General features: G+C 42.6%; 2 protein-coding genes across 9 annotated transcripts; one reads left to right on the top strand and one right to left on the bottom strand.

Annotated features, from left to right (window-relative positions):
• Window positions 1-63,256: 63,256 nt before the first annotated feature.
• net1 (neuroepithelial cell transforming 1) lies at window positions 63,257-137,638 on the bottom strand. Of its 3 annotated transcripts, none has more exons than XM_078419495.1 (12): window positions 137,537-137,638; window positions 121,369-121,432; window positions 111,306-111,368; window positions 71,629-71,736; window positions 69,447-69,617; window positions 68,831-68,893; window positions 68,370-68,466; window positions 67,775-67,851; window positions 67,288-67,545; window positions 66,479-66,649; window positions 65,550-65,736; window positions 63,257-64,683 (listed from the first exon to the last, which is right to left on the bottom strand). In XM_078419495.1, exons 1-12 carry the CDS (start codon window positions 137,626-137,628, stop codon window positions 64,244-64,246), a joined length of 1,791 nt encoding a protein of 596 aa, XP_078275621.1. In that variant the 5' UTR covers window positions 137,629-137,638; the 3' UTR covers window positions 63,257-64,243. The 3 variants fall into 3 exon arrangements, with proteins under 3 accessions (XP_078275621.1, XP_078275622.1, XP_078275623.1); XM_078419496.1 differs by having other exon boundaries at window positions 111,306-111,365; XM_078419497.1 differs by lacking the exons at window positions 111,306-111,368; window positions 121,369-121,432; window positions 137,537-137,638 and adding an exon at window positions 85,320-85,502.
• On the top strand, window positions 136,596-287,719 carry usp6nl (USP6 N-terminal like). 6 transcript variants are annotated; one of them, XM_078419490.1, is made up of 16 exons: window positions 152,863-153,141; window positions 153,840-154,245; window positions 155,918-155,996; window positions 213,127-213,200; window positions 221,440-221,522; window positions 224,103-224,142; window positions 226,387-226,467; window positions 239,767-239,874; window positions 240,920-241,029; window positions 253,024-253,072; window positions 255,842-255,962; window positions 256,686-256,780; window positions 258,105-258,170; window positions 270,983-271,082; window positions 275,651-275,803; window positions 284,511-287,719. In XM_078419490.1, the coding sequence occupies exons 3-16, from the start codon at window positions 155,921-155,923 to the stop codon at window positions 286,001-286,003; spliced, it is 2,649 nt and encodes an 882-aa protein (XP_078275616.1). In that variant the 5' UTR covers window positions 152,863-153,141; window positions 153,840-154,245; window positions 155,918-155,920; the 3' UTR covers window positions 286,004-287,719. The 6 variants fall into 6 exon arrangements, with proteins under 6 accessions (XP_078275618.1, XP_078275616.1, XP_078275615.1 ...); XM_078419492.1 differs by lacking the exons at window positions 152,863-153,141; window positions 153,840-154,245 and adding an exon at window positions 136,596-136,624; XM_078419489.1 differs by lacking the exon at window positions 153,840-154,245.
• The last annotated feature ends 639 nt before the right edge of the window (window positions 287,720-288,358 follow it).

Raw genomic sequence — 288,358 nt, 5'->3', positions numbered from 1 at the left:
CACAGTTTAGTTTAGTTTAGTTTAGAGATACAGCGCGGAAACCGGCCCTTCGGCCCACCGAGTCTGCGCCGACCAGCGATCCCCGTGCATTAACATTATCCTACGCACACTGGGGACAATTTTTACATTTACACCAAGCCAATTAACCTACAAACCTGCACGTCTCTGGAGTGTGGGAGGAAGCTGGAGCACCCGGAGAAAAGCCACGCAGGTCACGGGGAGAACGTACAAACTCCGTACAGGCAGCACCCATAGTCAGGATCGAACCCGGGTCTCTGGCGCTGTGAGGCAGCAACTCTACCGCTGCGCCACCGTGCCGCCCACTGCTGTATATTGTTATGTGCTGGAATTCTCTAAAGCCAATGTATTGGATCAGTCTGAAGAAGGGTCTCGACCCGAAACATCACCCATTCCTTCTCTCCTGAGATGCTGCCTGACCTGCTGAGTTACTCCAGCATTTTGTGATACCTTCGATTTGTACCAGCATCTTCAGTTATTTTCCTACACTAATGTATTGAACTACCTCAACAAGGCGGACAGTATCATGAAGGATCCCATCAGGTTGGCCCTGCTTTCATCTCACTCCTACCAGGTCACAGGAGCTTGAAAAATGTAACTGCCAGCTTCAAAAACAACTTCTTCCCATCAGCCATCAAGCGCGGAGGCGCAGCGGCCAATGAACCTACAAACCCGCATGCCTTTGGGAAGTGGGAGGAAACCGGAGTACCCGGAGAAAACCCACGTGGTCACTGGGAGAACGTACAAACTCAGGATAGACAGCACAGCAAGGTCAGGATCGAACCCGGGTCCCTGGTGCTGTGAGGCAGCAGCGCTACCACCGCGCCACTACGCCGCCCTTAAGAGAAAAGAAAAAGATTAGAGAAACGTATAAGAGAAGGTCACACATCGATATTGTCCACCACACATAGCGGGGCAAGTAGAGTGGCTGCCTTACAGCACCAGAGACCCGTGTTTGATCCTGACGACGGGCGCTGGCTGTACGGAGTTTGTACGTTCTCCCCGTGACTGTGTGGGTTTTCTTCAGGTGCTCCGGTTTCCTCCCACACTCCAAAGACGCCCAGGTTTGTTCGCTTTGTTCGGTAAATTTGGCTTTGGTCAAAATTGTAAATTGTCCCTAGTGGGTGTGGGATAGTGTTAGTGCGCGGGGATCGCTGGGCGGCGCGGACTCGGTGGGCTGAAGGGCCTGTTTCCGCGCTCTATCTCTAAACGAAACTAAACTAAACTACACTCAGCTAAATAAGAACTTTAATGTGAAAACGCTGTTTAAGTGTGGTTCAAGACAGCTCAGCAGGCAGGGAGGAGAACGGGACCTGAATCACGACATGGGACCAGGGTTTGATATGAGTAGAGTCATGGTGAGTGTGCAGAAGGGTGGTAGAATGATCAAACATGAAGCCTGTAGGGGCATGGCTAAGCTTCTCAAATGCAGAAGTGTCAAAGTAGGGACTGAGTCTGAGTCGGACACAAAATACTGGAGTAACTCAGCGGGTCAGGCAGCATCTCTGGAGAACATGGATAGGCGACGTTTCCAGTCATGACCCTTCTACAGGTGGCCTGAAGAAGAAGGGCCCCGGCCTGAAACACGCCTATCCACGACCCTCAGGGAAGCTGCCTGACCCGCTGAGTTAATCCAGCACTTTGTGAATAAATACCTTATTTATCCCGAAATCGGTCTGCCACCAGTCAGAAGATACATTTGCAAGGCATTGAAAGTGTCATGGGCATTGTAACAATAATGACATTTAAGTGACAACCAACTTTGAGCGAACAGATGCGCCAAGTTTCAGTTTCATATTTGGGCATAGGAAGAGAAGCTGATTATTTTTCTACTTAACGAATCCACTTAAAATATTGCCCCACAATCATAAGTCATCTTTCCATGTACTGCGCACTAAAAATAACCCCGTTGGACAATGTCATAGCAAAATGGTTACAGTCGTGATCCACATTTCCTGTTGTCATCTGCATGGCCTTGAATGTCTGGTCATGTTTAATTTTTTCCATGTATCATCCGTTTTCTTTAGAAATCCTCCCCCCCCCCCCCCCGCTCCCTCCCCCATCTAATACATCATAGAACCAGTCGCAATCAATATAGCCTACAATGCCTAGTTCATGGATGACTGGGTGACCTGTGACCTGTAACCTGGTCTGTAGTTATCATTCCTTGTAGGGTAATGTCTAGACTCTGTTTAAGATGTGTGAGAGAGCCTGGAGGCACGCGTCTTATTCTTGCCAATCTGGTTCCAACTCCTCGCGCTCCGCTAAGCAAATCAATAAGAAAATCAAACCTACGCATTTCACTTACAGCTGAGAATTAGCTCGCAGCGAGATTCCAGTCATCGACCTGGCAAACGGTCTGGGTTTGAAACGACTTCAGAATCCTGGCCTCTAAATGCATGACATCGAAGAAGCAATTGGTTCAATGGAAGGTTAATCGTAGAGGTAATCAGATAGGCACGGTGGCGCAGCGGTAGAGTTGCTACCTCACAGCGCAAGAGACCCCGGTTCGATCCTGACTATGGCCGCTGTCAGTACGGAGTTTGTACGTTCTCCCTGTGATCGCGTGGGTTTTCTCCGGGTGTTCCGGTTTCCTCCCACACTCCAACGATGTGCGGGTTTGTAGTTTAATTAGCTTCGGTAAAATTGTAAAATTATCCCTAGTGCGTAAGATAGTGCTAATGTACAGGGTGGTTGCTGGTCGGCACGGACTCGGTGGGCCGAAGGGCCTGTTTTCTCGCTGTATCTCTGAACAAAAGTACATTTTGTTAGGTTTATCTAAAGATAGGTTTCCATTTTCAACAAAAGAATACAAATCCACCAATCGGGTTTGCATGCCATTCCTTTTCTCCAGAGATGCTGCCTGTCCCACTGAGTTACTCCAACTTTTTGTGTCTGTCTTCGGTTTAAACCAGCATCTGCAGTTCCTTCCCACACCGGTTTGTAGGTTGATTGGCTGAGAAAGTGGAATAACACAGAACTAGTGTGATCGATGGTCGATGAACGAGGCCAATTAATCTACAAACCCGCACGTCTTTGGGATATGGGAGAAAGCTGGATCACACGGAGGAAACCTATGTGGTCAAACGGAGAATGTGTAAACTCCACATGACCCAAGGTCTGGTCTCTGGCGCTGGAGGACAACAGCTCTACCAACCACACCACTGCGCTGCCCAAAGAGATTTGAGGTGCTCAATAACTTTCTCTTTCACCGCAATAGGCTACTGTGGGCCAGAGATGCCAAGAATCAATGATGATGATGATACTTATCAGGAGCAGTTGTGGGCCCATATCTGAGGAAAGATGTGCTGGCATTGGATAGAGTGAATTTGGGGAGGACTTAATCTATCCCTCTCACCCCCATTCTCCTGCCTTCTCCCCATAACCCCTGACACCCTTACTAGGCAAGAATCTGTCAATCTCTGCCTTAAAAATATCCATTGACTTGGCCTCCACAGCCGTCTGTGGCAATGAATTCCACAGATTCACCACCCTCTGACTAAAGAAATTCCTTCACATCTCCTTTCTAAAGGTACGTCCTTTTATTCTGCGGCCGTGGCCGCTGGTCCTAGACTCTCCCACTAGTGGAAACGTCCTCTCCACATCCACCCTATCCAAGCCTTTCACTATTCGGTATGTTTTCAATGAGGTTCCCCCTCATCCTTCTAAACTCCAGCGAGTACAGGCCCAGTGCCATCAGTCGCTCATGCAGAGAATGCAAAACCTTTTGTGGGGAAAGTCAGTAATGAAACCTTGCTTCACGGCCTTTTCTCATTCTGCATATGTGCACATTAATACACGTGTGATCACGTATGTCACACAGTGTACGTTATGGTCGTTCTGTAAGCAGAGAGCTTTCTGTGTTTGTCCTTGATTTGAAGAGGCCTTTATTCATAGAGTTCGGGGGGAAATGTTGGAGTGTGGGCTGCAATTAGATAATTCTTTGCCAACAGCAGCACAGGACTGAATAACCTTCTGTGCAGAGTTTATGATCTAAGAATAATTATGGAACGATAGAAAGAAAGAATTTTGATTTACTTAACTCCTTCATAGCCTTCTAGCATCACAAAACATTTCACAACCACTTCAACTAAACGTTTATTTTTTTTCTGTTAGGGTGAAAGATTTTTGTTTTCAGTTTAATTTTTCTGTTTAATGTTTTTTCTGTTTCTGTTTTTAATGTTACCTAATGTTAATCTTTTCTCATAACCATCCTTATTTTTTTTTCCAATGAACCCACTGCACTCCAAATCCAGGATCTGCCCCTCCCCATCGTAGTCGTTCTGCTAGTTTCCCTCTTCCACCAGCCAACAATGGACCATTGTGGGCTCCACGTATCCCGAGTCATCGGCGCCGGCTCTGTATCTTTTCATACCTCTAGTTTCCCTCTCTGCTGACTCTCCGTCTGAAGAAGGGTGTCGTCCTGAAACGTCACCCGTTCCTTTTCCCCAGGGATTTTCAACCTTTTATCTCCGGCCTTTGCCCAACTTTTTACAAGACTGATCCCAGGAACGAGTAGGTTAACCCATGTTGAGCGATTGTCGGCACTGGGCCTGTACTCGCTGGAGTTTAGAAGAATGAAGGGGGGGACCTCATTAAAGCATACAGAATAGTGAAAGGCTTGGATAGAATGGATGTAGAGAGGACATTTACACTAGTCCCACCTGCCTGCATTTGGCCCATATCCCTCTGAACCTGTCCTATTCATATACCTGTTTAAATGTTTCTTAAACGTAGCGATAGTCCCAGCCTCAACTACCTCCTCCGGCAGCTCGTTCCATACACCCACCACCCTTTGTGTGAAAAAGTTACCCCTCAGGTTCCTATTGAATCTTTTCCCCTCTCTCCTTAAACCTATGGCCTCTGGGTTTTTTTTCCCTTACTCTGAGTAAGAGACTCTGTGCATTCACCTTACCTCTTCCCTCGAAGGTATCACAAAATGCTGGAGTAACTCAGCAGGTCAGGCAGCATCTAGGAGAGAGGGAATGGGTGACGTTTCGGGTCGAGACCCTTCTTCAGTCTGAAGAAGGGTCTCGACCCGAAACGTCACCCGTTCCCTCTCCCCTAGATGCTGCCTGACCTGCTGAGTTACTCCAGCATTTTGTGATACCTTCGATTTGTACCAGCATCTGCAGTTATTTTCCTGCACAACTTATCTCTTCCTTCTGTTTCTTCTCAAGGTTTTTTAGAGAAATGGGATTAGTGAAAATGAAACAGGCATCTTTTTAAATTGATTCTTGGTAAATGTAATGGTTTCGTTTCCACTGGAGTGTACCGGGATATTGTCCCTCGGTGCTCAACATGGGAACAGGAAACCCTTTGAAGAAGAGGTGGCTCCAGAGACAAAAGAGTTGAGTCGAGCAGGGACTCCAGGAACACGTTCTTGTTGGTTCCCCCTTGGCAGGAGGATGATCTTCCTTTCCTGCAGTCTAATAGTTGGGAAAACCCAGCGCTGTGACGCCAATTCCGAAGATTACTGGACTGGGTCCTTGACTACACGACGGGGAATCCCACATTGCTGCCAGTCCAGCCGTGCGAACTCAAAGATTGAGGATAGACACAAAAAAACTGGAGTAACTCAGCGGGACAGGCAGCATCTCTGGAGAGAAGGAATGGGTGATGTTTCGGGTCGAGACCCTTCATCAGACCCGATCCGAAACGTCACCAGATTCACCAGATTGATTCCTGGGATGGCAGGACTTTCATATGAAGGAAGACTGGATAGACTCGGCTTGTACTCGCTGGAATTTAGAAGATTGAGGGGGGATCTTATAGAAACTTAAGGGGTTAGACAGGCTAGATGCAGGAAGATTGTTCCCGATGTTGGGGAAGTCCAGGACAAGGGGTCACAGTTTAAGGATAAGGGGGAAGTCTTTTAGGACCGAGATGAGAACGTTATTTTTCACACAGAGAATGGTGAATCTGTGGAATTCTCTGCCACAGAAGGTAGTTGAGGCCAGTTCATTGGCTATATTTAAGAGGGAGTTAGATGTGGCCCTTGTGGCTAAAGGGATCAGGGGGTATGGAGAGAAGGCAGGTACAGGATACTGAGTTGGATGATCAGCCATGATCATATTGAATGAGTGCAGGCTCGAAGGGCCGAATGGCCTACTCCCGCACCTATTTTCTATGTTTCTATGTCATCCATTCCTTCTCTCCAGAGATGCCGCCTGACCTGCTGAGTTACTCCAGCTTTCTGTGTCTATCTTCTACTGGTTTAAACCAGCATCTGCAGTTCCTTCCATTACATATACAGTGCAGTGTACATGATTTATGTTTTATATTTGTTCATGTCCCTGTGACGTTGGTATCCTGCTGAGATTTTCATTGTACCTATACCTCACCGTACTTCTGCAATGATTGGCCAAAACTTGGCCTGACGTAATCTGAGCTTCTCGGCTGTAGGTTCAGTCCTGGCCGTGGGCGTTACACCTGTTAGGAGTTTGCATGTTCTCCCTGTGTCAAAGAGAGTCTCCCCTGTATCCTCTGGTTTCCTCCCACATCCCCAAGGCATGTCGGCACTCTATCCGCCAACTCCGAATTGTCTAGGAATTCAGACATCAGTCTGAAGAAGGGTCTCGACCCGAAACGTCACCCATTCCTTTTCTCCAGGGATGCTGCCTGACCCGCTGAATTACTCCAGTCAACACTCTGAATTGTCTCCAGTCCAGAGAATTGGCAGATGCTGATCGACATGGGAGAGAGGAGAGGTCACAGAGATTGAGAGGGGATATGACTAATGGGAATGCTCAAGTCCTGGCATAGACTTGAAGGGCTGAATGGCCTCTTTTATGTCATAAGGAAATATGAACTGCTTGGCTTGTTACAGAGTCGTAGAGTTATATAGCACAGAAACAGACCCTTCAGCCCAACTTGGCCATACTAACCAACTTAACACATCCAAGCTAGTCCCATTTGCCAGTATAAGAAGATAACTGCAGATGCTGGTACAAATCGAAGGTATTTATTCACAAAATGCTGGAGTAACTCAGCAGGTCAGGCAGCATCTCGGGAGAGAAGGAATGGGTGACGTTTCGGGTCGAGACCCTTCTTCAGACCCCTTTGCCAGCGTTTCACACATATCCCTCTAATCCTTTCCTATCCATGTACCTGACCGTGAGTCTTTTAAAGGTTCAGGGAACATCCTGTCTGAAGAAGGGTCTCGACCCGAAACGTCACCCATTCCTTTTCTCCAGGGATGCTGCCTGACCGGCAGAGCTACTCCAGCACTTTGTGTCTTTCTTCAGTGTAAAGCAGTATCTGCAGTTCCTTCCTAAACAAGTGTTGTTTAAGTGTCATTATAGACCCGGCCTCAACTACCTTCTCTGGCTGCTCTTTCCATATACACACAACGCTGTATGTGAAAAGGTCACCCCCTCAGGCTCCTATTAAATCTTTCCCCTCTCACCTTAAACCTATGATCTATGGTCTGCTCTGAGTTTTTAAAAAAATACTCTGAGCATTTGCTCTATCGATTCCCCTCATCATTTTATTCAGCTCGACAAGATCACTCCTCAGCCTTCTGCGCTCCGAGGAATAAAGTCCTAGCCTGCTCAACCTCTCCCTACAGCTCAGGCCCTGTAAATCTTCTCCGCACTCTTTCCCCCAATATTCCTGCCAGGAATGCCAGTTGATTAGATGAACCTCAGAAACAGCGGTCTGAAGAGGGGTCCCGACCCGAAACGTCACCCATCTTTTTCCTCCAGTGATGTTCACGTTCATAAGATCTAGGAGCAGAATTAAGCCATTTTGGCCCGTCATAGAGTCATAGCTTGATACAGTGTGGAAACAAGCCCTTCGGCCCAACTCGCCCACACCGGCCAACACGTATGTCCCAGCTGCACTAGTCCCACCTGCCTGCGCTTGGTCCATATCCCTCCAAACTTGTCCTATCCATGTACCTGTCCAACTGTTTCTTAAACGATGGGATAATCCCAGCCTCAACTACCTCCTCTGGCAACTTGTTCCATACACCCACCACCCTCTGTGTGAAAAAGTTACCCCCTCGGATTCCTATTAAATCTTTTCCCCTTCTCCTTGAACCTCTGTACCTATCCACTCCGCCATTCAATCGTGGCCAATCTACCTTTCCCTCTCAACCCACATTCTCTCGCCTTTGCCCCACAACCCCTAACGCCCAGTGTGACCCGACCCATTGAGTTACTCCAGTCCTTTGTGTCTCTTCCTAGAATGTATGATTAGTTTTCAGGAGGGAAGAAACAGAACCTTGAGACATTTTTACTTGGCCTGCCCAACATGCTCAGGGTTGTTCCTACACAATCTATCTAACAGCTGCCTAGTAAAGCCCCCCTTTGTTCTCCAGTAAAATTGAAATTACCATTCTGCGATTCATAAATTACCCTTAAAAGCATGTGCATTCAATGTACGTTTCTCCTAAATTAGAGTGATTTACTGGGCCTGTCTCAAGCCTGTGATCATTAACCCGCAGTGGAAAAAATGACCGCATGTCCATTCTCCCACAGGTGGTGTTCCCTTATACAGAGGCCCCCGCGGTTAATGTTTTTGATGAAAGGGTGCGCTCAGCTTATACAAGTGGAAACAGATAAACTGCATCCGGCAGCAAGGAAAAAGTTGTGCTTTCAACCTTTTGTTTCGAGCCCATTTTGGTGCATACATTGTAAATTATTTAACAGATGCTAAAGAGCTCCCCGTGCATGTGTGGGACTGCAGCGACATCAAAGGAAAGTCTCGCATTTGTCTTCCCTTTCTAGGGCGGCCCCTCCAGGATCATTGGGTCTGATGAAGCATCTCGACCAGAAACGTCATCCGTTCCTTCTCTCCAGAGGTGCTGCCTGTCCCACTGAGTTACTCCAGCATTTTGTGTCTATCCTCGGGATCACTCTCAGTTCAGTTCAGTTTATTGTTACGTGTACCGAGGTACAGTGAAAAGCTTGTGTTGCGTGCTGACCAGTCAGCGGAAAGACAGTACACGATTACAATCGAGCCATTATACAGTGTTTGGATACATGATAATGGAATAACGTTTAGTGCAAGGTAAAGCAAGTAAATTGCAGTCAGGATTACAGGACAGAGGCACAATAGACAATAGACAATAGGTGCAGGAGGAGGCCATTTGGGCCTTCGAGCCATCACCGCCATTCAATGTAATCATGGCTGATCATTCCCAAATCACGTGTGGCGGCGCCTAACGGCTGCAGCTCGCTGGCAGTCTGTTTGTCCTTTGTCCTTTTTTTGTTTGTGTGTTGGTGTTGGGGTGTTTTGTTTTGGTTGTGTATGTGTGGGGGGGTGTATGTGTGGGGGGGGGTGTATGTGGGGGGGGGGGGGTGGGGGAAATCTTTCTTTTTTTAGATCTCTTCCTCGGAGCGAGGCTTGGCGGTGGGGCCTTCCATCGCCCGGTGCGGCTCGGCCGTGGGACTGAACAGTGCCCGGTGCGGCTCGGCCGCGGGGCCTTCCATCGCCCGGTGCGGCTCGGCCGCGGGGCCTTCCATCGCCCGGTGCGGCTCGGCCGCGGGGCCTTCCATCGCCCGGTGCGGCTCGGCCGCGGGGCCTTCCATCGCCCGCGGGACTGAACAGTGCCCGGTGCGGCTCGGCCGCGGGGCCTTCCATCGCCCGGTGCGGCTCGGCCACGGGACTGAACAGCGCCCAGTGCGGCCGCGGGGCCTTCCATTGCCCGGCGCGGCTCGGCCACAGGACTGAACAGCGCCCGGTGCGGCCGCGGGGCCTTCCATCGCCCGGTGCGGCGCGGCCACGGGACTGAACACCGCCCGGCGCGGCTCGGCCGCGGGACTTTCCAGCGCCCGGTGCGGCTCGGCCATGTGGACTTTCCATCTCCTTGCGGGGGCTGTGCGGGTCGGTCGCCTCGGTAGGGGTCGAGTTGTCTGTACGTGGGAGGGGCATGGGGGAAGAGAGAGGGGAAGTTTTTGGCCTCCATCACAGGGGGTGTTTGGAGTCACTGTAATGAATGTTTGTGTTGGGGTTGTGTCTTGTGTTTTTTGTACTGCTGGCTAAGTAATCTCGTTCTGTACGAATGACAAATAAAGCTATTTTGGATTTTGGATTTTGGATTTGGATCAGTCCCCCGTTCCTGCCTTCTCCCCAAACCCCCTGACTCCGCTATCCTTAGCAGCTCTATCTAGCTCTCTCTTGAATGCATTCAGAGAATTGGCCTCCACTGCCTTCTGAGGCAGAGAATTCCACAGATTCACAACTCTCTGACTGAAAAAGTTTTTCCTCATCTCAGTTCTAAATGGCCTACCCCTTATTCTTAAACTGTGGCCCCTTGTTCTGGACTCCCCCAACATTGGGAACATGTTTCCTGCCTCTAACGTGTCCAATCCCTTAATAATCTTATATGTTTCGATAAGATCCCCTCTCATCCTTCTAAATTCCAGTGTATACAATAGACAATAGACAATAGACAATAGGTGCAGGAGTAGGCCATTCAGCCCTTCGAGCCAGCACCGCCATTCAATGCGATCATGGCTGATCACTCTCAATCAGTACCCCGTTCCTGCCTTCTCCCCATACCCCCTCACTCCCTAGCCTGTACAAGTCTAGTCGCTCCAGTCTTTCAACATATAACAGTCCCGCCATTCCGGGAATTAACCTAGTAAACCTACGCTGCACGCCCTCAATAGCAAGAATATCCTTCCTCAAATTTGGAGACCAAAACTGGCACACAGTACTCCAGGTGAGGTCTCACTAGGGCCCTGTACAACTGCAGAAGGACCTCTTTGCTCCTATACTCACCTCATCTTGTTATGAAGGCCAACATTCCATTGGCTTTCTTCACTGCCTGCTGTACCTGCATGCTTCCTTTCAGTGACTGATGCACTAGGACACCCAGGTCTCGTTGTACGTCCCCTTTTCCTAACTTGACACAAAATGCTGGAGTAACTCAGCTGGACAGGCAGCATCTCTCTCTCACGAGCCAGCTTAATTTACTGTCGAAACAAGGAACTGCAGATGTGGTTTATATGAAAGATAGGCGCAAGGTGTTGGAGTAACTCAGCGGGTCAGGCAGCATCTTTGGAGAAGGTAGACACAAAATGCTGGAGTAACTCAGCAGGTCAGGTAGCATCTTTGGAGAAAATGGATGGGTGATGTTTTGGGTCGACACCCTTCTTCAGACTGATTGTAGGTGGGGGGAAACGAAAGCTGGCAGATAGAAGGAGCGGGACAAAGGGTGGCAGGTATTAGGTTAATACAAGTGAGCAAGGTTTTTGATATGCAGATAATTAAACAAAGGCCAGAGATAATATGTGTGTGTGAAGAGCTGGAGGTGAGTAAACACCAAGGCTAAGCGAGTACACCCACAAATGACCTCAGGCAAATGACCAGGGTGGAGGAAGGGGCCAAGGGAGGAGGGGTGGGTGGAGGGGAGTGTAAGTGTAAGTAGAAGTTACTGAAAATGAGAGAAATCACTGTGGAACTGGTGAAGCGATGGGGGCGGGGAGCGGTTTAAGTTATTTAAAATTAGAGAGTTTAATATTCATACCGCTGGGCTGTAAGCTGCCCAAGTGAAATATGAGGTGCTGTTCATCCAGTTTGCGTGTGGCCTCACTCTGACAATGGAGGAGGACCAGGACAGAAAGGTCAGTGTGGGTATGGGAAGGGAAGGTGAAATGTTTAGCGACCGAGGAGATCTTATCGAAACGTATAAGATTATTAAGGGGTTGGACACGTTAGAGGCAGGAAACATGTTCCCAATGTTGGGGGAGTCCAGAACCAGGGGCCACAGTTTAAGAATAAGGGGTAGGCCATTTAGAACTGAGATGAGGAAAACCTTTTTCAGTCAGAGAGTTGTGAATCTGTGGAATTCTCTGCCTCAGAAGGCATTGGAGGCCAATTCTCTGAATGCATTCAAGAGAGAGCTAGATAGAGCTCTTAAGGATAGCGGAGTAAGGGGGTATGGGGAGAAGGCAGGAACGGGGTACTGATTGAGAATGATCAGCCATGATCACATTGAATGGCGGTGCTGGCTCAAAGGACCGAATGGCCTCCTCCTGCACCTATTGTCTATTGTCTATTGTCTATTGTCTATTGTCTATTGTCTATTGTCTATTGTCTATTGTCTATCCAGTGGGCCAAGGCGGACCGATCTTCTACTGCAATCCCGAGGTAGTTGATAAGGCCCGTGTCATTGACATAGACTCTGCTAGAGTTAGGGATGAGGTGTTGGAAGGGACGGTTGAGTTGGTAGTTTGCCAATTGGGATGGCACGGATGCTATTGATGAAGAGACTCCATTTAGTTTAGCTTAGTTGAACTTAGTTTCTAGAGTCATAGAGTGATACAGCGTGGAAACAGGCCCTTCGTCAAAATTTGCCCACACACCGACCAACATGTCCCAGCAACACTAGTCAAACCTGCCTGCGTTTGGTCCATATCCCTCCAAACCTGTCCTATCCCTGTACCTGTCTAACTGTTTCTTAAACTGTGGGATAGTCCCTCCCTCAACTACTTATTCCCTGATGAGGGGGATAGAGAGTTAGATAGAGCTCTTAAAGATAGCGGAGTCAAGGGATATGGGGAGAAGGCTGGAACTAATTGAGGTACTGATTGTGGATGAGCAGCCATGATCGCAGTGAATGGTGGTGCTGGCACGATGGGCCGAATGGCCCACTCCTGTACCTATTGTCTTTTGTCTATTGTTTACCTCCTCTGGAAGCTTGTTCCATACACCCACCACCCTTTGTGTGAAAAAGTTACCCCTCGGATTCCTATTAAATCTTTTCCCCTTCACCTTAAACCTATGTCTTCTGGTCCTCGATTCCCCTACTCTGGGCCATAGGCACTGCGCATCTACCCGATCTATTCCTCTCATGATTTTATATAAGATCACCTCTATAAGATCACCCCTCATCCTCCTGCGCTCCAAGAAATAGAGTCCACTCCATATAGCTCAGGCCCTCGAGTCCTGGCAACATCCTCGTAAATTTAGTTTAGTTTGGTTTGGTTTGGTTTAGCTGAATATAGTTTAGAGATGCAGCATGTGCAGGAAATGGAAACTACCTTTGAAAAGAAGGCCTGTTTCATGAAATGGAGAAGTGAGTTGGAATTTTAAGAACGAGCCTTACCGAGAAAGGTGAAATAGCGGTGAACATCAAAACGAAGAGAAGTTTAAATGGGGAACTGTGCCAACGTTTCACCACTTTGAAACAAAATGGAAAAAGTCCTGAGGAGTTCGGGAATCTAATTTGGTCCAAACTGCAGTCTGAAACATAGAAGTACAGGTGGCCCTCAGTTAAGATGTCAAAGAACAAGAGAAGAAATCGTATTTATCTTCCACTTTGTATATCCTGAAGACATCCTCAGAGATCTTAAAGCCATCATCATGCCTAAAAAGCAGTAACCAGGCGAAATACACAGCAGGATCCCACAAAAAGGTTGTTGAATTGAATAGGAAGATACAGTATGAAAGCATTTATTCACAAAATGCTGGAGTAACTCAGCAGGTCAGGCAGCATCTCAGGAGAGAAGGAATGGGTGACGTTTCGGGTCGAGACCCTTCTTCAGACTGTGTGTCTGAAGAAGGGTCTCGACCCGAAACGTCACCCATTCCTTCTCTCCTGAGATGCTGCCTGACCTGCTGAGTTACTCCAGCATTTTGTGAATAAATACCTTCGATTTGTACCAGCATCTGCAGTTATTTTCTTATACTACAGTATGAAAGCAGGCCTTTTGGCTGACCGAGTCCAGTACGTTATTGATCACCTGTTCACACTTGTTCTATTGCATCCCACTATGTCATGCACTTTCCCTACACACATTGTGGAACAATTTTACGGAGGACAATTAACCTACAAACCAGCACGTCTTTGGGATGTGGGACAAAACCAGAGCACCCAGAGGAAGCCCATGCAGTCACAGGGAGAAAGTGCAAACTCTGTACAGACAGCGGCCAAGGTCAGGATTGAACCGGGGTTTCCGGTGCTGTGAGGCGGTGGCTCTACCAGCTGTGCCACCGTGCCGCCATTATGAGATGACAACGACCCGAAACGTCACCTATTCCTTCTCTCCAGAGTTGCTGCCTGACCCGCTGAGTTACTCCAGCTTTTTGTGTCCATCTTCGGTGTAAACCAGCATCTGCAGTTCCTTCCTACACACAAGCCTTATTTTCATGTTGGTCAGTGTTTCCCGGGTTCAACATGAATGAAATCAAATCGATACAAGGTCCCATTTCTGAAAAAACGGAACAACTCATTCAACTTGGGCTGTTGCTTCCTCCTTGAAACTTCTCGTGGGCCTGTGTTTCCCAGTAAGACTGGCATCGACAGAAAAGTGCTGGGAAAGTTAACTTTAATATCAGGCATCATGACACACAAGCAGTGGGAAATCAAGACACGGGTTTGTTACAACATTGTAAAATTAGCCCCCGGCTCTACCTAACATGGACAGAAAACTCTGGAGTAACTCAGCGGGCCAGGCAGCATCTCTGGAGAGAAGGAATGGGTCGAGACCCTTCTTCAAGTTTACCTAACAACAGCACACAAACAGCAACAGTTCAACAGGCAAGTTCACCGCCGATTTCTGAAGCAATTACGAATGGCATTCAATACTTTAGATACATTTATCGATAGGACAGGTTTGGAGGAATATGGACCAAATGCGGGCAGGTGGGACTAGTGTAGCTGGGACATGTTGGCAAGTTGGGCCGAAGGTAGGGGTGCCAACTATCTCACTCCCAAATAAGGGACAAGGTGACGTCACTGCCCCATGACGTGACCTCACCCAGCCAGTGACCACGTGCTCCTGCTCCACCAACGGCGGTCGCCCGGGCCGGGAGGCAGGTTGCTATGCAACCTCCATTAGGCTGCGAACGGGCCTTCGAACCTACATTGTCCGGACCTACACTGTCCGGACCTACACTGTCCGGATCTACAGTTTCTGGGCCAACGCTGTCCGGGCCTACAGTCTCCGGGCCTACAGTCTCCGGGCCCACAGCGTCCGGGCCTACAGTGCCCCCCTCCCCCCCCCCAGGCCTAATACGGGACAGGGGCGGTCCCATATAGGACGAAACAATTTAGCCCAAAATACGGGATGTCCCGGCTAATACGGGACAGTTGGCAACCCTAGCCGAAGGGCCTGTTTCCACGCTGTGTCACTATGACTCTATGACTCAATTACTAGACTTGCTAACGACAGCACATCACATGGATGAAACAATCTGTAGCGTTTCAACATTATTCTCAGATGTTGCCCCATCTTTTCAGATGGTGTGGAAACAGGCCCATTGGCCCACCGAGTCCACGATGACTATCGACCACCAGTTCTATGTTATCCCACCTTTGCACCCTACACACACTTGGGGGGCAATTTACAGAAGCCAATCAAAATGGCACCAAGAAGTTCCTTTCCTCCAGAGATGCTGTCTGGCCCGCTGAATTACTCCAGCATTTTGTGTCAACCTACAAACCTGCACGTTATTGGAGCGTGGGTGGAAACCAGAGCAACCAGAGAAGACCCTCGTGGTCACCGGGAGAATATACAAACTCCGTACAGACGGCAACCATGATCGGAATCTAACACGGGTCTCTGACGCTGTCAGGCGACATCGCCACCGCTGCGCCACCCTTGACATCTACAGTCACTTACTGCATCCAACTGCCAATTGCCTGTATCCACCTATCACTTGCCAGGCTACTTTGCTCTGCCCCCCAACTCTACCTTTCCAGCTTTTGCACCCCTACTACAATCAGTCTGAAGAAGGGCCCCGACCTGAATCGCTGCCGATCCACTCCCTCGGCAGATGCTGCCTGAAACGCTGAGTTACTCTAGCAATGTGTGTTCGGTGTGACCTTCACGGTTATCTAGCCCATCAGGTCTATGCCAACATTCAGAGCAATCTCCTGCCCCTGTAGCTTATTCCCTTACACATGCCCATTTACACCACTCCCTGATATTCCCATCGCACTGACACGTGGGGTAAGTAGCCCACGTCGCGGGGCTGGAAACTGGACGTGTCCTGAGCCAATTCTGCCACCACCATCATCTATTGTACAAGTGACGGCTCCCACTGAGTGTCATTGGAAGCTCGCGCCCTTTTTAGGACGGACGATGACAGTGATGTAACATTTGAAACATGGATGATGGACACGAACGAAGATGGGTTAACTCACAGAGGCCAATTAATCTACAAACTGACATACGGTTGGGATATAATACCCCAGTCCTTTTGTGCAGGAGAAAAAGCTGCAGATGCTGGTTTTAATCAAAGGTAGGCACAAAATGCTAGAGTAATTCAGCGGGTCAGGCAGCATCTTGGGAGAGAAGGAATGGGTGACGTATTGGGTCTCGACCATTCCTTCTCTCCCGAGATGCTGCCTGACCCACTGAGTTACTCCATCATTATGTGCCTATCCCAATCCTTTTGCATCTATTAACTTATTAGTTAAATGACTCTAAAACACCGATCACATTTTCCAGATCTGTCCTATGGAGCTTGAAAGGGAGTTGCGCTTGGCCAAATGTCCTCCCTCCGATCAAGGAGATAAAAGTTTACAATGCAGTTTGCCACTCCTTCCAAAGTCTGATGCACAGTTTCCATGGTCTGAGACAACCTCTGGATTGCTTCAATATCCAGACACTATTGAGCAATTGAGAGTCGGACTCTCAAGCCCAGAGGGAACAATCTTACAATGGACTTGTTTTTGCCTAAATTTCCAGTGACTTGCTGCCTACTTGCAGTTGTACAGGGCCCTAGTGACACCACACCTGGAGTACTGTGTGCAGTTGTACAGGGCCCTAGTGACACCACACCTGGAGTACTGTGTGCAGTTGTACAGGGCCCTAGTGAGACCACACCTGGAGTACTGTGTGCAGTTGTACAGGGCCCTAGTGAGACCACACCTGGAGTACTGTGTGCAGTTGTACAGGGCCCTAGTGAGACCACACCTGGAGTACTGTGTGCAGTTTTGGTCTCCAAATTTGAGGAAGGATATTCTTGCTATTGAGGGCGTGCAGCGTAGGTTTACTAGGTTAATTCCCGGAATGGCGGGACTGTCATATGTTGAAAGACTGGAGCGACTAGGCTTGTATACACTGGAATTTAGAAGGATGAGAGGGGATCTTATCGAAACGTATAAGATTATTAAGGGGTTGGACACGTTAGAGGCAGGAAACATGTTCCCAATGTTGGGGGAGTCCAGAACAAGGGGCCACAGTTTAAGAATAAGGGGTAGGCCATTTAGAACTGAGATGAGGAAAAACTTTTTCAGTCAGAGAGTTGTGAATCTGTGGAATTCTCTGCCTCAGAAGGCAGTGGAGGCCAATTCTCTGAATGCATTCAAGAGAGAGCTAGATAGAGCTCTTAAGGATAGCGGAGTCAGGGGGTATGGGGAGAAGGCAGGAACGGGGTACTGATTGAGAATGATCAGCCATGATCACATTGAATGGTGGTGCTGGCTCAAAGGGCCGAATGGCCTCCTCCTGCACCTATTGTCTATTGTCTATTGTCTATTGTCTATTGTCTACTGTGGAGGTGAACTCCCTGAGAAGGTGATATTTGCCCGATCACCACTGTGTTGCCCATAACTGTTAACCATTAATTCCCTTTGACTTTGTCGTTTTAGTTTAGTTTAGAGATACAGCGCGGAAACGGGCTCCTCGGCCCCCAGAGTCCACGCCGACCAGCGACCCCCGCACACTGGCACTACCCTACGCACATCAGGGGACAATTTACAATGACACCAAAGCCAATTAACCTATACACCTGAACGCCTTTGGAGTGTGGGAGGAAACCGGAGATCCTGGGGAAAACCCAGGCAGGTCACGGGGAGAACGTACAAACTCCGTACAGGCAGCACCCTTAGTCTGTGCGGCACGGTGGCGCAGCGGTAGAGTTGCTGCCTTACAGCGAATGCAGTGCCGGAGACTCAGGTTCGATCCTGACTACGGGCGCCGTCTGTACGGAGTTTGTACGTTCTCCCCGTGACCTGCGTGGGTTTTCTCCGAGATCTTCGGTTTCCTCTCACATTCCAAAGACGTACAGGTTTGTAGGTTAATTGAATGGGTAAAATGTTAAAAATTGCCCCTAGTGGGTGTAGGATAGTGTTAATGTGCGGGGATCGCTGGGGGGCGTGGACTCGGTGGGCCGAAGGGCCTGTTTCCGCGCTGTATCTCTAAATCTAAAAAATCTAGTCAGGATCGAACCCGGGTCTCCTGAGCTGTATGACAGTAACTCTAATGCCACGCACCATGCCACACCTCGAATAAATTGTACTTCAAATTCACCCTACTTCAAATCAATTGGATCGCTCAGTCTTAGCAGTACATTCATGGATGTAATGCTACCCTTTAGTTTATTTTATTTTAGTTTAGCTTAGTTTAATTTAGTTTAGTTTCAGAGATTGGGCGGCACGGTAGCGCAGCGGTAGAGTTGCTGCTTTACAGCGAATGCAGCGCCGGAGACTCAGGTTCGATCCTGACTACGGGTGCTGTCTGTACGGAGTTTGTACGTTCTCCCCGTGACCTGCGTGGGTTTACTCCGAGATCTTCGGTTTCCTCCCACACTCCAAAGACGTACAGGTAGGTAGGTTAATTGGCTGGGTAAATGTAAAAATTGTCCCTAGTGGGTGTAGGATAGTGTTAATGTACGGGGATCGCTGGGCGGCACGGACTTGGAGGGCCGAAAAGGCCTGTTTCCGGCTGTATGTATATGATATGATATGATATGAGATGCTGCCTGACCCGCTGAGTTACTCCAGCACTTTGTGTCCTTTGGTGTAAACCAGCATTTACTCATGTTCATAAATTCATCAGTTCTTGGAGCAGAATTAGGCCATTCGGCCCATCAAGTCTGTCCGTTCAATCATTCAATCATGGCTGATCTATCTTTCCCTTTCAACCCCATTCTCTAGCTTCGTCCCATGACACCCTTACTAATCAACGTCACCTGTCCATGTTCTCCAGAGATGCTGCCTGACCTGCTGAGTTACTCCAGCACTTTGTGTCTATATTAGGGTTGCCAACTGTCGTATTAGCCGGGACATCCCGTATTTTGGGCTAAATTAGTTTGTCCTGTACGAGACCGCCCTTGTCCCGTATTAGTAGGGTTGCCAACTTCCTCACTCCCAAATAAGGGACAAAGGGTGATGTCACCGCCCCCGCGCCCCACGTGACCTCACCCAGTCAGCGGCCACGTGCTCCCGCTCCACCAATGGCGGCCGCCCGACGTGGGCGGGAGCACGTGGCCGCTGGCTGGGTGAGGTCACGTGGGGCGCGGGGTGGTGACATCACCCTTTGTCCCTTATTTGGGAGTGAGGAAGTTGGCAACCCTAGTCTATATCGAACTCAGGGAACTGGGTTCTCTGCTCTTCCGTTAGCGATGCTGTGCTGTCACTTGAGCTACTTGGTCTTGCCCCGTGGGAAACAATGGCGTGCAAGCCTTGCCCTGGGACGTCCGTCTCATCCTCCACGTTAGCCCGAGGGTTTAGTTTCCAAGGAATTCCCTTGCACCCGGCACCATTTTACATTAGCAGTGGGCCTCTTTATACAGGGGATGGGAGTGAGGGCTGGAAGTGTGGGGGGGTTTGCAGGTATGAACAGACGTGTTATCTATCAGTGGCAGCTATAGGCTCTCTTCCTTGCTCTTTCATTGTTAGAAGGCAGCTGTTGCTGCCAGTGGTGTAATTAATGGTCTTCCAGCAGCCTCTTCTGCCTTCAGAACAAAGGGTGCCTTTCACAACAGGTGGTACTTGAACCCTGTTCAGGAATCCCTCAGTTACTCCTGTGTTTAACGCTGGAATGTGGGAAGGAACTCGGCAGCATTGCAGGTTTCGGACTGTTCCAATCTGCGATTGTTAGTTAAAATAATAGCTAACGGGACGGCACGGTGGCGCAGCAGTAGAGTTGCCGCCTCACAGCGCCAGAGGCCCGGGTTCGATCCTGGCTAAGGGCGCTGTCTGCATGGAGGTTGTACGTTATCCATGTGACCACGTGGGTTTTCTCCAGGTGCTCCGGTTTCCTCCCACACTCCAAAGATGTACAGGTTTGTAGGTTGATTGGCTTCTGTAAACTTGTAAATTGCCCCTGGTATGCAGGACAAAGCTAGTGTAGGGGGCAAGAGGACTCGGTGGGCCGAAGGGCCTGTTTCCGTGCTGTATCTCTAAACTAAACTAACAAGTTCAGGTATTAATGCGACAACATATAGAACATAAAACCGATTTCACCATTTGTAGAAAACATTTTGTATCATCTTAACCTACCTGATCTCCCGGTGGCTCAGCACTTCAACTCCCCCTCCCATTCCCACATTGACCTTTCTGTCCTGGGCCTCCTCCATTGTCAGATTGAGGCCCAGCGCAAATTGGAGGAACAGCACCTCGTATTTCGCTTGGGCAGCTTACACCCCAGCATTATGAACATTGACTTCTCTAACCTCAGGTAGTCTCTGCTTCCCCTCTCTCTCTATCCCCCTTCCCAGTTCTCCATCTAGTCTTCCTGTCTCCGTCTACATCCTATCTTTGTCCCGCCCCCTCCCCTGACATCAGTCTGAAGAAGGGTCTTGACCCGAAACGTCACCCATTCCTTCTCTCCCGATATGCTGCCTGACCCGCTGAGTTACTCCAGCATTTTGTGTCGACCTTCGATTTAAACCAGCATCTGCAGTTTTGTTTCCTACACATTTTGTATCATGTTATGCTCACTCAAACACACTTAAAAATCTCTGGTAATCTGGAATACTACTGTTGTACAGGATTTGTTCAATAGGCTGGAGAATGCATTTTATTTCAATTAAGCTGTTCAGAATCCACGTGAATCTGACTTTCATATAACGATGTCAAGTTTCCATTATATTACCTCCAAACGTAAATATTGACTGTGGAAAGGTTTTAACATCGTTTTAAAGAAGAAAAAATGAAGCCAAGAACTTTAGAGAGGCTTTTTATTCCATTTAACAATGCAAAGTGAGAATTTCTTTCAACTGAACTTGTCAAGTATTCTCAGATTTTAAGGTGGGTTTCAGATTGTTATACCCCAGTTAAAGTTTCAGTTTAGTTTATTGTCACCTAGGAAACTTAGACATAGAAAATAGGTGCAGGATTAGGCCATTCGGCCCTTCGCACCAAGGCTAATAAAATTTATTCAATTCAATTCAATTCAATTCAATTCAATTCAACTCAATTCATTTCGAGCCAGCACTGCCATTCAATATAATCATGGATATTTATTCACAAAATGCTGGAGTAACTCAGCAGGTCAGGCAGCATCTCAGGAGAGAAGGAATGGGTAACGTTTCGGGTCGAGACCCTTCTCTCCTGAGATGCTGCCTGACCTGCTGAGTTACTCCAGCATTTTGTGAATAAATACCTTCGATTTGTACCAGCATCTGCAGTTATTGTCTTATAATATAATCATGGATGATCATTCAAAATCAGTACCCCCACTTCCAGCTTTTTCCCCATATCCCTTGATTTATTTACCCCTAAGAGCTAAATCTAACTCTCTCTTGAAAAAGGATTACACATCACATTTGCAAATTTTGTACTGAATACGTATACTCCAAATATGCACGAATGAAGAGAGTGCACCCTTACAGTTTAGTTTATATAGTTACAGTTTAGTTTATTATCACGTGTACCGAGGACAGTGAAAAGCTTTTGTTTCTGTTGCGTGCTATCCAGTTAGCGGAAAGACAATACATGATTACAATCGAGCCGTTTACAGTGTATAAATGCATGGCAAGGGAATAACGTTAGTGCAAGCTAAACTTTGTAAAGTCTGATCAAAGATAGTCCGAGGGTCACCAATGAGGTCGATGGTAGTTCAGGACTGCTCTTTGGTTGTGGTAGGATGGTTCCGCTTCAGTGACATCAGGTCCCAGATGACTGGGTTCCTGCCTCTGGGACGAGCTTCCTGAAGTCATCTTCATATCAGAAACATAATCAGAATCAGAATCAGAATCAGAATCAGAATCAGAATCAGAATCAGAATCAGAATCAGAATCAGAATCAGAATCAGAATCAGAATCAGAATCAGAATCAGAATCAGAATCAGAATCAGAATCAGAATCAGAATCGCCTTTATTGTCATCCAAAAAAACAAGTCTTTTGGATGTAATTTCGCCACCCACAGTCCAACAATAAGAGCAATAAAAATATGCAATTTCACACAAAATCACAAACCAACACAAGTTAAAAAAAAGAAACATCCATCACAGTGAGTCTCCTCCAGTCCCCTCCTCACTGTGATGGAAGGCCAGAATGTATTTTCTCTTCCCCTGTCGTCTTCTCCCGTGGTCAGGCTGTTGAAGTTGCCACGTTCCAGACGGCGCCGGACGGTGAAAGGTCCGCAGCGTGCCGACCCAAGCCCCGCGATACGGGGCGGGCGAAGACGCTGTCGCTGCACGTCGGAGCGGCCGTGGCCCCCGACATTGAAGCCCCCGCCGGGCAGAGAAAAATACCGAGGCCTATTTCAGGCGGTGCCGGACGGTGAAAGGTCCGCGGCGGGCCGACCCAACCACCGCGATCCGGGGCGGGCGAAGACGCTGCCGCTGCCGGAACTCCCGACGTCGGCCCCCACCCAGGGCAGGGCCTGCGGGCTTCCGACGTCCACGTGGCCCGCGCCGAAGCCTCCGGAGACGAGTCGCAGCTGCTCCCGCAGCGCCACCACAGCCTCCGAAGGCAGCCAGCTCCGCAGATGGTAAATCCGGTCCGCGGACTCTGCCAACCAGAGCCCAGGTGGTCCCAGCTGGAGGCCGCCAGCTCCAGGTGCCCGATGGTAGGCCGCAGCGGGAACGGAGACACGACCAGAACAAAGGTCGCATCTCCGTTCGGAAGAGACAATTGTACAGTTCACCCCCCCCCACACATCCACAACCACAAAAAACACGACATCACATCTAAACACTACAATTAAGACAAAAACCAACAAAAAACACAAAAGACAGACGGACTGCAAGTGGGCCGCATCTTCATATGACTTTACGTCAGCTCGTTGGAGGAAGTCCGTGTCACATACAGTAAGGTCAAGCAATGTCCAGTTGCAACATTAAGGAGTCTCCCCATTTGACTTTCAGTGGCATTGCACCACGAGTCCGGAGATTGCAACAAATTGGAAATTTAGAAACAAAGATCTACAGATGCTGATTCACAGAGGACACAGTGTGCCGGAGTAACTCAATGGGTTAGGTAGCATCTTTAGTTTAGTTTAGAGATGCAGCGCGGAAACAGGCCCTTTGGCCCATCGGGTCCGCGCCACCCAGCGATCCCCACACATTGACACTATCCTACACACACTAGGGACAATTTTTACATTTGCCCAGCCAATTAACCTACAAACCTGTACGTCTTTGGAGTGTGGGAGGAAACCGAAGATCTCGGAGAAAACCCACGCAGGTCACGGAGAGAACGTACAAACTCCGTACAGACAGCACCCGTAGTCGGGATCGAACCCAGGTCTCCGGCGCTGCATTCGCTGTAAGGCAGCAACTCTACCGCTGCGCCACCGTGCCGCTCAAGTTCTCTGGAGAACCTGAACACCGTGTTCTCTGGAGAACATGAATAGGAGGCAGTTCAAGAAAAACCACCAATCCATTGGAAGAGTCCTGAACCAAAACATTACCTATCCATGTTCTCCAGAGATGCTGTATGACCTGCTGAGTTACTCCAGCACGCTGTGTCTTTAATTGGCAATTTCTTATGGGCTGCTGCAAATATAAAGTGTTGGAATGTAGGCAAAAAAAAATGCAGAAACTCAGCGGGTCAGGCAGCATCTGTGGAGAACATGGATAGGTAACGTTTCACAGAGTGCTGGAGTAACTCAGTGGGTCAGGCAGCATCTCTGGAGAACGTGGATAGGCGACATTTCACAGAGTGCTGGAGTAACTCAGCGGGTCAGGCAGCAACTTTGGAGAACATGGACAGGTGACGTTTCACAGAGTGCTGGAGTAGCTCAGCGGGTCAGGCAGCATCTCTGGAGAAGGTGGATAGGTGACGTTTCACAGAGTGCTGGAGTAACTCAGCGGGTCAGGCAGCATCTCTGGAGAACATGGATAGGTGACGTTTCGGGTTGGGTCCCGACAATAATTTGCTGATGGATCAGAAGAGGAGATGAGGCTGGGCACATCAGCTGGAGTTTAGAAGAATGAGGGGGGACCTCACTGAAACATACAGGATGGTGAAAGGCTTGGGCAGAATGGATATGTTAAGAGGATGTTTCCACTAATGGGAGAGTCTAGGACTAGAGGTTACAGCCTGAGATTTAAGGACAATCTTTTAGGAAGGAGATGAGGAGATATTTCTTTAATCAGAGGGTGGTGAATCTGTGGAATTCTTTGCTAGAGGGCTGTGGAGGCCAAGTCAAAGTGGATATTTTGAGGCAGAGATAGATGGTTAGATTCTTAATTAGAACAGGTGTGGTTATGGGGAGAAGGCAGGAGAATGGGGTTAGGAGGGAGAGATAGATCAGCCGTGATTGAATGGCGTAGACAATGGGCCGAGTGGCCTAATTCTGCTCCTATCCCTTATGACCTTCTGACCACATGGAATGTTTGGAAGGCTGGAGGCTTGATGGGGTGGTGGCTCCTATTTGCCGATGTCCTCATCGATTGTGTGAATCACAGGGCAGATCCTCGCGGAGTGACAATAATTGCCACAACCCGCTTTCGAAACGGTAATGGAAAAACACTTCTTCAACAGATGTGCATTGTTGAACAACATCAGATGGTCGGGGGAGTTCGAATATACTAAATCCAGATTTTCTTTCTTTCTCTGCTTTCCAATTAAAAACCAGAGAAACTGGTGGCTTCCAAAAAGCCAAATGAGAACGTAGAACTTAGAGGTACAGGACAAGAACAGGCCATTCAGCCCACAATGTCTGTGCCGAACATGATGCCAAGACCGCCACTTATCTACCTGCATATAACCCATAGCCGCGGGGCCTAACATCGCCCGGTGCGGCTCGGCCGCGGGACTTTTCATCGCTGGTGCGGCTCGGCCGCTGGACTTAACATCGCCCGGTGCGGCTTGGCCGCGGGGCCTTCCATCGCCCGGTGCGGCTTGGCCTCGGGGCCTAACATCGCCCGGTGCGGCTCGGCCGCGGGACTTAGCTGCGCATGGCTCGGTCGCGGGGCCTTCCATCGCCCGGCTCGGCCGCGAGACGTCTCAGCGCCCGGTGCGACTCGGCCGCGGGGACTTCCACCCCCTTGCGGGGACTGTGCGGGTCGGTCGGGGACGAGCTGTCTGTCCGTGGGCGTGGGGAAGAGAGTGGAAGTTTTGTTGCCTCCATCACAGTGAGGGGGTGTTTGGAGTCACTGTGATGGACGTTTGTGTTGGGGTCATGTGTCTTGTGTTCTTTTTTGTGTGACTGCTCTGTAGTTTCGTTCGGTACCTTGGTACCGAATGACAAATAAAGCTCTGTTGAACTGTTGAATATCCATTCCCTGCATATCCACATGCCTATACCCAAAGTCTTTTAAATACCGCTAACTTACCTTCTTCAACTACCACCCATGGCGGCACGTCCCAGGCACGCACTACCCTCTCTGTAAAAAGCTTAGCGTACGAGAATTTAATACTTGAATTGCTTTCATCATGATTCAAAGATTTTCAAGTTCCCATTACTTTTGCGATGGAGTCAGTAGCCAAAGCAGAGTTCAAGATAAATTTCCACTGCATACTTTCTTTCAGTATAAATACATTATAGTTAAGATGAACTTAAAGTGCAAGTCCACACTCCGGAAAACAATGGATGAATGACAATAAAGTCTGAATACATTTGAAGTCACCATATCACTGGAGTCACAGAGCCATAGAGTGATACAGTGTGGAAAGAGGCCCTTCAGCCCAACTTGCACACACCGGCCAACATGTCCCCGCTACGGCTGCGGCTCGTTAGCAGTCTGTTCGTCTTTTTTCCTTTTTTTTTTTGTTGTGTGTCGGTGTTGGGATGGTTTTTTTTTTTTTTTGGTTGTGTATGTGTGGGGGGGTGGGGTGGGGTGTGGGGGGGTGGGGGAAACCTTTCTCTTTTAGGTCTCTTCCTCACGGCGCGGGGTGCGGCTTGGCCGCGGGGCCTTCCATCGCCCGGTGCGGCTCGGCCGCTGGACTTAACATCGCTGGTGCGGCTCGGCCGCTGGACTTAACATCGCCCGGTGCGGCTTGGCCACGGGGCCTTCCATCGCCCGGTGCGGCTCGGCCGCGGGGCCTAACATCGCCCGGCGCGGCTCGGCCGCGGGACTTAGCTGCGCACGGCTCGGCCGCGGGGCCTTCCATTGCCCGGCTCGGTCGCGGGGCCTTCCATCGCCCGGTGCGGCTCGGCCGCGGGACTTAGCTGCGCACGGCTCGGCCGCGGGGCCTTCCATCGCCCGGTTCGGCCGCGAGATTTCTCAGCGCCCGGTGCGGCTCGGCCGCGGGGACTTTCATCCCCTTGCGGGGACTGTGCGTGTCGGTCGGGGACGAGCTGTCTGTCCGTGGGCGTGGGGAAGTTTTGTTGCCTCCATCACAGTGAGGGGGTGTTTGGAGTCACTGTGATGGACGTTTGTGTTGGGGTCATGTGTCTTGTGTTCTTTTTTGTGTGTGACTGCTATGTAGTTTTGTTCGGTACCTTGGTACCGAATGACAAATAAAGCTCTGTTGAACTGTTGTTGAACTAGTCCCACCTGCCTGCGTTTGGTCCATATCCTTCCAAACCTGTCCTATCCATGTACCTGTCTAACTGTTTCTTAAAATGTTGGGTTAGTCCCAGCCTCAACTGCCTCCTCTGGCAGCTTGTTCCTTACACCCACCACTCTTTGTGTGAAAAAGTTACCCCTCGGATTCCTATTAAATCTTTTTCCCTTCACCTTAAATCTATGTATCTATGTCCTCTGGTCCTCAATTCCCCAGGGAAGAGACTCTGTGCATCTACCCAATCTATTCCTCTCATGATTTTATACACCGCTATAAGATCACCGCTCATCCTCCTGCGCTCCAAGGAATAGAACTCCGGCCTACTCAACCTCTCCCTATATCTCCCAGGGCTGTCATGGTGGAGTACCGGTCAGCGGGTGACGTTTCGAGTCATTCCTTCTCTCCAGAGATGCTGCCTGTCCCACTGTGTCACTCCAGCTTTTTGTGTCTATCGTCGGTCTTAACCAGCATCTGCAGTTCCTTCCTGCACAGTTCCAACCTGTGTTTGACAGTTCTGTCACCTCTCCTGGTCTAGCTTTCTCTCTCTCTCTCTCTCTCTCCCTGCCCACATTAATCTATTGTCAGTAAACATCGGAATCACCCAGGCAACGGCCGCCTCACCCTCTTATTGTGTTTCCAGCACTTTTGTTTTTTATTTAAGTCATCGTAAACGCTGTCTCTATCTGTTCTAGAGGCAAGCACAGTGCAAACCGCTCTCGGAAAGCCCCACACATACCCAGGGGGTTGAAACTTAGACAATAGGCGAAGGAGTAGGCCATTCCCGGGACTGTCGTATGTTGAAAGACTGGAGCGACTAGGCTTGTATACACTGGAATTTAGAAGGATGAGAGGGGATCTTATCGAAACGTATAAGATTATTAAGGGGTTGGACACGTTAGAGGCAGGAAACATATTCCCAATGTTGGGGGAGTCCAGAACAAGGGGCCACAGTTTAAGAATAAGGGGTAGGCCATTTAGAACTGAGATGAGGAAAAACTTTTTCAGTCAGAGAGTTGTGAATCTGTGGAATTCTCTGCCTCAGAAGGCAGTGGAGGCCAATTCTCTGATAGAACTCTTAAGGATAGCGGAGTCAGGGGGTATGGGGAGAAGGCAGGAACGGGGTACTGATTGAGAATGATCAGCCATGATCACATTGAATGGCGGTGCTGGCTCGAAGGGCCAAATGGCCTCCTCCTGCACCTATTGTCTATTGTCTATTGTCTATTCTGCCCTTCGAGCCAGCACCGCCATTCAATATGATCACGGCTGATCATCCAAAATCAGCACCCCGTTCCTGCTTTGTCCCCATATCCCCTTGATTCCCGTATACCTCTACGAACCTTAGTCATCTGACCTATAGTCATACCGTACCGCGGCACGGTAGCGCAGCGGTAGAGTCGCTGTTTTACAGCGAATGCAGCGCCGGAAACTCAGGTTCGATCCTGACTACGGGTGCTGCACTGTAAGGAGTTTGTACGTTCTCCCCGTGACCTGCGTGGGTTTTCTCCGAGATCTTCGGTTTCCTCCCACACTCCAAAGACGTACAGGTATGTAGGTTAATTGGCTGGGTAAATGTAAAAATTGTCCCTAATGGGTGTAGGATAGTGTTAATGTGCGGGGATCGCTGGGCGGCGCGAACTTGGTGGGCCGAAAAGGCCTGTTTCCGCGCTGTATATATATGATATGATATGATATGATACCATGGGCGGCGTACGGTGGCGCAGCGGTAGAGCTGCTGCCTCACAGTGCCAGAGACCCAGGTTCGATCCTGCCCTCAATTGCTGTTTGTGTGGAGTTTGTACGTTCTCCCTGTGACTGCGTGGGTTTCCTTCGGGTGCTCCGGTTTCCTCCCACATTCTGGAGGCTGGCTAGTTTGTAGGTCAATCGGTTTTCTGCACCTTGCCCCTAGTGTGCAAGGAGTGTGAGCAGTGATGACATAATAGTGTGAACGTGCGACCGATGGTCGACGTGGACTCGGTGGGCCGAAGGGTCTGTTTCCGCGCTGTATCTCTAATCTCTAAATCCCTCCTCAGCCTTCAAGTAAGGCAAATCTACCTCTCCTCATTAACTGAAGCACTCTGGAGCAGTCCGAAGAAGGGGTCTTGACCCGAAAAGTTACCTATTCCTTCTCTCCCGGAGATGCTGCCTGTCCCGCTGAGTTACTCCAGCAGTTTGTGTCTATCTTGGGTGTACGTCAGCACCTGCAGTTCCTTCACACACTCCATTCCATCCTGGGTGCATTTCCTCTTCGTGCTCCCCAGAGAGCAAAGCCTTACATCAGCATCTCTCCCCCATCCCCCCCCCCCCCACTGCTGAAACCGCTCGAGTGAGTCATCATTTATCACTCCATGCCCTTGAGAACGCATCGGGCTTAGTAGTTGTTATCAGCCTCCTCACTTCTACAAGCTTGCTCTTGCCAAGACTAGAAAAGCACAAACTGTGGCCATTCAGTATTGTGGAAAGTCATCTGGGCGCAGGGGTGAAGTTGCTGCCTAACAGCTCTCGCGGCACCAGAGACCCGGGTTCCATCCCGACTGCGGGTGCTGTGTGTACAGAGTTTGTACGTTCTCACCGTGACCTGCGTGGGTTTTCTCCGAGATCTTCGGTTTCTTCCCACACTCCAAAGACGTTACAGAGGATTGTAAGTTTATTCACAAAATGCTGGAGTAACTCAGCGGGTCAGGCAGCATCTCGGGAGAGAAGGAATGGGTGACGTTTCGGGTCGAGACCCTTCTTCAGTCTGAAGAAGGGTCTCGACCCGAAACGTCGCCCATTCCTTCTCTCCCGAGAACATCAGTCTGAAGAAGGGTCTCGACCCGAAACGTCACCCATTCCTTCTCTCCCGAGATGCTGCCTGACCTGCTGAGTTACTCCAGCATTTTGTGAATAAATCGATTTGTACCAGCATCTGCAGTTATTTTCTTATACTACCTGAGGATTGTAGGTTAATTGGCTTGGTGTAAATGTAAATTGTCCCCCTAGTGTGTGCAGGATAGTGTTAGTGCGCGGGGATCGCTGGTCGGCGCGGACTCGGTGGGCCGAAGGGCCTGTTTCCGCGCTGTATCTCTAAACTAAACTAAACTAAACTAACCAAAATAAAATTTTCAGGGCATGAGATAAGCCTGTGGTAATCACATGTGACTCACCTTGTTTTCCTGCAGGTTCTGCCCTTGTGGCCACATTAGTTGCTTCCAGTCAGTCCAGCTTTTCATCATACCATGAAAGACAACATCATAACGTAACCCAGTGACTAGCTGGTTGTTTTAATGTTACAAAATGTGTGTGTTTATCAGGCTATCCCGTTCCTAGGTTACAGAGTTCCTGATTAAATCTATGTGTCAGTAGTGGTTTGCACCAAGGATAGACACAAACAGCTGGAATCAGTGGAGAAAAGGAAAAGGACGTTCCGGGTCGCGTCTGAAGAATAGTTTCAACCCAAATCGTCACCTATTCTTTTTGTCCAGTGAGTTGTCTGGCCCGCTGAGTTACTCTCGTGTATAAAATCATGAGAGGAATAGATCGGGTCGATGCACAGAATCTCTTGCCCAGAGTAGAGGAATCGAGGACCAGAGGACATAGGTTCAAGGTGAAGGGGAAAAGATTTAATATGCATCTGAGGGGGTAACTTTTTCACACAAAGGGTGGTGGGCGTATGGAACAAGCTGCCAGAGGAGTTAGATGAGGCTGGGACTATTGCAACGTTAAAGAAACATTTTGACAGGTACATGGATAGGACAGGTTTGGAGGGATATGGACCAAGCGCAGGCAGGTAGGACTAGTGTAGCTGGGACATTGTTGGCCGGTGTGGAGATGTTGTGCCGAAGGGCCTGTTTCCACACTGTATCCTATCTCCCACTTAAATCTTCCCTGAGGTAAGAAAAGATGAACAGGGAGATAGGTGTAAATGTGTTTTTATAAGTGGCCTTAATCTTAAAGTGTCTGCAACTCACTAAACGCTATGACTTTCTTTTTTTGCAAAAACATCACCGAATCGTTTGTGGATGTCAACAAACAGACTCGTCTACCCTCTATCAGAACAGATTGTTCCAGCGCTGTGCGATAGGGGTGACGAGGTGAGAAGAGAGATAAGCAGAAGGACAGAGGGAATGATTCCAGATAGTCTCAAGTCTTCCTTCAAAATGAGTAGTATAAGAAAATAACTGCAGATGCTGGTACAAATCGAAGGTATTTATCCACAAAATGCTGGAGTAACTCAGCGGGTCAGGCAGCATCTCAGGAGAGAAGGAATGGGCGACGTTTCGGGTCGAGACCCTTCTTCGGAGCGTAACTTCCCCAGTGATTGGCTGGAATCCCTCCACCATTACAACCCAAAACCTGCTCACCTTAAAACTATGTCCTCTGGTTCTCGATGCCCCTACTCTGGGCAGGAGACCCTGGGCGTCTACCCAATCAGTCTGAAGAAGGGTCTCGATCCGAAACGTCACCCATTCCCTCTCTCCTAGATGCTGCCTGACCTGCTGAGTTACTCCAGCATTTTGCGATACCTTCGATTTGTACCAGCATCTGCAGTTATTTTCCTACTCCACTGGGCGTCTACCCAATCTATTCATAAGGTCAGAAGGGTTAGGAGTACAATTAGGCCATTCGGCCCGACACGTGTACTCCGCCATTCAATCATGGTTGATCTATCTCTCCCTCCTAACCCCATTCTCCTGCCTTCTCCCCATAACCCCTGACACCCGTACTAATCACGAATCTATCTATCTCTGCCTTAAAAATATCCACTGACTTGCCCTCCACAGCCTTCTGTGGCAAAGAATTCCACAGATTCACCACCCTCTGACTAAAGAAAGTTCTCCTCTTCTCCTTCCTAAAAAAACGCCCTTTAATTCTGAGTCTATGACCTCTGGTCCTAGTCTCTCCCACTAGTGGAAACATCCTCTCCACATCCACTCTATCCGGGCCCTTCACTCTTCTGTATGTTTCAATGTATGTTCCTCTCATGATTTTGTACTCTAAGATCTATAAGATCACCCCTCATCCTCTTGCGCTTCAATGAATAGAGTCCTCGCCTGCTCAGCCTCCCCCTATAGCCCAGGCCCTCTAGTGCCGGTGTGGGAGGTGAGTGAGGGAAGGTGGGCAGAGGAGAAGGACGATGTGGGGGGGGGAGGGAAAGATGGGAGAGAGTTAACAAGACATACAATGCTACTGACAGCACTGCTCTGAGTATTCATGTCATCTGTGCTTTACCACCAGCCCACTGGGTCTTTAGAAACATAGAATCATAGACAATAGGTGCAGGAGGAGGCCATTCGGCCCTTCGAGCCAGCACCGCCATTCAATATGATCATGGCTGATCATTCTCAATCAGTATCCCGTTCCTGCCTTCTCCCCATATCCCTTGATTCCGTTAGCCCTAAGAGCTCTATCTAACTCTCTCTTGAAAACATCCAGTGAATTGGCCTCCACTGCCTTCTGTGGCAGAGAATTCCACAGATTCACAACTCTCTGGGTGAAAAAAGTTATTTCCTCTCCTCAGTCTCCAAATTTGAGGAAGGATATTCTTGCTATTGAGGGCGTGCAGCGTAGGTTTACTACGTTAATTCCCGGAGTGGCGGGACTTTCATATGTTGAAAGACTGGAGCGGCTAGGCTTGTATACGCTGGAATTTAGAAGGATGAGAGGAGATCCTATCGAAACGTATAAGATTATTAAGGGGTTGGACACGTTAGAGGCAGGAAACATGTTCCCAATGTTGGGGGAGTCCAGAACAAGGGGCCACAGTTTAAGAATAAGAGGTAGGCCATTTAGAACTGAGATGAGGAAAAGCTTTTTCAGTCAGAGAGTTGTGAATCTGTGGAATTCTCTGCCTCAGAAGGCAGTGGGGGGCAATTCTCTGAATGCATTCAAGAGAGAGCTAGATGGAGCTCTTAAGGATAGTGGAGTCAGGGGGTATGGGGAGAAGGCAGGAACTGATTGAGAATGATCAGCCATGATCACATTGAATGGCGGTACTGGCTGGAAGGGCTGAATGGCCTGCTCCTGCACCTATTGTCTATTATATTGTCAGTCCTAAATAGCCGACCCCTTATTCTTAAACTGTGAGTCCCTGGTTCTGGACTCCCCCAACATCAGAAACATTGTTCCTGCATCTAGCCTGTGCAATCCCTGAAGAAATGTATAAGTTCCAGTGAAACCAGCTTGGGAGGAGCTGCTGTGGTTTCTATCTGGTTCAGTTTCCACAGCTCCTTAAACAGGGTGTCTTCCAAATGCAGTTTGTCTGGTTTTTCTGTATTGCCTTATTCCTTGGAGCGCAGACGGATGAGTGGGCGGTCACGGTGGCGCAGCGGTAGAGTTGCTGCCTTACAGCGAATGCAGCACCGGAGACCCAGGTTCGATCCCGACTACGGGCGCTGTCTGTATGGAGTTTGTACGTTCTCCCCGTGACCTGCGTGGGTTTTCTCCAGGATCTTCGGTTTCCTCCCACACTCCAAAGACGTACAGGTTTGTAGGTTAATTGGCTTGGTAAATGTAAAAATTGTCCCTAGTCAACAAGACACACAGCCACATAAAATAAAATTTAACATAAACATCCACCACAGCGGATTCCACATTCCTCACTGTGATGGAAGGTAATAAAGTTCAACCATATTCCTCTCAACCCGATACATCACCCATCCACGTTCTCCAGAGATGCGACCTGACCTGTTGAGCTATTCCAGCACTCTGCGTCCTTTTGTGGTCAACCAGCATGTGCAGTTCTTTGCTTCTAACGTTGAGAGGGGTACGAGCCAAACACAGGCCGGTGGGATTAGCTTGGATGGGGCAATCGAGGTCAGGATGGACAAGGAAGGGTTCCGCCCGGAAACGTCACCAATTCCTTCTCTCCAGAGACGCTACCTGACCCACTGAGTTACTCCAGCATGTTGTCTATGTCCAGCATGGGCGTGTTGGGCTGAAGGGCCCGTTTCTGTGCTCCATCGTTGCATGACTGTATCTCATTCGACCACCTGTGCGGACAGCGTCCGGTTAAGATCACATCCGGCTGGTTGCTGGAAGCCCAGGTACACACGCCAACCCCCGTTCAAACGACACAAATGATTAGTACGGGTGTCGGGGGTTATGGGGAGAAGGCAGGAGAATGGGGTTGAGAGGGAGAGATAGATCAGCCATGATTGAATGGTGGAGTAGACTCGATGGGCCGAATGGCCTAATTCTGCTCCTATTACGTATGAATTTATGAACACCCTGTTGCGAAGATATCCTCTGTTTGCTGTCAACTGTGGAAGATTATTTGCACCGGGAAGCCACTTCCATCTTCTGCCTTTCTCTCCGCAGATCCCAAAGATGCGAGAGTACGTCACACATTGTAAGCCTCTCCGGGTGACATGAAACGAGCCAGTCTAAATGCTAATTTATCATTTTGGCTGGCTGAAGCCAAAGGCGTAGAAATGGAGCAGAGGTAATGAACACAAGGAAGCCGCGTGCAAGGATTAGGCTTGGCATTCCAACTATGTAACGTGAACCCTCTCCAGGCAGTGCGGTTCTTCTGGTTATTCCGCATCGTCTCGCTCCCTCCCCACTGGGTCCCACGCCCTCTGAACAGGGAGACGTACGCTGCACTTGGCTGAAGTCGGTGCTTCTACTTCCACAAAAACAGTTAAGCATTTGACGCGCCCGTATGACTGGGTCTGCTGGCTCACACGAGCCGATCAGGGACTCCTCCTGCCCTTGTTGGGTGGCACAGAGTTGCTGCCTCACAGCGCCAGAGACCCGGGTTCGATCCCGACTACGGGCGCTGTCTGTACGGAGTTTGTACGTTCTCCCCGTGACCTGCCTGGGTTTTCCCCGGGGGCTCCGATTTACCCCCACACTCCAAAGACTGAGATGAGGAAAAACTTTTTCAGTCAGAGAGTTGTGAATCTGTGGAATTCTCTGCCTCAGAAGGCAGTGGAGGCCAATTCTCTGAATGCATTCAAGAGAGAGCTAGATAGAGCTCTTAAGGATAGCGGAGTCAGGGGGTATGGGGAGAAGGCAGGAACGGGGTACTGATTGAGAATGATCAGCCATGATCACATTGAATGGCGGTGCTGGCTTGAAGGGCCGAATGGCCTCCTCCTGCATCTATTGTCTATTGTCTATTGACATACAGGTTTTTTAGGTTAATGGCTTGGTATAATTGTAAATTGTCCTGAGTGCGTGTAGGATAGTGTTAGTGTACATAGATACATGGATACATAGAAAATAGGTGCAGGAGTAGGCCATTCAGCCCTTCGAGCAAGCACCGCCATTCAATGTGATCATAACAGAGCTTTATTTGTCATTCGGTACCAAGGTACCGAACGAAACTACATAGCAGTCACACACAAAAAAGAACACAAGACACATGACCCCAACACAAACGTCCATCACAGTGACTCCAAACACCCCCTCACTGTGATGGAGGCAACAAAACTTCCACTCTCTTCCCCACGCCCACGGACAGACAGCTCGTCCCCGACCGACCCGCACAGTCCCCGCAAGGGGATGGAAGTCCCCGCGGCCGAGTCGCACCGGGCGCTGAAACGTCTCGCGGCCGAGCCGGGCGATGGAAGGCCCCGCGACCAAGCCTTGCGCAGCTAAGTCCCGTGGCCGAGCCGCACCAGCGATGAAAAGTCCCGCGGCCGAGCCGCACCAGCGATGTAAAGCCCCGCGGCCGAGCCGCACCGGGCGATGTTAAGTCCAGCGGCCGAGCCGCACCAGCGATGAAAAGTCCCGCGGCCGAGCCGCACCAGCGATGTAAAGCCCCGCGGCCGAGCTGCACCGGGCGATGTAAAGTCCCGCGGCCGAGCCGCACCGGGCGATGTTAGCCCCGCGGCCGAGCTGCATCGGGCACTGTTAAGTCCAGCGGCCGAGCCGCACCAGCAATGTAAAGTCTCGCGGCCAAGCCGCACCGGGCGATGAAAAGTCCGGTGCTCATCATCCACAATTAGTACCCCGTTCCTGCCTGCTCCCCCATACCCTTTGATTCCACTAGCCCCAAGAGCTAACTCTCTTTTGAATGCATCCAGTGAGTCGGCCTCCACTGCCTTCTGAGGCAGAGAATTCCACAAATTCACAACTCTCTGGGTGAAAAAGCTTTTCCTCATCTCCGTTCTAAATGGCCTACCCCTTATTCTTAAACTGTGGCCCCTGGTTCTGGACTCCCCCAACATCGGGAACATGTTTCCTGCCTCTAACGTGTCCAATCCCTTAATAATTGTACATGTTTCCAGAGATCGCTGGTCGGCACGCACTTTAATGACTGAATGAATGATACTTTACTTCACTTGGTGGCCGAAGGGCATGTTTCACTGCTGTATCTCTAAATTAAAGTACTAAAAGTAAAGTTGTAGTTACACATCTGTTCGTTGAAAGATATTTCAATGAAGACAAGATCATTATCTGGAATTTCCACAGAATCCTCCCCTCTGGAAATGGAAAGAGACTCAGACAGATTCACACAGCCCACTCGCCACTCATAGTTTCTGCCTTGTCAGATATCTCTGCATCATTTACAAAGGGGAAGAACCTCAGGTTTGTTTTGGATAGGGTTGCCAACTTCCTCACTCCCAAATACGGGACAAGGTGACGTCACCGCCCCGCGCCCCACGTGACCTCACTCCAGCCAGCGGCCGCGTGCTCCCGCTCCACCAATGGCGGCCGCCCGGGCCGACTGGGATACGAAGGAGATTGCAGAGATCAGAGATGAAAACAATGACAAGTCATATAGTTTACTCTGAGGTACACTCAGTGAGTTGATTTCCCAGCTTTAGAACTATTGTAACACTGCGTTTTTGTAGACCACAAGAACTAACAATAGACAATAGACAATAGGTGCAGGAGTAGGCCATTCAGCCCTTCGAGCCAGCACCGCCATTCAATGCGATCATGGCTGATCACTCTCAATCAGTACCCCGTTCCTGCCTTCTCCCCGTACCCCCTCACTCCGCTATCCTTAAGAGCTCTATCCAGCTCTCTCTTGAAAGCATCCAACGAACTGGCCTCCACTGCCTTCTGAGGCAGAGAATTCCACACCTTCACCACCCTCTGACTGAAAAAGTTCTTCCTCATCTCCGTTCTAAATGGCCTACCCCTTATTCTCAAACTGTGGCCCCTTGTTCTGGACTCCCCCAACATTGGGAACATGTTATCTGCCTCTAATGTGTCCAATCCCCTAATTATCTTATATGTTTCAATAAGATCCCCCCTCATCCTTCTAAATTCCAGTGTATACAAGCCCAATCGCTCCAGCCTTTCAACATACGACAGTCCCGCCATTCCGGGAATTAACCTAGTGAACCTACGCTGCACGCCCTCCATAGCAAGAATATCCTTCCTCAAATTTGGAGACCAAAACTGCACACAGTACTCCAGGTGCGGTCTCACCAGGGCCCGGTACAACTGTAGAAGGACCTCTTTGCTCCTATACTCAACTCCTCTTGTTACGAAGGCCAACATTCCATTGGCTTTCTTCACTGCCTGCTGAACCTGCATGCTTCCTTTCATTGACTGATGCACTAGGACACCCAGATCTCGTTGAACTCCCCCTCCTCCTAACTTGACACCATTCAGATAATAATCTGCCTTTCTATTCTTACTTCCAAAGTGAATAACCTCACACTTACCTACATTAAACTGCATCTAACAACGGGAGATTATGGTCATTAACAGTTAATCTGCTTTAGTCACGTAGATTGAGGTTAAGTATCAGTCAGGGTGGAGTGGGTGAAGAGGGTGGGGTGGTTGAGAACTGTCTCGCACGAAGATAGACACAGAGTGCTGGAGTAACTCAGCGGGTCAGGCAGCATCTCAGGAGAGAAGGAATGGGTGACGTTTCGGGTCGAGACCCTTCTTCAGACTGATGAGTGACGTCTCGACCCAAAACGTCGCCCATTCCTTCTCTCCCGAGATGCTGCCTGACCTGCTGAGTTACTCCAGCATTTTGTGAATAAATACCTTCGATTTGTACCAGCATCTGCAGTTATTTTCTTACATTACTCTCTACTGACTTGCCAACTGCACCAAGGCAGCGTGGCACCATGCGCCACCATAATCTCGTGAAAGACTGAAGATATGTAGAGTGCACAGATTCTCAGGCTGATGACTTTGCCTCTTTCAGCCTTCCTGAGAAAAATTGAATTGCAAATGCTGTTTCTCCCTTCACAAATGTTGCTGGACTTGGTGTGTCGATAAGAACAGAAGGAAATTCTGTGTCTATCTTCGATGTAAACCAGCATCTACTGTTCCTTCCCACACATTCTGTCTTGCCCTAAGTGTCGGCCTGTAAACAACCCCAACAGCACTGATCGACTCGCCTAGATCTCGTGCCCAATCTGCTGATTATGCTCGGTCCGATGTGGAGGCTTTGGAGAGGGTGCAGAGGTGGTTCACCAGAACGCTGCCTGGGTTAGAGGGTACTAGCTACAGCGGGAGCGTGGACAGACTTGGACTGTTCTCGCTGGAACGCCAGAGGTTGCAGGGAGACCTGATGGACGTCTATAAAATGATGAGAGGCATAGATTGGGTAGACAAGTCAGAAGGTAGGCACAAAATGCTGGAGTAACTCAGCGGGTCAGGTAGCATCTCGGGAGAGAAGGAATGGGTGACGTTTCGAGTTTGTTTTCCGAGACAAGTCAGAACCTTTGCCCCAGAATGAAGGCTTGTATACACTGGAATTTAGAAGGATGAGGGGGGATCTTATTGAAACATATAAGATAATTAGGGGATTGGACACATTAGAGGCAGGAAACATGTTCCCAATGTTGGGGGCGTCCAGAACAAGGGGCCACAGTTTAAGAATAAGGGGTAGGCCATTTAGAACGGAGATGAGGAAGAACTTTTTCAGTCAGAGAGTGGTGAAGGTGTGGAATTCTCTGCCTCAGAAGGCAGTGGAGGCCAGTTCGTTGGATGCTTTCAAGAGAGAGCTGGATAGAGCTCTTAAGGATAGCGGAGTGAGGGGGTATGGGGAGAAGGCAGGAACGGGGTGCTGATGGAGAGTGATCAGCCATGATCGCATTGAATGGCGGTGCTGGCTCGAAGGGCTGAATGACCTACTCCTGCACCTATTGTCTATTGTCTAAAATATTTGAGGGCATAGCTTTGAGGTAGGAGAGGGAAAGTTTAACAGAGATGTACGGGGCAAAGTTTAAAGAAGGTGTGCGCGGATAGTTTTTTACACAGAGGGTGGTAAGTGTCTGGAATGCATCGCGGTGTGCAGTGGTGGAGGCAGATTCGGTCGTGGGGTTTATGAGAGTTTTAGAGAAGGCACATGAAAGTGCAGGGGATTGAGGGACATGGATCGTGCATGGCTGGATGCAGGAAAAATGTTCCCTAAGTTGGGGGGAGTCCAGAACCAGGGGTCACAGTTTAAGAATAAGGAGTAGGTCATTTGGAACTGAGATGAGGAAAAACGTTTTCACCCAGAGAGTTGCAAATCTGTGGAATTCTCTGCCACAGAAGGACGCGGAGGCCAATTCACTGGATCTATTCAAGAAAGGGAGACCTAGACACAGCTCTTAGGGCTAACGAAATCAAGGGATATGGGGAGAAAGCAGAAACGGGGCACTGATTTTGGACGATCAGCCATGATCATATTGGGTGGCGCTGCTGGCTTGAAGGGCCGAATGGCCTACTCCTGCACCACCTTTCTGTGTTTCTATGTACAGGCAGATGAGACAGTTTAACTAGGGATCATGATAGTGGCATTGAAGTGACGTTCAGATGAGCATATACTGTAGATGTGCAGGGAGTGGAGGGATGTAGATTATGTGCGGGCAGGCAAGAGTTGGTCTTGGCATTATGGTCGGCACAGTCATTGTGGGCTGAACGGCCTGTTCCTGTACTGTGCTGATCTATTTTCTATGTTTTATGTTCTATAATTGAGATTAGAGCCTGGATCCTCATCAAGGCTTTGATTGACCTTGGATCAGTTATAATGGGATAGGTTCCTAACATCCAAAATTAGGGTTGCCAACTGTCCCTTATTAGCCGGGACATCCCGTATTTTGGGCTGTTGGTTTGTCCCGTATGGGGAGTGTACGCCCTTGTCCCGTATTAGTAGGGTTGCCAACTCCTTCTCTCCCAAAGAAGGGACAAAGGGTGACGTCACCGCCCCGCGCCCCACGTGACCTCACCCAGCCAGCGGCCACGTGCTCCCGCTCCACCAATGGCGGCCGCCATTGGTGGAGCGGGAGCACGTGGCCGCTGGCTGGGTGAGGTCACGTGGGGCGCGGGGCGGTGACGTCACCTTGCCCCGTACTTGGGAGTGTGGAACTTGGCAACCCTACCCATTGAGGGCCTTGAATTCTGCAAACGAGTGCAGTTTCCAGTCCTTCGGAGAGAGAAAACAACTTTAAAGTTGCACAACCATGTATTAATGGAACAGACCATTCATGCGTGATTCAGGCATGAATAACTTCCCACCTCTTCGCGGGCAGAGCTGGCGATAAACAGAAGCAGGCAGCAACACATCCCCTGGTATCTGTCTCCATTCTGACATCATAAGGTGTGGGTTTCCTGAGGGGATAAACTGGATGCAGCATGTCCCAAGATTATAAAACACAATATCGGGCAATTAATATGGTGAAACATTTAATGTGGGCACGGGTTACCATCAATAAAAATCTCAAGGCAATAATGCAAGTGTTGTTTAAGTTATAGAGTCATAAAGTCATCGAGTCATACAGTGTGGAAACAGGCCCTTCAACCCAACTTGCCCACACCGGCCAACATGTCCCATCCACACTAGTTTCACCTGCCTGCGTTTGGCCCATATCCCTCCAAACCTGTCCTATCCATGTACCTGACTAATTGTTTCTCAAATGTTGTGATAGTACCTCCTCTTATATTTTCTGCACCCTTCTCCTGAGTTCCTTCAAGAGAGGCAGCCTCCAAATTGACCATTCAACGGTTCAATGTTTCCTTTATTATCGCGTGTAACGAGGTACAGTGAAATACATTTTTTGCAAACAGCTCAGCAAGACTATCACCGTGCATAAGCACAATCTCCCCGGTCAGTACAGGATGCACAGAACAGCCCACTGAGTCCATTGGCAAGAGGCGCCATTTTGGTGCCATTTTGCAGTCCCAGCTACACCTGGCCATAGAGGCCCATTGCAGCCGTCGCCTTCGTCCCACGACTGTCGTCCCTCCCCTCGCCCGGCCCTCCTCAACCCTCACTCCCCAGGGGGCCCCTCCTGCAGCCGACCTCGAGGCCCCCTCTCCTACCTGCAAACTTGCACGTCTTTGGAGCAAAGAGGTCCTTCTACAGTTGTACCGGGCCCTGGTGAGACCGCACCTGGAGTACTGTGTGCAGTTTTCGTCTCCAAATTTGAGGAAGGATATTCTTGCTATTGAGGGCGTGCAGCGTAGGTTCACTAGGTTAATTCCCGGAATGGCGGGACTGTCGTATGTTGAAACGCTGGAGCAATTAGGCTTGTATAAACTGGAATTTAGAAGGATGAGGGGGGATCTTATTGAAACATATAAGATAATTAGGGGATTGGACACATTAGAAGCAGGAAACATGTTCCCAATGTTGGGGGAGTCCAGAACAAGGGGACACAGTTTAAGAATAAGGGGTAGGCCATTTAGAACTGAGATGAGGAAGAACTTTTTCAGTCAAAGAGTGGTGAAGGTGTGGAATTCTCTGCCTCAGAAGGCAGTGGAGGCCAGTTCGTTGGGTGCTTTCAAGAGAGAGCTGGATAGATCTCTTAAGGATAGCGGAGTGAGGGGGTATGGGGAGAAGGCAGGAACGGGGTACTGATTGAGAGTGATCAGCCATGATCGCATTGAATGGCGGTGCTGGCTCGAAGGGCTGAATGGCCTACTCCTGCACCTATTGTCTATTGTCTATTGTCTATTGAACCCTCGGATTGGCCAGCAAGGTCACATGGTGGTGCGACCATAGGGATTGGTCCTGAGAGTCGAACCCGCTGATTGGCCAGCAAGATCACGTGGTGGTTTTGGGCGCCCAAAACCAGTGAGTGGGAAGAGAACTTCGATGTGAACAGTTTGAGTTAATGGTTGTCTGTAATCTCGTTTGTTATCCTTTGTAATTGAATATTGCTGCCGCAATAAACTTCTTTAACAAAGTACAAGCCTCCAGACTTGCCATAACGCGCAGAGGGTGATAGATGCCTGGAACACACTGTAGGGGTGGTGGTGGAGGCAGATACGATTGTGGTGGAGGCAGATACGATTGTGGTGTCCAGGAGATCTTTGGGTAGGCATATGGATACCCAGGGATTGGAAGGATATGGATTGTGTGCTGGCAGACAAGAGTTGGTCTTGGCATCATGTTCGGCACAGACACTGTTGGCAAAAAGCCTGTTCTTGTCCTGTACATTTTAGAATTTTTTTTTAGATATTTTTAGAGATACAGCGCGGAAACAGGCCCTTCGGCCCACCGGGGCCGTGCCGCCCAGCGATCCCCGCACATTAACACTAACCTACACACACTAGGGACAATTTTATTTTAACATTTGCCCAGCCAATTAACCTACAAACCTGCACGTCTTTGGAGTGTGGGAGGAAACCGAAGATCTCGGAGAAAACCCACGCAGGTCACGGGGAGAACGTACAAACTCCGTACAGACGGCGCCCGTAGTCAGGATCGAACCTGAGTCTCCGACGCTGCATTCGCTGTAAGGCAGCAACTCTACTGCTGCGCCACCATGCTGTTCTATGTTCTAAGAGTCCCAACCCAAACCATTGTCTATCCATTCTCTCCAGAGACGCTGCCTGACCCACTGAGTTCCTCCAGCACTCTGTCAACCGGTTTAAGTAAAAATCAGGTTACAACTTTCAAAATTGACTTTGGACTTTGGACGCCCATGTGCGGCCAATTGCTAGAAATTCCATGATTATCCAGGGAATTCCCAGGAATGGGATCAGTGCCAGCCAGAACCATAACCTGACTTTCTGCTAAAAAGGACATAAAGTGCTTCAGTAAATCAACGGGTCAGGCAGCATCTCTGGAAGACATGGATAGGAGATGTTTCAGGCCAGGACCCTTCCTCAGACCTGCCACATTGCCTGTACGTGTTCTCCAGGGACGCTGCCTGACCCCGCTGAATTACTCCAGCACTTTGAGTCTTTTTTGGGTAACCGGTATCTGCAGTTCCTTGCGTGTCCATTTTATTACACATTCTGCTGTTTATTAACTGGTTATGTAAAAATTAACTTGCAACTTACACGATTTACTTTGATGGGTGGCCAGATCCAAAGTTTTAAATCTTTCAGCCGGTGTGGACTTCAAACCTTCATCACCTCTCATCTGGGAACATCAGTTCCTGACGGTGAACTGGGTGTAATTAAATGTGCCCCCCAATACCAGTCTCACAACAAGAGGAAGCCGTTTCCTCTTCATTACTTACAAATTAATATGTTAAAGTAAATGGCAGTGCCCTTTCCCTCTGTAAAAACAAATGAGCTAATTTGAGATGCATCTCGGTCATGAGGTCTCATTTCCTCCAAAAGTGTTCATCCCAAAAGTACTTTCACCAAGATCAACATGGAACCTTCCCCTTTTGTTTTCATTCCTCCTTTTAGATTCAGCGTGGAAACAGGCCCTTCGGCCCATCGAGTCCTCGCCAACGAACGAGCAACCATGCAGGAGTTCTATGCTACACTCTCGGGGCAATTTACAGAAGCCAATTAACCCAAAAAACCCGCACCTCTTTGTAATGTGGGAGTAAACCAGAGCACCCGGAGAAAACCCACGCGGTCACGGGGGGAACGCACAAACTCTGTACGGACAACAACAGTGGTCAGGGCCGAACCGGGTTCTCTGGCGCTGTAAGGCAGCAACTCTACTGCTGAGCCCAAGTAGCAGTACATTGCAAATAATTATAAAGCTAAACATCTTCCAACAGGTGTGAGAGGGAACAGCAGATGCTGGTTTACACCAAAGAAAGACACAAAGTGCTGGAGTAACTCAGCGGGACAGGCAGCTTCTCTGGAGGGAAGGAATGGGTGACGTTTCGGGTTGAGACCCTTCTTCAGATTCTGGGTGAGGGTGGGGGGGGGGGGGTTTGACTTGCCGATAAGTGGAGCAAGTGACAAAGACTAGAGATGAAAAGTAGACAGAAAGGTGTCAGAAAAGGGGAGAAGATAAGTGAAATGTAAAGCTAGAGGGAGGGGGGTGGATGGAAGGGGATGGGGTGTGAATAGAGAATAGAGATATTGGGAGAAATAAAAGGTCTCGACCAGAAAGGTCACCCATTCCTTCTCTCCAGTGATGCTGCCTGACCCACTGAGTTACTCCAGCGTTTTGTGTCTACCTTCAATTTAAACCAGTATCTGCAGTTCTTTCCTAAACATATTTGGAGAAATAGGTCCATATCGGGGTGAAAGGTGGGGGGGGGGGGGGGGGGGGGGGAGCACAAGAACAAAAGAAGGGGAAGAGGGGTATTGCCTAAAATTGGGGAATTCGGTTTTCATAACGTTGAGTAGTAAGCTACCCAAGCAGAATATGATGGTGCTGTTTCTCTACTTTGCCTCTGGCCCATTGTCAACTATTAACTGCCCTCTAAAATGCCCTATCAAGCCACTTGTTGCAAGAGCCGTTGAGAAAGTCAACAAATGCAATTTTTTAAAAAAAATATCTACTTTCACGCACCTTTAATAGACACAAACTGCTGGAGTAACTCAGCGGGTCAGGCAGCATCTCAGGAGAGAAGGAATGGGCGACGTTTTGGGTCGAGACCCTTCTGCCATTCGGCCCATCGAGTCCACTCCGGCACTCAATCATGGTTGATCTCTGCCTCCTAATCTCATTTTCCTTCCTTACAGAATACAGAATAGCTTTATTGTCATTCGTTGGGGGAGTCCAGAACAAGGGGCTACAGTTTAAGAATAAGGGGTAGGCCATTTAGAATGGAGATGAGGAAGAGCTTTTTTAGTCAGAGAGTGGTGAAGGTGTGGAATTCTCTGCCTCAGAAGGCAGTGGAGGCCAGTTCGTTGGATGCTTTCAAGAGAGAGCTGGATAGAGCTCTTAAGGATAGCGGAGTGAGGGGGTATGGGGAGAAGGCAGGAACGGGGTACTGATTGAGAGTGATCAGCCATGATCGCATTGAATGGCGGTGCTGGCTCGAAGGGCTGAATGGCCTACTCCTGCACCTATTGTCTATTGTCTATTGTCTATTGTTTTACCGAACGAGATTAATTTGTTAATCTCCCCATAACCCTTGACACCCGTTCTAATCAAGAACTTGTCTATCTCTGCCTTAAAAATATCCACTGACTTGGCCTCCACAGCCCTCTGTGGCAATGAGTTCCACAGATTAATACCCTTCGGTAGTTAATGATACCCTCTTCAGTTGCAATCCTTCTTCAGACCCGACCCGAAAAGTCCCCCATTCTTTTCTCTCCAGAGATGCTGCCTGGCCCGTTGAGTTACTCCAGCATTTTGGGTCTACCTTTGGTATAAACCAGCACCTGCGATTCTTTGTTTCTATATTCACACACCTTTACAGGTGAGCAACTGGTGAACATGCTGTAACTCCATGCAGAAAATAATACACTTAAGAAGGATTTAGTAAACAGATATATTCTTGAAGAAAGACTGGCACGATAAAATGTATTGAAGTGAAGAAAGGAAGTCTGACCAAAAAGACGAAACAGCTCCTTGAAATAGTTAAATGTTAGATGAGATAACTATTTAAGTTGGAGAATGAGGATGGGTCAAGCTGTGCTTCCTTTTGGAAGAATCCTAGGACGTTGGTTCAATGGTTCGCGATTTATTGCCAACAGTCAATAGCTGCAGAATGCTTTTCGTTGGTCTCGGTGAAAGTACTTTTGGGATGAACATTTTTTGAGGAAATGAGACCTAATGACTGAGATGCATCTCAAATTAGCTCATTTGTTTTTACAGATAGAAAGGGCACTGCCATTTACTCTAACATATCAATTTGTAAACAATGAAGAGGAAACGGCTTCCTGAAGCCAAGTTGTGAGACTGGTATTGGGGGGCACATTTGATTACACCCAGTTCACCGTCAGGAACTGGTGTTCCCCGATGAGAGGTGATAAAGGTTTGATGATCGCTTGTACTTCCACACCGACTGAAAGATTTAGAACTTTGGATCTGGCCACCCATCAAAGTAAATCGTGTAAGTTGCAAGTTCATTTTTACAAAACCAGTTAACAAATAAACAGCGGAATGTGTAATAAAATGGAGACACTCAGAACTGCAGATACCGGTTTACCGAAAAAAAAGACACAAAGTGCTGGAGTAATTCAGCAGGGTCAGGCAGCATCCCTGGTGAAACATGGATGGGTAATGTTTTGGGTCTGAAGAAGGGTCCTGACCTGAAACATCTCCTATCCATGTCTTCCAGATTTGCTGCCTGTCCCGCTGAGTTAGTCCAGTTCTCTTTTCGCAGAAAGTGAAGTTAAGGTTCTGGCCGTCACTGATCCCAGTCCTGGGAATTCTGTGGATTAACGTGGAATTTTCAGTAATTGTACGCACGTGGGCATCCAGAGTCAGCTGCACATGGAGGGGTCACGTTACTAGAATAACGTCCATGTCACGATTCTCAACAATTTGAACCCATCGAGAGAAATTGAGAACATTTCATTCTTTGTGGAATTGATTGCCACAGAAGACTGCAGAGGCCAAGTCAATGGATATTTTAAAGCAGAGATAGATAGATTCTTGATTAGTACAGGTGTCAGGGGTTGTGGGGAGAAGGCAGGAGAATGGAGTTGAGAGGGAGAGATAGTGTAAGAAAATAACTGCAGATGCTGGTACAAATCGAAGGTATTAATTTCACAAAATGCTGGAGTAACTCAGCAGGTCAGGCAGCATCTCAGGAGAGAAGGAATGGGTGACGTTTCGGGTCGAGACCCTTCTTCAGAGGGAGAGATAGATCAGCCATGATTGAAAGGCGGAGTAGACTTGATGGGCCGAATGGCCAAATTCTGCTCCTATCACTTCTGAACTTATGAAAAATTGTTTATTTTGTATTTCACATTTATTTAATGAATCTATATCCCATAAAGTTTGTAAAAGTGATTTTTTTATCCTGGGTCTCAATTTCTTTTGGTGGTGATTTGATTTGTGAATTCCATGAGGGTGATTTTCCGTTCCCAGACTGTACCGATGCACGATTATACTGCATCTCTCTGGGAAAGATGCCCAGAGCAAAATTTCTAGAGGCATTAAATTCTAGAACACTGGAGATCAGAATCAGAATCTAAAGAAGGGTCTCCATCAGCCTGAAGAAGGCTTTGTCCAAACATCTGCAAATAGAATAACCCTCCCTCCTCACCTGTGTCCACTCGTTCATCAGTGATAGGAGCAGAATTAGACCATTCAGCCCATCAAGTCTTCTCCGCCATTCAAATATGGCTGATCTATCTCTCCCTCTCAACCTCATTCTCCTGCCTTCTCCCCACAACCCCTGACACCCGTACGAATCAAGAATCTATCAAACCCTGCCTTAAAATATCCATTGGCTTGGCCTCCACAGCCTTCTGTGGCAATGAGTTCCACAGATTCACGGGTTCCACAGATTCACAGATTCATCCTGCTTGTGTTGGGAATAAGGGTCCCGACGTGAGAAATTACCAGTCCATGTATTCCTGAGATTCCTGACCCGCCGAGTTATTCCAGCACTTTGTGCCTTTCTTTGGTAAACCAGCATAACATGACAAGACACACAACGCCATATCAGAGGGTATTTACAAAGCAACTGTTCTGGCAAGGATTGGAGTTCCATATGGGCCAGGTGGCCTGGTCAGGAGAGAGGGATTCCTCTCTGAAGTTTTGTTCAGTTTTTAGTTTTGGGGCGACTCGGTGGCGCAGCGGTAGAGTTGCTGCCTTACAGCGCTTACTGCGCCAGAGACCCGGGTTCGATCCTGACTACGGGTGCTGTCTGCACAGAGTTTGTACAGATATCTTTGATTTCCTCCCACACTCCAAAGGCGTACAGGTTTGTAGTATAATTGGCTTGGTATAAATGTAAATTGTCCCCAGTGTGTGTGTAGGGTGTTAATGTGTGGGGATCGCTGGTCGGCCTGGACTCGGTGGGCCGGAGAGCCTATTTTCACGCTGTATCTCTAAAGTAAACTAAACTAAACTCAGACACAAACACGGAAACAGGCCCTTCGGCCCACCATGCTGGCCATTGATCACCCGTTCGCACTAGTTATATGTTGATTTGATTTTTTGATTTGATTTAGAGATACAGCGCGGAAACAGGCCCTTCGGCCCACCGAGTCCGCGCCGCCCAGCGATCCCCGCACATTAACACTATCCTACACACACTAGGGACAATTTTTTTAAACATTTACCCAGTCAATTAACCTACAAACCTGTACGTCTTTGGAGTGTGGGAGGAAACCGAAGATCTCGGAGTAAACCCACGCAGGTCACGGGGAGAACGTACAAACTCCGTACAGACGGCGCCCGTAGTCAGGATCGAACCTGAATCTCCGGTGCTGCATTCGCTGTAAGGCAGCAACTCTACCGCTGCGCCACCGTGTCGCCCAATGTTATCCCATTTTCTCACCCACTCTCTGCACACCAATTAACTTACAAACCTGGGCATCTTGTGGGATGTGGGAGGAAACTGGAGCACCCGGAGGAAACCCACGCGGTCTCAGGGAGAATGTGCAAACTCCACACAGACAGCACCCGAGGTCAGGATCGGATTTGCTCAGCTCTACAAGCTGCACCACTGTGTTAGCAACCTTTCAAGATCATGCATCAACTCGAAACAAGCTTGTTGTTCACATTTTGACCGCATTCTAGTTGCTTAATTAAACATCAGCCACGTGGAGGCCTCTGCTTCGAGGCATAATTGACTTCAGGGTGAATTGGCAACCACCATTCATTTATATGAGTGACACAGGAGAGAATAAATAGCACAGCACAGCACAGTGCAGGTACAGGCCCGCAGTGAATGTGCCAAACATGATGTCTAATTAAACTAATCTCCTCTGTCTGCTCATGATCCATATCCCTCTAGTCCCTGCATATCCAAATGTCTATTAAAAGCCTCTTAAACACCACCATCGTATCTGCCTCCACCACCACCCCTGGCAACCCACCAGCCACTCTGTGTAAAAAACTTGTTCTGCACATTTCCCTTTAAACTTTGCCCTCTTACCTTAAAGCTATGCCCTCTAGTATTCGATTTATCCATCCCTGGATTACCCTCTGTGCCTCTCCGAAATTAACATACTTTGATCAGGTCTCCCCCTGACCTCTGACACTCCAGAGAAAACAATCCAGGTTTGTCCAACCTCTCCTTAACGCTAATATCCTATAATCCAGGCCGAAGAAGGGTCTCAACCCGAAATGTCGCCCATTCCTCCTATCCAGAGATGCTGCCTTTCCCGTTGAGTTACTCCAGCATGGGGTGTCCACATTCTGATAACCTCTTCTGCACTCTCTCCACTTCTTTCCCGTAATGGAGAGAGAGGAACTGCACACATAATTATATTGCCATTTTTTATTGATGTCACTTGTTCTCGACTAAAACCACAACATCTTGTCTGTAGTCTGGAGAAGGATCCCGACCCAAAACTTCATCTATCCAAGTTCTCCATGATGCTGCCTGATCCGTTGAGTTACTCCAGCACTTTGTATCCTTGTTTGTAAACCAGCATCTGCAGTTCCTCGTTTCTACTCTTGGAGTATGGAGATGGATGACTGTGGACCTACCTGGGCTGCAAAGCTGCTTCCAACACAGACAATGCGGGTTAATGCATGCCCAAATGTTTGTGCTCTTAGAAAGGCTTGGTTCCGTGTAGTGTGACTCAGTGAGAAGCTGCCTGGCCCCTCTCTGTATTCTAGCATGTTGCAGTTCGTGATGTTAGAAATACTCTTTCCTTCTTTGCTTCCACTCTTCCAGCTTCCTCATGTGAGCGAGAACCGCAATTTCATTGCCAAATTAGAGATACAGCGTGGAAACAGGCCCTTCGGCCCACCAAGCCCGTGCAGACCAGCGATCACCCTTACGCGAGTTCTATCCTGCACACTGGGGACAATTTGCAGAAGCCAATTAACCTACGAACCTGCACGTCTTTGGAGTGTGGGAGGGAAACACGAGCACCCGGAGAAAACCCACGCAGGTCACGGGGAGAACGTACCAACTCCGTACAGACAGCACCCGTAGACAGGATCGAACCCGGGACTCTGGCGCTGAGAGGCAGCAACTCTACTGCTGCGTTGTTGGAAATATGGGGATAATAAGGAAAAGTAGGATTAGTGTATGGAAGTATGCGAGGAATGAGGGATATAAATCCTGCACAAGAAGATGAGATGAGTTCATTATGGTATTATGTTTGGCACAGAAACTGTGGGCCAAAGGGTCTGTGCCTGTGCTATACTGCTCTATGTTCTATGGTCCATGTTCTATGTAGGTTAGTTTAAATGGGTGCATAATGATTGGTGCTCATGGAAAGGCTTGTGTGACTCAGTGAGAAGCTGCCTGACCCTTTTTCTGTATTCCAGCATTTTATGTTTTTGCTTCAGTTTCGGGGCATATGCAATATTTTATTTTCCAGTCACGAAACTCAGGTTTGCTCAGCTCAGTCTCAGAGACTGTCAGGGGTTGTGGGGAGAAGGCAGGAGAATGGAGTTGAGAGGGAGAGATAGATCAGCCATGATTGAATGGCGGAGTAGACTTGATGGGCCAAATGGCCTAATTCTGCTCCTAGAACTTATGAATTTATGAGACCTCATGTAGTTTGACCAGAAAAGCATGGAATATTTCCAAAAAACATGAAGTAACTCAGCAGCTCAGGCAGCATCTCTGGAGAACATGGATAGGTGACGTTTCACAGAGTGCTGGAGTAACTCAGCGGGTCAGGCAGCATCTGTGGAGAACGTGGATAGGTGACATTTCACAGAGTGCTGGAGTAACTCAGCAGGTCAGATGTTGGATATTTCTGTGTGGAGTCTGGGTGGCTATAATGTCTTGAATATTTCCCAGTGCTGGAGTAACTCAGCAGGTCAGGCAGCATCTCTGGAGAACGTGGATAGGTGACGTTTCACAGAGTGCTGGAGTAACTCAGCGGGTCAGGCAGCATCTGTGGAGAACGTGGATAGGTGACGTTTCACAGAGTGCTGCAGTAACTCAGCGGGTCAGGCAGCATCTCTGGAGAACATGGATAGGTGACATTTCGGGCCAGATGTTGGATATTTCTGTGTGGAGTCTGGGTGGCTATAATGTCTTGAATATTTCCCAGTCTGTGTGGAGCTGGTCCTGTCTCCGTTACCCTGGCAGCGACATCACAGATGAATGAAGACCATCAGATGGGCATTGTCCCTGGCTGGGAATTGTGCACATCAGTAGCTGAAGTAACATGGCGTTGATCTGACATTTACGCAGTGTGGAACATGGACTCTCTCTCTCTCTCTCTCTCACAAAAGCAAATGGACCACAGGAAAGTTAGACAGAGCTCATGGGGCTAGCGGAATCGAGGGATATGGGGAGAAGACAGGCACGGGGTATTGATTGGGGACGATCAGCCATGATCACAATGAATGGCGGTGCTGGCTCGAAGGGCCGAATGGCCTCCTCCTGCACCTATTTTCTCTGTCTCTATGTTTCTATGAAAGAGAATCGTCTCCACCTCTCATCATAATCGTGGTGGCAAAGGAATGGGAGACACTTCAAAGATACTAATGATGTGTTGACTACCCACTGCGAAGGGGCCAAAACTGCCTTTGTCAGCTGAATAGGTTTGGAATTTACATGTAGATACAGGCCATTCAGTCCAAATGGTCCGCACCATATTCTATGCCACACATTAATCTTTTCCCAGGGTTGGGATATGTTGACAGGCCAATATTCCCACCACCTCTGCCTGAGCTCTGGTTGTGCCAGTTCAGTCCATAGACAGATGTCTCACGCAAGAAGATGTTGCCCAAGAACTACAGTATATAATTACAATCGAGCCATTTACAGTGTACAGATCATGCATGATATGGGAATAACGTTGAGTGCAAGGTAAAGCCAGTAAAGTCTAATCAAAGATAGTCCGAGGGTCACCAATGAGCAATTTAGCACTGCTCTCTGGTTGTGGTAGGATGATTCAGCTGCCTGATAACAAACTGGGAAGAAACTGTCCCTGAATCTGGAGGTGTGCGTTTTCATACTTCTGTACCTCTTGCCCGATGGGAGAGGGGAGAAGAGAGAGTGGCCGGGGTGAGACTGGTCCTTGATTATGCTGCTGGCCTTGTCGAGGCAGCGTGAGGTATAAATGGAGTCAATGCGAGGGAGGTTGGGTAGTACAAACACACCATGTTTTGGAAGGAGCACTTCTCTAATAAAATCTCACATCTTTCCTCTAACTCTACTCTCCCCCCCCCCCCCCCCCCCCTTCGCCCACCCCTGCATACGCCTTTTGTCCTCTGGAGATTGGTCTTTATCAGTCGAATGGGAAGATTATGCTGACACGCCAGGCTCTGAGATTTAGTTTATATTTATTCTGTGGGAGTTACTGTTATTTTTTGAAACTGCTCAGGAAAAGGGAGGAACTCGGTTTTATGGGCCGTTTAACGTTGGTGGAATTAATGCTGCCAGAACTCAGGCAACATGGGCAGGACCGTACAATTAATCATCATTAGCCAGTTTCTTGACTGGTGGCCAATCTAAAAGATAGAGCTGTATTTTAACTCTTGGGCTGATGGAAGATTTGTCCAGGAGGGATATAATATAAGTAAATAACTGCAGATGCTGGTACAAATCGAAGGTATTTATTCACAAAGTGCTGGAGTAACTCAGCAGGTCGGGCAGCATCTCGGGAGAGAAGGGATGGGTGACGTTTCGGGTCGAGACCCTTCTTCAGAGGAGGGAACTGCAGATGCTGGTTTAGACTGAAGATAAGACACAAACATGTTGGAGTAACTCAGCGGGACAATAATTCAAAGATACGGCATTGTCACGTGCATTGAGGTACAGTGCAATACTTTGTTTTGCGTACAAACTTTTTCACACAGAGAGTTGTAAAGAGCCTGTCCCAGTTACGCGTCTTTTAAGGCGACTGTCAAAGTCGTAGCACATCGCCGAAATTTTCTTTTACCCTACGACAATGACCACGACAATGCCGAGTCAGGTCGATACAAGTTACTTTTTTTGTGAAACCAGCACCTGGCTAAGAGATTACACCGTCTTCGGAAATATCGCAAAATTCCCACTCTTACCTGACCGTCAAACTGTCACCTCCAATCCACCTGTCAAATGTCCTGACGGTACATAAATTGGTTAAACAAAACTATCTTATCTAGGCGGCACGGTGGCACAGCGGTAGAGTTGCTGCCTTACAGCGAATGCAGCGCCGGAGACTCAGGTTCGATCCTGACTACGGGCGCTGTACTGTACGGAGTTTGTACGTTCTCCCCATGACCTGCGTGGGTTTTCTCCGAGATCTTCAGTTTCCTCCCTCACTCCAAAGACGTACAGGTTTGTAGGTTAATTGGCTGGTCAAATGTGAAAATTGTCCGTAGTGGGTGTAGGATAGTGTTAGTGTGCGGGGATCGCTGGGCGGCGCGGACCCGATGGGCCGAAGGGCCTGTTTCTGCGCTGTATCTCTAAATCTAAAATCTAAAAATCTATCTTCTGGTATCTTCAAATGCTTTTCTTAGTTTAATATTACTTGCTTCTAAATGTAACTGCGACAACCTAGCAAACCTGGGGACAGCATGCAACAAGCTACTACGATACCTGGCGACAAGCCAGCTGTCACCGAGAAATTTCTATCTGGAAAATGTTTCTGTGGCACGGTGGCGCAGCGGAAGAGCTACTGCCTAACAGCGCCAGAGACACAGGTTCAATCCTGACGACGGATGCTGTCTGTACGGAGATTGTACCGTGACCTGCGTGGGTTTTCTCCGGGTGCTCCGGTTTCCTCCCACACTCCAAAGACGTACAGGTTTGTAAGTTAATTGGCTTGTCAAAATTGTACAAATTGTCCCCAGTGTGTGTATGATAGTGTTATTGTGCGGGGATCGCTGGTTGGTGCGGATTCAGTTCCAGCACTGTGTCTCTAAACTAAACTAAACTAAACTAAACAAAAATCTGCAGTCATTTGTGTCTCCTTTCTTTTCCTGTTTTTAATACAGATTTCCTCAGTTATTGTTTGTAGCAGATATTGTCGGTGTAGGCGGTGTCCTTCAGTGAACATTGGTGGCAACTGACGTTTAGCTTAGTTTAGAGATACAACGCGGAAGCAGGCCCTTCGGCCCACTGAGTTCGCTATCTCTGTACACTAACACTATCTTACACACAGGAGTCATAGTCATAGAGTGATACAGTGTGGAAACAAGCCCTTCGGCCCAACTTTCCCACACCGGCCAACATGTCCCAGCTTCACTAGTCCCACCTGCCTGCGCTTGGTCCATATCCCTCCGAACCTTAAGAAACCTGTCAAACTGTTTCTTAAATGTTGGGATAGTCCCAGCCTCAATTACCTCCTCTGGCAGCTTGTACCGTACATCCACCACCCTTTGTGTGTAAAATATACCCCTCAGATTCCTACTAAATCTTTTCCCCTTCACCTTAAACCTGTGTCCTCTGGTCCTCGATTTCCCTACTCTGGGCAAGAGACTCTGTGCATCTACCCGATCTATTCCTCTCACTAGGGGCAATTTTCAATTTACAGAGGCCAATTAACCCACAAACCTGCAAGTCTTTGGTGTGAGAGGAAACCGGAGCACCAAGAGGAAACCCACGCAGGTCACGGGGAGAACGTACAAACTCTGAACGGACAGCACCCGTGGTCAGGATTGAACCCCTGGTCGCTACTGCTGTGAAACAGCAACTCTACCGCTGCACCACCCTGCCCCCAACATGTGTGGAGAACTTTTCATTGGGCGCAGTATCTTTCTTCAGGACCCTCAGGGATGGAGAACAGGCAGGGAACGCGGGATTAACACCGAAGAGGTATAATTTGTAGAAGTACAGATGTAATTCAAATTAAATGGGACATGTGTTCATTTGTGTACTGTAGCCAGTTAGCAGAACAAGAATGATCCCAGAAATGAGCAGGTTAACCTATGATGAGCGTTAGTCGGCACTGGGCCTGTACTCACTGGAGTTTAGAATCATGAGGGGGGGACCTCATTGAAACGTACAGAATAGTGAAAGGCTTGGATAGAGTGGATGTGGAGAGGATGTTTCCACTGGTGGGAGAGTCCAGGACTAGAGGTCACAGCCTCAGAATTAAAGGACGTTCTTTTAGAAAGGAGATGAGGAGAGATTTCTTTAGTCAGAGGGTGGAGAATCTGTGGAATTCATTGCCACAGAAGGCTGTAGAGGCCACGTCAGTGGATATTTTTAAGGCAGAGATAGATAGATTCTTGATTAGTGCGGGTGTCAGAGGTTATGGGAGAAGGCAGGAGAATGGGGTTAGGAGGGAGAGATAGATCAGCCATGATTGAATGGCGGAGTAGACTTGATGGGCTGAATGGCCTAATTCTACTAACTCCTATCCGTCATGGCCTCATGAACACTAGCATTACAACCTAGCTTGTGGGTTCATTTCACTCAGCTCAAGTTCAAAAGTATAAGCCAAGACCGCTGAGAACTCGGGAAAATGCTGCACTGTTTCATGTTTACGTCCTGACTCTCCTTAATGTGAAAACAATCTGCTCATATTATTTCAGTGAATAAAGGGGGAGTGATTCTGTCACCCTGGCCAATATTTATCCTTCAGTCTATATTATTGCATTTAAAAATTAAACAAGATGCATGGGACAAGTAAGTCTTGATTAGTACGGGTTTCAGAGGTGATGGGGAGAAGACAGGAGAATGGGGGTGAGAGGGAGAGATAGACCAGCCATGATTGAATGGCAGAGTAGATGATGGGCTGAATGGCCTAATTCTGCTCCTTTCACTTATGAACATGAAGTTTTTTCACAGAGAGGGCGGAGCGTGCCGGAACGCGTTGCCAGGGGTGGTGATAGATTCAGATACGATAGCTTTAGATCGACACATGCATAAGCTGGGAATAGAGGGCAATGGATCATATGCAGGCAGAGGATGAGTTTAACTTGGCATTATGCTTTGCGCAGATATTGTGGGCCGAAGGGCCAACAAAATGTTGGAGTAACTCAGTGGGTTAGGCAGGCGGCACATCGGTAGAGTTGCTGCCTTACAGCGCCAGAGACCCACGGTCGATCCTGACTGCAGGTGCTATCTGTACAGAGTTTGTACGTTGTCCCTGCGACCATGTGGGTTTTCTTCAGGTGCTCCGGTTTCCACCCACAACTTCAAAGACCTACAGGTGCGTGTGGGTTAATTGGCTTTGATTGTCCCCAGTGTGTAGGATAGTGTTAATAACAGGGTGATCGCTGGTTGGCACGTACACGGTGGGATGAAGGGCCTTTTTCCGTGCTGTACCTCTGCAGTCTAAAGTCAGCATCCCTGGAGAACGCCAATAGGTAATGTTTCGGAACAGGAACCTTCCTCAACCTGAAACATCACCTGTCCATGTTCTCCAGGATTGCTGTCTAACCCACTGAGTTACTCCAGCATTTTGTGTCTTCTCTTGGTAAACCAGCACCTGCATTTCCCTGTTTCTACTGCACTGTTCTATGTTCTATCACTGAATCTATTTGGATATCCTGACTCTTTTGTTCTATCAATAAAACCATTTGGATATGACGACTGATTTTAAACCTTCTAAAGTTTTATACTCCATCAGATAATGCTGTTTACGAGCACTCTGAACTGAGGGAACAGAAAACTGATCCAAGTTACAAAAATAATAATACACCCTTGTATCATTTACCCTAAATGAACATTGTTAAAAATAGTTGCTCCCTTCTGATCATTATGACATTTGAAGATGCTTGCTCCAGTATGTATACATTGGCTGGAAGATTTGTTATATTACATCAGAGATTATATTTTAAAAGTATTTCTGGAGATTCTAAAAGAAGAATAATGGAAGTTTATTTTTGTCGGCTCTTGTCTGGAACTCTGACTGCACAGAAGGTATTTGTAGGAGGCAGTTCGTGCCAAATTAACTTAACTGTTGCTCAGTCCAGAATGTCACCAAATTTGTGTAACATTTCAAATGCAATGTAAATTGTATACAGATGTTAACATCTGGCTTCTTTCAGATGTTACAGACGAGACTGGAATCTTAACAAAGCACTTTTAATATAACTCTGTCAGCTATTATTTATTTAACTCGAGGTGATTCAAGCACTTTATTGTTGCTGAGGCACTCTTTTCATCTTCTTCGTGGATTGTCACCTTGTCGTGGTGGAGAAGCTTGTGTGGTCCTGAGATCCTGAGAGCGATGCCGTCTGGAGCCGCACTCCTGGTAGGGTCACCCATGGCGGTAAGGTCGAGGGGGAGGTCCCTGACCAAGAGCAATCCAAACGAGACCTCAACGGTGGAACAGGCGGAGAATGATGGCTGATCTCAGTGGAGCGTCACAGCGGCTGGGAAGGCGGATGAAGGCCGCAGCAGAAAAGGGTCCCCAGTCATCTTGGATTCCACGCCACTGGATCCTGACCCAGATCTGTCAAGGACCGTGTGGTGGCTGTCTGTGCACCAGTCTCCCCACGTTAAACAAAGTCACGCACAGGCGTCCTCCATAAAGGGAAAACTACCCTATGGAGAGGACAGTCATACTCTTTTTGAGTGACCACCGATGATGACGCTTTTCATATATAAACACACTTGTTGCTTTGGACAGTGTAAATGTAAAGGAATATAGGATGCAGTTACTAACAGTATCTGTACACGGATAGTCTTTCCACAGACTGGATAATAATAAGCTAAACTAAGATCACTACTATTCTCGATTTGAAATATTTTCATTTCAAGACGTCCTTGGATCTAATGTTTCAGGTTTTCATTTATACCACACCATTAGACTGAGTTCCAAGTATTGGCAAAAGCAAAGTACTGAAAATACTCAAAGAAAGACACAAAGTGCTGGAGTAACTCAGCGGGTCAGGCAGCATCTCTGGAGAAAAAGGATGGTTGACATTTCAAGTCAGGTCTGAAGAAGAGTCCCAACCCGAAATGTCATTCATCCCTTATCTCCAGAGATGCTGCCTGACCTGCTGAGCTACTCCAGCACTTTGTGTCTATCTTCAGTATAAACCAGTATCCTACACATCATGTAGTATAAGAAAATAACTGCAGATGCTGGTACAAATCGAAGGTATTTATTCACAAAATGTTGGAGTAACTCAGCAGGTCAGGCAGCATCTCGGGAGAGAAGGAATGGGTGACGTTTCGGGTCGAGACCCTTCATTATGCTGTAAGTAATCCCGATCTCGGAAGTATACAAGTGGGCAGAGGTACCTGTTGGATAGAAGACCATGCTCTTTGGGCCTGGTTTCAGCCACTGTCTTCATTCTTTTAGTTGAGGGCTGTGCCGTTACTTCAAAAGTGGTCAGGAATCTACGTCCGTGGAGAGATGGCCCCCAAGATATGGGCAATGATCCAAATTTTCCAAAGGTCGTATCATGCTCCAATATTGTCAAGGGGGGGGGGGGGGGGGGGGGGGGGGAGGAGCTCAGTGGTGCAGCAGTAGAGTTGCTGCCTTACAGCCCCAATGACCCAGGTTTGATCCTGACTATGGGTGCTGTCTGTACGGAGAATGCATGTTCTCCCTGTGACCGCGTGGGTTTTCTCCGGGTGCTCTATTTTCCTCCCACATTCCAAGAAACACACAGGTTTGTAGGTTTGTTGGCTTTGGTAAAAAAATTGTAAATTGTCCCTGGAGTGTGTAGGATAGTGCTCGGGTGCGGGGTGATCGTCGGTCAGCACGGACTCGGTGGGCCGAAGGGCCTGTTTCCGCGCTGCATCTCTAAAGTAAAGGCACCGTTGTACAGCAGGGGACAGCTGGCATGGAGAACTTTTTACTTTGCAGATGATAAGTGCAAGTCCCTCTTTCACATTTGCTCCAGTGAAGGAGTTGATGATTTGTGGCTCGAGTTACGAAGGTGTACATGCAGAAGTATCATCTGCACACTGCAAGCTTGACGAATGGAGTCGGGCTGACCTTGGTTCTGGAGTGGTGGCAACGTCAGCTCAAGAGATTCCCATTTGTCCTCCAGATGAGCTTCATTCCAGCAGAGTTGGAAGCACCTCAATGAGGTGTACAGTAGAAGCCTCTGCTGTATCACAGGTTGTGCCAAGTGTACCGTGGATATTGGGACACAATATGGGTCAACCAGGCACAGTAATTACGTTTTTCTCATTGCACTTAGTTCTGAATACATGTAATAAATTATGATGGAAATAAAACTGTCAGTATTGAGTGATACAATTTTTCCATGTTTTGCTACTTTTTTTAAACGCAAGTGAAAAGTCTAATGTTTTGACAAAGATACACCGCGTAGATCTTAAACCTGGATTTATTTATTGCTTCCCTCCCCCCCCCCTCCCCCTCAGATTATGGTCTGAATTCTTGAGTTGGGCTGATTTCCTTCATAATGAAAATAGACGTTGGGAGGTCATGTTCCAGTTGTAGGGGACATTGGTGAGGCCACATTTGGAGCATCATATTCAGCTTTGGTCAGCCTGTTATAGGAAAGATGTTGTCAAGCTGGAAAGGGTGTAGAGAAGATTGCCAAGGATACTGCCAGGACTCAAGGGCATGAACTATAGGGAGAAGTTTAACAGGCTAGGACTTTATTTCTTGGAAAGCAATAAAGTGGGTAGATAGATGGGGGGAAATGTACAGTCCTTGACCAAGAGTAGGGGCATCAAGAACCTTTGTTTAAGGTAAAAGGGGAACGATTTATTAGTAGAGCCAGGATGTTTAGGCGCTAAAAATCTCTGACATAGACAGGAAAATAGGCACAATAAAATTACAAAAAAGGCATTTATTGCCCAAAAAAGGCATAAAATGGCATGTATTTCCACCACCAAAATATGGTTAAAAATGTGTTTAGCTGTCTGTACATGCTGGGAGATGAAATATTTCTTCTCATGATTCACTGCTTTCTCACATGCTTTGCAAAATAGCAGTTGTCTGTAGAGAATATATCACTCTCGTACACTCTCACCAAATCGTTCAGTATTTTACATGGCGTTGACTTGACTTTAGCCATTTTGACGCCTGCAGGGGTAGATCCTACAGGAGCGGGGATGCAGACCTCTACAGGCAGGCCAAGTACAAGTTGAGAAGGGGAATCAGAGCTGCCAAGGAAAGGTACTGAGAAGTTGAGCAGGTTCTCAGCTAATGACTCTTCTTTAGTTTGGAAGGGCTTGCAAGAAATTACAAGCTTCAAGAGGAAACCCCCCCCCCCCCCCCCCCCGCGCTCCTTGGACAATCGTCAGCTGTCGAACGACCTGAACGAGTTCTACTGCAGGTTCGAGAAACAGAAACTTAACCCTGGTAGCCCCTCCCCCCCTCCCCAACCAACACTTCACACCTACTCACAGCCTGGCTCCAGTTTGAAAAGACTGGACCCTTCCCCACCCACCCCTCTCCAATCACCATTTAACACCCACTTACAGCCTGACTGCAAAAGACTGGGGTCCACTACCCACAAATGAACGACTGATGGTGCCCCCTGTTTTGCCCCGGTGGTGGAAATTTTCTTGTAAGTTACGTTAACACGGCAAAAAAAGGCTGATTTAGGCACTCGATCGTGAAAAGGGCATTACTTTGCTGAAATCATCAAAAAAGTAATGAAAAGGCACTAATGGCAAAATCCAGGCTCTATTTATTTGGAACCCAAGGGGCAACTTTTTCACTCAGAGGGTGATGTGTACATGGAATGAGCTACCAGAGGAGGTAGTTGAGACAGGTATTATCACAACATTGAAAAGACATTTGGACAAGTATATAGCTAGGAAAAGTTTAGAAGGATGTGGGTCAAACGCAAGTAGGTAAGACTCGGGGAGGCTGCGTATCTTGGGCAGCATGGGCAAGTTGGACTGAAAGACCTGCTTCCATGCTGTATGACAATGAGAGATTGAGGAAAAACAATGGGGCAATGCAAGGTTTGTTCAACATCAGTCTGCACTGAGTAGAAACAGAGAAATGCAGAGAAACAGAGAAGTCCACGATCCTCAATTGACATTTGTGAAGTCAAAATAGGCCATGTAGAGTGACTGAGTGACATTAAAGGTCAGAACCCTACTTGAAGTCTGAAGGGTCCCAACCAAAACGTCACAATAGACAATAGGTGCAGGAGTAGGCCATTCGGCCCTTCGAGCCAGCACCGCCATTCAATGTGATCATAGCTGATCATTCTCAATCAGTACCCCGTTCCTGCTTTCTCCCCATACCCCCTGACTCCGCTATCCTTAAGAGCTCTATCTAGCTCTCTTGAATGTATTCAGAGAATTGGCCTCCATTGCCCTCCGAGGCATTGTCCACAGATTCACAACTCTCTGACTAAAAAAGTTTTCCTCATCTCTGTTCTAAATGGCCTACCCCTTATTCTTAAACTGTGGCCCCTGGTTCTGGACTCCCCCAACATTGGGAACATGTTTCCTGCCTCTAACATGTCCAACCCCTTAATAATCTTATACGTTTCGATAAGATCCCCTCTCATCCTTCTAAATTCCAGTGTATACAAACCTAGTCGCTCCAGTCTTTCAACATATGACAGTCCCGCCATTCCGGGAATTAACCTAGTAAACCTACGCTGCACACCCTCAATAGCAAGAATATCCTTCCTCAAATTTGGAGACCAAAACTGCACACAGTACTCAAGGTGCGGTCTCACTAGGGCCCTGTACAACTGCAGGACAACTGCAGAAGAACACCTACCATGTTCTCCAGGGATACTGCTTGAACCGCTGAGTTACTCCGGCATTGTGCGACTTTCATTGCTAAACCAGCATCTGCAGTTCCTTGTCTATTGGCTGATACCATAATTTGAATTCATGCATAATGAAGATCATTCCCTTATAAATCTGCATGGATATAAATCACAGTTTCAGTCAACTGATCTTCAAGCCACGGGGGGGGTTGAGGTGATTCCTGGCTATGACGATCCCTCTTGGACATAGCAGGGAAGCCAAATTAAGTTACCATAGTAGGGCACCTCTTTAGAAGGCTGCCTTGATTAATGCATCCAAGGCCTTCTTGCATGTTAGAGATGAACTTGAGATTAATGTTGCTCCATGTCGAACCTCGGTACAGATAGTCTTGAGATCTTTATCAGTCAGCGTATGGTCTTTTTCACTTGATGTCAGTCAGGAATGACAGAAAGGTAATGGACCAGATAGGCAGTGGGTACCTGAAGGCACAGGTCCACCGGGAAACCAGTGAACAAAAAGATAAAGGAATAGGAAGAACTCACCAAGGTCCAAAAAAATTACTGATAATCATGGAATGCAGATTCTTCTGTGTTGTCAGGGTCATTTTAGGTCCAAATACCCAATTGCCTTCTTTGCTGAAAGCCAAGAGCAGGGATGAATTTATGAAGTGGAGAGAGGTGGTAATTGCCTGCAGAGAGGAATGCTTCCATTGACTATCTAAACCTCATACTGCCTTGGCAAGGCCACCAGCATTATTGACCAGTCATTCCCTGTTCTCCCCTCTCCCATCAGGCAAGAGGTGCAGACGTTTGAAAACGCATACCTCCAGATTCAGAGACAGTTTCTTCCCAGTTGGTATCAGGCAACCAAATCATCCTCTCTTCAGCTAGAGTGCAGCCCTGACCTCCCAGTTGCCTCATTGGAGACATTCAAACTATCTTTGATCAGACGTTACTGAACTTTCCCTTGCACGAAACATTATACCCTTTATCATGTATCTGTGCACTGAGCAGCTTGATTAAATTCATGCATGGTTTTTTCTTTGACTGGATAGCACTCGACAAAAAGGTAGAATAGAGTAGCGGTAGAGTTGCTGCTTTACAGCGAATGCAGCGCCGGAGACTCGGGTTCGATCCTGACTACGGGTGCTGCACTGTAAGGAGTTTGTACGTTCTCCCCGTGACCTGCGTGGGTTTTTTCCGGGATCTTCGGTTTCCTCCCACACTCCAAAGACGTACAGGTATGTAGGTTAATTGGCTGGGTAAATGTAAAAATTGTCCCTAGTGGGTGTAGGATAGTGTTAATGTACGGGGATCGCTGGGCGGCACGGACTTGGTGGGCCGAAAAGGCCCGTTTCCAGCTGTATATATATGATATGATAACAATAATAATAAGCTAAACAATTGTAATTTTGCGTCAGGGTTCCAAGTAGCAATATTGTTTACCTTTTCTTTACTATGAGGTTTAGTAGGTGCTCACAATAATTAGGGACAATAAATGGTAAATAGGCTTTAAAAAAATATCTGTCAGGAACCACATAATCATAGGAACAGCCTTAAAGCAACTATTAAACTAAACAGAGTAACGGCTGGAAAAAAAAAAGAGATTCAATGCTACCTTTGTGAGAGGAAATTGGATAGTACTCGGAGAGAGACATTTTGCAGGCATCAGAACAAGAGAGTTCTTACAAATAATTGGCGCCGGCAAATGGCATTCTTCTGCAAGGTGTAGCTTTCTTCTGCAAGGTGTAGCTTTATTCTAAAACTGAAACTGCCTTAATCAAAGTTAATCAATGTAAAGAAACTAGAGGGGTTCACTGAAACCATAGCTTATAATAAACTAATTTAAATGTGAAGACATTTGGGATAAAGTGTTGAGACAGGATATTAAAGATGAATTATTCCCCATGTGGTACGAGTACAGATTGTTAAATGCAAGAAACAGGCCGGCAATTTGCAGATTACAATTTTCCAGTTTATTTGTACATTTGAATCCAATCTGTACATTAGAGAAATGCCCATCAATCTTTCACCTTCTTGTCAAGTGTAATTTATACAGTCACATTCCAAACTCCTTTTCAGCACTCTCTCCACAACAGCACTTGTTCCATTCAATGTTCCCAATTCAATCCTACCCTGCCTTACGGCAACATGATTGAATGTTTAAACCTTACAGCCACTTGCGAACTCTCTCAAACAGTCGCGTCGTGGCCTGTTGCTAATTATTTCCCATCAAGCAACTTACTTTAAATCCATTAGATACACATTCTTCTAACCTTCGGCAACTTACTGGCACCTTTCAAAAATTCCTTGGCAATTCTCTCGTAGTAGTCCAATGCACAAAACAATTTTTACATGCTTGCACTGACAGAAAGATAGTACAGCAGACAAATGGTATTCAACACAATTACAGGAATGGCTCATAGACTGAATTGCATGACGTCAAAAAAAAAAGACAAATTTTATAATCTTAAAAAGTATATATAATAAATCAAAGTATTTTATCTCTGAGGGGACTGTTCTCTAAATGTTTGAGAACTCTTTGCAATAAATGTAACAAAAAAAGGTTTGAACTACAAAAAATATTAAACTTTAGAATAGCTGCAGGATACATAGATTACCAAAGGGAATGTACAATACAAAAATATTGGTTAAGACAGTAGATGCCATTTATAAGACTGCAACAAGGTTTTTAAACCAAAATTAATTACAGCATATAACCCAGTAATTTAAAAACTCTACTGGGTTACTAAGAGATTCTTTGTCATTTTGGAGAAGAACCAGTAGTTCAAAGATGACTGGATTTAATAGCTGCCAAAAACAACATGCCACCTAGGGAGAGAGGAAAAAACCCAAGATTGGCAAATTAATTTGGGTGCTTCACCACAGGTACAAACATTGTACAGAAGTATAAATAAAGTCCATTTCACAGCCAAGAACAGAAGTGTTCACACTAACGTTTCTGTTTTCTTTGTCATTTGATCCTGCTGCTCATTCATTTCGGTGCTGGTTCTTGACATGGAATCACACTGTTCCACTGAATCTTCACTCTCCAGGCTGCTTCTCACACTGCTCGATTCAGAGTCGCTCGTGTCCATGTTAGAGCCAGTTTCTGAACCACTATCTGCCATCTCCTGTCCGTCAGACGGGGTGGCCGTCTGCCCTTCCTCGGGAAGGGTTGCGGCCTGCGGCGAGCCTTGCTGGGGTTCTTCAACCAACTCAGAGAGCTCCTTGAGATCTGTTGGGGAAGGAGTCGCCTGGTAGAGTGAAATGGCATTTCGTATGCAATTCAACCACTGTTGCTTGTTGTAGATGTCATTGGCTTGCAGCGTGTGAGATGACTGTCCTTGCGTTGTATGTTGCAAACGAACTTTGAAGATGTTTTTGGCTGTGGATGAAACATAAAACCAGTTTTAATGACATTGAATGAACTGTTAAAAGATTAGCGTTGTTTAGACTTTTCAGGCATTACAACCGAAAGTCTTCAGCAGGGCAAATGTAATGCTAAATTTTTTAGCAATTTAAAATTTAAATGTGTACCTATTTTCGCAATGAGCCAAACAGTAAGCAGAGAACCTGCATCGCATTTCTCAAGATTCCTGAACAGAGATGAAGCTCACGCAATTCCCATCATTTGAAGGATTCCTCACAGCCATCAGGCTATTAAACACTACAACCTCTAAATAAGTTCTGATTTATGTGGGGCGGCGCGACGGTAGAGTTGCTGCCTAACAGCGCCAGAGACCATTGTTCAATCCCAACTACGGGTGCAGTCTGTACGGAGATTGTACATTGTCCCTGTGACCTGCGTGGGTTTTCTCCAGATTCTCCGGTTTCCTCCCACACTCCAAAGACCTAATTTGTTGTTAAAATTGTAAATAGTCATTAGAGTGTAGGGTAGTGTTGTCAGGTATCACTAGGCCGAAGAGCCTGCTTCTGCATTATATCTCTAAACTAAAAAACTAAACTATACACTTGGGGGCATTGGATTTGTCTTTATGCACTATTATTTTGTTTGTTTTATGTGTGTATGTGTGTGCACGAATATATACCGAACATTCCTTATATTACTTAGTGCCATGTTTACCTATTCTGTTGTGCTGATGTAAACAAGAATTATTGTTCTGCTTGGCACATATGACAAGAAAACACACTTGACTCTCTCTTGATTAAATAAAGCATAGCAAGACAGCTTGGAGATACAAAGCAGGAGGTTTACTTAACTACCATGTTCAACAGCAGGACTCAGTTTACCTTTGTCTGAATTGCTGAAGGCACCTCTGAAGGAGCCGCCCATTTTGGTATCACCGTCCTGTAGATCCTCCAGCAGAAGATCTTTCACGGGCATTGGTTGACGGTATACTTGGTAACACTGACGGTCATTACGGGATACTGGGCGAGTCAGTACTAAAATTTCTTGGAATAGGAAGACATATAGTTTCTGGAATGGAGAGGAAAAAATTCAACCCATTATTTTTCATTTAAAAAAATGAAGGCCTTTGAATACATCAGACACCAGTATTTGCAATATGTAATGAATCTGTGGGAAATGTGTTAACAGTATTTTGTGTTTATTGGTGATAGGGGGACATCAACAACAGCGCTTGGCTAGGCCAACCCTTACATCTCCAACTCAGTGCCTCCGCTAGGACAATGAGCTTTTATGGACAATACCCTATATTTTTAACACCTTTGGGCTTGAATCATGCAAAACTGCCTCAGAAACGCAGCAGATCTTGTGCTGTCTCAATGTAATCTACTATTTTTACACTCGCATTTAATTAGGGTGGCACAGCTGCCTAACAGCGCCAGAGCTCCAGGTTCAATGTGATCTCAAGTGCTGTCTGTGTGGAGTTTGCACATACTGCAGGTGACTGCGTGGGTTTTCTCCGGGTGCTCTGGTTTCCTCCCACAAACCAAAGATATGTGGGTTTGTAGGCTGATGGACCTCTGTAAATTGCCCCTGGTATGCAGGATGTGGATGACATAGAACTAGTCTGAACAGATGATCGATCGATGGTTCACTTATGGGCCAAACGTTTCCATGCTTTGGATGGTTGGTAGGTATAGTAACATTTTTACTGAAATCTATGTAATAAATGAATTTAACTGTACCTAGGTGCCATTGAACCATTGCGCTTAAATATACCATAATAAATGCAATTAGTGGCAACTAAACTTACTGTTCCCCTGTTGTTTCGCAGCTCCCCGTGACAAAGAAGGGCTTTGCTAGCTTCTATCCGTGGATCCTTCTGCCTTTCATCCAGGTAGTCCAGTTTGTCTATGTAGTACTGACAATCAGACTCCCCCTTTTTCACATTGATGTCCGATAGAACAGTTTGAATGATGCCAATCTAGAAAGCAACATCGAACCATGAGCAAAGCAAGCATAATAAACTGTACTTCAATGATTAAAAAAATTCTGATGGCATTTAATAAAAAAGTGAAGCACTATCTTGAAAAATTTCCAGCGACTAAAATACAAATTGGAAACAAAACGTTCTCCTAATTTAATTCAGTATCATGAATTTCAAAATAATAGCAGATATATTAGAAGAATGCAGAGTTGATTCAATAGTCACGAGGTGAGGATTTACCTCACCCTTGTGAAATAATACTAACTCTCCAACATGAGGCCACCATGTTCTTTAAACATGGAATAATTTTGCATTTTAATCTGCCATGTACACGTTAAATGTTGAGTTACAGATGCAGCAGCAATAAGCCCCGATGATGTCCATATTCTATAATTGCTTACGCAGAATATGATGCATGGTGTGTAGGAAAGAACTGCAGATGCTGGTTTAAATTGAAGACAGACACAAAAAGCTGGAATAACTCAGCGGGACAGACAGCATCTCTGGAGAAAAGGAAAGGGTGACATTCTGGGTAGAGACCCTTCTTCAGAATACACTGCATGGGTTGGGATGGTCGAAAAATTAGCCCTCATGCTAACACAGTGCTGCTATATCGTGTACCAATAGGCACTTACAGCATCCTCCAGATTCTTCGTGTCCGAGTGGCCGCGAGGCGTGTGCCGCAATATCTCCTTCAGCAGCAGCGGGTACTTAACCAAACGGCTGCGAGGAATATCCAGGAAACTCCAGAGGTCCAACTTCCTGCTGAAGGGCGACTCCAGGCAGCGCTGAAGGAAATCCTGCACTCTCTTGTCCTGCTTCTTTTGATCCAAGAGTGCCTTTGCTGCCAGTTGATTACTGCAGTATTCTTTGTACTCATTGAGCCTTGGCAACTGGATAAAAAAGAGCAAATACTTTAACGTAAAGGTCTGTGAAGGATTTATATATTATTTGAGCAAGAGAAAAATTCTTAATTTATCCATAGGTGACATTACATTCTCCATTTTATATCAAGTGCTAGGTCATACTAATAATTATTTTGTTGCTTTGAAAGCTGTTATTTATTCTGAAAAATATTCCAAGAGGCATATTTCTCTTGGAAAGATTTTAAAACAAACTTACCCAATTCACCAGAATGTGTCCAATTTCTTCCACTGTCCCATCCTGTTTTGTGACTTTGGCAAGCTTGGTTAGCAGTTCTGGATGAAAACAAGAACATGTATTTAGTTGTCAGCAGAATGCATCATAATCAACACCTCAAAGGGGCTCACGTTATCGACCTCCCCGTGGTGAGCCTTGTCAACTGACCTCAGTCAGGCGAATGACAACAGAGACAGCAGAAGCAGCTTCATAACTTCTGCTGCCTCAAACGCAAGAAGAACACCTCAATTTCTTTTTCCAATTTTCAGCAATGATTTTGGTAAAGCTCAAATGTTAATTAAATTCCACAATGCAAAATGATCTTTGGACCAATTGAATTAGAAATTAATTCATCAGAAAACCTTTGGGCTCTCCTTGAATAATTTAGAGTGCGTGCTACGGCTAGGCAGTAAAACTCCAATAACAACAGATTTGGATGACTCTCTTTATCATGGCCATGTACAGATCATCAATTAATTTTTAATTTGAGTTGAATTACCTTGCACATGGAAATAACAAATGACACTATTAAAACTATCAACATTCCCATGTTGATAAATCATTAAAACATATTCACCTTCATGCAGAGGAATATAAGAATCAAGTGCTCCAAATATCTGGGTTAATTCTTCTTCCGTCATGATGGACAACTTCAACATCGGGTCATGATAAGCCTGTGCAAAACAGACAAGTCCATTGAATATTTACACAATGCTCTCAAGGTTTAAATAACAATGAATGCAATAAAAAAAGAAACATTTTATTAAAAATTAGTACTAATGGACACAACTAGTTTTGCTACATTGTAAAATATATACCAACACTGCTTAATTCCACTGTATGGATTTTCTTTTTTAGTATTATTATTTATGGCTTCCAGCCAACAGGCTAAATGACTAATTTTTCATTTACATAACAGCAACTTATTCTTTGATGTTTTCCTTTTTTCCTTGATTATTTATACAAGCGAAGGCTTTTCTTCGATTATTTAAATTGATTTCTAAGTAAAGGACTTTATGCTTTCGTATTCCCACTGACCTTTCTTGCTAATTTCAGGTCTTCAATTAAATCCTGTTCTCCTCGAAAAAGTTCAAATATAGCCTGAGAAAGAAAAAAAATAAAACAAATGACATACATTTACATGAAACAACTGCGCAAAGAATAGCATGTTTTCATTTCAGACAAAACTAATTTACGCAGAGTGTTTTAAATGTGGCCAAAGCTGAACTCGTTACAGTTGAAAGTGTATAATGTTCTCTGGCAGCTAGTCACAATTAACAAGCTCACTTTGCACACAAGCGCAGAATTAAAGTACAGAAACCTTTCGATTTGGTGTTATGTTCAAATAGACAACGTTTAACTGTCCTGAGAAAAGCAAACATATCTGTGAACTTTGGAGCAAATGACAGCAAGGAATGCCAAACAAGAGACTGACCCTAAAATTGCTGAATAGTCTATACAATTCTCTAAATAATTCCTCGGTTAGGGAAATATCCCGATATGTTGAATGCAGATAAGTATTAATGCTCTTTAAAAGAAACCCTTGAATTATAAATTTAAGTCATCTTCCTTTCATGAAGCATTAAAGCTATTTTGCAAGGGTACCATTCAGACAATGTGAATGTGACTTTGTTCCATGCAATGTTCCTCCTACCTCTTGTCGTTTAATTTCCTTTGAAGAGAAGTTCTGTTTTGTGCTCACGTCAAGTGTCTCCGACCACAATTTGCTGTTACGTCTTTTGGGTGGGGTTGGTGCTGAAGCTTTGCTGCACATCTTTTGAGGGCAACCTGGAGATTTGTTGTCACTACGGAAAGTGATGGACCTCTGCAGACAGAGAAATTGGACCTGTTAGATTCTGAGAGTGTATACAACAATAAAGTGACTAAGTTTGTCATGTTTGAAGACTGGTCTGAACTTCAACTCGTCTCTTCAAAATAGGAAATAGCCTTTGTAGAATTAATGGTTTAGAAATTGTCTAACTGCACTTTCTTGGTGCCAACAACTCTAAGAGCTGCAGGCACAAAGCAAGCACAATAATGCCCAAAGATACCATTAACTCAAACTATTCTCAAAATTAACCATGCACTAAAGGATTTCTATACTGCCAATAGAGGAAGTTCTGCCGCAATGCACTTTTTCACAACGTGAATTGGTTATTACGAGATTGATAAATTAAGGAACACTTTCTGTAACACATGGGCTGTCTTGGTTATAACACAATTTCAAAAGGGAACCAGAGAACCACTTAAAAATTGTTTTGGAAATTGACAAGCAGAAAAAAGCTGTCTTGGGAAAAAGAGTACATGGTGTTTCCATGTAACAACCTCATTGTAATCAGACACTAGTGTCCCATAAGAACAGCTTCATCACAGGTGGCCATTGAAATTGATGTGGATCGCCTCCATTGACATGTTTAATGATATTCTATTGAACGATATAACTTTCAGGTTCTAGTCATTTTGGTTTGCCGTATGCAAAACAAACTCTTTGCTATTTAAAATAACCTTTATTTTTGAAAATCTCATGAGAGAAATAATTTTGTTATTGTGAGTCTGAAACATTCTAGCCCCTAATCCCCTTTTCCCTAACGACAATTGACTTTATTACATAACTGTCTACGCCAAAATGTTTCATAGGAATGCCACTATTGCATTATTGCATAACTACATGTCCTGATTATAGGGCAACAAATATAGTTAACCTTTTATCGTACAAAGTTGAGATTAACTAGAAGTTGCAGCAAGTTAAAGATTTCAATTCTGTTCGCGGTAACAAATGAAACATTCACGAGATTTGAGCTTCAATGACGTGATTCAGAGTTTCGGCAGAAACTACCACCATGCATGTGACGCACAGATATGTACAAAAGGCACAAATTGTTTGTTTTATACCAAACGAACTAAAAGCTAGTGAAGCAAATTTTAGTCTTGTACTCTAGCACTCTCATGCACATCAAATAAAGTGATTCAAACTGAACAACGCATTAATTTCTGAATTGACAAATTCGCACTGTGGAGACATTCCTCAAAAGCTCCGTATCCATTCACTCATTTCAAATGAGAAGCAAAGAGAGGCCAAGTGATGCTCGTTAAAAACTTGCAGTATTTTTCTTGACACGGAGCAGATGGCAGGAGAATGGGGTTGAGAGGGAAAGATTGATCAGCCCTCTTTGAGTGGACTTGATGGGCCGAAATGCCTAATTCTGCTCCTATAACTTGAGTTATTCATAGCTAAGGACTCAGGTAGACACAAAATGCTGGAGTAACTCAGCGGGTCGAGACCTTCTGAAGGGTCTCGACCCGAAACGTCACCCATTCCTTCTCTCCAGCGCCTGTCCCGCTGAATTGTTCCAGCATTTTGTGTCTACCTGAGTCCTTAGCTATGAATAACTCAAAAGTTATAGGAGCAGAATTAGGCATTTCGGCCCATCAAGTCCACTCAATCAGGGCTGATCTATTTTTCCCTCTCAGCCCCATTCTCCTGCCATTTAAACCAGCATCTGCAGTTCTTTCCTGCACATAGCTAAGCACTCTCTTGATTTAGTTCCCCCGACAGAGGGTGATTAAATCAAGAGGATTCTTGGCAATTATAAAGCTAAAGAACAGAAGAGTCAAGTTTGCCTGTGAATTATTTAAAACTGTTTAGCAAGTTACAGATAATTCCTCAAAAGACTCATGTGAAAGCAGTCTGGACAACCCACCAGGCAACATCTGCAGTAGATTGAGGAATTTATTGGGCTATTGACTCTAATGAGGCATTTTACTATCCTGCACAAAAAATTCTGAGATTCAAGGACTGGTTACGCAGAAGTAGTAGCCTGAAAAATAAATATTACCTGCAACGTTTGTCCAAAGCGCCTGACTGCTCCATTTTTTGAGGGAGATATTAAATTTGCCAGAGATGTCACTCGGGATAATGGTCGGACCCGTTTGTTGCTTGGCTCCTGTAATTGGAAGTAGTTTTTCATGAGCAAAAGCTTTTCACTGTACACGTGACAATAAACTAAACTAAAAAAACATGCATTGCTTTCTGTGGAGACTCAAGGAAATCCTGCTGTCAACCACTTAGCTAGTCAAAACAACTATTCACAAACTACATATATAAATGCTCTCAATGTTCCAAAACCAGGCTAAAGCAACGACTGGCTATCGGTTGAGCCCAACTTTGCAAGTTCTAGTGCCCTGGTCAGGGATAACAACAGTCTTCTGATAAGATTTAGCAAAAGTGGAGAAAATATTTTTGGTAACTTAGAATTTGTTTCCAAATCCATTAAAATTTCCCAACAGGTCAACAATTTGTGCCAGGTCACATTTAGCATAGATTTGATGTAATATGTTTACTCTGCGGCAGTAACATACTTAACATCTCCCCATTCAAAGGGTATTCTGTATCTGACCTTGAATGGCTGATTAAATACTGAGCAGTACCACACAATGCCAAACTAAGTTAAGTTGGAATTAGTTTCCTGCAAATGACTTAATCTTCAAAGCTTAATGAGAAAAAGTTAATAATTAAAATATTAATCTAAAACTCAATAGCTTGGCAGACGACACAGTAAAATTGTAAAAAGTATTTAACATTGGAGTGTTAATAATGTTTCTGCATTAGTGGTCTAAAGGCCAGGTTAACTTGTAAACCAAAAACTGTTTATAAAAGTTTAAATCTGCCAAATTGTATGTAGAAAAGCAAATGCTGAGAATCATTGGTCTCAGTTAATGCTGGAAGAGTCAGAAGAACAGCTGTTTGGACACAAGATTATCAGCTGTGTCCAGCCTGAATTTTTGCTGCAACGCCAAGACACACTTGCATGACCAACAAGCATTAAGAACAATGCAGGCCCTTCTCCACTCTGCTCCTGCCTTCTTCATACCCAGAATTGGATTTTTGAAAGGGGGAATTCATAACTTTTGTTTTGGTGTCTTGTTTAATTTAGTTTTAGTAGAAACCTAGTAATTACCATTGTCATTTTTATGTAGCTAATTATTAGTTAGACCAATGGCACAGGCTTTTATAATTGGGTCAGCTCAACCAGTGACACTGGTTTTGCAGTGTAGTTATCAAGCATTAGAAACAATTTCAAAAACACATTTTCAAAGCCAGTGGCACGGATTTTATTTGAATCTCCAACCAGTTATACAATACCATCTTGGAAACAAAAGCAAACTAATGAAATTAACAGCGCTGATTGGATTTCATTAAATTGAGAAGTGTAGACAGAGGGGGGACAAATTCAATTTATGGGAAGTGACAGTTTAAAAACTTTCACTTAAACTTCTGCAGTTAACGATGGCAAATCAGCTTTCTAGGGTCCAGTGACAGAATTATGATTCTTGTTTCAGTTAATTGACAAGCAAGCTACAGAAAACAGATTCAACAGCACTAAATATCAAGAGTCAGTTCCTGGAATCCAAATTAAAATTATGACTGAGAACAAGCTTCCCACAGGTAATGGACTCCACTAATTTGTATGCCACATAATACACATTGCATGCAAGTCACAATTGTTTGCCAGGCTGAATTTTCAAACAATTACAGCCAAAAGAATAAAAGTATTCTTTTAAGCATTCAATAGCTACCTTTGCTCCACCTTTTAGTATGTCAGTATGTCAAAACAACATCACCAGGCATGAACCAGTGATGGGTGTGAAGATACAGTGCCCTCCATAATGTTTGGGACAAAGATCCATCATTTATTTATTTGCCTCTGTACTCCACAATTTGAGATTTGTAATAGAAAAAAAATCACATGTGATTAAAGTGCACATTGTCAGATTTTATTAAAGGGCATTTTTATACATTTTGGTTTCGCCATGTAGAAATTACAGCTGTGTTTATACATAGTCCCCCCATTTCAGGGCACCATAATGTTTGGGACACATGCCTTCACAGGTGTTTGTAGTTGCTCAGGTGTGTAAATGCTCACTATTGGAAACTTTTATTGCTGTTTATCAACACGAGGACCAAAGTTGTGCCAATGAAAGTCAAAGAAGCCATTATGAGACTGAGAAACAAGAATAAAACTGTTAGAGACATCAGCCAAACCTTAAGCTTACGAAAATCAACTGTTTGGAACACGATTAGGAAGAAAAAGAGCACCGGTGATGGATCTTAGTCCCAAACATTATGGAGGGCACTGTAAATACAGCTCTTGCCAACATTCTACTTCCACAAAACAGAAAACCTGCTTCTGTTGCTAACTGTATGGTTACTATGAAGCAGGTCAACTGAAATCAAGTCTACATCCTCTGCATGGTTCTCTTTTTTGTTCCGGTTTCTAAAACAAGACCAGTTGAGAGGACAAAATCCATGATGGGGGTCTGATTCGAAGTACAAGTAAAAATTAAAGGCTGCAGAAAAAACTATGCCTCCAAATTGTTCAGCACCATTTCTTTTTAGAAGGCACACAAACTTTGCTCTTATTATTAATGACTACATTCCCTCAATAGAAAATGCCACAAACTATAGATGTAACTTTTTTTTACACACATGCACAAAGATTGAGGAACTGCTGATTATAGATAGTACCAGAATATCTAACAAACAGCTGACTGGTGTCAAATTAGACTGCCATATCAATCACTTCCTATCATTTTGGCATATAGACATTTGAGAAGAAAGCGCTCCTCAAACAGTTGCTTGACTGTTACCCTAAAAATAAAACAAAGGCCACACAAGATACATGTAGCATTTCAGACATGCATATTCAGTTCAACAGTGATTCTCCGGTTCTGTTACAGCAGTTATGCTGCTGAAGAAAGGCAAAGTCACAAGTTCACCACCACCTCTGATCCATTCTAGGAATTTGAGTCACAAAATGAGATGAAAACCCAAATAGTCATATAGCATGGAACCAGGTCCTTCGGCCCAACAAGCCCACACAGACCAAAATGCTCCACTTATACTCGTCCCACCTGCCTGCGTTTGGCCCATATCCTTCTAAATCTTTCCTACCCATGTACCTGTTCAAATGTTTTTTTAAATGTTGTAATAGTACTTCCTCATTACCTCCTCTGGCAGCTTGTTGCATAAACCCACCATCCTCGAGTAAAAAAAGTAATCTCAGATTCCTATTAAACCCCCCCCCCCCCCCCCCCCCTCCTTAAACCTATGTTCTCTGGTTCTTGATTCCTCTACTCTGGGTTTAAAAAAAAAATCTGCATTTATCCTATCTATTCCTCTCATGATTTTTTTCACCTCCAAAATCACACCTTATCCTTCTGCGCTCCAAATCCTAGCCTGCTAAACCTCGCCCTGAAGCTCAGGCCCTCCAGTCCTGCACTGTCTCCAGCTTAACAACATCTTTCCCATAGCAGGGTGACCAACACTGAACACGATACTCCTAATGTGGCCTCGCCATTGTCCTGTACAAGTGTAACATAACTTCCCAACTTTTTGCTCATTATGAAGGGGAAAAAAAATGAAAATACACAGCCCAACTCAAGAACCCAGGTCATAATATGGAGGGGGTGAGGGGGATGGTAGAAGCAAACATTTTTTTTTTAACAATCCAGGTTTAAGATCTAGGCAGAGTATCTTTATCAAAACATTAGACTTTTCTTTGTTAGTTTTTTTTTTTAAAGTGGCAAAACATGGAAAAATTGTATCACTGAATACTGACAGTTTAATTTCCATCATAATTTATTACATGTATTCAGAACTAAGTGCAATGAGAAAAACATAATTACTGTGCCTGGTTGACCCATATTGTGTCCCAATGTCCAAGGTACACTCGGAATAATCTGTGACATAGTAGAGGCTATGAATGCACCTTCACAATCTTAACTTCAAACATGTTAATTTAAGACAATAAATCTCTTCCAGTCAAACTGATTTTGATACCTCTACAATCTTTGTTTAAGGAGATGGCAATGGAATCCTTAAGCAAAATGAACCAATCTTTCTTCTTTTTAAGGTTCTTTGGCACTGGGAAATGGTCAATCTAGCAAGAGTCACATGAAAGAATGGCCCACGTGAACAGTGGAGTCAGCAAACAAACACTCCTTCAGACATTGCAAGACGTTGGTCGAAGATTTGTACAGTTCTTTCATTATCAAAATGGAGCTCCATTTATGCTCCCAGAAAAAAATGCTCACATCTGTTTTCTGTTCGGGCAATAGGATCCACCTGCAGATGAACTGCAAGATTTATCAACCCCACGCAAAAACTAGCAAGTTGCTGTCAGCGATATCGCCAAATGGGCTCTGTGCCCCTTGAGATAAACTTAATAGTCCAAAATTTCAACCATACCTAAAGGAAACATAATGATGTGTGGCAACACTTCTAAAGATGTATTGCTGCCACAATTATGCAATGGAATTCTGCAGCATCTCCCATGTTATTTATATTATCACTTGCCATTGGTTAGGAAAATTGGCATCAGAGATCCAATATATTAGAATGTAAAAACTAGCACCATCACATTAAACAATGGAAGATCCTGTTTTACATGAGTTTATGATTTTGTTGTTGGAACAAGTTCATTTTCAAGATGAACTGCTAGGATATGGTCACAGATGTTAAATGATGAGAATGTATCTTGAAACAAACACCAATGCAATTCTATGAAGGAGCATTGGCATTTTGGAAGGTAGTATAACTTAGCATGTGTAATGAAAATTTAAATCTCGTGTTCTGTTTACATATACTAAATTCTATAGAGGTATTCCTGAATACAATGCTCACAATTCAAGCAATTTCCATAATCCAACACTCTTTGAAATGCTGACTTCATTTGAATTTTAGCTCACGTCCTGAGTCTGTCAGTTTGAAATGTTTAGGAAGGGACTTCTTCCTCTCCGCTGCCTTTGAATTATTATTTTCTTCCACATTCACAAATATAGATGCAAGTAGTTCCTCAAAAATAACCACGTAACTTTAAGATTCAATCTGATTAATCAAGAAATAGGTTGGCAAACCAACCATGTCATACACCCAACATTAAATCTGTCCTATTTGCAGCAAAGCAGAAGGACAAGTGAGATATGCCATTTTTACCCAATATAACTTGTGATCTTTCCGTTTGAATAATACTGCAATCCAGAAAGGGATGTTACAGCTCTTCAAAGCAAACACTCAATTTTCAAATCTGTATTCATATATCAGGATGTTATTTTTGCAGCTTCAGTATTTTAACAATGACATTAGGGCAGTTAGAAGGTCAAGCTGTCAGATCAGATATATCGTAAAGGAAAGAAAAAATGGACGGGTGCCATAGATAAAGGTCATCTAGTTTTTTCTATTGTTATTGGTTTATTATTGTCATATGTACTGAGATGTAGTGAAATCTTCCATTTGTATGCCATCTAGGTAGATCATACCATGATTGCAATCATATCTTACATGTCCAACAGATGGTGCAAAAGGAAAATCAAACAGTATAGAGCATCGTATTACAGCTACAGAGAAAGTGCAGTTAAAAATTGCAAGGGACACCATCGGGTTGCCTGGAAGATTGGGAATACATCCTTAGCACACAACGTCTGTTGAAGAGCCTGATATAGTGGGAAAGAAACTGATTTTGAATCTTGTGGTACATGGTTTTAAGTTTTTGTATCTTCTGCTCGATGGGAGTGAAGAATGACTAGACGGTGAGCAGTCCTTACAGATGGCTGCTGTTTCGAGGCAGCGCAAAACATAGATGGAATTCATTGCAGGTAGTTAGGCTGGTTTGCCTGATGAACTGGGCTTTATCCACCACTCTACAGTTTCTTGCAGTCTTGGGTAGACCATTTGCCACTTTAAAATGTGATGCATTCTGTTAGGATGGCTTTGATGGTGCATGCGTAGAAGTTGGCAAGAGTAATTGGAGACATGCAAATTTCCTTAGTCTTCTGAAGTAGTAGACATTGGTGCACTCTCGCGGCTGTAATGTCAACATAGTTGAACCAGGTCAAATTGATGGCGACATTGGAAGTCCTTGGGAGTGACATGTGACAATAAACTAAACTGAATATCTCCATGAACATCTTGTGTTCAACATAATCTTATTTCCATTTTTCTATTTACTTACTCTGACAATCTGTCTTTTTTGGGTCCAGTCTATTTTTTTTTTACATCATCCAGCACCTAATCTTGCAGCCTGTGGCCAGTAGTTTAGTGTCAATTTATAGATTGCTTGCTGCTCGTAAGAGTTCGTAGTTATGAATGCCATTTTGTTAGCACCTCACTATTGCGAGTGCTTCCTTAGTCAAGCATATTAAATCTTGTAATGATAAACAAGTCAGAAGTAACAAAGGTACTAACTATATTATTGACTTTTCAAAGTAATGCTCAAGTGGATACGATGGCTACTCGTCCACTGCAGGTGCCAACAATTAGTTCTTTCAGAGGCACTTGAAAATATTGTCCTCTCAAAACATGTTACAATCATGTTAGGACCATTATCAACTTGCTGAATTTGATGTTGGGAAGATCTCCGTTATTGAAGGATGGAGACAGACTACAAAGAAACAACCGTTAATCCTACAAACATGACATGGTGCAAGAGTTTTTGGTAAGAAACACTTACTGCTAATTGTTTGAATCATGGCACTGGGAGAAAATTTTAAATGAATAGGGGAAAATTAAAATAGCGAAATCATGATGTAAACTAACTTGAAATGCTATCTTTTTATGCCTGGTGCACAAACTCTCTTTGTGAATGTTAACTCCAACTTTCAACACCTACTGAAATTCAAATTAGCAACATTTTCCAATTCAAGCCGTTAACTAAAGTAACAAGAATAATTCTCACAATGGGACGACAGATCATTTCCAAGTTGCCCCCCCCACCACCCACCACCCACCACCCCCCCACCACCCACCACCCACCCCCCACCCCCCACCACCCACCACCCCCCCACCACCCACCCCCCACCCCCCACCACCCACCCCCCACCACCCACCACCCACCACCCACCACGGGATTCTGCATCAAGACAATTCAGCTTCTTTGTTTCTATTAATTTGTGAATTCTTTGCACTCATTAACATATAACATTGCATCTATCTCAATAGATTTATGACTCGATTGTCAATGACAAAAAAGGAATAATTGTTCATCCATTTGATGGTAGGTAATGTTCCCTCAACACCATCAAATAGATGCATGGTAAGTCAATTCTGAAAAAACAGTTCTGCAATGGCTGCTGCAGAAAAACAATATTTAAGCAAACACAGACAATGCTAAAGTTGTAGGAAGTGGCATTTTGTCAGGGGTGGAAACTTGCCTTATTAGGAAGACCAAAAAGACCACACTCGTAGCAAGGGGATGATGCATGCAAGTGTGCACTTCAGCCACTCATTTCCCCTCAGCCTAATGAAAGGGTGCATTTCCCAAGTCTTGTTGCTGTCCTGTTGTCATCGACACCAATGGAAGAAGAAGGCTTAAAGCTCAATTCCCATTTATTTTTGTTGAAGCATTGCCACCAATTACAACTGGATTTCAAAATCATGGAAGATCATGACAAAAGATAATATCTAAAGTGTGTAACGAAGTGCAAGCTATTTTTTTGCTCGTACATGCTACAAGGGAACAGATCAGGAGACATGGCAAAGTCAAATACGGTTCGACTTCCACAAGACATGCATAGATTGCATTAGGTAGGCTGAAGAAGGTTTTAAGCACCCAAACATCTGTAGCACAGTAAGAACGTGTAAAGACAAAAAGAGGAAATTATTTTGTAGAAACAAAGAACCAATAGATGCTGGTTAATACAGCAGCATTTCTGGAAAACATGGATTGGTGACATTTTGAGTCGAGACCCTTCCTCAGACTAATTGTTGGGGTGGGGGAAAAAGCTGGGAAAAGGAGAGAGGCAGGACTAAGTGTGGCACATAAGAAATTATTTTGCTGCATTCGTTTTTAAAGATAGTACTTTAACTTGTGCAGTGCCATATTTCTGAAAAAGGGTCTTGACCTGAAATGTATCTGAAGAAGGGTTTCGACCTGAAACGTCACCTGTTCCTTTTCTCCAGAGGTGCTGCCTGACCCGCTGAGCTACTCCAGTGTTTTGTGCCTATCCTCACAATTTTGCATTAGTCACTTAAGATCTTTGTCCATGTACTCATACTATTTCCCCAAAATTGCATCAGGAGTAAATATCACATCTAAATGAAACTGATTTGACTGAACGGGAAGCTCTACAAAGTGAAACAGTAAAGTTTGCAAAGGATGTTACGGGAATTTCTAACATGTGTATCCTGTAGCAAGAACAATCCAACCAAATATTATCTTCAGTTTTTGGTAAAGAAATAGATTCCTTTAAATGAATTGCTATGTCTAGTAATTTGTTTACTACCATAGATAGTTAAACAGGATCAGTGGGAATAGTGGGAAAGATACCAAATCTCAACACCATTTCCTAGAATAACACACTGGGAATATTTCATAACATTTTCAATCATTCTCGGAAAATTAAATCATTTGTGTAGGAAGGAACGGCAGATGCTGGTTTACACCGAAGATAGACACACAATGTTGAACTAACTCAGCAGGACAGGGAGCATGTCTGGAGAAGTCTGAAGGGCCTCCACCTGAAATGTCACCCATTGCTTCTCTCCAAAGATGCTGCCTGTCCCGCTGAGTTGCTCCATTATTCAGTATCTTTCTTAAATGAAACTATTAGTTGATCCTGTGCATCAAGAACTTCATGATACATGACCAGCGGTCTTTCATTCCCTGCCCAGGGAAGTGATATTCCTGCTTCCCCATTTCCATTGATAAACTCCTAAAATTAAAAAGAAAAATCTTAATACAACTTAAATTTACGTTTCATTACTCATTCATCAGGTCTTGAATCCTTCCCATGCACTCTAGTGACAAGAACATTTGATTTAAATGCTGTCAGATTATACTGTAGTTTGCCTTGGTAAGGTGATCATGGACTGTCTTCTTGCAGTTCCTTCTAATGGTTTGATAGCAAACTCGAGGGTGTTTTAGGAGTCAGTCATATGTCTTTACACAGAAGATCGGGGGGGGGGGGGGGGGGGGGGGGGAGATGTGATTATATCGTGAACTGTCGTGGCTGAATGATAGAAACATAGAAAATAAGTGCAGGAGTGGGCCATTTGGCCCTTCGAGCTAGCACTGCCATTCATTGTGATCATGGCTGATCATCCACAATCAATAACCTGTGCTTGCCTTCTCCCCATATCCCTTGATTCCACCAGCCCTGAGAGCTCTATCTAACTCCAATTCTTAGACTGGGGCCCCTGGTTTTGGGGGAGTCCAGAACCAGGGGCCAGTCTAAGAATAATGGGGAGGCCATTTAAAACTGAGGTGAGAAGAATCTTTTTCACCCAGAGAGTTGTGAATTTGTGGAATTCTCTGCCACAGAAGGCAGTGGAGGCCAATTCGCTGGATGAATTTAAAAGAGTTAGAAAGAGCTCTGGGGGCTAGCAGAATCAAGGGATATGGGAAGGCAGGCATAGGTTACTGATTGTGGATGATCAGCCATGATCACAATGAATGGCGGTGCTGGCTCGAAGGGCCAAATGACCTCCTCCTGAACCTATTTCATATGTTTCTATCATTCAGCCCACTGAGTCTACGATAGCTCATGATATAATCACACACCTCCCCACCCCCCCCCATTAATTTTCCCATGTTCTCATCAGCTCCACCACTCAAAGGGTAATTTACAACAGCTAATTAACTTTTCACTTGCATGTACTTGGATATGGAAGAAACGTGGTCACAGGAGGAATGTGCAAACGGTCAGGTAGCACCAGAGTCAGGATTAAACTCGCATCAGTTTTAGTGGATGTACCATTCTACTGCCCACTTCGGTGTATGACCAGCATCACACGAGTGCCAGGCTGGATAAAGACTGCCTACCAAAAAAGTTGCAGGAGAAACTGGGTGCTGCAACAACTGAACAAACATTATTCAAACTTTATTAATGCACTGAAAATGAATTCAAATTGTCAAATTGGCACAACGGGTTTTTAAACTCTCATACATGTCTGGTTTCAGGACTATCAATTTCTAACAATGTTCATGAAACCAGAGCCAACTTTCATGCCACTACAACATTAAGAAAAAATGTTATTCTTCATTCTTTTAAAACAAGGCTATGTTGATATGGGTTTCCACCCATTTTTTTCCTTGCTGAGTACTTTATACATGGTATTAAATTTACTCTGCCTTTGTACCACATTGGCAGAATTTGTACTTCCAATTGCAAATCTCTGCTACCTTCTCCAAATTTAACCATTTCTCACCATAGTTTCATAGTCCAAACAATTTGGGGGTTCCAAAAGTCAATCCCTGGCCTTTCTACTGCATAGATTGCTTTCAATCCCTTAGTCCATTTGTTATGCATTAATCCTGAACAATTACATTTAAATAGCTGTGCTTTGTGTGTTAAAGCGCATTAAATTAATGTGCTTGTTCTAACGTCCATTAGAAGAGTAGCAGTTTGAAGGCCATTGTAAACTACAATTTCTCAAACAATTAAGTGCAATTTTCATCTGCTCCAATTTAAACCAAATGGCGATTTGCAGGTCACTCCCTTTTTTTGTAAAATAGTTCCACTGATTGCAACTTAACACCTAATTTGGAACCATTTTCAGCCCTATTACAGAAATAAAAATTTCCAAGACTTTCCCAGGACAAAATGTTTCCCAAAAAGGTTTTAAGATAGTTTCTTCACTGCTAATTAAATAGACCAATTTTTTCCAAGACTTTCCCAGGACAAAATGTTTCCCAAAAAGGTTTTAAGATAGTTTCTTCACTGCTAATTAAATAGACCAAGACATGGTCTAAACTTCAACACAATAATCCTAAGAAATGAAAACTGGGCTTTTGATTGTTATCGCATTTCTCCCCTATTGGCAATAACTAGAGCTATTTTGGAAAGATTTATGCATACAGCATACCTTGGGATAAGGAAATAAAATTACTCACACTTTACATAACCAACAGCTCACTGGATGATGAATTGGTTCAGTTGAAAAGCATGGGGATTTGTGGTGTTCCTGCTGCTACTCCAGCTGAAACTATGGTGACCCCTGGGTCTTGTGTGCTGTGACCAAGGAATCCTATTTTAACATTGATTGAAGTTGAAAACTTCTCATCCAGGATTACACCCATTTCAGTAGTGAATTGCAACACTATAATTTTGAGAAATCACATTTTGTAGACCATTTTCTTATTCTAATGTCATCTCGATTTTGCATGAAATATTTTTCATTTTCACCAAGTGTTATCTGTCATGCCATCAACTTATGAGGATCTCATGGTAACGTGGTCCTAGGATGTCACTTTTTATTAGAATTGCTTCCCTCATGCAAACTCTCTACACTGTAATATGGTAACTACAGCCTGCTAATAAAAAGACAGCCAGAATATGTGAGCAAACAAAACTATACCAAGGATTTTAGTTTGATGCAGTTCCCTCAGTCTCTGCTCATAACTTTTAAGTCTGTTCAATTATTCAGAAAGATGCAGCACATTTTTTCCAGGGATAAAACAAGTAAAGCAATTTTTTAAACCATCTATCATAACTATCAGAGCAAATACTCCAGAAAGCTGAGAGCTAAACAGTTTCTGTAGCTACTAAGAAACAGAGCAGCCAAAGAAAATGGGGGGGGGGAGAGAGAGAGACTTGAGGTATAAAATAAGTAAAGGCAACTATAGAGTATTTCATTCTCTTAACATGAGAACTAATAGGGACCGTGGGGAGATGAGGATATTTTTTTGCCACCCATAAGGTAACAAGCCCTGAAACAGTGCACAACAGGCTGGTGGGAAGTAGAAACTTTTTATAAAACATATGGATGCACACGTGCAGAGGGACAGATCAATGCTGGGAGTAGATTGAACAGTTCTTTTTGACTGGCTTGGTCATGATGGAATCTATGATTCCACAAACCTCAGCAAAAAAAGGTAAATATCAAAGAGGGAATGGAAGAAAGGGAATAAAAAATAAGAAATATTCCAATACTATTTTTCTTGGTCTGTTGAAATTTGACAATCTGGCTGTTTATGAGCATCCAGAATAGCACCTAAGTACAATGACTTATCAAATCCTGGACCTACTTTACAGCAAGGTTTTTGTATGTCACAATATCTAACAAAATAAGACAGGCAATGGCTTGCGTAAAAGTCTTAGTACTAACAACGTTTTTGTGTTATTAAAATCTATGCATCAAACTGGAAAATTAAACCAGAAAACAGAATGGGCATAAAACACTGAATCAACACTGATAAAACACTGTATTCAGTATTGAAGACAATAATGGCTCCAACAAAACACTAAAAAGATATCTGAAACAACACTAACATGATCAGCCTGACAATTTCCAATTGATTCCCAATAAAACCCTCAGATTCAAATGATCAAAAGGATAGTGCCAAAGGCTAAACATGAGCAAAATCTCTCCCTGTTACTATCGAAAGACAAAGCAAGCAAAATGGAATTTGTACACTTCGTTATCGATTGTAAAATGTATCATTCTGTTCATCAGTTATTATCAAGGTATGTCTCATTACAATTTTGTCAGTTATATAAAATGACTCAAACTAAAATTAACTTCCAAATTCTTGCATATAACAGATTGCTAAAATACACCTCTCCAATTATGCATTCTCAAACAGAATGAAAAATATTTTGGCCAGGGATTAAGGAATCCGAAGGTACAACTAATGTGTAAGAAAATAACTGCAGATGCTGGTACAAATCGATTTATTCACAAAATGCTGGAGTAACTCAGCAGGTCAGGCAGCATCTCGGGAGAGAAGGAATGGGTGACGTTTCGGGTCGAGACCCTTCTTCAGGCTCATTGAGAAGGGTCTCGACCCGAAACGTCACCCATTCCTTCTCTCCCGAGATGCTGCCTGACCTGCTGAGTTACTCCAGCATTTTGGGTACAACTAATGTGTTGGCTCTTTCAAAGACTTTGAACTGGCTTCAAAAATGTCGAATATCGGTTTAAGGTTGCATGTTGTGTTGGACAGAAGTTTTCCAGCATTTTTTCTTTTCTGATTTAGTAAAAAACAGATGGACATGAATTATTCTAAACTCAAAATTATATCAGGTATGGGGTCATTGACATTCCGCTGGCAACCAGAAACGTGTAATTATCATTTTGCACATGCAATAAAGTTCTGCAATGCCTTATCGCTACTGGCAAGATAACAGTGTTCCAATTGTACAGTGGCTTGAACCAACAAACCACGCCAGTTGCACCTTTATTTAGTTATGGTGTCGACTAACATTTAAGGGCTGGCAAAGTACATCTGATCTTTCAGCGCAACTGCCCAAACACTAAGCCTCTCGGTAACTACTCCGATCAGTATCCGATTACAGTGCAACCATGTTAAATCTAGTGACTTTGCGTGACTGAAAGTAAAAAAAATTGTGTGGGAAGGAACTGCATATGCTGTTTAAACGGAAGATAGACACAAAATGACAGAGTAACTCAGCGGGACAAAACGTTGTATGGGTCTTTTTAAACCTTGCTGATCATTCTAGGACGCAAGCAATTCCACTCCACATCATGAACAAAGCAAACAGTATTTCATAAAGTTACAAGAATTCTTACCTCCAATTCTTTAGCGTGGAATACTTGTGACTGAACGTCTACCACGGTGATAGTCCTCTTATTGGGCAAAAAGTTTTGTATCTCATCGTAGGCAACCATACCTAACGCCCTCGAAATGAGACGGGTTGAGAGCGCACCAAGGGCACTCCAACCTCGGTGACGAACTCCCTACTCTGGCGGTGCCGAGCAGATCGCAGACAGCTGGGAGGAGCGAGGCTGTATACAGCTGCCTCCACTAAAACAATCAGTCATGTCTCCACTGTCGGAGACCACACCTTCTCTGCTCCACCTACTCATGTGTCGGTTGCAAAGTTGGCTAATCTCTTCGGTTCGAAATCGAACTCAAAAAAATAATTCAGCGGCCGTTTAGATTTCAACATCTCGCTCGTGTCATATTGCAAAGACAAGTACATTCATGTTTATCAATCACCGAATAAAAAAGTTTACTTTTAATTATCAGTATAAAGAATAGCCGGAAAGGACACGGAGTGCTGGAGTAACCCCGCGTGTCAGGCAGCGTCACTGGTGAACATGGATAGATAGGCGAGACTCATCTCCAAAGTGGAGCCGGGCAGGGCTGCAAGGCATGTCAGTGTTTAGGCTAGGCTAGGCGAGGCATAGCAAGGCTCTCGGTCACAGGGAGCTGCTAAAGCAGTAATCCACTGCCCCTGCAGGCCGAACCGAGCAGTGCGCTCCTCGGGCATTCTTTCAACGAGAGCTTGAACGTGTACCTTTGGGCCCCGAGTAGTCATAAAAGCCACCTGCTTCTGGAGCACGTAACTGCGGGAAATCATTATTTGCATCTTTAATATTGCCAGGATCAACACTGCCGCCTCCTCCTCAAACTTCAGCCATTTTATAGCATAGGTCTCATCCTGTCATCCAATTTCTCAAGTTCTAGTGCGCCAGGGGGCAAAGATTCATATTCCTCAGCTTCATTCCAGGTTCCTCAACAATTAGTTATTAGTCTCCCCATTTCATTTTCTGGTCTTTAAAAAGTAATTCTTTAAAAAGTTACACCCTTTTAAATATAGTTTCTTCTGGTGAGAGACATCAAATTCAGCCGTTGTTAAAATCTCACAGGATGCCTCAGTCAGTCACTCAATGATCCTTAGACCGAGTCCATTCTCTCATTGGTTAAGAAATTATATACCCAATTTATATTGTAGGCCTTTGGAATTAGATTAAATATCAGTGCAATCCATATTTGTAAACACTGTCATTTTTACGAGGAGCTGAATCACACAACTGGTTGCTGATATCACCAGAAGAGACAAAGTGCTGGAGTAACTCAGCGGGTCAGGTCACATCTCTGGAGAACATGGATAGGTGACGTTATAGGGTCAGGACCCCTCATCCGACTGATGTTTGTTTGGGGGTGGAGGGGGTTTGGAAGTTAATTTTCCCTCTTTTCCCCTTTTCCTGGGGAAAGAGGGAAAAAGAGAGAAGGGAACACTGGAACATAGGAGGGCAGGACAAGGCCTGACAAGTAAAATGGGTTGATACAGGCAAGGAGATTTTGATAGGCAAATGGTTGGACAAAGGCCAGAGATGAAAAGACAGAAGATGCGAGACAGAGAATTGAAGAGTTGTGAATATTGAAGCTCGAGAAAGGAATGTGGGTGGAGGGAGGGGAGAAAGAGGTACATATCCAGGTGGGAAGAAGGCGACATATATGGAGGAAGGGAGGATTACGTAGTTACCTAAAATTGGAGAATTCTTGCTATTGAGGGCGTGCAGCGTAGGTTCACTAGGTTAATTCCCGGAATGGCGGGACTGTCGTATGTTGAAAGGCTGGAGCAATTAGGCTTGTATACACTGGAATTTAGAAGGATGAGGGGGGATCTTATTGAAACATATAAGATAATTAGGGGATTGGACACATTAGAGGCAGGAAACATGTTCCCAATGTTGGGGGAGTCCAGAACAAGGGGCCACAGTTTAAGAATAAGGGGTAGGCCATTTAGAACGGAGATGAGGAAGAACTTTTTCAGTCAGAGAGTGGTGAAGGTGTGGAATTCTCTGCCTCAGAAGGCAGTGGAGGCCAGTTCATTGGATGCTTTCAAGAGAGAGCTGGATAGAGCTCTTAAAGATAGCGGAGTGAGGGGGGTATGGGGAGAAGGCAGGAACGGGGTACCGATTGAGAGTGATCAACCATGATCGCATTGAATGGCGGTGCTGGCTCGAAGGCCTACTCCTGCAACTATTGTCTATTGTCTATTGTCTATAATTCAATACCGTTGAATAATGTTGGGTTGTAATCTACCCAAGTGAAATACGAGGTGTTGTTCCTCCAGTTTGCGTGTGGCCTCACTCTGGCAATGGAGGCGGCCCAAGACGGGAATAGGAAGAGGAGTTAATATGATTAGCAACCAGGAGATCCAGCAGGCCACTGTAGACCAAGCTTAACTGTTCGGCAAAACATTTGTCGAGTCTACATTTGATTGTGCCACTGTACAGGAGGCCACATTGGGAACATCAGATGCAGTAGCTGAGGTTAGACGAGGTGCCCGGAAACCCACATCTCACCTGGAAGGACTTCTGGGGTCCTTGGATGGAAGTGAGGGAGGAGGTATGGGGGCAGGTGTTACATCTCCTGCAATTGCTGATATCACCAGTTGGACAAATAGCAAAAGCCTCTGCAGGCATTTAAAAAAATAAGGTAACAAAAGCCCACTTCTGCAAACAAAAGGGGAAGTACTCACCAAAAAGGAACATTCACATAAGTGAATAAAAAGCTCTGGTTTCCGACAAAATAATCGGCATTGTACAACAAAAACAGTACAGCTCTTTGGCCCATGATGTCAGTGCTGGCCATCATACCAATTTAAACTGTACATCTGCCCAGACATGGTCTTCATCTCTCCATTTCCTGCCACTACATGTGTCCAAATGCCTATTAAACATTGCAATTGTAGCTGCTTCCATCACTTCTCCAGAGTTCATGTTCCAGACAACTACCACTAAAAAAAAACTTTTTAAAAATAGCCTTTTAATGTCCGTTAAACATTCCCCATTTCATAAAACGATGTCCTTATTTGCCATTTACAACCAGGCAGGGTAACACACAAACTGACCATCTCCTCTATCTGTGCCTCTCGTCATTTCATATTTTTCTATCAGGTCGCCTCTCAATAGTTTAATAGATCTTTATTGTCACGTGTACCCTGAGGTACAGTGAAATTTGATTTTACCATAGTCATACCAAAAAAGAGCAACAAGATACAAAATTACATAACAATTAAACATAAACAGCCACCACAGCGGCCTGTGAGAATCCCAGGGCACACAGAAAAAGCGGAGATCCACAGCCATCAGTTCAATGTCTGGGCCACACACACGCTCCACCATGATGTGACCAGAGTTGCACCGACCGCTTGTCGCTCTCTCTGCAGTTCCTGACCCCCCGAACAGTCAGAAAGCCGCCCGCTCTCGCACCAGACTCCAAAACGCTCCCGTGGCGCGACATCCCCGCAAAACCGAGACCACCGCACTCACGACAATCCCTCTGAGTCCCCACCAGCGCAGGCAGCGTCCATCTTGCTTTCGGTGACCTCGCACTCCTCACTGTGATGTAAGGCGAATAACTTTAACATTCTTCCTCCTTTTCTCCTGCGGTCGGGGCGATCAAAACATCCGCAGTCGGGGCGATTGAAGCCCCCGCAACGGTGCGATTGAGGTGGTCGAAGCTGGAGTTCCCGAAGTCAGTCCTTAACCAAGGGACCGCCAGCTCCACGATGTTCGGCCGGTGCGGATGGAGATACAACACGGAAAAAGTCGCATCTCCGTAGGGGAAGAGATTTTAAAAAGTTTCCCCCACCCTCCCACATAATACAAAAACTAAAGATGAACTAAAACATAAAAATAAAACAGGTGAAAAACAACAATGAAAAAAAGGACAAGACAGGCTGTTGTGGCAAGGCTGCCTCTCACGTCGCCACCCGTCCATCCTGTTCTGATGCTCCAGAAAAAAAAATCCAGGTTTGCCCAGTCTCTTCTTTTGGCTTCTCTTTTATCAAAAGAACCCCTGATTAACCTCTTCTGCACTTTTTCCAAAGCCTCCACATCCTTCCTGTAATGCAGTGGCCACAACTGCACACAATACTTCAAATGTAATGTAACCAAAATTTTATACAGCTACAATATTACTTCCTCACTTTTAAACTCACCCTGATTGGCGATTTCTTCACTTCAATAATCGTGGACATTGGTTTCATCACACATCTTGGACATTGGTTTATTTTGCTCTAAAGTACAGCAATCCCAGTCCCAAGCTGTGAAATTCCCATGTAAACATCCCCACCAGTCCACCAGTATAAGAGGTAGATACAAAATCTACCTCTGACCTGTCTTCATCATCAACATCAAATTTTATTCAGTAGCATTTATGAAACATTTCAGGACTTTAATTTTTTGTACTCAACATAGAAATATCTTCCAGTCCACCCACCATTTCACGATCATCTTAAATTACAAATTTTAGAAATATAGGCAATGCCTTTATTTGAAATATTGGAAATTATATCACCAACAACATCTCCTGGGCCACCCATATTGAAGCAACTACCAAAACACAAAGCCTTTATTTCCATAGGAGGCTTAGGAAGTTCAACATGTCCCCCACATCTCTCACCAACTTCTACAGATGCACCATAGAAAGCATTTTATCGGGATGCATCACAGGTTAGTTTGGGAACAGCTCCATCCAGGACTGCAAGAAATTACAGTGAATTGTGGACGCAGCCCAGACCATCACATAAACCAACCTCCCTTCTATTGACTCCATTTATACCTCACGTTGCCTCAGCAAGACCAGCAGCACAGTGAAGGACAAGTCACACCCTGGCCACTCCGTCTTCTCTCCTCTCCCATCAGACAAAAGGTACAGAAGTGTGAAAACGCACACCACCAGATTCAGGCAATTTTTTCCCAGCTGTTATCAGGCAACTGAACCATCCTACCACAACCAGTGAGCAGTCCTGAACTACTATCTACCTCATTGGTGATCCTCAGACTATCCTTGATTGGACTTTGCTGGCTTAACCTTGCACTAAACGTTATTCCCTTATATACTGTAATGGGTTGACAGTAATCATGTATTGTCTTTTTGCTGACTGAATAGCACGTAACAAAAGCGTGGTACATGTGACAATAAACTAAACTGAACTGAAAATGCAACATAAATTTCAATTAAATTTAACAGGAAACTCAAATTTCAACTTAAAATCAGTTGAACTTTCACTCACTTACCCTCACCTAACCCCACTCGGCTGTCTCCATCAACTGCCCTCAAGCCCCTTACTCAAAGGTCTTTAAATTCATATGTGAACTTAAGAGAGCAAATGCGTGTGTAAATTTTAGAACTGTAGTTCCGAAAACAAGAAATCTTTCAGCACTTGTGGTACAAAATTCTAGCTTGTATTGGTGACTTCAGCACTGGTGGGAAATTTGGATGGGGGGGTAAAAAAATCTGTCCTGCCCATAATCCCTTTAAACGGCATCACGATTTAGTAAGATTGACAACACTATATTGCAATCACACAATTTTGTTGTTTCATTTCAATGCATATAACAATAAAACGCTCTTGACGATGAGCTCAATAACTGTTCAATTTGCAAGTTTCAGTTAAATATCAAGTTCAATATGGTTTAGGTTACTAACAACTGATCAGCTGAAACAAAGCTGTCGCAAAATCTGCATTGTTCACAAATAAGAAATCTGTGTAAAATGTAAATATTTCATTACAAACATCTTTGACTAAGCTGAGGTGGCATTCCTTTGCAACAAAATATGGGACAAATGTAGCAACCAGAACACGCATCATTAATTCAAATGTGAAGCAGGTAATGCTGTATGGATCAGAGACATGAAGAACAACAAAACACACAACAAACAGGCTGCAAACATTCATTAACACCTGCCTCAGGACAATACTAAACATCTGGAGGAGAGACAAAGTAAGCAATGTGGACCTGTGGAAAAGAACAAGCCAGGATCCCATTGACTTACAAATTCGAAAGAGAAAATGGAGTTGGATTGGACACACCCTCAGAAAACCTGCCACAAACATCACCCGGCAAGCCCTGAAATGGCACCCCCAAGGAAAAAGGAAAAAAGGTCGCCCCAGGAACAGCTGGAGAAGAGGTGTCCAGGCAGAAATGTCTGAGAGTGGGCTCAACTGGGGAGATCTGGAAAGAACAGCCAACAACCGAGTGAGGTGGAGGACATTTGTCAATGGCCTATGCTCCCTAGAGGAGCCAAGGGCTTCAGAAGAAGAAGAAGTAGCAACCAGAATTGTTCACGATCATTTTGCTTGGCAATATTTGTAAACTGAAAACAAACATCATTGAAATTAGCATGTTGGCCAATAGTAAGCTGCAATGTGCAGGATAATAGCGAACACATGGTACTACAAGGATCTGTACAGTAAGTGTACAGATGAGAATAATTTTGAGGATAGACACAAAGCGCTGGAGTAACTCAGCGGGTCAGACAGCACTGGAAGTCCAAAGAAGGGTCCTGACCCGAAAGGTCACACATCCTTTTTCTCCCAAGAGGCTGAGTTACCCCAGCACTTTGTGTCTATCTTCAGTATAAACCAGCATCTGCAGTTCCTTTCTACAGAAGAGCTTAAGATGGTTCAGTCACCCTGGATGCTCTCATAAATGCTGCATCTCACCTCCACGTCTCCATAGTAGCATGGGTAAAATGATCCCTGACATCCATTGCTGAGTACTGTCATTGTCAATCAGTCCATGTGAAAAATGTGTGGAGAGAGGGGGATGGCTGATTTGACTTGAAGCTGTAACGTTGCCTGAGACTACAGAGCTATAGTTAATCTTCAGTTAAAATAACGTAAAGACAACATGGGTTATCGAAGCAAACTTTTATTCTAACAAAGCTGGAGATAAACATGCTTTAAAGTGCCACCTGGACAAGATAAAGCAGAGTTAACTAATGTAGTTCCCAGACCAGTTCTTCAAATGTGTCAAGATAACACGTTCTTACAGCTGTCGCAAAATAATAAATTGTTTGGCCTTTTAGGAAACAAACAGTTCTTGTATTTGGCTGCCAGGAATAGCAGCGCAAATTCTCATGTTACTGTCCATCACATGACAACTGTTGATTGACAGTAATTTGCTTGTAGTCACAGTTTCATTGTGATGTTTTACTGCTCATTTCACATTCGCTTGCTTTCAGGAGTACTTCTGACAGCAGGGTATACGTCTAGATAAAACATGTAGGTATCAGCCATGACTGCACAAAGCATAATACTGTACTACAATAGAGGAGGCTTGCTATTTAACTCCAATGGTGAACCGTATTTGGTGGCACGACCAAAGTTGAGTTGGGATTTTATCTCAAGCTGTACACTTAGCATTGATTGGAAGGTTATGTTTTAGTCATTAATGGAGATGAAAATCAATACATTGTTGTGGACGATTTAAATTTAACTTGCATCAACTATACATCACATGATTTTTCCATCCTTTGAGGCATAACAATTTTATTTACCATTGTATAATTGCACAATGTTGTTATGTTTCTGTGCACCATAAACCTGCAAATATTTTCAAGACCCAGATTTAACATACATGATCGAGAATGCGAAACAGGAATTACATTTTAATCATGTATTTAAATGCCCAAATGTTCCTTCAGAGCAACTTCCTATTTCAGAGAGCAGTTAGAATCACCCGCATAGGCCAAAATGGATAATGATAGAAAATATCCTTCATCTCAGGTCATCAGTGAACCAGATGTATTTAATTATGACGTTAATTTTTTCTGCCATTATTACTGACAACGTTTTAAATTCCCGAATGTATTTAGTTAGTTATAGATTTACTTTGGCTCACAACCTAGCTACGAACATGCTATTCGCAGTCATTCTGCACTTCTAACCAGCAGCAATACAAAAGGATGGGCAAGTTAGTTTATCAGCACATAGCCTATCCATTGGCAAATCGTCTGTTGGATCCCAATGGAGTGACGCAGCGAAATTGGGACACTAAACCTATTCAAGTACATAAATGCAATAATCCACTGCATGGGTTAAGTTAATGTCAAATGGAGCACATATCTTGAGGGGTTTAATCAACTTTTTTTGGAGGTACAGATCACACTGAAAGCAACCTCTAAAGAAATTAAATATATAAATATCTTGAAAACAAAGTTTTAAACATGCACCCTTAACTGCAGTCAGAGAATATTGGCAGAGTAGATATGTCCAATGGACCTTCATGATTAAGGCAGTGGGAATGGAGAGGGTGGTCAGACAGCATAGGAAAGTGGTCTGACAACAGGGATCGAAGCATTTGGGTGTGGAGAGTCCAGTCCAACAGATAGAAGGGATAGGCCAGTCCAAGTCTGGGTAGGTGAAGAGTCTAGGATTCAAAATAATATGGCAGATTAAATGCCACTCCATTTAATATTGTGATCTGCAATTTTGGAAAAGATCAGCATCACCACCATCACCGTCTTCATACTCAAAATAAAAGCACCAAGAAAAATCAACATATACACATGATTTTATTGTAATCATTAAACTGTTTAGTAGCATGTGCTAACAATTTATTATGCTTTTATGCACTATTTGAATGTCTCAGAGAGCATTGAGGGCAGAGTTTAGAGTTTAAAGATAACTTGTAGATAGTAATTGTTAACGGTGGATTTTGTTGGAAATGAATACTGTAGTGTACTTCATCAAGGTCAATGTGCACTGTTAATAGGAGAGATATTCTGAAATAGTGACTGGCATGCCAAATCTGCATATGGAACAATACAGCATAGGAACAGGCCCTTCAGCCACAATGTTTGTGATCTCATCTGCCTGTACATGATTCATATGCCTATCCAAAAGCCTCTGAAACACCACTATCGAATCTACCTCCACCACCACCCCTGGCAATGCGCACCAGGCCCTCACTACTGTGTGAAAAATATACTTTCCCCCTGAGAGAAAGGTTCTTACTGACTACTCTATGCCTTTATTCACAAAATGCCGGAGTAACTCAGCAGGTCAGGCAGCATCTCAGGAGAGAAGGAATGGGTGACGTTTCGGGTCGAGACCCCTCTTCAGACTGATGTCAGGGGGGCCGGGACAAAGGAAGGATATAGGTGGAGACAGGAAGATAGAGGGAGATCTGGGAAGGAGGAGGGGAAGAGAAGGACAGAAGAACTATCTAAAGTTGGAGAAGTCGATGTTCATACCACTGGGCTGCAAGCTGCCCAGGCGAAATATGAGGTGCTGTTCCTCCAATTTCCGATGGGCCTCACTATGGCACTGGAGGAGGCCCATGACAGAAAGGTCAGACTGGGAATGGGAGGTGGAGTTGAAGTACTCGGCCACCGGGAGACCAGTTTGGCCAACGCGGACCGAGCACAGGTGTTGAGCGAAGCGATCGCCGAGCCTGCGCTTGGTTTCGCCGATGTAAATAAGTTGACATCTGGAGCAGCGGATGCAATAGATGAGGTTGGAGGAGGTGCAGGTGAACCTCTGTCTCACCTGGAAAGACTGTTTGGGTCCTTGGATGGAGTTGAGGGGGGAGGTAAAGGGACAGGTGTTGCATCTCGTGCGGTTGCAGGGGAAAGTGCCCAGTGGGGTGGTTTGGGTAGGAAGGGACGAGTGGACCAGGTAGTTACGGAGGGAACTCTGCGGAACGGAAGGGATGGGAAGATATGGCCGGTGGTGGGGTCCCGTTGTAGGTGACGGAAATGTTGGCGGATGATTTGTTGGATCCGCTGGCTGGTGGGGTGGAAGGTGAGAACGAGGGGGATTCTGTCCTTGTTGTGAGTGGGGGAGGGGGAGTAAGAGCGGAGCTGCGGGATGTAGAAAAGACCCTAGTGAGAGCCTCATCTATAATGGAAGAGGGGAAGTCCCGTTTCCTGAAGGATGAGGACATCGCTGACGCCCTAGTGTGAAACACCTCATCCCGGGCGCAGATGCGGCGTAGACGGAGGAATTGGGAGTAGGGGATAGACCTTTTTGCAGGAGACCTGGTGGGAAGTGTAGTCCAGATAGCTGTGCATCTATCCCTATCTATGCCAGTCGTAATTTTATACCATTAAAAACAATTAATATCATGCATTGTGTTAATATTACAGGAATTATCAATGCTATTTCTTTATTGATGTCTTTCATACAAAAGATCAATCCCAATGACTGAAAGGAGGAAGAGAGGTGTTTGCATGAATGCAGACCTTTCTTCAGGAAATACATAGATTTCTAAAGGTAAAGAAAGGAGCAATGCATTCAACTAACATGGTGATATTGAGTACGTGTGATTGAAAGCAAAAGCGCTAGAATTGGCTTCACACCTCATGGGTGTCGAAATTGAGACATAGCTACTCATAATGCAATTTCCACTGTATTCTGCTGCACAATAAACAACCCTGAAGTCAAAAGGATGCTTCACGTTCCACTGAATGCAACTACTGAGATCAAAAGGAGGCAAAACTAATTTGTTCTACAGATTGCTAATATGTTATAATTGAGTTTTCAGTCTATACAATGAAGGGGGAAATCGTATAATTAGATGGGGTAAAAAGTAATCCTGAAAGACCACAAGTAGCTTTCCCAGCAAGAATCACTTGAAAATGTTTTATATTTTTGTCTACTTTAGACACAGATGCTGAGCTCAAATGTACCACATAATGTAAGCTATCAGTTATTTCATAACGCACGAAGAATCAAACCTGCTTTTGTGAAATTATATTCTTGGGATGTGGGTACTATCGGCAAGACTGCATGTGCTTCCATATTCATGGTGGTAGGTCATTTCTTTGAACTGTTACTCTCAGTGTCACAATGATGTTTCGTAAGGAATTGCAAGCTTCTCACCCAGGATAATTTGCGAATTCACAATAATGTTCACCACACAGGAGCAGAAGCGAGCGGCAATGTTGAACAGTTGCTCTTGGGTGTTGTGTCACAGACAGGAGGTACTATCCAGGTAACCTTGCAGTGTACTGCAGTACATTAAGCAGGAGATTGGCATAATATGGCTGAAGTGTGTATTGTGTATGCATTAGGCAACAATCAAGCCTCATGAAGGCTTCTGATCTCTTTAACTGTGATAAATTGACAGCATTATCTGCAGCTACAAAACTTAAGGAAATTGGGAAAATAAACTAGAAATGGCTTTACTTACAGTTATAGAATATGCTTCACACAAAATATAACAGACCAGGCATATCAAACACTTCAATCCTAAAGTAGAGTCTGTGGGATAGAGTTCTGCAGCAAAATCATAAGATTAAAGAGCATCAAATGAATTCTCTAATACACAAGCATCTGGATTGCAAGTCCCATTACAGAGATTGGAACATCCAAATTGGAGCTTGTATTCTTGCTCTACATAAACCAGTTGCTATTGTCAGCAATGCTGTCTTTTGGTTGAAAATGAACCACCACCTTCTCTCTCAGGTGGATATTAAAAGGTCCTGGACACAATTTTCGAGAAGGTATTGTAGTAAGCTGTGCATTGAGAGATGGTGGAACAGGAGTGATATTTATACATTGTTTGCTAGTCAATACTAATTATTCAAAATTAAACACAAAACACATTATCTGGTCACTATCATACCGCAGAATATGGGAACTTGCTGAAAGCAAACTAAATGTGCGTTCTGCACTATAGCGGCAATTATTATTTGAAATTACTTTGAGAGATATTCCAGGTGCTTCAGTTTCTGATAAAAAGATGTAATGCAAATTACATGGTCTATTAATTGGAAGAAATCTTAATTCACAAATTTAAATTTAGATTAGCAATTCATTGATAAAAGATGACAAAAATAAATTTAAAAATGATCAAACAAGGTGATTCTGAAAAATACTCAAATCGGCATTTACTGAAGCCACAATGCAATATAAATAATGTCATCCTTTCACTTTTCAATCCCCATCTTAACCTTTGGTGGACTGACCAAGTACTGACAATTGTTGGGTGTAACACTTATTAAGCCATTCACTTAGACAGTGCCAGACCAATTCCTTCAAAAGTATAATAAGAGATATAAGAAAATAACTGCAGATGCTGGTACAAATCGATTTATTCACAAAATGCTGGAGTAACTCAGCAGGTCAGGCAGCAGGTCAGGCAGATGCTGCCTGACCTTCAAAAGTATAACATTTGTCAGAGGGATTATTAACCCAAATTTAAAGAAAAAAGTATTTTCAAAAAGTTCAAGACAATTTAACTGTTTGCAGTATTGCTAAATTATGAATGCCCTTTCAGGTTAATTTAAAATACTGCTTTATCAATGAAGGGCAGCAAACTCACAGATAACATTTCTAACCAAGCCACTTGACAACTGGGAGAATTGAGGTAATCAACAGCAAGAGGAATACTTAAAGCCACACTTTTAGGCAGAAAGAGAAACAAAATATTGTCCTGTTCATTAACTTAAAACTTCTTTAACTTTTAGTGATGTTTTAAAAAGGAAAAGTAATTAAAAATATGCCCTTATAAAATCGAATTAAATTGGACTTTCATTCATCCCATTTTAAATTGGCCAATAAGAATAATTCATATTGTACAATTCCTGACTAGATAAGAAAATAGAGCTTGGATTTATAGTGTTATTGATGGCCCTTCCAGGACATCTCAGAGATTATGACATCCAACAAAATGTACTTTGGAAGTGCGATAATTGCTGTGAAGTTGGAAACAAGGCAATTTGCATAAAACAAACTCCCGCAAACAACAACTTGACAATGATCAGATAATCTGTTTTCAATGACGTTAAATGAAGAATAAATATTGAGCAAGACACAAGGGAGGATTTGTATGTTCGTCTTGAAATAGTGCTATGGTTTACATCCACCTGAGAACAAGTGAAGCTTCAGGTTAACATGCTACAGGAAAGGTACACTTACAATAATGAAGCATTCCCTCCATTCTGCCCTGGTATTTCTGCTTCAGGTTTTGAGTAGAACTTGAACAAAACGAAGGTATTTATTCACAAAATGCTGGAGTAACTCAGCAGGTCAGGCAGCATCTCGGGAGAGAAGGTATGGGTGACGTTTCGGGTCGAGACCCTTCTTCAGACTGATGTCAGGGGGGCGGGACAAAGGAAGGATATAGGTGGAGACAGGAAGATAGAGGGAGATCTGGGAAGGAGGAGGGGAAGGGAGGGACAGAGGAACTATCTAAAGTTGGAGAAGTCGATGTTCATACCACTGGGCTATATGCTGCCCAAGTGAAATATGAGGTGCTGTTCCTCCAATTTCCGGTGGGCCTCACTATGGCACGGGAGGAGGCCCATGACAGAAAGGTCAGACTGGGAATGGGAGGGGGAGTTGAAGTGCTCGGCCACCGGGAGATCAGTTTGGGCAATGCGGACCAAAGCGCAGGTGTTCAGCGAAGCGATCGCCGGTAAAACCTTGGGATGCAGGTAATATTGCTACCACAGGAATGGACATCCAAAGTCACCTGCTGCAGGCATACACAAATAGTTTTAGGAAGTATTCCGGCTACAATCATCTAGTACATTCATGTACCATTTTCCTACATTGCAATAGCATCTCTGTTGACATCTTTGTTCGTGTCATAACACAAGATCAATAGCAGACACAGTATTCCAAGCATGGCTTGAGATCACAGTGTTTGAGTTGAAAATCCCATTCTATGTATGCTTTTCCAGGACACAAATTGTAGGTTTGTGCATAAGAAGGTACATTGCCGAGTATGGAATTAATAGAAACATAGAAAATAGGTGCAGGAGGAGGCCATTCGGCCCTTCGAGCCAGCACCACCATTCATTGTGATCATGGCTGATCATCCACAATCCTGTGCCTGCCTTCTCCCCATATCCCTTGATTCCACTAGCCCTGAGAGCTCTCTTTTAAATTCATCCAGTGAATTGGCCTCCACTGCCTTCTGTGGCAGAGAATTCCACAAATAGGAAGAGCAAGTCAAACTAATTCAGATTGCATAAGCAGTGTCATGGTAGCTAAGGTTATATGAGCTTTCAGGTGACCTCATTAAACTTACAGATAGTACCTTATTCCTTACTTCATTTCAAAGTCATGTATTCCCAGTGACAGAGGGTGCAGAGAGTGGTAGACTCAGCCAAGTCCATCATGGGCACAACACTCTCCATCACTGAAAGCGTTATGTAAAAGTATTAACTGAAGACGGCGGCAGCATCCATCATCAAGGATCCACACCATCTGGTCTATGCCCTCTTCCCAATGCTACCATCGGTTAAGAGGTACAATAGCCCAAAAAGCCACACCACCAGGTTCTGGAACAGTTACTTTCCTACCACTACTCCGTTCCCGAATTGACCTACACAACACTAATCTATCTCAGCAACCAACCACTCCCTGCACTGCCATGACCTTATTTTCAAATTATGTTTTCTGCTAATTTCTTTTTCTTTTCACTGTCTTATGTAATTTATGTTTTGTGTGCCGTCCAAGTCTATGATGCTGCTGCAAACAAGATTTTCATTGTACATTGTACTCCTACATGTGATAATAAACTCGACTTGACAAAACACCAGTCAATAGAGATGGCATCTTACAATTCTGGAGCAAGTTACTTCTCAGCAAGGCACACATGGATAATGAAATCCAACACAGCCTCTCATACATCAGAACAATATTTGGCTTCTTGTGGTGAGAGTGTTTGGTGACCACAGTAGGCATCACAATGGACCAACATCAATGTTATATTCATAAAATCCTCTCAACTGCATTGGCAAATTGACGTCAACATCGTTCCCCCAGGCCCCAGCCAACATTCTTTAAAAAGACTCTGTGCTGCTCTGCTGCAGAGTATGCTTGTCCTATCTGGGAGAGATCATCCCATGCAAAGAAAGTTGATGCCGCCCTTAATGACAGCTGCAGATGCATCACTGGCTGCCTAAAACCAATGGATGGGGATGGCTTGCATGTCTTGGCCGGTAATGCTCCACCAGGAATCCGCAGGTTTGTTGCCGGTAGAACTGAATGTGGTAGACAAGTTGGGAACACCCGGCATTCCTGTCACTCCCATCACCCAGCCCCAAACCGCCTGAAGTCAATGAAGAGCTTCCTTCGCACAGTTCAACCAGAGTCAATGTCTCCTCAAGCAACCAGACTAGCCTTGTGGGAAAAGAAACAAAGAGAAAACCACCACCACGAAAAGCTGCCAATCCCATCCAAGGAACAGCTACCACCTGGTCACAGGTGTGACTGGAAGACCTGGAAGTCCCTCATTAGGCTTCGTACAGGGATCGGCCGATGCAAGACCAATAAGAGCAGATGGGGCTATGCAGATGCGGCAGACACAGAACGTGAATGTGGAACATTGGTACAATCCATGCCACACCTACTAAGATGGCCACTTCTTGGTGAACAATGCTGCCTGGAAGATCAAGTGGTGGCAAACGAGAAGGCTGTCCACTGTGCAAGAGCCTGGCCGAACATTTGAAACATAGATGATGGACACGAAAGAAGAAGACCAAAAAGAAGATAAGTAAAATGAACAGGATCAGGCCATTCCAGCACTTATGCCTATTCTCTTTTAATAAGCTCTTGACTGATCTTTTACTTAAGATGATACAAATCTGGGTGGTAGTGTGAACTGTGAGGAAGGTGCTATGAGGTTGCAGGGTGACTTGGACAGGTTGTGTGAGTGGGCGGATGCATGGCAGATGCAGTTTAATGTGGATAAGTGTGAGGTTATCCACTTTGGTGGTAAGAATAGGAAGGCAGAATATTATCTGAATGGTGTCAAGTTAGGAACAGGGGACGTACAACGAGATCTGGGTGTCCTAGTGCATCAGTCACTGAAAGGAAGCATGCAGGTACAGCAGGCAGTGAAGAAAGCCAATGGAATGTTGGCCTTCATAACAAGAGGAGTTGAGTATAGGAGCAAAGAGGTCCTTCTGCAGTTGTACAGGGCCCTAGTGAGACCCGCACCTGGAGTACTGTGTGCAGTTTTGGTCTCCAAATTTGAGGAAGGATATTCTTGCTATTGAGGGCGTGCAGCGTAGGTTTACTAGGTTAATTCCCGGAATGGCGGGACTATCATATGTTGAAAGACTGGAGCGACTCGGCTTGTATACACTGGAATTTAGAAAGATGAGAGATCTTATCGAAACATACAAGATTATTAAGGGGTTGGACACGTTAGAGGCAGGAAACATGTTCCCAATGTTGGGGGAGTGCAGAACCAGGGGCCACAGTTTAAGAATAAGGGGTAGGCCATTTAGAACTGAGATGAGGAAAAACGTTTTCAGTCAGAGAGTTGTGAATCTGTGGAATTCTCTGCCTCAGAAGGCAGTGGAGGCCAATTCTCTGAATGCATTCAAGAGAGCTAGATAGAGCTCTTAAGGATAGCGGAGTCAGGGGGTATGGGGAGAAGTCAGGAATGGGGTACTGATTGAGAATGATCAGCCATGGTCACATTGAATGGCGGTGCTGGCTCGAAGGGCCGAATGGCCTCCTCCTGCACCTATTGTCTATCAACTCAGTCAGTTGTAATGGGCAGGCTCCATTGCATGATGCCTGACTTCAGAAGTCAGCATTTTTTTTGGAGCTTTGTCATGGGAATAGATCTGTTGGATTACAAAGCATCCATCAAAACAAAAGTAGCATGCTCATCTAACTTGTGGGGATCTTTGGCACCTGACCATTCAAAGTGGAGCAGCATCATCAACTATCTCAGAAATGGAGTGGCGATAACTCTTTCGTTCATTGAAGGGACTGTCATTGAAGAGAAGACGAAATATCCTAGTATACATCTCAACTCAGCGGGTAAGAGTGCTGACAATTTAATGATTTTCAATCATGGGTATTAAGATGCGTCATCTTTAAAATCATGTTTAACAAAATAATTGAGTTTTAATATGCAAATATTTATAATGCTTGCTTTCAGCTAGATTGAGGTCCTTTGCAAAAACATAAACCAAAAAGCAAGCGAGCACAAAATTATAACAGTCAGATGTTTTTTATCACAAAAGCAATAATATATCTGCAATTATTGGTCAAGTCCATTAAAAAAATCAGTTGAAAAAAATGGACACAAAGAAGAAGAGTTCTTCCACTCCATGTAACACAATCATAAATCTGTTCTCTAGATATTTAAAAAATCACTCCCTGTCTTTGTGCAAATTGTTTGACATGCCTTTTGATGTAACTACGCCTTTCCTTTACCCTCTAGGACTTATGCACGGCTATCAATGGAGACAGGATGTCTGATCCTGCTGTGTGTTGTGCAGATGTCAGTGGTGGAGATTAGTGACATAGCAACAGGCAGCTGCACTAGTTTGCCACTAAAATTCAGCCTCAAAAGACAGTCAAAATCACTTGTTTACTACCAAACAGATCACTGCTGCGGGGTGGCTGACCAATATATATTTTATTGTACATTTCCTCTTTAATATATTTTATTTTCCCCGTTTCAAATGATTGTTTCTGCATTTTCATCATTAATTTCAATTAAAAAAACACATATCTGGGCACAGTGATAGCTGTAATTTCCTAACTCAAGTGTTGCTGCGAAGAGATGGTTCATGGAGTCGTCATTAAGAGTGGGCGTCTTCCTGATTGGGGTTGCATGCTAATCAATTATAGGGCAGTGTGCATTCCAATTCAAGAACAAATCTCTGCCTTCACAGTCAGAACAAGATGACAAAATAGGCTAGTGCAATGCAACAACTAACCAGCTGATGAACATGAACAGAGAGGTGTTGAGACAGGATGTGTCTCTCTGCTGACTGGTTAGCACGCAACAAAAGCTTTTCACTGTGCCTCGGTACACCTGACAATAAATTAAACTGAACTGAACATGTAGAAGGGGTATAGTATCAGGCTGAGGAGCAGTCTGCAAGGACTGCAATGAAATAATGCATGTTCTCCTTCAGAGTGCTGTGAATCTTGCTAAATGGCAGAGCAGGCTCAAAGGGCCATATGGCATACTCCTGCTTATATTTATAATTTTGGCTTTGTTGACTCAAGAACAATTGAAACCGGAGAAGCAGTAGGCCTACCATTCCTTCAATCTGCTTTGACATTCAGTTAGATCATTTCTGATCCAATCATGGCTGCAAAACCTTATTGCTCACATTGTAGTTTAAATGGGTAAATACATTTAATGCTCTGCCTCCACACATCTCTGACACAGGATATATTTTTAAGTCATAACCCTCAGGGAAGCAAGTCCTATTCATCTCTTTCTGAAGGGCGGTCACGGTGGCGCAGCAGTAGAGTTTCTGCCATGCAGTAAATGCAGCGCCGCAGACCTGGGTTCGATCCTGATTACTGGTGCTGTTTGTATGGAGTTTGTACGTTCTCCCCGTGATCTGCTTGGGTTTTCTCAGAGATCTTTGGTTTCCTCCCACACTCCAAAGACGTACAGGTTTGTAGGCTAATTGGCCTAGTAAATGTAAAAATTGTCCCGAGTGGGTGTAGGATAGTGTTAGTGTGCGGGGATTGCTGGTCGGCGTGGACCCGGTGGGCTGAAGGGCCTGTTTCCGCACTGTATCTCTAAACTAAACTCAGTGAGGAACCACTTAGACTGAAACTATATCCCCCCTCCCCACCAAATTACAAATAACGACATTGGGGTAAAAAACATCCGGTGAGTATCTAATCTCTCAATCCTGGGCTGAATCCTATATGCTTCAGTAAGATCAGCTCTCATTTTCTACACTCCTCTGATTTTAAGCCCAACTACACAACCTCTCTTCATACATTAATCCCTTCATTCCACGAATCAATTCAGTGAACCTTGCCCGCGCTGCCTCCAGCGCCAGTAATTCATTCCTTAAAGACGGGGACCAAAACCGTATGCAGGACTTCATGTGTGGTCTTATAAACTTGCATTAAAAATCTCCAAGCAATTAACGCCAACTTTCTATTAGCCTTTCTAATTACATGTTAGCATTTTGTGCTTCCTGCGCCAGACCCCCAGATCCTTTTGTATCACAACAATTTGTAGCCTCATTTCATTTCAGTAACAATTTGCTTTCTCATTCTTTTTTGCAGTGAAAAACCTTACATTTTCCCACATTTTACTCCATCTCAAAAATTGCTAACCCTTTGCAACATCAGCAAATTGGCTATAGGGTGCCTGATCCCTTTGTCCAAGTCGTTAATAAAAATAGACGAGGCCTTGGCACAGATCTATCCAACACAGTTCTAATCATCAGTAGGTGAATCGAGGACCAGAGGACACAGATTTGAGGTGAAGGAGAAAAGATTTAATGTGAATCTGAGGGGTAACCTTTTCACACAAAGGGTGTTGGGGGTATGGAACATGCTGCTAGAGGAAGTAGTTGAGGCAGGGACTATCCCAACATTTAAGAATATACAGGTACATGGGCAGGACAGGTTTGGAGAGATATGGGCCGGTTCTGTAATCTTTCATGTAGCACCTTATTAAATAACTTCTGAAAATCTAAATTCATTCCATTTGCTGGTTCCTGTTGACTTGGATGAAGGGAGCAAGCAGACTGAAGCTAATTTGCTGATGTTAGCAACAATATCATGAATTGGTACTGTATTTGTGAATTTCCAATTATCTGGAACTAAACCAGAATTCAGGCAACTGTAGGTGGCTAATAAGCATGAAAGTTTCCAGATTTTGTTATAACAGCTTAATTAAAGGTCTTTGGGCTACAAAAACATTTCGTCAAGGTTACAAGTTTCATGCAACCTTGGCAAAATACAAGCTGGTTCAAGTTCATCATAAAACATTCTTGGCACGATTCATGAAAAGTATCATGTTTACTGCTTCCATGTGTCACCCAATGAAGGAGAAGATGTAGGCCATGCTATCCAAATCATAGCTTTGTAACTGCACCAAAATATGGCGATTGGGCCGCCGAGTCCATGCCGGCTGTCTGTCAAACAATCTCATTAATCCAATCCTCCTATGACTCTTTCAGATATATTCAATTTCAAAAGAGAAACAAGGTTTGATAAAGACTTCAGTATACAAATGATGTTTTGTATTCTTGAATAGCTTGAATTAGAACAATCTTCCTACCATTAATTGATAAGTTTAAACTTATTATTTTAACAATGGTCAAATGAAGCAAGGGCTCTATTTAACCAGTGACAAATCAGCATTTAATTGTTATTTTGGAAGTTGGAAATCCAAAACATTGTTCTTAAGATATTATTTGGGGGGGCGGGAAAATAATCAATAAATTAAACAAACAAAATAAACCAGGACAAGATAATGAAAGGTCGAACACATTGTTGGGTGAGACACTGATAAGGCATTCAATAGTTAGGTACATAGATGGAAGAAATTGTAAGGCAGGGTGAACAATGGCAGGACATTTTTTGCTTTCCTTAATATAATTAAACAGAAATGGCAAGTTAAAGAAAGGGAGACAAGTTTCATGGTGGGGTTCGTGAAGGAGCTTAAATATTGGCAAGAAAGGACAAAACGACACTGTCTTACAGTGGTTGATTTATTGGTTTATGGGTTATCTATGCTCCACAGCCCTTTAACATATGTATATATTAAAGAAAGAATTTCATAGTTCCTTTTCTGGGGATATGAATAATAAAACACTCTTGACTCTATACCAATCACAACCACCACTAAAGCAAGTTTGAAAAATACACCCCACCCAAAAAATAATAATCCCAAGACTAGTTGGAGTTCCTCCTCATAGCTCCTGGTGGACACGACGCCTGTCCTTGGCACTGAGACAAACTTGAAATGCACATCCAAAAAATGCTTCAAGTGCAGACAATGTCCCTCATTTGCTCTCCTGGAAATAAGCCACTTCCTGCTACCTGAAGCAAGTTTGAAAAATGACACCGTAAACAAAAATCACCCAACATTGCCAGGTAAAGTTTGTCCTCTCTCTTGGGGAGATATTAATAATAATAATAATAATATATTTATTTTATATAGCGCCTTATCACATGCTCAAAGCGCTTTACAAATACATTTAACATAGAGACAAACAGACAAACTATCCTGACGGAAAAGCGGCGAATACTCAACGCCAGCGTCCTCTCACGTCAGGGTCCGGCAGCAGACATCAAAAAGCACAAGACACACAGATACAATTTTTTACACAAAACAGCCATCACAGTGATTGCTCTAGGCATACCCTCACTGTGATGGAAGGCAAAGTCTTATCTCCTCCTCATTCTTCTCCCGTGGCGCCACGAGGCAGTCGAGGCTCCCAACCCCTTGAAGCCCCCACCGGGCGATGTAAAGTCCCAGGGCCGAGCCACGCAGGGCGATGAGAGTCCTGAGCCCCCACCGGGCGATGTAAAGTGCTGCGGCCGAGCCACGCAGGGCGATGAAGGGCCTGCGAGCGGGTCGATCGTACCTCGCGCTTCGGGGCGGTCGAAGCTGCTACGGCTGGAGCTCCCAAAAGCCGGTCGCCAGCCAGGGACCTGCGAACTCCCGATGTTGCGGTCTGCAGGGCCCACGGCCGAAGCCTCCGAGATGGTAAGTCCAGGCCCTGCGACCGGAGTCTTCGAGGTCGATCCCAGCTGGAGGCCGCCGACTCCACGATGTTAGGCTGTAGCGCGAACGGAGATACGACACGGTAAAGGTCGCATCTCCGTTGAGGAGGAGATTGAAAAAAAGGTTTCCCCCAACCCCCCCACATACACAGAATTAAAAATAAAACAAAACGTACATTTAAGAACGACAATGACAAAAAAACACAAAAAAAAACTGGAGAGACTGCCGGTGAGCCGCAGCTGCAGAACTGTTTATGGCACTGGGACAAAGTGTGAATCTGTGAGTTAAAAGACGAACTTTGAATCTTGAGTTATCAATGTTTTAGGCCCTTCCTCTATTACATATCAGATTTATTACCATGGATCATTGCAATTCAACTGTAAATAGCAGCAAGATTTAGATTAATCAAGTTAATCAGTCATAGTTTTTTGATTCCTTAATTTCCAGAATATGTCCTATTTTCCTTAAATGTCTTCATGCTACCCATCAAAAAATAGTTATACTCTCCATTCCCCAAACCTTGCAATCTTCTCCCTCTCATCCAAATTCTCTTTGTTTCACAAATGCACTTCCTTCCCATCAATAAGAGTGGAAAATATTTATTTAGCAATTCTTTATCATCGAAAATGCATCTATGCTGAAAGCCAAGACAATGGTGGATAAGCTCAGAAAGGTTTTAACTTCTATAATTATTTTAATGTTGCGGAATCAGTAATAGAGTCATTGAGTCTTACAGCGAGGAAACAGGCCCATTGGCCCAACTTGCCCACACTGGCCAACAGGTCCCATCTACACTAGTCCCACCTACCTGCATTTGGCCCATGTCCCTCTAAACCTGTCCTATCCATGTACCTTGCGATAAGACCTACCTCAACAACCTTCTCTGGCAGTTCATACCCATACTCCTACTACCCTTTGCATGAAAAAGTTACCCCTCAGATTTTTATTAAGTCTTTCCCCCCTTAACCGTAAACCTATGTCGTCTGGTTCTCGATTCCTCTGCTCTGGGCACGAGACTCTGTGGGTCTACCCGATTTATTCCGCTCATGATTTTATACACCTCTAAGATCACCTTTCATCCTCCTGTGCTTCAAGGAATAGAGTCCCAGCTTGCTTAACCTCTCTCCATAGCTCAGGCCCTCGAGTACTGGTAACATCCTCATAAATCTTCTCTACACCCTTCCCAGCTTGACAACACAGTAACATGGAAAATTCCAAGTTCAGTCTTTGTTCTATTGCCAGAGGGAAAACTGAATGGACTCAATGCAACAAGGTGGGTGATGCTGTTTTGAAATACTTAAAATGTAAATCATAACATAATTACATTCACCTATTCAGATCAGCGACAAGCCATTTCAGTTGCATCATATAATTGAGAGTGCGAGATTCTGGGATGTTTCTCAATAGACAATAGGTGCAGGAGTAGGCCATTCAGCCCTTCGAGCCAGCACCGCCATTCAATGCGATCATGGCGGATCACTCTCAATCAGTACCCCGTTCCTGCCTTCTCCCCATACCCCCTCACTCCGCTATCCTTAAGTGCTCTATCCAGCTCTCTCTTGAAAGCATCCAACGAACTGGCCTCCACTGCCTTCTGAGGCAGAGAATTCCACACCTTCACCACTCTCTGACTGAAAAAGTTCTTCCTCATCTCCGTTCTAAATGGCCTACCCCTTATTCTTAAACTGTGGCCCCTTGTTCTGGACTCCCCCAACATTGGGAACATGTTTCCTGCCTCTAATGTGTCCAATCCCCTAATTATCTTATATGTTTCAATAAGATCCTCCCTCATCCTTCTAAATTCCAGTGTATACAAGCCTAATTGCTCCAGCCTTTCAATATACGACAGTCCCGCCATTCCGGGAATTAACCTAGTGAACCTACGCTGCACTGCAAGAATATCCTTCCTCAAATTTGGAGACCAAAACTGCACACAGTACTCCAGGTGCGGTCTCACCAGGGCCCGGTTATCTCATCGTTATTTATAGGTTCTTGCTTCCATGTTCCTAACTCGTGACAGTGTTGGTGAATTTTTGTGTCTAACTCTTCAGGTTTGCAAGTGACAAATAGCTTCTTGGGCAAGAAACTTGGTCTGATGGCACTCAAGGAATACCTCTCAGTGGTAGTTGCATCCTTTCTGGAGTATATGATAGGGAAAGGGAAACAAGAAAGTAAACATATCCAATGAACTTCATGAAGCACTTGATTTGGCAAGCCTTTGAATATTGCACAATTGTCAGAGCAGCACCACTGACAAGGGAACCAAAGTTCTCAGAGGTGAAATACGAGCAGCAAACTGCATGAATCACACAACTGAAAGTACCAGACATGCTGAAGACAGATGAACTTGTAACTTCAACACATGCACATGTTGACAGAAATCTAAAACTTGTTAGACGTACAAATCCCTAATTTTACAAAATATCCTTTGTTCATTTGGCTCCCACAAGTGAAACCTTTCTTTAGTATAATCTATTATTAGGAGTGCACTCCCGTATTGCTGGCGTCTCAAATGTTTTGTCACCTGGACAAGGTATTTGACAGGTTCGAGCTCTACATTGTTCACCGATGTTGTCACTATATGGCTCATTAGCTAAAAATAATGCTTGAATACACTTTTCAATGGTGCCAGCCTTGCATTTCTGAAATACAAACAGTTCTATTATAGATAAGCACTCATAATAGTATAGAACATTTCAATATACCATTACATTCTAATGCACAAAACTTTCAAATGGTTTATTCCATATTCCCCAAGACATGAATGTAGTACAGACTTATAAAATAGCATTCAGTTAAAGGAATTATAATCTAAACCCAGTACCATTTGGTGACTAAATAAGCAAGATTTTACATTATACACACTATTGCCCTATCTATATCCAGTTGCACAATCTAAATATGATCTTTGCAGCATGCCCATACACCCATTTTTGAGTTATCAGCAAACTTGGATACCCGACTGTCACCCTACCTCAAGTCATTCATATAGTTAGAATGGGCCAAGAACTGATTCTTGGAACATTCCATTAGTTGCAATCTTCCAGTCTGTAAAACAAATCCCCAATTTATTGCAACATTCTCTCTTTGTAATAACCAGTCCAAGTCAACACAATATTCCCAACACTAGGAGCTCTTACCTCGTGCACCAGCCTTTTATGTGGCACCCAATCAAATGCTATCTGATAATCCAAATACAAGTCTAAACTGTCCAGGGAGAAATTAGGCTAAGATTTTCCATTTACAATAGAATGCTCTTTTTTGAAAGGTAGAGCAAAATGTGAGAATGAGACCTGAACTCCCATGGACTGGATTGGTTTTATAGTCACATGGAAAAAGCTTCAATGCTAGAAAATTTCAAAAGATTTGGACTAAATTCAGGCTTTCAATCCATGATATTCTTGCTAGAACTTCAACTCAAACCATCTGCTTTACTCTTCCTTCCTCTTTGCTCATATTCCTCTCCTGTTCCCTCCTTTCAGCCTATTCAAGTACTAAACTCCCAGGGGTGGGGTTGTAAACTAATCCTAATTGAAAGCTTAAACTTGTCAGTTATATGTGGCAAATGATTCAATGAACAAATGACCTTTTGCATGAGAAAATTCTTCTAATCATAATTCCAATTGACAGCCTCTTGTTGTTGATGCAGCAGAACGTAGAGATAGCCATATACCATTTATCCTATCAGAACATTGACTACACTCCCCTTTACCTACCTTTGTTCAAGTGATTAAGTTCACATTTTGCGACTGTTATTGAGCCAATTTGACAGAAAAGATAGTGAAAGATTGTTTTCTTGAATTGCCACATATATATGGTGATTAATATTGGGTCATTTCAGACATGACTACGTAGTCTTGGACAAGGCAACTTGCAAAGGTGGGAATAACAAGCTATAGAGAATTAAACAGGAGGATTTTTGAAGATAATCTGACCACTTTCATGTATATTTTTCTGATGCCATTCTATCATATGCCCACATTTATTAAATTTTCAACTTCATCTTACTAGTGGATTTGATCTCAATAGGTTGGCAATTCAAAAATGAGTTGCTGTATTTTTTCTTCTTTAGTGCACCTATTAGCTCCTAAACATGTCCAAATGATCTGGCTTTCAATTCAACATGATATGAAACAGTTCCTGCAACTATGCTCAATACTTCAACATAAAACAGAATAACTTCCACGACAAAAAAATTCCAAATAATCTGCTTTATAGTCCATCAAAGCAGTTGCCTCACCTAAATGTGCTGGTTTATTTCACATGAGAAAGATCTGAAACTAAAAAGCAGACCATTCTTTGATGTTCCAGAGTACTTTCCATTAATTGTGCCAATTTATTAATTTCCTCCAATTTTTCCATTCAGTGTGGAAAATTTCCCAACTTGAATGGAGCATTTAACTTTTGCTCTTGGCACTCTGTCTCTTTTTAATACAATCATTCAAATCACCAGCTCCTTGCAAACACAGAATTAATGAAGGCAATGACTATGTGGCTCCTTGTTCATGGTTCAAATCTGTTGGGCGATAAAGCAAGTCATCATACCTTAACATCTAAGCTGCAAAGACTGATGGCATCGTCATCTTTCGCCCTTCGTTTCCTTTTCTTCTGGAGGGAAAGAAATAAACTAAGCAAGTTTTCCAATAAATACATTTGAAACAAAATATTATAGTTCAATCTACAAAAAAATCAAATTAACTGTAACCAAACACCTTACTCGTGACAGTACTATATTTTGAGTTGATCTTCAAGCAATGCTCAAGTAAAGGGTGTTCCCTGGTTTAGGCAAGGAGAGAGCTTCTCTCATTTATATAATTCAATATGCCATCTTTCTGTTGACCAGTTTTGTATTGATAATTTTTTCCCCCAAAACTGTGGACATACGTTTAGCAGAAGGATATCAGTGGGGAAATAGGACAGGGAAATATTCTGAGAGTAGGTGTGGACTTAATGGCCAAAAGGCCTCTTTTTTTAAGTTGTAAGAAAATATGCACAATCAACAAATCAAAGTGGTGTCTCACTATTCCCATCGTTCAATAAGGGATGGTCAATAAATACAAGCATCATTGGTGATGTATATACCTGTAAATAAGTTTAAAAGAATATTCATTACTGAAATGGCAGGACACATTATAACATTACTGGAAAGCAAGCACATGTAAAGAACATTGCCTTTTGTTCATATACCAAATACCCATTAATCACAAGTGCCCTGGCAGCTTTGGATAAATAGCAGCTCAGAAACTGTTCAGCCATTAATTGCATTAATGGCTTTTAGATAGGCAGGGAATGGAGGGGTATGGATGATGAGCAGAAGAGAACAGTTTAGTTTTTTATTGTCACGTGTACTGAGGTACAGTGACAATGAATTAATTAATTAATACGTTTATTGGCCAAGTATGTACACATACAAGGAATGTGCCTTGGTGCTCCGCTCGCAAGTAACAACATGAACATACAGTAAACAATTAAGAATAAAGCATAAACCATAAAACATTAAGAATACAACATTACAGTTTAAACATGTGAGTGAAATAAACCAGAGGAAAAAGAGACTACAGACTTTTGGTTATTGAGTAGAGCTACTACTCGTGGAATAAAGCTGTTTTTATGTCTGGCTGTGGCGGCTTTGACAGTCCAGAGTCGCCTTCCAGAGGGATGTGCTTCAGAGTTTGTGGCCAGGGTGAGAGGGGTCAGATTATCTTGCCCGCTCGCTTCCTGGCCCTTGCAGTGTACAGTTCGTCAATGAGGGGGGAGGGTGGGGCGGTTGCAGCTAACAACCTTATCAGCTGATCGAACGATTCGTTGCAGCCTCCGGATGTCGTGCTTGGTGGCTGAGCCAAACCAGACCACGATGGAGAAGGTGAGGATAGACTCTATGATGACAGTATAGAATTGGACCATCATTGCCTGTGGCAGATTGTGTTTCCTCAGCTGCCGCAGGAAGTACATCCTCTGTTGGGCCTTTTTAACAGTGGAGTCAATGGTGGCCCCCCATTTAAGGTCCTCGGAGATGATGGTTCCAAGGAACTTAAATGACTCCATAGATGTGACTGTGGTGTTGTTGATGAGAGAAGGCACCCAAACAGTCTTTCCAGATGAGACAGAGGTTCACCTGCACCTCCTCCAACCTCATCTATTGTATCTGCTGTTCCAGATGTCAACTTCTCTACATCAGCGAGACCAAATGCAGGCCCGGCAATCATTTCGCTCAACCTGATCTCCCGGTGGCTGAGCACTTCAACTCCCCCTCCCACTCCCAGTCTGACCTTTCTGTCATGGGCCTCCTCCAGTGTCATAGTGAGGCCCACCGTAAATTGGAGGAACAGCACCTCATATTTCACTTGGGCAGCATATAGCCCAGCGGTATGAACATTGACTTCTCTAACTTTAGATAGTTCCTATGTCCCTCTCTTCGCCTCCCCCTTCCCAGTTCTCCCACTGTCTTCCTGTCTCCACCTATATCCTTTCTTTGTCCCGCCCCCCCCTGACATCAGTCTAAAGACGGGTCTCGACCTGAAACGTCACCCATTCCTTCTCTCCTGGATGCTACCTGACCTGCTGAGTTACTCCAGCATTTTGTGATACCTTCGTGGTGTTATTGATGATGAGTGGGGGTAGGGGAGGGGGAGCTGTGCTAGTCAGTCCAAGAAAAGACTTAGCATTATGTTTGGCATGGACATTGTGACCGAAGGTGTTTCTGGGCTGTTAGGTTCAACATTCTAAATCACATCACCATTGAAATACAGTTCACATTCTCACTCAACAGCTTGGTATTTTGCATCACAGAGCTTTCAAACACATCTGCAAATCACAAACTAACTTGACCAGTCTGAAGCCAATGCACACCTTCACTGCATTTTTAGCACCATTTGTCCTTGACACCTCTGGTGGTCTGTCCCTCAGTTACTGAGCTCCTTCCCTCAGGGAGGGTGAGGGTTTTCATTACCCTCACCTTCTCCACCCCACTGCCTTCATACTGACCCCCTCCAGTCCCTATAACTCCCCGATATGTTGACAAATTTATGCATTTTCATTTATCTTTGGGAAGACCGATCACCTGCAAAAGTAAATCTGAAATATAAATTGTGTCATGTTACTTTTTTGCTCCAGTGCTGATATAAAAGTTGATTGCTTACTTCCTCCAGCTATGAAGAATATCATTGAATGAGTGGTTTTTATTTTCCATCTCCTACATAAAGTTTAATTAATGACAAAACGAAATAAAACTCGCTGGTGCTATCAAAAGCGACCTAGTTTAGAGATAGTGTGCGGAAACAGGCCCTTCGGCCCACCGAGTCTGCACTGACCAGCGATCCTGCACACGAGGGCCAATTTACAGAAGCCAATTAATCTACCGACCTGTATGTCATTGGAGTGTGGGAGGAGCACCCAGAGAAAACCCACGCGGTCAAGGGGAGAACGTACAAACCCTGTACCGACAGCACCCGTAGTCAGGATTGAACCCGCGTCTCTGGCACTGCAAGGCAGCAACTCTACCACTGTGCCACCCTCTAGCCACTCATATATAGCAAAGCCTTTCAAATTAGTTTGCATAAAACCTACTGTGCCCATTGGGAAAGAGGTCATAACAGAAATTCTTCATGCCTTGAACTCTATAACATCTGTCTGAACATAAGTAAACAGCTTATGTGAATTCAGATTTTCAAGACATCAGCAAGAGCAACAACCTTGAGATTTTTTTTAACACAATTTGTTTCATTACATTCTGTTCTTCCTGGTGAGGTCAAAACCTGGCAACTCTTGTATATTGTCTCAGTGTACAATTCCTATACACTTGTTCTTAGTCTAAGATTGTGCTTATGTATAGTAATATTTTTATTCGACTGTATGCAAAAAGGAATTTCACTACCTCAGTACATATGATATTAAAGTACCATTGTTTATGGGCTAAGAAATTTTGCTGGGGAATTTTTCCTTATTCTATCTGGGTTTTGTGAATGATAAGAAATGTATCTGTAAAATTATTTGACCACGGAACTGGCACAAACAAAATCCATTGCGGATCCAATCCTTTGAGACAACAGGAAATAAAGATGTTATTTTGTTTAGGGAGTGTTAAAAGAAGTTCTTGGCAAAGCTCAGTACTTCAGTAGGCAAAACAACTAGCAAGAGCAACTGGTCAGCAACCTGAAATAATAAAAGAGGTGCCAGTTCAGAGACACCACCTTCAGAAAGGGAACATAAGTGCCAAGTAATATGTTCTCTTTGCAACAGAGGATATTGAGAGAGTTTAATTATATGTTCATATAAAGAATCGATATGTAACACATATTTTCCTCAATAGCACCTACAGTTTAGTTTATTGTCACGTGTACAGAGGTACAGTGAAAAGCGGCCAATAAACAAGGTGCATTGATTTAAAGTGATTGGTAAAAGATAAGAAGTATGAAGAGGATGTTTTTTTTTTCCACCTTCACGCAGAAGGCAATGAACCTGGAACTCAAAACCTGAGAGCTGTCAAAAAAACACTCACTGCATTGACTAAGGGCTTTGTTGTGCTTAACCTACAAATCTACAAAACAAGGACAGGAAATAAGATTAGACTAGATAATTCTTCTTCTGCTACAACTGGCATAATGTTCCAAATGTCCTCCCTCTGTGCCAGCAATTTCTGAGATACCTTAGAATTGTGTGAAGGGTCCTTCATAATTTTAGAAATTTGATCCCTTCCTTAACCGAGTAAACCACACGGCATTAATAGCCACCCACTTAACAATGACCAGTTAAATTCCAGAGGTATTCCTTTAAAACATTTAGTTATTTTCTACAAGTGGCTCTAATTCACAACAAATACATTTTAACTTAGGGGCACAGCGGTAGAGTTGCTGCCTTACGGTGCTGTCTGTACGGAGTTTGTACGTTCTTCCCATGACCTGCGTGGGTTTTCTGAGATCTTCGGTTTCCTCCCACACCCCAAAGATGTATAGGTTTGTAGGTTAATTGGCTTAGTATAAATGTAAATTGTCCCTAGTGTGCGCAGGATAATATTAATGTGTGGGGATTGCTGGTCGGTGCAGACTCGGCGGGCCGAAGAACCTGTTTCTGCGCTGTATCTTTAAACTAAATAAAGTAAACTAATTCGAAGTCCTCCATAACTTGATAATATGTGATATTTCTTTGAAATAATAGCATTACCCACATTTTAAATGCACGCAAAAAATATTTTTTGCACAAAACATGGTTAAGTATCAAGTACCAGTTTCAAAGTGCTTCTTAGAAGGGTGTCAATGTGTTTATTTGCTCAGCTGCATCAGGACAAACAGCGAGTTTTCATCTCGAAACTTTGTGTTTTGGGTTCTTTCCGAAAACAAAGCATGAATCTTTTGTTCTTTTCCCTGTTTCAAATTGTGTGATATATCAAGGTAAACTCTTTTTATTTGAAGAGTAAGAAAGCAACACTCACCTCAAGTAAAAGTTAAAAATAAACCACTTGGAAAGATATCCAGCCAAATCAACATCATAGCTCTCTAAAAGTTGTAACAGCAGTGTAAATGGTCTCCTCAGTCACTTCCCCTGATGTAAATGAAGGAATGACACTTAATTGCCACTACAAAGTGACTGACAAATAACGACTGTCAGGGAAACCTATCCATGGTTTTGTATTTAAAACACTGTGCTGCATCGTTGTTAGAAGTGTTAATGTTTCCTCCTCACCAGAGTTTTTCTCACATTACCATCAAAAAATCTCATAGCACACAGGAACATTTAGTCCATCTTCTTTGTGCTGATTCAGTGTAGATCATCTTTTTCTGTCCTTTTCCCCTCACTTTTTTCCTAAAGCAACCACATCACCGCTTTTCAGATATATGTCTAATTGCCTCCTCAAAGCTATTGAATCTGCTTCCATCAACGAGACACCGTATTCAAAGCAATAACATGCTAAGTGAATAAAAACAAGGCAAAAAGTAGGTTTTGGAGTGCTACTTCTAGCCAATTTCAGGCAACCAATAGAAGTGGTCAATATTTAGAACTTCCCTATTCTTTAGCCACTTCTTAATAACTTGAGTGACGCTTTATTGTCATGTGTACTTGGTACAGTGAAATTCTTTGTTTGCATACAATTCACAAGTTTGCAGAGTATAGGGTGATGGCAAAGTTACAAAAGTATTCAATATAGTCCCTTCATTCTGTCCCCATCCCTTGTTTCGGTGACCCCCCACGCCGGGTCCCTCTTTGTTCTCGCAGGCCCCCAAACCACGCCAGGTCTCCCTTTGTTCTCGCCCCCCCCCCCCCCCCATGCCAGGTCTCCCTTTGTTCCCGGCGGCGCATTCTCGACTGACTGACCGCCGGCACTCATGCGAGCCTATCCCCGGCCGACCACCAGAATTCACACAAAGTGCTGAATTGACACGGTATTAATATTTCCCTGAGGTATTTGCTATCGTTGGGCATGTGCAGGTAGAAGTTCCATCCTCATAACAACTATTAGAACATAACACCTTCTTCACAATACTACTTGTTATAAATCTACCCTTCAAGAAGTCACCCATCAGTGGAATAGATAGGCCTACAGATATTAAGGATTGTTACAAGTTCCTCGCTCTTTGTAGATCCGTCATTGTTATTGAGCTTTCTTTTTACCCTGAAGCTCAATCCAAAATAATTATTTACAATGTCATTTCTGTTTATTTCATTATCAATTATCTCATCCTCTCAGGGATCAATGTACAGCCAACTCTATTATAGGGGGATGTGTTAGTTGAAAATGGGCTCATCTAGATTTTCCATAATGAGCTGATTAGAGTATCAGAATGGGAACATTTTGAGGAATGAGCCCCACTCCACCGACACCCCATGTATTACTGGGGTTGCCTTTACCTGCAAAGGCTCATCTGTTTTCTACTACATACTAGTTTACTCTGGTCCCCCATCTTCTTCATAGTTAGTTTAGGTTCTAAAGGTTTCCCCATCTTGCCCTGGCACCAATTTTTACAACATTGTATGCTTTTATTTTCATCTCAGCTACACATGAATATCTTTCACATTGAGCCTTGAGGTGCACTGTTAAATGATCTGAGAGGAAGTTTCCTTTTGGAGGTGGATGTAAGAAAAAAAAAGCAAAGACGGTGGAACAAAACAATAAAATGGTAGTAGGTTATCTTATCAGTCAATGGCAATAGAGGCAAAGATAAAAGATAGATTATTATACAAAGGTTCATGCTTGGGTTCATGGCACAAGACTGGGAAAACACTTGAGATCTTAAGAATTTGTCAGTGTATTCCTGAGGGTAGGAAAGAACAGGAGGCAGAATGCCACATGGGCAAAGAGAGACATGGAGAGAAAAGAGCGAAAAGCTTCAGGTCCACCCTTTGACTCGACATAAAATATGACGGAAAGTCAAGAGAAATAATGGAAGATAGATTTCCTCAGCACCTTCCATAGAGTTCTCAAAGTTGAAACCAGAAGATGAAACACAAAAATCAAGTAAATATTTCAGAAGAATTTGTTTTAAAAACACACGAGTTTCAGGTGAAGAATTTCAGTGGTTTCTGGTGAGATGTTATCATTTGTCAACAACTGGGCTTTAACTGTTAAATACAGAGAAATGAATTGATAATTTTTTGTCCATGTTGTATATTAAATCAGATTCATAAAAGGGGTTTACAATGGCTTCCTTATTCAGTCAGAATAGGGCAGAAGGCATAGAAAGAAAAAGTAGCTGAGAAGAACATGAGAAAATTGTCATGAGCCAACAAAGCCAACCCTATTTTGCAAATGATACAAGATTAACTGATGTAATGTGGGAAAGAGATTTATCAACAGATCACAGGCCTGCTTAGCTGGGAATATTTCTGCTGTCAAGGTTCCAGTTGCTTACAGATATCATCTCAGTAGAACTGAATTGTAGCAGTGTTCCTGAACGAGACACGAGTCTCGTCACACCGAAACTTTATTGAACTAGAATTTTTTTTAACAATGGTATGTATGTTCTCAGAAACTCAAAACACTGGGGTTTATTTTTACCAAAATTTCAACACATAATACTACAGATATAGGTGTAATAACAGATACCAAAATATGCGGGCAAACAAACTACTGTTTAAATAAACTCCACATATATGGAATGACAATGGAATGCTCCAATCGATTTAAATTATTAATTAAATCATGGTAAAAGATCACGTTTTTTGAAGTGTTTTTTTTAAATTAAAATTAAATTTCACCCATAATTGTAGATAGACACGAACAGTAGGAGTAACTCAGCTGGTCAGGCAGCATCTTCGGAGAAAAAGAATAGGTGACGTTTCGGGTCGAAACCCTTTCTTCAGACTGAGTCAGGGGAAATGGAAATAAGAGATATAGACGATGTAGAGAGATATGGAACAAATGAATGAAAGATATGCAAAAAGCAACAATGATCAAAGAAAGGTGGAGCCCACAATAGTCCATTGTTGGCCGTGGGCTAGATGATAATGAGTTATACAGACAGTGAAACTCAACAGGACAACAGTGAAACTAGTATGACGACTAGGATAGGGGAGGGACGGAGAGAGAAGGAATGCAAGGTTTACTTGTGTGTCTTGTGTTCTTTATTGTCTACTGCCGGACCCTGACGTGAGAGGACGCTGGCGCTATTTATTCGCCGCTTCTCCGTCAGGATAGTTTGTCTGTTTGTTTTTATGTCTTGACTGTTTTTGTAAAGCGTCATTGAGCATATGGAAAAGCGCTATAAAAAATAAATGTTTATTATTATTAAAGTTAGAGAAATCAATACTCATACCGCTGTGTTGCAAGCTGCCGAACCGAAAAAGGAGGCAGCTCCTCCAATTTGCATTAATTGTTTCCAATCCATAATCGTTTCCAACTTTTTGATGTTTGAAGCTAACTTATCACATCATTCTTAATCAACTTATTCATTTGCGACTATACCACAGTAAAATCTAGAGCTCTTTCATCTGTTGCATTAAAATAAAATCTTGCGCAATCCTGAAATGTTGAACTTCAACACTTTATAAGATGCAGAGTTCCTCACGAAAGCTTTCCTTATTCTCTCAGCAAACTGTATAGCTAAATCAAGCAGTTTACTTAAATATTGCTAACATTTCATGCTTTAAGCTCTCATACTATTTTATGCTCGAACAAATTGGGATCAAAATTTTCAGTGACTGGTAGAAGCGAGGGAGTGCAGGAAATTTATTATAACTAGTAGCTTTTGGTAAAAATATAAATGATGAAAGCAAGTACAAAATTATGCAAGGTTCCTAATACTATGGGGAAAGGGGGTGCTTTTGAATCTACTATTTGTTTTTTCAGCAACTCTTATATTAGTAAACTCTAGTTTTTATCTAGATCAGTTGATCCCAGAAGCACGCATTGAAACAAAAATTAATTGCAGTTGGGAGAACCATCCATGCATGCAAGAAACACTGTGATTTGCCCCAAAACGTACAGGTTTCGAGAGTAATGTGTTATCCATGACACCAGTGCTACAAACTGGCATGTTCTGGAGCTCCAGAATGATGTTCTGAGGAACACGGGTTAATTCCCGGGATGCCGGGACTGACATATGATGAAAGAATGGGTCGACTGGGCTTGTATTGACTAGAATTTAGAATGATGAAAGGGGATCTTATAGAAACATATACAATTCTTTAGGGATTGGACAGGCTTGATGCAGGAAAAATGGTTCCGATGTTAGGGGAGTCCAGAACCAGGGGTCACAGTTTAAGAATAAGGGGTAGGCCATTTAGGACTGAGATGAGAAAATGTTTTGATGAACAATGAACTGCAGATGTTGGTTTATAAAAAGAGACACAAAGTGGTGGATTAACTCAGTGGGTCAGAGAGCACCTCTGGAGAATGTGGATAGGTGACGTCTCGGGTTGGAACCCTTCTTCAGTCTGAGGAAGGTCCCGACCCGAAATATCATTTATCTATGTTTTCCAGAGATGCTGTCTGACTGGCTGAGTTACTCCAGAATTTGTTTTTTTTTATGTCCTGAGGAATTTGGCAGCAGCTCCAATAGGTGGAGCCACTTATATACTACATCTATATACTAAAACTCCTGTTTGTTTGTTCCTGAACTACAGCCAAAACGGTACACGAGAGTGTGACAATTTTAGGCCCACCTTACTCACCGTCATCCCTTTGGTGCTAATGGAAGGAGTTTCATTGAAATCGGTGTTATATTTTTCAAGTTATTCACATTTTAAAGTTTAAATTTATCTCCTAGGGAGGGATGGGGGAGGGAGGATGAGGATTGAGGGGAATGGAGTGGGGGGGAGGGGTGAGGGGGGATGGGGTGGAGGATAGAGAGGGGAGGATAGAGGGGGAGGGAGGGGGGAAGGGAGAGGGGAGGGGGGGAGGAGAGGGTGCTGCACCAATGCAGGAGAGGTTTGGGCCCAACAGGTCCACTTGGTCTAGTCTTTATTAATGGCATACAACATTTCCCAATGGCATGCACAGTTAAATTGCTGCTGTCTTGCTTTTTTTTTGAATAAGGAAAGTGCATTTGCCCTTTCCCAATCTAATGGATCCTTCTATGAATCTGCAGTATTTTAATGTTTAAAGGTTAGGTACATCATAAATATCTGTTGGAACAAAAATGTTAAAGAAAAATTGCTCAAAACAGAAAATACTTACCAAAGTAAAGTCCCATGGTCCAGGGGTCAGAAAGGTGAAGGAACTTCCACGTCGGAGAGGAGGCCTAGAAAACAGAGTTCATGATTTACGGGTTTGGTTTAGCAATGACACTATATGAAGATCTGTGGGCCGTCTCAACAGTGTAAATGTAGCTGGAAAATAATTAAGCTAGTCGAGTCCAGACCATCTTACTTCCTTCACATTCAGTGGCCACACCTAGGTATCATGCAACCAAAGGTTTTACATAATTTAATAAAATCAACATAGGAATTTGACTCTAAGGATAGGTATTAGAAGCAGATCTGACCTTTAAACCACAAGGCCTTCGCCACCATTGAACTGATAGGGTCAATAAACCACATACACACCATCTATAGAAGTGTTTATTCACAAAATGCTGGAGTAACTCAGCAGGTCAGGCAGCATCTCAGGAGAGAAGGAATGGGTGACGTTTCGGGTCAAGATCCTCCTTCAGACTGACGTCTCCAGCAGACCCCCTCGGTTGGCCAACTATCCTCACTAGAACTTTTCATCTCCAACTGCCGGCGTGACATTAACCGCCTCAAATTCTCCACTCCCCTGACTAACTCTAACCTTTCCCCTCCTGAATGTGCAGCCCTCCACTCACTCTGCAACAACCCTGATAAAACAGTCTATCTATAGAAGTGTCACATTTACACAGCCAGTGACAGAAGCTGTAATTTGTCAACAGACTACAATATGGCTATATACAAGAAAGCATATTTCTGGATTTAAGATTCATATCATGTCCAAATGTTCTTTTAAATGTTTGTACATGTTGAAAAAAAAACTTTCATCTACCCATCAACAACTTTTAATTTGGAAATTAATTCCTAAAATTTGATTGAAATATTAAGCTGTTTTGTCAGCAAGTAGAAACAAGCAGAATTGAAGATGCTGGTTAATACCCAAAAGGACACAAAGTGATGGAATAACTTAGCAGGTCAGACAGCATCTCTGGAGAACATGGATAGATAAAATTTCGGGTTAAGACCCTTCTTCTGGCCTGCTCAATTACTCTAACACGTTGTTTTATAAGTAAGGCAGCCAAAACAATCGACTATCAGTAAGTTAACCATTTGAACCTAAATTCATAATCTAATCATTTAATGTTTTCCTGATTGCTTAAAAAAATTCTTGCAGTGTTCCTTTAAAAATATGAACATTTATTACACATTTAAACCAATTCAAAAATTGCTCAATTACACACCACCCGTACAAATTTTGTACCGAATACTTATACACCAAATATTCACAAATGAAGAGTGTGCACCCTTACAGTTTAGTTTATATAGTTATAGTTTAGTTTATTGTCACATGTACAAGAGGTACAGTAAAAAGCTTTTGTTGTGTGCTATCCAGTTAGCAGAAAGACAATACATGCTTACAATCAAGTCATTTACAGTGTATAGATACATGATAAGGGAGTAACGTTTAGTGCAAGGTAAAGTGAGCAAAATCCGATCAAGGATTGTCCGAGGTTCACCAATGAGTTAGATAGTTCAGGACTGCTTTCTGGTTGTGGTGCGAGAATTCAGTTGCCTGATAATAGCTGGGAAGAAACCGTCCCTGAATCTGGAGGTGTGTGTTTTCACTTTTCTACACCTTTTGCCCGATGAGAGAGGGGAGAAGAGGGACTGGCTAGGACGCTACACGTCCTTGATTATGCTGTTAGTCTTGCCGAGGCAGCGTGAGGTATAAATGGAGTCAATGGAAGGGAGGTTGGTTTATGTGATGTTCTGGGCTGTGTCCACAATTCGCTGCAATTTGGAGTGAATTCAGTATTGAATGTATGTATAGCCTTCGAGAATGTCGGATGGAGTTTTTTGCATGGTAAAAAATTATTGTATATATTTATTATTTGAATAAAGTCTGATTTGAAATTGAATTTTTTTTTATTGCGATCTTGCCAAACCAAGCTGTGATGCATCATGATAAAATGCTTTCTGTGGTGCACCTGTAGAAGTTGGTGAAAGCTGTGGGGGATATGCCAAATTTCCTTAGCCTTCTTATTCATATCGCATAAAATTCTGCAGGTAAACGGATCTGCTGGAACATTAATTCACTATAAAAATGTTACGTTTTGCATCAGATGTGGGTGAAAAGATAAGATAGTTTAAAAACTTGGCTGGAAGTTGTTAGTTTAATAACGTTAATAATTCACAACAAGCTCAACCAAAATAAACCTGATTCTTCATTGAAACGGAAACACAAAGTTCTCAGTGATCTTGGAATCGAACCAATATAAAGTAATGCAAAACAAAACATTGACCGTGAGGTCTGCAAAATACAAACAACAGAAATCCTGTGCAAAATTAGAAAAATCCAGGTTTACCAAAGCATAATACGTTCACCTCTATCAGCATTCTGTGCCATACATCTATTTTGCTGACTGACAACATTTTAAAGATATACCCAACTCAAAAATAAGCCTTGGCAAGAGACAGTATTCCACTGAAATCTTAAGACTTGATCAAGAAGTGCTTCAGTTGCAAAATTTAATGAGCTGGCAGCAAATTTTGTTCATCTCCATTTTACAAAATACTGGCCCAAACCAGAAAAATATTTATGATGTGATGGACTCAAGGAAGTGCAGATGCTGGTTTACAATTAACAGTGTGCTGAAGTAACTCAACTCAGCGGGTCAGGCATCAATCATCTCTGGAAAACATGGATAGGTGACGTTTTGGGTCGGGACCCTGATGTGATGATCTTTTCCTCCTCCACAGCACACATAAAGTGAACTTGGTTGTATTGCATATTGCGGCCAGTAATTAATAGCCGGAATGACCACTTTATATTAAATCTGTGTTGCTTCCCATCTCTATTATACTCTACAGATGAGATCATGTCCACTCAGTCTAAATTGCATTCAGCTGGGATATCCATTCTTTAGTAACATCAATAGTTAGGAGGCACTACAACTGCAAGATCGTGGGTAGATGACTCAAGAGCAAAATATTTCGTTATTTCATTTTCATCAAGCTTGTGGTTCTTGGTCCTCCAAAATATTCCAAATGGAATTTAAACAGGAGGTGGATGTTGTGAAGGTTGTTTTCCTAAAAAAAAGTGCCAATTATTGGTATACAATTATTTAGAATTAGGCAGGTTTTCAAAAATAACTGTCAAGATGGGTTTGAATGGGTTAACTGTTAATACGAGTTAGTCCACCCTGGACAGCTATTCGTCATAGCAGAATGTTATCATCATCTGTGGTGAAAAAACAGCACCTTTGTCTACAAGCTTTACATCAGCAGAACAACTGTGTCATTGCCCTCCTCTCCACAGAATGACACTCCCCAGGCCCTCTTATTTGTTTTGGCAACAGAGCAGTTGGAATGAGGAAAAAGCTTCAATAAAAGAAACGAGGGAGGATTATAAGAACCAACTGTATGAACAATAGCTCTTTATTACCTCTGGACCCAGAGGGATTTAGTTAGTCAAAATTCAAAATATTGATCTCAATAGCTTTCGTATTTGAGGTGGAATTTTCAAAAACAAAAAGATGGGCTGTTTGACATTTCTCTACCATTCTGTAAGATAATGACAGGTCCTCTCTCTGGTCCACTTTCCTCTCTCATCCTCAGATCCCTTCATCTAGAAATTACTTTACACTAGTTTAAATCATATCATATCATATATATACAGCCGGAAACAGGCCTTTTCGGCCCTCCAAGTCCGTGCCGCCCAGCCATTAACACTATCCTACACCCACTAGGGACAATTTTTACATTTACCCAGCCAATTAACCTACATACCTGTACGTCTTTGGAGTGTGGGAGGAAACCGAAGATCTCGGAGAAAACCCACGCAGGTCACGGGGAGAACGTACAAACTCCTTACAGTGCAGCACCCGTAGTCAGGATCGAACCTGAGTCTCCGGCGCTGCATTCGCTGTAAAGCAGCAACTCTACCGCTGCGCCACCGTGCCGGCTTTAAAAGAATTTGTAAAAGTTACATTAGGACAGATGTGCTGTTTTATAATGCCTGCACAGAGGTACAGGCAATGTTGAAATCACTCCTTCCAATCTGGAATGAAGGAATAATAGATGAAACTTTAACCTCCACTTCCCATGCTTGCTGAAGCAGCTGAGAGGAATAAGCTGAGAGATGAGATCTCAAGCAGCAGCTGTGAACGATCACAGGGTTGAATGGTTGCATCATGGCCTGATTCAGCAACTTGAACGCCCAGGAACAAAGACTGCAAAAAATGGTGAACACAACCCAGTCCATCACGGGTACTAACTCCCCACCATCAAAAGGATTTCCAGGAGTTGTTGCCTCAAAAAGACAGCCAGCATCAGAGATCCACGTCACCCTGGCCATCCACATTGTTCTGTTTGGGACATATGACAATAATATACTCTTGAGGTGTGGAAGCTGACAATGTTTAGGATCTTGATCTCCATGCGTAAACTAGTCAAAGCATGCAAGGTTGTATTTGGGCTTGCAGATCTCAGGAAGGATAGATAATGCAGCTTATGTTAATGAAAGTTTCATTGGAATCAGGTTTGTAAACTGTCATTTCCCAGACTGACGAGGCCAAAATCTTCATTGCAAACCAAGTGCATTGCATTATTACTATTGATATCATTTGCAAGGTCTTATGATAATTAAGTGCTATGAGAAACAAATATACTGCTGTAAATAAGGAAATTACATCTTCTCAGGACACCAAAATAAGTGCACAAAATTGCCAGGCTATGAGTTAATCCTTATTTTCAACAGGGCAATGCCTCCCTCATCTCTCCCACGCAACAATTGCGAACAAATTTCCAGCTCCTTTACTCCCTTAATCTATCTAAAAATGTATCAATGTCATATTCCAAGACAAGACATCCGCATACATCCAAAACATCTGGGGGCTGAGAATTCCAAAAAGTTAAGTCGTCTCTTAGATAATGAAAATTTCACTTAACTCAACCCTGAGTGGGTGATATGTATGTGTAAGAAGGATGTAGGAAAGTAACTGCAGATGCTGGTACAAATCGAAGGTATCACAAAATGCTGGAGTAACTCAGCAGGTCAGGCAGCATCTCAGGAGAGAAGGAATGGGTGACGTTTCGGGTCGAGAAGAAGTGTCTCGACTCGAAACGTCATTTTCTCTCCAGAGATGCTGGCTGTCCTGCTGAGTTACTCCAGCTTTTAGTGTCTATCTCCTGAATGGGTGATACTTTACCCGAGAGCATACTTACTGATGTTAGACTCTCCAATCTAAAGAAATAACGTTACTGTTCATCTCATCAATTAATCAAACAATTTTGCATAATTTTAATGCAATGTGCTCTCCACTCCTCTCATGCCAATGAACACAGGTGAAAAGGAAACATTCTAAGAGGATTAATACTAGATGAGTATCATATATGCATACTAAGAGTGGTAAACTGCTTAGAATTCTTTCTGACATTTTAGATAAGCTTCTGTCAGGAAGTTGTTGATAAAGATTAATGGTGGTTTCCCTTCTCAATCTCCTAAAGGAGCATATCGCATCTGGATAAAGTTCCAGACACGATCTATCCTTCAGTAATTTACTATTCAATAGAATAACGTTCAAGTCCCACGTTAGCATAGTTCATGACTGAAGTTTCAAACCTTAAATAATAATAATAATAATAATAAGCATTTATTTTATATAGCGCCTTATCAGGTGCTCAAAGCGCTTTACAAAAACAATCAACATAAAAACAAACAGACAAACTATCCTAACGGAAAAGCGGCGAATAAACAACGCCAGCGTCCTCTCACGTCAGGGTCTGGCAGTAGACAACAAAAAGCACAGGACACAGATACAATTTTTACACAAACAGCCATCACAGTGATCACAGTAATCAGCCACACAAACAGCCATCACAGTAAATATTCTCATTTATGTATTTTTCTATTTTTTCTGAAAGTCATGCCCGAGCCCACATCCCCACCAACATAGGCAATCGCAAGTGTTAAAAACATTGAGAGATAATGGGAATAAGATTACACACTTGGTTTACACAACTCCATGGGGTACACTAACTCAAGGGCAAAGCTTAAAATCTCCCACAGCCTATATGCATGCAGTACTTCAGCTGCTCCTTTGCATCAGAAAATTCAAGGTTTTATACAATTCTATAATGGAGGTCAACAAACTATTTGGAAACTCCAGTGTAGTATTGAGGGAACTTTTGCATTTGATGTCCTATCTTATGAGTGATCAATTCTGTGTGTTCAAAGAGTTATTTGCGGATGTGAAAAAAATCAGGTGTTCCATTGAAGAAAAGGAGTGTTATCTGAAGTGACCTGGCTTATTTTTATTCCTTAATTAACCAACACACACACACACATTTGACATGGTCAAATTGTCTGCTGTGTTTCCTACATTACAATAGTGATATTTCAAAAGTACTTCTGAAATATTTGAAAGTTGCTCCAAAAATTATGTTTTTCAATCTACCTTAGTAACTGACTGCAGTTACAAAATAAATTAGCATCCCTGCTTGGACCAGGGATACACAGGCTCCAAAACTGTTTTCCAAAATAATAGAAACTCATTCTCTGACAATGCCAGAAACAAAACATTCATTGGGATTTGATATTTTAGTGAATAGTGCACACATTCAAATTAGCTCCTATTCAAGCTAGCATGTCTTCTATTTTCATTCTACATAAAGTTTTGCTGTGGCCCGTTCATAACTCAAAGCCTTGAATAATAATTTTTTCTCTCAATATAATTTAAATATAACTGAACAAATTATTTTTATATTAATGCTTTCGGGGGTAATCCATGACAAATCCACAATAACTCTGATTTAAGCAACAAGGCCAATGTTATTTGTCTTGGCGACTGCTATATATATACATAACAAGTTCAAGTGCTTAACAGTTGCGCTTTATGTTTTCTGATCCACCTTAGTTAATGATACAGTCAATGAGTAATGTTTGTAGTTGTTCAGCAGCAATTAGATAGCATACACTATTGAGAAATAGTTTTTCACAATTGTCCAGTCTCAGAAGGGGACTTTTAAATTTCCACTGGCGCATCATGTCCTCCCACACATCTTGAACAGAAAACCCGGCAAATTAAAATAATTTCTTAGTAATCCCCTATTTACTGTACTTGAAATATTAGAAACCACAGATGCTGGGAGTTGGGAGAAAGAAGCGGGTCTGAGCCAGAGAAGAAGTACGGCACAAAAGAAAATTAGACCACTGACATCAATACCATTGGGTACCTAATGGTTCAATCTGACCATTGGAAGGGTACAAATAAAATTAGACCACTGACATCAATACCATTGGATAAGCCAAGTGGCCCATTTAGCCTGCTCCAGTATTGAATGAGATCATTGCTGATCAGACCTTGATCTTCCCTCTAATTTTCTGTCAGTTCCTCATGACTCTTACAGACCAAACATCTTTTGGTCCAGACCTTTGGGCTGTAAGTCATGGAGAACAGACAGAAAATTAGAGCCAAGATGAAGATCTGATCAGCAATGATCTCATTCAATGCTGGTATCACGAAATGCTAGCGTAACTTAGGTCAGGCAGCATCTCTGGAGAGAAGGAATTGGTGACCTTTTGGGTCGAGACCCTTCTTCAGACTGTGATACCTTCGATTTGTACCAGCATCTGCAGTTATTTTCCTACACCTCATTCAATACTGGAGCAGGCTAAAGCAGCCATTTGGCTTACCCTTGTCCTTTACCTTAGGCTGTTGCATGACTTGCCTATTCTGAAACTGAGCCCCTCATACCAGATTCCTCCAAAAGGTGAAACATCCTCTCAGAATCCGCATGGGCTTGGGTGGAATGGCATTTAATCAATCAAGACTTACAGCTTACACACAGATGCACACCAGAGGGAGAAAAGAAACAGAACAAATACACCATTTAATAACTTTTTTAAAAACCATAAGAATCTGTATTTCAGGGGGAAAGTGTGAATTGGTGCATTTCACAGTTACTCTACTTTTATGGCTAGCCTAGGGGTGATCGTTTCGTTTTGCTGGAATAGTTAGGATAATTAGGTGGAAGGGTAGGTTAATTGGGTAAAGCATAATGATACTGAAAATTCATTAAAAAAAATGTAACCAAAGATTTGAAGCCAAATTACTTTTATTATAAGCAAATTCTTAAACCATCAACCAAGATATTATTTGCAAGTTTGGTATCTTGAAGAGAATCTATTATCACACCTTTTCAACAATAACCTGCATTTATCTTGTAACTTTAACCAAAATTGATTCAATTTATATAAATGAAAAATATTATGCAAAATACATCAACCGTTACTTATGAGTTTTTGATGAAAAAGATCCCCGATAACAGAAAACTGCCTCACTAAAAGAAATGAAACAGGATTTGCACAGTTACAATCTCTATCAGCTAAAATAAATCTTGAATTATTTGCTCCTCTATAATTTTACAATCAAGATTGCAAATCTATACTGGAGTTCCGTCTGGGACTGTGAAGATTTGCATCATCCTGACGCAAATGGTCTTGAGCTGCAAATGTCAACATGGCCTGCAGGCAAGTCATCTATTAATTCCCACTCCAACAATAATTCACTCGTTTTAAAAGCCAAGAAAACAAATAGTCAGGTCGACAATCAATTCTGACTACAATATTATGGCTCCACCACCACATCTCAGAGGCTCTGCTGCACTCTGGTGGACATTTTATTATTTACCATTTTTAGACTGAAAGTAATTGGAAACATGACAAGTATTCCTGAATTTATCCTGAAATATCTAGTAAAGTGAAAATTACTAAATCAAAATGACACGGCCCTTTGGTGTCAATGTAACACCTCTGATTAGATTCTGGAATTCAAGAATCAGTCAAAAATACTAATTTGAAAATACATCAACAGAACTATCAGAAATAATAAGCAAAAGAATCAAAACGCTGGAGGAACTCAGCAGGTCAGGCAACATTTGTGGAGGGAAGGGTCAGGACTCCTCTGCAGAATTATTGGAGTAGAGGGAGAAAGCTCGAAAAGATAGGTGGGGTGGGCAAAAAAAGTCTGGCAAGTGATAGAGCATAGAACAGAAAAGTATGACACAGGAACAGGCCCTTCGGCCCACAATGAAAGTGAATGGTGCATACATGGTGCATACATGTAGGTGGCTGGCAGATGTGTGGAATACTTGACAAAGGCTAGAGTTGAGAAGGAGATGAAGGGTGTGTTATACGAGAATTTTCCCGAACAGTCTGTGACCCATAGCGCTATGGCCAGAGTGCTATATTTAAACCCCATGGCGCTGCAGCCGGTAGCACTATATTTAGAACCCATAGCGCTGCAACCGACGGCACTTTGTTTAAAATCCCTCGCGTTAAGCCGACAGCGCCGTTTAAACTTTTGCGCGTCAAACCGGTAGCGGTCTATATTACCTGTACGCGGCGAGTCTGTCGCGCTGTGTATATTGATTTGAGTGAGAGAGAGAGAGGTGCCGCTGTACAACTGGACCCCGCGCATACCGAGACAAGTGTTGTTTTTGTCCTCTCTTGCCAATAAAACTGATTTGCTACTAAACAGACGAGTGAGGTTTTTTCTGTTCTACTAGCCAGATCCTTGAACCTGTTCCCTTGAAACAGGGTGTCAGATAATTCGGAGAAGATTAAAGTGAAAGTTTACTGCGAATAGGTGGAATTTAGAAATAAGGTATCATTCAGGGCAATCATCATCTCAATGGCAGGGCAGACTCAAAGGGGCCAAATGGTCTACTCTGACTTTGCATACTGAGATGGCGGCAGAGGAAGTGAGATACAGAGCTAGCAGGTCAACTGTGTCACCACCCAGTCGTTTATGATCTCAGAAAGAGTTCAGATGGTAGAAGCAACCTTGTGTAACTTGATGGAAAAGTGGTATAGTTATGATTCAAAGTGTGGTATTGCACAACGTTTCATGGAGAACCAGACATAAAGCCACGTGAAAAACTGGTAGATAAATGCCCTGTTTTTAAACCAAGCCAAGCAGGGAAAAAAATGTGCAAAAAGTACCTCCTCAGGTCATTGTCTGCAAATTCTGGATGATTATTGAGAGTACAGCAATTAAACAAAGATGTACAGATGAATAATGAACAATGTGTAATTCCCCCACAAATATTGAAATTAGCATCAAAATTTTAACTGGCAAAGCTTAACTATATCAACAATATTTTTTTTAGAATGCTCAGCTATAGATATACAATTTCTCTAATTTTGTAAATATACAAATGACAGAATTGTTAAAAAGAAAAAAAAGCAGAAACAAAACAGTAATTGAATACAAAACATTGTTGAACAGTATAAGAAGAAAACTGCAGATGCTGGTACAAATCGAAGGTTTTTATTCACAAAATGCTGGAGTAACTCAGCAGGTCAGGCAGCATCTCGGGAGAGAAAGAATGGGTGACGTTTCGGGTCGAGACCCTTCTTCAGACTGATGTCAGGGGGGCGGGACAAAGGAAGGATATAGGTGGAGACAGGAAGATAGAGGGAGATCTGGGAAGGAGGAGGGGACGGGAGGGACAGAGGAACTATCTAAAGTTGGAGAAGTCGATGTTCATACCGCTGGCCTGCAAACTGCCCAGGTGAAATATGAGGTGCTGTTCCTCCAATTTCCGGTGGGCCTCACTATGGCACTGGAGGAGGCCCATGACAGAAAGGTCAGACTGGGAATGGGAGTTGAAGTGCTCGGCCACCGGGAGATCAGTTTGATTAATGCGGACCGAGCGCAGGTGTTCAGCGAAGCGATCGCCGAGCCTGCGCTTGGTTTCGCCGATGTAAATAAGTTGACATCTAGAGCAGCGGATGCAATAGATGAGGTTGGAGGAGGTGCAGGTGAATCTTTGTCTCACCTGGAAAGACCTGAAAAGAATTGTTGAACAGTAATTGAATTGAGTAATAGAAGGTGAGTAAATGACCTGGAAACAATTACTTGAGAACAACAGGGAGGGAAGTGAGTGGTGATAAAGAAAAGGGGGAAACTCAGAATACAATATAGTGTCGTCATCCCCACCATCAAGTGCAGTCCACGTGCCATTTGACCATTAAATTATGTGTAACCACCATATTTTCATGCTTAAAACAGTGGCTTACAGAAGAAATTTCCTTTCGTGGACTTTTCAGATTTGACTGCACATACGTGGATATCATCATTGCTTGTGATTTTTTTGTTGTATTCACCTTTCCGTCACGATGGCTACCATGTGGTTCTCCAATCTCATCCATCAGATGACTGGGAGAAAGATTCACAATTGCACTCAATTTTCGTACTTGAAATTAAAGATAAATTCTTTAATGCGAATAATCTGACTACTAGAACAAGTCATGCAGTCGAGCTGATTTATTTTGTAGCTTGGATGCATTTCTGGTTGAAGCAGACTTCATTTCTTACAGTGAAAGGGAAAGTAATGGTATTTTGGCTTTTATTGCAAGGTGATTTAGGTGTGGAAGTGAAGATAGTTATCACCAGTGCCTTGGTGAGATTTTGATATTGTCCACAGATTTGGTCTTCCTACTTGAAAAAGGGACATACGTACTCGAGAGGGAATGTGGCATAAATATGAGTGAAGTCTTATTCCATGATGTGTTTTTCCAAATGAGTCCAGTCTTTAATCATATTCACAGGGACAGTGAGGTACAGGTACAATAAAAATCTAGCGTGCAGCGGCATCACACGGACTCAAACACACAAAATCAAATTATACATAAATTGCTCAAAATTTCTAAAAGAGAAGAGACTTTGTAAAAATTAAGACATTAGTACAAAAACATAAATGGTTATGCAAGAGGTGGACCGCAGTGTTCCATTGCCACGGTAGGATTAGGGTTCCGAAGGTTGGTTCAAGAATCTGATAGTTGTAGGAAAGTAGCTGTTCCTGGTGGTGTGAGGCTTCAGTTACCTACAGCCTGATGTGAGAAGAGGACATGGCTTGGATGGTAGGGATCCTTGACGATAGATGCTGACTTCTTGACGCAGTGCCTCATGAAGATGCTTTTGAAGGAGGGGAAGGTTGTTGCTGTGATGGACTGGGCTGAATCCACCCACTCTCTGTGGCTTCTTGTGTTACTGTGCGTGAGAGTTGTCATACTAGGACATGATGCAATCAGTCATGATAATTTTTACAGTACACCTGTAGAGGTCTGGTGGAGTATTCAGAGACGTACCAAATCTCTCTAAACTTCAAAGGTATCACAAAATGCTGGAGAAACTCAGCAGGTCAGGCAGCATCTAGGAGAGAGAATGGGTGACGTTTCGGGTCGAGACCCTTCTTCAGACTGATGAACTCTAAACTTCAAAGTAAGTAGAGGTGCTTGTGCATCTTCTTTGTGAAAACATATATGTGATTGGCCTGGACTGGTCATCCAAGATTTAAACACCCAGGATTTTTAAAATGCTCTCTCTCCACTGCCAGTCCACCAAAGAAAACTGTGCATGGTCTCCACTCCGTTCTGAAGTCAATGATTAGTTCTTTGGTCCTGGTGACACTGAGCAAGAGATTTTGTTGCGGAACCACAGCTCAACCAGGTTTTCTATCCCTCCCCACCACCTGAGAGTCAGTAGAATGGGACCACGTTTCATAGAATTTGGAATAATCAGATAATTTTATTAAAATTAACATTTTTTTGGAAACAGGTTTCATGCAACATTCAAGGTGGCTGTTTTCACTGGTTGACAAATCTAGAACCAGGGATCACCATCAGGATATGGAATACCATTCGAGACTATCTTGTCTTGTCGATAATGCACTAACCGCCGCTGTTGGGCTATAAACGTGCAGTCCTAATAATATTTAGGTTTGTAATCCCATTTTTTCTGGAGGAAGGACCATGACAATAAAAACATGCTGTTGCAAAAGCCATTTTAAAATGTCTATAATGCCATTTAGTTATGCAACTAAATTTAGTTAAAGCAAATTCTAAAACAAGAACAAAGATTGTCGATACCTGGGAATTTGGAAAGATGTGGGCTATACGAGACAGATTTACCAGATTAGCAGAAAGCAATTAACTTAATTTATTATAAAACATGACCAACTGCATAAATGCGTTCACAGCAAGTCAGTCAATATATTTCAAGACAAATTTGGCAATATCTATGATGCCAATATGAATAGATGACGTAAGATCTAAATATTTGGGCAGAGGATAAAGAAAAGCAGAACTTTGTATTTGCAGAGTTAAATAGATTTGGATAAACAAAAACCTATGAACTTTTTCTTAATTCGAACAACAGGTTTCTTTGCAAGAGGTTAATGACACTTTCTAAATTTCATCACATGGCTTACTGATTGCACCATTGAAAGACTCCTCCACATTGTTCTAATTCTAGTACATTATATCTAACAAAACATTACAGGCCAGGAAAATTGTTGAAATGACAAAATCTTAACTAATGAAAAAGTGCCACTATATTGCAACAGTTCAATTGTAAACATTTATGAATGCATGATTCCCTTCTCAAAACATTTCACTGATATGGGATATCTTAGGTCTTCATAGATTTTTATGGAAAATTTTGACTAAATTGAAGGCCATACTTCTCTGAGCTTCCGTAGTCAGTTAATATATATTGTTAGGTCATAGATACAGTGAAAAGCTTATTCTGCATGCTTTTTTTTGTTTTCATTTTTGACAAACTGCTATCCAGTCAAATCATACTATGCACAAGTACAATACGTCATCTTCTGGAACAGCACACAGAGTCGTCATGTTCCTGCATCAATGGCCTACTATTGGGCAATTAGAGTGGACAATAAATTCTGCCCATGCCAGCAATCCCCCAAAAGAGATCACCACATGCATCTGATAAAGCTGTGTTCTGGAAAATCCCATTCAAAAGTCATTGAAACTACACAGTTGAATTAAACCCAATAGTTCTGATTATTCTGCTTTATAAAATCACCTTCTCTGTCTGGTGAAAATCTGCCAGATTTTAAACTCTAAGGATCACCTAATCACAGCTGAACAATTTACCAGTTATGAAAGGCTTTCAATTCGGAACTACACAGGTTTTATACATTCAATTACTGATAAAGATACACCAAACTGCATTTTTTTTTTTTTTTAAACATAATTTTTTGAGTTCCCATTCCTTCTCTCCAGAGATGCTTCCTGTCCCACTGAGTTACTCCAGCATTTTGTATCCACCTTCGATTTAAGCCAGCATCTGCAGTTCTTTCTTACAGATTATTTCTTGAGTAATCAGAATAAGATTATTTTCCAGTTTATCTTGGGGCAGGAACAAAATAGATGATCATTCAAGAAAATTGCAATCCTTACGGGAAAGAAAAACGTTTCATGAAAATTGTCTGTAATGGACATGAACCGAGTGACTCTAAAACATTTTTATATGACGTATGTCAGAACACAAAGGAACATTACCATACTTTCCCGCAACATGTATACTAAATAGAGCACCCACTTATGGCAAGTCCAAGGAGAATCTTGATTTGAAGAAAAACCCTGAATAAAACATGGTTTTGTTTGGAGTATTCAATACCAGATGGGTAGGGATGCAACCCTGTGGCAATAAATGATTAACAACATAGTTGGAAGGCAAACTCGAATTACTCAACAAAATGCTTAAACGGTTTAATCCTCACTATTACATCCATCAACCTGCCTTCAAGATGTTACAATTATCAGAAGAGTAGTCACAGCCAGGTCAATGTTAAAACTCTCTCGAACCCTAACAAAGCTAGCTCCTTTCAGACCTCATCTCAGAAACCACCTGTCAACTTCCAGAATACAAGATCTGCAAAGCACTAATAGGCAATGATCTCCCGAGATGCTGCCTGACCTGCTGAGTTACTCCAGCATTTTGTGAATAAAAACCTTCGATTTGTACCAGCATCTGCAGTTATCTTCTTATACTAATAGACAATGGACTACCTCAGATGGATAAGAATGACGAGGATATTGAGGAGCTAATTCATTGCAAATGCAATGCAATCTTGCATGGGAAGGACCACCCAGAGGCACAGTGGATTAGGTGCAATATTTACTGCACAACCGCAAAGATTATGCAGGGACCACCATCAGCCAGGTTCCATGGCATTTCTCCAATCACACATTGACGTGTGTGCTTGACGTCAATGATTAGGAATAGAGCAACCTCCTGGGGAAGAGATGAGGGGAAGCGAGGGAACGGGGAATTGCGGTGCAAAGCTTTAAGTGGGCGATCCACAGCTCTTCAGACGGTGTGCGGCAGTGGAGCAGCAGGGAAATGATGCAAGATGTGGATTGGGGGCGATGGTGGGGGCATTGGGGAAAGGTAAGGGGCGGAAAGGGTTCGGGATGGGGGATTGGTTTGGATGCAGGAAGGGAAAGGGATGGAGGGAGAGATGGGGATGGAGACGGAAAGGGTTGGGGGTCGGGGATAGGGAGGAAGGGTTGGGGTCGGGGATGGGGAGGGAGGGTTGGGGTCGGGGATGGGGAGGAAGGGTTGGGGTCGGGGATGGGGAGGGAGGGTTGGGGTCGGGGATGGGGAGGGAGGGTTGGGGTCGGGGATGGGGAGGGAGGGTTGGGGTCGGGGATGGGGAGGGAGGGTTGGGGTCGGGGATGGGGAGGGAGGGTTGGGGTCGGGGATGGGGAGGGAGGGTTGGGGTCGGGGATGGGGAGGGAGGGTTGGGGTCGGGGATGGGGAGGGTCGGGGATGGGGAGGGAGGGTTGGGGTCGGGGATGGGGAGGGAGGGTTGGGGTCGGGGATGGGGAGGGAGGGTTGGGGTCGGGGATGGGGAGGGAGGGTTGGGGTCGGGGATGGGGAGGGAGGGTTGGGGTCGGGGATGGGGAGGGAGGGTTGGGGTCGGGGATGGGGAGGGAGGGTTGGGGTCGGGGATGGGGAGGGAGGGTTGGGGTCGGGGATGGGGAGGGTCGGGGATGGGGAGGGAGGGTTGGGGTCGGGGATGGGGAGGGAGGGTTGGGGTCGGGGATGGGGAGGGAGGGTTGGGGTCGGGGATGGGGAGGGAGGGTTGGGGTCGGGGATGGGGAGGGAGGGTTGGGGTCGGGGATGGGGAGGGAGGACAAAGGGACGAGGAGATGAGGAGGGCGAGGGGAAGTGTGGAGAGGGAGGGGATGTGGGGGGGGGGGCGGAGCTGGTGTGAATGTCGGCGCCGCCGTGTTTGAGGGGCGGGGTGTGAAGGGGCACCGCCACCGGCTTCATCTCCGACCGTCCCCGGCCACTCACCGGCGGAGGTTGTGGTCCCGCTCCGGCGTGCTCGAGGGAGCCGAGGAATTCCTCTTGAGCCGCGGCCTGCTGTTCTCCTGCTGCTCCGTCATGGCGGGCGGGCGGGCGGGAGGTTGCGAGGAGAGGTGGCCAGCGCTGTCTGCAGCGTCAGTCTCAGCCCAGGCCCAGGCCGCGCCTCCCAACCGCCCCTCCGTTTGAAACTGGCGCCGCCCGAGCCGCCAATCAGCGCGCAGACGGTTGCCAGGACACCGTGGCCTACCCCCCGGCCTGTGCAGAACTGAAGCCTAAATCGAGCCTAGCCATAGACACTAAATGCTGGAATTGCTCTTTGTGTCTATCTGTAAAGCAGCAGCCGCAGTTCCTTCCTACACATGGACACCAAATGTTGGAGTAACTCAGATTTCTGTGTCTATCTTCGGTGTAAACCAGTAAAATACTGGAGGAACAGCATTTGGGGTATATCTTCCGTCTAAACAAACATTATGCTGGAGGAACTCAGCTTTTTGTGTCTGTCTTCAGTGTCAACCAACAAAATGCTGGAGTAATTCAGCTTTTTGTGTCTTTCTTTGGTGCAAACCAGCATCTGCAGTTCCTTCCTACACACAGACACAAAATGAAACATAGAAAATAGCAGGAGGAGGCCTTTCGGCCCTTCGAGCCAGCACCGCCATTCATTGTGATCAGCGCTGATCATTCATAATCAGTAACCCGTGCCTGCCTTCTCCCATTCCCCTTGATTCCGCTAGCCCCAAGAGCTCTTATCTAACTCTATTTTAAATTCATCCAGTGATTTGGCCTCCACTGCCTTCTGTGCAGAGAATTCCACAAATTCACAACTCACTGGGTGAAAAAGTTTTTTCTCATCTCAGTTTTAAAGGGCCTCCCCTTTATTTTTAGACTGTAGCCCCTGGTTCTGGACTCCCCCAACATTCGGAACATTTTTCCTGCATCTAGCTTGTCCGGTCTTTTTATAATTTTATATGTTTCTATAAGATTCCCTCTTCTGCTGAAGTAACTCAGCTTTTAGTGTCTATCTTTGGTGTAAACCAGCATCTCCCATCAGGAAAGACCTACGGTCATTTGTTTATTTCTTGGACAAAGACGCTATCAGTTCCCCATTACCAACATTCACCTGCTGTTCTTGCCCTCAACAACTTCATTTTTGATTTCTCCCATTTCCCAAGAGGTAGCCATGGGCACTTTTAGGGGCTCTAGCTGCACCGGTATTTTTGTTGGTTATGAACAATAGTGCTTTTCCCAAGCCTATTCTGGCACCGCGCCTCCCACCACCAAGCTCTTTCTCCGTTACGTCAACATCTGCATCAGCACTCATGCAGAACTCATCACTTCCATCACCTTTGCCACTAACTTCCACTCTACCTTTAAATTCACTCATACCATCTCTGACACTTCTCTTACTATGTCAAGCAGGACCAAGCTTTCTCATTTTTAAGACATACAAGAGCAACAGTCCTCAAATCATTTTTCTACCAAGACCCATCTATAAATATTGATTGTAAGTCACGACTGAGTAGATACTTTTAAGCAGAAAACCAATTCAGTTTCAGATCAGTTTAGTTTATTGTCATGTGTACCGAGGTACAGTGAAAAGCTTTTGTGTGCAAACCAGGCAGCAGAACGACAATACATGATTACAATCTATCCATTTACAGTGTCAGCACTATATGATATAATCTTTGCTGTAAAAAAAATTCAGATGTAATCCCCAATACACTTCAATGACATTGATTTATATGCCATTTGAAAATAAAGACAAAATAGTCATAAAATCTGAATAAAAATAACTCCAATATGCCTTGTTATAACATGAATTCTAGGTTCCATCTAATGAAAAATCTGAGCTTTATTCTAATGGAAGGGTTTATTAAAGTTTGGTGCAAATTGTCATTGTATTCTCAACTTCCAATAGGTTCCTGTTTCATTCAATTTAAGATGAGGCAGAAAATACAATTTTGTGCAAGTATATTATACTGAAAAGCAAAATGACTCATAGAAAACATTCATGTACAAGATAGTCTCAAAGTGTACTGTACAGTTCATTTTGGTGTATTCTTTCAGAAGGTTAACACTGCAAGATAACTTCCAGCTGCAATTCTTTTTTCCTCAATGATTTTCAGATAGGCATTGCTCACCATTTAAAATTCAATCTTAATCTGTAACATTGCAATTAAACAGATTTCTGTGAGAAATTATCGCATTAATTCTTTCATTATATCTTCCTGGAATGCTGCTTATGTTTTATCGTGTTTCTCCTGAAGATCATTGTAAGTTTGAATCTTACATGTTTCTAATGTCGTTAAACAGATACAGCTCGTTTTAAATTTTTCATATTCAGCAAAGCATTGTCTTTTGTCATTTACTTCCTCTATTATGCTGTTCACAAATGAGTACATATTCTCAGATAGTATGGCAAGTTCCACATTAGTGCATCTATACTGGCCTCAACTCTTCTGCAATGAAGACCAAAATGCCATTTGCCTTAACTACTTGTCGGACATGCCTCTAGCTTTTTGTGTTCATGTACTAGAACACCTACAATAGATTCTTTTGTACTTTGTTCACTTTCAGTCTGTCTCCATTCAGATGATAATCTGCCTTTTGATTTCTCTCGTACATGGCCTTACATTTCCCACATTAAACTCCATCTGCTGATGATTTGTCCCCAAACTCAATCTATCTGTATCCTGTGGCAGAATCACAGTATTCTTATCTTAACACACCCACCTACTTATTTTTGTATCATTGTCAAATTTAGAAACCTTACATACTGTTCCTTCCTCTGAGTCATTAATGTAAGTACAGTAGTGAGCAATTGGTGGCCAAGAACAAATCCCTGTGATACTCTGCAAATTGCCTGTGATACTCTGCAAATTGCCTGCTTCCAGTCTAAGAAGGAGGCATTTATTCCAAATCTAGTCTTCTATGAAACAGCCAGACTTTCAATTCATTCCAGCACATTTCCTCCCATGTCATGGGCTTTTAATTTAATTTATGGATCAACTTCACATGTGACTTTTTGTCAATGCCATTTGGAAAACTAAATACATTGAAAGTTCCCCTTTATCAACTCTTCCTCTTACATGCTCAAAGAATTCAAGCAAAATTTTCAAACATGACTTTTCCTTTCAGAAAACCATGTTGATGGAATTTCATTATATTCGGCTTTCTTAAATGGTTCGTTATTTCTTCTTTGATTTATTGACCCTAGTATCTTGTTTATAATAGCTGTTGAAACATATCAGCCTGAAAACATGGCTACCCTCACAGAAAGGCCAATCTATCCCGACTGTTGAACCTCCTTTGACTATCGTTTCTGTAATGAATGAATGAACCTATAGTTGTCTTCTCTATTTTATGCTCTTTTTGGAACCTAGACGCACAATCATGCAGGAGGCTCCCTGGGAAACAGAGGCAGTTGGTAGTGAAGAGGGACATTGGGTTGGGTTGGGCTTACCAAGGCTTATCTGCATTTGGGACACTCCAGGACTTCCAACACATGGACTGGACTTTGCACTGTTTGTATTTTTTTTTTTTTTTAAAGGGGCCAAATTGTGGCAACTGTACATTTGTGGTTGTGCAAAAGAATTTCACTGTGCTGTGCATACATGACAATAAAGAACCATAAACCATTGTAAATACTGTAACTAGTAAAGATTGGGAATTGTGTTGTCATTGAGTTCCCTTTTAATTTTTTTAGTTCCCATAGTACCCTTCTTGCCGATTTTTTGGTGATGTTAAATCCTCTTTAAATGATATCCTGTCTTTTAGTTTTTTTTTACTGTTGAATTCTGTACATTTCTTGAAACATTATGTATAAGAAAATAACTGCAGATGCTGGTACAAATCGAAGGTATTTATTCACAAAATGCTGGAGTAACTCAGCAGGTCAGGCAGCATCTCAGAAGAGAAGGAATGGGCGACATTTCGGGTCGAGACCCTTCTTCAGACATTATGAAACATTCTTGAAACATTATGAGCAATTTAGTGTTGACAACATTTTCATTTTATTTCACATGCATACTTTAACTTCACAAAATATCTAGCAGTTTTATCTCTGGTCATTTTCCAGACTCTCAGGTGTTAAAACAAGACTTATTTCTGCTCTATCAATTGACAGCCAAAGATCCCATGAAACATTTTGAAGAGCAGTGGAATTGCATCCTGTGGCCACCTTACATTTTGTTAACCAGATTAAAACAGATTATTTGATGGTTATCATATTGCAAAAACTTGGCATGCATAATTTGGCCACATTGTTTTACATCACAACAGTTACTAGACAAAGTATTCCATGGCTGTCAAATGCTTTGCGATGTTCTGAAAAGGTTGTGTAATGCAACTTTCTTTTTTTGAGGATGTCAGAACGCCAAAGGTAGACCTTCAGATGTTTGCATTGATGCATTGTCTGTGGGATTGTTGGTTTGTCCTATGATGTATATATATATATCTATATATACAATACAATACAATACAATATATCTTTATTGTCATTGTACCCAGGGGTACAACGAGATTGGGAATGCGCCTCCCATACGATGCAATAATTTAAGTAATTAACAGCAACGCAACGAAACGAAACAATTGTAAGAGTTTTTTTTAGACAGGGTAAAGTGCAAGTTGATCTATGCGTTGTGGCCATCCGGCTCAGCAGGACCGGTTCATAGCAGCTATGGTCCTGGGGATGAAGCTGTTCCTGAGTCTGGAGGTGCGGGCGTAGAAGGCCTTGTATCGTCTGCCCGATGGAAGGAGTTCGAACAGACTGTTGCAGGGGTGTGAAGAGTCTTTGTGGATGCTGGTGGCTTTTCTGAGGCATCGTGTGTTGTAGATGCCCTCCAAGTCTGGTAGCTGTGTTCCGATGGCCCTCTGAGCTCTATGGACTACCCGCTGTAGAGCTTTCCTTTCTGCCTCCGTGCAGCTGAGGTACCACACAGAGATGCCATGCGTTAGGATGCTCTCTATGGTGCAGCGGTAGAAGGTCGTCAGCAGCTGTTGGGGTAGACCAGACTTTTTCAGTGTTCTTAAGTAGAACAGTCTTTGTTGTGCCTTCTTGACCAGCGCAGCAGTGTTATTGGACCATGTTAGGTCCTCCGAAATGTGAGTGCCCAGAAACTTGAAGCTGGACACTCTCTCCACACTGTACCCGTTGATAGAGATCGGGGCATATTCCCCGTTATGTGACCTACGGAAGTTGATGATCAGCTCCTTGGTCTTGGTGGTATTTAGGGACAGGTTGTTATCCGAGCACCAGTCCGCCAGGTTCTGCACCTCCGCTCTATAGTTTGTTTCATCCCCGTTGGTGATAAGCCCGATCACCGTTGTGTCGTCTGCAAACTTGACAATGGTGTTGGTGTCAAATGCAGGAACAGTCGTGTGTGAAGAGGGAGTAGAGCATGGGGCTCAGAACACAGCCCTGTGGTGTGCCGGTACTCAGGGTGATAGTGGAGGACAGGTGCGGGCCCATTCTCACTGCCTGCGGTCGTTCCCGCAGGAAGTCCAGGATCCAGTCACATAATGACGAGCTGAGGCCTAGCTGGTGGAGTTTGGTGATGAGCTTGGTATATATATACACACACACACACACACACACAGTAAACCCTTGTTAAAATGGACCATGGAAGGGATGGGGGGTGATGGTGCCCGTTGTCCACTAACCGAGTGTAATATATGGCATTTCATGTAGAGACCCAACAATAAAATTTGGGCTGAGCAAGAACTACACTGACATAGGTGTCCATTTTCTGCCGAAACATTAAACAATAGTCTGAACTGCCCTTAGCTACAAAGCTCCAAGGTCTCACTACAGGAATACAGGCTGTGGCAACAGCCACAGCCTGGACGTGACTGGGCATGGTTGTGGCAACCCAGCCTGGAAGTAGCCGGAGGTGGTTTTCGACAGCCTAGTCTGGAAGCAACTTGGTGGTGGTGCGGGCCTGAGAGTGAAGTTCAGTAGGTTCATCACCAAAATCCGATTTAAAGATATAAGAAAATAACTGCAGATGCTGGTACAAATCGATTTATTCACAAAATGCTGGAGTAACTCAGCAGGTCAGGCAGCATCTCGGGAGAGAAGGAATGGGTGACGTTTCGGGTCGAGACCCTTCTTCAGACGATTTAAAGAGGTCTGTAAAAACGAGAGTTTACTGTATATGATTAACTTATTTAGGTTTGTGCTTCATTTTAAGGTAGGCCACAGGTCTACATACATCTAAATGCAATTGGTTATGTGATACCATTGATCAAGAGGAAAAGCTATGCTTGCTCATATATTTATGAGCAACATAGAATTATTATGATGCTCAAAATAAATAGCACCTCATTGACATCCCGTTTTGAGCCACCAGCTCTTTGCTTGGTCTGTTTTTCAATGATTATAGTGTTATACCATATCAGAGAATATCACGTTATTCTCAATCGAAAGAGCAATGCAGATAATATGATTGTAAGTCTCTCAAGTGTCAAAACCTTTCTTGAGGATTCTGTTATTTATCTCCTCTTATTTGCTTTTCTCTTGCTGCCTTCCAACATCCTTCTTCCCTGTGTTGATCTGATGATGTTCCAAAAACCCAGTGAGCAACGGCTGCTGTAAATTTAGATCTTCATCCTTGACACCCCACTTGAGTAGTACATCAGGGACTTTGCTTTCATACGAAGCTTTTCATGTCCTTGCATTTCCAAATCATAACCAGAAATGGGACAGGAATGTTTGGATCATGTGCAACTCACGAACTGCAAAAAAAAGTGCATTGAAAAACTAGACTATCAGAAAGGAAATAGATCAAATTGATAAGATTTTGAATGAAATGACCAAATAAAAATGTGCACATTGTTTATTAAATCATTTTTGAAAAAACACCCTTTGTAAGTAATTTATTTTATACTTTTTGTAGTGGACTACTTTTCTAAAAATTGTGATTTTATTTTGTTCATTATTTAACCAGCTTTAATTCGAAACATTATAAACATTTCCAGTTTCCAAAGAGACTTTATACATTGTTTTTCTGAAGAAACGATAACCACTTTGATCCTTAGTTTAAAATCATCTTCTCCTCTTGTCTCAGCACTGTTGGGGTTTGTCGATGTCAGGCAGTGAAGCAACCAAAGTTAATATGAAGTAGAGAGTGGGAGGGTGTATGTGGGATCTATTTTGGTTTTGTAGCACACCATCACATCAAACGATGTACTTCTTCATTAATATATCGGAAACTAACAAGTATTTTGAAAACACACACCTCCAGATTCAGGGAGTTTCTTCCCAGCTGTTTTCAGGCAACTGAATGGGCCTGTCGTCAGCTGGAGTGCAGCCCTGACCTCCCTTTACAAAGAAACATAGAAAATAGGTGCAGGAGTAGGCCATTCGGCCCTTCGAGCGTGCACCGCCATTCAATATGATCATGGCTGATCATCCAACTCAGTATCCCGTACCTGCCTTCTCTCCATACCCCCTGATCCATTTAGCCACAAGGGCCACATCTAACTCCCTCTTAAATATAGCCAATGAACTGGCCTCAACTACCTTCTGTGGCAGAGAATTCCACAGATTCACCACTCTTTGTGTGGAAAAAAAACTTTCTCATCTCGGTCCTAAAAGACTTCCCCCTTATTCTTAAACTGTGACCCCTTGTTCTGGACTTCCCCAACATCGGGAACAATCTTCCTGCATCTAGCCTGTCCAACCCCTTAAGAATTTTGTAAGTTTCTATAAGATCCCCCCTCAATCTTCTAAATTCCAGCGAGTACAAGCCGAGTCTATCCAGTCTTTCTTCATATGAAAGTCCTGCCATCCCAGGAATCAATCTGGTGAACCTTCTCTGTACTCCCTCTATGGCAAGAATGTCTTTCCTCAGATTAGGAGACCAAAACTGCACGCAATACTCCAGGTGTGGTCTCACCAATGCCCTGTACAACTGCAGCAGAACCTCCCTGCTCCTATACTCAAATGCCATTCTGAAAAGGACCCGTTTATTCCTACTCTTTGCTTCCTGTCTGCCAGCCAGTTCTCTATCCACATCAATACTGAACCCACAATACTGTGTGCTTTAAGTTTGCATACTAATCTCTTATGTGGGACCTTGTCGAAAGCCTTCTGGAAGTCCAGATATAACACATCCACTGGTTCTCCCTTATCCACTCTACTAGTTACATCCTCGAAAAATTCTATAAGATTCGTCATTGCCTCATTGGAGACATTCAATTGAACTTTATCTTGCACTAAATGCTGTACCCCTTATCTGTGCACAGCTTGTTTGTAATCATGTATAGTGCTTTCTTTCGAAGATAGACACAAAATGCTGAAGTAACCCAGCGGGACAGGCAGCATCTCTGGAGAGAAGGAATGCGTGACATTTCGGGTTGAGACCCTTCTTCAGATTATGTGTCTATCGACTATGTGTCTTTTGACTAAGTGTCTATCTTCGGTTTAAACCAGCATCTGCTGTTCCTTCCAACACATTTCATTCTTCTCTCCAGAGATGCTGCCTGTCCCGCTGAGTTAAGCCAGCATTTTGTGTCCATCTTTGGTTTAAACCAGCATCTGCAATTCCTTTCTACACTAGTATTTTCTTTCACTGGACAGCACGCTTTTCACTGCACCTCAGTGCTCGTGACAAAATAACCTACATTTCTATTTAATAATTGAACAACCTGTGATATCTTTAGATGGCAGGGATACTTTCCATGAAAATTATTTTTCTAATAATTTCAATACACATAGTCCTGATTTTCATTTGAACACTTAAAGCACATATGTACATTTATTGATAAAATGTCTTTGATGTAGTAAAACATTAAGGCCCAAAGATGCATTATCAAATAAAGTTTGACAGCAGTCACAAAAGGAGAGCAATAAAACCACAAGCAAATTGATTATATGTTTTGGAGCATCTAAACAGAAGGCAATTGCACAGCTTGGGACTACCATTTGAAGTCAGAACCACCATTGATGGACTGATAAAAATTGGAAATGATTAAAAGGTCAGAATTAAGGGAGCACATATTTTAGGAGGTCATAAGGCTGGAGGATATTACCGAGAAGGTATGAAGCAATCAAAGCATCTGAAAATAAGTGAGTATTTTTTTAATCAAAACATTGAGCAAATGAGATGCCACTTGGGTCAGCAAGCATGGAATGAGGAAATGGCATGAATTAGCATGTGGTGAGCAAAGTTTCAGATGATGCTTATATTTTAAAAAAGGGCAGGCCAGCTTACACAGAACCGGCACTCCTAATTTAGTTTTGAAAAGAATTATTTAAATAATTCTGCTTACTACTTTCCAATTTCTCCCTAATAACAAACATCACTGAAATACTGATTAGTCAAAGGATGACAAATCCAAATGTAACAGAGGCATACATGCAAATTTCAGCAGGCCATGAATTAAGGCAGTGACAGAACACGTGATACTGGAAATAAGTCATCTTAGTGATTGTGCCACAATGTAATTGAGTTTGACTCAGATTCAAGCATCATGGTTAAGTTTGCAAACAACCTTTGGTTTGGCGTCAGACAATCGCCGGGATAGACATTGGATTGGTGGTGGGGAATAAAGCATGTTGTGTGGCCAAAACTAATAACTATGCCATCCCCATGTTTATTGGAATAAATTCCGACTCAAAAGTACAGTCAAGCACCATGTAATCAAAATACAAGAGGAGATTAAGGATTATAGCTTTGGTGTTGACAGAGTGTTTCATGATGATTCGCACTTGCTCTGACGGAAGAGATAAACGGGGAACCAGACGAGCACAGTCTCAATCATTTGAGAAGCAACGTGTAAGGATGGTGTCTTCAACCTTATCAAAAGCTGTAAATAGATGATGGATAGATTCAATCACAAAGTATTGGTGCAGTTTTGAAACAAGCTGTTTTCAGCACTGTGGCAGGTATATGAAATTGATTGGAGTGATGTGCAAAACTAGGAAAAGTGGGTATTTGTGAGGAAACAGCACGATCCAAGGAATTCAGGAAAGCAACGGAGTTTGGAGATGGAATGGTCATTTGCTGGTAGAGAGAATTGATTTATCAAGAAATATAATGTTCATGGGTTTATAAAAGGAAGAGAGAAGGCAGCTATGGGGAGAAATAACTCCTGAGAAATATCAGTTAGCATGCACACCAGAAGGTGGGTGGTCACCAATTTCACAGAATTATGGTCAAGGAATCATCGGATAGATTATCAGCTCATTGAGAAAGGGAGATGGGAAAAAAACATGAGAAGGATGTAAAATTGGGAAGAAAATGTTTCAGTCTTATTGACAGAGTCGTCCATTCCATCCGTATTGAAGTTGAAAATGGAGGGGGGGGGGGGGGGGGGGAGCGGGGAGGATCGGACTTAAGTGGATATGACCGGAAATGTTTTATTCAAGAAAATGTAAAAAGGAAATGGAAGGTTCTGAAGATCACAAAATATGTTTAGGAAGGAACTGCAGATGCTGGTTTAAACCGAAGATAGACACAAAAGGCCGGAGTAATTCAGCGGGACAGGCAGCATCTACTATTTCTCCTTAATTTAATTTTAACTTAAAATCTAGCAACTTAGAAGACTTTTAGGAGCAGAAAACATTTTATTTTTATTATACATAAATTACAGCTGTGTGCATGTGTGCGTTAAATATTTTTAATTATTCACCATCATAGTGAAGCAAACTTTTGAGCATTGAGTAATTTTTTGATTTAGTTAAAATAATGATGTCCTGCCAGAAGTGATTAATGACAGAAACACTGCACCGCCTATGTTAATCACGTCTACTGACTGAAATAACGACTAAATTAGCAGCCATATTTCATAAACTGAGTCATATTCAACAAGCTCAAACAAGATAAGTGCAAACATTACCTTGTAAAAGGAAAGTACCATGTTCATTTCTGGACATTTAAAAGATCCCAGAATATTGTGGGGTTTTTTATTGTCAGAAAGAATTTGAACCCTAACACTTTTTTGTAATAACCATTTAAAGCAATTATTCTGTTCTGCCAACACCCTATTTAGCACACCAACCCAAACGCTGTTTGTAGTTTAAAATTACACCACAATCCCCTGAATAATCTGCTATTCACTAAGAAGTGATGCGAGTCAGTTACACAATTAAACAGTGGGGTCAACCTGTCTCAGTTGGCAACATTTATGTTCCTAAATCAGAAGGTTGCAAACTCTGCAGAAGTCACAAATTATGTGATTATGGGTAGGAAAGAACTGCAGATGCTGGTTTAATTCAAAGATAGACACAAGCTGGAGTAACCCAGCGGGACAGGCAGCATCTCTGGAGAGAAGGAATGGGTGACTTTCGGGTGGAGATCCTTCTTCAGACTGATGGGCGGTACATAGATAAGGAAGTGTATAGCTAAGAGTGTAAGGCGTGAAAACAGGACCAAGGGAATAGAGATCAAGGAAGGTGATCAAGGAAGGAGATCAAAGAAGAGATCAAGGCAGATAACAATAGATAACAATGACGTCTCGACCCAAAACGTCACCCATTCCTTCTCTCCCGAGATGCTGCCTGACCTGCTGAGTTACTCCAGCATTTTGTGAATAAATCGATTTGTACCAGCATCTGCAGTTATTTTCTTATAATAACAATAGATCATTGTTAGTTGGGAGAAGGTAACAACAAAACAAACAGAGATAAAATGTAGTTGAAGACAGGTCAGAGAACTGGGAAGGGGAGGGGATGGAGAGAGAGGGAAAGCAAGGGCTACTTGAAGTTAGAGAAGTCAATGTTCATACTGCTGGGGTGTAAGCTGCCCAATCAAAATATGAGGTGCTGTTCCTCCAATTTGCACTGGGCCTCACTCTGACAATGGAGGAGGCCCAGGACAGAAAGGTCAACGTGGGAATAGGACGGGAGTTAAAGTGATGAGCAACCTAGAGATCAAGTAGGTTTAGGTGGACTGAGTGGATGTATTCAGCGAAACGATCACCAAGCCTGCGCTTGCTCTCGCCGATATACAGGAGCCCACATCTGGAACAGCGGATACAGTAGATGAGGTTGGAGGAGATGCAAGTGAACCTCTGCCTCACCTGAACAGACTGTCGAGGTCCTTGGACGGAGTCGAGGGAGAGAATTATAAGGACAGGTGTTGCATTTCCTGCGGTTGCAGGAGAAAGTACCTAGGTACTTACTCCAAACCACCCCCTCAACTCGTCCCTTCCCACCCAAACCACCTGCTCCCCGGGTACATCTTACAATTCCTTTCACATCTTACACTTCCTTATCTATGTACCGCCCACTCCCCTGACATCAGTCTGAAGAAGGGTCTCGACCCGAAACGTCACCCATTCCTTTTCTTCAGAGATGCTGCCTGTCCCGCTGAGTTACTCCAGCTTTTTGTGTCCATATGTGATTAAGGGTAATGGTTCTGTTAAATATTGTCAGGTACACCATCTATGGGGAAAAAAGTAGGGAATGTAAATATTCCTCAATTAGCTAATATTTTTTCAACTACAGAACTCTTTCTTCTTGCTTGTGAAGGAAGGAACTTCATATGCTGGTTTATACCGAAGATAGACAAAGTGCTGGAGTAACTAAGCGGTTCAGGCAGCATCTCTGGGGAAAAGGAATAAGTGACATTTTGGGTTGGAACCTTTCATCAAGCTGAAGTAGGGTTACGACCAAGTGGTTACCATTTGGAATTTACTGACTGAAGAGGCGGCAGAAACAGAAACCCACATCACGCAGTAGCATAGCGGTAGAGCTATTGCCTCATAGCACCAGAAACCTGGGTTCGATCCTGACTAAGGGTGCTTGTCTGCAGAGTTTGACGTGATCTGCATGGGTTATTTCCATGTCCCAGGTGGGAGTGTGTCCGTGTCCCAGGTGGGAGTGTGTCCATGTCTCAGGTGGGAGTGTGTCCGTGTCCCAGGTGGGAGAGTGTCCGTGTCCCAGGTGGGAGCGTGTCCGTGTCGCAGGTGGGAGCGTGTCCGTGTACCAGGTGGGAGCATGTCCGTGTCCCAGGTGGGAGCGTGTCCGTGTCCCAGGTGGGAGCGTGTCCGTGTCCCAGGTGGGAGCGTGTCCGTGTCCCAGGTGGGAGCGTGTCCGTGTCCCAGGTGGGAGCGTGTCCGTGTCCCAGGTGGGAGTGTGTCCGTGTCCCAGGGGGAGTGTGCCCGTGTCCCAGATGGAGTGTGTCCATGTCGCAGGTGGGAGTGTGTCCGTGTCCCAGGTGGAGTGTGCCCGTGTCCCAGATGGAGTGTGTCCTTGTCGCAGGTGGGAGTGTGTCCGTGTCCCAGGTGGGAGGGTGTCCGTGTCCCAGGTGGGAGGGTGTCCGTGTCCCAGGTGGGAGCGTGTCCGTGTCCCAGGTGGGAGCGTGTCCGTGTCCCAGGGGGAGTGTGCCCGTGTCCCAGATGGAGTGTGTCCTTGTCGCAGGTGGGAGTGTGTCCGTGTCCCAGGTGGGAGGGTGTCCGTGTCCCAGGTGGGAGCGTGTCCGTGTCCCAGAAGGAGCGTGTCCGTGTCCCAGAAGGAGCGTGTCCGTGTCCCAGGTGGGAGGGTGTCCGTGTCCCAGGTGGGAGTGTGTCCGTGTCCCAGGGGGAGTGTGCCCGTGTCCCAGATGGAGTGTGTCCTTGTCGCAGGTGGGAGTGTGTCCGTGTCCCAGGTGGGAGGGTGTCCGTGTCCCAGGTGGGAGCGTGTCCTTGTCCCAGGTGGGAGCGTGTCCGTGTCCCAGGTGGGAGGGTGTCCGTGTCCCAGGTGGGAGTGTCCGCGTCCCAGGTGGGAGCGTGTCCGTGTCCCAGGTGGGAGCGTGTCCGTGTCGCAGGTGGGAGCGTGTCCGTGTCCCAGGTGGGAGCGTGTCCGTGTCCCAGGTGGGAGCGTGTCCGTGTCCCAGGTGGGAGTGTGTCCGTGTCCCAGGTGGGAGTGTGTCCGTGTCCCAGGGGGAATGTGCCCGTGTCCCAGATGGAGTGTGTCCATGTCGCAGGTGGGAGTGTGTCCGTGTCCCAGGTGGGAGTGTGTCCGTGTCCCAGATGGAGTGTGTCCGTGTCCCAGGTGGGAGTGTGTCCGTGTCCCAGGTGGGAGTGTGTCCGTGTCCCAGGGGGAGTGTGCCCGTGTCCCAGATGGAGTGTGTCCGTGTCGCAGGTGGGATTGTGTCCGTGTCCCAGGTGGGAGTGTGTCCGTGTCCCAGATGGAGTGTGTCCATGTCGCAGGTGGGAGTGTGTCCGTGTCCCAGGTGGGAGCGTGTCCGTGTCCCAGGTGGGAGCGTGTCCGTGTCGCAGGTGGGAGCGTGTCCGTGTCCCAGGTGGGAGCGTGTCCGTGTCCCAGGTGGGAGCGTGTCCGTGTCCCAGGTGGGAGCGTGTCCGTGTCCCAGGTGGGAGTGTGTCCGTGTCCCAGGGGGAATGTGTCCGTGTCCCAGGGGGAATGTGTCCGTGTCCCAGATGGAGTGTGTCCGTGTCGCAGGTGGGAGTGTGTCCGTGTCCCAGGTGGGAGTGTGTCCGTGTCCCAGATGGAGTGTGTCCGTGTCCCAGGTGGGAGTGTGTCCGTGTCCCAGGTGGAGTGTGCCCGTGTCCCAGGTGGAGTGTGTCCTTGTCGCAGGTGGAGTGTGTCCTTGTCGCAGGTGGGAGTGTGTCCGTGTCCCAGGTGGGAGTGTGTCCGTGTCCCAGGTGGGAGCGTGTCCGTGTCCCAGGTGGGAGCGTGTCCGTGTCGCAGGTGGGAGCGTGTCCGTGTCCCAGGTGGGAGCGTGTCCGTGTCCCAGGTGGGAGCGTGTCCGTGTCCCAGTTGGGAGCGTGTCCGTGTCCCAGGTGGGAGCGTGTCCGTGTCCCAGGTGGGAGTGTGTCCGTGTCCCAGATGGAGTGTGTCCGTGTCCCAGGTGGGAGTGTGTCCGTGTCCCAGGTGGAGTGTGCCCGTGTCCCAGGTGGAGTGTGTCCTTGTCGCAGGTGGGAGTGTGTCCGTGTCCCAGGTGGGAGGGTGTCCGTGTCCCAGGGGGAGTGTGCCCGTGTCCCAGATGGAGTGTGTCCATGTCGCAGGTGGGAGGGTGTCCGTGTCCCAGGTGGGAGCGTGTCCGTGTCCCAGTTGGGAGCGTGTCCGTGTCCCAGGTGGGAGCGTGTCCGTGTCCCAGGTGGGAGCGTGTCCGTGTCCCAGGTGGGAGCGTGTCCGTGTCCCAGGTGGGAGCGTGTCCGTGTCCCAGGGGGAGTGTGCCCGTGTCCCAGATGGAGTGTGTCCGTGTCGCAGGTGGGAGCGTGTCCATGTCGCAGGTGAGCTGATGTGACACTGCCCAGAAGTGTGGCCCGGAAGTAAACAGGCGCGCCGCAGTGTGAGCCCTCGCCAGCTGACGAGGCCCTATCGTCTGCCTCCCTCCCTCCCTCCCTCCCGGCCGGCCATCAGCAGCGAGCCCCGGGCCTATCGTCTGTCTGTCTGCCTCCCTCCCTCCCGGCCGGCCATCAGCAGCGGGCCTATCGTCTGTCTGTCTGTCTGCCTCCCTCCCTCTCCCCGGCCGCCATCACCCCCACTCTCACCTTCCCCCAAGTTCAGTCGCCGCCGGGCAGAGAGAGAGGGCGGCGGCAGCGGCAGCGGCAAACGAGCCACACAAATGCAGCAGTGTCGGCCGCCATTCCACCGCTGAGGAGGAAGGAAGGGGGGGGGGAAACAAAAAACAACCCCCCAAAAGGTGAAGAGAAAATAAAAGTTTTGTTTTCCTTGGGAAAAAAAACTTCATCTTTTCTTTTTAAAAACAAATATATAACGACTTACTTTATCTTTCTTCCCTTTTTTAAAAAGTGTGTTTGGAATAAAGGCGGGAGGGAGGGAGGGAGGGGAGAGGTTGGTAAAGGTTGTGCGCGTTGGGCGCTTCACTACCGCGGCCTCGCGGGGCGCCGGGCGGGAGGCCGGGCGTCCGTTGGGAGGGAGGACGGTGCAACCTACCCTGATGCCTGTCTCCCCCCCCCCCCTTGTGCCCGCCCCTCCCTCCCCCCACTGCCATTGGCTGGGCGTGCGGGCATCCGGCCTCTCCCTCTCTCCTCAGTGGCTGTGCCTCACGTCAATCATCCGCCACCCCCGCCGCCGCAGCAGCAGCCAAGTTAGGTTGGCCCGCGCCATTAACACCATCCAGAGAGAGAGAGAGAGAGAGAGAGAGTGCTGGCAATTGGTTAGTGAGAGCGCTTCTGATTTATTTTATTTTTTATCGTTTGTCAAACCGACTAATTTCATTTTGTTTTATTTCATCCTCCCTATTGTTTGGGTTTAAAAAAAAAGTTTCGCGTGTTTTTTTAAAAAATTTCCAGAAGATGGTGATTTTATTTCCAGGGTCTGTGTGAGTTGTTCTCTTCCACCTTTTCATTTGTGTGTTTCTGCACTTTAATCCAACAGACTTTTTAAAACAAAAAGGTTGTGAAACGTGCGGATGTGTTTGCAGAGAGGTCCCACAATATAAAAACTTTAAAAAGAAATAAACTTTCTTGTGAAGAAGGACTGAGACCTGCATTTTGTGTCTAACTTTCTTGTGAAGTTCCCCTGAAAGTTGAGCTGGGAGGTCCCCCCCCCCCCCCCCCAACCCTCTCTCAGACTACAATTTCCCAAAAGACTCTCTGGCCTGAGCCATTCATCCCCCGCCACTCCTGCTGCGAACCTGCTTTGCGAGAACACAACCAGGAAGAAACAAAACACACAAGTCCTTTAAACGCCTTGTTTCTTTCTGGAGTGGAAATGGACGCGAACCTCTTAAAGACCTTGCACAAAAGAATCTAGTTTTTAAACACGGGACCAAGGAATTTTGGTAAGCAAGTTGAATAACAAACTAACATTAAAACAATCGCAAATGCATACTTAAAAAAAAACCCCGAAGAGTACAGTACTTTAGCTTTAAATGGAAGGATGTTTGTTTCCTAAACAGTTTAGATAAAGGTGAGACTTGTGTTTGTTTGTTTTGAGTTTGTATGTAATTTCGACTAGCTTGGTTATTGATTGAATTTTGCTTTGAACACTTTGTTGAGGTTTAGTGAGATTTAAAGCTTTCATGAGCAAATTGTGGAACATGGAGTTTTCCAAGTTGTAGGCATGGTGGTAAAGGGTGGAGCAATGAAAATCTGATACACAAGAGATCTTGCAGTGGGGAAACACAAAGGCTCGTTGGTTTTAGTACTCAAGGATTTTAAAATTGTACTAATCTGGGCTTGAGTTCCCCTTGGAGTTAAATGGGATTGAAAGTTGCAAAACATAAATTAAGGTTGAATCGTTCGGATGCTGTGCCTAGTTTTATTATTAGCAATCAATCGTTTGTCAGAAGATTACCAATTGAAGTGTATTATTTGTTATTGTAAAGTGAAACACGGCAACTATTCTGAAATCTACAGAAAACCAGTAGTTACTTCAGGGCAGTGTGAAGCAGGATTGTAGATTTCAACATCTGAGAGACATGCTTCATTGTTCAGTCTGACTACTTCCGTTCCAGCAGCTGAGTGGGATTCCTGGTGGCTTTGTGGATTTTACATGTTCTCCCTGTGAACGCATGGGTTTTCTCACTGAATTCTCTGGATTGCAAGTGTTAGGGAAATACCAAAGTTTCGGTGTTTGTTATAAAATTTCAATCGAGGATTTTTGTAAATAAGGAGATGGCTTGTGGTCAGATCTGACGGAAGGATTTGGTTGATGGCAACTATTGATAGCTCTTCTGCAGTTCACACATTGTGAGTGTGTGAGGCAAGTCAGTCAGTGGACAATGTATATGACAGTCATGACATTTTCTTCCCTATTTTCTAATACAAGAATGAGCAAGCAACAAAGATTGGCTGTCCCGATTGCTTTGATTTCCCCATATACAGTCATGAAGCTATACAGCATGGAAGCAGGCCCATTGACCCAACTTTCACATGCCCAATCTACACAAATCCCTCCCGTGTGCGTTTGGCCCATAAACCTCTAAACCTTTCCTATCCATGTACCTGTTCAACTGTCTATTAAATGTTATAGTATCTCGTTCCATATACCCACCACCCTCTCTGTGAAAATCAGTTGCCCCTAGGTTCCAATTAAATATTTCCCCTCTCCCCTTAAACCTATGTCCTCTGGTTCTTAATTCCCATACACTGTGTAAAAGAAATCACAGAGGGGGAGCACTGTGTAAAATATTCTGTGCTTTCACCCGCTCTACTCCCCTCATGATCTTATGCCCCTTCATAAGATCAGCCCTTATCCTCCTGCGCTCCAAGGAATAAAGTCTTAGCCTGCACAACCTCTCACTATAGCTCAGGCCCTCAAGTCCTGGCAACATCCTCGTAAATCTCTGCACTCTTTCCAACTTAACAACATCTTTCCTATAACAGTGTGCCCAAATTCAGGTTACTTTGAGTCCAAAGGCTTTAAGGCTAGTTGTGGCTGTTGTTTCTGTGTAGAATCAGTTTGAAATATGTTTGTCTAATTACTAATACCTATATAACCTTTTAATATAGGGCATGAACTCCCCTCTCAGGATAAATAATTGCAGATCCGAACCACATCTATCTCATGAAGAGGAACACACCATTATGAGTGAGTAAATATTTTAATGTTTAAAAGTGGGATGTTAACACTTACTTTACATTGCATGTTAAGCTGGAAGTAAAATGTTGAGAACGGTTTGAATCACACTAGCTCGGTAGAGTGGAATCACTACCTAGCTTGTATGCTTAAATTGTTCTCAACTTCTTACTTCTAACTTAACATGCAATGCAAAGTAATTGTCCACAACACGTTTTCCAAGATGTGGCTTGTGACTGGTTGGGCTACCAAAATAATTGGTTTTATTCTAATATCATCTTTGTTTACAAGTTAAGGTTTTGGTAAGACATTAAGGGTTTGCAGTATCAGGGTTGCTCATGGAATCACTTGCATAGATGCGGATCCTTTGAGATCGGTAGAATTAAGACATTCATGGTACAGCAGGGTGGAGTCATGGTGTTGGACACCACATAACCATGTGTTGCTGGTCCTGATGCTGCCTGAGGGCCTTGCTTCATTTACTTGGTTAGTTGTGCAGAATGCCATTCATCCTGCAGTGTCTGTACCATTGATTCATTGATACCGAATGTGGTAACTGATTTGGGAATAATCGTAGTAAATGATTAAGAAGGAGTGATGATAGATTTGAAGGGAAAATAGTTTTGTGGTCTTGCCAAAAAGTAATTTTAATGGTTTGAATTGAGAGCAGTGCAAATATTTCTGCAAGGCTATTATACAAGTTAACCGTTCCAAATTGTTAGTTATCAAAACTGCCATTTATATATATTTTTGTTTATTGACTAGATTATTGTGTCCCAATTATCCGTGAGAAATGACAGCGAGTCTCTGTCGTCTTCTACTGTAGTCCTTCTGGTGAAAGTAGTCTCACAGTGCTGTTCCAGAATTTAGATCCAGTGACTAAAATGGAACAGCAATGTATGTCCAAGTTGCCACATTTTTCATTTTCTCTAATCTACTGTACTGCATTCATTGTTCACAATGTGGTCCTGAATTCTACAACTGCAGATATTTCTATTGCTGTCTGTGTCAGAACTGGTCATCTCTAATACATGTCCTCTGTCTGTGGTACTGTGGTTTTCTCTCTTCATTCGGAAGGCCAGCCTTGCTGGATGTGTCCTGCAGCTCTGCATTTTGCAATTTTGTTTGTGTTCTCATTCTCTATGTGCTTGTGTTGGAAGGAACTCCAGATGCTGGTTTACACCAAAGATAGACACAAAATGCTGGAGTAACTCAGCGGAATAGGCAGCATCTCTGGATAGAAGAAATCATTGCTTTGTTCCACAGACATATGGTCATAAGTGATAGGAGCAAAATGAAGCTATTCAACCCATCACGTCTTCTCCACCATTCAATCATGTCTGATCTATCTATCCCTCCTAACCCCATTCTCCTGCCTTCTCCCCATAACCCCTGACACCCGTAGGCTTCTTGTGTCTCCCTGATTTTAATTGGTGACTTTACCTTAAGCTGCCTGGACTTTGCAATTACTTACTCTATGCATTTTAAAGAAGCTGCTTAAAGCTATCATTTTTGTCCAAGCTTTTTTTGTGCCAACATTCTTTTGTGTGGCATTGTTATCAGATAATACACATTGATACAATAATGATATGGTAATACAAATGAGCAGCAGCAACAAGAAAGAGTTTAACCATCTTGAACTATTTTCCTTTTTAAAGCATGTCAAAACAGATTGGTGAAGATGTTGAGAGTATTTATTTCTTTATTACTAATGTTGATCAAGATGGTAATTTTTAATTACTTCAGCATTTTATTTGGCAAGTTCTCCTGGAAATAGATCCTAACATGGGCTATCAAGCCAGCAGACCATGGGATGATGACTTGAAGTTGTCCAGAGCAACCATGCATGCTCTGATTTCTTTGCCCAAGCAGGCTATTATCATCCTCTATTTCTCAAGTTGCCAAACCAAAGCTTAACACCATATTTAACAGTGGGAGTTATAATGTGTTACGTAGCATACACACATTTTTGCTCTTTCAGTCATCAATCGAAATGACATAAAACTTCAGACTTCGGTACTCTGATTGGAAATAAAGGCAAGAAATGTTGTTGCCTTGTTGAAGGCCCTGTTTTGTTCTGGCCTTCTCTATCTTTCAGTCTGAAGAAGGGTTCCGATCCGAAGCATCATCAGGAGAATGGGGTTAAGAAGGATAGATAGATCAGACATGATTGAATGGCGGAGTAGACTTGATGGGTTGAATGGCCTAATTCTGCTCCTATCACTTTATGACCTTATAAGTCTGAATTGGAACAACGCAAGGATCTCTTCTATCCAGAGATGTTGCCTGACCTGCTGAGTGACTCCAGCATTTTGTGTCTATTTTCGGTTTAAACCAGCATTTGCATTTCGTTCCTAACACAAGAAACTCCGTTGCTTGGTCCATCAATTGAGGTCTTAAAATGCATAAACATTATAAACCATTTGCAAATGATCAACTTTCAGAAGGGACTGAAGATACTGAATCAAACCTATGGCTAGCAATGGAGTAGATCAAAGGCTGGAAAAACTGGATCAATTCCTGCAGCATTTAATTGTAGCGCCAAATGAAACCCCCATTGAATGCAATCTTGACAAATGTGTGGACCAAGCAGAACAAACAAAGATCTGAATGCAATTGATTCTGAACAACTAGTTATAAAATGAACATTTCTAACAGTCCATCTGAATGTCATGTTCAGAAAACACTGCATCATTTTACTCAGCTGGAGAAGTCCTTTTCTCCACTGATGCTGCCTGACCCGTTGAGTTACACCAGCTTTTTGTGCCTATCTTCGGTGTAAACCAGCATTGAGTTCCTTCTTGCACATCATTTTACTGCCGTGTTCCTAAATACCCGTACTGCGTTTATGGAATCTGCACATTGAGCGACTAATACTAGACACTGACTCATATATTTGGAGTGGAAATCTGAAGCCATGTGAAAGAAGCTTTGTGAAAGAAGCATATTTTCTGCTAACTTTAACATTCTTGCTATACTTATTGCCAAATTGTGTTATTACTGTACTGGAAGCTTTGCAGACTTGCCTACAACTACAACATTCCCTCTTTTCCCATCAATGCCCCCGCAATTCCACGCCACCTGTATTTGTTTTCACTCTACTATTTGCCAATCAGCCAGCTTCTAGGGGAAAAAGGGACAAAAAGCCTATTTATTCACTGTAGTTTTGAGCTTCATTTATGCCATTCATCTTCTGTCACATGTCAAGAGACGCTCAACAAGTATTCATGTTTGTGTGGAGCAATTTGGAGCATGAGCCATTATTGGGATGCTTAAAACCATCACAAATGGTCTTCTGTTTGTTCAAAATCATTATGAAGTAATTTAAATTAATTGCTGAAACAAGTTTTTGGTGCACTAGTTGAATTTGGTGAATGTGTATGCTGTATACTTGCCTAATTGAGAATCGTGATGGGACCATTGTCACGATGCTTATCTTGCCTGGTGCGAGTATATTCCAAAAATACGGGAGTAATTAAAAGTGTTTAATCACATTACAGGAAAGTTGTCTTGCATTAGAGAGGATGCTGAAGTGTTTTATGAGGATATTGCCAGCAAGAGAAAATTGTAACTCTGTAAAGATTTGATAAGTTGGCCATGTTTTTGGACCAGAGAAGGCTGAAGGGTTCTTCATAAGTATGCCGTTAGAGTAAAAAGGGATCCGTTTCCTCTCTCCTTTCCTTTCATGTCACAAGCCATGGTAACAGAATTCAAGTGATTCGTAAGGGATAAGAGAGGAGATTGGGGACACTTTTTTCACCCAGAGCTGGAGGGTCTGGTGCTAAATCCCTGAAGGGATGACAGAGACAGAAACCCTCGTCACATTTAAGGGGTTCTTGAAGAGCTGTGATTCATAGTGTTGTGGACCTATGTAAAGTGAGGTTAGGCTGGGTGGTTTGTTCTTGACAAGTACAGGTGGAAAGGACATCTTGTACTCGTGTACTTCGTACTTCAATTTCTCATGATGCTACATCTTTATTTAAGATCTGTGAAACAGTATCATCTGAGTTTATACTTTTAACATTCCAGTTTAAGCATTTATTTAAAACACGATGCAGAAATAAAGTGTTCAAGTTGGAAATATTGTAAAGATTCAGCTTTTAGGTAAAAGAAAAAGAAAAGTCACTGCAAGTTTTATTAGAATTTCAATCGTGACTTCCACCCCCTTCCCTGTTTCCCTGTGATTTTAAGTGTGAATGTTTTTATTGAAAATCTTCTCTCCTACATACCTGTTAAGTTGTAATTGGGCAAAAAAATTCACATGGAGCCTGTGAAACAGGATTACAATCTATTACAATTAAGTAAACTGGCACGTGCTTCAGTGTTAAAGGTTTTAGTTATGCTGCTGAACTATTTATGAGCGCAGCGGTAGAGTTGCTGCTTTACAGCGAATGCAGCGCCGGAGACTCAGGTTCGATCCTGACTACGGGTGCTGCACTGTAAGGAGTTTGTACGTTCTCCCCGTGACCTGCGTGGGTTTTCTCCGAGATCTTCGGTTTCCTCCCACACTCCAAAGACGTACAGGTATGTAGGTTAATTGGCTGGGTAAATGTAAAAATTGTCCCTAGTGGGTGTAGGATAGTGTTAATGTACGGGGATCGCTGGGCGGCACGGACTTGGAGGGCCGAAAAGGCCTGTTTCTGGCTGTATATATATGATATGAAAATGAATCATTGTAAGCTGATTGATAAATGTTGTTATCTCAAACTCCACCTCAGACCTGAGCACCCAAGCAGGCTGACAATCATTGCAGGCTTGGCAGAGGTGGTGGGGTGGGTTGAGGTTGAAAGTTCTCAATTACTGTAGAGTGTAAGTAACAAAGAATATTTAAAGACACAGCAGAGGCTAGAAATTCTGCAAATCGATCGGAGTCCTGAGAAGAAGTGGGATGGGAGGTGTTGAACAAGAAAGCTGTGGGAGTCAATGGGCTTGCAATAGATGTTGAAACAAGGAACTGCAGATGCCAGTTACAAAAAGAGATGCAAAGTTTTGGAGTAACTTAGTGGGTCAAGCAGCATCTCTGGAAAACATAGGTGACTTTTGAAGGGACCTGGCTCAGAACATCACCTATCCATGTTCTTCAGCGACGCTGACTGACCCACTGAGTTACTCCAGCTCTTTCTGTCACTTTTTATGGCTTGTGATAGATATTGTAATCCTTTGTTTGAGATGGAAATGAGTATTATGAAGTGCAAATGTGGGAATAGGCTATTTGGGTAATGACGGGTGAGCTGCAGTCAAACAATAAAATCTTGAGTAGTGCAGGAAGGAACTGCAGATGCTGGTTTACACTGAAGATAGACACAAAATGCTAGAGTAACTCAGCGGGTCAAGCCGTATCTCTGGAGAAAAGGAATAGGTGAAGTTTTGGGTCGAGACCCTTGAGATTGAGAGGCATCCTGACAGAAGTGTTCTTGCTTTCCAGGTGATCCATACTGGAATATAATACGAGTTGTCCATAGACTTTTTTTCTGTGCATGAATTACACGGGTCGAGATTGCTTTAAAGTTTAATGGCAATGGCCACAGTTACAATCTTTCAAAGCAATACAATAGACAATAGGTGCAGGAGTAGGCCATTCAGCCCTTCGAGCCAGCACCGCCATTCAATGCGATCATGGCTGATCACTCTCATTGTAGCTGAAGTTACAACTATTGGGCAGTGAGGCAAGATGGAAAATAGACACTAAGTGTTGGAGTAACTCAGCGGGACGGGCAGAATCTTTGTATAGAAGGAATGGGTGACGCTTTGGGCCAAGACCCTTCTTCAGACATTGAGGCAGGTCACTTTACTTTCTTTGGGGCTTTCAGAACCTATTCAAGGACTTCATCTCGTCCGGCTGCTTTCCAAGAGTTTATCCTTGTGAGAGCAGATCCGACTTTGGCCACAGAGATGTATGGGGTAGAGCCAGCGGGGATGTGTGGAACATGCCGAGGAACTTTGCTTGCTCCAAATGGGCTTAAAAGGCATTGAGTTCATCAGCCAGAGATGCATCATTGCCAGAGACCTTGACTTGTAATTCATTATAGTATTCAGGCACTGCTACAGTTGCCTGGCATCCACTCGATTAAATTAAGCCTCCAGACTTGTTTTGGCAGTCTCACTTGGCATCCCTGGTAACCTTGCATAGGTCATACTGCTTGTTCAGTGCGGGATCATCCTTCTTGAGAGCCATGAAGCCCATGCTAGTTCCCACAGTGACCCCTTTTGACTTAGAGGAAGTCAGAGAAGTTGAAAGAAAAGTTTTTTAATGAGAAAACATTCGGCCAAATGAAGGAGATTGGGACTGATTGAGTTCTTCAAGAGCGTTTAATTGTCATATGTTCCGTTAATGAAATAATGAATTTCTGACTTGCAGCAACATAACAGGCATGTAACACAATGCACATAGATAATTTATAATTTAGTGTTCAAGAGCCTGATGGTTGTGAAGAAGGAGCTATTCTTGAACCTGGTGGTCATGGTTTGCAGACTCTTGTATCTTTCTGATCGTTTAAAAAAAATGAAATGAGAGGATGGTGTGTCATTGCTGGCTGTCTCTGAAATAGTGTCTCCCACAGATCCCTTTCATGTTGGTGAGGTCAGTACCCATGACGACTGGGCAGTACCCCCCTCTTTGTAACCTCCTTCATACCTGGGTGTTTAAGTTGCTGAACCAGGCCGTGATGCAACCAGTCAATGCTATCTACCGAATGCCTGTAGAAGTTCAAGAGAGTATTTGTCAACATGCCAAATCTCCTGAATCCTCTGAGAAAGTAGGTGGTGATGGGCCTCCTTTGTGATAACATTAATGTTCAATATTCCTGTTCAAGAAAAGAGTGAAGGGGCCTTGAACCATCCCTTGTGTGACATGGTATAGAAGCATTAGAAGTCCAACTAGTTTAATTATATTCTGTATGTTTTAAAAAGAAATGGGGCCTTTGTTTCCTCTGTACATCTCATCATTTGCCTTTTTCTAAAAAGGCAGCATCATGGCTCAGCAGTAGAGTTGCTGTCTCACTGTGCCGGAGACCCGGGTTTGATCCTGACTACGGGTGCTGTCTGTACGAAGTTTAAGTTGTCCCCGTGACCTGCATGGTTTTTCTCCAGTTTCCTCCTGCACTCCAAAGACGTGCAGGTTTGTAAGTTAATTGGCTTGGTGTCATTGTAAATTGTCCCTAGTGTGTGTGTAGAATGGTGTTGGTGTGCGACGATTGCTGGTCGGCGTGGACACGGTGGGCCAAATGGCCTGTTTCGGCTCTGTGTCTCTTAACTAAACAGAAGGTAAAGCCATGTTTAGTCTCCTGAGAAGTTCCTTATGAAGGTGGGATTTTCTAAAATGAAACATGATGCTTCCTGGAAGTATGCTCGGGATTTTGTATGCCAAACAATATGCAAATAAGTCATTTGAAACTTATTTGCGATTAAAATACCTGTTTACTTAAACGTAATCAAATCCAATCAAATTTGTGGTTTACGTGTATAAATGCATGTGAGGAATGTGATCAAGGAGTAATTTGGATGATCATTCAATCATTTTATCTCTGGCATCTTGCATGATGTATACCTTGTGATTCAATGTGAAAAGCCATGGGAGGATGACATGCTCAATGTAAAATGGTGCACATTATTTGTTTTAAGGGTGAGACGCAGCTGCGAGAGCTACTGCCTCGCAGCTCCAGAGTCCCAGACCCAGGGTGCTGTCATCGGGAAGAAGATTAAGGAGCCTGAAAACTGTTAACGTCCAGGTTCAGGAACAGCCTTTTCCCGACAGCCCGTTTGGCTAATAAACACTACAAATAGGCACTTCTTGTGTTTGAGGCAGCAGAAGTTTTGAAGCTGCTTCTGCTGTCTCTGTTTGTTGTCGTTCACCTGAACGACATAGACTTGCAAGCTTTGGTTTTGTCTTTTTGCACTATTATTGTTTGTTTGTTTTTATGTGTATGCATATAGAAACATAGAAAATAGGTGCAGGAGCAGGCCATTCGGCCCTTCGAGCCTGCACCGCCATTCAATATGATCATGGCTGATCATCCAACTCGGTATCCCATACCTGCCTTCTCTCCATACCCCCTGATCCCTTTAGCCACAAGGGCCACATCTAACTCCCTCTTAAATATAGCCAATGAACTGGCCTCAACTACCTTCTGTGGCAGAGAATTCCACAGATTCACCACTCTCTGTGTGAAAAAAAAACTTTCATCTCGGTCCTAAAAGACTTCCCCCTTATCCTTAAACTGTGACCCCTTGTTCTGGAAATGTGTATGTGTGTGCGTGTGTGGAAAATGTTGGATTTTTCTTGTATTTGTTTACAAAGTACTGTGTTTACATATTTTGTTGTGCTACTGCAAGGGAAGAATTTCATTGTTCTGTCTGGGACATACGACAATACAACACTCATGCCAACCTCCAAATCATGCCCTATTTGCTTTGCTTTCTGGATATTTGAACCAATCAAAAATACTTGACCACTAACTAACCTTTCGCTGTGTCTCTCCAAACCTTATTGTACCAATTTCTACCAAAGCAATTCTGAATGGTTATTCAAAGTTCTGTTTCCTTTCTAATGTCCTTTAATATGAAGTGATTGTATATTTCAGTCTCTTCTGTTTTCATTAAATGAACTGAAGTGTTAGAAATTAATATACTTTTACTAAAGTTTAAAACTGGGAAATAATTGCCAATTAGTGCCGTTTTTCACAGTTCCAAATGACTATTTAAATAAATGAGTGACAAAAATAGGACTGGTTCCTCAGGCGTTAAAAGTAAAGTTTTGACATGTCACAAAGCAGTAGTTTTCTGTAATTCTAAAACTCCCATTGTTTCAAGTGAACATTGTATTGCAAAATTGGATGGGTTTCAGGCTGGGAAGATAATTGAAGGTTTATGTACACTTGGATAGACAGGCATATACTCCACAAAATACTGTGGTCATTATTGTGTTGGGATCACAGAAAAGTCACCCGTGGAATGTGTTTATTCATTGAATGGTGTAGATGGCATATTGCAGTGGCTTTTTCATGTTCACAGATTCTATGAGAAGAATTATGTCATTCGGTCCATCAAGTCTATTCTGCCTTTCAATCATGGCTGATCTATCTTTCCCTCTCAACCCTATTCTCCTGCCTTCGCTCCATAACCCCATACACCCAAACTGAATCTCCACAATGTGGCAATGAATTCCACAGATTCACCACCCACTGACTAAATAAATTATTTCTCCTCTCCTTTCTAAAGGTATGTCCTTTTAGTTTGAGGCTATGACTTCTGATCCTAGACTCTCCGACTAGTGGAAACATCCTCCAGGCTATCACTCTATCCAGGCTAATAATTTTAATTTTTTTTCTCACTCCTGAACGTCCTTGGAAACTGCTATATTTGTAATTGATGTTGAAACTGACACAATTTAAGGCAAATGCAGAAATGCATAACTATTTTAAAATCATTGTCACAACTCTGTTCCAAACTACTAAACCCTCTCCAGTGGATGCATAAACTGAGAAAATAAATGCATCGGAAACCTTTGTAAATAACCAATTAAGTTAGTACGTATGAAATGTGTGCAGATGCAGGCCACATGATTCCACAAACCAGATCCACTGTCCACGAAAAATCACACTGTAGGAAGGAACTGCAGATGCTGCTTTACACCGAAGATAGACACAAAATGCTGGAGTAACTCAGCGCGACCGGCAGCATCTCTGGAGAGAAGGAATGGGTGATGTTTTGATCGCGGACCGAAAATCACACTGGTTTGATCTCTGCCTCAGCTCCCACATTCTTGTAGTTCTCTGTGACCCTTGATAGTCTTTACAGATTGTTATTTTTAAACGTCTATTTAATATATATTCAGCGGTTTGGCATTCTCAGCCTTCTGGGATAGGAAATTTCAAAGATTTTTGCTTCTTTGAAAAATTCCTCCTCCTCTTCTCTGTCTTAAACAACAGATCCATTATTCTAGCTTGCACACAATTGAGAATAAAACAGTTTGCTGCCAGTGTTAATACCTATATTGATGACAGGATGAGACAGCCTCTGGACCCCAAACAAGAAGACATCAACAAAGTTATTTATGATCTTGAGAGATTTCTCAGAAGTGTTTTGAAGTGTATCGGGTACGGTGCATTGTATGGTGATTTTAGTAGGAGAATGCAGCTGTGACCTTGACTGACTAGTTTGTTGGAGTTTGTGTTTTTAATCGCTCTCTTTGGTAATGAATAAGGATCAGGTGACACATTGACATGGCGGTAGAGTTGCTGCCTTACAGCACCAGAGACCCGGGTTCGATCCTGACTAGGGGTGCTGTCTGTACGGATTTGTACGTTCTCCCTGTGACCTGTGTTGGTTTTCGCCGGGTGCTCTTGTTTCCTCCCACATTCCAAAAATGTGCAGGTTTGTAGATTAATTGGCTTCTGTAAGTTGTTGCTAGTGTGTAGGATAAAACTTATGTACAAGGATCTCTGATTGCCGTGGACTCTCAAAACTTGTGGAAACTAAACTGATCTAGAAGCTGACTCGAATTTGCACGCAAGATTACGTACATTCTGAAGTTTACCATGTGGGAAGTAAGAGAATGAAATCCAAAATGTAGAAGTTGCAGCTCATACAGGCAACATGGTGGCTCGAATAATCTGTACATTTGTTGTCTGTTGTTTCAAATTGACATCGGGGATATCAGTCAAATTTATAAATGTAGTGGCAAATGTAAAGTTGTACAATGCTTAAAGGCATTTAAATGAAATTGAACTATGTACTGGAAAATTAAATGTAACCAGAAGGTGAAATTCACAAATGCCACTCTAACCTGGCAGTGTTTTGTCCTATTAATTTAAAAGTTCTACGTGTTTAATACTATATTTAACTATATGATGCTGTCTCGCTTATTGGAAATTGATTGCTCTTTTTATAGAGAAACAATACAAAGATGCGTCCATTTTACAAATAAACCAATTTCTAGAGCCAATGGAAACAAAATTCAGTTACATGAATGCCGTGCAATGAGCTGTAGATGCTGGAATATTGAACAAAATGCAAAGTGCTGGTGGAGCATCTGTGGAGGAAATGGGCAACTGACATTTCTTCTTCAGACTCGAGGAGGGTCCCGACCCGAAACATTGCCTGTTTCTGTTCCCCCACGGATGCTGCCTGACCTGCTGAATTACTCCGGCACTGTATATTTGATTTCTATGTTGTACGAACTGATGGATTCCTGTGAATGTTGTATCCTATATGAGCTTTGCCTATGGAATACACTATACAACTACTTTATATGCACTCATTAATGATCTTTAATGGTCCATGATGACTGCTAAATCATTTACAGCAGATGTTGCTGCAGCTATTAAAAGTTACCTTCGTGAGATTTTGTAACACCGTCTGGTGCCAATTGTGAATTATTTTCTGTGGGTCTGTCAACAATTCAAAATTTTCAATTTATTTTAGAGAATCTAAGCAAATACCAAAGTTAAACCTTTTCAAAAAAATAGCCACAATTACTTCATGTAGGGGTGGCACGGTGGCACAACGGTAGAGTTGCTGCCTTACAGTGCCAGAGACCTGGGTTTGATCCTGACTATAGGTGATGTCTGTGCAGAGGTTTAAGGTTCTCCCCATGACCTGTGTGGGTTTTCTCCAGGTACTCCGGTTTCCTCCATACTCCATAGTGCAGGTTTGTATGTTAATTGGCTTTGGAAAAATTGTAAATTGGCCCTAGTGTTTGTAGGACAGTGTTAGTGTATGGGGATCTCTGGTTGGTGCGTTCTCGGTGGGCCCCAAGGGCCTGTTTCCGCGCTGGATCTCTAAAACGTAAAAAGTTCTTGACTACCTTCTTTAAATCTGTTTGAAATACATTATCATGCTGAAGTTTAGTACCGGGGAAGGAAAACAATTAAATCCAAACACATTGGACGTTGTAACATGTCCAGGCGACAGTGATGCAGCTCCAGTCACCCAGATTTGATCCTGATCTCTTTTGTTGTCTGCATGGAATTTGTACATTCTCCTTGGGTTACCTTTTTGGATGCTCGGGTTCTCTCGCATATCCAAAATATATGCTGTAATTTTGCCCTGTGGTGTAGATGAATGGCAAAAAAGAATCAAAGGGGAGTTGGACACAAAATACTGGAGTAACTCAGCAGGACTGGCAGCATCTCTGGAGAGAGGAATGGGTGACGTTTCCGGTTGAGACCCTTTGGGAATTGATGGGTATATCTCAGAGAGAATAAGATGCGAGGTTGTAGGGAAAAGGAAGTGCAGATTATGGAACTAATTGGAGAGCCAGTGTGGACCTGATGTAATATAGGGCCTTCTGGTTAGTTTTGAGATATACAGTAACAATACAGAATGAAATACAATTAATGTTTGAGATAGATAGCCTCTAATGAACGGTATTTAACCTGGAATGTCAACTCTTTTTTGTGTACTTACGGAATGTTTCCAGCTTTTTCTTATATTTTTCAGATTTGCAGTATTTGCAATATTTTGTTTAATTAAGAGTATCTTTAGCCTCCATGTTTCTATAGCAGATCTTTCACTGATTAACATTAGGATAGTAATTTTTTTTCTTATTGCCGTCCCAAAGGCTTGAGCTGTAATGATGTACAGAGATCTCAGCAAAAGGTAGGTAAGATTACCACAAAGAGAGATAGAAAATTTGTTCTTCAGGATACTATAACCAATTTAAAACACTTGGATGAATGTATCTCTAAATGAAACAAACTAAGCAGCATGGATACACAAAGCCCTGCAATGTGAAAAAAATTCTAATACTAAAATCAAAAATCAAATTCAACAGGCTTTCCTGACTCTCCTTCCACAAGAGAAAAGGCTGAAGGGTAAATCAATGTAATCTGTGAAATTACACCATAATTCTTTTTTAATATCTATCCAATTTATCATTGATAAAGAGTTGAAAATTAGGGAGCGTAATTAGAAAATAGTTGATAATTTATTGAGCTCAAAGGAACTTGAATATTAAGATTTTCACGATGCAAGATTGAAAGGAAAAGTGGCCTTGTTTTAGGAGGAAGCTATTGAATAGAAATAATTGTTCTTTGCTATAATTCAAAATAAAGTGCTTCTTGGCAGCATAATCTAAAGACATTTAATAAAATAGAATGTTTGTGTCTTATGCATACCTCAACAACAAAACAAAATAGAAGTCTGAAATTTTGTATGGACATTTGGTTTAGCAATTCGATGTGCAGGACAACCTCCGATTTTCTAAAACCACCCCCTATGCCAAAGGAGGCTTAATTTTAATTTTCCCCATTTAAAATGGATTTGAAAAAAAACCTCATCAATATTTATCTGGATGAGTCTGATCAAAGTACTTTTGGTCTATCTGAACCAGAGAAATTCAAAACATTTGCACTGATGTTCTTCTAGATACCATCAACAATTTAAAACAGTTAGATGAATGAGAGAAATAACTGAGAGAACTAAATAGTTGAGAGTACTGAAAACATGATTTAGTGAGATGCCAAAAGAATGCCTTGGATACGGTTACAGTTAGTTAACAACGTCCAAATAAATTGTGTTTGTCCAGTCAGTCTGAAGAAGGGTTCCAACCGAAATGTCACCTATCTATGTTCTCCGGGGATGCTGACCCGCTGAGTTGCTCCTGCATTTCTGTTTTCCTTGGTAAACCAGCATCTGCACTTCCTTATTTCAACCCTAGTCTTTTATTTTGCTTCTGGTGGAAGGAAACAAAAATCCTTATTTATCTACTTTTGACCTGAGTTTGAAGACAAAATATGAATGTCCTAGTTAAGTGATCACCAGGCTCTGCTTCAATATCTTTGACAGGGACTTTTGAAAACTGCACTTTTATCTTTTAAACTTCCGTTAAATGTGGAGACCCCACCATTTATCATTGGTCAGGTGACTGCAAACAAAAACATTCTCAGAGGTTGTAAACCTGTTAGATACAAAATGCTGGAGTAACTCAGCGGGACAGGCAGCATCCCTGGAGAGAAGGAATTGGTGACGTTTCTGGTCGAGACCCTTCAGACTGAGATAATATGCAAGTGAATTAATCTAAGTTTGCTTTGAATTTACTCAAATTTGGAAATGGAAAAGTTAAATACAGACTCGGAGGAAATGATTTTTATGAAAATCTTGGGCTGTATTACATCACTTCATGTTCTGATGGGATCTGTTTGAAAGAGTAACCTAGGCAGCTCAGGCCATGAAATAAGACTTTTCATTGAGTTTCCTGGGCAATCTATACACTTTAAATCTATTGACTGTCTTGGGGCATGAGGTCATAAGTGTTAGCAGAATTAAGCCATTCGGCCCATCAAGTCTACTCCGCCATTCAATCATGGTTGATCTATCTCTCCTTCCGAACCCCATTCTCCTGCCCATAACCCTTGAAACCCATATTAATCAAAGTTGTACAAATGAGGTTGTACATTTTCATGTTTTCTTTTAAACACTGTCACCATCTGATATGCCATCATACTTAGGAATTTGGATTTACCAACATTATGCAATGGTACAAGACAATCATTTCAAAAGCTGCTACCACATGGAATTGAGACTAAAATAACTGGTAATTATTATGGGGAAATTGTCTTAATCCTTTGGATACCAATTATTCCATCTGATTTAACTCTTTCAAATCATGACTTCAGTTCCCTGTTCAACCTAGTTTTACAATGAGCAGTAACAAGGTGCAAGAACTAATGCTGAATGTGTTGGCCTTAATCTCAGCTCAATATTTTTCCCATGGTTAGCTAGATGTTAGTTGCTCCAGAGATGGAAATAAAAGTAATTCTTACACGATAATCCATATCATGAGAGGAATAGATCAGGTAGATGAACAGCATCTCTTGCCCAGAGACGGTGAATAGAGGACATAGATTTAACGTGAAGGGAAAAAGATTTAATAGGAATCTGAGGGGTACCTTTTTCACATAAAGGGTGGAGGGCATATGGTGCAAGCCACCAGAGGAAGTAGTTGAGGCAGGGACTATCCCAACATTTAAGAAACAGTTAGACAGGTACATGGATAGGATGGGTTTGGAGGGATATGGATCAAAAGCAGGTAGGTGGGGCTAGTGTAGCTGGAATGTGTTGGCTGGTGGGCTGAAGGGCCTGTTTCCACACTATCACTCTATGACTTTATGACTCTACCTTTGTTAAAAGTGTATTCCGAAGCACTTCAGTATTGAAATTAAATGCATTCACATGCTGTGCATGGAAGCATACCTGCTTAAAGACAACTAAATTAAATCTAATATTATTATTTTATTAGTAACTTTGCACTACAGAATTTTAACCACCTAATTATATTGTTCATGGAATAATAGTATATTTAAATTAGATTTTATTTCATTTACGAGGAGTGCTATAAAACCCAATTGCATGAAGTCAAAGCTAATATCATGACCGCTAGCAAAAGTAATGTGAGCAATTCTGAGTGTAGCAGTTAGTCAGAAATAAATGGATGTGCAGCCAAAGAAGGAAATACAAGGAAGACAGAGTGTTAAGCGTGTCTTTATGTTCTTCTAATATTAGAGTGAACAAATTTAAGGCTGTTCCCATCACTTAAAATGATCTTTCAGAACACAATTCAAAGACCAGCAAGAAATTTCATTTTCAGCACCACTGGTAGCGTAGTGGTAGAGTTGCTGACTTACAGAGCCAGAGACCCAAGGTCGGTCTGTACATTTGCCTGTGACTTCGTCGGTTTTCTCCAGGTGATCAGGTTTCCTCCCACACTCAAAAGTCGTACAGCTTTGTAGGTTGATTTGGCTTCGGTAAAAATTGAAAATTGTCCCTAGTGTGTGTAGGATAATGGTAGTGTACGGGGATCACTGGTCACCACAGACTCGGTGGTCCAATGGGCCTGTTAACAGGCTGTATATACTAAACTAAATGAAACCACTCATAAAAATTATATGTCTTCCTACCTAGGATGTTTGAATCTTGTGCTGCACAAATTGCCATTTTCTCTGTCTCCTGGGATCCCCACACTCAGAAGCCGGTCGACAGTCAATTTGTTTTGGTCTATGTAACCTGATGAAATATTGCAGAAAACTGGATGCAACACATCCAGTGGCACCAGGCAACATTATTGCTCTAGTACTGAAGACCTGCACCTCTAGTTTAGTTTAATGTCACGTGTACTGACCATGCTCTAGCCAAGCTGTTCTGGTCCAACTTTCTGTCAAAATTCAGGAACTTGCCTCCTGGTTGGTCTACTGTCATCTCAAGTAAAGCGATGGAAGATGTTGTGGAACTTTTCTAGGTTCATTTAATTTTCAGTAATCTTTTCACTAAATTTGAGTCCTGGGAGGAGGGCTGCTTGTTTCTAAGGCACATTACAGATTTTATCCAAAATGGCCAAAGAATTGAACACTGGGGATAAGATCAACTGCTTTGACATTTTATTGAGTGTTTCATTGAGGGAATTTTAGTAAAACTTGAGTCAGGAGGAAAACATTTCAAAGGTCAGGAGTGTTTCATGGTAATATTTACTGGGAATGGAGCAATGATTTTTTTGCTACAGCTTTTGCATGTGCATAAGCACAACAATACAGCAAACAAATTATTGTATTGTTAATTGTACATTAATCAGTTTTACTAGGTAACCAACCATAATAGTGCAAGCTGAAGTACATAGTGCAACCCGTAATTCATGTTTGTACATTGTTTTAAAAGTCTGATAGTTGATGGGAACAAGCTGTTCTTAAACCTGGAGGCAATGGTTCTCAGGAATATGTACCAGCTTCATGATGGTAGCAGCGAAATGAGAGCGCGGTCAGGCTGGTTTGGGTGTTTAACATTGGCTGGCTTCTGGTAGATATCTTGGATGGTGAGGAGGTCATTACCCATGATGGACCTGGCAAAGTCCATAACCTTTTGCAACCTCTCTTGTTTTTGGGCATTGGAGTTACCAAACCAGATGTGACGTCATCAACCAGTATGATCTCCACTGTACACTTATCAAAGTTCAAGCGAGTTTTTGGCAACGTACCAAATCTCCTCAAACTGCCGAGGAAGAAGCATTGATGAGCTTTCTTTGCAATTGCATCAGTATGCTGGACCACTTAGTTAGAAATGGTGAGACAACACTTGTAGAGTGCTGTGTGTATCCAGCTTTTGAAAAGATGTCATTAAGTTGGAAAGGATGCAGAAGAAATTCTCCAGGATCACACCTGGGCTTGATTTCTAAGGGGAGGTTGGATAGACTGGAAAATTAACCAAAGCTCTGCACTCTAACTCGTAGCAAGTTAACCTACATATTGTACTGTGGTTTTGAATTCTTCTGGTTTCATCCTGTTTGATCAAAGGGAACTTCAGTTTGGACTTCACTTCCTCAACCTCTCCAACACACTTCTCTTTCCTCATTTTTGCTGGAGCTTAAAGCCAACCTCTTTGTTCAGTATGCACATGGAGGTACAAATGCCTGCTGTCGCACACCTGCAGGTTCATGAACAGCTACTTTCCAACACCAACTGGGTTCTTAAAAAGACCTGCACAACCCAAATCCTACCTTGAAAAGTTGAACGCTACGGGCGACCTCTTATGCTGCCATGAACTTATAGAATTTATGTATAATTTATGTTTTTGTCTGCAGAAGGCCCCTGGCCAGAAACGTAACCTAGCCATAATCTCCAGAAATGCTGCCTGACCTGCTGAGTTACTCCAACACCTTTTTACGAGGAGTGCTATAAAACCCAATTGCATGAAGTCAAACCAGCAAGTCTTTTTGCAGTTCCTTGTTTCTACATGTGTTTTTGTGTGTTGGCTGTGTGCCCATGATACTGCTGAAAGCAAGATTTACATTGTACCTGTCCTCGCCATACTTATGCATATAACAATCAACTCAATTTGATTAATTTCTCAAATTGAGCTCCTTGTGCATCTTTTAATTCTCAATAGACCATTTTGGCTCCATTCATCTACCTGAAAAGATTCTTGATCTCCAATTACCTTTTGGAATATTTACTAAAATACTGAGTTGCTTAGCAGCAACCATTAACTGAATATTTTTATAGACGATAATGTGCATCATTAGTCTGATCTTGATGAAATATTGCCCTCAGTCAGCACCACATTCTCATTACTGCAATGTGTGATCGCTGGAAAAATATATATTTAAAAAACATTCCAGACTTCCTCCTCCTCCTCCAAGAGACCCCCTTTTGCTTTGAAAGTCTGAATTGGCCCATTCTGTACTTCTCTGCCTTTTGTTACCCCTTTAACTGTAGATGCCATTGTTGTGAAAATGCAGCCTGTGAAGATTTGTTTTATTTACAAGGATCTGTCTTGTTAAAGGCAGAATAAGAATCTCATTGAAATCGTGAATAAAAATTTGATATTTGTGTATTAATTGTTACTGATGTACTTATTAAAATAGTTACTCAAAAGGCTTGCGATCTACGTAACTTTATAACCCACACATATCAGGAATTTTCACCAGGCTAGGAATTGATTATTCTGAAGACTGAAGTGTCATTATCACACTGAACAGTGTTGTTTCTGAAGAATTGGAACATTGAAAACTGGGGGGGGAGGGGGGTAGACCTGAGAGAAGTGTATTAAAATGAAGAGAGGCATTGATAGGGTAGACAGTCGGAGCCTTTTTCCTGGGTGGAAATGTCAGACTAGAGAGCATGGCTTTAAAGGCAAAGAGGCATAGTTTAAAGATGTTCAGGGCAAGTTTGTTTTCCCCCCTCTCCCCCCCTCCCCCACCACCACGGAGCGAGTAGGGGGGGCTGGAATAAGCTGCCACGGGTGATGGTGGAAGCAGAAACGATAGTAACTTTTAAGAGGCTTTTATATAGGCACGTGAATGTGCAGCAAATGGAGAGATGTGGATCAGGTGCAGACTGAAGGGATTAATTTAATTCAGCTGACATCGTAGGCCGAATGGCCTGTGTGGTAGTGTTCAATATTTAGTCACATACAATGCCCTGCTACTTAAAACTGTTTGAAAGTTAGATAATAAACTACATTTGATAGTCAATTTTGGAAAGTCAATTCTCCCAACATAGAATGGAATATGTTGATTCCAATTCAGGGAGGAGATTTAGCGAGCTGTTCAAGTACATTTCAAAGTGACTTGACTATCACTTAAATACACAGTGATGTGTGAAATCTTCAAGTACATTGAGGCAGAGCTGTCACTAATGGGAAGCTGTGTTTGTACGTTATTTTTGTTTGTTAATATGGCCTAATACTGATTCACACCTGAAAGACTGTGACCTTGAAAGACTGACTAAAGTCATTGAGATAACATGGATCCTTTTGAAGTTATCTTTTTTGCTAGCTGCTCTAAATCCTTTCACAAGAGGTTTTTCTTAGCTTAACAATGCCGGAGGAACTCGGTGGGTCAGGCAGCATCTGTGGAGGGACTGAACTGGAGTTTCTGATCGGGACCTGTCTTCAGACCGATTTGGCTCGATGGGTTGCGACAAATGGTTTTACCATCAGCAATAGCCCAGTGGTGAAAGAAAGATGTTGGTGAATAAGAAGCGTGATTGTACTGATCACCTCCTCGTGGCAGGTGGAAAATCTACATAGCTTGTAATTTAAATTGTGAGGCAAAAATGGGTTAGTGTGGGAACAAAGTAAATAAAATAAATCGAGCAAATGGATTAAATTATTTAAATGAAGCCTCTCAAAGCAATTGTTATTTTCCTGACTTCCCACCCTAACCATATTTCATCAGAATTAAAATTTAAAAAACTTAAATATGTAAAAATAAGGAACTGCAGATGCTGTTTGACAAATAAGACACAAAATGCTGGAGTAACTCAGCGAGTCAGGCAGCATCCTTGGAGATCATCAATAGGTGCCTTCTTTAGATGTATTAAATATGTACAATACATTGTTATAATTGTAGGAAATTGCACCGTAGGTAGTTGAATAAATGAAAAGTATGATCGGCAGATGAATATTTGAGTTATGCCTGAGTGTATTTGTTAAATAAATAAAGTCAGATTATGCACGTTTAATTTTCCTCTTACAATAACCATAAGTTTAAATCTCTATAACTAATGCAGCAATGTTCAGGCTAAATTAAGTCAATTAGTTTTGGGCAAAATTGTGTTCTGTGATAATGGGCATGAAAATGCTTTATGGATATCCTGTATTTCAATGTTTAGTTATGTATTATAAGCAAAGTGAATTTCTAAATGTTAGATGGAATGCACTTTTGGGAGTAATATATGATTCTTAATGTTAAAATGTATTGAGCCATAGAACCATTAAACAATTCCATGGAATGTGGCAGTTTGATCTAATTGTTTGTATATTGGAAAGGCAGCAATCAATTAAGGCAAGAAATATTTGAGTAAAATAATAAACAATTTCTATTATACGAAGAATTCATTTACTGCACATTGCTAAAGAATAGTGCGAGAATGCTCAATCTCTGAAATGTAGTTTGATCAGAGGGGATGTGTGGCTTAGACTGACATGAACTGCATTAATTGGTGAATCTGCAAACTCGGGGCTTAAACATTTAAGGAGTGTACCACCTGCAATCAAATAACTTGTGATAACTTGTTTTAGAAATGTATTCTCCCTGCTGATGTCGCATCAATGCGTGATTACGTAAAACATTAGGAAAAGGCCAACATTGTATTTGGCCACCAAATTACCTGCTGCATCCACATCAGTTTTTCTCTGTGTTGTGGACAAATGTACCCAATCTCTTTATACAACAGCATTCTGTAACCTATATGTAAACAGCATGCTGCTTTTACGTTCTCCGGACTTTTTACTCCACTTGCGTAATCTACCATTTATTACTTATCAGACCCCGAGTCTAAATTTCCAATTATTTTACCATCTGTTTTTGGATTGTCAGCAGATTACAATACACCGTGTCCCTTCATCTAAATCATTAACAGAGATTGTAAGTACTCAAGGCTCCATTGTTAATCCCTCTGCTGCCCCTTTACATGCAGTGTGCTCATCTGAAAATGACTCCATATCCTGAGCAAAGTACAAAATGATGGAGTAACTCAGCATGTCAGGCAGCATCTGTGGACCGAATGGATATAGGCGTGTTTTGGGTCTGGACCCTTCTGGAAAGAAATAAAACCTCCAGCGACAGGCTTTACAGCGGTTGTCACTTGACAAATAAACATAACTCTATCCATGATTTTAGGCAGTTTGAAGAAGGGCCCTGAGCCAAACTTTTGCCTATCCATTCCCTTCACAGATGCTGAGTTACTTCAACACGTGTTTTGGTCAATATTCCAGCATCTGCAGTTCCTTATGTCTCCCATGCATTCTGCTTCTGTTTGCTTTTGATCAGATAATACCCTATCCATTCTGAAATATTACCCTAATATCATGTGCTCTTGTGCAGTGTATTTTTATGTTGCAACTTATTGAATGTCTTTGGAAATCTAAATACACTATCAAGGCATACATTATCAAATACACTATTGCTGTCTGCACAGAGTTTGTATGTTCTCCCCACGACCTGCATGGGTTTTCTCTGGGTGCTCCGGTTTCCTCCCACACTCCAAGGACTTAGGGATTTGCAGGTTAATTGGCTTCGGTAAAGTTGTAAATTGTCCCTAGTGTGTAGGATAGTGTAAGTGTGCGGAGTGATCGTTGGTCGGCGCGGACTTGGTGGGCCGAAGGGCCTGTTTCTGCGCTGTATCGCTAAACTAAAGTAAACTAATGAACTGGTTTCCCTTTATCCACACTGCCTGTTACACCCTCAAAGAGCTCTAACAAAGTTGTCAAACATGTTTTCCCTTTCATAAAACTGTGCTGATGATGTTTGATATTCTTAAGACTTTCTAAATGCCCAACAACAATTCCCTTAATAGCTACCAGCATTTTCGCATTGATAAATGTCAGTCTGATTGGATAATGATTTTCTGCTTTCTCTCCCCTTTTTCATGAGCAGGAGTATTACTTTTGGCTTCCCAGTCTGCTGGGACTTTCTAGAATTTAGAGAATTTTGGGGGGAAAATCACCATTGATCTTCCACTATTTATGCAGATACTTGTTTTAAGGTCACATGGTGCAGAGCCAGGCCTCTTGTCAGTCTCCCATTCCCTAAGCTTGCCTCATACCCCAGTGATAATAGTTTTAAGTTCCCCCATTATTCCTACTGGATACTCTACTATAATTGAACTGCTTTTGCCGAAGTATGTGAAATATCTGTTCCAAGTCTCTGTCATTTGATTATTTGACATTATTAATTTTCTAGTCTCATCCTCTTCGGGCCAATATTTAGTTCGGCTCAGTCGCTTCCATTTTATTTAATTATATGTTTGGTTAGCTTGCACTCATGATTTGCTGTTTCCTAAATCTTCCCACTCTTCTGTCCATTTATTTTCACCACATTGGCTGCCTTTCATTTCCATCTGAAACCATTGTTAATTTCCTTAGATTGCTAAGGATGGATCATCCTTCTCTTGGGTTCCTCTCAGTGGAATATATCTTTGAAAACTATGAAATGTTTGCCGTGGCTTATCCCCTGTTGTGATTTATAATTTATTTTCACTGTCCACAGTAGCCAACCTGACCTTTTGCATCTTTGTAATTGTCTTTAAGTTTAATATGCTGGGGAATGCGGTATGTGTTCAGGGTTGCTGTGTCAGAACAGTGGACATCCACACTCAAAACAGTGGGTCCTTTCCCTTTGACCTCACACTGTATTAGTAAACCATGTACTCTTCACTCTTCCCCAACACTTAGCTGAAGTGGCAACTGTGATCCTCAAAAATGGTTTGTGATTTGTAATCCCTGCACAACAGCACAATTAAATGTGACTAGCTCTCCCTCAAGAAAGCTGTAGTTTAATTTTTGAGATACAGCATGGAAACAGGCCCTACAGCCGACCAGCGATCCCCATAGACGACTAATATCCTACACACACTAGGGAGAATTTACTATTTTTACCAAAGCCAATTAACCTACAAACGTGTACGCATTTGGAGTGTGGTTGGAAACCCGAGGAAAACGCATGCGGTCATGTACAAACTACAGCGCATGCGGTCATGTACAGACATTAGCTGTAGTCAGGATTGAACCCGGGTATCTGGCACTGAGAGGCAACAACTCTACCACTCTGCTTCGTGCATCTGGAATAAACTCCCCGAAGAACTCAAACAGGCCCAAACTCTAAATATATTCAAAACTAGGCTTAAAACCTTCATGTTCTGCAGTGTCTATGACTAGCACTTTAATTCTTGCTACTCTGTATATCTTACTTTTGGTCTATTTTTATTACTTTTTATATCTTATTACTTTTAATAATAATAATAATAATAATAATGCATTACATTTATATAGTGCTTTTCATATACTCAAGGACGCTTTACAGGGATTTAGAGAACATAGGGAAGTGAATAAATAGATAAATAAGTAAACGAACAGAGAAAGGAGACAGAAGGTGAGGTGACCTTCAGTGGTTGAAGGCAGTACTGAACAGGTGAGACTTCAGTGATGTTTTGAATGTGGTGAGTGTGGAGGAGTCTCTGACGGTTTGGGGTAGTGAGTTCCATAGGGTGGGAGCAGCGATGGAGAAAGCCCTGTCCCCCCAGGATCTGAGTTTGGTCCGGATGTGGGGGGATAGGAGATTGGCAGCAGCAGAGCGGAGGGTGCAGGTGGGAGTGTGCCTGTGGAGGAGGTCGGTCAGGTAGGATGGGGCCAGGTTATGGAGGGCTTTGTAGGTCATGAGGAGGGTTTTGTACTGGATTCTCTGGGGGATGGGGAGCCAGTGGAGTTTGTAAAGGACGGGGGTGATATGGTCACGGATCGGGGTGTGGGTGAGTAGACGGGCAGCGGAGTTTTGAATGTATTGAAGTTTACTGATGATTTTTGAGGGTGCGCCATAGAGGAGGCTGTTGCAGTAGTCCAGACGGGAGGTGATGAAGGCGTGGATGAGGGTTTCTGCAGCTGTGGAGGAGAGGGATAGACGGAGACGGGCAATGTTTTTGAGGTGGAATTTAATCTAATTATTACTCTATCGTTCGCTCGTGTGTCAGACGACGTTAGCTCGCTGTTGGCTTCTGTCGTCGTCCAACATGTTGACAGAATTGGTCGCCCGACGCGTCACAGAGTGCATCGTGTCGTCTTTTCCGGGGGATCGCCACGAGGAGGCTTCTGTCATGATCCCCCATTACTCTATTAATCTTACTTATAACTATTTATTTATCTTATTACTCTTATTTGTATTTTCCTACCTTTTCTCCTTGTTCTGTATTTTTTATGCTCCGTGTAAAGCACTTTGAATTGCCATTGCTGTATGAAATGTGCTATATAAATAAACTTGCCTTGCCTACCAAAATGGCGTCAAGACATAATACGGTTAAAAGGGTCGAGTGGTCTATCTTGTTCCTCTAGTATCTTTGCTCCTAACCCCAAGAACCTGCCTTCTCCCCATAACCTCTGACACCCATACTAATTAAGAATCTATCTATCTCTGTCTTAAAAATATCTACTGACTTGGCCTCCACAGCCTTCTGTGGCAAAGAATTCCACAGATTCACTGCCTTCTGACGAAAGAAGCATTTAAATTGCCATTGAAATGAGTGGAATGCCTGAATCTGCGGCAGGTTTCATTGTAAAGGGTGCAGTGCCCAAATTCTCCAGCACAACTGTTTGGAGAAACTGCCATCAGTGGGCCTACTGGTGCTAACTTTGATAGGATCTGGTGCTGGAACACAGTTTGGAATTAGAACGATGACTACCTCTTCCAGAATATTGTGATTTTGGTGTTTGTGTGGGTGAGCCTCGAGTGATTCGGATTGTCAACCCCTATCTCCCAGGAGAATTAAGTTTGGCTTCATGGAGCTGCAGCGGATTAGTAGAGTGGTAGTGTTGAAAGTAAAACTTTACACACACTGCAGATAGACACAAACTGCTGGAGTAACTCAGCGGGTCAGGCTACGTCTATGGAGAAGAGGAATTAGGTGTTGTTTTAGGTCGAGAATGCCTTCTCTATCTTTCAATATGAAAAAAGGTTCCAACTCGAAACGTCACCTGTTTTTTCCAGAGTTGCTGCCTGTTCAAATGAGTTACTCCAACAATTTGTCTATCTTTGGTGTAAACCAGCATCCACAATTCCTTCCCGTACATATTGCACACCGTCTGGACACAAAAAGCTGGAGTAACTTGGCGGGTCAGGCAGCACCTCTGGAGAAAAGGAATAGGTGACGTTTCGGATTGAAACCCTTCTTCAGGCTCGTGTTGGCCTGCTTTAAAAAGGATGTGAAAGTGACAAAAAAAATCTGATTTGTTACTCTAACGTGCTGTGTGGTAATGCCAGGAATGTTGGAAAATGCAGCATGTGCATTCAGGGTGAGATATTAGTGAATGTATGGTATCTGTGTAACGTGGACCTAGATTTTGTGGTGTGCAATGGTGCTTATTAGTGGCCTCAGCGAAAGCTACCAAATAAGGAACAGTAATCAGTTTCCCGGCAGCATGATCTTCCCCTTTGCCAAAGTGAGTTATCTGGCATCACAGTCACTATGTACAGTTGTGATACCATCAACTAGCTGGATAACCAGTCACAGTAAAAAGCTCACAGGGAGCACATTTTAGCTAATATGTTAATCTTTAGACAGAGGTCAAAGGAATCATTAGAATATCCACACGTTTAAGATAAAAAATATCATACTTTATTTGGGGGGAAAAGTGCACATGATTTAAAAACTCGGTTGTGTCCCATGTAACGAAGTATGTTTTCAGCGGTGAAAATAATTGGTTTCCAGATCTCTGGCGGTTATGCCAGGGAAGACTGAAAAATCTTTCTGCACAACAAAACTTTGACTTTTCCTGCGTTTTCAAGTTCAAACACACTGTAAATCTAACATGCGGCCCTGACACCAATGAATCAAATGCTGCCACATAGATGAACTCTGTGAAATCACTGAAAACAGTTGCTGGACACCCACGTTTAACTGGCGTGCAAATTTGCCTGAAGTTAAGTTGTTGTCATGCGTGTCATGATGTTGAACATCGCGTGTTGTCCTTTCATTAAGATCGCATATCGGGTATCTTTATATTTGATCGTGAAATAATAACTTGCCCTCAAAGCTCGTCTGTGTTCCTTGTTTTTTTTATTAATTGGGTTCCTGGTGGACACTCCAGTCCATATTGTTAAACCATGTTCATCCGTTTCTAATCCATCGTTCTCCATCTTAATCATGAGACTCCTCATTGTTCCAGTAGCTGAACTTCAATTATTTTTTCCTGGCTTATTTATGCCCTTGCCCATCGTGCAGTGATGAGTATGCCGTGAGGATAATTTAAATTCTACATTCCTTTCCTGTTTGCACGGAATCATGTTTCATTTGGCTTTGTAAAATTTTAATATTGGTTTGACGTTTCAGGAGCCCTGCACCGTGACTTCCAGCTCACTTTGCTGATTCTCTCTGTTTTTCCAGAAGCCCTCCACGTCCAAATTTCACCAAATTACAAGATACCTCCTGAAGTTAATTGTTGGTTATTAGCTACTTCTCATACTCTTGAATTCATGAGTGATAGGAGCAGAAGTGGGCCATTTGGCCCATTGTCTACTCCACCATTCAATCATGGCTGATCGATCTTCCCCTCTTAACCCTATTCTCCTGTTTTTCCCCCATAACCCCTGACACCCACACTAATCAAGAATCTCTGCCTTAAAAAAAAATCTATTGACTTGGCCTCCACAGCGTTCTGTGGCAATGAATTCCACAGATTCGCAACCCTCTGACTAAAGAAATTCCTCCTTATCTCCTTCCAAAAGGAACGTTCTTTTATTCTGAGGCTATGACCTCTGGTCCTAGACTCTCCCACAATTGATCAGTTAATTCACAAGTGTTAGGGAATGTTCGGACAGGACCATTAAACCATTGAGGAGGCAAACTGCAGTGGATCAAATCCGTCTGAGAGGCTAAGCTACTAGGTACAATCACCAATGACTCGAAGCACTTCACAATGCTGAATGTCAGGCTTGGGAAATTTCATCCCGAAACATTTTCAAAAAAATGTTAAGAATGGTGTTAATTCTTTCGGATACTGTCCTGATTTTATCAGTTAAGGGACAAGTAATCGAAATGGTAGAAATTGCAACAAAATGCTGTGCAGCAAAAGTTTGCATACAATACACCAAATAGTATTGAAGGCTTCTGGTTCTGAGTTTGCCTTGAATTTGTAGAGTTTGTCTTCTCATTCTTCCTGCTGAAAATGTTCATCATGTTTGTCGCACATAGCTTTATTGCTCAAGCTGGCCATTTGTGAGCATCCTAGTAATTAATCTGAAGATCTGCTGAGAACAATCACACCTAAAGATGTGATATGACAGTGTATTCCCCCTGGCCGCAAAGTAGCACATGCTATACCAGATGCCACCTTCCCTTATCTACACTTAAGAACTCCGAGCAAGATTTAGTGATTTGTTTAGTAGAAGATGCAGCGCTTTACAAAAATAGTCCAGATTTGTTTTCAATAATATTCCTGAAAGGTACCTGAAGAAATTAACACCATTCTTAACTTTAAAAAAAAGTGTTTCAGTGAAATTTGGCCAAGCCTGACATCCATCATTATGAGTCCCTGCCTCTCAGTCTAAGGAAGGGTCTCGACCCGAAATGTCACCCATTGCTTTTCTCCAGAGATGCTGTCTGACCCTCTGAGTTACTCCCGCTTTTTGTGTCTATCTACCATGATGAAGCTTTGTGAGACTAGTAATAGTGCACATTATCTTGGCCTCTCATTCAGCTTTGATCCACTGCCGTTTGCCTCCTGAGGCAGCACGCTAACACGTGAATCAGTGTCCCAAAATTGATGGGAAGTCATATTAGCAGAACTGTTTTTCAATTATTATTTTTATCTAAATATGAAAGCAGGTCTTGTAATGTAATAAAATATTTTTACTGCAATTTTGTACTACTTTGGATTAAACAAATTTGTTGTTCTGGGACTTGGTCTTCTAAAGGTTAATGCTACTGGGCCTTGTATTTTGCACCGTGTGTGTGTCCATTCCAGTTCTAACAGCTGAGGCAAAGTTGTACAGCTTCAATCTTTTTATAATAACAACTTTTGACTTGATTTGTCCACAGGTTTTGTTATTGTTTTAAGTTTTTCAATGCTTCTCCTTCATCAGCTTTTGTGTTTAAATTGAATGCAAACTTTAAAATAAAAATAGTGCCAATCATACATTCCCAAGCACTGTGTTTTCACAATGAGGTTCAAAGCAGTTGCTTAAAAGTTTAATTTGGCTGAAAATCTTTGCCATATTGGTGGAGCGGCACTGGCAAGAAGGTGCAAGCATGAAAGACCAACATCGGTTGTTGCAAAAGTATAATATTTAATCATTGTTCAAATTGTCTGCAAGGTCCTGGAACATTTCAGGGTGGCACGTGGTGCAGCGGTAGAGTTGCTGCCTTACAGCGCCAGAGACCCAGGTTCAATCCTGACTATGGGTGCTTGTCTGTACGAAGTTTGTACATTCTCACCGTGACCGGCGTTGGTTTTTCTCTGGGTGCTCCAGTTTCCTCACACACTCCAAACACCTACAGGTTTGTAGGTTAATTGGCTTTAGATTTTTAAAAATATTTTAGATTTAGAGATACAGTGCAGAAACAGGCCCTTCGGCCCACCGGGTCCGCGCCGCCCAGCAATCCCCGCACACTAACACTATCCTACACCAACATGGGACAATTTTTACTTTTGCCCAGCCAATTAACCTACATACCTGTACGTCTTTGGAGTGTGGGAGGTAACCGAAGATCTCTGAGAAAACCCATGCAGTTCACGGGGAGAACGTACAAACTCCGTACAGAGGGCGCCCGTATTCAGGATCGAACCTGAGTCTCCGGCGCTGCATTCGCTGTAAGGCAGCAACTCTACCGCTGCGCCACCGTTTCGCCTTGGTTTAATTGTAAATTGTCCCTAGTGTGTGTAGGATAGAGTTAGTGTACGGGGTGATTGCTGGTCGGCGTGGATTCATTGGGCCTATGGACCTGCTTTTGCACTGTATCTCTAAACTAAACTAAAATTTCAATTTGCTAATATTTTCTGAGTTCAACCATGTAAGCTGCAGCAATTCAATTCAAAATATTAGCTAATTACATTGTTGAATCATTTTTTGGATAGTAATTTTTCAATAGAGGTACATGAAAGGTGATGTTTCCATGGTAATCAATTCCAGTTTCATCAAGCTTATGCGCAGGCCTCAATTGTCCTCAATTGTAGTTGGATCCTTTCATAACACTTTTAAAAAAAAAAAGTAATCTTAAAGCTAATCAGTAGAAATTGAAAGGCCTGGATAGAGTGAATGTGGAGAGGGTGTTTCCACATCCAGAGAGTCTAGGACCAGAGGTCATAGCCGCAGAACAAAAGGACGTACTTTTGCAGAGATGAGGAGGAATTTCTTTAGTCAGAGGGTGGTGAATCTGTGGAATTCATTGCCACAGACGGCTGTGGAGGCCAAGTCAATGGATATTTTTAAAGTGGAGATTGACCCATTCTTGATTAATAAGGGTGTCAGGGGTTATGGGGAGAAGGCAGGAGAATGGGGTTGAGAGGGAAAGAGAGATCAGCCATGATTTAGATTTAGAGATACAGCGTGGAAACAGGCCCTTCGGCCCTCCGAGTCCGCGCCGCCCAGCGATCCCCGCACATTAACACTATCCTACACACACTAGGGACAATTTTTACATTTACCGAGTCAATTAACCTACATACCTGTACGTCTTTGGAGTGTGGGAGGAAACCGAAGATCTCTGAGAAAACCCACGCAGGTCACGGGGGGAACGTACAAACTCCGTACAGACGGCGCCCGTAGTCAGGATCGAATCTGAGTCTCCGGCGCTGCATTCGCTGTAAGGCAGCAACTCTACTGCTGTGCCACATGGGCCGAATGGCATAATTCTGCTGCTAGAACTTATGAACTTATAACATAGTCGCAGCTTAAACTTATTCAACAGCACTATGGAGGCAAAGGGATGCAATAACATTTTAAAACGTGTCAATGTTTTTCACAACCCAGATGTGTTTAAATTGATTGCCCTTGAAAGGTTAAGCATCTGGATACAGTGGATGGCTTTGTCATTGAGATTTTGACCATTTGATCAGAAGCTTCCTCCACTTGTTTGTTAATGCCGGGGCAACATGGCTCATTCTGCCCTCCTTGCGATTATTTTTCACGCTTTTAAGCTCAATTTCTAATTTTGAAGAGCAGCTGGTATAGATGGTGGATGTTGCCCTTTCGAGTGTTGCCATCCTAACATGTTGAAAATGTCACTGATTCACTCCATGGAAAATACACTCTTGATTTTGCTGTCTGAGCAGATCATCTAATTTCTAGCCTTTTTCTCCCTGAAGCCCCCCGGGAGCGAAGATTACTTGCTTTGTGGGGGGTAGGTGGGACTAATGTCAAGGGGGCATCTTGGTCAGCATAGGCAAGTTTGGCCGAAGGGCGTGTTTCTTTGCTGTATGACCATCTGCTTTGTTTTAGTTTAAGGACTGTTAGGTGATTGGTTAGGCCAGTGTGGAACCTTTAGATTTTGCCACAGGTGGGGAAGGATATTATTGGTGGAACGTGTGGGGGGGGGGCTTTGTAGATTGGGGGGTGGTGAGCATCATCAGCTGGAGAGGGGAGGATGGATGTTTGGGAGAATTGCAGCGATAATGTTGGCACCAGTCAATAAATTGTGAGACACTTTGGCAAGGACAGAATATGGCTGTCATGTGATTTCCACCTTCCCCCCCCCCTCCCCCCCCCCCCCCCCCCCAGCATTATTTGCATTATTTGCATTATTTGAAAATGCTCGCTTGAGGTGCTGGTAGATGGCTGGATTGGTTAGAGGAATGGCAAAAGGTAAAACTTGCAATGTGTAAAAGCTGAATAAAAGAACTTGAAGATCGGTTTGAACAGAAGTAATCCTTATCGAGTTGGTTCAGAACCTGATTTGGATTACTCGTGGTTGAGTAGAACACCATGACATTCAGTTTGTTTTTGTGTTAGCCTTACACCAGAAATATCACTTTCCAGAATTTTCCCTCAACCTTTATTCCCCAGAAATCTTTGGCGTGTGCAGCTTCTATTTGACTTTTTTGAGATCTTTAGAGGTTTGTTGAAAATCTGTTCAAAAAGTAGTTGCCATTTTGCAAGAAAATATTATTGTGAATTGCTGTAGTCCCATAAAAAAGAAAAAATTTCTTACTTGAACTGTTGAATGGACAGAGAAAAATATTGAGACAAATTTGGTGCAAGATTGGGGCAAAATGTGTCCATGTTGCAGAGTAATGGATGGAGTGCAAAATGTAAGAAATTGGAAAGTGAACAAATAACATGGATGTTACAGCAGAACTTCGAAAATAGTAATCTTGATATTACTGCTAGTGCCATATGTTAACACCAGTCAGAGGTGCCAGAAATTGTTACATGTAGATTTCTGCACAGACTTTAGCTGAGTATTTTAAATACAAATGTTATTAGATCTATTCAAATGTGGTTGAGATCAACATTTCGATCCACATGTTTTATTGAATGTAAACGTAGTCATTGGTATAGAGTCATAGATTGATACAATGTGGAAACAGGCCCAACTCGCCCACACCGCCAACAATGTCCCAGCTATTCTAGTCCCACTTGCCTACGCTTGGTCCATAACCCTCCAAACCTGTCCTATCCATGTACCTGGTTGTACCATGTACCTGTAATCCATTTCAGATTAGTGCTGTACTTTATAAAAAAGTACTCACAATAGTATTCCAGTAGGTTATATTTATACAAGGATTTCTTAGACTGTTTTGGGATTGAAGTTCTATTGATACCAATCTTTCTTTGAAATCCATTGATAAATGATTGGACGTTGCTTCTCTTTGTGTTTTTCAAATATTTTGATTTTTTAATTTTCCCATGGTTTATGTTTTCATGAAAAGTAGACATGGTTTATAAAACAAAGAATGCTGGAAGTACGTAGCAGGTTAGATGTCATCTATGGAGAGAGAAAAATGATATTTCGGGTCAACGATTTTGTATCATCAAAAGATTTTTTAAAATAGGAGCATGAGTAAGTTATGCAGCCCTTCCAGTCTGCTGTGTGATTCAGTGTGAGCATGGTGTTGTACAACAAGAAAACTCTTCAGCTCAACTCATCCATGCCGACTGAGATGTCTTCTTGACTGCATTTGCCCCATATTGTTCTAAACCTTTCCTATCCATGTACCTGTCGATCTGTCTTTTTAAATGCTAGAGGGTGGAGCTTTAAAGTGAGAGGGGCAAAGTTGAAAGGATATGTGAAGGGTAAGTTATTGGCACACAGGGTCGTGAGTGCCAGGAATGTGCTGCTGGGGTGTTGGTGGAGGCAGACTGGATAGTGGCATTTAGGAGACTTTTGGATCATATGCTGGTAATTGACAAATATGGATATGTGCAGGGAGATAAGGGTCGGTCTTGGCATCGTGTTCAGCACAGCCATTTTGGGCCGAAGAGCCTGTTCCTGTGCTGTACTGTTGTATGTTCTATATATTTTGAGTAATATTTTGCATTTTCCTACTGCTAATGTTTGGTTGACAAGTCTGCATATTCTTGCTTATTCCCTTTTATCCTTTTTAAAGTTGTTACATTACATTTGGTATCTTCCCATCTCAAGGAATTGTTCCATAATCTACAGAATGTTGGAAGATGACAATGCATCCACTTTTACTGGCAGTTTTATTCAATTACTCTTTATATCTGATGCCAAGGCAAGCCCTTTGTTCCCCATAATTGGGTTGGTTTCTCTAGTGTTTTTACATGAAAGGAATGTATAATTGTTGCTGTTCCTATTCATTCCTTAAATATTAGTCATTTCTTATTCATTATCATGCCTTTCAATGAAGCCCTTCAATCTCTGTGCCAACTCACACCTCATACCCTCATGGTTTTGTTTGTTTAGATTGAGAACCCAAGTTTCAGATTGAATGGGGGAAAAAAGGCACAATTTGCTGGAGTAACTCAGCTGATCAGGGGCTTAGTTACTCTAGCACCATGTCTTTTTTTTTGTAAACCAGCAATTGCAATTCCTTGTTTCTACATTCAAATTGAATTTCTTCAGTACCCATTTTAATTATCATGTTAGGGCCACTCTCTTTCTTAAGCACTGTGCAGTAATACTATCAATTAACCCTTATCATGGCACAATTTACCATCTAAATTAGTTTTCCCAAATTGGTCTCTTCACAAGGCAGACACAATGTGCTAGAGTAACTCAAGAGTGTCAGGCAGCATCTCTGGAGAAAAAGGATGGGTGATGTTTTGGGTTGGGACTCTTATTCACACAGGTCCCTTCACATGCTGATGTGGAATACTATTTGATAAGTATATTGGGAAGCCTTGGGTTTAGGTTTATTATTATTGTCACACGTAACAAGGTACAGTGAAAAACTTTGTTTTGCATGCAATCCAAACAGATCAGATCATACACAGATACGAGAGGTAAACTCAAGTGCAATAGATAGAGCAAATGGGAAGATAGAGTGCAGAATTTAGTTCTAAGCATTATCATGCATGTTCCTTAGACGACGTCCATTGTCCTCAATGGGGTAGAGGTGAATCGAACTGTACCCTAGCTTATGGAAGGACCGTTCAGAAACCTGATAACGGTGGGGAAGAAGCTATTCTAGAGACTGGCGGTGTGTGCGCTCAAGCTTCTGTTCCTTCTGCTGGGCAGGAGCAGGGAGTAGAAGGAATGAATGTGTTGGGACAAGTCTTTGACTATGTTGGCTGCTTTTCTGAGGCAACATGAAGTATAGATGGTCAATGGTGGGATGTCTGGACTGTGTGATTAGATGGTAAAAGCACGTGATAGATAAAGCCAAATAATCCAACAACCAGTGAATTGGGTTGAAGTTTTGAAACCCTGACACATCAACATATGGATTCACAAGAAACTGTAGGTGCATGAATTGTCATCCACATTTGGATTGCAGTGGGCAATGAAGGTTCTAATGGGAGGATGGAGACCAAGAACATTCCTCTCCTCCATAGTGGTGCTCAGTGAGCAAGAACATTCTAAAGACTTGGCTGAAGAATACACAACCACATTCAGTTGGTTGAATCATCTGAGAGGCCAATTTATTATCACAGAGGTTGGTTTATATTTAATTCATTTGATATGATGTGAAGGACAAAAGAAATCTTGTGGATTGCTGCGCAGTCAGTCTACTCTCAGTCATCAGAATGGCGATTTAAGTTGTCACCAATAGTGATAGAAGGTAGGAAAGAACTGCAGATGCTGGTTTAAATCGAAGGAAGACACAAAATGTAGGTAGTACTTATTCAGAATCAAGTCTCAATAATCCTAATTTAGAAGCAATTTGCTCTTACTTTGTTGGATTTTAATCCTAAATCTGTCCTGAAGAACATGGTTAGAAATTCTTCACCAAAAAGCCTGGTGCAGTTCAAGAACGTGACTCAATTTCGCCTTTTCAAAGTCATTTAGTGTTGGACAATAAATACTGATTTATACTGATGCGATAGAACTTTATTTATCCCAGGAGGGAAATTGGTCTGCCAACAGTCATAAAACGCAAGATACATGAAACAAATCGCTAGTAGTTTCAACAATCACTTTTGAATGTAGCTGCAACTCTGGTATGATGAGGTTTGGCAATTTTGCAGACTGAGAGAGTGGTGAATCTGTGGAATTCATTGCAATAGAAGGCAGTGGAGGCCGAGGCGGGTGGAAAATCAGTGTTCTACGGCAATCATAAATAAAAATAACGGATACATCTGTGGCTATGAAGGCTGTTAGGGTGCATCGGGAGCACTAGAACCAGCTTGACCCAGAACATGAAAAGCCAGCAGTGAAAGATAGACACAAAATGCTGGAGTAATTTAACGGGTCAGGCAGCATCACTGAAGAAAATGTTTTGTTAACTTTTCTGATTGGTACCCCAAATGTCACCAGTCCATTTTCTCCAGATATGCTGCATGACCTGCCGAGTTATTCCAGCATTTTGTGTCTATCTTTGGTATAAACCAGAATCTGCAATTCCTTTTATTACAGTATGAAAGATTGGCTATGGAGGGAATTTGTTTCTTGAAGATTTATTTCTTCGATGGTAAAATGTTGATATCAGAACCCTAAACCAAAGACAGAAAAGTGCTCTAGGAACCAAAATTTACCTCTGAATCTCTGGGATTTTGGTGTGGTGGCTTGAGTGAAAAATTTAATGTCAGTCACAATGTTTGTTGTGAATTTGGCATTTCTGGTTATGAAAGTTATATTATATAGCTGCACTGTAGAAAACCAAGCAGCCTGTTAATTATTCAAGATTTTTAAATCTGGTTTGCTCCAAGATCCTTGTTGAAATATAAAAATTAGGTGAATTAACACATTTACATAATTTCTTCCAGCTAAGGGCTATTTAGGTGAGGAAATGGGAGGAGCAATAGATATTCTCAGTGTGAGAGAGAGAGAGAATCTATATCCTGGAGGGCAGTCAACGCTTGTCCTTAAAATATCTTGAAAGCCAAGACTGACAAAATCTTCGACGATAATGGTGTCAAGGATGTGCGATTTGTTGGAAATGTATATTTGAGGTAGACTTCTTGGTTTCATGGGAGCAGAATTAGGCCATTCATCCCATCAAGTCTACTCTGCCATTCAGTCATGGCCGATCTGTCTCTCCTTCCTAACCCCATTCTCCTGCCTTCTCCCGATACCCTCTGACACCCGCACTAATCAAGAATCCGTCTCTGGCTTAAATATATCCACTGATGGCCTCCACAACCTTTTGTGGCAAGAATTCCACAGATTCACCACCTTTTGACTAAATAGATTCCTCCTAATCCCCTTCCAAAAGGAATGCACTTTAATTCTGAGGCTATGACCTCCAGTCCTAGACTCTGCCATTAGTGCAAACATCTTCTCCACATCCACTCTATCCAAGCCTATAACAAGTCTATAGTTCTCTGAATGATCTATCTATAGCTCTATCCAAACTCGATTGCAAGTCGATAGCTCCCTGAATGCGGCAACACAAATGGATAAGGTGGTAAAGAAGGCATATAACATGTTTCCTTGTTTTGGTTGTGGCATTGAATATAAATGTTAGTAAGCCATGTTGCACTTGTATGAAGCTTTGGTGAGGTTTCATTATTGTGTGCAATTCTGGCCACCACACTGCAGGAAGGAATTGGAGAGGGTGTAGAAAAAGGTTCATCAGGATGGTGATGGGTTGGAGTGCATTTGCTAAAGGAGAGAGTGGACAAACTTGAATTGCATTCACGGGTGCAGCGGAGGCTGAGAGGCGATCTGACAGAAGTATGTAAAATTATGAGGTGTAGACAGTCCTTGTCGCTGGGTGGCATTGGATTAAAATGAATCGGGAAACATACTAAGGAGATTTACGAGGCAAGTTGTTTTTACACAGTGCTGGGTGTTTGGAACATGATGTTGAGGAAGTGTTAGAAGTGAATACCATTGCACATGTTGAGGCTTTTAGATGGACACATAAAATGGGGGAGATAGATCATGTGCTGACGAGATTAGTTTTTATTGGCGTTGTAATCAGTGTGGACATAGTGGGTGGAAGAGCCAGTTCTATGATCATCTTGATCTTGTCCAGTGATGAGCAGGCTTGATAATCTGTACACTACAAGCCTTCTATTTCCAGTCATCTTGTATTTATTGTTGGGAGAAATGAGTGTCAAGAAGGGTACATGTCTCTTTTCAAGAGTTAGGAGATGGTATTCATACAAGAGTTAGCAGTAATTGAGTTCCTTTGTGATGCAGAGGGATTGTTGAACACCATTGACGGAGAATCAGAGGTCGAAAATTGTAAGCTGCGTTTAAAAACATATTATTTCATCCCAGACCTCTTGTAGAGTTACATGGCAGCAATTGAATTGAGCATTTTACCTGCAGCAAATACATTTGCCTGTGTGGTCCTGGTATTGTGCTGAACCTGTGCCGTGCTACACTTGAACTCCAACATTTAAAAAAAATTAAATGAAATGTCATCTGTCACATGGATAACTTTCTCAGAATGAATAGAGATCATGACCAATTTAATCGCTTGTAAATTAGAGTGCAGCAGTATTTAATCTCGTGCTACTTTTGGTGTACGATGTTAGAGTTAAAGCTAACACTCCCACACCATTTACATTTGCACTACACTAGCTCATAAAATTTTGCTAATAACGAACTACCTCATTATTTACAGCTGGCAAGTATAACACATTTTCTATTTCTACTAATTTGTTATTCTCAGCAGCTGACGTACGATGCCTATGTGTAATGTGCTCAAAGGAGAGGCACTTTTAATTCACCCAGTTACCATGCGTCCCATATCACCGTATCCAAACCCCCCCCCCCCCCCCATACCCCGGCCACTTCCTCCTCCAAATGCTCCTAAATGAGTTCACTAAGAATTCTTCTCGTGTTCTGGAAGAAAAGCACTGCAAGCTTCATTTGGTGTGGGTGTGTGCTGATTGCTGGTACTACTTTATATCTAAGTTGTGTTCAAGATCGCAGGCAGAATTGTACCAAACGCTGGTCTGGTTGGATGTGCTTTTGATTGTGATCTTTTCTGAGGCAGTTTCTCAGTTCCCGTTACCTTTATTTTTTTTGTTTGTCACATTTGCACAGCAATAAAAAAATATTGCTGGCAGTCTGCGCCTTTTAGTATTTCAGTTTGAGAACCGTATTATTTATTGAATGATTTGCTGACCACTGTTGAGGGAAACTGGCAGAGTTTGCTTGTGGTGTTCTGTGCTCTTGCTGGATCGCACATTTGCAAAACACTGGGAAAGAATATCATGAAGTGTTTTAAAGATGAGACCTGTTGGAATTCGAAGAAGAAGGCTGGTGTTCACTGCCCTGGCAACCAGCCATGATGCAAATTTTACAGATTATGAAGGAACTGGTGTCGCCATCAAAAAGAAGCAGTGATGAGAAAGGTACAAATCTACTGCATAATATCGCCAAGCGCCATCAAATTCTTGAGTGTGAGATGTCGTTCTCATTTACCTTTTAGTTGCATTTAGTTACGAGGATCTGTTTTTGAGGTTTTATTATTCTACCGTGGTTTTTTTATAGTTGCTGCAGAAAAACAAATCAAAAGGAATTGCTACACATTACATTATTTTCCAGAGTGTTGCGTGGCTTTGATTTAACTCTAGCCTGTTCCTGCTACATGCTTGCTTTTTGTTGCTAGAGAAAAAAAAATTTAATCCTCAATATCTTTGTGCCGTTTACAACTTTTCTGTACAGCTGGGAGAACTAGGGAGATTTGGACAGCAAATCTGGAGCTGGGAGATCACTAGGGAGATTTGGACAGCAAAATAAAATAAAATAAATGGTCTTCATTTTTGCTGTCACTTCATATGCTAACTTTATTTTCATTTAACATTTAATTTTAAACTGATGAAACTTTTAATCTATCTGGAGATTATCTCCGCAATCTGCACATTGTTCGTCCGCTGTAGGCTCAGCACAAGGTTAGTGCGATGATGGAGGAAATTCTTATTGTAAAGGAAATCTTAATGACTGTTGGCTTTGTTAACATGTCACAGAATGATACGTTCAAAGCTGCTGAATAGATGTGTTCTGTCCTTGGAAGCCAACAGGGTGCTTCCATGTTATTAGAATTCAAGTGAGACTCTAATCTAATATAAAATTCCTTGTTTAAATGAGTTGTTAGGATTCAATAAAGCACAGGAATGTTGATTTGTTGTGTACAGAGATTTTGTTTTTAAGGGGAATTTGATTAAGTGTCTTAAAGTACTTTTTGCCAAAGGAATGGTGATATTGGCACCATTCCAGGTGTGTTGCAGATGTTAAATTGCATAAAAATGATAGTTATTTAGGAAATTATGCAATTAAATTTATTAGTACTTGCATTTTGTAGCAAGGAAAAGCAAATAAAAAATGCAATTATTTTATCGACTACATCTTTTACTGTTAAATTCTTTTTCAACTAAGTTGTGTTTGTAATATGATTAGATTAATATTGTAATTGAATTTACGGGGAGACAACTACTATTTTTCACGAATATTGATCTTGAACATGTAATGATACATGTATCAAGATACAGTGAAAAGTTTGTTTCACATGCTATCCAGGCAAATCAAACCAGACAGGAGAGCAGCAAGAGAAAATAAACAGAATGCAGTTACAGTTAAGTGTAGATTGCTTTTAAAAAGTGCACGGGCTGCAACGTGGCAGATTGGAAGATCAGGACCTTAGCATATAAATTTATACTGATTAGCTAATTAATTTATTGCATCGTATGGAAGGCGCATTCCCAATCTCGTTGTACCCCTGGACAATGACAATAAAGATATATTGTATTGTATATAGGAGGTTAGTTGAAGAGTCTGATGTCAGCAGAGAGAAGCTGTTCCTGAATCAGGTTCAAGCTTTTGTATCTTGTGCCTGACAGGAAGGCGTGGAAGAGAGAATGACCAGAGCTGTAAATGCTTCCTTGCAGGGCAAGGATATCCTAACTGATTGTAGTCTTTGAGTCATAGTCTGCAATCCAGTCACCGGGGGAGGGTGGAGTGAGAGGTCGGGGTGTGGGGGGCGGGTGCACGGTGGTGGTGTTGCTGAGTCCCAGATCCAAGAGGGCGGCACGGTAGCGCAGCGGTAGAGTTGCTGCTTTACAGCGAATGCAGCGCCGGAGACTCAGGTTCGATCCTGACTACGGGTGCTGCACTGTAAGGAGTTTGTACGTTCTCCCCGTGACCTGCGTGGGTTTTCTCCGAGATCTTCGGTTTCCTCCCACACTCCAAAGACGTACAGGTATGTAGGTTAATTGGCTGGGTAAATGTAAAAATTGTCCCTAGTGGGTGTAGAATAGTGTTAATGTACGGGGATCGCTGGGCGGCACGGACTTGGTGGGCCGAAAAGGCCTGTTTCCGGCTGTATATATATGATATGATATGATAAGAGTTGGAGATGAGTTTGGTTTAGTTTAGTTTAGAGACACATCATGGAAATAGGCCCTTCGGCCCACCGAGTCCGCGCTGATCAGTGATCTCCGCACATTAACACTATCCTACACACTAGGGACAATTTACACATACACCAAGCCAATTAATCTACCAATCTTTACGACTTTGGAGTGTGGGAGGAAACAGAAGATCTCGGAGAGACCCCACGCGGTTATGGGGAGAAGGTACAAACTCCATACAGACAGCACCCATAGTCTGGATCGAATCCCAGTCTCCAGCGCTGCAAGCGCTGTAAGGCAGTAACTCTACCGTTGCTCCACCGTGCGGTTTGGAATTATACTGTTGAACGGCCCTCAACATATTGACGGAGGAAACTTTCCTGAACGCATTTGACAAATTCCACCTCGTCCAAACCTTTCACACTATGACGTTCACAGTCAATGTTGCGAAAATTAAAATCCCCTATCACGACAACCTTTTTAGACCTGCAGTTGCCTGCAATTTCCTGGCGCATTTGCTCTTCTAATTCCCATGGACTATTTGGGAGCCTGTAGTACAGTACACCTCCAATAAGGTGATCATTCCTTTCTTGTTTCTCAGCTCCATCCATATTGCTTCACTGGACGAACCGGCCGCAAAGTCATCTATAACCACTGCCCTGACATCCTCCTTAACCAATAACACAACTCCCCCTCCTCTTTTACCCACGCCTCTGTCTCACCTGAAGCACCAGTACCCTGGAACATTGAGCTGCCAGTGCTGCCCCTCTCTGAACCAGGTTTCCGTGATGGCTACAACGTCCCAGTTGCAAGTGCTATCTATGCCTTAAGTTCATCTGCCTTACCTGTCATGCCTCTCCCATTAAAATAGGTGCAATTTAAACCGATATTCATTCCTCGCTCCCTGCTTTTCGCCTGCCTATTCTGTCCTCTATATTTTCTCTCATCATCACCCTCCACACCAACTTCTAACCTCTCACCGACCTCGGTCCTGTACAAGATCCCACCCATCTACTAAACTAGTTTAAACCCACCCGTGTAGCACTAGCGTATATAGCAAACAGCAGGTCCATTAATGTTTCTTCCCTCATTTGATCTATCTACATGCTGTTTCATAGGTCTCTCCTGTGTACACCGTAATAATTCCCCCCCACCCCTGAGTTTTTTACGCCAAAGCAATCCCAGTTAATATTTGGGAATTGAAAATCTCTGGTCCTTTAACCCTATCTCAATTACATTTCTCTGTTATTTGCCTACATATCTGTTCCTCGGTTTCCTGTTGACTATTCAAAGTCTGTAATACATTCCCAGCAAAGTGACAATATCCTTTTTGTTCTTAATCTCTATCCATAAGGGTTTGTTTGAGGAGTCTTCTAGGATATCCTCTCTCAATTCTGAAGTAATGCAATTCTTGACTAACAGAACAATGCTTCCAACTGATTTGCACCCTGTTGAGCTTTGCCTGAAAACGTGATATCTCAGCACACGGGGTTGCCAGTCCTGCTCACCATGCCTTGCATATAAAAGACAAAAAGTGCTGGAGTAACTCAGCGGGTCTGGCAGCATCCCTAGAGAACACGGATAGCTGAGATTTCGGGTCTGGACCCTTCTTCAGACTTCTTACTTATGTTTTGCTATTACAATTATATATTCATAATTACCACTGGTAGCATCTTTTTTAAACAGAGTGCTGGGGGCCAGGAACACATTGCTGTGAAGGTGATGGAGATAGTTTTGATAGTGGTATTTAAGAGGCTATTAGATAGGCAGGGAATGGAGGGTTATGGATCACATTTAGACAGAAGAGATTGCTTTCATCTGGCATCATGTTCGGCACTAACACTGTGGACTGCAGTACCTGTTCTTGTGCCACTACTGTTCACTGTTCTAAGATATGATGCAGACTAGCAGAGAAATGGGTGATAAATGAATTATCCTTGGCCAAGAATTGGGCCAGGGAATGTTGAAGTTAAACTGAAGTTTACAAACATGAGAATGTATAGAAGTCCAGTCTATTTCTAGTTCACACCCCAGACTGCTTTTGCACAAGATTATTTTGATGCAAATCCAAGTCTTGGAAAAGAGAAAATTGGCAAATCTATTGCCTATCGTGATCTTTTAAGGCCATTGTAACAATTTGGTTTTACCCTGGAGCTCCATGCTGGGATAACAATTTTAATGTGACCCAGAATTTCTTGTCCAAAGTCTTGGTAGATCAGCTTTCAACTAATTTTACATAACACTTTGGATTTGCACCAGATCATCCCACAAACAAAGTCTGTACACGTCTGCCTTAGCTATGCAGTAACATTATGAAAGAATTTATGAGAGTGATATGCAACTCTCCAGTGGACAAACCTTTGTAAGAACTTGGTATCCAGTAAATGTAAAACCAGTTTTAGGTCAGAGTTTAAATGTGCCAATTGAATTTTAATCAATAAAAGTTATTTACGAAGCCATACTTTCTTCCCCCCCCCCCCATTTATTGTCTGACCTTGTGAATATACCGGTGAATCATACCCAGTGCTGTGTTCTCCTGTAACTGAGGTGGGCTATTGGTCGCCAATTATGTAAAATGAACCATTTCTATCCAGGCCCGAGTTAGCATATGATTTCCTTGAAGATTTTATTCTTTGTATCTGTACAATGATTTCTATATTTTGTTCAACCTAAGGTGTCTTTATTTCTTGCTGTTTCTGTATCACCACTAATTTGGATGGATATTAGCCATTCTCGACACATTTGTATAAAAATATTAGTATTGACAGTGTCCTCCACTTTCTGATTTCTCTCTGTCATTCTTTAGTGTTACTGGTTCTTCAAAATTCAGAACTGTCACAGCCATGTAAAACTTTCAGAATTACATTTATTTGGAGACAACAGTATAATATTTCATGGGGGTTATAGCGTACATGGATATATACCCGTCTGAAGAATGTTCCTTTAGGAAGGAGATGAGGAGGGATTTCTTTAGTCAGAGCGTGGTGAATCTGTTTGAATTTTTTGCCACAGAAGGCTGTGGAGGCCGTCAACGGATATTTTTAAGGCAGAGATAGATAGATTCTCGATTAGTACAGGTGTCAGGGGTGCCAAGTGTCAGGTAAGGCAGGAGAATAGGGTTAGGATGAAGCGATCGATCAGCCATGATTGCATGGTGGAGTCAACTTGATGGGCCAAATGGCTGAATTCTGCTCCTATCACTTGTGACCTTATAACTCTTGTCTTAATTGTAATTAAGCCAGCTGCATTTACCAAAGCATTCAAATGTGGACGAAGACGAGGATGAAGTACTTTCTTTAAAATCTATTATGTTTTTATTTATGAAGCCCTGCATTGACCTTCATGCAATTCTCAGCTCTCGTAGCATTTCTTTGTAAGAGGCTTAATCTTTTGATTAGTACTTGCAGGTCAGTGTAGGAAAATAACTGCAGATGCTGGTACAAATCGACGGTATCACAAAATGCTGGAGTAACTCACCAGGTCAGGCAGCATCTCAGGATAGAAGGAATGGGTGACGTTTCGGGTCGAGACCCTTCTTCAGACTAATGTCAGGGAGGCGGGACAAAGAGAGGATATAGATGGAGACAGGAAGACAGAGGGAGAACTGGGAAGAGAGAGGGGAAGAGAGGGACAGAGGAACTATCTAAAGTTGGAGAAATCAATGTTCATACCGCTGGGCTGCAAGCTGCCCAAGCAAAATATGAGGTGTTGTTCCTTCAATTTCCAGTGGGCCTCACTATGGCACTGGAGGAGGCCCATGACAGGAAGGTCAGACTGGGAGTGGGAGGAGGAGCTGAAGTGCTCAGGTACCGGGAGATCAGGTTGGTTAAGGCGAACTGAGCGAAGGTGTTGAGAGAAACGATCGCCGAGTCTGCGTTTGGTTTCGCCGATGTAGAGAAGTTGACATCTGGAGCAGTGGATGCAATAGATGAGGTTGGAGGAGGTGCAGGTGAACCTCTGTCTCACCTGGAAAGACTGTTTGTGTCCTTGGATGGAGTTGAGGGGGGAGGTAAAGGGACATTGCATCTCCTGTGGTTGCAGGGGAAAGTTCCCGGGGAGGGGGTGGTTTGGGTAGGAAGGGACGAGTGGACCAGGGAGTTACGGAGGGAACGGTCTCTGCGGAACGCAGAAAGAGGAGGAGATGGGAAGATGTACTTGCAGGTCAAATGAGAGTTTTTGAAGTGAGAAGTTTGATAGAGACTTGAAGGATTTTCAGAATCAAAACATACATAATAGAATTACTTCTGAGACTTTTTGCACAATACAGAACTAATTGGTAGAATTAATCTTGTGCCAAAAAAAATCGGTTCAATTTAGTGTATGTAAATTGTGTTTTGTTCCACAAACGTTATCAGTGTCCTTTTTCTTCATGGTTTAAAGTTAACATTTTATTTATCCAGTTTTCACATCTTCCCTTGTGTGTCTCTTATTGATGACATATCACCACAGAACGCCACAGGCGATCCTTCTTCCCCGTGGCTATCAAACTTTACAACTCCTCCCTCTTCTGTCGTGGGGTAGACTGAGACTGACTTCCCCCCCACCCCACCCCACCCTCCCAATCTTTGCACATCCCCCCAAACCTTTCCACTCGTCACTTCAATTTCATGTTTCGTGTATTTTGTGTTTTTACGATTGTTGGCAGATCAATTTCCCTCCTGGAAATAAATAAAGTTCTATCGTATTGTATATTCTAAGCATGCAGTTGAAGTGTTTTACATAGCTGCAATGTGATATCGTTTTTGTTCTGGTTTGTGTCGTTTAAGCACATCTTTTTGGACAGGCCTTCAAGTTTAAGCACAACTTACTTCCATGCCAGTGCTCCATCTTCAGCATTCAACCATAAACCAAATTGATCTTATTGCTATCCAACACTATCAACCAGCTTGGTGCAGGCTCTGATATCACAGTGAAACTATCGGCATGCACTCAAAGTCGCCTCTGATATTATTTTATATTATGTACATTGACGCTTTGAGAAAATAAAATTTTCTGTTAATAAGTAAATTATTAATTTTAGCTATTGTGTTTATAAATATTCACTAATTAAATCAAAGTTGAGAGAGAAGCAATTTTGAAGTAACTCAGCAGGTCAGGCAGCATCTCCAGAGTGAAAGGAATAGGTGATGTTTTGGGTCGAGACCTTTCTTCAGACCTCCTACACATTTAATCAAAGTTGAGTTGGAGCACAACATCCTGGGTTTCCATTTCCCCTGTATTTCTGTTCTTCTAGGTAACAGTTTCTGACACAGATACTGCGCAGAGGTGGTTCTTAATGGTCGGTGAGTCTACAAGCAGGGGCCCCATCCTCGGGATAAAGGATCAGTCATTTAATGAAGAGAAATTATTGATTCGGGCGATTCTAAATGTTTTTACCTTGGACAGTTGTGGACATGCAACATGTGTTCATAATCAAGGTTAAGACTGATAGATTTGTGGGCATGAAGAAACTAGAAAAATGAGGATTATTTGGCAAATCAGATATGCAATGGAGATCTGTTATGATTTTATGGCTGGCTGGATGGGCTTGTGCAGGAAGGATCTGCTTGTAATATTAGGAAGGAACTGCAGATGCTGGTTTAAACCAAAGATAGATGCAAAATGCTGGAGTAACTCAGCGGGACAGGCAGCATCTCTGGAGAGAAGGAACGGGTTACGTTTCGGGTCGAGGTCTCGAAACATCACCCATTCCTTCACTCCAGAGATGCTGCCTGTCCCGCTAAGTTACTCCAGTACTTTATGTCCATCTTTTGCTTGTAATATTATCCAGGTCACATTTCATAAATTTAGAGCAAATCCTGCCTCCAAAAAAAAATCATGAGCATGCATGGAGCCTTCACTATGAGATGAATACTACATTTTACTTTGAAGTCTTGCATTTGGAAGTGTAAAGATAATGCAAAGTAAATAAGTATATACAGTTTGTATGTGCAAGGCTGCCAGGACTGAATCTTCCTGAAACAGCTTGAAACTTAAGCAGATTTTTTTTTTTTTTTACTTATCAAAGGGAATGTGATATTTTTCCAGCACATAAGAACATAACAGCTCTATCTTTCTTGTGTCAGAAGAGATTTGCATCTTATTTGGGCTAGCAGATGGTAAAACCAATTTTTCTTTGTAGTGTGCTGAGGGCACATGTTGCATCTCTGTACTTCTGCTCATAAATAAACCATGAACACTGTAATGAATTAGCCCATCTCAAATCAGGAGCAACATCGTAACAAGGCTTGATATTAATTGCTTTTGCAGAGTAAAGGCAACAGATATAGCTTGATGGCCACCGGGGAGCTCCCTGGAAAGTTAAATGCATGTTCATTGAAAAACTCTAGTAGTGTTAAGTCCATCTCCTTTAATAGCCTGCCAATAGTCATGTCATCTGCATGCCTGACCCCAGACTCCTGAGACAGTCTATTCTGAACTCTTCCACGGAATAAATCATCAGGTGGACAGAGGGAATGATTTAAGATGTTCTCAAAGCCTGCTTGGGAGTAAAAAATGCACCATCTTATTTGACTTGGGAATTCCTGGTCCATGATTACTTTAAGTGGAGACTCAGCAGTCACGATGACACTGAGATCTACACTTGGTGCATCAGTTACTCATAGAATCTGAATTTAAATGGTGGAGGGAGTGCAACAAAACTATTCTGATGCCTCACCAGCCAGGCATCTTCTGCTTCATCTTTGGGAGAATCGCTGGGTCTTTTATTGGTCTCATGGGGAACCTCAGATCCTCAAAACGTGCGAGGAAGTCATCCTTTATCCCAAAGGACAGTTTAAGAAAAGGAAAAGATTGTACAAATGGTAGATGTTAAATGCATGATCAATCACCCAGGTAATAAAAAAGGAACTGCAGGTGCTGGTTTACACCAAAGCTAGACACAAAATGCTGGAGTAACTCAGTGGATCAGGTAGCATCTCTGGAGAAAGTGGGTATGTGAGGTTTCGGGTCGAGATCCTTCTTCAGACTAAAGTAGTCTTCAGCTTGACCTGCTGAGTTACTCCAGCACTTTGTGTCTATCAATCACCTGGGAGTGGTCTTATACCTAAAATAACCCACAGTGCATCAGTAATTTCTGAAAAATAATTGTCACTGTGTTCCTTAGAGTGATGTTTTGTATGTTAAGTGACACATTGGGAATTTCGGAAAAGAATTGCCAAATCATTTTTTACATTGTTTATGCATTCTTTTCATCTTATCACTCAAAATTGTTTTTCTATCTGGCTGTTTGGTATGGAGGCTTTTTGAGTATGTAGATCCTAGTTCACATTGTAATTCCACAAAAGTAAACTGCTTTGATTTTTCTTCTGTGCATTGGATAGAACATCATCTCTGCTATGTTAATATATATAGTTGTGAAATATAGGTTACAGGTATGAGCAATTTTTTAAGGTTTGCCTTGTCTACTCAGAATTCAGAAAGTCTAATATTGAAGAGATTGCCTTAAATGAAAGCATACTTTTTCTCCGCGTCCTTTTGGCTAAAATATTTTGGATAAAGTAATGTAGGAAAAGCTTCATGTCTTTCGAATACCTCTAACTTTGATTTTGAAATGGCTCTCTGCAAATTTGTTTGTGAACATATTTTGAATTCATTACTACCTCTAAGAGTTTTGAAACTAAGATATTATGAAATTCGTGCTTTATACCTTTCTCTGGCACGTGGGTGTAACTATCAAGGCCATAGTCTGCAGCCTGTTCCAAATTGCTCTTGAAACATTGGTGGTGAACTATCATGAGCATTTAAGGAGAAGATAACTGCCTGGATTGGTAGGAAGGAGGTTCTAGGATTTAGACTCTGCCAATCAAATATCTTCTAAGGTGGAATGTTCATAATTTATAGGAGCAGAATTAGGCCATTCGGCCCATCGTGTCTACTCTGCCATTCATTCGTGGCTGATCAATTTTTTCCTCTCAACCCCATACTCCTGCCTTCATAGCCCCTGACACCCGTACTAATCAAGAACCTATCATCTCCGCTGTAAAAATACCCAATGACTTGGCCTCCACGGCAATGAATTCCATCGATTTTATCACAAAGTGCTCCCTTCCCACCTGCAGCAGAAACTTGATTAACTCATGACTTTCTGCTCCTTCAGAGGACAAAATATCATATTACTCTTGTAATTTGGATGTGAATCTACAGGCGATGCTGAGTTTTTGTTGGATCTGAGGATTGCTAATTTTGTCTCTCCAAAGACATACCTCATAAACCTGACGCCCCAAAATTATGCTGTATGATTACAAGGGGCAATTACCAAGTATGATAGAAATGCAAAACTACTTTAATTTCCTCCTGCTTTTGATGTTTGCGATTCTGTGCCCAGATTGATATGAATGAGACTGGAATATAAACTGTGAATGTGCTTTTGAGCAGAACACAATATGAACTGATAGACAATTGATAAAAAAATGTGGGAGGACAGTTGTTTTGCTCAGAACCAAGCTCTGGCAACTACAACACATGCAACAGTTCACTGACAATTAAAATTTTTTTTTGTCAATTTGAGAGAGACCAGCTTTCTTGAATTATCTCAGCCACCATTTTTTTATTCAAGAGAGTAGTTTGCAGGCTACACTGGGAATAAAAGAGAAACAAGAACTGCATTTGCAAAATGGACATGAGAGGAATTATCTTCACTCCCTAACTGTGGCTGTGCACTTATCATGTGTGCACAGATTGAAAATGATGGTCCTGTGATATAAATGTGCACTTTGCTCTGTTTTGTATTCCTTGTACTTTTTAATCACTTGCTGTTATTTACCTCTGTTCACAACCCTCAATCAACAACTCATTATACATAATTGTTAAGTCGTAATTACTTCCATTTTACATTTCTAATAATAACAATATGAAGCACTGAAAATGGGTGCAAAAATGAAACCAAGGCCAAGATTTATCCTGAACTAGACAAAAAAGCACACGAACACCTCTACTTCCTCAGGAGAGTAAGGGAACTCGGCGTGTCTCCAACAGCTCGCTCGCTCTCTCTCTCTCCCCCTATCAAGTTAAAAAAATCTTGAAAGCACCATCCACAATACAATATCCTTTATTGTCATTGTACAAGGACAACGAGATTTTGATTGTCGCTTCCATATCGATGCTGTCAGATCAGGTACAGCTTTTTCCCCTTGGTTATCAGACTACTGAACAGTCCTCCCATAAACTAGGGTTGTGGCCTGATCTTCCAACTTAACTCATTGTGAACGTTGCACTTTTTCTGTAACTGTAAGCAGAGATTTGCAATGATCGAAGCAGAGATTTGCAATAATCTCTGTTGCAATGCTGTGCTTAGAAAATATTTCAACTTCATCTGAATTATATTTATAAGTAAGAATGGGAAGGTAACATGGAGCTGGAACAGTAATATGGGAAAGAAAATTTGACCGATTCATGTATAAGAAGGAACTGCAGATGCTGGTTAAAACAGAAGATTGGCACAAAATGCTGGAGTAACTCACGTTACAGGCAGCATCTCTGGTGAGAAGGAATGGATGACGTTTCGGGTCGGGTCTGAAGAAGGGTCTCGAAACGTCACCCATTCCTTCTCTCCGTTGACTGATTCATATTGTTTCCAAAGTGAAACAGGTACGATGTCAGTGCAAAACTAATCCTCAAACCCAAGAGACTGCTAAAGAAGCTCTGTTATCCACAGTTGAAGAATAAACCCCGATCTTATGGCAAACACCTTTGATCAAAAAGATGGTACAGAATTTGAGAAATGCATACATTTGCAAAGAATTTTCATAAGTTCGTAAGTGATAGGAGCAGAATTAGGCCATTGGGCACATCAAGTCTACCCCGCCATTCAATCATGGTGGATCTACCTTTCGCTTAAAACCCCGTTCTCTTGCCTTCTCCCCATAACCTCTGACACCCGTACTAATCAAATTTTACAATATATAAAAACTTCAATAAAGATTAATGTTTGAGAGGAATGTTTGAATTGGCACCAGTTTTCAATGTAACAGCAGACAGCGAGGACACTCAGTGAGGTGCCTTGTTTAATTGGAAGGTTCCATATTCTTTTTTGGTGAAGGGTCACAAGCCATGAGATCGTATGCAGTTTGTAGAAGGGTTAAGAGTAAGAGAGGAGATGACAAAATATATTTTCACCCAGAATTGAAGAATATGCAATTCAGTGCCTGAAAGAGTGGTAAGGGCAAAAATCCTCATCAAATTTGAATGTGACTTGATATATATTTGAAGAGCAGTGATCTATGGGATTATGAGTATGAGAAGGTGAGATTAGCTCGTATAACACTTTTTCAAACAGCATGCATGTGATGGAAAAATCCTATGTGGTACATTTTCAGTGATTAGATTCAATCAGGGAGCAAAAGTTGCAAATCCAAGATGTTTGACAGTATAATAGAGCAAGCATCACCCATTCCTTCTCTCCAGAGATGCTGCCTGTCCCGCTGAGTTACTCCAACATTTTGTGTCTATCTTCAGTATAATAGAGCATATTGTTTTGTCTAATTTTGTTGGACAGTAGATGTATGAATTGATCTCTGTGTAAGTTGTAAATAATAGCCTGGAGCGCGTTTTGCAAGAGTTGATGATTTAAGTTTTCTCAGCATCCTTTAGTCAAGGATAAGCAATTCCAAACATTGAGTTGGTCTCTTGATTCCTTTCACTTGACTCAATTTCATCAAATTTATCCATCCACTTATTTTCCACTAATTAATCTTAACACTGGCACCCACCTGATTAAACAAATGCTTCTCAAAGTACCAGGAACTTGATTGACATAATATTTTATTCTATATTGCTTTTTTTTTCTGTATGCAAATATTTGTATTCCTTATGAGATTTATTACTTTTCTGCCGTGTCTGATTAATATATGGGTACTTAATGTTCAGCATGGACTCGCTGAACAAAAAAAGTAGTTAACAAGCTTTATGGCTCTAATCGTGTAGGTCAGATGCAACAATGTGAACTCGACACGACCAATAATTGTACAATAAATTATCAGTTATTCTAGGTATATCACTGCGAACCAAAATAGGGAGTGCAACTTTAGTAGTGTAAAATCCATAGTACTTCATTGCCGAGGTAGCATTGTGGTTAGATGTGTGAAAGGTGGTTCAGGACGCTGATTGTTGATAAGAAGAAGCTGTTGTTCATTGTGGAGGGAATGATTTCCAGGCTCCCGATGGGAGCAGTGAGATGAGAGTGTGACCAGGGTGGGGTGGGTCTTTGGCATTAACTGCCTTCTTGAGGCAACATTTCCTACAGATCCCTTAGATGGTGGCGAGCTCCATGTCTCCAATGGATGGGGCAACGTCCACCACTTTCTGTAGCCTCCTTTGTTCCTGGGCAGCCAAATTACCGAACCAGTCTGTGATGCAACTAGTCAGTATGCTCTCCACTGTACACATACGAAGGTTCAAAGAGTGTTGACACAAAATGCTGGAGTAACTCAGCAGGCCAGGCAGCATCTCTGGAGAGAAGGAATGGGTGACGTTTTGGGCCAAGACCATCTTCAGACTGATGTCAGTGGAGTGGGTGTGTCAGAGATCCAAAAGTGTGTTTGCTAATATGTTGTAATTTAAATACAATACCATTACTATGCCAACCCATCTAAATACCTTGGTTTGCAGAAACTCTTGGCTCTGGTGTGATGGAATCAAACTGTGAAATACTGTATTGAGGGGCTGACAGTTTCTTGGGCTATAATTAGCTTCTGTAAATCCCACACATAGTTAGCCAAGGAAAGATTAAGTATTTAGTAATCATGGAAGCTGCTAATAACTGATCTAAGACTATGTTGATGTGCTGGTTGTGTTGAGAGTCATATCGGTTAAGATTCCTGTGCCTCTTTGAAATTATTCCTTGAATAATTCAGCATCATGAATTTACAAAATCGCTATTTATCATTCCTATTTTATACACTATTGTTACATGTCCTTTGTCAGTGTTTGAACTATTCAGTTAATTTCATTCAATCGAGTTTTTGTGATGCAGCCTTTGATTGCAGCACAGCACGAAGTGTTTCTTTTGAATGCAAATAAATTACATTGAATTTAAGAATCTATTTTATTGACCTCAAAGTTTATGATCATTATGAGACACACTCATGATCACAATATTAATTCTCTGGGCATTTTGGCCTATGCAACTCTCTCTACAATTATTAAGTTTTGGTGTTCTCCCTTAAATTGCATTAAATTAATTCGCAATGTTTTAGGTCAATCTTATAACGTATTTCAGGGTTTACTATTAGTTCCTCAAAGATATTAAGGAAGTTGGTGAGGCAGAAAGCTACTCTTTCTGAAGCTGAGTTAGTTTCTTTATTAAACTGGACATGGGTAACCCTCTCACGCTCTACCCACTTTACATGCCTGAAGAAGGGTCTCGACTCGAAACGACACTCATTCCTTCTCTCCAGAGATGTTGCCTGTCTCACTGATTTACTCCAGCATTTTGTGTCTATCTTCGTTGTAAACCAGCATCTGCAGGACCGACACATTACAAGCTAACTCAATGGGTTTTCCATTGAATTCAAGTGGGGAAAAGGGCATGCTGTTTGCTGTGTATTTCATACATGAGTAGGAAAGAACTGCTGATGCTGGTTTAAATCAAAGGTAGACACAAAATGCTGGAGTAACTCAGCGGTCAGGCAGCATCTCTGGAGGAAAATAAGGTTCTCGGCCTGAAATGTCAGCTATTCCTTTTCTCCAGACATGCTGCCTGACCCGCTGAGTAACTCCAGCTTTTTGTGTCTATAATCATTTAGCATGTTACTCTTCTTGTCAATTCCATATCCTGTTCTCTCCATCTTGTTTAGTACCCATGGGTTTATAAATGAAGATATTGATTTAACCAATGCAAGAAGTTTGGGAGATGGAGAATTTGAGAGACTTTCTGTCACCACAGCAATGTGAAGTAAAACACAAAGTTCTGGAGTAATTTGAAGTAGATACATCAAGTCTGACGTTGGGGGAAAATGTAACAGATTATTCTTTGTTACAAAAAAATCTGCAGGGAATATGAGTGATGGATCATTTTCATAACCTTGCGTGCACATCACCAGTGGTTGCGGTAAATGATCAGCTTCACTTTGAGAATGTTGTTCATACGAATTTATTCTGAAGTGAAACATTTGCTTACCTGAAGTGAAATCTTCAGTATTGAAAAACAAACCAGATGGGAAGTAGTGGTTAGAAACAGGAGAACTACACGTTATCGATGAATCAGACGGAATTGGAATACTTTCAGTTCTTGCTTTCTGAGATCTACCCACTTGAGTTGCAGCAGTTGTCATTTCTCTGTAAGGCCCAATGCATGATCTAATGTATTTTTCAATTACTTCATTGCAAATTTTCACTCTGGATTTTTTTTTGTATGCCAGCCCTGTGATTGTCCAAAAGGACATGCGGTTTGTGGGGCTGGCCAAAGAAGATGGAGAAATTTGGATGTTATTAAACATACACATTTAATTTTTCATTGGCACCATTTTTGTTTATCTGTGTCAGAGATTTCAATTATTCCACAGGTGAATTTGAGGGAAAGAGTTAATCTCCTGGAATTGAATTGGAGGGGCTTGATTTAGTATTGGATGTGCATGGTTAGTCTTGCTATCAACTGTAGAGTTTCAGCTTTTAAAATGGGCGAAGGTTGTTTCCTCAAATTCGTTTTTTCTTTATTTCAAAGCTAATGAAGTAATTGGTCTGGTTATTTCCATTGCCCACTGCTGCTGAGTAAACTATTTTCATGTGAATGGTGGTTTGTGTCATTCATAGTTCCAAACATTGGAGAGCTATTTAGCAAGGGAAGGTCTATTTTTGGGGAATCAAGTGATTTTAAATTCGAAGGCCAAGAGACAAGAATCTGGGAGTGTGAAGATAGAGGATTGTATAGAACACAGAACAGATAATAGCATCGTGACAGGCTCTTCAGTGCACAATGTCTTTGCCGGACATGATGCCAAGACCAACTCTCATCTGTCTGTACATAATCCATATTCCTCCATTCGCTGAATATCGATATGCCTATCCAAATTTCATCAAATGCCATTATTTCATCTGCCTCCACCACCACACTCAGCAGTGCATTCCAGGCCTTTTCCACCCTCTGTGGAGAAAAAAATTGCCCTGCACATCTCCTTCAAAGTTTGCCCCTTTCATCTGAAAGCTCTGCTCTCTCGCATTTGATATTTCCACCCTGGGGGGAAAAAAGATTCTGACTGTCTACCCTATTGATTCCTCTCAATGTTATACTTCTGTCATGTGGCCCTGCAACCTCTGGCGTTCCAGAGAAAACAATCCAAGTATACCGCAAGAAAATGTTTTAATTTGTCAGGAGATGGCTTTGGAAAATATAATTCTGTTGTTCCATAAATAGATGTCAAACATGTAACTTGATAGCATTGTGGAGGATTTTGATGAAGTGGTTAGGTGGAATTAGGAGCAATGTCTTGTTATGTTTCGTTGCTCATTTGAATGCTTAGGATGATATGGACCGTAAGATGATAGGCAAAAGATTTAAAAAGGATATCTTTTTCACAGAGCATGGTGGGTATATGGAGAAAGAAGCTGAAGAGGTGGGTACAAGTACAATGTCTGTACAGAATTTGTACATTCTTCCATATGGGTTTTCTCTGGGTGCTCCGGTTTCCTCCCACACTCGAAAGATGTACAGGTTTGTAGGTTAATTGGCTTTTGTAAATTGTCCCTAGTGTGTAGGATAGAATTAGTGAACAGGTGATTGTTGCGGACTCAGTGTGCCGAAAGGCCTGTTTCCACGCTGTATGTCTCTAAACTAAATTAAAAAGACCATTAGACAGGTGCATGGATAGGGATGGGTTTTAAAGGACATGGTCCAAACGCAGACAAATGAGACTAGCCGAAATAAACAGTTTTATCGATATGGGTAAAATGGGCCAAAGGGCTTGTTTCTGTGCTGTATAACTCTGACACAAATAATCATTCAGGGTTTAGTTGATGAAGGGGAAAGTTTGGTATATGGGTATCATAGTTCTTTTCACCGTGTATAATATGTATAATTTATGTTTTATGTGTTGTTTAGTCCATGTATCTGTGATGTTACTGCAAGCAAGATTTTCATTGTCCCTGTTCCTCACCGTACTTATGCGTAGGGCAATAAGTTTGACGACTTAATATTTCCAAAGGGAACAATTACAATGTTTTTTATCTTTTGCGCTCTAAAGTTTCAAGATGGGTATTTTTCCACAAAAAATAAAATGGACTTATTGGCTCTTTGGTGCATTTCCTTTGTTCTGATGAAGAACATCCTGGTCTGCATCCGTAGATTATGTTAACCCCTGAAATTTGTCTTTGTAGTAATTGATATTTCTGCTCATTTTGGCTGTTTGAGTTTAAATGAAAATAGAAGTAATGTGAAATAGTTTTTAATCAATTTTGCCATGTGCTTTGAAAATGAGAAAAGGGAAGAATGTTTTGAGGGTTCAGATATGCTCCATATGAAGAAGACTGAAGTTTGTTCTTGTGTAGAAAGGAACTGCAGATTCTGGTTTAAAACGAAGATAGACTCAAAAAGCTGGAATAACAGTGGGACAGGCAGCATGTCTGGAGAGAAAGAATATGTCAGCGGGACAGGTAGTGTCTCTGGAGAGAAGGAATGGGCGACATTTTGGGTCTCGACTGAGTTTGGATCTCGCTGAGTTACTCCAGCTTTTTGTGTCTATCTGAAGTCTGTTCTTTGTCTATAGAATTAAATGGAGACCAGACATAAGATTTTGCAGGGTTTTAATCTTGGCATTTGTGTGCTAAATGTAGAACATAGAACATTTGCAACATAGATGCAGGCCATTCTGCCCATCATATGTATGCCAGCCATGATGTCCAACTAAGCATCTGCCTGCACATCATCTATACCCTTCCATTCACTGTCTGTTCACGTGCTTATCTAAATGCCTCTCGGTCTGTGTGTATATGTAAAAAAAAGACCTGCCACCTTTCTACTTTCATCCACTCATCTTAAAGCTTTGCCCATTTGTATTATGAAATTTCCACACCTGGAAAAAGGCTCTTGCAATCTATCCTATCTGCATCTCTCATAATTTTATAAACTTCTATTAGGTCTAGCCTCATCCTCCGAAGAGAAAATGAATCCTAGCCTGACCAATCTTTCCTTGGTGTTAACACTCTAATCCAGACAACATCCTGGTGAACCTCTTCTGTACTCCCTCCAAGTCCTCCACATCCTCCTTGCAATCTGGCAAACAGAACTGAACACAATGCTGCAAATGTGGCTAAACCAAAGTTTTATAAAGCTGCAACATGACTTCCTGACTCTTATACTCCATGCCTTGACTGATGAAGGCATGCGTGCCATATATCTTCTTTACCATCCCGTCTACTTACCACCCCTGTCACTTTTGTTTAGCTATGGACTTTCAGTCCAAGATTTCTCTGTACATTAATGCACCTTAAGACTGCACTGTCATGTACGTCTCCCTTACATTTGATTTCTTAGAGTGACACCTCATTTTTTTTTTAATTGTCTGCAAACTTGATGATCAGTCCATCCACATTTTGTTCAAATCATGTATCACAAACAAAAAGATGTCCCAGCACCTACACAACACAGCTGGTCACAGACCTTCAGTCATAATAACACCTCTCCATGACTACCCTCTTGTCTTCTATAGCCATTCAATGCACCAAGTCCACCATGGATCTACCATGGATTAACCTACCATGATGGAACTTGTCAAATGTCATACTCGAAACCTTCAAGAGAATAATCTTTGTTCCATTATTGTAAGCAGATGTCAGAACATAGGAAAATGATTAGATTTTTCAGAACATAGTTTTATTTAATTTGTTTAACTTTAATAATATATGGATTGACTTGCCATTATTGAAGTATGACATCCAGTATTTAATAATTGAAAATCCATGATGAATAATCTGAGACTTTAAAAAAAAAATCTGAATTCATTACATATTGGTTGTGTCCTACTCCCAGGTCATGTGCAAACAGCAGTCATCCCAAAGTTGATACACCGAGGTCCATTGAGAATATTTTTGTTAGTGAACGTGCTCTGGCATCTGTTGGGTTGTCTAAAGGCATCTGTTGGGTTGTCTAAAGGAATCCAGGAAAATTATGTGGGAATTGTGGTAAAATCATGGTGTAACCATGGATAACTTGAGCGGCAGTTAAGACTCGTGTTCTTCTCTGCCGATTTCCATTCTGTAAAGCTACTTGAGAGAAAGCAGCTGATATCAAAATTGTATTTTGTAATTTTCATTAAATACCAGGAACATTTGAAAAGCTGGCTCATTTCTTTTCTGGTTTGTTTGCAGATCCAGATGTAAAACATGATACAACTGGAAATCATGCCCACGAACGTGCTGAAATAGTATCAAAGTATGACAAGGTCAAGTATTTTCAATGTGTACTATATTTTAGATTTAAAAAAAAATATTGCTCCTTGTTGGAATACTCTGCCAATTCAATGAAAAAATAGATTTTCTCCCCTTTTTTAGTTTAGCTTATCTTAGTACATTTCTTTTCTTTGGAATCTATCAAAACTAATTAACAATGTCTGTAATTAGTATAAAACATGGACTGTTCATGAAGAATATTGGATATGTTACCCAACATTATGTACGTTTTCCTGTCTTTTATCTTCTATTTAATAATCTTTGCAATTTATTCCTGGCAATATTTTTAAAGGCTAAGTTTCATGTAACAATGTTCATGTATGCACTTTGTGTGGTTTTCTACCATTTACACCTGGATATATGTAGAACCATCAAGAGAAACTGATTATGTGCACAGTCTTTTTATAGAGGTGGTGAACAGACTGAGCAGTTCTATTAGGCCAATGGATATGGTAATACATCACATTAGTATCTCTATTTGTAGGACATCCTTTTTGACAACTAGTTGGTAATTGTTACGCCAGTTAATTATCTTTGTATCAAACCCTGAACTAATTTACAATATTTTTTTAAATTATGTGCACGCATTTACAATTCCTGGGTAAAAGAGTTGAGTTTGAGTATATTGTCACGTGTACCAAGGTACAGTGGAAAGCTTTTGCGTGCTAACCAGCCAGCGGAAAGACATTACATGATTACAATCGAGCAATCCACAGTGTACAGCAACATAATAAAGGGAATAACGTGAATAATGTTTAATGCTAATCCAGTAAAGTCCGATCAAAGCTAGTCCAAGAGTACCCAATGAGGTAGATAGTAGTTCAGGACTGCTCTCTGGTTGTTGGTGGGATGGTTCAGTTGCCTGATGACGGCTGGGAAGAAATTGTCCCTGAATCTGAAGGTGTGTGTTTTCATACTTCTATACCTTTTGCCTGATGGGAGAGGGGAGAAGAGGGAGTGGCCAGTGTGCGACTCAGCCTTGATTATGCTGGTGCTCTTGGTGAGGCAGCGCAAAGTATTAATGGAGTCAATGGAAGGGTGGTTGGATTGTGTGATGGTCTGGGCTGCGTCCACAATTCTCTGCGGTTTCTTGAGGTCTTGGATGGAGCTGGTCCCAAGCCAGTTGATCAATAAGGAACATTTGAATAGATTGAGCTCATTGGAATTTAGAAGCTGAGTGAAGAAGACTCGATGAGACGTTAATGAGGATGCTTGACAGGGTCGATGCAAAGAAGATGCTTCCCATCGTGAAGGAATCACAAAATCATTGCCGAGTTTCAAAATAAGGAATCGCTCATTTAAGACTGAGGTGAGAAAGTATTTCTTTTCTGAGGACCGCAGAGAGCCGTAAAGACAATTAATATTAGCATTCAAAGGCTCTGATGGACAGGATTGTGGTCTGCATGTCAGTTGAGGGTTATAGGGAACAGGTAGGAAAGCGATACTGACCTTGAATCACATCCCAGACAATACATCCAACATTTGTATGATGGCTAAAGTGATGGTGACAGGTCAATGGCCATTTTTTTAAATTCTTTCATCCTTGAATAGATGTTTTGGGTTTTATATCTTCGGAATAATGGATCTGGCAAAACTGTGGGAAGGGACATGGGTTATATGCCGATATCTATCTATTTATATACTAAAACTCTCCTTTGTTATCTTGTTTGTGACTGAACTTCAGCCAAAACGGTACATGATAGCGCGACAATTTTAGGCCCACCTTACGCACTTTAATGGTAAAAATGGTAGTTTTATTGAAATTGGTGTTATATTTTTTCTATTTATATTTATATTGGTGTTATAAGTTATTCACATTTTAAAGTTTAAATCTATCTCCTGGGGAGAGAGGGGGAGGAGGGAGAATAAGGAGGGAAGGAGGGAGAATAAGGAGGGAAGGAGGGGCGGAGAGAGGGGAGGAGGGAGGGGGGTAGGAGAGGGTGCTGCACCAATGCAGGAGAGGTTTGGGCCCAACGGGTCCACTTGGTCTAATATAAATTATATATATAACCAGTCTATATATATATATATATATATATAGGCAGTGGGGCCAGACACAAAGTGCCTTATTCCCACCGTGACAACTATTTTGAAATGTAAAACTTCCCCAGTGTTAATTTTTTCAAATGAATTCAAGAAAAAAATTAGGCCTTTTTACCAGAAGATTTTAATTGGCCTTTGTTCCAGGGACTCAGACTGATTCAATCAGCCTGAAGAACGGTTGCGATCCGAAATGTCACCAAACCATGTTCTTCAGAGACAATGCCTGTCCTGCTGAGTTACTCCAGCACTTTGTGTCTTTTTTTGGGGTGAATAGTTGTCTTGACCGGTTGACAATATGGAGTTCTTTACTGTCAGATCAACCATGATTTTATTAATTGGCAGTGTGGGTATTTGAGGCTCAGTGGTCTTTTGCTCCTAAGTTGTACGCTTTGCTAATACGCTGTGCTCTTTGTGACGCACAGCTAATTTGTATTTCTTTAATCATTAGTGCTGATGTGCAGCGTGACTGCTCCTGCTGATGACTTAAATAGTTCAACATCCTGTTACAGGGCTCTTCAATCATTTCTTTATTTGATTTGGTTTGAGATTAGATGTTTTTGGAATTTCCTGTTGATGGTCTTTATGTTAACAGACATGTTATTTATCTTATTCAACTAATTCTAAAAAAGACAGAGTTACTGTAGTTCAGTTTGAGATTTGTTTAATTTTCCTGCCTAACACACTAAACCCCACCATCGCTGCTCAGCTTCAATATGTGTAAATGCAGCCATGCATTCGTGTTTTGTTCTAGGTTTGTTCTTTGCATTTGTTCTCTGGTCTAGGCTGGACGTACAAGTTCATGTTCTTTTTGGTTCCTTCTCGCATTTTCTTTTCTGTTTATAGTTTTTCTGGTTTGCGCCTTCATATTGAAAACGCTAATGAAAGGGCATTGATAAAAAGGAATTATTAGTTTCTTTCTCCATTGATGGAGTCTGGTATGGAGTATTTATAGCATTTTGTGCTTATGAGTTTAAATTACATCGTGCCGTGTCAAAATCAGCATCAACGGGGTGGTTAGAGGAAGGCTGCATTAGATTTTCAACATCCATGTTGTTATTTGGAATGTGTGAGAAGGAACTGCAGGATGCTGGTTTACACCGAAGATAGACACAAAATGCTGGAGTAACTCAGCGGGTCAGACAGCATTTCTGGAGAAAAGTAATAGGTGACTTTTTTTTGCTCTTTGCTCCATATTTTGATGATAGGTTACTACAATGTCTATGGCAACTGATCTGCTGAAACCCAAACAGAACATTATTGAGCAGGTTGCTGGTGAGTAAGTGCTGCTTGTTATCATGAACGACAAAACCTCCTGTCACGTTACTGATTGAGAGTGGAATGTCGAGTGAGTCATTGACCAGATTGGATTTGTCCTGAGCTTGAGAGCATGACATACTTGGGCAGTTTTCCAGGTTGTTAGATATATGTCATTGTTGCCGCCCTGCTGAAACGGCTTGTTGAGAGCTGTACTTTGCCCTGGCACACTCTTCTCATCACTCTAGCCAGACCCTTACAAGGTCCGCAGCTTTTGTTATATTCTTGAGAATGAATTGGATGTAGAAACAAAGAACTGCAGATGCTGGTTAATACACAGAAAAAGAGACCCTTCTTCAGGGGAAAGGGAAACAAGATACAACTCATTAACCCACAGCCAGCAATGGTCCACCTTTCCTTGAACATTGTTGCTTTTTGCATATCTTTCAATCATTTGTTCTATGTGCCTTCTACATCGTTCGTTTCCCTTTCCCCTGACCCGCTGAGTTACTTCAGCTTTTTGTGTCTATCTTTGGTGTAAACCAGTATCTGCAGTTCCTTCCTATGCATCCATTTTGGTGAACCCGGCTGGAGGTAGTTGCAAACATTTACATGATGTGGGCTGCCATCGTTCAACATTAGATTCTTCATGGTGACCTCCACCCCCACCTGTAACGCCAACCTCTGAATACAGGGACAGTTCAAAACTTTGACATCATCTTTTTGGATGTGAGATTGCTTCGAGGTCTGTTCATTGCCTTCTACTTTTGCGGTTCAGTAGACATATGTTGCCCTAAGCAGTTGAGTGAAGCTTCAACTGACTGCTGTTCTTTAAAGACTTGGTCACCTTCTACTGCATAAAGACCAGGATAGTACTTTCCACCAGGAAGTTTCTGTCAAGGTTGTTTCTTGCTGGTGAGATTAACTGTTTGATTTGTGATCTCATGTTAAAATATTGTTGTACTTGCTGGGTGAAACTAAACTGATGAGTGTTATTTCACTTCAAAGGAATGTTGCAAATTACTGTGATCTCATTTACCCATAAAAGGCCATTAACAGCAGTCCTAAGTAGAAGTGATTCAGGAAATATCTTTGTTTACAATCTAAACAGACACAAATTTAAAAGTCTCCTGCTAAACTGTGGTGGGGGTGGGGGGGGGGGGGGGGTTGAGAAAGTGGTGCAATGGTAGAGTTACTACTACCTTACAGAGCCAGAGACCGGTGTTTGATCCTAACTATGGGTGCTGTCCGTATGGAGTTTGTACCTTCTCCGTGTAGGTTTGCTTAGGGTGCTCCAGTTTCCTCCCACATTCTTTGTAATGTGGGAGGAAACTGGAGCACCCTAAGCAAACCTACACGGAGAACGTACAAAGAAGGAACTTAGATGCTGAATTACTCTCAAGAGAGACACAAAATGCTGGAGTAACTCAGCAGTACAGGCAGCATCTCTGGAGAGAAGGAATGGGTGACATTGAGGATTGTAGGTGAATTGGCCTCTAAATTGCCCCTGATGTGCAGGCAAAACTAGGATAACATTGAACAAGTGAACGGGTAATCATTGGTTGGCGCAGACTCAGTGGGCTGAAGGACCTGTTTCCATGCTCTATTTCTAAACTAAGCTAAATTAAAAGGGTTTGATTTCTTTCTTTTCAAGGTAAAATTTGAAGAAGTATGTTTCATTTGCATCAATAACTGAGATAACTGAGAAAAGAGATTTCAGTTGAGAAATATAATATTGATTGCTCATCTTTACTTTGACAAAGCATTCGATTGGAGAATGAAGAGTTCTAAATCTGAAAGTAATTCATTGCTAAGTCTGAAAGTAGTTTTAGGTTATTGGTAAAATGTCAGAACACCTTCTTTGAATGTGTTAGCAGACGAAATAGGTTTTTGCACCAAATGCTGATTTAATTTCAAATTTTACTAAAATTCTATAGGTTAATTAACTCGCTCGCTTTGTGGTATTTTGGACATGTGCTTCCTAGTCGTTGGTTTCTGTGATACTCGCACAGTAGCCACGATACGTTCCCACTCTGTTCATGGGGCTTTGCAGATTCAACAAAAATACTCCTGACTCACCATGAGAATCTATAGCATGCTGGGCTAGGAGGAAGCTGACCAAACAAACAAAGGCTCAAACCATTAGTCATTTTAAATTGGGCAGTCAGATATTAAATGCTGGGCAGTAAGACGGGGCAGAGCTTAGATCGCCTATCCATTTGTGATGGGACCAACAATATGTGGAACACAGATCAGGGCCATAATCCAACAAAATATTTGAGAGATGTTGAGAAATATGAGAGGAATAAATTGAGTGAATGCCCAGAATAGGGGAATGGAGAACCAGAGGACATAGGTTTAAGATGAGGGGGGCAAAGAGGGGTTAGGGGTTACTTTTTTTAGGGGTGGTCTATATATGGAAGAGCTGCCAGAGTAGGCAGTTGAGGTGGATACTATGTCAATGTTTAAGAAACATGTTGACAGGTACATGGATAGGATAGGTTTAGAGGGATATGGCCCAAAGACAGGTGGAACTAGTGTAGATGGGACATGTTGGCTGGTGTGAGCAAGTTGGGCTGATGTACCTGTTTCCATGCTGTATGACTCTGTGACTGTGAGTAGGAAGGAACTGCAGATTCAGAAGAAGGGTCTCGACCTGAAACATCACCCATTCCTTCTCCAGAGATGCTGCCTGTCCCACTGAGTTACTCCAGCATTTTGTGCCTATCTTCCATGACTCTATGTTGGGGCCATACCCTGCCATCTAAATGATGTTATTCGAAAAGGCAAGAACAGAAATTTTGAGGTGCTAGTACGCAAATTCTTGACTGTGGTAATGTCAAGATTAGAAGGTACTTGTTGGAAAAAATGAGGGATTTTTGGGTTTGGCAAAGGAGGCAGTGTCCAAAAGCAGGGAAGTTGCAATAAACATTGATAAAGTGCCAGGTGGACAGGTGTTGTGTTCAACTTTAGCTAGTGCACAAGGTCTTGGAGACAACTGAAGTAGTTGTGGATTGTTACAAGTGCCTTCAGTGACTTAAGCAAACATGACTGAAACACTTTCTGTCATTGATTAGAAATTTATTTCAAAATGATTATATCGTAAACAATCGAAATTCGAAGCATTTACGGAGTATTGTGGATGCTTGACTTTTGAGTTGACTCTGGTCTGTGAACCTCAAATAACTATTAACACCACATTGTTTATTTAACTAGTTAGTGATATCTCGAACTAGCACACTTGACTTTAAACACATCTGAAATTGTATAGGTCGACATGCACATATGTTTTTATCAAACCAAACTGTTATTATATGTGCTCCATCATTCACCTTTGTAAGCAGAGATATCTTATTTTGATTTGCTCGATTAATACTGAATCTCAGTGTAGCGTAGCGATTCCAAATTAAAGGATGTTCTTTTAGGAAGGAGATGAGAAGGAATTTCTTTAGTCAGAGGGTGGTGAATCTGGAATTATTTGTCACAGAAGGCTGGAGGCCAAGTCAGTGGATATATTTAAGGCAGAGCTGGATAGATAGTTTCTTGATTAGCACAGGTGTCAGAGGTTATGGGGAGAAGGCAGGAGAATGGGGTTAGGAGGGAGAGATATATCAGCCATGATTGAATGGCAGAGTAGACTTGATGGGCCGAATGGCCTAATTCTTCTCCTGTCCCTTATGATCCTAATGATTAATCACTATCCTGCATGATGTGAGCTCATTTTGTGATATAATGCTGAAAAAATGCATATCAACATTTATTTTTCTGTTGCTGCACTCCACAACATTTCTCTTTAAGTTTCTATTCCTTAATTTTGTTTTCATCTCGTGCTTGTGGTGGGAACAAGTTTCAAAGCTTTTTTCAAGTTTTATCGCAATTGGATAATTGCAGGATTGGTGGAGGAGGGAAGAGTCCATATCCGCTGGGCATTGCAGGTCTTATTTTACAGCTTTGTGCAACCATCACCTGAATAATATAATAATAATAATATTCATTTATTGTCATTGCAACGAGTACACCGAAATTTAAAAAATAGCCAATCCTGACGGTGCGTAAAAACATATGTGCAATAAATGTAAAAACAAATAAATACAATTATATTAAGTACAAAAATTTTAACAGTGTTGCCTAGTGCAGAAGGTAGTGTTCAGTTCTCGTATGGCCCTGGGGTAAAAACTGTTCTTAAGTCTGTTTGTTCGGGATTTGATCGACCTGAAACGTCGACCAAAGGGCAGATGAACAAACAGCTGAATCAAAATAGCACCATTGATAGACACTAAATGCTGGAGTAACTCAGTACGACAGGCAGCATCTCTGGAGAGAAGGAATGGGTGAAGCTTTGGGGTGTGACCCATCCCCATTGATCTTGTGGATTATGTCAATAAGGCTGTTATTTATCATTCTGACAGACTCTGATGAAAACTAAAGTTTGATAGGTCAAATTGATGCCAGGATTAACATAACTATTTCAATATGAAACGCAGAGCTAGAGTAACTCTGCTGGTCGTGGATAGGTGACATTTCAGGTTGGAACCCTTCTTCATTAGTTAAGATTAGAGAGGAAATAATTTCCCTGACAAGTGACCCATTGCTATCTATTCAAAATCTTTTCAAAGGATTAAACTGCGGCAGAAATAGTTGGAAAGAATTGATGAAATAATTAAAACTGGGGAAGAGTTAGGCTCTTTGGACGAGTCAAGTTAAAAAAATCTAGTACAGATGGAGAGTCTGGGAGTATTATTCTTGCTTTGCATCAGTGTTCTTGTACAGCAATTGAACCCTTCACATTTCTAGTGTCTGACTCATTAATCTGCAAGGAAGCCTGAAATCTAAAAAGGCATTCATGCCTATGCCTTACCCTTTCCCCTCAACATATTCCTTTGGAGCTAAGTGCCTGATAACCTTATTGAAGACCATGTTTGTTGTTTATTTCAGGGACGGGAAGGTGCAAAGATCGATCCATGGGAAGATGCAGACTTCCATATTTATAAGATCACTGATCGATTTGGTTTTCTACAGTAAGGCACAGCATTTCTTTTAGAAGCTCTTTTTCATTTGGTGATTAATGTGGAACGATTATTTTTGCACAGAAAAGTATGTTGACAAAAAAAGATTGGATTCTTCAGGAACTTATGTAGTTCAGTAAATCCTGTCAGAGAGCACTGGTTTATTTACAGCTGAGATCATCACTAATGCAATAAATTCACAGTCAAGTCATTGATCTATTCCAAAGGGAACATTGTGAAAAGTGCTGTGTTTGCAATTGAGCAGATTTTCTATCGTGTTTAACTATTGTAAATACTCATAGACTTATGTACATTGTGCTTCATTCATTTCATTTGATTTCTGGGCTCAATGCATTTTAAAGGATAAGCATATCTAACTATAAGTATGCTTCCCTTAGGTTTCCCTTACCTATTCCAAAAAGTACCATATTCATGATTCCTTTGCGCTTTTTAAAAATTATGTTACTATTTGATAAGGGCTCTCACTGACCTGAAACTTTCTCCTTTCACTTATCTGGGGATTACTTTGGGGCATTTAAATTGAAATAACACATATCTGGATTTCAGTATTCATGAAGTTACTAGGTTCCCATAAAAAAAAAAGCATTTAGTTCACCAATATCTTTTGGAGGAAGAAGTTTTTCCATTTTTCTTCTCTTTGGCCCCAAACCCACAGTCGTGCCCAGGGTAGGGGAATCAAGAACCAAAGGACATGGGTTTAAAATAAGGGGAGAACGATTTAAAGGTAACTTTATTACACAAAGGTTGGTAGGTGTATGGAACGAGTTGCCGGAGTAGATAGTATAGTTGGGTACTATCGCAAGGTTTAAGAAACATTGAAACAGGTACATGGATCGGGTAGGTTAAGAGGGATATGGGCCAAACGCAGGCAGGTGGGATTACTGGGACATGTTGGTTGATGTGGGCTAGTTGGGCAGAAGGGCCTGTTTCCAGATTCTATGACTTTCACTCTGTTAATCCAGACACTTCCATTTATTTGACTCAATGGCTCCCTGATATGGCTAAGAAGTCTCTCGGTTCAGGCACAAGTGCCAACAATGTCGACATTTTTGAATGAATTAAAAACTTGAGATAACTATGGGAAATAAAAGAGTAGACTAATCATTCCTTGAAGAGTTACGTTTCATTATAACACCATTAATTCTTTGTATACGTGTTCTCAATTTACAACACTGATTTTCACTGATGAAAAGAGCAACATTCTCCATTCACCAGGAATTTTAAATAAATGATTGGCCTAATGTATGTATATATATATCAGATGTAGTTAATATAGACATTATTGTGTAAATAGGTATATTCATATGATTGTAGGGGTGAGTGAGTATATATGTAGTTATATATGTATTTTAGGTATTAGTTATTATAGATAATACTTGATAAATATTGATTAGGGAATGGGGGTAGGATTAAATAAGTTCACACTTCTTCCTACTCCTTTTCGCACATGTAAAGACGTTAAGTAATGGATGAAATTCTTTGTATTTCTTCTGTTGTTTTTGGTTTATTTTGTTTTTTAATTGATGTCTTTTAACATGTACGAAATAAAATGATAGAAAGAAATAAAGGTTTGTAGGTTAATTGGCTTAGGTTAAATTATAACTTGTCTCTAGTGTGCAGGATAGTGCTAGAGTGTGAGGTGATCGTTGGTCCACGTGGACTCGGTGGGCTAAAGGGCTTGTTTCTGCACTGTAACTCTAAACTAAATAAAATATAGTATTACAGCATTATAGTGTTATAGTTACAGAGGAAAAAGTCCAAGATCTGCAATGAGGTAGTTTGGAGGATTGAGATTGCACCTTAGCTTATGGGAGGATTGATCAGAAGTTCGTTGGCAGATAGGTGTTCCTGAATAAAGCTTTTTGTATTTTTTGCCCGATGGCAGAGGGGAGAAATGAGAATGACAAGTGTGGAAAAAGTAAGCACACGGGGCCAATGGTCCATTGGTGCACCTTATTTGTGTTGGCTCTGCATGTCGAGATAGAGGTGGTAGCGGTGAGAGCAGAGCAGTCACCAATATTGGGATGATGGCGGTGCTGCTTAGTCAGAACTTGATGGAGCCTGCAGAGATGGTGACGACAAGAGTTCTTCCCGCAAATATTCCTAGGAGGCTGGAGAGGTCATCGACGAATATTTGGGTGGTTCTCTGTTCATCTACTGCTAGGGCACTTTGAAGTCATCTTGAAGAATGCACAACAGTTAAAATGGCATGTGAGGAAGCATTATAAATTACATTATGGGTGAACCTTGGAATGCATGTTGTTATGGTGAAAAATCTCCAAACCTGTAGCCCCAAGAGTCAATTGCAATAGAGCAAATATCCATATAGAACATTTGTAAATCATGGAATCCCCGTGCTCCCCTTGTAAGAAAATAAAACAGTTTTGTATGGAATGCTTGGTGCATTTAACAGCACAGTGGGTCAAACCTTTACCTTTTTAATAATTGCGCTTTACATAATAGATCAGATTATTTTCAAGTGTTGATGCAATTAAAATTTTGCATTTGATGTTGTTCAAACTCGTGAATTGTGTGCTGTGGATGTGATTGTTATTTTGTTTTATAAAACAGTGCGAAGGAGCTACCAATGCCGGATGCTATAGAAGAAAGGGTAAGTAAAAGCTATATTTCTCCCCAGCAATCGCAAGTATCTGAAATATGAAAATAAATAAGGTAGTCAAGGCAGTTTTGCTGCAGTTGAATTCTCCAAGTACCAGAAGTGAAGAATTATGAGCGCATTCAGAACTTTTCAGCAGTGGTTGCACGTAAAAGTCGTATTTCAATGTTCATTATTGGTGCTGACAGAATAGTCAAGTGGTAAATTAGATTTTGATGGCAGGCCCTTGTGATTCTGTCTATGCCCAATGTTAAGTAATGTGAGGAGTTTATTATCAAGTTACTTTGCTACTAAATGTGGCAAATGAGAGTAGACATTACTTATTTAATTATGTAATTTTGTTTCACCGAAGTCTTCAAATTATTTTAAGGGGAATTCTTACAACGAGCCCATTCCTTTTTGTTATTAGAAGTTTCTTACAGTTGCACAGATTCGGCTGCATATAGAAAATTAAAGTTATCAACTTAACAGACTTTTTGCTGTCTAGTCTTTAAGTTACATTTTTTGTAAACCAGATGGTATGTAACTTTCAAAGCAGAATGATTAAAACTATTTTAGAAAATGATCAGTGGCTAACTGTCTCTTGTGCACCAATGAATCATTGATATGCATTAACCAGGAAGGTCCTAGGCTGCTTGATCTCATTAAAAGTTTCATGTTGCTAATCATTTTTGATTTATAAAATGTAAAATATATTTTACACGTAAGTTATGCTGCATTGGAGAGGGTGATACAAGGAAAGCTAACCAAAACCAAACGGATGCTATTTGTCAAAAGGGTGGTTTTTAGAGAATTTCTTTCAGGAAGAGGGGAATTTGAGATAAGAAACCGTTTCGGGAACAATTCTAAAATGTGAAGCTTCAAAAACAGCTGCCAGTAGTGGGACATAGTGGGGAAGAAGGATGTTGCCGGGACCCGAATGCCTGAGCTACAAGGAGAGGTTGGACAGGCTAGGACTTTACTCCTTGGAGCGCAGGAGGGAGGCATTATCTTATTGATGTGTACTAGGTCATGAGGGGAATAGAGTCTTACCCAGAGTGGGGGAAATCAAGAACCAGAGGACATTGGTTCAAGGTGTGAGGGGAAATATTTAATAGGAACCTGAAGGCTACTTTTCCACGCAGAGGGTGGTGATTATATGGAACAAGCTGCCGGAGGAGGCAGTTGAAGCAGATACTATAACAACATTTAAAAGACATTTGAACAGGTACATGAATAGGAAAGGTTTAGAGGGATATGTGCCAAACGAAGGCAGATGGGACTAGTGCAGAAGAGGCATCTTGGTCAGCACATGTAAATTGGGCAGAAGGGCCTGTTTCTATGCTGTATGACTCTATGACTGACTCTTAAAAAAGGTTGACAGGGAGGTGGAGGTGGAGGAGGAGTGAGAAAAGTTGATGAGTCCAAGAGAGAAAAAAATAGCTTGATGTATGACAGGAAAGGAGACGGATTTGTTTGTTATGTGTAATTTGGTGGGGAATAGGATAGCAGTAGAGGTTTTAGACCAGAGGTTTTAGAATTAGGAGAGAATGGGCCACTCGCCAAGAGTGCACTGTTGAATCTCAACCAGAATTGCATGATGGTTTCATTGACGGATATTTAAACTAAGCATGGGCCGGGCAAATTTATTGCAGTGTTTGTTAATGTGTGGGCAACTTCCGGGTGAGACAAAGGGGTTAACAGTGGATAGGGTGTAAGGAATGGGAAAAGGCCAGCCCTCAAAACACACATTGGATTGGAAAGTTAATGCCAATCTTACAAGTCTAACACATTATTATCATCATGATCATTTTAGGAAAACATTGCTGTTGGTAAGATAAATTTATATCTAGAAATGTGAAACTGGTTATAATGAACTTGACCCACCAGTATTCTGAGATTGTTCAAAATCACAATATGATTGTAATCTACTCTCTTTTAATTTTAATTAATTTTAACTTTAGCTGTCAAATTAATTTGCCTGAGCTCGTTTCTTTTTTTTTGTAATCCTGGTATTCAATGCAGGAACCTTGTGGGAAAGTAATAATTTTATTTAGCATATATGGAAGATATTTTAATTGACTTGCAGTAGCTGAACTGGAAATCATCCTTAAATAAGTTATTATTCTTCTGTTTGAATGTTTCCGTTGTATTGACTTTATTTCAGGCAACATGCAACAAATGTATAATTCGGAATAGTTTTTCTGCATCTTGAGTACATTTATTGCATAATAATGAATTGTTCATTTGTTTTTACAGCTAAAACAAATTGAAATAGAAAGAACAGGAAAATGGATAAAAATGTTGAAAGGTTGGGACAAATACAAGCATAGTGAAAAGGTAAGTGTGCCATAAGGTAGCAAAAGTATAATGTGGGGAAATGTAAGTTTGTTCAGGTTGAAAGGAAGAATGGTAAAACTTAATTTAAAATTGTAATTTAAACTGATTATTCCTTCAATGAAGAAATCTGCAGCACAAAGGGTTTGAGGTCCTCATACTGCATATGCTAAAAGCTAGCTTCTCATACAAAAGGTAGACACAAAATGCTGGAGTAACTCAGTGGGACAGGCAGCATCTCTGGAGGGAAGGAATGGGTGACGTGTAAGGTCGAGGCCCTTCCCCAGAGATGTTGCCTGTCCTGCTGAGTTACTCCAGCATTTTGTGTCTATCTTAAACCAGCTCATACACTACACACGATGACACGGGTTATCATGTAACCTCACAGTTTGAATGCTTTTTCATGTCCAATTTAAACCAGCATCTGCAGTTCCTTCATACACTTCTCATACAAAAAGGCTAGCTTAAAGGTGCAGCCATTACTTGGGAAGAGGAATTAATGCTGTCTTCATGGGTATTGGTATATGAAAATGATGAAGTCTTATTGTAGAAACATAGAAACATAGAAAATAGTTGCAGGAGTAGGCCATTCGGCCCTTCGAGCCTGCACCGCCATTCAATATGATCATGGCTGATCATTCAGCTCAGTAGCCTGTACCTGCCTTCTCTCCATACCCCCTGATCCCTTTAGCAAAAAGGGCCACATCTAACTCCCTCTTAAATATAGCCAATGAACTGGCCTCAACTACCTGTACTTGTAAGTATTAAGGAATTAGTAAATCACATCTAGTGTACTGTACATAATTTTGATCTCCTTAGAGCTAGTCATAGAGCTTTGCAGTGTGGACACGGGGTCTTTGACCCACCTTGTCTCTGGTGACCAAGTTGGCATTTTGGAAGAGTCCCATTTGGCCCGTTGTTCATTAAACCCTCCCCATCCAATACCTGCCCTTGTTTAAAGAAAGAGCTATTTATTGCAACGATGGCAGAATATATATTTGCAGCTTGACTACAAAAGTAGTGCAGTGACCTTGATCAAATGATAAAAGTTGCAGCATTTGATGTCTGTGTGCCAATATGCTGCTGTACATTATTCTGTCCTGTCATACAGCCTTCGTCAGAGGGAAGGTATCACATAGAAAGATCAGCTCATACAATACACACAATGACACAGGTTATCATGCAACCTCACAGTTTGAATGCTTTTTCATGTCTAATCATGAAATTTTGGCATTGATCTTAAGCACAAACAATTTTAGTTTAGAGATGTAGCGCAGAAACACGCCCTTCGGCCCATCGCGTCTGCGCCGACCAGCGATATCCGCACACTTAACACTATCCTAAGGGACACGAGGGACAACTTGCAATTGTACAAAGCCAATTAAGCTACAAACCTGGAGTGTGGGAGGAAACCGGGTCACCCGGGGAATACCCACACGGTCATGGGGAGAACATACAAACTCCGTATAGACAGCATCCATGGTCAGGATCGAACCCAGGACTCTGGTGCTGTAAGGCAGCAACTCTACCGCTGCGCCACTGTGCCAACCTAAGAATCTTATGCTGATGTAAATATGTTAGTGAAGAATGGGGTTGAGGTTAAATGAAATAAGTGGTCTTGAATAATTTGGCTTTGTGTTGTTGAAGATTTTCAGTATATTGCTTTGTGAATAAGATTTATGTTGAGGAAGAATAAGCACTCCATAACAGGAAAAAAAGTACAATGTTTTACCAATTCCTTTCTCTATGATTAATATTTGCCATGGGCATTAGTTTGTTCCTCTGGCTTGATTTCCACGCTCGATGAGCTGAGCTCAAAGGCAAATTTATTCTGTTCGATGATTGTTTTTCTTCACAATGAGAATTCTGCAGAAGTTAATGGCGCAATACCTTTCTGTAAATATTTTCCTTACTTAATTCGTAATAGTCATGGAAATTGATTTTTATTCAACCTGGAGAGCACAACTTTGCTACCTGTAGAATTGGCTGAGATGATGTAAACCAGCACTACTGAATTTTTGTTTACCCATGAATAACAATGTGCTTTTCTAAAGGTAAACCCCTTTGGATATAATTATTTCCGCATAAATGGTTCCAATTTAAAAATTAGTTCATTTATCCCTCATTACTCAGCTCAAGATGATAAAATATCAGTTTAACAAGCTGGAGGCATGGATAAAACTGAACAGTGTATTCTTTGTAATTATCAGAAATTAATGTCACATTTATAGTTGTGCTTGTTCAAAATTGCTTGACTCAAGCAGTCATTGCTCATCCGTTCACTTGCATTTTATTTTTTTTCTTTATTCTTACATTTACCCCCCTTCACATCTTTCATTCATAAATGGTGCAATTCTGAAAATCCTTCCAATGCAAAAGATTGCTTATGCCTTGCTCGACTGTCTCATGATTTGTGGGCCAGCTTACTTGGCATAATTGCTGTGGCATATGTTTCTGCTTGCCCAAGTCAAACGTACTTTGCTTGTGTACAGAGATGTGATATTTGGCAGTGTTGAGACCTTTTGAGGGAAGAGCTGGTCTTGCAGAGCCAGCTTGTACTTGCGATTTGACTATTGAAGTCAAGTCAAGTCAAGTCAAATTTATTTGTCACATACACATACACGATGTGCAGTGAAATGAAAGTGGCAATGCCTGCGGGTTGTGCACAAAAAAGAATTACAGTTACAGCATATAAATAAAGTTAATAAGTTACTATTAGTGTCGACAAAAATTTAGTCTCTGGGGTTATAAAAGTTGACAGTCCTGATGGCCTGTGGGAAGAAGCTCCGTCTCATCCTCTCCGTTTTCGCAGCGTGACAGCGGAGGCGTTTGCCTGATCGTAGCATCTGGAACAGTCCGTTGCTGGGGTGGCAGGGGTCCCTCATGATCTTGCTTGCTCTGGATCTGCACCTCCTGATATATAGGTCCTGCAGTGGGATGAGTGTAGTTCCCACGGTGCGTTCTGCCAAACGCACTACTCTCTGCAGGGCCATCCTGTCCTGGGCAGAGCTGTTCCCAAACCAGACTGTAATGTTGCCGGACAGGATGCTCTCTACAGCCCCAGAGTAGAAGCAATGAAGGATCCTCAGAGACACTCTGAATTTCCTCAATTGTCTAAGGTGGTAAAGGCGCTGCTTAGCCTTACCCACCAGTGCGGCAATGTGCGTTGCCCACGTCAGATCCTCTGTGATACGGACTCCCAAGTATTTAAAACTGCTCACCCTATCCACAGTAGACCCATTTATCTCCAGTGGCGTGTACGTCCTTGGATGTTTAGCCCTTCTGAAGTCCACAATCAGCTCCTTTGTTTTAGTGACATTCAAGAGGAGGCTATTGTCCTGACACCAGAGTGCCAGATCAGCCACCTCCTCCCGGTAGGCCTTCTCATCGTTGTTGGAGATCCGGCCCACCACCACAGTGTCATCAGCAAACTTGATGATGGAGTTTGAGCTGAACCTGGCCCCACAGTCATGTGTGTACAGGGAGTACAGTAGGGGGCTAAGGACGCAGCCCTGGGGGGATCCTATGTTCAGGGTGAGGGAGCTAGATGTGTGTTCCCCCATCCTGACCACTTGGGGCCTGGCAGTGAGAAAGTCCAGGACCCAGGCACACAGAGGGGTGCTAAGCCCCAGTTCCAGCAGCTTCTCAACCAGTCTGCTGGGGACTATTGTGTTGAATGCTGAACTAAAGTCAATGAACAGCATCCTCACATAGCCCCCCTGGCTGTCCAGATGAGAGAGAGCGGTGTGTAGAACCTGGGAGACCGCATCATCCGTGGACCTGTTCGGACGATATGCGAACTGTAGTGGGTCCATGTTGCGAGGAAGGAGGGCGCAGATGTGCTTCTTGACTAGCCTCTCAAAGCATTTCATGACAACCGAGGTGAGGGCCACCGGTCGGTAGTCATTTAAACACGCTGGAGAGGCATTCTTTGGCACCGGTACAATGATGGATCTTTTGAAGCATGCAGGGACCACGGACTTTGCCAAGGAGAGATTGAATATTGTGGTGAGCACTGGAGCAAGCTGAGTAGCACAAGACTTTAGTACTCGCCCAGATATACCATCTGGGCCTCCAGCTTTCCTCGTGTTCACACGCGTCAGAGCCCACCTCATCTCATGCTCGGACACCGAGAATGTGTGCACATCCCCGGGGGTGGATCCCCCTCCAGCCTCGCTAGCCATCGCCCCTTCGGTGCTGTTTTTAGACGGCGAGCTGGTGGTGTTACCCGTCTCAAACCGTGCATAAAAAGAGTTCAGGTCATCAGCTAAGGAGGAGCCGGCACTTCCGGTTGAGGGTGTGCTGGACCTGTAGCTAGTTATAGTCCGTAGCCCCTGCCAAAGGCGCCTGGTGTCCTGCTGCTCCATCTGTGACTCCATCTTGTCCCGGTACCTCCTTTTTGCATCCTTCACTGCCCTTCGCAGTCGGTCGGACTCTCCCTTGTAGCGGTCCATGTTGCCGGATGCCAGGCCGGAGTTGTAAGCAGCGGTGCGAGCATTCAAGGCCACGCGAATAGACCTGTCCACCCACGGTTTTTGGTTAGGGAAGATACTGACCCTTACCGTGGGGATGATGGTATCGGCTATTGTGGCAATGAAGTCCGTAACCGCTTCCGCAAACTCATTTACGTCTCTGGAACTTGCTTGGAACATGTTCCAGTCGACTTCGCTCAGTGCATCTTGCAGCATGGCCTCTGAATGGTCAGCCCACCGCTTTACATCCCTCGTCACTGTCGCTTCCCGTATTATCCGTTGTACTCCGGCAGCAGGAAAATGGCAGCGTGGTCAGATTTTCCAAAAGGAGGGAGAGAAACGGCCTTGTAGCCTTTCCTGAACGGCGTGTAGCAGTGGTCCAAAGTTATTTCCCCCCTGGTGACACACGTGATGTGTTGGTAGAAATTGGGCATGACCTTTTTGAGATTTCCCCTATTGAAGTCTCCAGCCACCAGCACAGCCGCATCAGGGTTCTTGTTTTGGTGTTGACACAACACATCGTGTAGGGTCGCCAGTGCCACGTCGGTGTCCGCATGCGGTGGGATATAGACGGCTGTGATGATCACCGAGCTGAACTCCCGGGGTAGGTAGAATGGTCGGCATGAGATAGTTAGATGTTCCAGGTCCGGCGAGCAGGAACGAGAAAGCGTCTTAATATTTCCAGGGTTGCACCAGTTATTATTGGTCAAGAAGCAGACTCCTCCGCCCTTGGATTTCCCGGATTGTTCCGTTCAGTCCGCCCGGAAAACAGTGAAGGACTCGGATGGGCAGATCACCTGGTCAGGCACCAGCGGGGTCAGCCATGTCTCAGTCAGACAAAGGATGTTACAGTTCTTTATGTCCCTCTGGAATCTGATCCTTGCCCTCAGGTCATCCAGCTTGTTCTCCAGGGACTGGACATTGGCCAGAAGTATGCTGGGCAGAGGTGGACGTAAGGCTTGGGTTCTCATCCTGTTCCGAATCCCCCCTCGCTTCCCTCGGTGTTTTTTCCGACTTTCCCACTGACCTGCGCTCCCACTGCTGCTGCCGCGGTGCGCTCCTTTGATGATCTCTATCGGTATATCGGTGAGTAGTGTACTGTTTAATAGTGCTCCGGTAGCGCTCGAGTTTAATTTTACGAGCGTTTCCCGGTCGTACATTGGTTAATGCTAAGTGCTAGCACACGCTAGAGCACTTAGGGATAATTTAAAAGTAAACATACCAGTTTAAAACGCACAGTTCCCGCAGAGCTACCACGACGGCGACTGGACCGCGCCATCTATAGACGCCATCTTCAGAAACTCGTGTGGTTTGGTTGTAATCCTTTGAAACAAATGTAACACGAGGGTTAGGATTACCAATGCTAACTGATAGTTAGCAATTTTTATTCTCTCTTCTGCACCCTGAATTAAATTCTATGGCAGATGGAAGGATGACTCCCATCCTCTATTCTGTATTCTGTCTGTAAATGTCCTGTGTGATTTAATCTCGGCAGTTCCATTTCAATTCCAAGAGATTGCAAAGCAGAGTTTTCCTCAACACTAAACTTGGAAACATTACTCAAATATATATGCTTAAGCACTTGAAGTGGAGAAATAAACTAAGTAAGGTGGCATCCCAGTGGGTTTCAATGAGACTTGGTGTAGCTTTGTGATCAGTAGTACTCTTTCCAGGCAAAATAATTATTATATAGTTTTTTTATTGTCCTGTACAGGTACAGTGAAAAGCTTAGGTTTGCATGCTATCCAACCAAATCAGATAATACTACACTTAATTATAATTGAGCCAAACTCAAGTATAAGAGGTAGAGTGAAGGGAAAGAGACAGGGAGCAGAATGTAGTTCTCAGCATTGCAGCACAATAGAACTACACTTGAAAATTACTTTCTTAATAATTTTATTAAAATCAGTGATTTAATTGGTGCAACAATAATGGATAATAGGTTGACAGCAATCCACAGACTACTGTGGATATTCACTAGATTAGAGCTTAATGAAAACTGGCAAATTTAGTGAGGTTCCGTCTCCATATATTGTGCACAAGTGCAAATGTTATAGCCCAATTGAAATTGCTAGGACCTAATTTGTTTAAATAATCCAGTTTGCCACATAGAGGGGTTGAGCACATTACATCATATAGACAATAGGTGCAGGAGTAGGCCCTTCGGCCCTTCGAGCCAGCACCGCCATTCAATGTGATCATGGCTGATCATTCTCAATCAGTACCCCGTTCCTGCTTTCTCCCCATACCCCCTGACTCCGCTATCCTTAAGAGCTCTATCTAGCTCTCTCTTGAATGTATTCAGAGAATTGGCCTCCACTGCCCTCTGAGGCAGAGAATTCCACAGATTCACAACTCTCTGACTAAAAAAGTTTTTCCTCATCTCTGTTCTAAATGGCCTACCCCTTATTCTTAAACTGTGGCCCCTGGTTCTGGACTCCCCCAACATTGGGAACATGTTTCCTGCCTCTAACATGTTCAACCCCTTAATAATCTCTGGGTAGGAGGGCAGAGGTGAGACCAGAAGTGCAGGAAATTTAGCATGCACTTGAGAGTGATAACTGTAATGGACGGGAAGCCAGAGTGTGGATCAATATTGTTCTGTGCTGTATCACTCTGACTCTGACATTTCTGTGGACTGAGATTGTTCATATCCACTATATAAAGCCGTTTCAGGCTGCAAAGTTTAGTTTTTTAGTTTTGGGGATACAGCGTGGAAACAGGCCCTTCGGCCCACCGAGTTCGCACCGACCAGCGATCCCCGCACATTAACACAAGCCTACAGTCACTCGGGGCAATTTGTACTTATACCAAGTATACAAACCCAAGCCAATTAACCTACAAATCTGTACGTCTTTGGAGTTTGGGAGGAAAACGAAGATCTCGGGGGAAGCCCACGCGGTCACGGGAAGAACGTACAAATTCTGTACAGACAGCACCCTTCTTCAGGATCTAGGACCTGGTACTGCAAGCGCTGTAAGGCAGCAACTCCTCCGCTGCGTCACCATGCTGCCCTTTTAAGCACCCCTCAAAGCACTGGCTTTACAAGGCCTTGCTGACCAGGCCAGTGCTGGCCCTGTGGACAAAAGTGCCACTTGCAGAAGAGGAATGGCATGTTTTGGTGACTCCGATGAAAGTCCAAGCCAATTCGTATTGATCGATATACCTAGGCAAATTAATTTTGGAGATCTTCATTGGAATAATATGCTGGTTCTCAAATCTGAATTGGAAATTAACTTCTATATTAAATTTTTCCAAACAATTTAAAGGGTTTTTACATTTTGCATTGCCAATGAACAGCAATTTCGAGCATCTATATTGGCTATGAAAGGGCAATTAGTTTTGAAATATGTTTGAGTAGTTCTTGGATTCTTTTCATTTTGGAGTCATACAGCATGTAAACAGGCACAACTTGCCCACACCAACTACTATGTCCCAATCTATTCTAGTCCCACCTGCCTGCGTTTGGCCCATATCCCTCCAAACCTGTCCTATCCATGTACCTGTCTAATTGTTTCTTCAACGTTGCAATAGTCCCTGCCTCAACTACCTCCTCTGGCAGCTCGTTCCATACCCTCAGATTCGTAATAAATCTTGCCCCCTTCACCTTAAACCTGTATCCTTTGGTTCTCGTTTCCCATACTCTGGGCAAGAGAATCTGTGCGTCCACCCGATCCATTCCTCTAATGATTTTATACAAGGCTTTCTTCTTTCATTTTTCATTGTTTTTGGCTCCTTTGCACTAAAGTTTGATGTGATGACTTTAAAAAAATGTTTATGAATTGGTCTAAAATCTATGAGAAGTTTTTATTCATTTCAAATATAATTTATAAACAATCCTGGCATGTTTAAATTTGCTGACATCTGGTTGGTTTAATAGCCAAGTGTTCCCAGCGAGAGGTTGATTCTCCTAGAAACTGTCAGCTGCTTTAGCTGTGCTAGAATGCCACTGACCGATGCCATGCGATAATTACTGCCAGGTCACATTGGTAGTAAACACTGCAATATTGATACAATCCTATAAATTAATCTTTGACATTTCTAAAAGAAGTTAAAAAACACGTACCTCTCCTAATTCAGTGCAAATCGAATATAGTTTTACTGTCAGTCGTACACACATTCCGTCCAACTCATCCATGCTGACCAAGATGCCCCATTTTGCCTGCGTTTACCCCATATCCCTCTAAACCTTTCCTATCCACGTACCTGTCCAAGTTCAAATGCCTTTTACATTTTGTTATATATTGTACCTGGATCAATCACTTCCTCTGGCAGCTCATTCCAAAAACCCATCACCCTCTGAGTGAAAATATTGCTCCACAGTTTCATATTAAATATATTTCATATAGGTTCATATTAAATCTTGCTCCTCTCATCTTTAAAGCATGTCTTCTTGTTTTTGATTCCCCCACTCTGGGTAAAAGACACTGTGCATTCACCCGATCTATTCCCCTCGTGATTTTATAGGCCGCTAATGGCAGTAATAATTGTCCTGAATAAAATTAAAATCCAGTAGCCTTTGTTATGAAGTACAGATTGTTCAGGTTATTGATGTTGTTTGACTCAATAATTCTGCTTTGGAATCATAAACCATAGTTATACATTGGAACTTAACTTTCCTCATCGATCATAGACCTCAATATAATTTTTAATCACTTGCAGCAAAATTCAAACGTGTTGCCTTAAAATATCCCAGGTTCAATGTTGAAAGGAACGGTTGGCTGCTTCCAGATGCTAACAACTTAGGACTGCCAAAAGTAAACAAAAAGAAAAATTGCTCAGTTTTTCCAATATTCCCAATTATTTTGTGCTGCTTATTTTTTGAGGCAGTTTAGCTTTAGTTTAAAAAATCATGCCTGTCATCTTATTTATTGTAATTTACTTTTAGAAATCTAATTTCCATTCCCTCAAAATTAAATCCTGACATTTGTTTAGTCTCGCTTAGAAATAACAATTAAAAAAAATAATAATGTTACCATCTTAACTGCATTTGTCACAGTTATTTCTCTTCTGTATAGTTCATTTCTGCTTGGTTGTACGAAGAGGTTATTAGTTAAATATTTTCTTAACAGGAAGCATTTAGGGACACTTCATGATTTAATATTCCCACGACATTTTGTTTTAAAGAGAGGCTTTTCTGTATTCGGGTCCTTTATAAAACTTTGATTATTGAGCTTCTGCCATATCACAGGTTTGGTTAGGCTTAATATTTAACTTCTATAACTATGTTCCTCTCCCCACTTGTTTTATATAAGCACACAGTGCATCACAGTGCATAACAGAGCCTGTAAACCATGTTGGTCCCAGTTTCAAGTTGGATGATCTTACTATGACCATATGTTCCATTGGCGTCTGGGTCACTGGTCTATGTGGCAATAAAGGTCAGCAAATGTTTCTGGTCTCTGGCAATGAGAAATGAATATTCTGATCTGCACTTTGGCCAAGTCAATAAGGCTGACTGCATAATAGTCACTGAATTAGATTTACACATTTATTCACATAATATTAATTTACACAGTTATTCTGCAGGCTGTTTACCTTGGTTGTTAAAGCACACTGTAATTTTTGAGTGTTTTTTTTCTCACATTTTTTGCTAAAGATAGACATTTAAGGAAATATAAGTTAATTTATTTACAGAGATTTTAGAGAGGAGCCAAAGTTTTATGAAAAGTAAATAATGACATGTTTATTGTAGTTCTTTATACGGGGTCATGAGTGGATAAAAGAGTGTTAGATCTAGTGCCTTTTGATTTTCAAAACTGATTTGACCAAGATTTGAGTTTTTATTTGGCAGATGTATTGGCTACGGAACAATTAATTTATTTCTTGCTGCAGCTTAACAGGCCCATAAACGCCATAGTATACAGATAATATGTAATAGCCAAAACGGCAATAAATTAGTAACCATTATGCAAAGCAACCATAATAGTGAGAAAACAGAAGTCTGTAGTGCAACTAAAGACGCAGTCCATAGAAGATCATAGTTGCTGAGGTTAGTGTTGTGTAGTATTCACGAGCCTGATTATTGCTGGGAAGAAACTGTTCTTGAACCTTGTGGTCATAGCTTTCAGGCTCCTGTAACCCCTTCCCGAAGGTAGCTGCAAGGTTAGGGCATGGCTAGGGTGGTGTGTGTCTTTGATATTGGTTGCCTTGTGGAGGCAGCGTTGCCTTGTGGAGGCAGCGTTGCCTTGTGGAGGCAGCGCCTCCTTACAGGACCCATCGATAGTGGGGAGGTTGATGCATGTGATGGACTATGTCGTTTCCTTTGATTCTGGGCAATTGAATTGCTGAACCAGACTATGATACAACTAGTCTGCTCTCTAACCTGTCGAAATTCAATAGAGTATTTGGCGAGGTATGCACACCTAGGAACCTGAAAGATTTAACAAAAATAATTGCTGTAATGAGTAGGTTAACCCATGATGAGCATTCGTCAGCACTGGGCCTGTACTCGCTGGATTTAGATGAAAGAAGGGGGACCTCATAGAAACATACAGAATAGTGAAAGGCTTGGATGGAGTGGATGTGGGGAGGATATTTCTACTTGTGGGAGAGTCTAGGATTAGAGGTTATATAGCCTCAGAATTAAGGGATGTTCTTTTGGGAAGGAGATGATAAATTTCTTTAGTCAGAGGGTGGTGAATCTGTGGAATTCTTTGCCGCAGAAGGCTGTGGAGGCCAAGTCAGTGGATATTTTTATGGTAGAGATAGATGGAATCTTGATTAGTACTGGTGTCACAGATTATGGGGGGGGGGGGGGAGGAAGGCAGGAGAATGGGGTTAGGAGTGAGAGGTCGATCAGCCATGATTGAATGGCGGAGTAGACTTGATGGACCGAATGGCCTAATTCTACTGCTATCACTTAAGACCTTATGAAGCTGTTGACTATCTCCACCAAAGTCCCTTCAATGAAGACAGGTTCATTGTTAGCTGAGAGGAAGGTGACAAGGAGGCAAACAATCAGTAAATTAATCAGAAGGACAGTGAAAATAGTCAGAGAATAAAGCGACTCCCAACCACAGCCACGTGTGTTTTCTCGGTGACCCTGCTCTCCTACTCAGACGAGGAGGGCATTGTTTCAGAATAGGAGGTAAACATTTAAAATGGAGAGGAGTAGGAATTTCTTCTCCGTTCTTTGAAATTCTCTACCCCGGAGAACACCAGAGGATGATTTATTTAATCTGTTCAGGCCCAAGATATGTCCTGAGAATTATGGTTGTTGGGGAAGTCGGCGATTATGGTGAACAGGTAGGGAAGTGGAGCCAAGACCAACGTCAGAATATTTAAATGGATGACGGAACAACTTTCATTAGCCTTTTGGCCATTCCTGTTTCCTGCTCTTATATTCTTGTGTGTCGTCTAACTTTTGCAACCTGCACCATTTTTCAATAAGTGAATTAGGGAATTAAGAATCATTTAAGTTTTCAGGCCATTAATGCTGAGTGGGGAGACTAATGCATACAGGGAGGATCAATTCAGCACAATGCTACTGAGAATCTGGTGCAGACATGGCCAAGACCTGGATTCAATATGTTATCCTGGGAGAAGTTAAATAGATAACTAACTCTAAGTCATAAGCATTTACTAAATGTAGCAACGAGGAACTCCATTTTCTGGTTTACAAAAAAGACAAAGTGCTAGAGTAACTCAGCGGAGTTACGAAAACCTGGTACGGCTTTCAAACAGGAACCTCAAGTTAAAAATTTTAGTTTTGCAAAATATCAGTAGAACCATTCCAGAAAACAAAAGATATAGGATGTATAATGGAAATATAAATGCCTTGTGTGATTCTGCGTTGTGTGGCTGCATTGATCAGTACATTTGAGGTTGCATGCACTTTTTTCCAACCCAGTTGAAAAAGTTATCACTGAGTACACTGAGAGCTTAATCTGCATTTCGTACTAATTGAAAAACCGCACTACTGTTTGATTGCTTAACTCCTTTCTCCCTTCTCCTCTCTCTCTTTCCACTCACCACACCCTGCCCTGTCCCTGCCTCTGCCTCTTACCAGACTGGGAAATGCAAACTCAACTCATGCTGAACTGTTCGTATAAGCAAGGATAGACACAAAGTACTGTATTAACTCAGAGGGTCAGGCTGCATCTCTGGAGAAAAAGGATGGGTGACGTTTTGGGTCGGGATCCTTCTTTGTGCCGGTCTTTGGTATAAATCAGCATCTGCAGCTCTTTGTTTCTCTTTTCTTGTAAGCATCTTTGGCTATAAAGAGGTAGAAAACTAATATCAACTCTGTGGTTGGGAAAAGTTGCCATTTTTCAATTTCACAATTAAAAATTTTTTTGAGAGCACTCAAGTTATTTAATAGATTGTTCATTTGCAGCATTCCAATATAGGAAATTGAATAATGGTCTTTGAGACCAATTGCCTGAATATTGTCAGGTTGAGTTTAATATTTATTCACAAAATGCTGGAGTAACTCAGCAGGTCAGGCAGCATCTCGGGAGAGAAGGAATGGGTGACGTTTCGGGTCGAGACCCTTCTTCAGTCTGATGTCAGGGGGCGGGGCCCCCTGACATCAGTCTGAAGAAGGGTCTCGACCCGAAACGTCACCCATTCCTTCTCTCCCGAGATGCTGCCTGACCTGCTGAGTTACTCCAGTATTTTGTGAATAAATCGATTTGTACCAGCATCTGCAGTTATTTTCTTATACTACTGAGTTTAATATTTTGCAGATATTGTTCTGTTGATCAACTTAGTTAATGCCCAAAAATAGCAAATGGATATTTTGCATTTTAAGTGTTTTGTCCTGGATGTGTCATTTTACAGTACAAAGTGTCGCCAAGCGAGACATTATTTGTGCTTCGATTCTCAGGTGGTGCGGAGAATTTATAAGGGAATCCCATTGCAACTGAGGGGGCAGGTCTGGTCGTTGATTCTGGAAATACAAAAAATAAAACTGGAGAAAAAAGACTTGTATGATGTAAGTTTTCAAAATGTTTTGATACTTCTAACCAAATAGAAGCAAAATGGCAATTTTTAAATTTTCGTTCATTTTTGAAATCGTGGAGAAAAATAAAATTGTTGTTATGGATTTCTTTGTTTTTCTGCAGGCATCTTAATAATGAGTCTTTAATTGTTAAATGGATAATTTCACATTTTCCTCCACACCCTTTCACTTCATTTGTTAGGTTGTAAGTTTTCCCCAATCACTTGGCTGGGGATTTAGCTGAAACTCTTGAGTATTTCTGTCTGTCAGTATATGTTAATGTGAAAGGAAAAACAGTTTTGGTTTGCAGTACCCTTTCTTTCCCACTACCAACCTGGCAGCCCCGGTCTCAAGAATACGTTCCATCAATAATTACGGACTAGTGCAAGATATGTGAAGGGTGACTGAGGTTCATGGACATTTAACAGCGTGCATCACTGACTTGACACTTTACTTTAGATTTTAGAGATACCGTGCGAAAACAGGCCCTTCAGCTCACTGCACCAACCAGCGATTACCCCACTCACTAGCACTACCCTGTACACTAGGAACAATTTGCAATTGTTTTCACTGAAGCCAATTAACCCTCAAACCGGTCGGTGCGTCTTTGGAGCGTGGGAGGAAACCAGAGCACCTGGAGAAAACCCACGTGGTCACAGGAAGAATGTGCAAACTCCGTACAGACAGAAGCCATTGTCAGGATCAAACCCGGGTCTCTGGCGCTGTATGTAAGGCAGCAGCTCCACCACAGAGCTGCTGGGGGATAATTGGCAAAGAACACCAAATGGTTTATATTAAAACTACATTTTAGTTGCACTGAAGCTTTTCATAAAATGTGAATGCTTCTAAATCGATTAAGCAGACATTTACTTATTGGTGCAGAGTCTGTCAAAAATAAAATGTTTGCAGGTACCAGTAAAATGTATTTTGCATAGTTGTGTCACTGTAACTATATTAGCTTTGCTTTATCTCTTTAAGAATATTGAGGTTAAATTATAAATGTATTTATTTTCTCTCTAACTTTCTTTGAAAAACTAAGAAACTCAAGGACCGAGCAAGGGCAATATCTCCGGATATCAGGCAAATCGACCTCGATGTGAACCGTACTTACAGGGACCATATCATGTTCAGGGAAAGATATGGAGTCAAGTAAGGAATTTTATCTTATCTGTTCAGAATTGCTGTGCATTTAATTACAATATGCTTGTCACAATCGGAATAATATTTTCCAAGTTGACTTTTCCCACTCACATAATTGCTTCGGGCCTTTACATGGTTCATAAGTGGTAGGGGCAGAATTAGGCCATTCGGCCCATCAAGTCTACTCCGCCATTCAATCATAGCTGATCTATCTTTCCCTTTTAACCCCTTTCTTCTGCCTTCTCCCCATTACCTCTGACACCCGTACTAATCAAGAATCTATCGATCTCTGCCTTAAAAGACGGCCTCCACAGCTGTCCATGGCATCGAATTCCACAGATTCACCACCCTCCTCCTCTCCTTTCTAAAGATACGTCCTTTTATTCTGATGGAATCCCAGTAATGGAAACACTCTATCCAGGCCTTTCACTCTATCCAGGCCTTTCACTATTCGGTAAGTTTCAATGAGGTCCCCATCACCCTTCTAAGCAGCGAGTAAAGTCAAACGCTCATCATATATTAACCCACTCATTCCGAGGATCATTCTCGTAAACTTCTTCTGTACCTTCTCCAGCGCCAGCACATTCTTCCTCAGATATGGGGCTCAAAATTGCTCACAATGGTAGATGGAAAAAATCTCATCCATCAGTCTCATAGACACCTCTGGATGGTCTTTCCACTGCAGTATCCACTTTGTTTGGATAAATGCATCTCCAATAACACGACGTGTAGGAAAGAACTGCAGATGCTGGTTTAAATCGAAGGTAGACACAAAATCCTGGAGTAACTCAGTGGGTCAGGCAGCATCCATTCCTTCTCCCCAGAGATGCTGCCTGACCCACTGAGTTACTCCAGCATTTCATGTCCAATAATAAGATGGTTGACATAACCAGGACAGAACAAACTATGTCATCTCCATCATAAGCATTTTTTTTCTTCCTTCCACGAAAGGTGTTGCACCACCTTAAGGTCTCTCCGGCAGCGCCTTCCCATGTCTGTCTGCTGCAATACAGAGTAACTAACTGAAGGGAATGCTATTCTTTCCAGCTACATGGATAGGGAAGGCTTTGCGGCATTTGGACATAACATGGGTGAATGGGACAAGCTGAGATGGTCATCATAGTCGGCATGGGCGAGTTGTGCTGAGGGGCCTGTTTTTGTACAGTATTTAGAGATACAGCACGGAAACAGGCCCTTCGGCCCACCAAGTCCGCACCGACCAGTGATCCCCACATATTAACACTGTCCTCCAACCATGAGGGACAATTTTTACATTTTGTATGGAAGCCAATTAACCCACAAACCTGTACATCATTGTAGTGTGGAGGAAACTGAAGATCTCAGAGAAAACCCACATGGGTCACGGGAGATGGTCCAAACTCTGTACAGACAGCACCCGTAGTCAGGATCGAATCTGGGTCTCTTGCGCTGTACAGCAGTAACTCTACCGCCCCATTTCTCTGACTCCATCCAAGTTTCCCTCAAGTCTCACTTCCAGTATTAGATATGTCGAGCCATTCCTTCTACATGCTTGGATCTATATTTTGGAATTCAACTTAACGCCGTGAGAGCATCATTAGCACAAAAATCGCAAAAGTAGAAGGCAGACTGCCATCAAATTCTTAAGCATTTAAGGGTGGGCGTAAACTTATCAGCAGTTCCTTCATCAAGTTTATGAGTTTTTAAAGCTATTACATGAAATAGCTACCTATTTAAGATTGGGTCACATGTAAGATTGGGTCACAGTTTATGGTCTAAGTGTTCATATTTTACCCCTTTATGTGCATCTGACTGGATATGCAGTTACCCATAGCAGTGGCTGGAGCCTGATCCTTCTGTGAGTCGTTGATGTCATTTGGTGTGCTGCTGCTCTGGAATATTTATGGAGGTTAGAAATACAGTAAGGAAACAGACCCCTCAGCTCACGGAGTCTAATTCAATATTGATCACCCATTCACACCAGTTCTATTTATTCACAAAATGCTGGAGTAACTCAGCAGGTCAGGCAGCATCTCGGGAGAGAAGGAATGGGTGACGTTTCGGGTCGAGACCCTTCTTCAGTCTGAGATGCTGCCTGACCTGCTGAGTTACTCCAGCATTTTGTGAATAAATCGATTTGTACCAGCATCTGCAGTTATTTTCTTATTCTCACACCAGTTCTATGTCATTCCGCTTTCTCGTCCACTCCCTGTAAGGTAGGGGCAATTTTACAGCGTGCAAATTAACCTACAATCGCGCTCGTATTCAGAATGTGGGAGGACACAGGACCATCTGGAAGAAACTCCCGTAATGACATGAGAACGTGCAAACTCCACACAGACAGCGCCCAAGGTCAGGGTCGAACCCAGATCTCTGGCGCTTTGAGGGGTGGCTCTTCTAGCTGCACCACTGTGCGTTATTCTGTTATTTCTTTCGGAAAAATTTTGAAGCCACAGTTGTCCTTTTAATTGTTTTTAATATTGTCATTTCATCCAAATTATCATTGGTTTCTAAGCTTTATTTTTTAAATTCCTTTCTGTACTTGCTGTATTTTATGTTTGGAGTGTTTTTGAGCAGTGAATATTGATGACCTCAATGTTGGGACAAGGATGCTGGTGGGTGGGGTTCGGTCTGCCAGGATGCTAATTAACATTCATCTTTGCCCCTTCTCATCCTCTGTGTGTTTTCTCTGATTAGCCTCTGTTTAGTTTTACTTCCATCTCTGTGCAAAGAAAAACAATAATGTTGTCAGTAGCAATATATCGACAATTATTTCAAGTTAACAGAAATAAATTGTTTTTATGATAACTCTTTTTCCGACTGATTCTTGGAACAAAGATATGAAAGAGAATGCAGTAAGGAAACAGACCCCTCAGCTCACTGAATCTAATTCAATATTGATCACCCATTCACCCTAGTTCTATGTCATCCCACGTTCTCATCCACTCCCTGCACGCTAGGGGAAATTTTACAGCGTGCAAATTAACCTACAAAGGCGCTCGTATTCAGAATGTGGGAGGACCCTAGACCATCTGGGGGAAACCCTCGTGGTTACAGGTCGAATGTGCAAACGTGGTGCAGCGGTAGAGTTGCTGCCTTACAACGCCAGAGACCTGGGTTCGATCCTGACAACAGGTGCTTGTCTGTAAGGAGTTTGTACATTCTCCCCTTGACCTGCGTAGGTTTTCTCCGGTTTCCTCCCACATTCCAAAGATGTCCAGGTTTGTAGGTTAATTGGCTTCTGCAAATTGTCCCTAGTGTGTATGATAGTGCCAGTGTACAGGGATTGCTGGTTGGCATGGACTTGGTGGTCCGAAGGGCCTGTTTCCACGCTGTATCTCTAAACTACACTGAGAATCAGTCTTCTGTTATCTCGGATGTGCATCTTGGTTGGGAATGTGTGTGGAATTAAATGTAGGTATTGGTATTACAATCTGACTCTTTGAACATGTATTTTTCTGTTGCTGCACTGCAATTGGATATTTAACCCATTTCAATGCTTTTATATTTGTAATGTTCAGGAGGTCTCCATTGCCTTTATCAACAATATTGCAAAGGTTGTAGGTTATAGGAAATCAATATTTGCTTCATTTACTCAAGGTCACAAAGTGCTGGAGTAATCAGCAGGTCAGACAGGTTCTTTAGAGAACGTGGATCCATGACGTTTCAGATGGAGAAACTGGAAACATCATCTATCCATGTTCTCCAGAGATGCGACCTGACCTGCTGTGTTACTCCAGAACTTTCAACCTTCGTGTATTAACCAGCAGCTGCAGTTTCTCGTTTCTAGCTTCTTTTGCCTGTTGCTGCAAAGGGAAATGCAAATAGGGACAAAAAGGTTAATGCTAAAAAGTATTCATTTAAAAATTGAAATGCTATCGTAGATGCCATGTTGAAGAACAAATGTGTACTTTTAATGGAATGATTCTCAATGGCAAAGATGATATCTGCAAACCTTTTTTCTAAATGATGTAATTTTTTTCTTTAAACTCAAGTGTAAATAGAATACAGTTTGCTCTATAATAGTCCTGTCTTCCCCACACGTACTGTCTTCCCCACACGTACTGTCTTCCCCACACATACTTAGGAACTTGAAGCTCTCAACCGTCTCCACTTCATTATCATTGCAGACTGGGGTGTGAACACCACCCTGCTTCCTGAGGTTGATGACTAGCTTCATCGTTCTGCTGACACTGAGGGAGGGGTAGTTGTCTTGACACCACAATACTCAGCTCTCCATCTCCTTCCTGTATTTTGTCTCGCCATTGTTCAAAATCCTGCCCACTACGGTGGTGTCATCGGCAAATATGTAAATGCAGTTAGAACTGAATTTGGTCGGTCCTAGTTGCATAGGGAGTCTGGCAAGGGTGCTGAGAACTCATTCTTGTGGGGCAACAGTGTTAAGAATGATCATGGAGGATGCTTTGTCACCTGTCCTTGCTGCTATGGCTCAGGAAGTTGAGGATCCAGTTGCAGAGGAGGGTGATAGCTAATACCAGTAACGTGGAAATAAAAAAGGACCATGTTCCCACATAAATTCATAAGTTATAGGAACAGAATTAGGCCATTCGGCTTCCACTCTTCCATTCGATCATGGCTGATCTATCTTTCCCTCTCAACCCTTCTCTTGCCTTCTCCCCAAAACCCCTGACATTCATGCATTTATCGTTTGCTTATCACCAAAGTTGCACAAATGTCAATATTTTTCTTAAACTTGTGCATTGTAAGTACTAAATCTTAAAGTTGTCAAGATGAAGTTTGCATAGATGCTGTTTTATCTGTGAAATGGTCAGCAACGAGGACAAACTGTCAAGGACAGTAAAAGCTGAGTGCAGTATTAAAATGTTGCTGGCTTCCTTAATGAGAAATCTGATATCGTGAAATGCGCAGGCTTTATTTTGTGGCATCATGGGTCAACTTTGTCTATCAATGTGTGTTATTTTTTCAAGGGTTCTGGAAAATTGCTGGTGCACCTGTATTGCAATGCAGAAATTAAACATAGTTGGACTATTGGGGCTGCCAACTTTAAGATGACATGTTCAAATAAGGCAGACACAAAATGCTGGAGTAACTCAGCCGGACAGGCAGCATCTCTGGAGAGAAGGATTGGGCGACCTTCTGGGTCGAGATCCTTCAGACTGATCAAATAAGTTATCGGAAAGCATAGAAGTCGGGAGGTCATGTTGCAGTTGTATAAGACATAGTGAGACTGCATTTAGAATATTGTGTTCAATTCTGGACACCATGTTACAGGAAAGATATTGTTAAGCTTGAAAGGGTTCAGAAAAGATTTACGAGGATGTTGCCAGGACTAGTGGGTGTGAGCTATATGGAAAGGTTGAGTAGGCTTGGTCTCTATTCCATGGAGCACAGAAGGGTGAGGGGAGAGCTCATAGAGGTATACAAAATCACAAAAGGAATAGATCGGATAGAGTCTTTTGCCCTGAGAATGGAGGACCAGAGGACATAGGTTCAAGGTGATGGAGAAAAGATTTAATAGGAATACGAGGGGTAACTTTTTCACACAAAGAGTATGGAACGAGCTGCCAGAGGAGGTAGTTGAGGCTGGGACTATCCCATTGTTTAAGAAGCAGTTAGACAGGTACATTGATAGGACAGGTTTGGAGGGATATGGACCAAGCGCAGGCAAGTGGGACTAGTGTAGCTGGAGCATTGTTAGCCGGTGTGGGCAAGTTGGACCGAAGGGTCTGTTTCCACACTGCATCACTCTATGACTCTATGCAGATGCTGGTTTAAATCAAAGGTAGACACAAAATGCTTGTGTAACTCAGCGGGTCAGGCAGCATCTCTGGAGAGAAGGAATGGGTGACATTTCGGGTCGAGCCCCTTCTTCAATCTGCCTCAACAAAAACCTTAACTGAGTGCTATTTGAGTCAGTGGAGGAAGTTCTTTGATTTTTGTCTTATTGCTATTTGTGCGATTGTACTATGTCCAAATTGCAGGCTCTACTCAGATTTCACTCATGAGCGTTTGGAATTTCAAACTATTTGATTTTTAAAAAAAATCAAAGTTAATTCTCATTCCAATACCTTGCTTGCAGGTAGTTGTTAAGTTACAACTGATATTAAATATTTTCATTTGTTCCATTTGCTCTTTTCATTAAGGGATACAGAGCCAAAAGGTACTCTCAAAAATAATAACCAATGTTTAATATTTAAATTGCCAATAAAATTGGAAATGTCATGGTTATAAAGAGACTTTCCTGCGAACTTTTACAATGTTGTAGATTGCACCTAATTACTGGGAGCTGGAAAGAATGCATCGGCTGCTGAGCCAAATGGTCTGCAACTATTTTGCAAATAGTTGGTGCAAACTATTCTTTTTATGTTAGGTGCCTCAAGGCAACACCAAAATTTTGATTCGGTTATATTATTGGAAGCAGGTAAGAGAAATTAGAGGGCACTTGGAGAACTGGGCTCACAATATCATGGAAGTAGTTCAGTAATGGAAAAGTGCCATGAGCAATCTAAAATGGCCTTTCTTTCTTGGAGAAAGGCCACCTTAGTGCAATGAGAAGAGATCTGGCTCCGGGTAAGTGGAATGAAAAATTGGCAGGTGAAGCTCTAATGGGAAGAGGGGCCACCAATAAAGCAGCAAGGATGTTTTTGTCTAGCCTTGGTACATTCTCATGAGAGGCATATTAAGGTGACCAAAGCTGGAGCTCTGAGCATGATAGAAGAGATAAAAGTAGTATCAAATGGAGAAGAGGAGCAAGTGACATATGCCAGGATGATCATGCCCATGGGAATCTGGCTGAATGTGGAAACCTCATAGAACGTGGAAAGACAGATTGAGAATCCAGACATTGTGGGCACTCTTTGATTCTTGTTGTCTAGGGGATATCGGATTGTCTGTGAGGCTGTGTCTCAGGAGTGTTACCTTTGGGGCTAGCATAATGAACATAGCAGTGGGTTCAGTTGAAGTCATTCGTATCATCATTCTGAAAACTAAACTCCAGGGCATTTAGAAAACTTGCAGAAGAGGTAGGATTTTGTGCCAAAAATAAACTTGTTCACTTCTTCCTCCGTTGTGTGAACTGTCATCTCCAACTCCCCTCATTTAACAAACTAGACACATTTTCTCCCGTCCACCCTCAAAATTAGTTCTCCTTCCACTGCCCTGCCCTCTGATGGCTCTTAAATTACAACTTAAACAAAATGTTAGTTCTATGTGGTATTATTATTAAGGGCTTTGAAGCCAAATAGTCTTTGCACTGCTAGCTTTATCTTGGTGATGTACCTCCGTGGCATAGAGTAACAGAGTAAAGCATCTACCAGTATGGCTAGTTGTATTACATTAGCCTGTAACTACCAATGTGGAATGTCGTGTAGAAAAATAACTGCAGAGGCTGGTACTAATCAAAGGTATCACAAAATGCTGGAGTAACTCAGCGGGTCAGGCAGCATCTCTGGAGAGAAGGAATGGGTGACGTTTCAGGTCGAGACCCTTCTTCAGACTGTCAGAAAGTTAGATTGAGAGTCTGACTTTGGTGCAGAAGTTCTTACCAGTTTTGATGGTTACTTGGCCAACTTCTCACTTTCTCTGGCCAGCTCTAGGGTAGGTTCCAAGGGCCTTGGCATTAGAGGGATGCGATACATGAACTCAAATGTGGTAGCCTACCTCCACAAACCTCACATTACTATGCCTTGTCACGGCATTTCTAACAGTATGGCAATGCTACCTCCTGCTTACTTCTTTCCAAGAGTTGGGTTCGATTGGAGATTCTCAACTCCTCCCCTTCAATCTCCATTTGTTATATGGGAAAGCCTATGTCATGGACTATGAAGGGCTTTTGACTACCCTTGCACCAGGTGTGAAGTCAGACATTCAGTAGTTCCTCAGTCAGCTGAAGTGTAGTCTAGATTTTGCTGCGTGCACGTACAATCTCAATTATCTGAGCAGCTGAACTGTTAGGCAAACATCCTCACTTGTGTTTTTGGAAGGAAAGCCCTTAATATATGTTAAAGATGTACAGTTGGGCCGCTTAGCCTTGTTCCAATAATGCAGATGGAGGTCAGAGAAGATAAATTAGTTTAGTTTCATTTAGTTTAGAATACAGCGCTGATACAGGTCCTTCGGCTCACCAAGTCCGCACCGACCAGCGATCCCCGCACATTAATACTATCCTACACACACTGGGGACAATTTACAATAGTACCAAGCCAATTAACCAACAAACCTGTACGTCTTTGGAGTGTGGGAGGAAACAGAAGATCTCTGAGAAAACCCACCGTGGAGAGCGTACAAACTTCGTACAGGCAGCACCTGTGGTCAGGATTGAACCCGGGTCACTGGCGCTGTGAGGCAGCAACTCTACCGCTGCATCACCATGCCGCCAACTGAATTAAAATGGGAGTCTCCGGGTAACTCCTACAAACTTAGCAGGTGCCTCTCTGCTGCGTAAACCAACTTGTTAAGAATGATAACTGTCCAGGGAAGCAAACAATGAGAAAGGATCTAGACCAAGAACATCGTTTGTCCATTTCCCTCCATAGATGCTGCCTGACCCACTGAGTTCCTCTTGCAGTTTATTTCCAATATCTGTAGTTTTGCTGATTTTGGTTTGAAATGTTATTTACCACTGGAATCTAGGTGCCTTCCCAGGGTCTGGCCCAAGACTCATCAGGTTTACAGCCAATATGACCTGGTGAAACTCAAATGATATTGTACCCTTTGTAAAGGAAAAAACCTGCAGATGCTGTTTTTTTACCTTTTGTAAATGTTACTTAACAATAATGAACCCTATGTATTTTTATCACAATATTACAATTTGTGAAATCACCATTACTGATGCCAGCATTTCATCCATTGGTATTTAATGAACTGAATTTAAAACTCCCCAGTAGCCAGGCTTAGATTTGTACCTTGGTCTCTCAATTATTAATCCAGTCATCTAGATTACTAATCCAGTACAAACATGTTCTAGTGTACCCACAATGGTTATACTGAATATAATGAAGTGCATGTGATTATGTTGTTTAATTAACCTACTTAGATTTTCTGTGCAATGCCCTGCCCACTCACAATACAGTTTTAGACATGAGATATTGCTTTGCTATACTCCCTTGTGCAATGCCTTAAAGTTCTGGTATGGCACTGCTAATGGTTAACTACGAAGGAATTCCTTCAAGTGTCTTATCACCAGTCGCTTGGGCTCACTGTTTAATGTTTCAGCAGATGTGTTGCAATTCATACATTATTTATAGTTTGGGAGCATTTATATTTCTGGTTGGAAACTCTTTTAAAAATGTTTTCAAAGTACAAATTTTCAAATGTAAAGTGCAACAGATAACTGATGAAATTATATTATGATGGTGTTGCTCACTTGAGTCATAATAATAAATATAATTCTACATATTATGAGGAGACCACTCCCTTCCTTGAGCCTTTTCTTGGATCAAAGTTTGCCAGATTGTATCACCAAATCTGTATTTTATTTTTCTTGAGGCATGGACTTTTAATCCCTTTGCTTGTATCTCTGCCTCAAAAATATTCAAGCTCTCTGCTTCCACTGCCCACTGAACAAGTGTTCCAATGATTCCTCAACTTCTAAGGATAGAAACATGTTTTTTCTTTGTTCTGAAAGGGTGACTGCTTTTTAAACAGTGACCCCTTTAGTTTTTAGATTCTCCCACAAGGGGAAATTACCTCTCCAAAGCCACCCTGTATAAACTTTCAATCAATATGTTCCCCTGGTTTACTGACCTTTTGCCCTTTTTCTTAACCTGTCTATATATCTTTTGTAGCCTCCTTGTATCCTCATCATGCTAAACTCATCTTGCCATTCTTTATCATGTAAATATCGCAATTTTATTTTTGCTTCCTTCATCTACATTAGATTTATAAATTATAATTTATAAAAGCTATAAAAAAAGAAAAGGTGCAACTTTGTCATTAGTGCATGTGGCACACACATCCCTTGTGACATTTGACCAACCAGAAAAAGATGATTATATCTTAAGTACTAAGTATTGAATGTGTAGGAAGGAACTGCAGATGCTGGTTTACATTGAAGACAGTCACAAAATGCTGGAGTAACTCAGCGGGACAGGCAGCAACTCTGGATAGAAGGAATGGTTGGCGTTTCGGTTTGAGGCCCTTCTTCAGACTGAGCTGAAAAAGGGTCTCGACCCGAAACGTCGCCCATTCCTTCTGTCCAGAGCTTTTGCCTGTCCCGCCGAGTTACTCCAGCATTTTGTGTATATCATATGAAATATCGAAAACAATTGGTGTTTTTGTCTGCTGAGCATAATCACACAGTCAGTAGATTTTTAAACATTGATTTTATAGGTGTGAGTGTTGTCAGCTCATTGCCTTTATGACTTTTTCTAGTTATTTATGGTCAATGGTGAATCCCCCACTTGTACGAAGATGCATAGTGCACATGTACCATTTGGGCTGAGCTGTAATATGCGCTGAATAGTATTTGGATCAATAGTATGACATAGTATTACTATGAAAAAGTGTGGTATTTTATATTAAAATGTTCTATCCTTTCTTCCCTGCCCCTCTTTTCAAATTCAGGTCTTGCTCAAAATTATTGAGATACCTCTTTTAACAAATAAGAATGACAAGGTTTATGTTTAATGTCCAAAGGGCAAATCCCTAGCACCTGCCAGCCTAGGTTCCCCACCTGGTCTTATCAACTTGTGGAACGATCTGCTTCCAGCTATCACATACCAGGCTCTATCCCTCAACCAACTCCAATTACGGTGGCCAGTGACCCAGGTTTGATCCTGACTACGGGTGCTGTCTGTACGGTGTTTGTACGTTCTCCCCGTAACCTGGGTGGGTTTTCTCCGGGCTCTTCGGTTTACTCCCACGCTCCGACGATGTACAGGTTTGTAGGCTAATTGTCTTGGAAAAATTGTAAGTTGTCCGTAGTGTGCGGGGATCACTGGTCCGCGCGGACTCGCAAACTCCACCCCCACAAACTCCATACTATTATACTGATACACTTTACTCTTCTCTCTCAGTACCAATGCAGGATCTTGACCTGAAACATCAACTTAGACCTTTTGCTTCCACGGATGCTGTTTGTGTTCTTCCAGCTTTTTCTCTTGAAATAAATTAAGTGAGCGTGTTTTGCATATATTCAGAAATGAGCTTGCTAATACAATCCGTAGCTCGAGTATTCTCCTGTAAAGCTTGTGGTTTTGCTAAAGCGGTTTTGTTTGTTGTTACTCAAGAATGTGATGCAGCTTTGTGACTCACTTAAATGTATTTGTTTTGCTTGCAAATGCACAGGAGCGAGGTGACTGCGTGTTAATCTATAACGTGGATTCACTCTCATCCATTGCAGATATATTTTAAATACCTCAAACCTTTTTGTTCCAAAACTACAGGCGCACAATTTTCTTCTCTGTGATACCAGAGTGTCTGATATTCTCACAAAAGCCAATAATGTAATTTGTAATTTGTTATGTTGAGTATATTTTTTATTTGTTGGTAAATACATGGAGTCCCATTTTGCTTAACTGCAACTTCTGTGCAATGGAATAATTGCATACCAATTGACACTCCAAACTCTGGCCTTCATATTGTATGTAAGGGTAGCGAGAATCAAAATGTTTATGCTTATTCAATATGTCATTGACCGATGACCCTAGGGAGACACAGTGGTGCAGCAGTTGAGTTGCCTCCTTACAGTGCCAAGAGACCCAGGTTCAATCCCGACTGTGGGTGCTGTCTGTGCAGAGTTTGTACGTTCTCCCTGTGACCGTGTAGGATTCTTCTGGGTTCTCCCGTTTCCTCCCACATTTCAAGGATGTGCAGGTTTGTAGATTATTTGGTTTCGGTAAATCGTCCCTAGTGTGTAGAATGCGAAAGTGCGATAACGTAGAATTAGTGTACAGGTGATCGATGTGAACTTGGTGGGCTGACGAGCCTGTTTCCACGCTGTATCTCTATAAACTAAACTGAAGTCTTCATTTAAGTTTAAGTTAACAAAAACGACACGGAAGAAATTGTAACATAATTTCTTTGCATTTATCTCTTCAACAGGCAGCAAGCTTTATTCCATGTTCTAGCAGCTTATTCCATGTACAACACGGTATGTTTTTTGCTTCATATTATTGTCCTAAAGTATTATAAATACGTTTTTAAAGTGAACGTTATTATTTAGTCTTTCAAAATGCATTTACACATTTTCTATAAAGTAATTGTTGAGCCCCCTGAGTTTGAAAGAAATTCTGCCAGAAACGTAATAATTCATTGTGGGAAGATATTTTGATGGGGAAATTATTGGATTTTTTTTTGCGCACTGTTTAACTATTTTTTGAAGGCTTATTTGTAGCAGAAAAAACTAATTGTTTGCCTAAAATTCGTGTTAGTTAGAGTGTAGAAATTGTGAATCCAAGCATATCGGTGACAATAAATAGATCTTTGTTTAGTGGATTAAACATTTTAGACCAATTTCACCAAATAACAAATGTTGTCATATAGGTTACAAAGTATTTTTTGTGTTGGGTCCTAAAACTTAATCGTATCTGTTGAATGACCTTCATGACCACAATTTTCTGTTTGGGAACCTTCTCACACGACCTTGTCCCCACAATTTGTTTGGAAATATGTGGAGTCCCAGGCTTACCTGGTCTTAAACCTGGATCGGGGGCAATCCAGTACTTCCAATAATAATTTGTAAACTGCACCGAAATATGGCGACTTGTGTGCATTGTGGGTTGTGCAATAGAATTTCACATTGCTGTGCACACGTGACAATAAAGAACCATTGAACCCATTTTGCTCAACACTGAACAGTAGATCGTTCTATTATTATAGATTTATGTAGGTTATCCTGAAATTGATTTGTGATTTTTGCCACTGCTTAATGTGAGGAATTCTAACTGCTCCATTGGGTGACCAAGTGTCTTTTCACTTACCTGCTGGGTTTATGACTGTAACAATGTTTTGTTAGATTTCCTTATTTTTTCCTGTAGCTCAGGAACAAGGACAAATCACACACAGTAACACCAGCAGTCTCTGATCCTCAGCGTTTTATGATCTCTTGCCATTAAAATGATAGTATGTTTTCTTTTTCGCATAAAATTGAACAATTTCATAGAAGGGAAGTTCATTTTATTAAATTTCCTCCCTCCCCCTCTCTTCCCTGTGCCCCACCTGCATTTTCACCCTTTTCTCGCACTGCCTTGCCCGCCCTTATCTTGTCCCCTACATCCTTTCCTCTGGCTTCACAATTCATGTCTCTTATCTCCTTGTCTTGCAGCTTTTTGTCTCCTTTTTATCTCTATCCTGTGTCCACAGGCAGACACAAAGCACAGACAAATGTTAGGGTGCCTCAGTCGGTCCATTTTGATACTTATTTTATCAATTGTCTCTCCCCCCCTCTTTCTGTTCTTTTGGATCTCCCAATATCATATCTACTGCCCTTTTTCTCCTGGGTAGAGAGAAGGCAAATTAATTGGCCTGAACTTTTGTGAGTAAAGATGGCAGTTTCATGTGGAATTGCTGATTTCTTTCATTTCCTGCCCCTCACCCGAAGTGGGTATCAGCAGGTTTGAGATTTTCTCCCTGGAATAATTAAATCCCTGGGATTCTCCAGGGTTTATTCTGGGAAACCTACCTGGTGAACCTGGTGTACCTTGTTGGATTCTGCACCAGCATTGTGCATCAGCACTGACACCAGGTTGACACCAATCAGCCATGATTGAATGGCGGTGTAGACGATGGGCCGAATGGCCTAATTCTACTCCTATTCCTTATGACTGAGCATGTCCATTGAATTCAGGCAGGTAGAACTAATGTAGATGGGGCATCTTGGTTCGTATGGGCAAGTTGGGCTGAAGTGCTGGTTTCTGTGCTGTATGACTCTAACCGTAAAGGACTAAGCTAAATAATTGGTATTTGTGTTTTAATTAAATTATATAATTTATTTTAAGTATTCTAAAGTAATGTCAAGTGCTCGAATATTTTTATTTTTAACTTTTAGTTTTTGAGAACATCGAATTAATTTTTAATTTGAGTGTTAGCACTCGAAACCATGGCTTCAAAATTTCTTTGCACAGCTGTTTGTTTTGGGTGGGGTTGGCAGTTATTCATGAGAGGTAGCAAGGACCTTTGCTGATGAGATTGGATGCTGCTTCATTGAGGAAGTTGCTACTGCTATCTGGGGACTTGGCGAACCTACCAGCAACGAGTGCTACTGGCTAGCTGCAGGCAGAATACACGATCATTAACACTTTTACCATCTCAATGTTAACATCAGCCCTTTTGTTACAGGCATCTCCAAGAGATTATATTACCCTCTTTTGTTATTTTGCAAATGTGAATCGTTGTTTCTTTTTATATTCCACAGATTTCATTTTTGTACTTTCTCTTTGCTTTTTAAATTATTTTTAATTTTCAATTATTTTTTAATTTTCAATTATTTTAATCTGCACAGCATCAATTTGGTGTCCCTCCATTAGTTGCCTTTTCACGGTAATTGTTACGTGAATATTTTATGTTGAGGGGAAAAGTGCATTAATTTTATTTCACAGTATATGGTGGCTGTGCTGTTGCTTTTGCAACAAATTTCACCACTATTTTTGCATTCTCCGGTTTTGATGGCAGCAACACTTCTGCAACCTTTGTTACCCTAACTACAGAAACAACATCTATAGATCAAATTAGATTTGCAAAGAAATTTTGACAATGAGTGGCCTTTTACGACTGTCCCCTCTCCCACATATTTTTACCCATTTAACAAGTTTTAATATTAAATTTTATTACTCGTATACCCAACTTTATTTTCCTAGAAGGAATGATTTGTATCTTAATAACGTTGCAACTTCATTGTTGTCTTTATTTTGTTGAATTGCAGGAAGTGGGTTACTGCCAGGGGATGAGTCAGATCACTGCACTGCTGCTTATGTATCTGAATGAGGAGGATGCCTTCTGGGCACTTGTTAGACTACTATCTGGGCCAAAACACAGCATGCATGGTAAGATTTTCCAAGATATTTTACAGGGCGGCACTGTGGTGTTGCTGCCTTGTAGCGCCAGAGACCCAGTTCGATCCCGACTATGAGTGCTGTCTGTACGGAATTAGTACGTTCTCCCCGTGACCTGCATGGTTTTTTTTCTCCCAGTTTCCTCACTTCAAGAAACTGCTATGTAACAGTTATTTTTTATGGTATATGGTTTTTTTTGGGACTATGTTATTCTGTCATAAATAGGGAACATTTCTGTTATTTGTCCTTCAGGAAAAATGTTGCCAAAATGGGCAGTCTGAGGTGCCCTAACAACGAATGGCTGCAGTAATACTTGCAGCCAGCAAAACAGTGCCATGTTCTGCAAACAAGGTCAAATCCAGACCTTTAGGTGATGGATAATGCATTTCCCCTGGTTCATTACAGTCACATAAAACATAATCTGAATCCTTGTATAAACTGGTAGAGTTTAAAATCAGTGTGCATCACTTGTTCATCATAGATTTACAAATCCCGAGTGTTAATTTTGCCATTGTTGTAGTTGAAACTATATTCCATATCATGGAATTCAAAATAGTTGACTAAGTTAATAAGATGTTCGACTACACATTCCGTAGTGGTGTGTAATGTCTCCTGATATTATTTATGCTCGGACTAATGCACATTTTTGTGGTAGCCCTTAGTGATGAAGGCAGGCATACCGTATACTTTCTTTACCACCCAATTATCTTTCAGGATTCTTCGTCCCTGGCTTCCCAAAACTTCTACGGTTTCAAGAACACCATGACCGGATTTTGAAGAAGTTCATGCCGAAGCTTAAACAGCATTTTGTGAGTATCTTCAGTCGATTGATAGACTCAGTACAGGTGCTCCTCAGCTTCCGATGGGGTTCCGTTCCGAGAAACCCATTGGAAACTGAAGGTATTGTAAGTCTAAATGCTTTGCAATACACGCGATCACGTGGCCGGAAGCGAGCGGCGGCTCGCTTCAGGTCGCTGCCGTTTGCACCCTCGCAAAGTCGAACTGTCGTAAATCGAAACATCGTAAGCTAGGGAGCACCTGTATGAAATATTTTGAGAGATCAATGTTTTTATATTGTCATGTGTACTGAGGAACAGTGGAATGTTTTTTTGCACACATTTCAGCAATGTATAATTATACATAAATAAACACAATCTTAGATTAAGTACAAAGTGTATAGAAATAGTCTACTGAGAATCAACAGGTTTTGGTGCCATTTTCAAGTTGATCACTTTGGTGGGATTGTACGATAGTGCTCCCAGTCGTAAGCGAAGTTAGAGGAGGAAGTATGTAGAGAGGTCACAGGTAGCTGCAAGAATAATCGAGTTGTAATAGCGGGGGATTTAAACTCACCAACACATCGATTGGGACTATCATAGTGCTAAGAGCTTGGATGGGAATTCAACCAATTTGGAAAATTCCATTTTACCTCCATTGAGAGCTCAAAACTTGTGTTCAAATTCTCAGGAAATTAGATGATAAATGAGAAGTGGGAAAGACCCTGCTATATACAATAGCAGTGGTTATCAAACATTCCTTGACTTTGAAATGTTTTCTCAAGTTTTTACAGCCATATTGACTTTGCGGTTGGTTTCAGCATTTGGGTGGAAGCATGTCTGGGGATCCCCGCGCCTTCACTCAGTAGCTCAGTGAGTTCAATCTTTACAAAGTTCCCAGTCTCTCACAGTGAAACTGTGACTTGGATCCTGGGCCAAGCTGTATCTTGGGCATGTTGAGGAAGGAACTGCAGATGCTGGTTTATAACGAAGATGGAAACAAAATGCTGGAGTAACTCAGTGGGGCGGGCAGCATCTCTGGAGAGAAGAAATGGGTGATGTTTTACGTCAAGCCGAAACGTCACCCATTCCTTTTCTCCAGAGAAGCTGCTTGTCCCCCCTGAGTTACTTTTACTTTACTGAGTATTTTTTTGTGCGTCTTGGGCATGATATGAAATTTCTTTGATTGCCATGGGGCCTGTAAAAAGGTGAGTTTTTATAAAAGTTGTTAATTGTCAGTTCGCTCACAATTTTTAAAGAATATTAATTGTTTACTCCAATACTAGGAATTTATAAACTTCTCCGAATATCAGTGACTTTTAATGATTAAAAGCATTTCTTTTTTTTTAATGTGCAGGATTCTCAGGATGTCTTTACATCTTTGTACACAATGAAGTGGTTCTTTCAGTGTTTTCTGGACCGAGTGAGTTTTAACAAATATTTAAACTATTAGAAATGTTTTGTTGATGATTAAGAGCAGCAAGGTGAGGCACCGGTAGAGTTACTGCCTTGCAACGCCAGAGACCCGGTTTCGATCCTGACTGCGGGTGCTTGTCTGTACGGAGTTTGTATGTTCACCCTGTAACCCACGTGGGTTTTCCCCGGGTCCTCCAGTTTTCTCTCACATTCCAAAAACGTACAGGTTTGTAGGTTAATTGGCTTGGTAAAATTGTGTGAATTGTCCATAGTGTGTGTAGGATAGTGTTAATGTGTGGGGATCACTGGTCGGTGTGGACTTGGTGGGCCAAAGGGCCTGTTTCTAAACATCTCTAAACTAAACTAAATTACATTCCATCTTCGTGCATAGGTTACAGGACTTTTGGTTAGGGTATCTCGTCTATGACCAATACTAACTGGAAAACTGGTTAATCTACAGGTCTCTGTCAACTTCAACAATGTTCAATTCAATTAATTAGTTTAGTTTAATGTCTTGTCACGTGTACCGAGGTACTGTTAAAAACGTTTTTATTGTGAGCTATTTAGTCAGCGGAAAGACTATGTGACTACAATCAAGCCGCCCACAGTGTATAGATACAGGATAAAGGGAATAATGCTTAGTGCAATACTTTGTAGTTTTATAAATACAGTCATCCTTGTTGTACTCTGCAAAATGCACACCTAAAATGGATTTTTGATAGATGATCCTATAATGCAATATTATACGACATAATATTTTCAATATTTATAGAAATTTGTGAATGGAAAACTTTCTAAATGATTTAAGCAACAAACATAATACAAGTCTCTGATGTTAGTGGAGCACCATGAAACATTGCACCTCTTCGTTCTCAGTGCTAAGTTTGAAACCACGAGGAATGGGTAATTGGCCAGGATTGCAGCTCTTACACAGAATATTGAACGGTACAGCATAAGAACAAGCCCTTCAGCCCCCAAACGTCTGTGCCAAACATGATGCCAAGAACGTTAGTTACGTCCAGTAAGTCCGATTAAAGATAGTTCAGGAGGTCAAAGCAATTGTACGTGTGATGTAAAAACAAAGGGAACAAGGTAATCTATTTTTTCATTGAAATTTTCAATGAAAATTGAAAATATAATCTACATTGGAAGAAGAGCAGAGAAGGGCAGCACGGTGGCACAACGGTAGAGTTGCTGCCTTACAGCGAATGCAGCGCCGGAGACTCGGGTTCGATCCTGACCATGGGTGCCGTCTGTACGGAGTTTGTACGTTCTTCCCGTGACCTGCGTGGGTTTTCTCTGAGATCTTCGGTTTCCTCCCACACTCCAAAGACGTACAGGTATGTAGGTTAATTGACTGGGTAAATGTAAAAATTGTCCCTAGTGCGTGTAGGATAGTGTTAATGTGCGGGGATCGCTGGGCGGTGCCGACTTGGTGGGCCGAAAAGGCCTGTTTCCGCGCTGTATCTGAAATATGAAAAAAATATGAAATATATCCTACAAAAGCTGCAATTAATATCTTGATATTCTCAGAATATCACTAAACTAGTGATCGTGAACCCTGGTTAAATTTAAAATACTTTAAGATGTTTCAGCGCAAATAAGTTGTTGGACCAGGATAGCAACTTGCATTTGAACCTAATTCCACAGATAATGGACCTTTCACTAAATGTCAAAGCTGTTAGGCCGAAATACATTTAAATATGATTTTCTAGTTGCTGCATAGAATCATTCTTTTGCATTTTAAGAATGCTGTGTCTTGAACTGCCTGATTTCGAGGAACTTGTCCAACTACTGCCTACTGCTTTTTGCATGTTGACCAGGGTTTCAAATAAAGCTCTTGTGTATTGTTTAAGCAGCAGGAGTTGTGCCTGAATGAGTTTATTATACTTTTATCTCTGGGCTTGTTGTCATGTTGAGACTCAATTACTTTCCAACCCACCACTTCCCCCTCTTTCAACTTCCAAATATGCTGTTATATAAAACCCCTCTGCCCTCTGCAGAGTTTATTGAAATGCTGGCACTGATGTCATGGCATTCTCTTGCGATTGCTAAACAGAAACGCATTCACCCTTAAATCATCTACCTTTTTAAATGCTTATTATGAATGTGCTAGCGTTCTCCTTTGGAGGGAGTGTGCAGCAATAGGATCCAAAATGCAGAAGAGATTCATTGATCTCAACACTTATCCTTGATTATCTCATCAATAGAGCTCTTAAGGATAGCGGAGTCAGGGGGTATGGAGAAAAGGCAGGAACGGGGTACTGATTGAGAATGATCAGCCATGATCACATTGAATGGCGGTGCTGGCTCGAAGGGCCGAATGGCCTCCTCCTGCACCTATTGTCTATTGTCTATTGTCTATTGATCACATTGAATGGTGGTGCTGGCTCGAAGGGCCGAATGGCCTACTCCTGCACCTATTGTCTATTGCTCTCTGTCACAGGGGGAAAAAAATCAGGATAAGATTTGGCTTGCAAATTTCCCTTGTAAATTCACGTTGCTATTGGTCAAGTCCAGGCAATGAGTTGCTTAAGATGCTGAGTAGCAATTTTGCAGACAATAGATCAGTTCTGAAATTCATTTTTTTTTTTTTAAATCTGGATTTTGGACAGAGCTGGCAAATCCAGAGTTTGTTGCCCATCTCCAACTGAGAATGTGCTGGTGAGTCACTTTCTTGAGCTGCTGGAGTCCTGGAACTCCCCAAACAACAGCAATGTGGACCTACCTTTGAGAAATTGCAGTGCATGTTTTAGCTGGTACGTTGAAGTCACTATGTACTGGTGGTGGAGTGAACGTTTATGGTGGTTAATAAGCTTACAAAGTGGGCTGTTTTATTCTCTATTGTATAAATTTGCGCTCAACAAAGTGGAGAGTATACCACCATCTCCCTGACACACATCAGTGGGTGAATCGATCTTCATGCTCTAAGACTTTTCTCCAATTAGTTTAGTTTAGTTTAGGGATACAGCACGGATACAGCACGGATACAGCACGGATACAGCACGGATACGGGCCCTTTGGCCCACCGAGTCCGCCCCGACCAGCGATCCCCACACATTAACACCATCCTACACTCACTAGGGTCTATTTTAATTTATACCTAGCCAATTAACCTACAAACCTGTACATCTTTTGGAGTGTGGGAGGAAACTGAAGATCTCGGAGAAAGCCCACGTAGATCACAGGGAGAACGTACAAAACTCCGTACAGACAGCACCTGTAGTCAGGATTGAACCCGGGTCTTTGGAAATTGTGCTAAAATATGGCGGCACCTGCAAGTATAATATAGGGAAAAAGAATTTCACTGTGTAGTTGCATAGGTGATAAATAAAGCACCGTTGAAACAGTGATGAATCACCTTTAAGCAGAAAATCATTTAAAAATCCCATTTAGTGAGAATATGGGAACATCAGTAGATACAAGTGTGGGCTATTTGGCCCTTCTTGCCTGCCTTGCTATTCAATAAAATTGTGCCTGGGCTTTTATCTCGGCAATAAAGTGCCACTGAATGGTAAATTGATATCCCTTGACGCCCCATAGAAGAAAAAAAATATCAGTCTCTGAACAGGATAGTGTTCTCCGATATTTGAAAGTATTTCTAAGTGGTGCAATTATTTGTCTTCTAATTTGTAATTTAAATGCAATTTCTATTGCTTAATTCACTTCCATTTTATAAAATGTTTCTAAATGTCAGTAATTCCCGAACTAACAGTTGTTAATGTTGGAATCGTGATTAGCAGCACTCTGTACATGGGGTTAAATGCTAAAATAAATGAGGAGGTGATGACAGTTTAGTTATGACAGTAATTCAACATTAACTAATTGCTGACTATAAAACTTGGAGTTGGACACAACTGTAGATCGCATCTTGGAACTCATATTGTGTGAGATCCCATATTAATAATCATTAATTTAGGATTGGTGGCCTTTGTTCTTTGATACCTTGCCAGCGTTGATAGAACTGAATCTATTCATTAGATGTAATTAGCATTGTTTAAGTTCTTGAAACTATCTTGTGCATATGGAATGGAACATATGTTGCCTTCCTCTGAGAGGATTGTGTTGGGCTTCTCATATGGCAGTGATGAACTTCCATCTGTAGACATTTTAATCATTCCGCTTGCATCCTCTGCCTCTTTATAAATTCACCTTCTGTCTTGATATCTAAACTAGTTGCTAAATCCCCTCTTGGTTTAGGAAAGAACTGCAGATGCTGGTATAAATCGAAGGTAGGCACAAAATGCTGGAGTAACTCTGCGGGACAGGCAGCATCTCTGGAGAGAAGGAATGGATGACGTTTCGGGTCGAAATCCATCTTGGTTTAGTTTAGAGGTATGGCATGGAAACAGGCCCTTCAGCCCACCGAGTCCGCGCCGACCAGCGACCCGCGCACATTAACACAAGCCTATACACGCTAGGGATAATTTACACTTGTACCAAGTATTAAACATGAGCCAATTGACCTACAAACCTGCATGTCTTTGGAGTGTGGGAAGAAACCGAAGATCTCGGAGAAAACCCAGACGGTCACGAGGAGAACGTACAAACTCTGTACAGATAGCACTCGTTGTCAGGATCGAACCTAGGTCTCCAGCACTGCAAGTGCTGTAAGGCAGCAACTTTAGCGCCGTGCCGCCCCACGGTCTCGGGGTTTGGTCTCAAGGAAGCTAGTACAACAGCCGTGCATTTACAAATGGAAAGATACAAAAAGCTGCACTAACCTAGAGGGTCAGGCAGCATCCCTGAAGAACATGGATAGGTGACGTTTCGGGTCGGAACCCGAAATGTTACCTATCCATGTTCCTTGTTTCTATGATTTTATAAATCGGTGCTTGAGTAATTGAATCTTAACTTTTATAGTCTTTATCTCTGTTCACCAATAATCACAGCAGGGCACCACAAAAGTTGTTGAGGTCTGAATCACAGTGGACAATTACTTTTGCATCAGACCCTTCTTCAGACTTGGATGGTTTAGAGGGTTTCAGATGCAGGGAGAGGTTGGATTGACTTGGATTGCTTTCTCTGGAATGTCAGAGGTTTAGGGGAGGCTACAAGAGGACCAGGGCTGGGAACTGAATATTCAGGGGTATACAACGTATAGAAAAGACAGACAGGTGGGCAGAGGGGGTGGGGTTGCTCTGATGGTAAGGAATGATATTCATTCCCTTGCAAGGGGTGACATAGAATCAGGAGATGTTGAATCAGTATGGATAGAAATGAGAAATTGTAAGGGTAAAAAGACCCTAATGGGAGTTATCCAAAGGCCCCCAAACAGTAGCCTCGACATAGGGTGCAAGTTGAATCAGGAGATAAAATTGGCGTGTCAAAAATGTAATGCTACGGTGGTTATGGGAGATTTCAACATGCAGGTAGACTGGGAAAATCAGGTTGGAAATGGACCCCAGGAAAGAGAGTTTGTAGAGTGCCTTCGAGATGGATTCTTAGAACAGCTTGTACTGGAGCCTACCAGGGAGAAGGCAATTCTGGATTTAGTGTTGTGTAATGATCCTGATCTGATAAGGGGACTAGAGGTAAAAGAGCCATTAGGAGGCAGTGATCACAACATGATAAGTTTTACTCTGCAAATGGAAAGGCAGAAGGGAAAATCGGAAGTGTCGGTATTACAGTATAGCAAAGGGGATTACAGAGGCATGAGGCAGGAGCTGGCCAAAATTGACTGGAAGGAGGCCCTAGCAGGGAAGACGGTAGAACAGCAATGGCAGGTATTCCTGGGAATAATGCAGAGGTTGCAGGATCAATTTATTCCAAAGAGGTGGAAAGACTCTAAGGGGAGTAAGAGACACCTGTGGCTGACAAGGGAAGTCAGGGACAGCATAAAAATTAAGGAGAGGAAGTATAACATAGCAAAGAAGAGTGGGAAGACAGAGGATTGGGACTCTTTTAAAGAGCAACAAAAGTTAACTAAAAAGGCAATACGGGGAGAAAAGATGAGGTACGAGGGTAAACTAGCCAATAATATAAAGGAGGATAGCAAAAGTTTTTTTAGGTACGTGAAGAGGAAAAAAATAGTCAAGGCAAATGTGGGTCCCTTGAAGACAGAAGCAGGGGAATTTATTATGGGGAACAAAGAAATGGCAGACGAGTTAAACCGTTACTTTGGATCTGTCTTCACTGAGGAAGATACACACAATCTCCCAAATGTTCTAGGGGCCGGAGAACCTAGGGTGATGGAGGAACTGAAGGAAATCCACATTAGGCAGGAAATGGTTTTGGGTAGACTGATGGGACTGAAGGCTGATAAATCCCCAGGGCCTGATGGTCTGCATCCCAGGGTACTATCATATCATATCATATATATACAGCCGGAAACAGGCCTTTTCGGCCCTCCAAGTCCGTGCCGCCCAGTGATCCCCGTACATTAACACTATTCTACACCCACTAGGGACAATTTTTTTTAACATTTACCCAGCCAATTAACCTACATACCTGTACGTCTTTGGAGTGTGGGAGGAAACCGAAGATCTCGGAGAAAACCCACGCAGGTCACGGGGAGAACGTACAAACTCCTTACAGTGCAGCACCCGTAGTCAGGATCGAACCTGAGTCTCCGGCGCTGCATTCGCTGTAAAGCAGCAACTCTACCGCTTAAGGAGGTGGCTCTAGAAATAGTGGAAGCATTGGAGATCATTTTTCAATGTTCTATAGATTCAGGATCAGTTCCTGTGGATTGGAGGATAGCAAATGTTATCCCACTTTTTAAGAAAGGAGGGAGAGAGAAAACGGGTAATTATAGACCAGTTAGTCTGACATCAGTGGTGGGGAAGATGCTGGAGTCAATTATAAAAGACGAAATTGCTGAGCATTTGGATAGCAGTAACGGGATCATTCCGAGTCAGCATGGATTTACGAAGGGGAAATCATGCTTGACAAATCTACTGGAATTTTTTGAGGATGTAACTAGGAAAATTGACAAGGGAGAGTCAGTGGATGTGGTGTACCTCGACTTTCAGAAAGCCTTCGACAAGGTCCCACATAGGAGATTAGTGGGCAAAATTAGGGCACATGGTATTGGGGGTAGGGTACTGACATGGATAGAAAATTGGTTGACAGACAGAAAGCAAAGAGTGGGGATAAATGGGTCCCTTTCGGAATGGCAGGCAGTGACCAGTGGGGTACCGCAAGGTTCGGTGCTGGGACCCCAGCTATTTACGATATACATTAATGACTTAGACGAAGGGATTAAAAGTACCATTAGCAAATTTGCAGATGATACTAAGTTGGGGGGTAGTGTGAATTGTGAGGAAGATGCAATAAGGCTGCAGGGTGACTTGGACAGGTTGTGTGAGTGGGCGGATACATGGCAGATGCAGTTTAATGTCGATAAGTGTGAGGTTATTCACTTTGGAAGTAAGAATAGAAAGGCAGATTATTATCTGAATGGTGTCAAGTTAGGAGGAGGGGGAGTTCAACGAGATCTGGGTGTCCTAGTGCATCAGTCAATGAAAGGAAGCATGCAGGTACAGCAGGCAGTGAAGAAAGCCAATGGAATGTTGGCCTTCGTAACAAGAGGAGTTGAGTATAGGAGCAAAGAGGTCCTTCTACAGTTGTACCGGGCCCTGGTGAGACCGCACCTGGAGTACTGTGTGCAGTTTTGGTCTCCAAATTTGAGGAAGGATATTCTTGCTATGGAGGGCGTGCAGCGTAGGTTCACTAGGTTAATTCCCGGAATGGCGGGACTGTCGTATGTTGAAAGGCTGGAGCGATTGGGCTTGTATACACTGGAATTTAGAAGGATGAGGGGGGATCTTATTGAAACATATAAGATAATTAGGGGATTGGACACATTAGAGGCAGATAACATGTTCCCAATGTTGGGGGAGTCCAGAACAAGGGGCCACAGTTTAAGAATAAGGGGTAGGCCATTTAGAACGGAGATGAGGAAGAACTTTTTCAGTCAGAGGGTGGTGAAGGTGTGGAATTCTCTGCCTCAGAAGGCAGTGGAGGCCAGTTCGTTGGATGCTTTCAAGAGAGAGCTGGATAGAGCTCTTAAGGATAGCGGAGTGAGGGGGTATGGGGAGAAGGCAGGAACGGGGTACTGATTGAGAGTGATCAGCCATGATCGCATTGAATGGCGGTGCTGGCTCGAAGGGCTGAATGGCCTACTCCTGCACCTATTGTCTATTGTCTATTGAGACGAGTATATAAAGTTGAGTAGGGTTGAAGAAGGGCCTCGAGCAGAAACGTCACTCATTCCTTCTCTCCAGAGATGCTGCCTGACCCGCGGAGTTACTCCAGCATTTTGTGTTTATTCCAATTGACCTTTTTGATATGTGAGCAGACTACTAACCTCATAGACTGTTCCTTCTTTTGAGCCAGAAATCCCATCCAGGCTGCTTGATTTTATTGATTAAATTTGTTCATGGGATGGTGGCTTCTCGAGCAATATGCATCATGTATCCTTCAGCAGACAGGTGCAACACTGATTTTGATGCATGTTAACTTGCCTCAAGTGTTCATCTGGTTCACTTAAGTTCTTTAGTGAAGAAAATGTGTTGCCCTTACAAGATCTGGCCAATAGATGGCCACAGTTCCATAAATGAGGTTGACTCTAACCTGTTTCTTCAGCAATTGGGGATGTGCAATTAGCTTTAGCTTGCCCACCACCAAGGTTCACAGTCCATGAATGATTTAAAATAAATGTGCTTTAAATAAAAGTCCGGATTTAAATTAGGTTTGGATTTCCACGTTAATTTTTTATTTGAAAGCTCGACAAAGAATACTGATGCCGTATCTTTGTAGTGGTTCCTCTGCCTCTGAACTTCTTTCACATGAATGATCCTGTTCTCTGCATGACTTGTCGAACCTCAGTCATTGAGCAATCGTTGAATTGTGGATAAATTCAGGTTCATTGACTGAGACTACATTGATCTTAGTCTTGACGGCAGCAACAGGCAATGTTGTTTTGAAATCAATCTAAACCTATCATGGTTATCACCATTTTGCGGTCTACAGTTGATAAATGTTAGGTAATGCGCTATTCTGCCTCCTACAACTGTCACAAACAAACAAAAAAAGAAGGGATAGAAATTTGTCTGCAGACTCCCCAAAAAAAGGGTCTGCTTTTTCAAGTTGTGAGAATATTGAGGAAAGACAATCAAAAATTAGGTTGCTGCCTGTCCTGCTGAGTTACCCCAGCACTGTGACGTTTTTTGCAAACCAACATCTTTAGTTGCTTATATTCACAAAAGTACGTGTTCATCAGCATTTGTTTTTATTTCATTTTGAGGTAGCCTGGTGTATTATGAAGGCTTATGAGACATCCTCATAACGTGTATTTAGGTGTTAGATTTTATTTGTCATCCGTTTATCCTAGGTTTCTATCAAAACTATATTCCTTGCACTTGCCTACTGAGGCAGTAAAGTAAAATTGTGCATTCTAATCAAACAACAACACTGCCTTTTTGCAGTTGTTTAGATATCATTTAACTGCAATGATGTCAAGAATGTTGCGAGCACAATTTGTGATTTTTGACAAGATCAGCATGACGTGTACTTAAATTCTGTAAAATGAAAAATCTATTAACATGACCGTGAAAGAATGAAGGCATAACTTTAACATGGGACATTTGAACTGCAGATGCAGGTTTCCAAAAAAGGACACAAAGTGCTGGAGTAACTCAGTAGGTCACGTAGCCTTTCCTGAGAACATTGATAGGTGACTTTTCGGGTCAGGACCCTTCTTCAGACTGGCTGAAGCTTTAACTGGCTGGAGGAAGTATCGTTTGCCTCTATTTTTACGAAGAAATAGATGAGAAACTGTATTGGTTTGAAACATAAAATCAGACGTTTCCAGAGGTATACGTATATTATTTCCATCTTTTGTGGATGCTGAATAGCTTGTGCTTGCTGGATTGTATTCAAGAATCTTTTGGAATCAAGGTAGGAAACTCCAAGAATTCTGGTAGAAATCATTGAAACTTGTTAAAGTGGAAAAGTTTAATGACCCTGCATTTTATGGATTGGTGGGTAAATTGTGAAGAAGTTTTTAGTTTAGTTTTGAGATACACCGTGGAAACAGGCCCACTGAGTCCGTGCCAACCCACGATCCCCCCTACATTAGTTCTATTCCACACATTAGGGACAATTTACAGAAGCCAATTAACCTACAAACCTGCACGTCTTTGGAATGTGGAAGGCCGGAGAAAAACCCACACGGTCACAGGGAGAATGTACTGACAGCACCCGTACTTGCGATCGAAGCCTGGTCTCCGGCGCTGTAAGGCAGCAACTCTACTGCTGTGCCACCTTAAAGGTAAAGAGTCAGAAAAATCAGAACTGAAGTGAAATTGTAAAAGGGAACTAGTATGTGTTCATGATTACCACAAATTGTGCCAGTTGCAAATCATAAAGAAATCTTAAAGATTATGTGACCAATTTTAGTTGGATTTCCTAGGTACCTTAATGACCAAGTGCCAGACAGTGTGCTCCCACTTGCTGACGGCAAGCAACTTCACTCAAATCGTCTATACACACGATGCTTCATTGTGTTTGTAATTAGTATCTAATTGATATGGGAGGTTTCATGGAAAGTGTAAATGTGATTACATTTGGTTGTGATCTTGCATCATTGGTCATAATCAGATGTGATGTGGTCACGTGGTGCTTTCATGAAATTCAAGTCATATGTAAAATCATGGTATCTATATTACTTCATCATATTTAAAAAGGTAGGGTACTGAGGCAAGTAAGTGAATTCTCTTCGATTAATTAGCTGCAAAATATATTGACTCTAAAGGTGACTATGTTTACATATTCTGTTGTGCTGCTTCAAGTAAGAATGTCATTGTTCTTTCTGGGACATCTGTATACTAAAAGTCTTGTTTGTTTGTTTGTTCCTGAACTAAAGCCGAAACGGTACATGATATTACTACAATTTTAGGCCCACCTTACTCACCGTCGTTCCTTTGGTGCTAACGGGAGAAGTTTCATTGAAATCGGTGTTATATTTTTTAAGTTATTCACATTTTAAAGTTTAAATCTATCTCCTAGGGGTGGAGGGAGGTGGGAGGAGGGAGGATAAGGGGGGTTGAGGGGGATGGAGTGAGAGGGCGAGGGGGGGGGGGGAGGAGAGGGTGCTGCACCAATGCAGGAGAGGTTTGGGCCCAACGGGTCCACTTGGTCTAGTATGACAATAAAACACTCTTGACTTTTACTTCCACCAATGCAATCCAGAATTTCGCACGATTGCTCTTCACTTCCGTTTAGTTTATTGTCACGTGAACCGAGGTACAGTGAACAGCTTTTGTTGCATGCAGTCCAGTCAGCAGAAAGACATTGAGAAACATAGCAGATGACTGGAGGGTCTGTTGTTTTGTACATGGGATTTTTTCTGTCTTCTCTGCAGATTGAAAACATAAGTCAAGTGTTGCGCATTGGGTGGAAATCTGCCTTTAAATTTTGCAATACATGGAATTAATTTGGCAGAAGGATATTTAAAGAATTTGCAATTATGATATGCTTGCTACTAATGTCCTTGTTTAGTATCATAAAGCAGTTAAAATATGAACGGGAGTTATCCTTGTCTTGAAGGTATATTAAGATTTTATATTATCTCAATTATATGCCACTTGTATTCCTGTGTTCCATTTTGTGAACCACACCAGTATTGTGTGTAGAAATTAGAGTAAATGCAAAAACAATAAACGCTCATCTGAAGTTTAATGGGAATTAATGTGATGTTAAAATACCGGCTGTTCAGACAAGAAGCTATGAGTTAAAGGCAGGAGCACTTCTAAGTATTTAACAATGTTAAAACATTGAAAATACTCCTGCATTTTATTCCCATCAGATAACTTCTGAGTAAGACAGTAAAACAGGGTCAGAGAATCTTCGTACAGGAAAAAAAAATCAATGAAGCTTTTCTCAAGCTTAATGTTATGAAAAATCTGTCCCAAAGGACATCAGAAATGAAAAATTCCCAATACAGCAGTATTCTATCATAAAAATAAAGTTACAGGAAGGATGAATTTCATAATGAAATACATCTATAAATTTTCTTTAGTACTTGTCTTTAACCTTTCATCGCCAGTTAATAATTGTGCTGAAAGTGAATATATGCTGCTACCCTGCTTTCTCTGATGATACCTGGGCAGTATCTGCTCTTGTGGGATCATGATACTAAATGGAAAATAGCCTTTGCCTCCAGGAAAACTACATGCCTTTTGTTGGTGTGAATGAGCAAATGGTCTTCCTACCATGCAGTTTCCCAATGTCTTACTGTTTATTTTCGAAATATAGCATGGAAGCAGGCCCTTCAGTCCACCGAATCCAGGCCGACCAACAATACCCGGCACAGTAACACTATCCTACACACAGACTATGGACCATTTACAATTTTTTTAAATGTTTACAAACCTGTAAGTTTTTGGAGTGTGGGAGGAAACTGGAGATCCAGGAGAAAACCCGCGCAGGTCACAGGAAAAATGTACAAACTCCGGACAGACAGCACCCATAGTCAGGATCGAACCCGGGTGTCTGGCGCTGTGAGGCGGCAACTCTGCCGCTGCATCAGCGTGCAGCCTGTACTGGTTGAGTTAATACTTATGTGGGGGAGAAAGGTGGTCAGGGGTCATAGGAGCAACGTTGTTTGTATTGTTACGATGAATATTTCTTCCGAATTTCCTTTACTTGTATTTATTTACTTAGTAAATAGAATCACGTTTAATTTTCTGGATTGTTGCAGGGGAAAAGTGATGCAGATTCGTGAAAGTAAAGGAAATATATTTTTTTGTCAAGTGGATTTATAGAAATATTGTTTAAGATTTAAACCATGTTTTTTAATTTACCTTGTCGCAGACTCCTTTCACGCTAACATTGAGGTTGTGGGATATCTACATCCTGGAAGGAGACCGGATTCTTACAGCAATGTCATACACAATTCTTAAACTGCACAAAAGTAAGATCACTTCATTATTTATATTTTATTGTGCTTTTCCTCTTTGTAGCTTAGAATGGTCTAATTCACTCTTTGTGCTTTGGCGGCACAGTGGCGCAGCTTGTTGAGCAGTTTCCTCACTGCACTAGGGACCCCGATTCAATCCTGACCTTGGCTGTTGTCTGTGTGGAGTTTGTATGTTCCCCCTGTGCCTGCATGGGTTTCCTCTGCATGCTCCAGTTTCCTCCCACATCCCATAGACGTGTGGGTTTGCCAATTAATCAGCCTCTGTAACTTGCTCCTGGTGTGTAGAGAGTAGATGAGAAAATGGGATAACAGAACTATTGCAAACGGGTGACCGTTGACTTTAGAGATACAGCGTGGAAACAGGCCCTTCTGCCCACTGAGTCCATGCTGACCAACGATCACATGTAAACTAGTACTATCCTACACACTAGGGGCAACTTCCAAATATCTACTAAAGCTCATTAACCTACAAACCTGTACATCTTCGGAGTGTGGGAGGAAATCAGAGCGCCCGGAGGTCACAGTTGGGATCGATCCCAGATCTCTAGTGCTTAAGGTAGCAACTCTACCACTGTGCCGCACTTTAGATGGTTGACATGCTGTATTTTTCAATCAAATATCGTACATCAATTGTCTCAATAGTACGCCAACCACACTGTTTTTAAAAAAAAACAAGATTTGGGGACCTTACGAAGATGTTTATTATTAGAGAAGAGAAAGGTAAAGCTATCTAATCCCTATCCTCTCACAAACTGTATAATTGTAAAATATCACATCATCTCTTTCTCAATTGTGATTTGTAATTGCTGACAAATAGCTGACAGTTATTTTGGCTAAAGGAAAACTTGCTGAACCTTGCACCGTTTCACTTTAATTGGGATGCTTGCATCAAACAGTGTAACGATCTTTCATCTAGACTGGACCGAACTCAAAGAGAATCTGCAGAGATGAAAGTCTAGTATTCTTCAAATGCTTCATGTTCTAATTGTCCCCTTTATCTCTGTTCCTCATCCACGAACCACGGGCCGCTCTGCCCTCATTGAGGCAGTCACATTTTATGTTTGAATGTCCCTTGATCGAGGAATGGGAGCATCTTAACAGAGATATTTATGTTTGCCGCTATGTCGCGGCTAGAAGCAAGATTCTAGCGTTGAGTCAATCCCCATCTTTGTCAGGGGCTGATGAAGCCAATTACAGTGCCCCATGCGAACAGAGAATTAACAAGCTCAGCAATGACCCGGGTTTTAATGGTGATGCTTTATTAATGCAATATATATTTATCCAGCAACACCATGAAGGAGCTTTTATTTTTCTTCTGTCGTTAATACTTTTTTTTCCTCCTATCATAATTGGACCAAACCAGTAAACTAACTCCCTCCGTTTCCTGACATTTTTACCACTCAGTTGGAGGTAAAGTGAAATGCTCAGACTCTTTTGTTGCTTTTGCCACATATGCTCTACCTGTGGTAGTTTTCAGTAAACTGCAATCAAGACTGCAAAATATCTTGTCCATCAACGGTGGCGCAGCGGTAGAGTTGCTGCCTCACAGCGCCAAAGACCCGGGTTCGAACCTGACTACAGGTGCTGTCTTTGAGGAGCTTGTACGTTTTCCCCGTGACCTGCGTGGGTTTTGTCCGGGTGCTCCGGTTTTCTCTCACACTCTAAAGACGCACAGGTTTGCAGGTTAATTGGCTTCTGGAAATTGTCGTTACTGTGTAGGCGCAGACCCGGTGGGCCGAAGGGCCTGTTTCCACACTGTATCTCTAAAGTAAAAGTAATGATGCTGGAATCAAGCTATCAAAACTCAAAGTAAATAGTGCCCTTTGATAAAAATCTTTTGAAGATATGTCTGGATTAATGAGTTGGTCAGTGCTGTAACATCATTAAATATATAAATAACGACTGCAATCTGTGTCTGGTGGAAGTTTGAAATAAAAACAGAACACGGCACATTAAACAATGGTGGCTCAGGCCTTCAAGGATCTTGCCAGGATGTTACCATTTATTTTCATTGTTTTAATTTTCACTCCACAGTTTTTTGGTCAGATGGGTTGTTCAATTATGAGTTTGTACTTTCTTTTTGAAAGTTGTTTTCTTATTCAATATTTTCATTTTTTTCGATCATTATTTTCTTTGGAAGTTCCCCATTCCTGCAGAATGCTCAGAAGACACAAACAACACCTCTATGGAATTGGGACTTCTGGACTTCTCTGTTTATAAGTACATTTCCTCCATAAGATTTACTACTTTTACCCCATCTAATGGTCTCTGACCTATTTCTTTCCTTTTAGGTGCTTCTTAAATTCCACCTCTTTGTCCTAGTCTTTAGATGGTGCAGTGGTAGAGATGCTGCATCACAGCTCCAGAGACTCAGGTTTGATCCTGATTACGGGTGCTGTCTGTACGAAGTTAGTACATTCTCCCCGTGACCTGCGTGGGTTTTCTCTGAGTGCTGTTTCCTGCCTCATTCCAAAGGCGTGTAGGGTTTGTAGGTTAATTGGCTTCTGTAAATTGCCGCTAATGTGTGGGTTGCAGAGAATTGCTAGGATTACATAGAACTAAAAAACGCATCCTCTTTGGTCGGTGCGGAATCAATGGGCCGAAGGGCCTGTTTTCATGGTGTATCTCTAAACTAAACTAAATTAAACTTTGTCTTTTCCAATATTTCTTTGTGACCCAGTGGCTTTTTATTTAATAATCATTTTAAGTGGTTTGAGACATTTCATTATGTTGGGAACACTATAAAAATGCAAATCATTGTTGTTTTACAAGAGGATTTTGGTAATGCGAGGACAAACCTCGATAGCTGCTAAGCAAAGAATGTTCCTACTGGTTGACATGATTGGATAAGTACAGAGCCAAGTAGTGTAATTTGTGAGCTTTTAAAACAATCTGGTTTTGAGAGCAGAAATTAATCAAGCCTCCTCAAATGAGTTCAACAGCTGAGAAGCAAAACCATGTAAATTATTAATCTAGCTCTTTCGACTTGCATCACTTTTGTTCAATGTACTAATGACTGCAATGTGTTTGTATTCAATGGTGTTGTGTTGAAATAAGCATATTCGAGTGAACTGGTCTTTCATTTCTGTTGCGCCGTTGAAATCTGCAGCTGTGTGCGTATTTTAGCTATTGTGTTTTAAATGGCAAAGATATCACTGATTTTTTTTCCCCTTCCCATAAGTTTCACCTAATTGCATTGCAGAGTTGAATAGGCTGTTTTGGACACTATTTTACCAAAGTGAGACACAAAGTATTGGAGTAACAGGTCAGGCAAGGTCAGTTCTAACTGGGACATGGCTAATAGAAACATAGAAAATAGGTGCAGGCGTAGGCCATTCGGCCCTTCGAGCCTGCACCGCCATTCAATATGATCATGGCTGATCATCCAGCTCAGTAACCTGTACCTGCCTTCTCTCCATACCCCCTGATCCCTTTAGCCACAAGGGCCACATCTAACTCCCTTTTAAATATAGCCAATGAACTGGCTTCAACTACCCTCTGTGGCAGAGAATTCCACAGACTCACCACTCTCTGTGTGAAGAAATGTTTTCTCATCTCGGTCCTAAAAGACTTCCCCCTTATCCTTAAGCTGTGCCTCTAGTTCTGGACTTCCCCAACATCGGGAACAATCTGCCCGCATCTAGCCTCTCCAACCCCTTAAGAATTTTATGTTTCTATAAGATCCCCCCTCAGTCTTCTAAATTCCAGCGAGTATAAGCCTAGTCTATCCAGTCTTTCTGCCATCCCAGGGATCAATCTGGTGAACCTTCTCTGTACTCCCTCTAAGGCTAGAAACAACAGCGACGTCACAATTATCTAACAGTTTTCAAGCCAATCTAACCTGTGGTGCACCTGGTCAAAGAATCTCAAAGGCTTGGCTGAAACAAATATTTTAGTTGGTTCTTAAATACAAGAATCATGCAATATATTTAACAGCTTGATTTATGTATTATTTTTAAGTATTTTGTTTAACTTAGAGAACCTGGTCCTTCGGCCCACCTAGTCCACACCAACCAGCGATCCCCGCACATTGACACTACCCTACACACACTAGGGCCAATTTACACTTATACCAAGCCAATTAACCTAAGTCTTTGGAGTGTTGGAGGCAACCGAAGATCTCGGTAAAAACCCACACCGTCACGGGGAGAACTAGCAAACTCCGCACAGACAGCATCCGTAGTCGTGATCGAATCCGAGTCTCCGATGCTGCAAGTGCTGTAAGGCAGCAACTCTACTGCTGCGCCACTGTGCCGCACAAGCAGGTACTTGCTATAGTACCAAATTAAGGGCCTGTTTCTGCGCTCTCTCTAAACTAAACTGAATGTTTATGATGGTGTCTTCCCATGTGGAGATCTTGATTTCGATAACGTGGCGAAAAAGAGCTTCTAGGCAAAGGCTTGTCATTTGCTTACAGGTAAGATAAAAGTAGAAAGCAGATTCAGCACCCGAGAGTGCTTGGTTTGTTTGCATCATGGAACAGAAAATGGTGAATGTCTCGGAGAAGGGAGGAAAATCCCATGCTCTTCAAAATTATAATAAAAATCTATTTCCTTTTGTAGAACATATGCTGAAGTTAGCAATGGAAGACTTGATAGAGTTTCTGCAGGAATCTCTGGCCAAGGATTTCTACTTTGAAGATGACTTTGCTGTGGATCAGCTTCAAAATTCCATGTCTGAGTTAAAGCGTAGTAAACTAGACTTGCCACCCCCAGGTGAGTGTTTCAGTATAAACCTGAGTGTGAAACATGTTGCACTTCTCTACCTTGCAACTAAAGGATTAAACCATCAGTAATGATTTTAGGGCAATGTTGTTTGGTGCATTTATGTATCGGGTGTTTGTGACATTATTTTCAGATTTCTGCTACTCCTTTAAGTGGTACTGAACTTTAAACAAGGTACTTGTTAAATTATCTGATAAACAAAAGTCTGTTTTTAACGTTGCATGTTATTGAGCTCTGAATTCAGGAAGTTGGTGATAGGCAGCTGTGATAACCGTTGTCCCTCTGGCCCATTTCCTCTTAACTTAAACCTATACCCAGTTTCAGACTATCCCCACCCCCCCCCCCCCCCCCCATCCTAGGGAAAGACTGGCTACTCACATTATCTATACCCTTCATGGTTTTATGTAACTCACAAGTCAGGGGATATGGGGAGAAGGCAGGAGAATGGGGTTAAGAGGGGGAGATAGATCAGCCATGATTGAATGGTGGAGTAGACTTGATGGGCTGAATGGCCTAATTCTGCTCCTATCACTTATGAACTTGTATAAGGAATGTCTCAACTTCCTGCGGCCCAGGGAGTTGTACAAGAGCTGTGGAAGTACCGGGACCCTCCAGAGCCAGTAACATCCTTGTGAGGATAGGCACAAAATGGTGGAGTAACCCAGCGGGACGGGCAGCATCTCTAGAGAGAAGGACTGGGTGACGTTTCGGGTCAAGACCCTTCTTCAGACACAGCAACGCATGTTTTCTCGGTGCCTGCCTGCGCCTCCATCATGGATTCCAGCTCCGGTTCCAGACATCCCAATTCAGAGACCTGTAATTAATACTCTGATTAATGAAGGCAAATGCCTTCTGCACCACCCGGTACACCGATGTTGCCACTTTGTGGAACTGTTTACCTGCCACCTAGGTCTCGCTGTCCTACAATACTCCCCAGAACCCTACCATTTATTGTGTAAATCTTACTGTGCTTTGTCTTGCCAAAGTGCAGCACCTTGCATTTATACTGTGCTACTGGTAATTGATGAAGGTAGGGGAGTGGATGCTGTCTATGTTGATTTTAGTAAGGCATTTGATAACGTACCTCATGGTAGATTGAGATGCATGGGATCCACAGTGAGTTGGTAGTTCAAGTAGTGGTGGAAGGGTGTTCCTTTGGCTGGAGATCTGCAACCAGTGGTTTAGTTTAGTTTAGAGATGCGCAGGCCTTTTGGCCCATCGAGTCCGCACCGACCAACGATCCCTGCACATTAATACTATCCTACACACACTAGGGACAATTTACACATGCACCAAGCTAGGGTGTTCAGCAGGCATCTGTGCTGGGGCATCTGTTATTACCTGAGACATAGTATAGAATATATATACATACGCACGCCCCACGCACGTGCACACAGGTATATTATCAGTTCAAGAGGTTTCTGCTTTCCCACATTTGTGCTAAGGCATTTGAATAATATTGGAATGTTCCGTCTTCAATAAAGCTGACACCCTTAATTGACTTTTAATTTAATCTCATTTTTAGTTAATTAATTTTTAGTTTCCTCCCACACTCCAAAGACGTGCAGGTTTGTAGGTTAATTGACTGGGTAAAATGTTTAAAAAAAATAAAAAAATTGTCCCTGGTGTGTGTAGGATAGTGTTAATGTGCGGGGATCGCTGGGCGGCGCGGACTTGGTGGGCCGAAAGGGCCTGTTTCCGCGCTGTAGAATCTAAATCTAAATCTAAACTAATTGACAGTGCTTGATTTACAGGACAGTTAGCAAATGATTGTGAAACGGGGACTCTTGAGTCAAAAGTTGGTAGTCTAGTTTTATGAAGGATAGAGGCCAAATGGGACTAGCTTAGATGGGGCATCTTGGCTGTCATGGACAAGTTGGGCCAAAGGGCCTGTTTCCGTGCTGTATGACCAGTGAGGTGTGGAAAAGGTTAACAATTTCTTTAGTTATGATTGTTCAACCATTGCAACAGGCTGACACTTAATAATAAATTCCTAAATATGAGATAAATTATGCTGCTACACATCATGATGTATAGAATGCTTTTTCGATTTAGTTTCTTTGACGAGATTTAAAGAAAAACCTGTGCCTTGAATTATATGGTGCATTGGCTAAAACATAGGGTTTTCTTTCTACACATTGACATTTTCACGATGCAGTTTTGTAACTTCTTGCTCATTCCAGTTGGGATGAGATTCAAGTTACACTGTCTTAAAATGTAAACAAATCTTTATTCCTTAACAATTGGCATTTTATTGGGAATTCTACTTCATTTTTGACTTTACAAGCATTAAAACCGCATTGAAATTACTACATTTTAATTATTTTATTTTTTAGATGTGTAGAAAATATAATTGAAAGGATATGAAAGTTGCAAATATTCATATTTGTTGCAAAATTGTAATTTGTTTCCACACAGTTAAATTTTGGGAGTGTAATTGTGGTATGCCAGGCAGTTCAGTTGTTTTCCAGTAGATGGCAGTGAAAATTTGAGAGATACGTTTGACTTTTGCTTTTTCTGAACTATTACAACCAGCGTTTCATTTACTGAATTGTTCATTATACTGACGATTTCAGAATGATTCACTATATCATCATTCCAATGATCCAACTGCAGAACATCATGGACAGCCCATCTCCTTCCATCATACTAAACCACATTTTTTTTCAAGATGTAGAAACAAGGAATTGCAGATACTGTTTTATAGCAAAGATAGACACAAAGTGTTGGAGTAACTCAGTGGGGTCAGGCAGCATCTCTGGATTTCAGCATTTCAGGTCATGATCCTTCATCATACCCTTTTTCAGTTTGAAGAAGTGTCCCGTCCAGAAACGTCACCCATCTCTTTTTTTCCCAGAGATGCTGCTTGACCCACTGAGCTACTCCAGCACTTTGCATCTATCTTTTTTTTTTTCAAAACAGCCCCTTACACTAAAACGGATAAACTGGAATGTTTGGGATTTTGGTGATGCCACAAGAGCAGATTTTTTGGACTGTAGAATGTTATTCCTATTAATGCCCCAATGCATACTTAATTTGTGTAGGAAGGAACTCCAGATGCTGGTTTACACCGAAGATAAACACAATGTTGGAGTAATTCAGTGGGACAGGCAGCATCTCTGGAGAGAAGGAATGGAGGTTGTTTCGGTCTGAAGAAGGGTCTCGCCTGAATTGTCACCCACTCCTTCTCTCCAGAGATGCTGCCTGCCCCGCTGCGTCACTCCAGATTTTTGTGTCTATCGTTGCATATTTAATTTGGCTGTCCTATATTTTAAGATGCATTATAGTAAATTATTAATTGAACCAGCTAAGTGAACCAGGACCCTGAAGAGTTGGAAGGGAGAAAGGATGTTTGCCTGTGCAAGCTCTTTCATCTTTGCAGTAACAATTATTCTCTACTTATTTGTTTTGCAAGAGTTTGTTTTTGGCAAAAATAGGATTGTAATTTTCCTACCGTTATGAAATTGAGAAAATGAAATATCAATCATTTCTACCTGAGCAGCGGTAGAGAGCTGCACTGCTATGTAAACTATACTTACAAAATCAAAGAAAATGCTAAACTTGTACCTGCAGATTAGTTTTAATTTCCAAATCACTGGTTTGGATCATTGAGATGCTGAGACTAATATATTTTCAAAAGACTTTGAAATATTCTAGAATATTTGTCCATAGATTTGTTATCATTAAAATCAAAACCAAATATTATACACCACAATATCACAATTGAACTTTAGAATGCTTTGCTATTTCTAACTGGCATTATTTGTGATGAAGATATTAAATCAAACTCAAGCTTGCCCCAGTAAATATTGTCTGGAGATGTAAAGGTTGCAGGCTCTTCTGAGATAAACTGATTTTCTAAATAAAAATGTTGTCTCAAGCTCATTGTGTAGCACTGGGGGAAAAATCTGTTTGCCAAGCAAGCTCGAGACAGAATAAACTGACTTTAAGTTATTGGAACAGCGATACAGGTCAGCTGTAGAGCATCTTTCTCTTTGGTGCTCTGGCTTGCTCCCACCCTCTCTTGCTTGATTCTCTTAATTTCTAAATCTTTGGAGAACGTTGGTGTTGAACATTGCATTAGCACTGTTGAGTGGGTTGATCTTCCTGATAGTTCCCTGGGCCGCCGAGCAGGGAAAAGCAGAGGGGAGAGCCACCAACGAGCTTTCATTGCAATGCTTTGAATAAGATAGATACAAGAATTTTGAATAATAAATCCACACAAATGTTGTTTGGTAATCCACAAAGGACACTTAACATTCTGATAATTGCAGTTTTCAAAGTGGTTACCTGTTGGTGTTAATCTTCCCACATGTATTTAGACTAAGGGTATTTAGACTCCCATCACATTGATTCTTAATCTTAAAAGATAGTTCTGTTTTAAGATGTTCCTGTTACGCCAAATCCATTTTTATATTTGTGGATTTGGAAACAAGTTTTAATTAATGGGGGAAAAAGATGTATAAATTCACGCAGGATCAGGTGAAGCTGGACAGCACTTGTCCCTTCTGGATACTGTTGTGTCCGTTGCTGATGCACACTGAAAGGTTTACAAGCTTTGAGAATTAGTGTCTTTCTGTCACTGACTTCTTTTGGAATCTCCCCATTGTATCCTTTCTCTTGTCTCCCCATCAAGTTCACGGATTACTCGGGAGGAAAGGCAAGGCATTTATTTTGCACAATCCCTTCTATTGAAAATGTCAGCACTCTAAGTAGTAATTGACAGTTTTGGATTTGTGGTTTATGTGGGTATCTGGCTTTTAACACAGGTTTTGTTGCTATATCAGGTCATCATCAATTAGAAAGTGCATGGTTGAGAATTCCATAGAACCTAATGCAAGGTAACAAGCTTCAAGTGTAAAATACATAATTTGGTTGGAACCTGTGTAATCTCCTTTCAATGATATTTTAATAAAACGCAGATCTTTATGAAAATGTGTTTAACCATTAAGTCTTAGGGCAAAATGTGCTTTTTTAAAAATCATTCATATAGTCTGTTTGAAAGAGCAATTGTAGAGATTCCTCTGGATTAATAACCAGACATGCACATTTTCTTAAATAACTCATTAATATGTTTTCATAGCGGCAAAAACTGCTCAAGGAATTTCATGGTCTGAAATCTGCTTCTAGCACAACGGAGGTAGACCGGAATCATTCTTGATGAGTTAATGATGATCTTAGAGATCGTTTAAAGAATTTTTGTGGGGAGAGTTCTGAAGTATGATTGATTTTTTTTTAACCCTAAACCTAATCTTCCCCTCACCTGTGTCAAAGACCATTACTCCAAACCTCCTTGAAATGAGACATTGGAGCTCCTATGATATCAAAACTCTGAGGTAGTCTGTACGAGGGGTGTTTGTTAATGAGCGCATGTGAGCAGCACAGTTGGATTCGGTTCTCATTTATTTTTTTTCTCCCTGCCTCCAACTGGTGTCTGCCTTGGTAGTCTGTCTGAGATGAGGATCTAGCTGTGTTGGCAAAAATTAATATTCTGCTTTAAACGAGAGCAGTAACTCAGCGCACTGAATCACCATGCTTCTCAGCAGCCCTTCTCTATCTGGTCTCCCTCACTAATTATTTTTTTAAGACGTCAGTGGAGCATTTCCAGAATTTATAATTTTATATCACCTTTTTATAGTCTTCCATTAATGTTGCTGCAGGTTCATTAACAAAATTGTTGTTTGTCCTGATACTTTACGGTAAAATGTTGTCAGATTTTAGTTGTTTAGGAAATAATAGATCCCATGAAACCTCATTACAGAACGAGCATTAAAAATTGATGCAACAATACATTGAAAAAAAAACCCAACTTTTAAATATCTGATGCATTAAAATATCTAGGTAGTTCTTCATAAAATGAGCTATTTGGAACAGCAGTTGGTTATTAACAATGCCCAGCACTGGTTGTGCATGTTCAGCACTGACCCATGTAATGACACTGAGACAAACAAAAGATACTGGAAATCTAAAAGAAAAGACAGAAAATGCTGGAAATATGCAGAAGGACAAGCAGAGTTAACGGCAAGAGAAGCAGAATTAACGTTTCAGATCAAAGACCCTTTGTCAGATCTTGGGATGGTTTGATCCTAACTACGGGTGCTGTCTACGGTGTTCGTAAGTTCTCCTCGTGACCTGCGTGGGTTTTCTCCGGGAAGCTCTGGTTTCCTCCCACAATCCAAAGATGTGCAGGTTTATAGCTAATTGGTTTGGTATCAATATAATTTGTCCCTAGTGTGTGTAGGATAGTGTTAGTGTGCGGGGATCGCTGTGGACTCTTGGCCAAAGGGCCTGTTTCCATGCTGTATCTCTAAACTAAACTAACAGAAGCTAAGATGCAGCGAAAGTAGAGGAAGGAGGTCTGGAGCAAGTAGTATCTGAAGAAGGGTCTCGACCCGAAACTTCACCCATTCCTTCTCTCCCGAGATGCTGCCTGACCTGCTGAGTTACTCCAGCATTTTGTGAATAAATCGATAGTATATGATGTTATCTGGCCAATGAGTGGATGGGAGTGGTTGGAGGGTGTGAACATGGAAACATAGAAAATAGGTGCAGGTATAGGCCATTCGGCTCTTTGAGCCAGCACCGCCATTCATTATAATCATGGCTGATCGTCCAGAATCGGTACCCCGTTCCTGCTTCCTCCCCATATCCCTTGATTCCATTAGCCTTAAGAACTAAATCTAACTCTTTTGAAAACATCCTGTGAATTGGCCTCCACTGCCTTCTGTGGCAGTGAATTCCACAGATTCGCAACTCTCTGGGTGAAAAAGGTTTTTCCTCATCTCAGTCCTAAATGGCCAACCCCTTACTCCTAAACTGTGACCCCTGGTTCTGGACTCTCCCAACATGGAGAACATTTTTCTTGCATGTAGCCTGTCCCAATCTCTTAATAATTTTATACGTTTCTATAAGATCCCCTCTCATCCTTCTAAATTCCAGTAAAAATAAGCTCAGTCGATCCATTCTGTCATCATATTAGCCTGGTGGAGACAACAGAGACAAAAGGAGGGAGGAGATGCAAAATCAGAGCAGGAAGACATGCATCAGTCAGGCTGGGTTTGGCTCCACTTCCAGAGAGAAAAAAAACAGGTTGAGCCAGAACCACAGATGAACAGCTGATCAGTCTCATCAGTCATCCATCTGTGGTATTGGCTCAGTTAGGTCTCTTTTTTTCTCTTTCTCTCTTTCTCTCTTTGGCATTTACTGTTTTTATTTTTGTTGAGCCATTTGCTGGCAATAGTTGATGCCTGCACTTTCCAAAATTAGTGTTTTATTGTGCATCATTGGTGGTATCGCTTTTGGTTAGTAGCCAATCTCAATAGGGTCTCAACCAAATACCCTTGTGTGCTGCAGAAGTGAATGCACTAACAACTGATGCAGGCAGACAGACAACCCCACATCACGGCCGTACGGGTAACAGAAATGTGCCCTTGCAGAATTCACTAATAATTCCCTAAAAAATTGAAAGATAGAATTAAATTTGTTCTTATTATATTAATTTTCCTTATGAATATCTTGACGCATTTGCAGTTGATGTGACTTCATGTTGCGAATCTTGGTTTTGTTTAGTTTAGAGGTACAGCGCGGAAGCAGGCCCTTCGGCCCACCACATCCGCACCGACCAGCGATCCCCGCACATCAACACTATCCTACACACACTGGGGACAATTTTATATTTATACCAAGCCAATTAACCTGCAAACCTGTACTTCCTTGGCGCGTGGGAGGGAACCGAAGATCTCGGAGAAAACCCACGCAGATCACGGGGAGAATGTACAAACTGCGTACAGACAGCACCCGTAGTCAGGATCGAACCGTGGTCTCTAGCGCTGTGAGGTAGCAACTACCACTGCACCACCGTGCTGGACGGCTTTCTTGAATCGCAGGTCCCACCCCACCTCCCCATAATGCCTTAGTTGCCTGTACTTATCTCTGCTAGTCTTCACTCTCCCTTGGTCTTTCTGATTTTATTTACTGGGGATATATTTTATCTGATTTTTGTCTCCTGAAATAGAGAAATCAAGAAACGGGAGACAAGTGTGGAAATAGTCCAAATGCATTGAAGTATTTTGTAAACGAAATAAGACATCTTTCTACATTTCCAACCTGCCAACGCCCGGGAAAATAGTTTGGAAAAATCGCGATAAATTGTCAAATGTTTAGCCTTGTATGCGATTTCTTTGGTATTAATATCGGGTATTTCTTATGCGGATTACCTCAAGTAAGAATGTAATTGTTATGTTTCGGGACATGCAACAATAAAACACTCTTGAGTCTTGTGTGCAAAGAAATAGTATCTATCTCATAGAGTCATATAGCATGGCAACAGGCCCCTCGACCCAACTGGCCCACAACATGTCCCATGTACACTAGTCCTACCTGCCTGTATTTGGCCTATATCCTTCTAAACCTGTCCTATCCATGTACCTGTCTAAATGTTTCTTAAATGTGATAGTACCTGCCTCATTACCCCCTTTGGCAGCTCGTTCCATGCACCCACCACCCATGTGTGAACAAGTTACCTCTCAAGTTCTTATTAACCCTTTCCCCCCTCACCTTTTACCCTAGATCCTCTGGCTCTCGGTTCCCTTACTCTGAGTTATAGATAGTTTGTCTACCCGATCTATTCCTATCTGTGTGAAATATATGAATGAAAGTACGACTTCTCTAAGCATTGTGCTTTGTTGTCCATTTTCAGGTAAACCTGAAGAATTTCCACAGAAATCACTTGGCCAAGTGCCTGCTGAGCACCCAGAGCCACCCGTTCTCAATCACTTGACCAATGGACAGAATAATGTAATTAAAGGAGGTCCACCAGTCTCGAAGAAGAAAGATAAGAAGGCGTCTCCAGAGAAACTGCAAGAGAAGCAGCCTGACAGCAGGCCCAAGAAGAGCGCCTTGGAAAAGCCGACTGTGAAACCCCAAAGGGCAGGGCTCGTGGAAAATAAGGGAGGCAAAGTGAAGGTTTTGCCAGACCTTGATGTGCTCAAACAAAAAGGGCAGCCGACACAGCGTGCATTGGCGCATGGCAACCCCAAACAGCTGAACAATGCCACTGCTAACCAGAACTCAAATGCAAATCCCGGTGTCAGAAAGGAATTTGCACCAAAATGGAACAAACCTTCAGGTCAGAAAATTTCAGACCCATCTTCAAAACATTCTGCGGATGGCAGGGGCAGAACTGGAAGTTACAATGCATCGAGCTCCCATTCCAGTCCAGAGGAGGCACATGTGTTCATAGGCGGAACAAAGGGGTTGATTATTGAAGTCGACGAAACAAAGAGAGGCTCGAATGCTTCAGAATATGACAATGTTCCTGGAGTTGATCATGAATATGGGACGTGCGCTGAGGAAATGGTTGAACATGGGGAATCAAGCATAGCACAAAACAATGCACACTCTAAAGAAGCTACCAGTCCCTCAAAGATATCGCCTGTACAGTTTTCAAGTAAGGCAGTCAATGCTAGTGCAACCTTTCAACAAAGGCCTTCACGGACTCATTCTTCAGCAGTAAGTTCTAACCAAAGATCTTTAATAAAACAACAGCCTTCTTCGCCACCATCCTACTCTGGTCCTCCTGGGTACCATGGTAGTCTACCTCAGTACTCACCAACTAGAGCTAAAGACATGCCTGTATTCTCGCAGTACAGTTACAATATGTCTGCAGGTCAGCAAAGTCATGACAGTAGACCGTATGTCACCAAATTAGCACATATGACAAACTATGACCAGACCAGCAGGAACTCACACACTCTTGGCCGTCAGTTTTCTAACTCCTCGTCTTTCAGAACTGCGGCACGGCCTTTAGATCACAGTGGACAATATGATCCCGGAAACCTGACCAACTACGTGAGGCACCCAGCTCTGTTAGAGCAGCGCTCGCCAGAGTACCAACACGACTACAAAAAGAGGCAAGAGCAATATGAACGACAGTGGAACCGGGAAGCTGATGTCAGGTACAGAGGAGATATGCAGAGGTCACCAAGCTTCCACAATGCACAGCAGACTCCTCACCCCGAGTTCAGCTACCCGGGCGTGCCTGTAAGTGGCAGCAGTATCTATAGCAGGACATCATCGCACCCTGACACACATGCACAAACACAATATTCACACACAGTTCCGACTGGTCCCCAGCATTTCGCAAACCCTCAGACGGACAGAAGAACCATCCCAGAGTCAGTGTTGCTTTAGGACTCCTGCTTGCCCCTTCTCGAAAGTGATGTGAAGAGCATTAATGAAAGAGAAAATTACCTGACTTTTGAAATGACTTCACTATATTCAAAAGAAACGTTATACAAAAGAAATGGTCTATAGCGTAGGCTGAAATAATTGAAAAATTCCTAACAATGTACAGAAGGTATTTCTCTTTGTTGAACTAAAATCAACAAAATCAGCAAGGCACATGAAAATGATTATTCGCCCCATTGTTTGGAGTTGTTGAGCTCGTACAATTTATAATCAAGTAATAGGGAGCAGTGATGTTTGAACCCAAACACACAGAAGATTGAAGCAAACATCTCAGTAATGTACCACAGGTCTCTTGATTTCAAGAACGGGTCGATAGTCTGCATCCTCTGATAATGTAGGTAGATCCTGGATTGTCGCTTATATAAACCTTGACCTGACAATTTTGAAGGTTGATTGAGCAATGACGTTTGCAGATTGTGGTCTGAAATCTCAGAGTATGTTATGAACCATCCCAGGTCACTCTTGTGATCTTTTGCTTCGTAACTTCCAAGGAAGGGTAACTGGGTGGAATTTCCCCCGAGGCAAAACTGGGCAAGCATTTATAATGCTGGCAATAACCCCGACTACTTGCTTTCTTCCTGCACTTGCACAGGTATATTGAAGACTGCAGAGAAGTCAGTGCCACTACACTTGAGTTGATAGGAATAAAATATTGAAGTGCAGCAGAATAAAAAATACCAAGTATTTTCTAATCTCAGCACACATTTGTTTTCAATTCACTTTTAATGGTAGGGATGTACATCATGGCAGATTATTTGCAGAAAAATGTTTTATTGTAAAATAACAGATTAATCTTTTACTCTTTGCTCTGTCAATTACTCCCGTTTGCAACTGAATACATTCATAGGAATCATCTGCCCTAACACATGAAATAGTAGAAACAGTGCTGGTATTGCAAGCTACTTGATAATGAATAGCACATTCTCATGGTACCAATAGGTGTTTGAGTTGGGACCAGGTGGGTTTTGGACCAGTTTGCTTTGCAGTTTTGTCTTTGGGCTGTTGCCCCTTTTTCTTTTTAAGCGACTTGGCCCGATTTACGTCCAAGTATTCCATAATGAAAATGCTATATTGACTTTTTAATGGTTTTAAATAGAAAAGAGCAGAAACAACTGCTTCCATGTACACCTCTGTTTGCAGCTGGAGTCATTTAGACTTTGAAACATTTCAGCAGAGCAGCAAAAAACTGGTGTGAAAAACATGTAAAACACTGATTGAAACATTTACAGCTGGCTTTGATGACGTGCAAGTAAAAGAACACTATTGTCTGTATATGTGTGTAATGTATATATATATATATATATACTCTTCAAATGTGCAAACTAAATTATCAATATATTAGATACATTCTGATCTGAATAAATTGAAAGTTAATTTCTTAACTCCTTGCTTGATGAAACAATTGCAGATAAACTCAAATAACATTGTTAAAATATGTAATTATTTGTCATAATCCTTTAAGTCTTAATCTTGAGTCTTTAATATGGACACTTGCTGTATAGTAAACTATAAATGATATGGAACTTGCTATCTGAAATATATGCATCAACATTGGTAAATACTGTAGAATTTATATTCACTATTTTCTTAAGGCATCTGCAGCAGTTTTATAGTTGTATTCTATTTTGACGTGACTGTACTTTTTTTAATGTTACAACAAATAATTTGATCAAGTTTGGTTTCCTGTGTTTTACTATCTTTTCTGCAATGATATGTTTCCACACTGTATAACTCTGTGACTGCATGACCTATATACCATGCAGTAATAATCATTGTGCTGACCCTGATAAGCTTGTCCTAGCTGCCAGCCCTGTTCACCTTTCACACCTCCATATTGCATCCCCTCTCCTGGAAATGATCTAAGGCATTTGGACATGGATAAAAAAGGTACATTGATTAGTACTGGTGCCATAGGTTATGGAGAGAAGGCAGGAGAATGGGGTTAGGAGGGAGAGATAGATCAGCCATGATTGAATGGTGGAGTAGACTTGATGGGCCGAATGGCCTCGATCTACTATTCCTTATGACCTTATGATAGAGAAAGCCTAGAAGGATATGGCCCAAATGCAGGCATGTATAGAGTCATAGTCATGGAAACAGGCCCCTCGGACCAACTTGCCTACACTGACCAACATGTCCCATCTCCACTCGTCCCATCTGCCTGCGTTTGGCTCATATCCATCCAAACCTGTCCTATCCATGTATCTGTCAAATTGTTTCTTAAACGTTGCAATCGTCCCTGCCTCAACTACCTCCTCTGGCAGCTCGTTCCATACACCCACCACCCTTTGTGTGAAC

This window comes from Rhinoraja longicauda, chromosome 23 (genome assembly GCF_053455715.1).
Source record: "Rhinoraja longicauda isolate Sanriku21f chromosome 23, sRhiLon1.1, whole genome shotgun sequence".
Lineage (NCBI taxonomy): Eukaryota > Metazoa > Chordata > Chondrichthyes > Rajiformes > Arhynchobatidae > Rhinoraja > Rhinoraja longicauda.
This window is presented reverse-complemented; position numbering and strand designations above follow the sequence as displayed.

What these genes read in the sequence shown, in the direction of transcription:
- net1 (XM_078419495.1), bottom strand. Translation starts at nt 137,628, where the DNA reads ATGACGGAGCAGCAGGAGAACAGCAGGCCGCGGCTCAAGAGGAATTCC. An exon ending in GACCATGGGACTTTACTTTG is followed by an intron (nt 111,369 to 121,368) that starts GTAAGTATTTTC and finishes CTTTCCCTCCAG; the next exon opens with AAGAAAAGGAAACGAAGGGC. An exon ending in TTTGCAGCTTAGATGTTAAG is followed by an intron (nt 71,737 to 111,305) that starts GTATGATGACTT and finishes TTCCAATTACAG; the next exon opens with GAGCCAAGCAACAAACGGGT.
- usp6nl (XM_078419492.1), top strand. Translation starts at nt 155,921, where the DNA reads ATGAACTCCCCTCTCAGGATAAATAATTGCAGATCCGAACCACATCTA. An exon ending in AGAAAAAAGACTTGTATGAT is followed by an intron (nt 239,875 to 240,919) that starts GTAAGTTTTCAA and finishes TGAAAAACTAAG; the next exon opens with AAACTCAAGGACCGAGCAAG. An exon ending in TTCAGTGTTTTCTGGACCGA is followed by an intron (nt 258,171 to 270,982) that starts GTGAGTTTTAAC and finishes ACCTTGTCGCAG; the next exon opens with ACTCCTTTCACGCTAACATT.